This window comes from Diabrotica virgifera, chromosome 6, assembly GCF_917563875.1.
Source record: "Diabrotica virgifera virgifera chromosome 6, PGI_DIABVI_V3a".
In the NCBI taxonomy this organism is placed as follows: Eukaryota; Metazoa; Arthropoda; class Insecta; order Coleoptera; family Chrysomelidae; genus Diabrotica; species Diabrotica virgifera.
Window position 1 is genome coordinate 133,688,515 of NC_065448.1, and position 268,528 is coordinate 133,957,042.

The following is a 268,528-nucleotide window of genomic DNA, read 5'->3' on the forward strand; positions in this document are numbered from 1 at the left end:
AAGATTTTAGTTGTAAGTTTTAGGGTAGTATTTAACAAGTTGATACCTCTGTAGTTCTCTGGCTGCTTTTTATCTCCTTTTTTGAATAGTAGGATTAGTTCGCTCGTTCTCCATTCTTCCGGTATTTTACCGTGTTTTATGATTTTGTTAATTAATGTTGTTAATTGTTCTGTCATTGCTGCTCCACAATATTTCAGTAGTTCGTTTGGTATTCCATCCTTACCTGCAGCTTTTCTGTTCTTCAGCTTTTCGAGTGTTTTTCGTACTTCCTGTGCACTTATATTAACATCTTCATCTGTGGTAATTTCTGGTGTTTCCGGTTCTAGCATTATTTGTTCTTCCTCTGCATAAAGCTTTTTTAGATAGTCAATCCATGTATCCTTTTCTATGTGTTTTGGTTCTATTAGTTCCTTTACCTCCATTCTTTGACCTCTTATAAAGCGCCATATTTCCTTTTGGAGACCATAAAAATCATGTTCCATTTCTTTCGAAAAACGTTCCCAGTGATCGTTTTTTATTCTTCTTACTACTGAATGTGTTTCGTTTCTTATGGTCTTATAATTATCGTATGCCTCTTGTGTTTTAGTTGACATGTATTTTAGGTAGGCTTTTTTCTTCTCTTTACATTTTTCCTTCACTTCTGTACAAAACCATGGAGTTCTTCGTCTTGGAAGCGATTTATTTTTATTAATGTTTCTTTCACCAAGATCTTCCTTGGCTGAGGCTAAGATATTAGACTTAATTTTTGCCCAGCTTTCTTCGACTCCGTCACTTTGTGTGATATACATGTTGCTGCTTTTTTCCGTTAGTCTTTTTTGGAATAGGTATCTGGTGGAGTCGTCCTGTAAGCTTTCGACTTTAATCTTGGTGGTGCATTCTGCTGTTTTGTTATCACATAGATGTGTTTTCATTCTGATTTTGCACAATACCAATTTATGATCGCTTCCTATTTCTGCTGATGTTAGTGCTCTTACATCCAAGATTAGAGACGGGTGTAACTCTCTATTCGACAGAATATAGTCCATCATAGATCTTTGTCCTCTAGTGTTTTCAAAAGTGTATTTGTATTGTTCTTTGTGATGGAAAAATGTATTGTTAATTCGTATTTCATTTATGCTGCAGAGGTCCGTTAGAAGGTCTCCGTTTTCATTTCTGATATTTTCATTATATCGTTGTTTTATTCCCGGAACTGTGTCATTGCCAACACGGGCATTAAAGTCACCCATAATGATTATATATTCATCATTTGGGATCTCGTTTATTACAGTCTGAAGGTGTTCATAGAAGTTTTCTCTTATGGTGGCATCCCTGTTGTTCTCAGGTGCATAGATCGCTATCAGATTCAGAGGCTTGACATCCAGTTTGACTTTTACACTAACTATTCTTTCGGAGATATATCGGCACTCTTGTACTTGGTGTACAAATTTTCTGTGAACTAGCAGTGCGACTCCTTCCTTGGCTCTTGTATCCTTTGCAACACCACTGTAAATCATCATAGAAGAACTCAAAAGGAATAATTTGAGCTTAAGAAAATGTTTATGAGTTTATTTTTGGTCAAGATATCAATATTTTAAAGGTGCGCTATGAGGCGCAACATCGGCTCGGTCAAGTATTTTTCGACGCTTTATCGATCGTAACTCGGCTTCTACGCATGAAAATGAGCCAATATGTGATACCCGTATAAAAAAAAGATCTAGTTATTTTGCAGCATCATCATTGCATATAAAGCGAGCATTTATGTTGTGGCAGCATACACACAATTGACGTGCCTTGATGATGGTGCAAAAGAACTAGATCCACTTTATATGGATACTATCCACTATCCACTGGATATCTATATGATATAGATTATATCTATATCATATAGATAATTAGACTCTAAAGCCCCAGAAAGTTTTAGTTTTACTGCCTACAAGAACAGACTTAGTACCACTATGTAACTGTAAAAATTGCTCTAAGAACTTATGCAGATGTCAAAAAGCTGAGATTCCCTGTATATCTCGATTCAGATGCATAGAACAAAAAGTTTGTAAAAATAGTATTAATAAATAATATCAACTTACTTTTGGTTCTTTCTAAAATATTAGTTTTTAATGTTTAGTGTTTAAAAAATAGAAGACAAAGTAAATAGAATTAAAGGTGATACGAGGTACAGTATGATGATTTAATGATCAGAATTATATGATGAAATTTTATTAGGCTCTTCAAAAATGGAAAGTGAAGATAACATATATATACAAAGAAATTATAATTTGCATCGAGAAGTTAGCGCGTGAATTATTGTTAATTAAAGTATAAATGTTTATAGCTTAAATGTGTTTGAAACCCTTATAAACAAATTAATGTAAAAAATTTTTAAGAAAATTATTATTTCAAGTGGGTATAACTTTAAAACAAATAAATATCAAGTAATTTAACAAACTCTGTTTGGAAGCCTATTCATGAAGCTTTAAAATAAGACCTTCCAAGGCTCATTTGCGTACGTAGAAGCCGAGTTACGATCGATAAAGCTTCGAAAAATATTTATTTTGCAATTTGCAATTTGCATTGTGCACTAATTTTACAATATTTTGAGTTGTAATTGTTGGATTTAAGTTTAGTAAACATTTTTTTCTTAGTTTTTTATCAACGAACAAATTTTATTTCAAACATTCTTTTTTATCCCTTTTAGTTTATGAGCCAGAGCCTTATAAACAATTTATAAATAATTAAATTGTTTATAACAATTTTTTGACCACTCGGATCGAAATCCACCTTCGAAATTCGTAATCAGCAGCCAAAAATCCATAAGAAACCGTTGAGTTTGTCCATCAGAATTGAAAAGGACACGGTGACCTCTATTTGGCGCCTAGACTAAATACCATAGTAGCAAATTAATAATTTAACGGGCTGGCGATAACGAGCCTGCAAGAGATGCACTACAGGTGGGCGTTTCTGTTTGAGATGCGCCAAAATGAGCTTTTTTCTGCTGGTAATATACAAAACACCAATTTAAAAAACCTAACGGCGCATATGTTAGTTGCGCATACCTAAATAAAATAACAAATTTTTTATCTAAATTCGATATTTTTAACACCTTGTACGCCACGTGAGTTGTATTTAACTCACGCCTTGTTTGGCCCAGGCGCTCAGTGAGTTAAATATAATTCACGTTAACATTGAGATTCCGAACGTGGAGCCTGAAGGCAAAAACAAAAAAAAATGTAACGGTTAATGTGTTAATACGTTTTGTTCCGTTATTATAACGTGTTTTTCTATAAGTACAAACAACAAAAATGTAAGGTGGCATGATACCCGATAAATTTGAAGCATCGAATCACCTTAATTTTTTTGGTTTTTTGGGTCGCTTTATCGTTACTGACATCCACTTTAAATTCAAATATATATTTCACTAATTTAACGTATATTTGAGTATGCGCTCAATTTGGCTTAGTAGTAATATGATGCAGTCTAACTCAAGGGACCGAATGCATACAGTAATGAACGTACATTCGTTATATTTATTAAAAAGGTTTAACTTTTAACTTATTTTCAAAACTAATGAATAAATTGTATCTGGCGAGAAAACTAATTTGGCCTACACATAGGCGCACCTCCATGATATAAACGCACAGTAATTAATGTCAGGCTCAACAATTTTTTTGATTGTTAGTATGAACTAAACCAGTAACTCCATTGCCGTTAACATTGCTAGAGAAATCGTTAAGGAAAATATAAGACCCCTTGAATAAGACAAGAGACACCTCTTTGTATTTGTTGTTTTGATGATGAATAAGTCCATGAATAAGGATTACCGTCAGTAATCAGTTTTATCAGTTTTATGAGGAGTGATCCTAGAAGTGAGTAGTTGAGATGTTTGACCGATGTACGACTTATTATATGAAGAACTAAGAATTTTATTGACGATACTCATAAGCAATGTTACTAAATCTTAAACAGCAATTCCCATTTTTTATAATCTGGATTCTTTATAAAAATTACTAACTTATATAGGGAACATTTTTTTTAATTATTAATAGATGGTGCTAAAATAGGAAAAAACTATTTATCGTGACACCTTAGGTAAATTACAGAAACGGTCTAATAACTCGAGAAATAGACTTCCAAATGGAAAACTAAAAAACACGTGTTAAATATTTTTCAAAAATTTCTCGAATGGCACTAAATGACACTGCACTCCCATCCCTTGGAAGTGGGTAAAAACAGCTTTGAAATCTTAAATAAAAAAACTATATTTTTCATTGGAGTTTAGGATTCTATATGAAAAAGTAAACAAGAATTATCTGATTTTTCTTCATTTCGCGATAGATGGTGTTTAGGGATGGATTCGAGCCGAGCCAAGCCGAGCTTTTGATAAGCTTGAGCTTGCCTCGAAATTTCGAGCCGAGTTCGAGATCAGCTCAGATTGAACTTCGAGCTACATGTTGAGCTCGTGGCTCGTGTCGAGCTCGAAAGCGTAATAATGAATGTAAAATGTAACATTCGTAATAATTTACGGAGACACTGTATATTGAAAATACATATTTGAAGTCCGAATTCTCTTCTTCTTTAGGTGCCGTGTCTGTATTTAGACGTTGGCCGTCATCATGTTTACAATTTCATGAAATCTCTCTCTATCGTCTGCTGCGCGAAATAATTCTTGTAGTATGCAGCCACACCATCGTTTAATATTACACAGCCATGAAAGTTTCTTTCGATCAATCCATCTCTTTCCCTCCACTTTTCCTTGTATTACAAGGCGAAGCAGATGGTATTTAGGTCCTCTAATTATATGGCCGAAGTATTTTGTTTTCTCCTCTTTATGATGCTTATGAGCAGACGTTCTGAATTCAGCATTTGAAGAACTTCTTCATTGGAAGTGTGCAAAACCCGCGATATCTTTAGGATTTGTCGATAGCACCACAATTCGAATGCTTATATTTTGTTTAGCATTGTGGTTTTTAACGTTCATGTCTCACAACCATACAATAGGATAGACAACACATAACATTTCAGCACCTTCTTTCTAATATTCATCGACAGGTTTCTGTTGCATAAGACTGGTTTCCAGGTCATAAAAGCCTTCCGTGATATTTCGATCCTAGTTATTATCTCTTCATCAGAGTCACAATTTACATTTAACCAACTGCCAAGGTACTTGAAATGATTTACCAGTTCTAACTCCTCTCCATCAAGAGAAAGCTTACCTTGATCTATATTAATCTTTCCAACTGCCATCCACTTTGTTTTTAAAATGTTGATTTTAAGGCCTCTGCGATAACTTGCGTCACTGACTAGATTTAGTAGTGTCTGAAAATCTTGTAAATTTTCAAAGAGTGGCTGTATCGTCAGCGTATCTAATATTGTTGATTACTTCTCCGCCTAGCCTTACCCCTCTTGTCTGTCATCCAAAGACTCCCTAAAGATTTCTTCAGAGTACAGATTAAAAAGGGTGGGTGATAAAACACAACCTTGTCGTACTCCACGTTTTATCAGTAGTTTTTCAGTACGACTGTCTCCAATTTGGATAGAGGCTACTTGATTGTAATATAAGTATTTCAGCAGTCTTTTATCGTTGTGGTCAATTCCTGCTGCCTGCAGGCAATCGAAAAGTGTATAATGTTGTACTCGGTCGAATGCCTTCTCGAATTCACAACTTTTTTGTAATAGAGCGCGCATACAAAATAGTGCTTCTCCAGTTCCTAGATTATTTGTAAATCCAAATTGCTTATTACCCATTCTAGTTTAGCACAGAAGGAATACTTGGTTTTGTATAATATGTAAAAGTATCTTAAGTGTGTGACTCATCAAACTGATTAGTCTAAAATTGCTGCATTTGGCGGGCCTGCTTTTCTTTGGTAATGTTATAAACAGTGACTCCTACCAATCATCTGGTATTTTTCCTTCGTTGTAAATTTTGTTAAAGAAATTAGTCAAGTAGGTAATGTTTTCCTCATCTAAACGTTTAAGTAGCTCAACAGGGATTGGATCTGCTCCAGGTGCTTTATTGTTTTTGGCTTGTTGTATTGCTTTTATGACTTCTGACTTCAGTATACTGGGACCTCTCTCTAACTGGTTTTCACAGGTAGTATTTGGAGCATTTTCTCGAGAAGCATTGTCAAAAAGGTCACTGATGTCTCCCATTCTTTGCACTGTTGTTCGTGATCACAAATTTTTCCGTTTGCGGTTTTAAGTACGTAAGCTTTTTTCTGTTTTCTAATTTCGGAGTATTTAAGTTTATTGTGGAGTTTGAAACTCTCATGTTTTTTTGGAGGTCTTCTATTTCTTTACATGAATTCTCGAGCCAGGATTCTTTGGTCTGCTTAATTTTTCTTTTTATGAGTTTGTTGATTTCACGGTATTTGATAATATTTCTATTCCTGTATTTTCGTCGAACTTCCATCAGGTCTAGAATTTTTTGGTTCATCCAGTAATTTTTTCCAACATTGTAGGTGTTTTTAAAGATTCTCTTACGTCCTCTAAAATCGAGTTTTGAATATCGTACCAACATTCGTTAATAGTTCTGTTTTCGTTTGGTATATTTGATATTCTGTGATTTTATCTGCAAGTCCGAATTACTTATTCGTAAACAAAAGTATCAATCGTAGCAGAAATAAATGAATTAGGAAAAGTAATAGAGCAGTAGCTAAAATATTGACAAGCTCGTTAAGGAAAGCTCGGCTCGTTTCAAATTCAGCTTGGCTCGGCTCAAAGCTTGACTAGCAAGAAACAAACCGGCTTGAGTTCGTCAAACGAGCCGAGCTTCGAGTAAAGCCAATCTAAGCTCGAGTTTGTGACCATCCCTAAGGACTGTAAACATAGAAAAACCTGTCGAAACAGATTCGAAGTCTGGAAACTAATTTTTATACTGAATGCAGTTAGTTAAAAATGTTTTGTAGAATCAGAATATGTTATTAAAAATAGGATTTGCTATTAAATATTTTAAAGTTGCTCACACCCTATTCTCGGGGTAGGGAGGGGCCCATATTTTTTGTCATTCGATAGATTTTTGAAAAATATTGAACACTTATTTTTAGTTTTTATTTAGGATCATATTTCTCAAGATATTAGACGGTTTTGCTAATTTTCCTAGGATTTAAACCGTTTTCTCCCGATCATAGCGCCATCTATCAACAATTCAAAAAAATTTCTCAAATACAAGTTATGTATTTTTGCATAAGGAATAATCAGTAAAAAAATGGGTGTTTTTATTTAATATTTTAAAATTGTCCACCAGTCCACCTCCTGTGAGTGGAATGTGCAATGTACCTCCCGCTATTTAAAGAGCCACCACGTAGACACCAAATCCGTACTTACTTTTAAGCCGATGCCGCACTGCAGGATGCTAGATGGTCGCTTGGAGGGTGGATTTTAAAGGTGGATGGTGGAGGGGCGCTGCATCCTGGACGCAGTGAAAGAGTGAAATGAAGTCAGTATCCAACTGACTGCTGAGGAATCGTTTGTTTCATTTGTTACGTTACATTTGGTTTGTTTTTTAGAATATCGTCCTATTAGAGGTAAAACTCACTCACTACACTTTTCAGAAAGTGGAGAAAAATCGACTTGAAGGTAAAAATGGTTTTTTAAATTCAACTGACTTGAATATTGGATTTTTTTAATGCAACTGCAAAGAAAAAATAAAACAGATAATTTAAGCCATGTTTCGTCACATATAGTGGGTCTTCTGGGTCCCAAATTGCCCTTTTCTTTTATACACAGTACTTATTACGCTTTCATCCGTAGCCTGGCTACCAGGATGGAATATCAAACGCCTGGCCTGGACGCCTGGCGAATTACCGGATGGTTAGATGATAGTGGAAGTCCACTGCGGCTACCGCCGTTTTGTTATTCGCGGTATAAGTAGCTGGATGGTCGCCAGGTAGGTATCTACCATCAACCATCCTACCAAACTTCCTGCAGTGCGGCATCAACTTTAAGGAAAATCCGCCCCAAACATCACAGAGCCTCCATTACACAATTTCGTCTCTATTATGTTGCGCTATGCATACCCCTCACTTGATCGACAAATGTTAATACTTCAGGTGTTGACTAGAACTATTAACGTTATGTACCTTTCCGTTTTTAAAATTTTGTTAACCGTTTTATTTATTGCTAATTTGGTTTTAGTTCAGTTACAACATGTCATGTTAAAGACTAAAGAACACATAAGACTACAATTCGATTTCGATTGTATACTCATACTTATGGCTTGATTACACGTAACGAGTACTGTGGCGAGACAGCAAACTGTTACTAGGCCGAGACAGTGATGAGGGCGAGAGATGGTTTATACGAGGCGAGTCAGTTCAGTTTCGATTCACAAAAACAAGGAGTATTGTTCTTATGGATCGTAAAACTAACATTAAAAATATATCAAACGGCTTATACCACTGCTTATACAAAAATAGATGGATATATTATGAAGAGATAAGCGTTTTCGACTATAGACAATGAATTTTAAGGAGACCAAATTTCGCTGCTCCCGATTTCTTCGGTTCATTGGTTTTTTATTTCTTACCTATATGTCGAATTTAAATTTTTTATTTTATTTGACTTCTTGAGTTTTAAAACCAACAATATTTATTTCTTCTTCAATCAATACATACGCTGCATCACGTTTTTGTTTATTTTTATACTCCAAAGATTTGAAATTTCATAAGCACGGGTGTGACTTATACAACTGAACTAAACATTATTGTTCTATCTGAGTTCCATTTGTTAGCTATTTTTGAGAATTACAAATCACATTAATTATCACAAGTCGTCTTAGTTAAACACTCTGCACAGTTAAACACACAGTTTTACACAGCGAGTGTTGTTTACACATACCGAGTGGATTGGCGAGTTTACGATTGAAGGGTGGGAGGTCGAAGACTCGGCCTAGTAAATAGAACAAGATCCGAGTGACTGTCTCGCCATATGACTGGGTCGAGTGCTCGGCCAAGTACTCGTTAGTATGCTTATACCAAACGAGCACTCGGCCGAGAACACTGTCTCGCTACAATACTGTTTCCGTGTAATCAAGGTTTTCTACCTTGTCCTACCTAGAGGTTGACTCAAACTTAACATATGAAAAACATTTCTTTCCTTCCACCTGGTGGAAGTTCAAAAAGAAGTTTGAGTAAACCTTTGTCCAACTGTGTAAATATATACATTAGAAAAATCTAAAGTAAAAAAAAATTAGCGCAATCCGCTAATGCGTTAACGAAAAAATCAACTATAAAAATGACCGTAATTTTAGGTGATGCATAACTTTTGAAATTATGTGTATTTTAAAATAAACAATGTTTGGAATGGATGTTTGTAAAACGATTATGAATAAACCATGACTAAATAGTAGGTACTGATTATATCAGTGTTATAATTAAAAACAATATTTTAACAATGTTTTAGTTAAATTCTCGTCTGCATAAACTACGTATTCAATTATTTTTTCTGTATTTTTTTATTTGTGGAACTTTCCTACTTTCGTTGCCGATTATTTGATGATTATCTTAAATCAATTGTTTTATTCGTGTAGATACTAAAACTTTTTCATCGTATCTCTATCATCGCGTAGTAACTGATGATAACCCCAACCACGTGGATGTCGCCCTTTTCAATACGACATGGGGAAAATGTGCCTCCAGTGGCGACTGCGTCAACCAAAATATTGATTTAGTAATGCAGAAGGATTGCAGGAATAGACAGCACGCTGTTGAAATGACACCAATGTTTTTAAAAAAATTGTGAAAAACGAAACGATTCGGGATTTTTCAGTAGCATGTGTTTCGGTTGTTGTATTAAAATTACAGTATACGGTAAGTTTCAAAATTATCTATGCTGCTTGTATTATTAGACATAGTGTGTTTTGTGTAGCGATAAATAGGTCGATACTGCAGGCAAAAGCTTTTATATTAGATAAATTGAAGAATTATGTTGTGTTTTCGAAATTTGTTTCTCCTTAAGACATCGTTCACATTTATTATTTTGCAAATAAGTCAAAAAAGATTAAATAAGGATCTAAAGAAAACCCAAGGTTACTTTTGGGTTGGCTTTTAAGGAGAACCATAGGCATGTTATATAATTGAATGTTTCACTTCAAATTAAATCAAAATCTAATAGTTATATTATTTTCAAAGGTTCCTTTAAATTATATTTTTCCAGACTACCATAATTATTATGGAACACATTCTATTTCATGAAGTGTGCTTTATAGAAATCAAAAAATACATTATACCGACAACTAATTGGCAAAGCTTCTATAAATCCACATACATACATACATAATCAAAAACCCCTTCTGCCCGTGGGTGTCGAGGTGTACAAGCTCTGCTTCTTCTTCTTCCTTCTTGTATGTAGGCTTTAAAGCCTCTTTTTTCTTCAATATTAGCCTCCTAAATTGTTAAATCATCGCACCATATTTTCCTTGGTCTGCCAATACTTCTTCGTTCATTTGGTGACTTATCTCGTGCTATTCGTACTATCCTATCCTCTGCCATTCTACTAATGTGTTCGCTCCACTCCTGTTTTCGTTTTGTCACCCATCCATTGATGTGTTCTACATTGCATACTCTTCTTATGTTTTCGCTTCTCTCCCTATCCAACAGACTTTTTCCTGATATTCGTCGGAGTATTTTCATCTCTGTTGTTTCTAGTAGTCGTCTCGTTATAGAAATGTCAGGTCTTGTCTCCGCCGTGTATGTCAATATGTCATGCTCCCCGCTTTACTTGCTTTGTTGTCGTACTTCCTTTTCAACATCTCCGTAACTGGTTATATCTATTCCCAGATATCTAAACCCTGCTTCCTGCTTTATTGTTTTCCCATTAATTTCGATTTTACATCGTAGTGAGTATTTAGATGTTGTCATTTGGTTTTTTCTGCTGATATTATCATATTATCATTCCGTCGGAACCCGACGAAACCTAAGGTGTACAAGCTCTCTTAAATTTTTTCTACACGCCACTCATTTCTGTCTCTTTCAACGTTACTTCCTTCAATGTTAATGTTTATTGTTGTATTGCTTTTTGTTACCATCATAACTTTAATTTTCTCGGTGTTTACTCGTAAGTTGTATTATCTGAATTCTTCTGTCTATATTGTCATGTTCTTTTCCAGGTCTCTTTTTTTGTTTTTGCTATAAGCACTATATCTTTTGCGAATACGCATACTTCTACTTTGACTACTTACATATTTCTATACCCTGTAATATATTTTTTTTTTGGCCAGCGAGCTTTTATTACTTCGTCCATCACACTTATAAACAAAAATGGGCTCAATACATCGCACCCTGTCCGACTCCATCATTATTTTTAAAGATTTTTGAAGTTCTATTTCTTATTCTTACTTGGTTATTAGTGTTTTCATAGATACAGACTATATACCGCCTTCAACAGTTTTTATTTACATTCTTTTTCTCTAGGCTCTGCCTAATTCCTGTACTGTCCACCATATCAAACGCCTTTTTCATATCTAAGAATGCTAAATTGATTTCTTCATTTTTGACTATAGCTTTTTTAATTATTTGTTGCACAGTAAAATTGTGATTGATAACAAGCTGAAAATTTGTTCATAGCTTAACGGTGTCTAGTAGGACAAACTGTGAGGTACGGGAACACTGGAACAGGGAAAGTTTTAATTGTGAAACAGTTTAAAAATTTGGAAGCTTAGATTACGACAACGCCCCATGTAGTTTGTCGCAGAGAACTTCCAGTTGATTTGTTATCCTTTCAAAAAATCAGACTGCTGCAAAAATCAGACTGCTATTTATCACCAATACAATTCCTGTCATTTGACATGTTCTTCGTGTTGGACTCACTAAAATGCCCAGTTGATGATAAATACCAGGCTGATCTTTGCATGAGCGTTTAATGAAATGGTAACAAATCAATTGAAAGTTCTGTCCGACAAAATACATGGAACGTTTTCGTAGTCTGACGTTGCGAATTTTTAACCTATTCCACAATTAAAACTTCCCTTGTTCCATTGTTCACATACATCAAAGTTTGTCCGACTAGACATCGTTAAGCTATTAGCAAATTTTTAGCTTGCTATTAATCAACTTTTTTTGGTACGCGGGATCCAGGCCTTTTAGGCATAATGTAGATTTTGTAGCGATAATTAGGTCGATACTGCAGGTAAAAGTTTTTACATATATTAGATAAATTTAAGCATTATATTGTATTCTCGAAATGTCTTTCTGTTTAAGGCACCGTTCATATTATTTATCATTTTTAAAATTAGTAAAAAAACTGAAATAAGGCTCTGAAGAAAACCCAAGGTTATTTTTGGGTTGGCTTTTAAAGAGCACCATAAGCATGTTATATAATTGAATGGTTCAAATTCAATCAAAATCAAATAGTTAAATTGTTTTCAAATGTTCTTTTAAATTGTATATTTTCAGACTACTGAAGGTATGGAACACATTTTATTCCACGCAGTGTGCTGTATAGAAATCAAAGAATACATACATTAAAAATACCGACAACTAATTTTGCAACACTTCTTTAAATACAGTTGAGTCCGCGAATCTTTACCCGTGCGTCATCATTTAAAGCATACGAAGTAAGTCTATGATAAATCGGAAATTAAAATTTACTAAACGCAACAGCAAGTGACAGTAAGTGACTAGCTGTTGCGTTTAGTAAATTTCAATTTCCGACTTATCATTGACTTATTTCGTATGCTTTAAATGATGACGCACGGGTAAAAATTCGCGGACTCAACTGTATACAAATAACTAATAAGTATTTAAAATTGTCGTATATTAATAGAGTTTTAGCCAATTTGCTTAAATTTTGCTTTAGTATTGCTTAAATTTTCTGTTCAGTTTTAAATTTGTTTTCCTATTTACGTGTGATGTTTATTATTATTAATTAAATATAAAAGTATTTTAAGTATAGAAAAATATATAAAATGCCGATTGACATTTAATTAATATACAATCACCAGCTCAAAACTCCGCCACCCAAAATTATTGATTAAGTTGGACAATCTATAACTTTCTTATTTTTACTCCGATTCTCAAGATTCTTGCATCAGTTTGTAGGTACATGTATTAATGTCGTTTGTTATTATTCCAGTAACAAAAAAAATTTTGTTTAGATGGCCTTATGCGATAGTCAATGGAAGCGTTGTATTTTCTCCTAATTTTAATAGATTCTGTGGAAAAATTGGACGGCTATAGAATAGAATAGAATAGAAATATGCTTTATTGCCACTGAAAATTTTTACAATTTTATGGACAAAGCTTACATACAGTCAAAAGAAAAACATAATATAAATAACAAATAACAACTACAATTTACTAAAATTAGATAAATCGTCAACAATGTACAGTATAAGATATAAAAGCCAAGACAAAAACAATTTATTGCAAAACATATATAAATTGCAAATTGAACATACAACAAATAAAATAAAATAGGTACAACATAAGGAACTGACAAGTTTATGCTACTGCGCATGGAACCCAATTTTCTTAGTTATTCATTAAGAAATTCTTCTATTGAATAATATGGTCTTTTGGATAGATAGGCTTTTGTCATTTTTCGGAACTTAGGGAAAGATGTTGCAGATTTAAGTTGTAACGGAAGATGATTGTACAGTTTCTTTGCGGAATATAATATAGATTTCTTTACTAACTCAGTGGATGGAATCGGTAAATAAATATCAAAGATTGAATTTCTGGTGGAGTAAAGATGATTGGGCCTTGATGGAAAGACATGAAGGTGTTTACGAATTAAACAAACCGTTTCTAGAATATACAAAGATGGAAGTGTTAAAATTTCGTGATCTCTGAAGTAACTTCTGCAATGTGTAGATCTTCTGAGGCCAAACAAATATCTTATTGCTCTTTTTTGCAATCTAAAAATGACATCAAATTGACCAGCTGTACTAGAACCCCAAAAAGGAAGACCATATCGAAGATGAGACTCGAACAACGAAAAATATGTTATTTTAGAAGATGCTAAATTGAGTTCCCTTGAGACAGATCGTATTGCATAGCAAGCTGAGGCGAGTTTCTTACTTAACGAATCGATATGAAGGGACCATTTGAGGTTGCTGTCTAAAAAAATACCAAGAAATTTTACAGAATCAACGGTACTGATCTGGCTGTTATTAAGTGGCAAAGGTTGAAGAGCTCCTTTATAGGATAATGCTACTGTTTTATTTACGTTAAAAGAGAGTAAATTAGAGTCAGACCAGGTCTTTATCGTCAGTAGATCCGAAGTTATAGTTTCATGAAGAGATGCAATAGTTGAGTTGCTCCAAGTGATACTGGTATCATCAGCAAAAAGAAAAATTTTCCCATTGATTTTTAAATTAGTGATGTCATTTATAAAGATAAGGAACAGTATAGGACCCAATACTGAACCTTGTGGTACTCCACAGACGATGTTTTTGAGACTAGAGTCAGTATCATTTGCTCTAACTAGTTGTTTCCGATTATTCAAGTAGGATTGGAACCAATTCAAAGAAATACCTCGAATTCCATAGAAATTTAGTTTTGTAATCAAGATGTCGTGATTTACACAATCAAAAGCTTTGGCATAGTCGCAGAAAACAGTGGCAGTATAAAGATTATTGTTTAGTGCTTGGTAAACCTCATGTAGTACAGAAAACATGGCATCAGTGGTACATTTATTTGTTAAAAAGCCGAACTGATTTTGTGATAAAATGTTGTTATCAACGATAAAGGACATAAGTCGAGTTTTAATGAGTCTCTCAATAATTTTGGAGAGTACCGGTAGTAAGGCAATAGGTCTATAGTTGCAGGCATCAGATTTTTCGCCACCCTTATGAAGAGGAATAATAATGGCTGTCTTTAGGCACTCTGGAAATTTACCTTTTTCGAAGGAATCATTAATTAGTGAGAGGAGGATTTCCAACACATTTTCTGTGAGATTAGAGAAAATTTTTATAGATAGTCCATCAGTACTACAGGATGATTTGCTTTTGATACAATTGATTGTTTGGATAAGTTCAGAGTTATCGACTGGTCGTAAAAAGAATGAATTCGAGACTTGTCTTGAATTAGGAAGATAGGAAATAGGATCTTGTTGCGGCAAAATTGTTGATGTTATATTTTTACTCACATTAACGAAGTAGTCGTTTAGACTTTCAGGATTTGGAAGGGAAAATGATTGAGCTGTGTGAGTTTTATTTCGAAGATCGTTTATTATAGACCAAGTCTCTTTTGCAACACTTTTAGAGCTTCCCAGACGATTTTGATAATAGGCTTTTTTAGCTGACCTGACAAGTTTTAGATATGTTGTCCTGTACTTAATGATATATTCAGTGACAGCAACATTGGTAGTAAATTTCTTGATGTATATTAGTGAACGCATATTCTTAGCTGATATGCGAATACCTTTCGTAACCCAAGGTTTCCGATGTTTTGGCTTAATAGGAATTAAAGGAAATGCCTTATTGAAGATGTGGAGAAGCTTATCTAGAAAAACACTGAAATTATAGTCCACGTCTATAGAAGGAAATTGCCACTCAGAAGTTAAGCATAAATTTTGGAATTTACGAAAATTCCGGGCGGAAAAAATCCTACCTAAACGTCGGGTTTTTGAGGAGGGTTTGCTGAAGATGTTAAACTTCGTATACACTGCTTCATGATCAGATAGTCCCGCATTAATAACTGTAGAGCAGACATCAAGGGGTGAGAAATCTGAGACAATATAATCGATTATGGTAGATGTAGTTTTTGTAATCCTTGTAGGAGAATCAACGTGCATTGAGAGACCATACGATTCAAATATGTTTGCCAGGGACACTTGGGTAGCACTAGCAGCAGCATAATTAATGTTAAAATCACCGCATAGAATTTTTCTGCTTTTATGAGGCAGGTCATCTAACAAATTTAGCAGGTTCTGAAAAAATAGTTCCACGGTAGAATCAGGTGATCTATAAATGCAAATAATGTAAAGATTAAGATTTTTATTATAAACTAAGGAAAACTCAAAGAAGGATTCACTTAACAAAAAGTCATATTTTGTTACCAGAGAAAAATCATTATTTCTAGAGAGAATCAGGGTGCCTCCATGAGCCGAACTTGGACGATCATACCTGGCAATTGTGGTATATTTTTCTACAAAAAAAGGCTCGTTAACTTCAAGCCAGTGCTCTGTAACCGCAACTATCGGAGGAAATCCTAATTCCTCCAGAAACAAAAATAATTCATCAGTTTTATTTCTTATAGAACGAATATTAATCAGAACCATGCCAAAGTTGTCATCACTAAAATAATTTGAGGTTTCTAGTCCCTCAGAACACGTCGTGTTGTTTAAAAATTTCGCTTTGGAGAGCCAGTGGAATAATAACTTCGGTGACATTCCCTTGACTTTTGTAGGTGTATAATTCGTTCCGAAGTTAGATAGGCCCTATAAGCGGCAAGATCAGCTTCCACTTCAGCTGGACCAATTCCATAGGCATGGTTAAATTCTAGAAGAACTTTTCGTAGTTCTTCAGTCTTAGTAGGTAATCCTTCGGAAGCCAAAAAGAGTTTCACGCTGGTGTTGGTATATCCGTCATAAAATACAGAAGCAGGCTGATCGTGAAGAAAAGCAAGATGTAGTTTAATTGCCTTTAAGATGTCTGGTTCCCTTAATCTTGCAAGAAGATATCGACTGTTCGAGTTATTAGTTAGTCTAACTCTTGGTGGTGTTAAAGGATCCAAATTTATGGATGGTTCCAAAGTATCTTTCTTAACAAAATTGATATGGGAACGGAAAGGCTCTTGAGATTTGCAAATTGTGATGGCCTGCTTGTCTGTAAATATATTGGTGTCTTCAACTTCATTTTTGTTGTTGCTTGGAATGGTAATTGGGTTTTCCAAGCTAACCTGGCTTCTGATGTACTTCGGATTCATATTTTCTTCAGATGAAGTCTTTGGTTCAGAGTGTGGTTCCGAGTGTGGTGATTCTATAGACCATTTAATGTTGACACCAGGTGGCCAAATTTCCTTATTAAATAATAAGTCGATAGATGGTTTGGATTTTATGCCTATTTTGAATGAGGAACCAGTTGCTGTGTTGGCGTCTTTAGGGAGAGCGTAACATCTAATATAATCCTTGATACCTAGCCTCTCTTTAATGTAGTGTACTATTTGTATAGGGGTGTATGCTGCGGTTAAGTTACTGATAACAACAAAATGACACTTATCTTCTGAAACTTTTGACTTTCTTTCTGGACAGGTTTGGAAATGTTGAGGGCCTTCAGTTTGGGTGCTTGAAGTGACATACACTATCTTTTTTTTAGGTACCTCTTTTTCAGTTTGTATAGCAGGTAGTTTGCTGGAAAGATTACTTATCTGATTAGATATTTCGCTGATGTTTTCAGATAGCCTTTGTAATCCCAATTTTATCTCGGATGAATTTGAGTCTTCAACTTGAACCTTAATAGTATCATCGGAACAGCCGAAAAAAACTGACGATATATTGAAGATATCTTGTTGCATTTGCCGTACCGATTTTAAAAGATGTTCAGGATTCATTAGGCTATTTAATTTATGGATCTCGTCAATTTTTTTTGTAAGGTAATCCAATTTGCCATCTTTTTTTGTTAATAAATCGTATGTCTCTATAAAAACGGGCAAATTATCAGTCAATTTTTTAGTTAGTTGAATTAAGGCATTAAAGTTCTCATGAGGTATCTGATTTTTTGATAGATTTGTTATTTTTTCATTTAAATATCTGAGGCTAGGCGAATCACACAGTTTACAGAAAAATCTCAGATTTGAATTTTTTGGGTCCAGGAGAGTTTTGGTGATGGTCTTGTTGTATCCAGAACAGTGCATACAGAAATTTCGCTGACATTCCCCAAAACAACGAAGCTTATTATATTTGTCATTTTCGGGGAATTCATGTAAACAATTCTCACATTGGTAGTTTGCCATAGTTATGGTCAAGGTCAATTTGCAATATTTAACTGGGTCGTTGATAAACAAAACATAAAATAAATTAAACAAAGCTGGTGCAAAACTTACAGTTTCGTTCACTCCAATAACAATAACAAAATAACAATAACACACTCGTGTATGTCGACCGCTAAACAGAACAAAAACAAAACGTGTTAACACACCGACGATTCAAATACGAATGAAATTTGCTGCTTTTGTTTCATACTCCTTTTGTATTATCCTGGAGGTATCACTAAGGTTTTGTTTTTTGAATTATCCGAATATATCTTTTCTTGTGAGAGCTGTAAATAAAAACACTGCTTTGATGGTTTTTTTAAATAATAATATCAAACACACTAAACTTGTCAAAACAAAACAAACCAATTCAATATCTGGTGTGGCCACCTCTTGCAGCAACGACTGCTCGCATTCTGTTTGATATCGAATAAAGATGTTTTATCCTTGCCTGGGGAATAGCCGACATTCCTCTACCAGGGCCATAACTGTACCAAATTTTCTGGAGGCATAGGATGACGGCGAATAGCTTTTTTTTTAATTCATCCCATAAATGCTCAATAGGATTGAGATCTGGGCTGCATGCTGGCCATTCTAATCTTATCAATCCAACCTCTATTTTATGAGTCCTTCAGTGCTTTTATTTACAAAAAATGGTACAGCTCTTACAAGAAAAGAGATATTCGGATAATTCAAAAAAAAACAAAATTTTAGTGATAGCTCCGGGATAATATGACAGGACTATGAAACAAAATCTACTCTTCCATTTTTCCATAGAATTTTTTAAAGTTAGGAGAAAATACAACGCTTCCATTCACCCCTATATATTGCCATACAAGCCAAATTTGTGTGATACCGAAATAATACTAAACGATATCAGTACGTGTATCTGCAAATTGGTGCAAGAATCTTGAAAATCGGAGCACAAATAATAAAGTTATAAATTGTGTAAAACTTTTTTGTGCCGGTAAGTGTATTTAAGGCAATTGCGATAGCTAAAGCCAATAGATATTTGTGCTGAATATGCTTTGAAAAACAGTCATTTAAAATTACATCCAATTGAAGGCTTTTGAAAAGTAACTATTTCTTAAAACTTTAAGTTGTCTAATAAATACTTTTTCAACATTTTCTCTTCCGAAATATATTAGTCTAAGAGCTAGTGAACCCTCCGAGTAACGGTCGTGTTGTAAGGCTAGAAATTTGTCTAGTGATAATTCATAGCACACCAAGGCTAAAAACCATGACCTGGCAGGCATCAGCGGTGCACGTGTATCTACCAGATGAATCGAAAAGTGCAAATTTAGGAGGTAAAATAAACTTTTTCCTGTAAGGTTTAAATTTAAGTATGTGTTTGAGTAACTAATTTAGAAGAAATGTGTACAATGACAGGCGATTCTGAAGAGCATAAGACCTTGCCAGACGAGGGGAAAGATTAGGGGTTCTTCCTAAAATATTCTTTTTGCATCGAACAAATTTTTTTTAGGTTTTTTGAATCATTCCAAACAAAAAAGTTCTTTAGTTGTTTTTCTCTTAAGTTAATAGTTTTTGTTATATAAGCGATTGAAAATTTAGAAAATTGCGAAATCGGTCATTTTTAACCATAAATCGGACATTTATATAAAAATTTCAATGTTGCCTAGGTACGTAGATATTCTTTAAACATTGATTGATGAAATCCCGAAGAGTTTTATGCAATAAAATATCGAAAACCCCTTTATTTTTTTAATTGCTAATCAAGCGGGCGCGACACTGTAGTATAAGTGGAGACGTTTGAGTTTGCATAAATTCATTATCTCGAGAATGGACAAACTTCAAGAGAAATCCTCAGACAGGTCGATTTTTATTTTTGAATTAGGACTTTTTGGCATATATATTTATAATACGAGTGACGTCATCCATATGGGCGTGATGACGTAATCGATGATTTTTTTAAATAAGAGTAGGGGTTGTGTGATAGCTCATTTGAAAGGTTATGTAATTCTCTATTCAGTAATATAAACATTAACATAATTATTTATACAGGGTGTACAAAAAAAAAATTTCTTCTATTTGTCAAATTTAATCAAAGTTAATTTAATAAAAAAAATTTTTGTGCACCCTGTACAAATAATTATGTTACTGTTTATATTATTGAATAGATAATTAAATAGCCTTTCAAATGAGCTATCACACAACCCCTACTCTCATTTAAAAAAATCATCGATTACGTCATCACACTCAGATGGATGACGTCACTAGTATTATATATACTCCAAAAAGTCCTAATTTAAAAATAAAAATCGACCTGTCTGAGGATTTCTCTTGAAATTTGCCCATTCTCGAGATAATGAATTTATGCCAACTAAAAAGTCCTCACTTATACTACAGTGTCACGCCCGCTTGATTAGCAATTAAAAAACAAAGGGGTTTCCGATATCGTATTGCAAAAGGCTCTTTGGGATTTCATCAATTAATGTTTAAAGAATATCTACCTACCTTGGCAACTTTGAATTTTTTAGATAAATGTCCGATTTAGGGTTAAAAATGGCCGATTTCCCAATTTTCAAAATTTTCAATCGCTTATATAACAAAAACCATTAACTTAAGAGAAAAATCACTAAATACCTTTTCTGTTTGGAATGATTCAAAAAACTTAAAAAAAAATTGTTCGATGCAAAAAAAAAATAATTTTAGGAAAAACCCCGAATCTATCCCCTCGCCTGGCAAGGTATTATGCTCTTCAGAATCGCCTGTCATTGTACACATTTCTTCTAAATGACTTACTCAAACACATCCTTAAATTTAAACCTTACAGGAAAAAGTTTATTTTACCCCCTAAATTTGCACTTTTCGATTCACCTGGTAGATACACGTGCACCGCTGATGCCTGCCAGGTCATGGTTTTTAGCCTTGGTGTACTATGAATGGTGTGCCTAGTCTGGCAGCTATCAAACCCCAGTAAGTAGAAATTGTAAATATTACGAGTAGGTCATAAGAGTTGCAAATCATATACTCGCAATACCTCAATGTCTGACACATGCAACACCTTCACCTCTCATTGCTACCTAGCCTCACACTATCTTTCGTAGAAGTTTTGTTTTTAACGAAAACTTCGTTCGTGTGTCGCCGCTCCTACAATACTTAAAGCCGATTTACCGATCGATTCTCATGTAGTTTTGTCTTTTGAATCCAAATCTGAAAATGGGGATTTCGATATATCTAACCATCGATATCATTAAACTGATATAACTGCACATTAAAACATAGTTTTTAATTCTAAACAACTTTTCATAGTAACACTTTCCCATATTATGAATTTAAATACGTAAATAAACAAAGTTTTCGTTATGATAATTTTCAGCTTGTTTTTTATGAAGTAACACAAATTCTCCAATTTAAATTCCTATTTTTAGTGCATTTGAAGCATTCGAGCGTTATGGGGACCTATTGGGTTGTGAAAAATAGCTCCTAAAACCAAAAAAACTTAAAGTTTTCCATTTAAGTGGGGACTTTCCTTTTTTTAATTTAATTTTCCATTTCCAACAATCGATTTTTTCGATTATAGAGCCATCTATCCATAATTCGAAAAAATTTCTCGAATAAAATTTCTTTTTACGTAAGGAATCCAAATCTACAATAAAAAATTGGTGCTCCTATTTAAGATTTTAAAGTAACTCCCTACCCCACCTCCGTGGGAGTCGTGAATTGAATACATGTATTTTGCAGTTTTTAGATCTGATGTTCATTTCGCGAAATATCACGGGATTCCTATTTAAAATTTCAAATTTACTCCCCACCCTCTCCGTGCGATGTCAAGTTATTTATCATTCAGTAGATTTTTGAAAAATATTGAATACGTATTTTTCAGTTTTTCGATCTGACGTTTATTTCTAGAAATATTCGCATTTTTCTTGTGAAACTTTTGGACTCACCCATTTCCTTACGCCCCGGTCAAACCGTCAGATTTTTAAAATTTACACTGTTCTGCATGTACTTAACTTACCTTATCTTAATCTGACGATTTCGAGTTTTTTAAGGATAGATGTTTTTTCGGGTCCCCTTGACGAACTCCCCTGTATTAAGATCCAATATATGGTAGGCGGACAATTACGGGTTACAAGGTTTCTCCCCATATGATAATCTGATGCGCTCGAGTAACTGCAACAATCCCCGCCTGGGCTCCCTACCATTAGCAACAACCGAAATGTTTTTCTTCGTCTCTCAGATTTGAACAAATATTATATGACTATTATTTCATTTTCATCATATTATGCAAATTTGTAGTAATTTAAAAAAAAATAATAATACATTACCGAAGAAAACGGTAAAGTAATTTTGTACCAAACTAAGAACCCCTTTAAAATGTTACTATTTACGGTTACCGAATGGCACGGAATGTTCACGTAACGATCAAGCAGAATCTTCGGTTAGGTTATAAGGGTATTAGAATCAGTTCTTTTAAGACATCGTGAAATATGTGATAGCAAAAAAATACAATAATAAATATAAAATAAGAAAAGAGGGTTTGGAATTGGTTTTATTTTTTAGAATATCCATATTATCTCTAAAAGTTGCTCCGTACTTTCAGTAATCGTGGTAGTACATATTATGTAATATATTGCTTTACCAATTATTCATATATTATTTTGCAACATTTTTTTAAATTTCATATGTCAGTGACATTCGCCGGAGATACGGCTGGTGTATTTATTCATTTTTTGTAATGAGGTTGCGACAAGTTTTGGTTATAAATATGGAAACCGCAAATAACACTGAAAAGAAGGTATCTTCGGTATGTTATGGCCGTCATCTATGTAAACCTTGACCGCAATCGCGACCTACACCGTGCTCATCCTTGTATCTTCGGCATGTTCGTACCATAAGTGTTTAATCATACCTTTAATCTTCCTCTTATATTTCTTTCATATACTTGACATTCAGCGATTCTTCGTATTGGATGATTACTATTTTGCCATTGAACGTACAATATCCATCGTGAGAAGCTACCATCTCACATTTCCCAAAGCAAAATTTCCCTTTTATCTCTCTTATCTGTATATTTAGACAAAACCTTAACATACAACTAGTAATAAAAATTAACATAAACTATTTCTATATTGTGTTCAATGTTGTTAGGTGATTATGAGTTGGGATAAAGTAAGTAACCAAACAAATATCTTTGAAACGAAAAGAACAATATTTATGAAACTTAGCATGCAAGTACAATGACGCAAAAGGCATATGTTGCCATATTGTTTGTTACTACTCCACTTCCGGTTTCACCGGAAATACCCTTAACTTATTTACTTTAGATGGGACACTCTGTATATTTTTGAAGATTTTAAAAGAACTTGTTATTTTTAATTCATACATATCAAGTTTGGAAGAAAAAATTTTAAAAAATAAATAAATCTCTTTACAGTTAAAAAATATTTTAATTTGTTTACGCTAGACCAATGATATTATAAATAATTTCTTCTTCTTCTTCTTTTTGTATAGACATGGCTGTCTGTTTTTTCAATGTGCTTTTAGTAAGTTGTCGTTCCATCTTTTTTGTGGTCTTCCCACTGATCGTCTTCCTATTGGGGAACCGTCTCTCGCTGTCCTGACTATCCTATTTGTTGTCATAAAAAATAATTTGAAATGTTGAAAATTCTTGCCGTTCACCTCCTGACAACGTACAAGCCTATAAATAAATTCGTGAATCACTCTTTGCAAGATTTCTCCACGTATTAGTTCACATTCATCAATTATTCTTTGTCTCAAATCCTGCAAGCATTTTGGTCGCCTTACGTAAACACGTGATTTTAGATAACCCCAAAGAAAAAAATGTAACGGGTTGAGGTCCGGAGAACGAGGGGGCCACTCTATGAATCCTCTACCTCTAATCAATCGATTTGGAAAATTCACCTCCAAAAAATTAAAATTCACCCTAACCGATTTATTATTAATATTTCAATACGATCTTTTTCGCTTAAATAAACTATTTTTAATACAACTTATATCTGTCGATTAGTTCAGTAACGGTTTTACCTACTATACTAAATTCAAATAAGCCATGCAGTGCATGTAAACAACAATTTTTAGTTTACAGTATAGATATAGATAGTACTCGTTTATTTCCTACTACGTTGTATTAATACAAAATATTATATACACACACTTTTTAACAATTTTTTCTTCCAAATTTGTTATGTACCTATGAACTAAAAAAGAATGTGTGTGTACTTTGTACGCACGTAAGAAGTTATACTTCTATTATATGATTTAAACGAAATTAATATACTTTTAATTTTTATTTTATTTAAATATTAAACTAATTTATACTTACTACTTCTCAAACATTTTTATTAAAACAGTGCCAAAAATTAAATTAATAAAAGAATAAAACACACACAAACACATTAAAAATGCCACAAATGATTTCTGAACATTAATTGTCGGAAATTTTTTTAACGGAATAAGTATTTTCTGAAAATAAAATTATATAATAAATATACTTACAATCATAAAATGTATAAAAAAAATAAAAAAATAAAAGTTTTTATTGGGATTCGAACCAGCTATCAGCGCGGTTTGTATATTGGGGTTCATTCACCTTAAAAGCTTCGCCACGGAGGCAATGTGTCATTATGTGCGAAGATCGACTAACTAAACGGATTAAGCTTTTGACATTTTTGAATTAAATTAAATTATTTTGGTTTTGAATTGAAATGATTTAGAATTGAAAAAATACAACAAAACATAGAGTAAGAAAACAATATATTAGGTGAACATTGATAGAAATTTTGATGGTAATCAAATTATGTAAATAAAAGTATTACATACTATGTATTTTGGTAGGTTCAAATAGGTAGGTACCTATGATATATTTACAATTATTACGTACCTGTTGCTTTTAAAAACTATTTAAATGTCACTACAATTATAAACTTTTTTGTTTCTGTCCTCACAACAATAAAACTAATATATTATACATTTGTTTACCTTCATATTGAACAATTATTTATTATTGACAGATCATTTCAACACCCAATCAGAGCCCGTATAACGACTAATACCATACTGTCGGTGTGCGCCTGCGCGCAGACCAATATAAATTCACCATCAATCTCAATCGCGCCTAAAGAAGTATAACTTCAAAAATAACAAGTTCTTTTAAATTCTGCAAAAATATACAGGGTGTCCAATTAAAATTAAATAAGTTAAGGGTATTTCCGGTGAAACCGGAAGTGGAGTCGTAACAAAAAATATGGCATTAGATGCCTTAATGCGTCACTGTACTTACATGCGAAGTTTCGTAAATATTGTTCTTTTCGTTTCAAAAATATTTGCTTGGTTCCATATTTTATCCTAACCCAGTATGACTTGTGGTGTATGCCTTACGGATAAAGTGGGGTAAACGGGTAATCATAGGATTATCTGGGTAAATTTCAATGTACTCGCCAGGTTTTGATAAAATAAATGTAAATGTATAGCTGCTTGAAATATTTGTAACTCCAAATGACACAGCAGTTTGTCTTCTTTTAACAAAATAGATTATAATTTTTATTTCTGCAGTATTTATATTTTTAGTTTCCTTAATTTTGTAAAATGCGTTTCTTTCTTAAATTAAGATATCTTTCAAACAGTTGCGGCCCTGTCATTTTACTAGTATACCCAATTAAGCATTTAACGAGGCAACAGGTAGAATGTGCTTTACCAAGTGAAGCCCAAAATTTGAACTAGGTATTTAAATTATATTTCGGACTTACTATTGGCACGATTGAACCTAACTTACCTTAGTACAAAAATGTCACATAAGATAAGTTACAGCCCTTTGTAATTACAAAATGAATATATATTTTTTTTCAATATATCGAAAAGTGTTACCGATTTTATATTGAAAATGAACAGATGGCTTTCTTATGGCAGGAATATCTTGAGTAAAATTTGATCACCCCATAAAATCTTCTGAGGGTTTTGTCCCTTTAAACCCCCCCCCCCTATGTTTGTGTACGTTCCAATAAAAGGGAACCCAGTATCGGTAAGAAAATAATAATTTACTGTCCTATCGTGCACACTTCAAAAAACATAACAAATCATTACTAGTTGGTACGATAAGGAAAACTCTGTATTCTTCTTCTTCTACGGCACTACAGCCCAAATTGAGCCTTGGCCTCCTTTATTTTTTGCCTCCACCCTTGCTTGTCTTTGACTGCTCTTCTCCATACACGGACCCCTAAAAGGGCTTGTGCGTCGCTGTCTACTGTGTCTTACCAGCGCTTTCTTGGCTTTCCAACCGGTCTCTTTCCCTGCATTGTAGCATTCAGTGCTTTTTTTGGCAGCCTATCCTCCCCTATTCTGATCACATGTACGGCCCATTGCAATCTTTGTATTCTAATGAAGTCTGATAGGGGTGCTTCGTTATAAAGTTGATAAAGTTCGTTGTTGTATCGACTTCTGAAGATTCCGTTTTCCCTCACAGGTCCTAGTATTCTCCTTAGTACTTTCCTTTCGAATGTGTCGAGTTTGTTTTTGGATGTTTCTTTCAGGACTCAAGCTTTACTGCCATAGCATGTTATTGGTCGAAATCAAGTTTTATAGATTCTCATCTTTGTATTTCGGTGGACACTTTTAGACCGAAATGTATGGGAGAGGGCAAAATAAGCTCTGTTTGCCTGCGTTATTATCTTCCGTTTTTTTCCATCTTCTGATCATTCGGCATATATTTCTACTCCCAGGTATGTAAACTTTCCACCCGTTTCAATGTCATCTTCATGTATAATGTTTTGTGGGACTATTATTCTTCTCATTTGAGTCATTATTTTTGTTTTTTCTGTGTTAATTTCCAGACCTAGTATTTTTGTTTGTGTTTTTAGCTCTGCGTATGTTTCCTGTGCTCCTGTTGATTTTCTACTCATAATATTAATGTCATCGGCATAAGAGGCCAGTTGAACCGATCGGTTGGTCAGTAGGTTTGCTCGCCCAGTTTGCATTTGCCTAACCGCATATTTCAGTGGTGAAACAATGTTGAGGCCAGCCCATCTCCCTGCTTTAGTCCCTGCGAAATTTTGAAAACTCTTTATTAATCCCAGTAAAACAGTAGCAGTTAGTTTCACAATAAAAAGGAATAGAAAACATATAATAGGTATGCTTGCAATGTATGGAAAACTGTCAAAGAGGCGAATGAGGTTAAATATTTAGGAGTAATTATAGATGTGGCTTATATGGAACGCCCATTTGGTAAAAATAACCAACAAAGCAAAGCTTTCCCTTTGGACAGGTCGAAGGATATATGGGAAAACATAAGGTATCAAACCAAAACAGATATATTGGCTATATCACTGCCGTCAGACCTATGATTACGTATAACATATTAATATGGTGGTCTAGATGTCATTAAGAGACCACCAAAGAGAATTGACAAGCATGCTTAATCACATCAGGAGCGATGTCGACTTGTCAACCACCAGAACCGCAACCATAATGGTTATGCTTGATCTCCCTCCTATACATACAGTGGGTGTTCAAATTATTAGAGCCACCTCAGAAAATTTTATTTTTGTTTAATAACGTTATGTAAGTTTTTCTTTATACGGTCCACAGTTGCCTTTGAAACATTATAAATGGATGCTATGCTTCTGTTGGAGTAATTAGTGTTTAATAACAAAGTTTTTATTTCTATTATTTTGCTTGGTAGATGCCTTTGGCTTTTCCCATGGTGTTCTGGTACCACGAGTGTAACGAGCCTACACAAACGTGCTAAATTCACAAAAAATAGTAGAGGACTGTCAGAATATCAATAAAACTCTCAAAGTTTATTATAACTCTAAACACCAAGAATACAAAGTAATATTCACACTAGTTGCAAGCTAGGCTAGGCAGCACTGACAAACAGTGGCATTTGAGTCACGCATTGCCACACACACGTGTTGCCACTAGTGTCAGACTATTTATTTCACTTTCGTAAAGGGTCACAAGACGGTCAAATGGAAACAAACGCATTAATATATTAGAAAGCTCGATTATATACAGCTCTGTAAAACATTAAATTTTACTAGGTGGCTTTAATAATTTGATCACCCACTGTATATGGACGGACAAGGAGAAGGAAGGGAAAATCGGAGCACACAGAAGTCGGATATAATGCCAGGAATTCAACGTAAATATACTTTAAAAAATACGTATTCCGTCCGTTTTCCAGAAAGGGGCGAATGTTAGTCGAATGAAACGAATGTTATAATGGCAGATCAATGCTGGTATACAGATGACTCTAAAACTGTTGTAGCTGGAATATACGGAGAAAAACCAGGGCTAGGCCTTAGCGAAAGTAATTTACTTTCCTATCATCATCATTCTCTTTGCCTTGTCCCTATGCGGGGTTGGCTTCCCTAATTGCATTTCTCCACACAATTCTATCTTGTTATCAATGTTAATCCCCTTTACCAACATGTCCTGCCTTATGGTCTCTCCCCAGGTCTTCTTTGGTCTTCCTCTCCTACTCCTTCCAGGAACATGCACTTCAGCTATTCTTCATATTGGGTGATTAACGTCTCGACGTTGAACATGACCAAACCATCTTAACCTATGCTCTCTCATTTTGGTATCAATTGGTGCCACACCTAGACTTCCCCTAATATACTCATTTCTAATTTTACCCTTCTTTGTCACTCCACTCATCCATCTAAGCATTCTCATTTCCGCCACATGCATTCGTTGTTCCTCTTTATTTTTCACTGCCCAACATTCAGTTCCGTACATCATAACCGGCCTTATGGCTGTTTTATAGAATTATCCCTTCAGCTTCATTGGAATTTGTCTGTCACACAACACACCACTCGCTTCTATCCACTTCATCCATCCAGCCCTAATTCTACTGCATGCATCTCCATCTATTTCTCCATTACTCTGTAATACCGATCCTAGGTACTTAAAACTATTGCTTTTCACAATCATTTCACCATCCAAAGATACCATTTTATTTGTAGTAACAACTCCATCTTTAAATGAACAATCCAAATACTCTGTTTTTGTCCTACTAAGTTTTAAACCTTTTTCCGCCAGAGCTTGTCTCCACTGTTCCAGTTTGCGTTCTAAGTCTCTTTCACTATTTTCTACTAACACTACATCATCAGCATACATTAGGCACCATGGAATGCTACCCTGTAGTTTCGCTGTTATCTGGTCCAAAACTAATGAGAATAAATAAGGACTAAGCACCGAGCCTTGGTGCAATCCTACTTTCAACTGAAATTTATGTCTCTCCCACATCTGTCCTAACACTAGTCGTTACTCCCTCATACATATCTCTCACAATCTTTACATATTCGCCAGGGACTCATTTCTTTTTGAGTGCCCACCAGAGAATCTCCCGAGGAACTCTATCATAGGCTTTCTCAAGATCAATGAATACCATATGAGCGTTGGTCTCTTTGTTCCTGTATTTTTCCATCAGTTGCCTTACAATGAAAATTGCATCTGATGCTGATCTGCCCTGCATAAAGCCAAATTGATTATCGGATATTTCGGTTTCTTCACGTATCCATCTACCAATTACTCTTTTCCATATTTTCATGGTGTGGCTAAGTAGTTTTAGCCACACCAAGTAGCTCCCTTGTTTTTGTAGGCAGGTACTAATATACTGCTTCTCCATTCGTCTGGCATTTGTCCAACTTCCATAATTCTATTAAATAGACCTGCTAGCCAACTTTTTCTTGTCTCTCCCAATGCTCTCCATACTTCCCCAGGAATATCATCTGGTCCGACTGCTTTTCCTTTCTTTCCCTCCGAGCCGAACCATTCCCTCAGATTTCTTAACCAAGATATTCTGCGCCTACCAATAATTCTCTTACCCCTGATTTTACCCTTTATGATGTCTCAGCAGAGAGTATTTGTCACCTCTCATAACATGGCCAAAGTATTCAAGCTTTCTTCTTTTAACAGTAAGTACAACTTCACATCCTTCACACCCAAGATACACGTAGCATTCTACGGTAACACCACATCTCAAAAGCTTCAATATTTTTAATGCTGCCCATCTTCATGGTCCATGACTCAACTCCATATAATAAAGTGGAGAAGATATAACACCGCAGCATACGCACTCTCAGAATAAGATTTATGTCACGACTACAGAGAAATATTTTTATCTTGTTAAATGCTGATCTAGCTATTTCTATTCTTGCTCTTATTTCTTTTGTTTGATCGCCTGTATGATCCAGGCAAGCTCCAAGGTATTTATAGGAGGATACCCTTTCTATAACGGTGTTATTGACAACCAAATCATTCCTGGCGTGTGGATCTTTTGTTATTACCATCCATTTAGTTTTTCTGAGGTTTAATGTAAGTCCGTAGCTGTTGCAGTAGTGGTTAATGCGTTCCATCAGTCGTTGCAGATCTGCAAGATTGTCTGCCAATATCACTGTGTCGTCAGAGTATCTCACATTATTGATTGTATTTCCGCTGATCATTACACCACAACTAACCTCCGACAGAGCTTCTTTAAATATGATTTCGCTGTAAAAATTAAACAAAAGAGGAGACAGAATACACCCCTGTTTTACTCCTCTACATATTTTGATCTCCTCAGTCATTTCATCATCGACCTTGACTTGTGCTGTTTGATTCCAATACAAATTAGATATTATTCTAATATCTTTTTCATCAATGTTCTTTTTGATTAGAAGTTATCTCAGTCGGTAGTGTCGGACTCTATCGAAGGCCTTCTTAAAGTCTATAAAGCAGGCGTATATATCCTGAGTGATATCCAAATACCGCTGAAATAGTACGCCCACACCAAAGAGCGCTTCCCTCGTACCAAGGCCGTTCCTGAAGCCCATTTGTGTTTCACTTATAGCTTCTTCAAATTTGCAGAAAATTCTATTATGAATGATTTTTAGAAAAACTTTAAGCATATGACTCATCAAGGCAATCGTATAGGTTTAAATACGCTTCTGCTTTAGCTTTTGCTACTGCTACTTTCGCTTCCTTTTTGGCGACCATATAGTTTTGAAGATCTATGTCCGATCTGGGTTATTGCCACTTTTTATATAATTTTCCCTTCTCTTTTATTTTTCCTTGTACTTCATTTGACCACCACTAAGTCTCTCTTTACCCTCAAACTTCTTTCCTTCCTGGCGTTTTCTCTCTCCTATATGCTTGCTAGTGATATGCTTGCAAGTAAAAGTGAATTACTCTTCTATATGCTTGCTAATTCTTATTCGTGCTCTGTTGGATGGCATTCATGTCCTTAAATTACACACTATTTTTTCTGTTTTATTATGTGTGTTCCTCCATAATGACCATTTTATGTTATTTATCAGCTTATAGTATTATTAAGTTGATTTTCACTTAGGTAATAATACTAGAGTTCATCAATACCAAGTTTATTACCAAAAATTATGACGTGGTACGTGGTACATAAGAGTTTCGGTTTTGTAATAATATGTATTAATTTTTTTGCAGATAATTAAATGGGTATTTTTGAAGATTTCGGTAGGAGTTTAACACACTGGTCATTCGGACTCTTCGTTTTGATAGGATTGGTTACTTCAGAATATACGGGTGCAGAAACAGTGATATGCATTTTTGTCGCCGCTATATCTTCGATTCTATCAGGTAATACAAAAAAATATAAAATGTTAGTTATTATAATGTTCACCTAAATTAACAATGTATTTATTTATCGAAATATTTATTACTTAAATTAATTAGACTACTTAAACAAATAATTCATTAAAACAGTTGTCGATAATAAGAAGAAAAATATGGGATTAAAGAACTTATTGTAAAAATATATAGGTAGGACTTTTGTTAAATTGTGCATGATTATTAAAATATTTAAATCTCTTATTCATATGTGCACCATGTATTTGAATTTCAAGCACAGAATTTCAGTTGGTGTATCATTATATAATTTTGATTATTAACTTGGTAATGAGAAAATTATTCTAATTTGCATAACAAATTGCTTTATCATCTCTTTTAATTTACTAGTGTTGTTACGATGCCAGAGTGGCATGTGAATTAGTCTCTTTTGATTTGAATTTTCTTCAAGATTCTCTGAAAATGCCTAAGTTAGGTTAGGTTAGGTTAGCCTAAGCGTAAATACCTTTACCTTTGCCTAGTGAGGCATTAAATTAGTTACCTCTTTTAGTGTTAAAAGATTTTATGAGTTGAAATATGGTCTAAATTGTTTCTTTTGTATAATACATCATAACGTATAGTTAGACATTTTACCACAGTTTACACTTAGACAGTTTATTGTAAAAAAGTACATAACTCATTATGTATTGGACATTATCTTGGATTGTCTTAACGGAAATTATTCCTACATCCGAATCTTTAATACTCAATGAATTTTGGAACATTTTCTTATATTCATAAGAAATTTATTAAATATCTTTAGTTTAGAGAATCCATGGTTTTAGCTTTATTTTTTCTCTAGAATTCCCATATTGATGTCAAGCAAAAGTATCAATCATTTTCATTATTTTGTGATATACTCCAAATCATTGGTATTACAAATGGAATAGATTTGTGATTTTCTTGAAGCCAACCTCTAAACATTCGTGAGCAATTTATACAGTATCATTTTGGCAGCCAATTTGTATGATCAATCTGATCAATGAACTAGATAAAAACCCAAACGGTATAAAAAAAATCGGAAATTAAGCTGATAGGCTTCTTTGACCAGATCTGTTATTACATAAATGGCATCTTCTTCTTCTTCAGTACCTTATCCGGTTCGGATGTTGGCGGTCGTCAAGGCTATCATTGTTTTGTTGACTGCTCTGCGAAACAGCTCCGCGGAGGTTATCCCAAACCATTGTCGGAGGTATTTCAACCACGAGATACGACGGCGTCCCGGTCCTCTCCTGCCAAATACTTTGCCCTGCATGACGAGTTGAAGAACTCGATATTTTTCTTCGTTCCGCATCACGTGGCCAAGGTACTCAAGCTTACGTTGTTTTACTAAATTAAGCACTTCTTTTTCTTTCGTCATGCGCTGTAGGACCTCAATGTTGGTGACATGGTCCACATAAGATATTTTTAGTACCCTCCTGTAGATCCACATCTCGAAGGCTTCAATCCGCTTTTCAGTGGCTTGCGTCAGTGTCCAGGCTTCAACTCCATACAGTAGCACCGGAAGAACGTAGCACCTCACTATCCACATCTTTGTTCCCAAACTGAGATCACTGCAGCACAGCAAGGATCTCAGCTTGATAAATGTAGACCGTGCCATTTCAATTCTGGATCTAATCTCTTGAGCGTGGTCCCATTGTGAGTTGAGGGTAGTTCCGAGGTAAGTGAATCTGTCGACTCTCTGCATCTCTTCGCTATCTGCCATTAGTGCCCCGGGATCTAAATTAACACGGCTGACAACCATGAATTTAGTTTTCTTAATATTAAGGTTCAGTCCGTATGTTTTTCCATTTCTCACACGGTCTAGTAAGGCTTGTAGCTCATTTAGGCTGGTTCCTAGTAATACAGTGTCATCGGCGTAGCGGATATTATTGATGTATTCACCGTTCACTCGGATTCCCATCTCTAGGTTTGTGAGGGCTTCAGTAAAAATTTCCTCAGAGTATATATTGAAAAGAGTCGGCGAGAGCACACAGCCCTGCCTTACTCCTCGCATGATCTTCACTTGGTCGGTCAACTGGTCTTCGACCTTGACTTGAGCACGCTGGTTCCAGCATAAATTCATGACGATCCGAATGTCCTTCTCATCTAATCCTACTCTTTGTAGGGCGGTGACCATCTTCTGGTGCTGGCAACGGTTAAATGCCTTGGCGTAGTCAATAAAACAAGCATAGACATCACAACCAACATCGCGGCATCTCTGAAGTAGAACTTGCAAGGTGAAAAGTGCCTCACGTGTACCCATTACAAACCCAAAACAAACACGTGTTTTTATTATTTTTTGTTTTTTATTGTATTTTTTATTTTGTATAAGCTTTGTCCACAAATTGTAAAATTTTTTTGACAATAAAGCATACCAATCATGGAATCGCGGAATCCAAATTGCATTTTACCGACATTTTCCTCGCATTTCTTGTAAATTCTGGCATGTATGATTTTAAGAAAAATCTTAAGTACATGACTCATAAGGCTGATAGTCCGGAAATCTTCGCACGTTTCGCAGATCGTTTTTTTGGTATTGTTACAAACGTTGACAATAGCCATTCCTCTGGGATATTACCTGAATCGTATATGGCGTTGAACAGTTCAGTTAACTCCTTCGTGCTTACTTCACTCATCACCTTAATAAGTTCGACGGGTATTTCGTCAGGACTTCTGGCTTTACAATTCTTAGACTGTTTTAAAGCCGCTTTCACCTCGCCTTCTAGTATTGACGGCCCCGTCATGCAATTTATTTCTGGAAGGTTGCCTCGGTAGTCCCAGAAGAGTTCTTCGATGTACATTTTCCAGGTCACCAGCTTCTCCTTAACTGTCGTCGCCAGGTTCCCGTCTTTGTTTATGAGGAGGTGTGTGTTTCTCCTCTTGTATTGACCAGTGGCTTCTCGAATCTTTCGGTGAATATTTATATGATCGTGTTTCACTTGGAGCTCCTCGGTTAATTTACATTTTTCTTGCATCCATGTCTCCTTGGATCTTCGTATTTCTTTTTTAATTGTTTGGTTGATTTCTTGGTATTTCTTCGCGTCCCTGTTCTTCATTAATCTATTTTGACACATCATACATGTCATATCGTTGTGTTTTCAGCATAAATTCGCCACAAATGTAACAAAAACAACCTGTAAAATTTTTACAATATCGCGAGATTTGATAACCTAAAATAAACCAAAATTTATTTTAAAATAGTTTTGATATTTCATAGTTTTGATATTTCTGTTACAAAATTTTTTATTGGCTCAGCTATGTAAAATACAGTCTAAATAAAATAATTTAATAACACAAAGATTACAGACTTTTTACAAAACTTACCAAAATTTTTGATACCAAACATAAACAATCAAAATTATTATATTATTTTTTTAACTATCTGCTGTCAAGTCAGAGCAAAAGCTGCGCAAGCAGATACAGGGTGTGGCATTAGTTTGAGAAAGTCTAATAATTACTCGTTTGTCGTAAGAGATACGAAAAAAAAAAATATTGAAATAAAAGTTGGGGCATACATAGAAGCATAGTTTAAAACTATTTTCGAATTAACAGAACCACTCGTATGGACAGGGTGAAACAAAGGTATCTTTGTTTTAATGGAACAATGCAATGTTTTAATGGTATATTTCTACGTTTTTGGATTCTCCTCGATCTCATCTTCTTAAAATGGAAGGTTTTAATGTTATATGGGGTACTTTAAAAGATAATTACATTGTTTTATTAATTTCATAGCAATATCCACACCTAGAATTATACTGATTTGACATAAAAAATTTTAATTATGTTCACATGGTTTTAATATAGTCTACTATTGTTAAAAATTATTAATATATTAAAATGTTTAGTTTTTGCATACAGGGTTAGTCATCGGAATGGATATTCTCTGCGTCCTCATAAATTAAACATCGTGTCTTTTATTATTGTAATAAAATGTTATTTTATGGTAGCTTGTTATCTCTTATGACAAACGAGTAATTGGAATTTCTCGCACTTACGTACCTTGCACTCCGTATGTACTACTTAAGTCGGATTTATAGTTTGACGTAGCGTAGACGTAGACGTAACGTAGACGCACTGGAAAAGATCAACACCGAATTTTGTGTACTCCTGTTTATAAATGAACGCAAGCGCCTGACGGAACATAAGAGAAACGTAACATAACGGAAGAGATGACCAACTTTCATCTTTTACAGTGCGTTTCTTACGTCTGGCCAATCAAAATTAAGAATTTTGTTCTGTCACCCAAAGTGGACACGCCCTCATCAATTTTGTAAAGATAAAGTTGTTTATCAACATATTCGAATTTTGTTAATTATTTGAATACAATGGATGTTAAGTTATTAATTTAATAAAAATATATCATAGAGTCATTTCAATATTTCAGATAAATATGAGTTGTTTATTTAGAATAAAAATATATCATAGAGTCATTTCAATATTTCAGATAAATATGAGTTGTTTATTAGCCTAATTCGTGGTTATCCATACGGTTATATATTATACGATAGGTAAATCCAATAAACATTTAAAGACCAGGAAATGAAACAAAATAGTTGGAAATCCCACGGCATGCGGCACCAAAGAGCATACTTTCGTTTATTTCCTAATCCATGTAACACACAAAACAGATAAATATTATAATAAATAATAGTATAAGTATAAATAAATAAACACAAAGTTTGTTTACTGTTCGTATAATTTATAGGCTATGTTGTTGAATTAGAATTAAGTCATTGTTAACTCTTTCTACTCATGCGCAAAAATTCCGCTACGTCGATCTATAAATTGACATAATATTTTCTTCCGTCTCCAGTCCGTTTCTTACGTCTACGTTGCGTCTACGTCTACGCTACGTCAAACTATAAATCCAACTTTACTTTTAAAATCATTATTTTATTACTCGATAAAATCCATTTTGTATGTATCTACATTATTAAATGTTACTCGTATATTGTTATTACAAAACGAATTCAAGAAATCATTAATTAAACGCTTTTATTTAGTTCAATAGTTTGCGTCAAATCTTTAGACGTTAATTTTAGTGCCTTTTCTCCAATGCAAATGAATGAAAATTTGCAGATATATGCATTCGCGGGAACAATACACCAATAATCAATAAAAAAAAATTTTGATGTTTATTAATTGTTTAAATAAAAAAAAAACGATTTTAATGCAAAATGCTTAAATTCTCTTATTTTTTACTATGTAAAAACTTAAAACTTTTACGTGCTGTAGCTAATGATATGAACTATACATAATTTCACTTTTTACGTTAATTGTTTACGTTATGCTTCATAAATAAACAATTAAGTTTCAAATTTTTGCCGATTCCGACTACTTTTCATGTTAGTACGTGATATGTTTTATACATATTTTAAGAAACATGACGATATATTTTAATGTTTGAAAAGTGTAAGACTAAAAAGTAAAAAATAAAAAAATATGAAAACAATTTTTAAGAAACGCTTTTCTTTAGTTACGAGTGACTAGAATTAAAAATATTATAAAAAAATCAAATAAAAAGCAAAAAATAAAAAAAATTGAAAAAATCTAACACATTCGTTACAGAAAAGCGTGGGGCGAAAACCGTTTATTCGATGAAGACTCGCCACGCTTTTCTTTGACGAATGTGTTAGATTTTTTCAATTTTTTTTATTTTTTGCTTTTTATTTGATTCTTTTTATATTATTTTTAATTCTAGTCACTCGTAAGTAAAGAAAAGAGTTTCTTAAAAAAATTTTTTCATATTTTTTTATTTTAAATATTAACAGAAAATGTAGACGTGAAATAGCCAACGGAGAAATATTAAGATATTGACTATTTTTGTCCTCTGTCATATGTCGGCGTTGGTATTCTGTCTTTTATGATGACTTTGAAGACAGACTCCTTAGCCATACTAAACACCCAAAATTTAGGTATGACACTCCATAGAACGAAGGAAAATCTTATAGAGAGGACTGCAAAACTCTATGGAAAACAAATAATATTCTGCGAAAGTTATGCGGTACCGCAGGGATTGCCTCTAATTAGGTCGAAAGCACTGGGACGCGTGTATTCCGTTGCACAGTACTGTGCACCGGTGTGGCTCAATAGCCTGTAGGTATACCAAACGTGTTGACGCGCAACTAAACCAGGATTTGGTATTATATCAGGCCCAATTAAGGCTACGCCAACGTGCTGGCTACCTGTTACATTATATAAATGTTATATTATATAAACATCATCGCCGATTCTGTGCTCTCACGTTGATATCACCAGCAGAAACATAAACAAGCTTCAATTAAGAAACAACCCTCTAGATTTTAAAAGAATTTTAATTAAAATAAACTTCAAGACAACCGACCGTTGGTGAGAAGATTGGGAGAAGAATGCACCTCCTAATAATCCATGAATTACAAGCAAGCCAAAGGGATTCCACCAATCAAGAGTCACTTTTCAGATGGGACAAAATACACCCTCCAAATTGCGATTGCGGTGTATCAAGACAAAGGGTTAAACATCTAGTGGAGGAATGCCCGATCATAACCTACATACAATGGCAATCCATCCGATTCCTTAGTTGCGACCTAAGACTCAATTAACTAATAAAATGTCAACTAAATCTTTGTTTGAAAAAAATAATTATTGTTATGTATTGTTTGTAATGTAAGAGGATCTTTGCTTATAAGCAAAAACTTAATTGTAATCTAGCCATACGCTAAATAAAAAAATAAATTTTATAGATAATTATAAAAAATTAAAGAATTATATTTAGAAGCATATGACTAGAAGTTTTCTGGATTTATAAACTGTAATATACCTATTAGTCAATTTCTAACAGTTATTGTGAAAATATCCGATTTAATATCGGTAAATTTTGATCGCTGCTGTGCATAATAATGGCAAAGTTTGGATAGTTTAAGCTTGAATGTGAGAAGTACTAGTTTATGGGGATTAAGGATACTTAAAACTGTTCTATCAATCCTATCATGCACAGTTCCATTTAAGGGATTACATCAAAAGCAGGATAGGCTACTTCACTATTGAATATTGACTTTAAAATTAAAGTTAGACTAAAAACTACGTCTGTTTTTTTATTAGAAGAAGCGAAAATTATGAAATTAATTAATTAATTTGAATAAACAATTCCCTAAAAGTACAAGCAATTATATGTTTAAGCAAAATTCATTTATTATGTCTTTTGCTTGGAGCATACACGGTTATTTCCCGGAATATCACGTATAACCAGAAATATCCAGCTCAAAACAAGGATAACCAAAAAATTAATCACGGTTTGGTTTACCCAGTAAGCAAGAAATACCAGTTTCTGAGATATCTGCACCTGGATGCCAATACTAGAACGGAATTAATTAGTATATTAATAAGTGAAATAAAATAATATCATAATAAACACAGGAATACATCTGTATGCATCTTTATTAAAATAAGAAATATTTTATGAAACACCTTTATGCAAATAAAACTTCACTGGGGTAATAAACATTAACATTGCATGAAAACAATGAAATATACAAAAATGTTTTGATATTGGACACTAAAACTTTCTTGTAGACATCAGCTGTACTAAAACACCTTCATTATTTTTTATCAATTTATTTTAAAAAATAAAAATGTATACCATTTTTATTCAGTTGCAATGCGAAGGCAAAACAATCTTATTTTTCACTTAGAATACGGAGCGCAGTCCAGGACTCTGAACCGACGATTTTCGACTCTTATTGGAGTCATCTTCGGAGAGGAGTAGGCCTGCTGCTCCATTCATACTCGAAGTGACCTACCATGAAAGCTTATCCCCACATTGCAACTGACGTGTATGTGGTTGAGAGTGACGTGGTTCAGAGTGCTGGACTGCGTTGCGTATTCTAAGGGAAAAATAAGATTGTTTTGCCTTCGCATTGCAACTGAATAAAAATGGTATACATTTTTATTTTTATTTTATATTAGTATTACTCCTATAGAGTAACTAGGTCCATTTTCCGTTGGAACTTTACCAAGCTGCATACGGGGGTTGTGAATTGCATAGTGTAGAATTCCTTCCCTTTTGTCTTCACTGCAGCATCCATCTGGCTTGCATATTGTAGAAGCCTTGGGGGGTGTCACCAGGGAAATGGATCAATAAGTTTTCAATTTAAAAATCTTTTAGTAATATTTTTCTATTATCCAGATTTAGCCATACGGCTCACACTCCCTCTAAGGGGAAAATTGACTCATCCCAGATACCTACGGTATCAAAAGGATTGAGCTCTGGTGGGACTCTTTCCGTGTTATCGAGCCCTAGGTGACTTGGTATGCAGGTGTATCTCCCAAAAATTTTCGTACACATCTGGCCGTTGCGAGTAGTACTGCTTTCTGCATGCATATTTTTCTATATTATTAATGTTGTTATTAGTATTGAAAACTTTACCTTGCAATTGCCAGATGACGCTAGTCACCTAATCCATACACGTCAGTTGCAATGTGGGGATAAGCTTTCATGGTTGGTCTCTTCAAGTATGGAGCAGCAGGCCTACGCCTATCCGAAGATAACTCCAATAAGAGTCGAAAATCGTCGGTTCAGAGTGCTGGATTGCGCTCCGTATTCTAAGTGAAAAATAAGATTTTTTGTCTTCGCATTGCAACTGAATAAAAATTGTATACATTTTTATTTTATTTTATATTAGTATTACTTCTATAGAGTAACTAGGTCCATTTTCCGTTGGAACTTTACCACGCTGCAGACGGGGGTTGTGAATTGAATAGTGTAGAATTCCTTCCCTTTTGTCTTGAATCTTTTAGTAATATTTTTAATATTTTTCAATATTATTAATGTTGCTATTATGATTGAAAACAATTTATTTAATTTTAATAGCACAAGCTATGTACATACAGCTTTAACTCACGCATATACATATATGTACCAAACTAGAGAAAAGACCACATCTATGTGGCCATTTAGACGAGGGCATTTAGCACAAAATAAATCGATTTTCGATTAAAAATTTCTACTATTCAAAAATTGATGTAAGTGCATAATTGCACTTTAAATTGCATACAATTCATCAAAAACTGCATAAACATGTCAAAATCAGTATACTAAGGAACAAATTTTGTTATTTGGTGAGTTTTTGGAGTCACTTAACATGAATACGCAATCAGAACTGACCCCCGAATCACCTGGATGTTGAGTATGTATGTATGAGTATTCCGTTTGCATCCATTTAGTACCGAAAGCTCTCGAAACTCCAGAAAATAACGTGCCTTGGCGGCAAGTGCTCCGTTGGTCGGATCTGATGGCGTATATGTATTCAACGACACCAAAAAACCATGCTTAATCCGTTTGTATCAATTTAGTATCTAAAACTCTCAAAACTCCATAACATGACGTGCCCTAGGCACCAGGTGCTCTGGTGTCTGTTCTGATTGCGCACTAGTATTTAGCAACCCCAAAAACCCATGAGTAATCCGTTTGCATGTATCTGTTTAATGACGAAAACTCTCGAAACTCCAGAAGATTAACTTCCATAGGCACGAGGTGCTCCGTGGATCGGATCTGATGACGTATTCGCATTCCAGCATCCCCAAGCGACTATGAGTAATCCGTTTGCATCAATGTAGTACCGAAGGCCCTCGAAATTCCAGAAGATGACGTCCCTTGCATTGATCTTGGACACCAGGTGATCCGGTGGGCAGTTCTGATGGCCTATTCGTGTTCAGTGACCCCAAAACCCCTCCGAATAATAAAATTCGGTCCTTAGTATATTATTTTATATTATTTTGACACGTTTATGCACTTTTGATTACATTTTATGCACTTTAAATTGCAATTATGTATTTCCACCCATTTTTGAATAACAGACTTTTTTCCTGGTGTCATCCTGAACATAATACAAAAAGTCTCTAGGTGCTCTATTTGAAAATCGATTTATTCGTGTATTTTTAGTGCTAAATGCCCTCGTCTAATTGCAAAAATATGTGATTTGATAAATAAATTCTGACACATAAAAATGTACAAATAAATTTCTGGCTCTGAAATATACGCATACACGCCCATTCACCAGATTATCAGTAGGGAATTACTCCTCCATTGTCCAATTTAACAGAAACAATCAGAATCCAGGCGCGAACTCTGTATCTGCCGCAAATATTCAGCCATAGAATGTATCGAGGGAAAACAGTGACTCCTATAAAAACTCCAATTAAAAATACCTATATGAAGAGCAGCAGCAACAGAACATTAGGAAAGAGGCAAAATTATTTTCTGGACCTAAATTAATGAATCCATACAAAACCAGAGCGGCGGAACTGGTAAAACCTGAGCAACAAATAGTCAAGCGGTCATGGGTCTCTTGGATGTCCTAAGATAACTTTGAGGATAGTGTGAGAATGCAAATAAAAACGCAACAAACTGGAAAACATAGCAATGTCATACTTATATAGATTCGAGTTCATCGGGGACTATAGAACAACGAATAAGAAGCTGGTGGGTATGCAAGAAAAGGATCAGTCACAAAGTAATTGTGCCAAAAGTACCGTTCGTGACCGACAGAAACCCTGGATCCGAAAAAGCCATAACTCTTACTGAGAAAGTGTACCCTATCAAGCCAATAGCAAAATGTATGTAAGCCAGCGATTCCCAACCGGTGGGTCGCAACCCTCTAGTGGGTCGCGAGCGGATTCAGGTGGGTAGCGGCGTGGCTCTTACAGTAGCTCAATACCGTAAATATATAACTTCATGGGCGAAGGATGGGTCGCGAATATGAAAAAACATAAGAAGGTGGGTCGCCACACATAAAAGGTTGGGAACCACTAATGTAAGCTCATCTCGCTCATAATACAGGCTTTCTTAATAAGCATGCGTTAAGAAACATTTTCCCACAATGGGTCTGCTTCGTGCAGACTTGAGCTGCATACTGTGTAGAGACCTTGAAACATCATATGTATAATGAGGAAATTAAAGATATACCATAAGCTAATTGGCTGCCTTACCACTGGTTTATAACCGACTGCTTCCAAAAAAGTAGATAATCTTATAAACCGCTCTTCATGTTAAAACCTATATGATGCAAAATGAAAAGCTCATCTGATTTTGGGAAAATTATTAAGCTACAAAGATTTCTCGTAGGTAATGTGCCACGATGTTTATATCATGTCTTTTTTATATATTGTTCGAATTTTGTTTGGATTTCTTTACTGGTCAAAAGCATTACTTTGCTAAGACCTCCCAAAGGTCAATATTATTAAATTAGTTGAAATCTACCTCCATCCTCAGGGAGATTAATAATTATAAGTTTAGTAAGTCGTTTAGATTTAGTTTATCCATCATATTAATCTGTTTACCAAGTTTGGTTGACATTGAATGTACTGTTTCTGAGAAATAGTTTTGGATTTCAGATGGACAGACAAATAACAAAATGTACATAGTGTATACGAACTACTTAATCAGAACGCTGAACAAACTTGGAGGAAACAGAAATGACGTTTGTTGAGTTACTGTCGTATCTAAGAGGATTTAAGAGAAAATATTTTATACAGGTTGAAAGACAGAAACAAAGTTTTTGATCAAATTCTCACGTACTTAGTTGGATAAAGCATTTATTTTGAAAGGACATACCGAATCCCAGAAAAAGGGGACTGCTAAGACAGGGATTTACACCGTACAAATTAACTTACTATTAAAGAATTAAAAAAGAAAATAATCGTTTCATTTTGATTCAATTCGAGTCTCTTGCCATCCTCTGACACCTGATGTTTCGGAATCTATTCCTTGTCAAAGAGGCTTTGCAAGTAGACTGAACTGGACCATAACGAAACGAAGAAGAAATGCAAATATTAAAATATTTGCACCGGAGTATGGTTAGACTGTCCTCTAACGGGGAATGATGAAATGAGTGAAAAATAATTTCGACCACGAATCAAGTAATCTGTTAACCGAGGTACACAGTACCAAGCGGCGCCGCTAGGAGAACACACCAATAATTCGTCGTAGATTACTTATATGAAACGTGGTCATTTTGTACCCTAAAACCGAGTAAGGTATGACATAAAGAAAATAATCGTTTCGTTTTGATTCAATTCGAGTCTCTTGCCATCCTCTGACACCTGATGTTTCGGAATCTATTCCTTGTCAAAGAGGCTTTGCAAGTAGACTGAATTGGACCATAACAAAATGAAGAAGAATTGCAAATATTAAAATAAATATTTGCATCGGAGTGTGGTTAGACTGTCCTCTAACGAGTAATGATGAAATGAGTGAAAAATAATCACTTAATTCATCATTCCCGTTAGAGGACTGTCTAACCATACTCGGCTGTTAAAAACCAAATAAGTGTAACCAAAATGAGTCCGCTGTTAAAAATGTAGCAGCCCTTTGATAACAAGTTTGTTATACATAAACTTACGTGCATAGAAATCGGCCCACTTAAAAATTTTGTCATTTTTGATATCTGGTATTTTCTAAACCTGTCGGCCGATTTAAGTGATTTTTTAATATGTTATAGCCTGATTCTTTAGCAATATCGCTGTAATAATATTGTTGTTAAACAGGTAAATTTTTATTGTATACTGGGTGTACGAATCAAACTGTGTTTTTTTTCTCAAAGTTCGCATCACACTGTGGAATATTTTAGGATTTATAATATACTGAAATTAAAACCCAATTACAGCCTCAGGTTTTATTAACATTCTGTTTTTTGATTTATTCGTTTATGTTGGATAATAAAAAAGTTAGGTACCTACTTTAACAACTAGACAGGATCTTCATCAATACACGGTGTTTCTAAATAAGTGGGACAAGCTCTAAGTGCTAATTCTGCATGAAAAAATAATGGCAGTTCGCTTTATAAACGTATATTTGTAAATGTTTCGTTTCCGAGATACGGGATGTTGAATTATTTTCTTACAAACTGACGATTTATTTATTGCTCTAAAACCAGTTGAGATATGCAAATGAAATTTGGCATGTTTTAAGAGATGTTATGGACGATATTTTGACAAAAAATTAAGAATTTCATATTCACCATTAGCGTGCATACGGGTAATATGATCGGTCATATTACCCGTATGCGCGCTAATGGTGAATATTAAATTCTTAATTGTATGTCAAAAAATCGGCAATATCTATCTCTTAAAACCTACCAAATTTCATTTGCGTATCTCAAGAGCAATAAATAAATAGTCAGTTTGTAAGACAAAATTCAACATCCTGTATCTTGGAAAGGAAACATTTGCAAACATACGTTTATAAAACAATCTGTCAATATTTTTTCATGCAAAATGATTACCCCTTAAAGTTTGTCGCACTTATTTAGAAACACCCTGTATTGATGAAGAACATAAAATAACTTCTACATTACAATTCGTTGTTAGAGGTAAAAATACTACCACATCCAATGGCTGCATCTCATGCATGCAATGTGGAGGACAGGACAGCATTTTCTCTACAGTGTTCTGTAGCATCGGCAGACTTGTGACTTGAATGACCATCAAGCAGTAATATTACCTTATTTTTATTGGTGTACTGTGCATATTGTTGGTGTCATATTTCATGTATCCAGATTTGTTGTAAAGAGAAAGCATTCCATGTGGGGTACCTTCAAATACTATTCAATTCTTTCTTTTGCGAGGGTATACTACATATTGCTGAACGAATGAATGTGTATTAGATACGGTTTATTTACGCAAGATCATAATGCCATTTCACAATTGATTTTTTCTTCGTCATGCGGAATAGTCGGTTTCCCAGCTATAGAACACTCCTTTATAAATAAGTCCACAATTTTTTAGCAATTTTGCTTAAAAAAAGTACCCATAATTTTCTGACATGCCCTTATGAATAAATTATTCTACTTATAGTTAGTTCATTTACCAATATAGTTTTATTTAAGGTAATTAAAGGCAGAATATAATACTAGCAGGTCTTTTAAAAGGCATGCCATTCCAGTAGAACTATTTTACAAGGCAAGTCTCTTTTAATGTGAATCACATTGCTGCCTTGTCATCTTCCATAATAACCATTATTTCTATAATGATATGTATATACTCCATCTAATTTATTTACCGTTTCACGTCATCCGCGTCATAGCCCGAGACGTCACATAATACCAACATGAAATATGTAGGCGGTAGGTGTGTTCTTTTTAGAATCACTTTGCCGAGTACACTGGCGTTACAGCCACTAGGCATATTTTATTATATACGCGTAGAAATAATATTAAAATATTTTTATTAATGTTAACTTAAAGAAATACACAATAATATGTTTCATTTAATTTGTATAAATCGATTATAAAGCGTTTTTATGAAGCACATCTGTTCGGAATACACTGTAACTATAATCGAACGAAGGTGATATTTTGGCATAAATTGGTAACATTTATTTGACAGTTGCGGTGATGACATTTCATATTTGTTTATATTCTTTACTATAAGATTTGTTTCATTATATTTATTGTTTTTATTATGTACTTTAACGTAAGATTATAACTTAATTCTTGTTTTCTATTTCTAAAGTTTTTATTTATTGACATTGAATATTAATTTGTTTTGCTGTATTCACTTCCGCAAAAATTGTGTGATGTATTTGATTTAAAATGAATTCAAGAATTTTTTGTAATTGGGCAAAAATGTCAACCTAGATCTCTAACGTAAATAATGACGTGCAACTGTAAGTAAATTAGACGGACTGTACCTACATTTGAGTGTTATAAAAAATCTTCCGGTAAAACTCAACACTTTGTTTGGTAGGCTAAGCAAAGATAAAATGGAGGTACCTCCACTTTTACCTCAATATCTAATAAAAATATAAAAACGACTGAACATGAATGAGTGATAAAACAGCTATGAAATAAACACAAAAAATACTTTTTTAAACTACATAAAAAGTTCTACTGATTAAATTAGTACAGAATATAATAACGAAAGCTAAACGGCGGTTTATGAAAATTATGAGAAATATCTCAGGGGACTGTTCTACCATCTACCAGACTCACCCCTATCCCAAAAAGTTATTAATTTTTGGGTTACGTTTTATTGTGCTGAAAGACGCGCTATGTATATTGTATGTAGTAATTAAGTTTATTATACATATTATAGCATACGTCCTAAGACCAGTCCCTTAAGTGAACCAAAAAACTTTAATGTCAATTTAAAAATTTAAATTAATTAATAAATAAGTTAATTAAATAAAATTAATTTTTTGATAACTAAGGTACTTGTAGATTACTATTATGTTGCTCTAGTAGCGTAATCATTTAAAATGGCAGACCGGCGCTCTTGTGTAGCTCATGATTTTTAAATTTTTGTACGAGTGTGTTTCGCCATTTTCAAGGTGCGATTACAAAAACAGATTTATACTAGAACTAATAATATGATAGTCTTAAGAGCGAGGCCCTACTATTACGTGGCGACGCCGCAACGGAACAACGCATCGGAACGAGGCCCTATCAGGGCGTTGCGCTGCGTCGCGTCGATCAGTTGCCGTGTTTCAACGGATCGATGGACAAAGGACGAGGCCCTATCAGTGCGTTGCACTGCGTCGCGTCGATCAGTTGCAATGTTTCAACGGATCGATGGATAGGGGTGTTCTTCGATGGTTGTGTGTGTCATCGCAAGGCAGGTGTGGCATACAATGCGTTGTTACGTTACGACGTCGCAACGCACTAATGGTGCCTCGCCCCTGCGTTGTTCCCTTACGACGTTGCAACGCAACGGACTAATGGGGCGTCGCCCTTATTGTTATAGTAAAACGCTTGGTTATTGAATTGAAAAAATTATGTTAGCCGGTGGTCTCTAATAGACGCTGTAGGGCGCGTACAGCGTCATGCCGTAAAATTATTCATTTTCGTCACTTTTAACAAACTTTGAAGGTTAAAAACTATCTTACAACCGAAAATAGTTACAAGGGAGTAATTCTAAATCAAATTCAAATTACTAGGTGAATTAAAGTGACCACCGACTTAGTCGGTTATCTCCGATAGATGCCGTAGGCTGCGTACAGCGGGTATTGGGGACCACCGTCTTAAACTAAGTTAAATATGACAGGAAAATATTGATGATGTTATATTTTTGACTGATGCCAATAATTGATGGATTCGATCGTTACTGGATTTAAATTCATTTTATCTAACAATAAAACATTGAAATATATTTTTTAATATTTTCACAAAATTTATTAAAAATTAATATCAATACAGCTGTTTTGACAGAGTGCCTTTCTCCAGTGATGGGTTTTCGGTCAAACTGACCATCATCAGTGTAAAAGTAATTGTAACTAGCCACTTGAATAGGTGTAAATACCTCTAAGTTACATTATTGTTACATTCTATATTAAATGTCGACTACTTTTTACATTCTATATTAATTGTCGACTATCTTATCGAAGATCTTAAATTTAGGTACTTCAATAATAATTTCAAAAATTATTTTTCTACTTGTGTTTTTGAACCTTGAAAAGCGACATTTTCGTTTATTTTTTTTTTCAGTTTTAAATTGTTTATATCTCGAAAACGATTAACTTTAGAGAAAAAACACAAAATATCTTTTTTGTTCCTAATGATCCAAAGAACCTAAAGTAAATACCTCAGATTTATTTTTATTTAGCGTATGGCTTAAGTATATCACAGAATATATTTAGATTTATGCATTATACAATGCATCACAAACAGATGTCCAATTTTTTTATATATTCGATTGACCCTTCGGTTGCCATTACAAAGTCTATAGGGTCGCCTGTGTATGCTCTGTATGTGTGGGCAGTCCTGAACAATGTGACTGATCGTCTGTCTTGCAGCGCCGCAGTCACAAGAAGGCGAGGGGAGTTTACCCCATCTGTGGAGGGAGTCGGCGCATCTTCCACAGTTTGTTCGAATTCGATTAAGGGCTGCCCAAATCTTACGGGGACGTTCAAATTCGCCAGGTTTCCCTATGATGTCCGGTAGACTATAGTAATGCGGATCTGTCCTACTTTCCCAATCTTCTCTCCATCGGGTATTTAAGTCAAAGTTGGATTGCTGCAGCGCTTGAGCAGATTGTAGAGGGGGTAACCTGGATCGGAGACGGTTTCCAAGAATATCGGGGATGTCGTTGTGGACTAGAAGCTGGCGACTGTCCATTATTTTGTTATATTCTTTAACCAATGCATGTTCGCGGCGTAGGTTAGGTGGTGCTATATTACTAAGGGTAGGTAGTCACATTGTAGGGGTGGGCTTAATTGTGCCTGTTATCATACGCATAGTACGGTTTAGTTGGGTGTCAACCAGGTGGGTATGCCTGCTATTTAGCCACACTGGAGCACAGTATTCTGCCACCGGATATATCAGGCCAAGAGCAGAGGATCTTAATGTTGATGCTGTGGACCCCCATGTAGTGCCGCAGAGTTTCTGTATTATATTGTTGCGTGTTTTCAATTTTGCTGCTGTTTTCGTCAGGTGTTCTCTGAATGTGAGCGTTCTGTCTAGAGTAACCCCAAGGTATTTCGGGTATTTATTGTGTTTTAACAGCTTGTTATTAAAATACACTCGCAATTCTCTGTTTGCCAACTTGTTGTTTAGATGAAAAGCTGATACTTCAGTTTTTGTAGTACTTGGCTGTAGTCTCCATTTCTTAAGGTATTCGCTGAGGATGGATAAGTCATTCGTGAGAGTGATTTCTGTAGTTTCTAAAGATTGGTGGCTTGTTGCAAGGGTCCAGTCGTCAGCATATCCAAACTTCCGAGATTCGGTTTCAGGCATGTCAGCAATATAGAGGCTGAAAAGTAAAGGGGCAAGGACAGAACCCTGTGGAAGACCATTGTTAAGTTTCATCTGTCTACTCGTCTCCTTTCCCATTATAACCTGGAAGGCTCTGTTGGTCAGCATGTTGTCAATGAAGTTAATTACCTTTCTGCAGGGGATAATGCGGGCCAGTTTATATATTAATCCCTGTCTCCAAACAGTATCATATGCTGCTGTTAGATCTATAAATACTGTTGCTGTCTTTTGTTTCTTTTGAAAACTAGCTTCTATAAAAGTTGTTAATGACAGCACTTGGTCCGTACAGCTTCGATGAGGGCGGAAGCCAGCTTGTTCAATGGGGACATTTTCTAGTATCCTGTGACTAATTCTGTTAAGGAGAAGCTTTTCTAATAGTTTATATACCATGCTGAGTAGAGCTATGGGGCGGTAGTTTTCTGGCTTATCGTTTGATTTGCCCGGTTTCGGAATTGCAATTATCTTTGTTCGCTTAAGTGAGAAAGGAATGTTACCTGACTGAAGTATATCATTAAAGAACATTGCAAGCCACTGTTTCGTGTATGCACCACTGTGTATCAAGAACTCTGGATGGATACCATCAAAGCCAGGTGCCTTACCTGATTTCATTTCTTTCAGCGCATGTGTGATTTCAGAAATAAGTATTTTTGCTGAATATTCGGAGTTCGTTCTGTTCATTTGTTTTAATGCCCTTAAGTCTCTTTTCACGTTGGTAGTATGTGTTCGATCTCGTGGAGCTCTGGATAGAGATACTATATGGGAGGCAACCTTGTTAGGAGACATTTTAGACTCTCTGGATTCCAGCTGGTTAGCTCCTCCAATTTTCCGCAACTAGGACCATGCCTGCCGGCTTGATTTTTTGAAGTCAAGGTTTTCGACAGGCTTTATCCATTTTTGGCGTCTAGCTATATCGATGTTGTGTAAAAGCTCATCGGCTATTTCTCGGTCACCACTTTCGAGAAACTTCGTGTATAAGTCTTCACATGTTTCAGTCCATCCAGGCACATATTCTTTGCGATACCCCCTAGGGATGGTTTTCTTGGCAGTGCTTATTACTGCGCCCACAAACCTCTCATAATGTTTGCTGGTTGGAGGGACCCAGCTCAAGGTCCGGTCTAGTTGTTCAGAGAACTTCTTCCAGTTTGCTTTTCTAAGATTCCACCTGGGTCGAGGATATGATCTAATTATTGGAATTGATATTCCGATGGTGATAAGCACCGGACGATGTTGAGTATGTGGGAAGTCTGCAAGGACACTTCTCGCAGTTGTTAGTGGTCTGTCATTAGTATCTTTTGAGACAAAACATAGGTCTGGGTTATATTCTTTTCTCCATGCAGCTGATTTAAATGTTCCTCTGTCTTTGGCATCAAAAACTAGATATGTGTTTTGCTCTTCGGACCATTCTACTAGTGCCTCCCCATTTTCATCATTCGTGGTGTACTTCCACATTTCGTGGTGGCTGTTGAAGTCGCCGATGTATATAGTAGGATGTGGATGAGTCTTTAGCACTTCTGGGTTCCATGTAGTGGCTGGAGGTTTGTATATGTTAACTACGGTAATATCTCCAATCTTGGTGACTACTTCATGTATATTATTTTCATTGGAAGCAGAAAGTAGGAAACCATTTTTTATATTGCAGCGAATGTAGGTTGCGACGCCGTAATGTTTATCATAGGTGGCTCCCAGTAAATCGTAGCCAGGTATCTTTCCCCTTAAATCAAGCTGGACTTTGTCTTCAGTATGGGTCTCTTGTATGGCAACCAGGTCAATGTCGTTATCGTGTAGGATTTTTTGCAACACTTGGCATTTTGCCTGGCTTATGCCCTCGATGTTAAGGTGACAGACTCGGATACACGGTCCGAGATCTCTAGTCAGTTGGTTCTGAGAAGAACCTTTATTTGTTCCCATCGTATGTTTACGTATAGATAAGATTTCTGTTTGTGATCTGTGATGTTGGCAGGATATTGTTTTTGTTTTTCGTTCGTCTGCCGCTAAATTTTTGCTAGTTCATTTAGCGTTACCCAGGGTGCACCACATGGAGGCGAACTAGCATTACACCCCAATACCTCAGAAATTATGGCATTTAGGTATAGATAATATATTATGAAAAATAATCAGTATCCCTTAAGGATTCCAAAACTTATAAAAAATATACAGGATATTCCATTTGAAATAAGAAAGTTCATTAGATTTTCAGAAAACGGAAGATTTGACAACAATGCTATTACCACTATAAAATCGGCCGCATTAAAAGACCCCTACCCACCAAAATGTATAAAAATCGTTTCAGCGATTTCCGAGAAAATAACGTGTTGCCAGACTTTTTCGCAACCCTGTATACACCAATCATATAGTTCGACAGAGACGCACTATATATAGAACGACGCGCGGACACGCCACGATGACTTAAAAGTCGAGTGGATAAGCATAATTAACAATTAAAAAACAATGCTCTAAATTAAAATAAGTTCCTGTTACTCGTCAGAATCTTGAAATTAAATTTTTAAACTTCAATTTAGGCAGTTGGCAACCTCAAAAATAATAATTTACTTAATATGAGTTTTCAAGTGAAAAGTGCATTTTTCCCATTTTTTAGATTTTAAATACTAGACTCTAAAACTCTCAACTTTTGGGGAAAATGAAAAGACCTTTTTTATTACAAATGACCCATGAGACCTAAAAGAATATTTTCCGGAACAAAAAGGTAATAATTTGAATTAGTTTAAAAAAATTTTTTGAACAAAATTCTGCCAAAAATTTTGCCCGGCACACTTCGGATTTGTTAAATAGGGACATTTGTGAACAGGAATCCGGAAAGAAACCGAATCAGACATTTTTTCATACGGGAGCGGCCTTACAACATGAACTAACTAATATTTATGAAATATGGGTTTCATAGACTTGAAATCGATAAGTTTAACACGTTGACGGACAGTGCGTCAAATGTATAAGCAAGTGTTGTGACACTATACAGTGAGAACGTTTGAGTTGGAATAAATTCATTATCCCGAGAATGAGCGAATTTGTAGAGAAATCCTGAGACAGGTGGATTTTTATTTTTAAATTATGACTTTTTGGCATATTATCATACTAGTTTCGTCATCCATCTGAGCGTGATGACGTAATCGATGATTTTTTTAAATGAGAGTGGGGGTCATGTGATAGCTCATTTGAAAAGATATTTAATTCTCTATTCAGTAATATACACGTTAACATCATTATTTATATAGGGTGCCCAAAAAAATTTATTTTGGATTAAATTAATTGAGACAAAAAGAAGAATGTACGTAATTTATTTAATTCAAAATACATTTTAGTGCTGTCAGAAAACAGAAAGAAATGTTTATTTGATAAAAAAATATTGTTTTCGCTTAAATTCAATGTTAAAGCTGCAACCCACTTGTCTCTTAGCAGTTTGAACATTGAATTTAAGCGAAAAGCAACGTTTATAATATGTGAAATAAACGTTTTTATCTATTTTCTGACAGCAGTAAAATGTATTTTGAAATAAATAAATTACTTACATTCTTCTTTTTGTGTCAATTACTTACTTACTTAGTCCTAAGCCATTCTACCTTTAGGGGTAAGGCTGGTGGAGTTAAGTTTGGCATTGTAGTCTCCATGCTTTCCGATCTTGCGTTAGGTTTCTTGCACTTTCCAATGTCAATCCCTTCTTCTCGACTTCTTTCCTGATTTCATCTACCCACATAACTCTTGGTCTTCCCCTTTTGTTTTTCCCCTGCACTCTCGTTTCGATCACTCGTTTTGTAAGCCTCTCGTTCGACATTCTACACACGTGCCCGAACCATCTAAGTTGTCCCTCTACTATTTTTTCATTGATTGGTTCCAGTTTTAGGTTTTGTCTAATTGTATCGTTTCGTATTTTGTCTGTCCTCTTTCTGTGTGCTATTTTCCTCAGGAACCTCATTTCCATAGCATTGACTCTGGATTTTTGTCTCCTCGTTAATGTCCATGTCTCGCTGCTATACATTATTGTTGGCCTAACTACTAATTTTACGGACTGCCGTTTTTACTTTCTCCGGTATCTCTTTTTTCCCCAAAAATGTTGTTTTCATAGCGTTAAATAAGCTTCCTGTTCGTCTCATTCTCTCGTTTATTTCCATGTCTTGTTTACCATTTGCTTCGAATATTACTCCTAGGCCATCATTCTCTTTGCCTTATCCCTATGCGGGGTCGGCTTCCCTAATTGCATTTCTCCACACAATTCTATCTTGGGCCATATCAATGTTAATCCCCTTTACCAACATGTCCTGCCTTATCGTCTCCCCCCAGGTCTTCTTTGGTCTTCCTGTCCTACTCCTTCCAGGAATTTGCACTTCAGCTATTCTTCGTATTGGGTGGTTAACGTCTCGACGTTGAACATGACCAAACCATCTTAACCTATGCTCTCTCATTTTGGCATCAATTGGTGCCACACCTAGACTTCCCCTAATATACTCATTTCTAATTTTATCCTTCTTTGTCACTCCACTCATCCATCTAAGCATTCTCATTTCCGCCACATGCATTCGCTGTTCCTCTTTCTTTTTCACTGCCCAACATTCAGTTCCGTACATCATAGCTGGTCTTATGGCTGTTTTATAGAATTTTCCCTTCAGCTTCATTGGAATTTTTCTGTCACACAACACACCACTCGCTTCTTTCCACTTCATCCATCCAGCCCTAATTCTACTGCATGCATCTCCATCTATTTCTCCATTATTCTGTAATACCGATCCTAGGTACTTAAAACTATTGCTTTTTACAATCATTTCACCATCCAAAGGTACCACTTTATTTGTAGTAGCTCCATCTTTAAATAAACATTCCAAATACTCTGTTTTTGTCCTACTAAGTTTTAAACCTTTTTCCTCCAGAACTTGTCTCCACTGTTCCAGTTTTTGTTCTAAGTCTCTTTCACTATTTCCTACTAACACGACATCATCAGCATACATTAAGCACCATGGAATGTTACCCTGTATTTTCGCTGTTATCTGGTCCAAAACTAATTAGAATAAATACGGACTAAGCACAGAACCTTGATGCAATCCTACTTTTACATGAAATTTATCAGTCTCTCCCACACCTGTCCTGACACTAGTCGTTACTCCCTCATACATATCCCTCACAATCTTTACATATTCACCAGGGACTCCTTTCTTATTGAGTGTCCACCACAGAATCTCTCGAGGAACTCTATCATATGCTTTCTCAAGATCAATGAATACCATATGAGCGTTTGTTTCTTTACTCCTGTATTTTTCCATCAACTGCCTTATAATGAAAATTGCATCTGTTGTTGATCTACCCTGCATAAAGCCAAATTGATTCTCGGATATTTCGGTCTCTTCACGTATCTGTCTATCAATTACTCTTTCCCATATTTTCATGGTGTTGCTAAGCAGTTTTGTAGCCCTGTAGTTTGTACATTGTTGTATATCTCCCTTGTTTTTGTAAACAGGTACCAGTATACTGCTTCTCCATTCGTCTGGCATTTGTCCAACTACCATAATTCTATTAAATAGACCTGCTAACCACCTTGTTCCTGTCTCTCCCAATGCTCTCCATACTTCCCCAGGAATATCATCTGGTCCTACCGCTTTTCCTTTCTTTATTTTTTGAAGCGCTTGAGCCACTTCCTCGTTGGTTATTTTGGTGATCATTGCTGCTACTGTCTCCGTTGACTCTACAGGCTGTCAGTCAAATTCTTCATTTAATAAGCTGTCAAAGTACTTTCTCCATCTCTTTTTGACATCCTTTTCGTGAACTAGTATTTTATTATTTTCATCTCGGATACATCTAATCTGATTAAAATCTTTTGCTGTCTTTGCTCTCTGTTTGGCTATTTTATATATCTTTGTTTCGCCTTCCCTGGTATCAAGTTGATCGTATAGGTTTGAATACGCTTCTGCTTTAGCTTTTGCTACTGCTACTTTCGCTTCCTTTTTGGCGACCATATAGTTTTGAAGATCTATGTCCCATCTGGTTTCTTGCCACTTTTTATATAATTTTCCCTTCTCTTTTATTTTTCCTTGTACTTCATTTGACCACCACCAAGTCTCTTTATCCTCAAACTTCTTTCCTGACGTTTTCCCAAGTATTTCAATAGCCGTCTCTCTAATAATATTGGCCATTTTTCTCCAAATTTTGTTAGGGCTTCCTTTTATGTTCCAACATATTTTTTCTACTATTCTTTCCCTGAATAGACCTTCCTTCTCATATTTTAGCATCCACCACTTGATTTTTTGTGGTCCTCTCCGATATTTTTGTTTAGTTTCACTTTTTACTTCGATGTCCAGAACAAGCAGCTTATGTTGTTGGCTTACTGTCTCACTAACTATTACCTTGCAGTCCTTGCATTCACGTATGTCTTCTTTCCTTATCATGAAGTAGTCTATTTGGGATTGATGTTGTCCACTTTTGTAGGTAATAAGTTGAGTTTCTCTCTTTTTAAAGAATGTGTTAACAATCGCCATATCCAATGCTGTTGCTAATTCTAGCATGTCATCTCCAGCTTCATTTCTAGTTCCAAAGCCTAATCCCCCATGTATTGTTTCATAAGCTGTCTTGGCTTGGCCCACATGTGCGTTGAAATCACCTCCTATTATAACTTTCTCCTCCGCTGGAATATCACTCAGTACGTCACCTAATTGATCATAGAAAGCTCTTCTTTCATTCTCACCCAGACCTGTTTGAGGAGCATACACACACACAACATTCAATACCTCTTTATCAATTACAAATTTCACTGACATCATTCTATCACTCGTTCTTACAACTTCTACTACGTTATCTTTCATTTCACTATTAGCAATTATACCAACTCCATTTCTAGTGTTACCACTCCCTACATACCACAATTTATATCCATCACCTAGTTCTTTCGCCCTTTGTCCTTTCCACATAGTTTCTTGAATACAAGCAATTTGAACTCTTCTTCGTTTGAGCGCATCCACTAACTCCAGACTCTTACCCGTAAGACTACCAAGATTCCAAGACCCTATCCTGATTTTTCTAACCTGCAATGGTGTTCCCCCTGAGATAGTCCTCACCCGGAGATCCGAATGGAGGCTCATTTTACTTCCGGAACATTTTACCTCAGGAGATGCCATCATTTCAGTATAAGTTTTTATTTCGTTTGGAGAAGGTCTTTTCATTATTATGGCCTGAAAAGATTTTTGGATATTTGATGCCCGAATGCCTGTTCTATCAGCACCATACCCTGCCCTGTCCTGCACGTTTAGCCAATACACCACCAATGCAACCAAAGTGCAGTATTACCCCACACCCGCCTGCAGTTTTCTGTATAGGCCAGGATCCCTACTGTAAGGACTGCCCTATAAGCCAATGTATTGTTGCCCGTATCCCGCCACTAGGAGGCACGTACTTCATTCGGGATACCTATTACTCCTAGGTATTTAGAATATTGTGTCAATTAATTTAATCAAAAAAAAATTTTTGGCCACCTTTTATTAATAATTAGGTTATTGTTTATATTACTTAATAGAGCATTTATTAACCTTTCAAATGAGCTATCACACGGCCCCTACTCTCATTTAAAAAAAATTATCGATTACGTCATCACGCCCATATGGATTACGTCACTAGTATGTTATATATGCCAAAAAATCCTAATTTAAAAATAAAAATTGACCTGTCTCAGCATTTTTTTCTAAATTCACTTATTCTCGAGATAATGAATTTATTCCAACTCAAACGTCCTCACTGTATGTGTTTTGCAAAGTAGAATAGGGAAAAATACAACGTCTCTATACTGCCGTGCTAGGCCCAAAGGCGGTAACTAACATTTCAAAAAATGGTGGCAAAATCGATTTCAAAATTGAGTGCTAAAATTTTGGCCCGAAAGGGATTTATGGACTAGCTAATAGTTTTTATGCATGGATATATGCCCCAGTTTATTAAGGGAACCATTAATTATATTTTAAAACAAAGTTTTATATAAAAAGAGGTAGATACCGCTAAAACGTTTTATCAAAACTTACTATAAAACTAAGCCTATTAGCGGTATGTGGTTTACAGTTGTGATTGATATGAAATAAAAAGGTTTTCTGTGTATTACAGTTTCTTAAATTGAAAGAATTAAAGTACTATTAAATGTTATTGTTTTGTTGAGCTACAATATGACAACAACAAATTGACAGTATTTAGTTTTAGTTATATCTGTTTCTTTCAAGAGTCAATAAATACATATTAATGTTCCATTTGTGATTCAATATAGACAATTTAATAGAGCACCAAACAATATAATTTGTGTCTGGTACATATACAAAACCTATTTAGTATTACAATAAAATGCTATTACCTCATAATTAACATTTTTTACAAAATCTTTTATAGTGCGTCTAATAATTTGGGCAGAACTGTACTTATACTAAACAGAATTCGTTCAGATTGTTATAGATGTTTAAACATCTCCTGAAGCGTTTTAAAGAATTCCTCAACTGTGAATGTGATTGTAGACCATACTTTTGACTTTCTCAGCTATTTTTATTTTGTTTCTTAGCGACAAAGGTTTGCTATTTTACGACAGGCCTGAGTTATTATAGAGCTTCAAGATTTTTATGATCGCCGACACCTGCCCTAATATTATTATGTATTGTTATATTATTGGATATTTCACAATATTATATTTGGGAAAATACCATAATTTACTGTAATTAGGGCAAATATTAACATTTTATTAGTTGTATTGTACAAACTAGTTATATGTTATGATTAAAATATAATGACCATTGTCTTTTAGACCGAAAAATACCTAATTATGGGATATATAAGATTTTTAAAATATGCAAACAAATTTTTGGATTATTATCCAGGTACCTGACGCATTCTTAGAAAATTTATAAAGGAATAAAACCAGCATTTTTGTATAAAACTTACGTAAAGAATTCTCAAAAGATTAAATAAAGGTATCCCAAATCTACAATCCCGTATCTATAATAGCATTGTATAACTAGACTACTAGACATTATCTAGTTAAACAATGATATTAGCTTGTATTTAAACAAAAAAAAATGCAATCAATGGGACTGCTAATTTTAATCCCATGTACGACCAACAAAGGGTTTAAACATACAGAAAACTGAAACAAACCTTGAAACAAAGTATGAAACAAACCTTGCGCCTGTATAGGCTGAACATAGTTATTTTTTCACCTTTTGTAATTACTTTACAATAAATTTTTCTCTTTCTACAATATTGTCTTCAGTGGTATCACCTCGTGGTTCACAACTCTTACTCGACTATACTTGATTTTCTAAAAAAACATAATACTTATTTTAAGTCTCTTTTTCTAAAAATGTTTGTGGACAGCGTGTGGATATATTATTAAGTTTTTAAAACCTAATTAAAGAAAGACATATTTTTTAAATATGAAAATCACTTACTGCCTAATTGAAGATATAAAAAATCATCCACTTGGGGCAGATTCATATTGTTTAGGACAACATAATTTGGTTAATTCTTGAAATATTATAAACAAAAATGAAAATACATTTCAATAGATATAATAAACTCGAAAATTTCTTACCATCCTCGCTAATTATTTCTTTTACTAACTATCTAATGCCATCCCCTCTTTGTGAACACACACACACACACACAACTCTTTTAACTGACACAATAATTTATTGTAAAGTTAGGCCGAATTTACTTTGTAATACTAAGGCGATTTGGCGGTTTCTAAATGTCGGCGTAGCATTCTTGAAACTAGATTAGCGGTAAGTGCAATATGCTAAGGTATATGGACGGCAACTGTAGCAGATACCGTCAAAACGCCATAGTATTTAACATTTGCCGCCAAATGGCTTAGTATTTTAACTGAAAAGTGTAGATACCGCTAATAAAATTGCAATTTTATTTAAAAATAACGCTTCTACAACTCCAAAAACTTTATAAATATATACTAAATACCCTATTTTACCTAAAAATACAAAAATCTCATTTTCGATAAAAAATCAGTTCCAGCCTTTGGCCTTAGCACGGCAGTATAAAAGTTGTCTCACATTACATCAATGGAAATCAGACGTCTATAGACAATCTGCCCGCCAACGTGTTAATAAATAATTTATACTTTCAACAAGCGTGGACACGTTTTCTTTATTTTATTATTAGGGTAGTGCATATATATTTTCACTTCAGAATGAATCAAACAAGATAGAACTTTTTGTAATTTCATTAAGAAATGTTTAATAAACAACATATCAAAAAGCTCTACTCGAGAAGTGGGTGCTTTATTTTTTATTAAACAAATGAACTACGAAGTTTGATGTTTTTTCAAATAACTCCGAAAATATAAATTTAACAACAAAACTGACTTGATCATTGAAAAATTCAGAATATTTTACAAAAAAAACCTTATATAAAGAATTTTGTAAAATTAAATCTGTATCTTCTCTAATTTTTTATTTATAACGCTAAAGTCGCCCTTCTCACAAACATTGGCGCACTGTAAACTAGCGAAGTATAGTACGGCGAAGTGCACGATTGAGTTATTTTAATGTAATTCTTTAATTAATGCATCAAATGAAATTTTACGAATTGACCATAAAAGAAAAATAATTAAGCTATCTTATGGTTATAATAAAAAGAAATACGATGTATGGACAAAGTACGGTGGGGGGGGAAAATGAGCCTTACATGAATTTTGTTTAAAAATGATTTAAAAATGTGTAACTAATACAATTTTTCTTATAAAACTATCAATTTTGCACAACTTACTTTTCAAGCATCGTATTAAAAATGATGTTACATTCAAAAAAATCTCAAAAATTTAATTCAAATGATATGACGTCTCAAAAATGAAATTTTTGATTTCTTCGTAGTTCTATAAAATTACCACCACTTTAAGACGGTATTAGTCAAGTTTATAAGTGCAGTTTATAAGTTTATAAGTATTACAGTTTTATAAGTGCTTTTTAAAGCTTAGGATGCAATCTTTAAAATGCACTAAACTATTTTACTTTAGAAATGAAAGAGACTATTTCTTTTTGAGAAAATTAAGAAAGTTAACAAAAATGTAATACAAAAACCGAAAATTACCAGCTAAAAAAATGTTTATACAAAGCGATCAAAACTTTTTTCTGTAAAAATTACCTAAAATACATTTAACAATAAACTTTAACAATAATAAATGTTCAACAAAAAAATTTTTTTTAGCTCTTATTCAGTATGTCTGCGTAACTTGGAACCTATTGATAACTTCTTTATTATCAGTTTTACGAAAAAAAGTTGTTCTTTATAAAATACTCTGCATCGTTTATAATCTAAGACGCAATTATCAAATACTAAATTTAATGAATTTTATACGAGGTATGTCAAAAAATACGAATTTCACTCATAAGTAAATACCGTTACCTTTCACAATATCGAAAAATTGTTATAAAGAAAAGTGGTTTGGAATTAAAAAATTTGTTTTAGTGTTCAATTACATCCTTCTAATTAAAATATTGTGAATAATAAAGTCACTTAACTCTTAAGAAAAATTCATATTTTTTACATACCTCGTATAAAATTAAAAAAGTTTACTACAGTCGAACCCGCTTATTAGAATACCGGTTAAAGGAATATCCCAGTTTAAGGAATAGAAATTTGAGGTCCCAAAACATTTTTACTAGCCTTATATGATCGGTTATTAGAATATTCCTGTTATAGGAATACCTTTTCTTGGAAAGACGGCTATTCGAATAAGCGGGTTCGACTGTATCTGATGGTTGTATCTTAGATTTTAGACCAGGGAGAGCATTTTATGAAGAATAACTTTTTTTGTAAAAGTGATAATAAAATAGTTATCATAATTGTAATAAAATGATGATGAGTAACCGTAATTTGAGAAAAAATTGAAAATTTTTTTTCGACTAGAATGATGTAATTGTATATTTAAACATAGTTTTTAATTTCAAACAACTTTTCATAATAGCATTTTTTTATATTCTGGAATATAAAGGTACTTTACTCTTTAACGAAATTCATATTTTTGATATAACTCGTATACAATTGATAAAGTTTGATATCTGATGGTTGAGTTTTAGATTTTTGACTATCCAGAGCATTTTATAGACTAAAATTTTTTTTCGTAAAATTTATAATAAAAATATTTTCCATGTGGTTCCTAGCTACGCAAACATACTGTATAAGAGCTTATGTATAAGAATTTTCAAAATGCAATGCCATATTCGGATTCAGCATAATCAAAAAAAAATGTATTGATAATGGTAAAATGATGAATTTAACGATATTTTTAAAGTTATTTATACAAAATAATTGTTATTGTTTAAATAATTAATAAACAATTAGCGGCCAAATCCGCGCGTACGACTTTTTACTTTAACACGTATAAAAACTAACAAAAAAAGTTTTAGAAAAATATAAGCTTGTTTAAATTTTTCCGAAACAATGAATATTTTCGTTCTAATTGCACTCCCCTATAGTACGAAATTATATATTTAGTGTTATTTTTAAAAACATAATTATAGGTATATTAAATCAAGCTCAACATAAATAACTACTCTGTAATAAATATTATAAGTATAATGCCGATCTGAGAACAAGAGGGAGAAAATATAAAATTTCTTGATATATTTTGCTACACTTGATATATTTTTAAACCAATCGTTGTTGACCAGAAATAAAAAAGCAATTTTATTTTTCCAATATTACCCGTTGTGTTCCCTTAATTGGTTTTTAGGGCTCAGATGTTTGGTTTTCTCGTTCACATCGTATTTTAGTAATTCTCTTAGGGCGGTCAGGATGATCGTTCAGGCTCATTAAAACCTTGCTCGGCTCCTTTATAAGTTGCCACTCCTTAATACATTTTATTTCTATACGAGAATCATTACGTCAAAAAAAATTGTTGTGGGTGTTACTGTTCTGTACTTTTGGAAGTTATAAAGTAGAACACTAAAAATGAACCACAAAATATAAGTTATATATTGTGTTGATATGAGATTAGCCACAGTCGATTATGTATGATGACAATTAAATTTCTACCTAAACAGATTTGATGTTTCGATTTCCACTCTAGAAATCGTTTTAAAAGATCACTAAAGAAAATAAATTGTCAAAAATGAATAACCATTTTCAATTTCGTTTCAACACGAAACTACAGCCGCATCATTATTCCAGATCAATCAGAGAGTGCAGCAAGCACCTCTATCGGTTTCGACACTTATTAGTCTCTCATCAGGAGGCGCATATGCTGCTCTCTCTGACCCAACTAGGACAAACCCAGGCGTGCAGTCCACGTTGCCTTTGAAACTTTATAAATGAATGCTATGTTTCTATTGAAGTGATTAGTATTGAATGTAAATTTTTTTATTTCCGCTATTTTCCTTGGTGAGATGTCATTAGATTTCCCATGATTTTCTGCCTACCACTAGTGTAACGAACGCGCAATTTTTACTAAATTCACAAAATATAGTATAGGACTGTCAGAATATCACTAGAGAGCAATAGAAACTCACAAAGTTTATTATAACTCTAAACACCAAGAATACAAAGTAATAGGCACACGAGTTGCAAGCTAGGCTGGGCAGCACTGACGAACAATGGCATCTGAGTCACGCATTGCCATACATGCGTGTTGCCACTATTGTCAAACTATTTATTGCACTTTCATAAAGCGTAACAAGACAGCCAAATAGAAACAAATGCATAAATATATGATACAGCTCAATTATACCCTTCCTCCAAAGCATTGAATTTTACTAGGTGGCTCTAATAATATGATCACCCATTGTAAAACAACATCCAAAAATGCTATTCTACATCCTACCAGACTAAAAACAATGGGAACTTTCTCTGGTAACACCTCCGAGGCTTCTACAATTTGCAAGCCATAACGGATGCTGAGACCAAGGAAGATGAGGGAATTTTACAATTTATAATTCACTTTCCATCTGCTCAGCGCGGTAAAGTTCCAACGAGAATGGTTCCCTTCGTACTCCAATCAGAGTAAACATGTAAATCAAAAATGAATAACCATTTTCAATTTCGTTGCAACACGAAACTACAGCCGCATCATTATTCCAGTTCAATCATAGAGTGCAGCAAGCACCTCTACCGATTTCGAAACTTATGTTGTTTTTTTGTTTTTTTGTTTTTTTTTAATAAATTGTGTTGAAAAATTATATGAGCTGAGGTAATGTTTTCTCCAAAAAATAAAAATTGAGGTATGACGATGATGTTTTACAACAACCATACTTTGGATGAAAAGATAATGAGGGTGGATGTTTTATTCCCTATTATACATCAAATGCTGATTATTCTGTGTCTTTGTGCATTATTTTTATGTGTTATGCGATTCTGTATTTTGGAAGGTTCTTAAATTGTGAGTTCATCATCACCATCATTATCATCAAGCAACCTCTTCTGTCCACTGCTAGACATAGGTATCTCCCATTTTTCGCCACTCTCCACGGTTATGTGCGTCTTGTTGCCATTTCTTGGATATTCGGTTAATGTCGTCCATACAGCGTGTTGGTGGTCGTCTCCTGCTGCGTGTGTCTTCTCTTGGGCTCCAGTCAATTAGTTTTCTGGCCCATGTTGAGTCCAAATTGTGAGTTACTAGTGAGTAAATTATTGTAAAATTTTAATCTATGTATTGTATGTTGCATATGCATATGTATTTTTGTCTGATTAAGACAGGTATTTTACATTTTCTTATTCGCTATTTTTAGTATATTATAATAGGCGAGCGGCAACAACCCCTAAAATTACGTTATACCGACCACGAAAATCAACTTTAAAGTGAATGACCAATTTTGGTGATTCTTTGTGTTTTCGTGGTTGCTGAATATGAAGTTAATTTTTATCTAGAATTGGTGGAATATGTTCAAAAATCAAATTTGCGTCCTCTTCTAAATCCACATTGATATTCTCCTATATCATTATCTATCTTTTGTGTTATCTTGTGTTTTATATGTACTGCAAGTATTTTATATTCAACGTTTAGAAGGGCTATTCCCCTGTAATTATGGCGTAAACTTTTGTCCTTTTTTGTGAATTGGACACAGTGTGGCTTCAGTACATTCTTTTGGTATGTGTTCTTGTTCCCAAATTTCTTTAATCAGATTTTCCATATGCTTAATTAGTACTGGTCCTCCATATTTAAACATTTCAGCTGTTACTTCATCCTTACCTGGGCTCTTGTTCTCCTTTAGTTTCTCTATTATTTCTTTTATTTCTTTTTCATTAGGCGGTCTTTCCTGTATTTCTTCTTGATCAAAATTTTCATGCGGTTCTTCTTCTTCTTCTGCATATTCTGTTGTGGGAATTTCATTTAGAAGCTCTTCGAAGTATTCTCTCCATCTGTTCAGTATTTCTTCGTCGCTTACTAAATTCCTTCCATTTTTACTTTTGTAGTGTACAGGTTTTCTTTGGCACCCCTTTTTCTTATTTTTTACTCCTTGATATAATTTTCTGATTTCTCCATTTTTAGTTTTCTTCAATACATTTCAATTTATCTTTGTTGTACTTCGTTTCTTTGCTCTTATAATTCTTTTAGTTCGTTTTCTTTGTTCGTTGTTTTTTATCTCCATCTCTCGTGTTTTCACTTGCATCATTTTGAATATTAACTTATTTCTTTCATCCAGTTCTATTTTACATTCTTCATCAAACCATTCTTTGTATCCATCTTTTAAATTTCTATTACTGGCTTGCGCTGCTTTGGTCATACATACTTTTATTTGCGTCCATTTTTGTTCGATGTTTCCATTTTCTTAATATTTTCCAGTTCTCTAGTGACTAGTCTTTCATATTTACTTTGTTCTTCTTCTGACACTAGTCTAATAGGTTTAGTTACTTTGTACCGTTATTTCTGTTGGTTTCTAAGAACTGGTATAACCTGTTTCAGTTCTCTTATCTGGTCCTCTATATGTTCTTATGTTCTTTATACATTTTTCCATGTCTTTTTCGACAAGCACATGATCTATTTGGTTTATGGTTTTCCCATCTGGTGATCTCCATGTTCCTTGGTATATTTTTTTGTGTTAAAAGTACGTGCTCATAACGATCATGTTTCTTTCTTTTGCAAAATCTATTAACAAGTGACCATTTTCATTCGCTGTTTCATGCAGACTATATTTTCCTATGGTGGGTGTGTATATTTATTCTTTTCCTATTTTTGCATTAGCATCGCCTAGTACTATTTTTATATCTTATTTGGGAATATTTTCGAATACTGTATCTATTAGACTGTAGAAGTCTTCCTTTATATCCATGTTTTTCTCTTCATTCGGTGCATGTATGTTTATAAATGTTATTTTTTGGTATTTTCCTCTTATTCTTAGTATGCATATTCTTTCTGGTATTGGTTTAAAGTCAACGATTAGATCTTTCAGCTTTTTGTTGACTACAAATCCTGTACCTGATATTCTATTTACGCCTCCGCTATTGAAAAAGAAATTGTCAATTATTTCCATTGAGTTTTGCCTTAGTTGTTTCGTTTCTTCTAGAGCACAACCAGCACAACCCTATTCTACGTATTAGTTCATTGGTCTGGTTGTCTCTACTTAAGCAAATTTCTTATTTGTATGCTGATGTTTATTCTAGATTTGTTCCAGCTATGTTGATATTCTCATTCAGAATGAGGTTTGTCATCACTTGTGTTTCTGAGTGGTTGATCTTTAAAGCCACTTGTGTAGAGGCATGGTAGAGCTTTTCGCACATTTCGATGACATGATCAATGCAATCAATTTATGAAGACTATGTCGTCTGCGAACCTAAGGTGACTAAGTTGCTCTTCATTTATGTTTATGCCAATATGTTTATCCAATAATGGAATACATGTGTAATGTGTACAATTGTGAATAGTTTTGGCGAAATGGTGTCACCCTGGAGAACTCCACGATGAATTTTGAACTTGTGTGTACCTTCATGGAGTCTGACGCATGTCGTAGCATCGTCATAGATATTTTTGATGGCAGTGGTGTAGCGGTGATCTATTCGGCATTCTTTTAAAGCTTCAAACATTTTCTGATGGTTTACTGTGTCAAATACTTTCTCATAATCTACAAATATTAAGACGAGTAGTTTGTTGTACTCTATATATTTTTTCATGAGGCTTTTACTTGTAGATGGTCATTTGTGCCGAAGCCTGACCGGATTCCTGCCTGCTCACATTTTTGGTAAAAGTCCATTTTGTTCGAAAGTCTGTTTGTTATAGCTATTGTAAAAAGCTTATATACGTGTGAGATGGGGCTGATTGGTCTATAGTTTGCAAGATCTGTTAAATCTCCTTTCTTAAACAGTAGGATAATCGCTGCATTTTGCCATTGGGATGGTGTTGTTTCCCGTTCAACGCATTCTGTGAAAAGTATGGTGAGCATTTGTATTAGTTTCTCGCTCCTAATTTTATGGCTTCAGCAACGGCACCATCATCGCCAGATTTGATGACCTATTGTTTTTTATTTGTATAAGAGTTTTTTTAATTTCCTCTATAGTAACATCTCGTATACCAGAGCCTTGGTTTAGAACCTTTGGCATGTTGTCATTTGGAACATTTTTTCTGTTTTGTTGTCTTCGCTTCACAACTTCACTATTGACTGAAAAATCTATAAAATATAACAGATCAATAGTGCTGGATTGTTTGTATATTTATTTCCATAAAGCGTTTGATACTATCAAACTACTCGCACTTCTGCTAGAGACACTGTTAAAAAATATATTATACGCTCAGTGAAAATTCTAGGACGTTAGCGATTCAGTCAGCCCTTAATCATACCGCATACACAAAGTTAGAAAACAAGTAGTTAGCATTCAATAACAAATAATTTTCTATGAAACTTGTATTCAATCGGTTCATACAGGTAGCGCGACACGAAGTTACTTGTTAAATGCTAGTTGTAAACAAAAACTGATTCGTATTGATGCATCCATATTCATATACAAGTTCACCGCAATCAAAAGGTTCAACAAGAAATATTGCGACAGCATAACTATATACAAACACATAAACTTTGCCCTAATTAAAACATAAATAATATAAGACTAACAAATATAAAATCAGCTATAATAAAATTATAAACTACTAGAGTTGGAAAATGTTTTGTTTTGTTATTTGGGAGCTGTGCAAACTTACAAAACTAAATTTCCTGTAAACTGAAAACATGCAGTGCTAAGGATCATTATGTAACTTTATCTTTCAATCAAGAATCTGATTAAACAATTTTATGGTGATTAGTAGATTCATTACGAAAAAATTAGCCCAATTAGATCTTTTTGGAGCCCGAAACAATGACTTCAGAAGTAAGTCATCAGTAACACAGATAAGAGTATGTCTGCTATCAAAAAGGTCTAGTTACCCCATCCAACTATTACCACAAAAATAGAAATCATAAGCAATGATTTGAAATCCCAACTCACAAGTGTACCTACTGTGGAATCTATATAAATACTTTCGGAATAAATGCTCAATAATTGTTCTGGTGAAACATGGAGTCTGTCACAATAACGCCAATTCTAATTCTGCCATTATTTCGAAAACAATAATTTACCTCAGTTACTAAATTAGATCGTGCTCGTCAATAAGTGTTACTATGGCTTAAGAAGACAGATGGCCTCAAAAATGGTTGGAAAACTAAATTGACTGTGTACAAAACACTAATGAGACCAGTGCTAACATATGGTTCAGAAACTTGGTCACTTACACAGAACGACCAAGAACTGCTCAAATGTGCGAAAAATACTAAGATAAATGTATGGAGGCATAAAAGAACAAGGTTTGTGGCGCAGGCGTTACAACTTGGAGTTGTATAGAAGTTTTGGAGAACCTGACGTTGTAAAACTCAGGTAGCACGCCTTAGATGGATAGGTCATGTAATGAGATGAGAGGAAGGTGCCATAGTCAGAAAAGCTTTTGACAGGGGCGAATGGAGGATTGTTCTGAAGAAGGCTTTGGCTCATAAAGAGCTGTAGCGCCACTGATAATGACTGAATTAGATCAAGAATCATAGCCTCTATCATCCAAGCAAATTAAAAAACAATAACCGGAAAACAACTTTTTAAATAATTATTCTCCGTGTTATCTCACCTGAAAATTGTCCGTTGTATTAAATAGTGTGATGTATAATGCCTTTTAGGTCCAAACTAATTAAAACTCTCTTTCTTGGTTCAGATACATTATATTTACATTCAAGTCCATCAATGACTAACTATAACAACGTGTTTACATATAACAGTAACGATCTAGTACAATAATTAAATACTGAGTACAATAATCTTTCTCCACCGAGTTAATGTTTATATACACATTTAAATAATAACAAAACATGACAATTCAATGTTACTTGCGGTTATTGATACAAGAACAGATACTACATGGATTAATGACTTTGAATGAGTTTTAAACATATTTTGTACAGGGTGATATTATAATACCACACCTCCCCGTTTTGTTAAAATTACATATTTTTAAAATAAGATTGATTGTCTATCATCGCCGTTTTTTTTTTAAAAAAAGAAAGTCCTACGAAGAGAAGAAGAATATCTGAGTGTATATCCCTCTTTCCCTTTCACAGAGTGTTTATGATTACCTAATACTATTTTCAAAAATTAAATTTCCTAACTATCCTAACTAACTGTAACATGGTACATTTCAGATCAATCAATTTTTCCCTAAACATGTATATTCTTTTTCCTATTTTACACAAAAGTTCATATTTTCCCTATACTAAAACTGGTATTTTATAACCTATTACTAGTTCACGTACTTTCACGTCGTGTCTTTTCTTCCTTTTTTTTTTCGTTCACTAATTCACTTCGTCAAAACAGTGTCCACAGTGAATGAAATTGATCCTAACTTTTAAATAGTCTTTTAGTGCCTATCAGCCGTAACTAATCTAATTGTAATAAAATCTCGACTTTAATACTTCCTAAGCTAAGCTAAATATTACCTAAACTTCTATTAAATGGTATATAAAAAAGAATTTAACGTTACTTTACTATTTCATCTTATTATTTCAGTCTTATTTTGATTTATTTATATACGCCTTACTAACTTTAAAATATTGTACCTATAATAGAAATGTAATCTCTCTAAAACTTTTAATATGTCTCTAAAAAACTTCTAATAACTCTCTTGTACCTATAATAAATATTTAATCTATGTTTCTGAATGTCTAAAAATTTCACTTTCTGTGTCCCTTTGCTTACTATCTACTAAAACTTATTGTAAGATATTGTCTATCCTTAATTCAAACACTTCCATTTTCCGCAAAAATTTAACCTGAATTCATTATCTACATTTAAAAATAAGTTATTTATAATTTACGTTACTTTAGAAAAAAAAAATTTACAACTTTAATTCTTAAACAAAATTCAATGATTAGCTACTTATTTGATATTATTCATAATTCTGCTTGTTTATTTTGACATTTCTGACAGGTTTTATGTCTCTTCTTTCATTTTTCCCACATATTTTCCTCTTCTTCTTCTTCTTGTCTGGTACTACAATTCATATAATTCTTCAATTTTCTCCACATATTAACACTTCTACAGTGTACATAATTCATCTTCATATACATATTTCATATAACAATCATATATCATTTATCTCATATATTATTTCGTATAACATCATAATTATCACTTCATATACTAGCTCCGATACCTTCGTTTTACCTTAATAAAGGAGGTTTCACTCGGATGTCTTAGTTCTCCGCCAATATTACCCCGAATTTTCGCCCTGATCTGTACGCACCATTTAGGTGGTATAGTTAACTCAAAACACGAAATAGGTATTTTGTGCGGTTCAAATTCTTCTAAAAATATCACAACCTCAATCCCTTGCTTTGAGGCCGTTGTTTATTCACGAATAATCATGAATAAAATAGGTACTCTCAAAACACAGAGTGGGTCTCTAATAAGCTTTCAAGCTTCTATAAATCACTTAGTACCTTCCCAATTTGACAAGAGCTGTGGGTTTCTTATTGTCTCAAGTTGCCTCATAATATTTAGCTTATAATATTGTTAGTTCTTCTTCTTATCTATATAGTTCTTCTCCAAATTATTTATCTCGACGCATCAGGTCGGTTCGTTAAAAATATATATCTTGCTTATAGCAATGTTTATCGTATGTCATCACTAATCATTATTTATTAAAAAAAATCATTTATATATCATTTATCACACAAAAAAATTATTAATTCTGGTTCATATCATACAAAATTTAACACAAAATCGATGAAAATGTACTAGATATACTCAATAAATATCAATATGTAATAAGATAACTGGCTAATAAAAATTCAAGAATAGTATACATATTCGACACAAATTCAATAAAAATTCAAAAATAGCATATGCAAAAGTTAGATAAAAATATTCAAAATAAGTTTATATCTCAAAATTCGATAGAAATTTTTGAAAAAAAATTCGATATTCCATAAAATATTCAAAAATAACCGTACTAAAAATCGAAATCGGATAGAGATTTTTCAAATAAATTTAATAACAATTCAAAATTCAATAAAAATTCAAGAATAGCATATATAATAAACTTCTATAAAAATATTCAATTCAAAAATCACTTCATGTTTCAAAATTCATAGATATTCTTAAAAAAAATCGATACTTCATAAATTATTCAAAAATCAGAAAAGATAAATATTTAATGTTCAATAATAATATAAAACGAGGGAAGCATTTTTAATAAAGATAGACATTCTTACTTACATTTTATCACTTTGTCTTTTTACTGGGTTTCCTGTCCATCTTCGTCCCGGTCCATCTTCGCCGTCTCCGTTTCCAAGCTGGTGCCGCCATCCCTGCTCCTTTCAGAAGACCTCCTCTAGTCTGCAGGATCAGCCATGTATTAAATAGTGTGATGTATAATGCCTTTTAGGTCCAAACTAATTAAAACTCTCTTTCTTGGTTCAGATACATTATATTTACATTCAAGTCCATCAATGACTAACTATAACAACGTGTTTACATATAACAGTAACGACCTAGTACAATAATTAAATACTGAGTACAATAATCTTTCTCCACCGAGTTAATGTTTATATACACATTTAAATAATAACAAAACATGACAATTCAATGTTACTTGCGGTTATTGATACAAGAACAGATACTACATGGATTAATGACTTTGAATGAGTTTTAAACATATTTTGTACAGGGTGATATTATAATACCACACCGTGGATTAGGCCTACTGGGGATACTACTTTAAAAAAACGCGCCTTGAGACACTACCCCATTGGTGGTGAGAAGAAGAGTCGATAATAAAGTAATAAAAGTATATAGTAACGTTAAGAAAATCATAAGTTGTACATATTAGATATGAATAAAAAGGATAATATCCTATTATATTCTAGTAGAAAACTAAGCCCAATGATTCGTTTTATCATATTATTCTTACGAATGTTTTTTAATGATTTTACTTTCCAATTATATATAGTAAGATATCATGTGTTTAATTCTGTCCAATCAGATTATTATCATGCTGGCAATAATCTATTTACATTATTATACTGGAAATAAATTTTAAGTATTTTGCTTCTGTTTTTGTTAAAATCTTTCAAATATCATACGACAGTAACAATAAATAAGAAAATAAAGCTCCAATTTGATTCTCAAACTTGTTGCCATTCAGCAATAGTCACTCGAGCCCTGAGTTCTTTCGTGGCTACTGCCCGGCAACAAGTTTTCGAAAAATTGTCGCATTATTTTCAATTTATTCTCACTCTCTTGTGATATTAATGTTGATTATTCAAGAATCCTGTCAAGTTCGGATCACTTGTGGAATCCAGATTAATTATTGAATTTATACAAATTTGTACAAACTAAAACTAAATGTATAGTGATAAGAAAAGAGCCGCGTAGATGCAAGTTAGAAATAGACGGAAAAATTGTAGAACAAGTAATGAAATTCAATTACCTAGGAGTAGAGATTACTAGTGACAGGAATATAAGAAGAGAGACCACAACACAAGCAACAAAAGCGGCTAGAGTAAGTGATTGCCTCCGAGAAACCATACGGAGAAACAAATATCTGACCACGGAAAGGAAAATAAAAGTATACAAGACAACAGTAAGACCTATCCTAACACAGAGCTGGGCAATACCCGGGTACAAGTACCCGAACTTTGTACTCTAGGTAAATTTTGTGTACTCAGTACCCAGTACTCGAGTACATTTTCAACAAAGTACTCGGTACTTGTACCCGTAGTGTATCGGCTAAAATACCCGGTACTCGCGTTTATTATAGGAGTACATTTTCCGAGTATTTTTTGCAGGTATTAACTTGTCACTGCATGTGGGAGAGCAAATTAATAGCAACACGCAACAACGATACTAATACGCAATCAGTATCAGTCCATTTGTCAAGTCAAGCAACGCATATTCTCTTATGCTACAATAGTTAATAGCAATCGAAGAAATGCTCTAACTGATAAACACTTTAAAAAAAAAGTCAATAAAATTAATCAGTGAGTGTGAGTGGTGTTATACTGATTATTAATCCATGATTAATTTTGAAAATTCTTTTTCTTATTTTAGTTGGAATTGTACGTTATTTTATGTTTTCATGACTCATAAATAAATATGTTTAAAAATGCAGAGATAATTGAAGACCTAAGTGGAATAAGGAGGTATGTTACAAAGCCTACCTTTTGAGATATTGGCAGTTAAAGTCTTTATTCCTCTACTTTTATCATGAAAATATTGTTTGTGTTATTTGGCTTTATTTATATTGCTATAAGCATTCCTTTACATATAATATTGATTATTTCATTTATAAGAGATTCTGACCAATAGAAAGCTACACAAATCTAAATTAAACTGATTATTTTTTTTTTATTATAACTTTCAATCGTATAGTAAGATATTTGATCACGTGTTTAATTCTGTCCAATCACATTAAAATTATACTGAGAATTATCTACTGTAGAAAATTACCGATATAATTTTTTTAATTAGATTGTTTCTGTTTAATGGCAACCAGTTTCCTAGTTTTGACAACTGTCACATTTAAGAAAATATCAATAATATACGTATTAAAAAAATAATCTTACGAATATCACACGACAGTAAAAATAACTAAGAATATAATGCTTCATTTTTACTCAAATTTGTTGTCATTCGGCAATAGCCACTCGAGCCCTGCGGGCTCTCGTGTTTATTGCCAGACAACAAATTTTCGAAAAAGTGTCGCATTATTTTCAATTTATTCTCACTCTCTTGTGATATTATACCCGATCATTTTTTAATGATTTTAACTTCCAAACGTATAGTAAGATATTTGATCACGTGTTTAATTCTGTCCAATCAGATTAAAATTATACTGAGAATTATCTACCGTAGAAAATTACCGATAGAATTTTTTTAAGTAGACTGTTTCTGTTTAATGGCAACCAGTTTCCTAGTTTTGACAACTGTTACATTTAAGAAAATATCCATAATATACGTATTAAAAAATAATCTTACGAATATCACACGACAGTAAGAATAAATAAGAAAATAAAGCTTCATTGTTCCTCAAATTTGTTGTCATTGGGCAATATTGCCAGACAACAAATTTTCGAAAAGCTGTCGCATTATTTTCAATTTATTCTCACTCTCTTGTGATATTATACCCGATAATTTTTGATAATTTCCCGTCGTCAAGTATATTACGTCAGATGCCCTTCGTTGCTACGAAAAAAATACATTCAGTGACATTAATGGCAATTAATGTTTTAAAAATTATAAAAGTGATGACTTTCAACCGTAAAATATTTACAAAAACTGTGTTTAATTGTACTAATTTGTACTTACATAAATAAATTACAATAAAATTTTGATTTTGAACAGTTTTATTCATGAAATAATCGCAACAAATTGCACTCGATTTCTAAAATTAATATAGAATTTTAGAGCTCTTGTGCAATTACTACTGATTATTTCATTCATAGGAGATTCTGACCAATAGAAAGCTACAGAAAACTGAATTAAATCGATAATTTTTGATAATCTCCCGTCGTTAAGTATATTACGTCAGATGCCCTTCGTTGCTACGAGAAAATACATTCAGTGACATTAATGACAATTAATGTTTTAAAAATTATAAAAGTGATGACTTTTAACCGTAAAATATTTACAAAAACTGTGTTTAATTGTACTAATTTGTACTTACATAAATAAATTACAATAAAATTTTGATTTTGAACAGTTTTATTCATGAAATAATCGCAACAAATTGCACTCGATCTCTAAAATTAATATAGAATTTTAGAGCTCTTGTGCAATTACTACTGAATATTTCATTCATAGGAGATTCTGACCAATAGAAAGCTACAGAAATCTGAATTAAATCGATAATTTTTGATAATCTCCCGTCGTTAAGTATATTACGTCAGATGCCCTTCGTTGCTACAAAAAAATACATTCAGTGACATTAATGACAATTAATGTTTTAAAAATTATAAAAGTGGTGACTTTCAATCGTCAAATATTTATAAAAACTGTGTGTTTAATGGTACTTACATAAATAAATTACAATAAAATTTTGGTTTTGAACAGTTTTTGGATATCAGAGTGCTTTTGGATATCATCGGGACTGCGTATTCTTTTATTATAGGTTACTGTTTGCCATTCATTTGACGCTTGTGGTTATTGTTGTGGTAGAAACGTTGCTTGTACAATGTTTTGGTTTATGTTTGGTTCGTTTCCATCGATCTCCATGAATGTTGGTGCTGTTTGTTGTATCGTTTGAAGTGGTGTTGGTTGATATCCTAGTATTCAAAATATTAACAAGTGGATAAAAACAAGAAAGGAAAACTGGAACGAACATGTAAACCGAATAGAGCCAGATAGATTAGCGAACATCTGTAAAAACAACAAGCCGTATAGCAGAAGACCCGTTGGAAGGTTGCCGAAAAGGTGGAAAGACAATGTACAGTCAACAACAACTGAAACAGAATAACAGACAGACAAACAGGAGTAATCCTAGTCGCACGAAGAAGAAGAAGAAGAAGAAAAAGATAAAAATTTGAAGTGAAAATTATTTGTTAAAAAACCTTTTATAATATTAAGGTGATGATATCTTTGCAAAATAACAAGAAAAAAAGTTTTAGCGCCCAACAGAAAGTTTATTCAAAAATTTTTAGATTTTTTAGAAGAAATTATTTCTTTCTTTAATAGAAATTAAGTTGTAGACAATTTAATTTTCTACAATTTACGTCATATATAATTTTCTGTAGGAGAACCACATTATAAGTTACAACAGAAAAACACTTTACACCCCTTTTTCCAAAATATCTGCCAGGGTTAGGGTACAAAGGTAGGAATCCCACAAACTTGAACTGAAGCTTATACTTATCATCTCACCACATAAAAAAATAAAATTGCGTCTTCTGAAGAATACAGGCTAAATCCTAAAAATGTAATATTTCAATGGATCAGTGATTTAAAAAATCATATCATATACTCGTAGAAATATTTGGGAGCAGATACGGAAATATGATGCAGAATAAAAATTGCACTTTCTGTTTTTAATAGAATAAAAAGGTTTTTTAGCAGAGACATTTGTTTGCGGATCCGTATCTTTTCTACATTTTTGTAAGGCATTGAGTCATGGACCTTAAAAGAGATCAAGAAAAAAAAATTACAGCCTTTGAAATATTATTCTATCGTCCTATTATGAAAATAACATGGACAGATAAAATAAAAATGATGAAATAATTCGAAGGATGTACAAGAAACGTGAGGTATTGACAATATCAAAAAAAGGAAACTTCAGTTTTTAGGATATATCATGAGAAAATGGGAAATATTTACTTCTAAGAAGTATCATCCAAGGGGAACAGAAGTGTAGACCGAAAAAAATCCTGGCTCAGGAAGTTGCATAAATGTTGTAGCTGTATGTAGTTTAAGTCAACTTTTTATAACAACAGCTCATAACGTTAGTCTAGTCACGATGACTATCTAGTTTCTGATGAAAAGGGTACTACAAGACGAAAACTTACTTCTTCCTTGCTTCTTACTAAAATTCATTACAGGATAACATATAGCAAGCTCTTGTATGAAAATGTTTTACCATAAGAGGTATAAAAATGACTTCCTTTTAAAAACATTCTTAAATGTAGAATACGAATTTAATTTTTTAAATATTGAATTTTTATGTACCTCTTTAGAAACAGAAGAAGATATGTAAAGGAAAATATAAAAATTATAAAATTAGTTCTAATTTCATAATTTGTATTAACACTATAAACAACAAAACAACCGAAATATCTTATTTCAATAAAAAAGAAACTGAAAATAATAGAAGATGAATCAACTAACGTGGATCTCAAGTTAGTGACAATTACAGCATTAAATGTATCTAGCTCAGAGTTTGCAGCTTACACGCAACTAAACTCATACGGGATCACCATGTAGGTAATTCAAACTATTTCTTTCACAAAAAAATTATTTCTTTAAAAACTGTTATTATTGCTAAAAATAACGGTTTTTATTGAAAATAAACAAACAAGTAAAACGATTAGATATTTTACACAGCACGGTACGTTATAGATTATTTCATTCATAGGACATGCTGACCAATAGAAAGCTACAGTAATAAAAATTAAAGTGATTATCAACGAAAACTTTTCGTTTATAAATTTGCAAAAGTCTGTGTGTTATTGCGTCGCCGCTCCTGCAATACTTAAAGCAGGTATATCGATGGATTCTTATGTAGTTTTGCCTTCTGAATCCAAATCTGAAAACGGCATTTCGATATCTCTAACCGTTTTCGAGATAATCGACCTCAAAATCAAAAATGTGACGTCACAATCCGGTTATCTCCTACAGACGCACTAAACGTCAGTTCAAATGGTTGATTAGGAAGTAGGCTACTTTTCAAAAAGCTAAACATCAAACTCAATAAGTTTCGAGTAGACTATTAAAAAAAATAGTAATAATTATCTAGTAGTTTTACAAATGTTTGACATTTCTCTTCCAGAATTGAACAAGCGCTGTAGTATTTTTGTGTGACTATAAAAAAATCAATCTACCTTCTTACATCTTATATCTTATAATACATCAAGTATCGAATCTTGTGTAGTAAACCGTTTATTCCTTTAATTTAATTGTAAATTCAGGTTATATAAATATATTGTACGTATATAAATTATTTTTGAAATTAAAAACCATTGAACGTAATGCACAACAAGGTACCTATATTATGTGACGTTTTCTAATTAATGAATTTAAATAATTTTAACAATATTTGGTTATTTTGAATTATTATTTAATCTCGATTTGTTAAGCAAAGCATAATATTAGGTTATTTACATTTGAGTTTGACACTTCGTGTCGTGAATGTCAAACTAAATTTTAAATTATTTAGCTATTAATAAAATATAAATGACATTTTATAGTGAATTTAATTATTATATAAAATAATATGTGTAATAAATATATAAAAATACAATTTGAGTATATGTATTTTGAAAGCAATAATACATAATATACTATATTAATAATGAATCAGTAGAAACCTTGTAGAAACGATTATATTTAAATTTGGTACGACCACACAACTCAAAACACAAGTAGGCAAATACGGTTGCGTGAAGCGTGGCGCAGACCCGTGGAATTTACGAGACTCGTTCGGTCTGTTGATCCAAGTCAAGTTCATCAGTAAAAAGTATCTTTATCATGTATGTATTATTTATTTTACAATATTGGAAAATTGTTATTTAAAATATGGTTTGGAATAAAAAAGTATGTTCTGATATATGAAATTACATCCTTCTAATGGAAAAAAATATTTGACGAATTTTCTCAAATTATGGATACCAACATCATTTTCATTTATAACTCTTGTATTTTTAATTTGACGAAGAAAAGTTATTCTTCATAAAAATCTCTTCTTGGTCTAAGATTTATGATGCAACCATCATGAATCAAATTTTATTAATTTTATACGAGGTATGTAAAAAATACGAATTTCGAGTAAAGTATCTTTATAGTTCACAATATTTAAATTAGAATGATATACTTGCAGATTAAAACATAATTTTTAATTCTAAACAGCTTTTCGTAATAGCAATTTTCTATATTATGAATTTAAATACGTATATAAACAAAGTTTTCGTTATGATAATGCTCGCATTTTCAACTTGTTTTTTTATGATTTTAACTTCCAATCGTATAGTAAGATATTTGATCACGTGTTTAATTCTGTCCAATCAGATTAAAATTATACTGAGAATTATCTACTGTAGAAAATTACCGATAGAATTTTTTTAAGTAGATTGTTTCTGTTTAATGGCAACCAGTTTCCTAGTTTAGTTTTGACAACTGTCACATTTAAGAAAATATCCATAATATACGTATTAAAAAATAATCTTACGAATATCACACGACAGTAAGAATAAATAAGAAAATAAAACTTCATTGTTCCTCAAATTTGTTGTCATTGGGCAATATTGCCAGACAACAAATTTTCGAAAAGCTGTCGCATTATTTTCAATTTATTCTCACTCTCTTGTGATATTATACCCGATAATTTTTGATAATTTCCCGTCGTCAAGTATATTACGTCAGATGCCCTTCGTTGCTACGAAAAAATACATTCAGTGACATTAATGGCAATTAATGTTTTAAAAATTATAAAAGTGATGACTTTATGAATCTTATGAATATCACACGACAGTAAGAATAAATAAGAAAATAATGCTACATTTTTACTCAAATTTGTTGTCATTGGGCAATAGCCACTCGAGCCCTGCGGGCTCTCGTGTCTATTGCCAGACAACAAATTTTCGAAAAACTGTCGCATTATTTTCAATTTATTCTCAATCTCTTGCGATATTATACCCGATGATTTTTGATAATAACCCGTCGTCAATCATTACGTCAGATGCCCTTCATTACTATGCAAAAATGAACATTCAGTGATATTAATGACAATTCATGTTTTACAACCTGTCACAGAGAACACCAAGAAATACATTTAGCAAATATTCAGGTGAATATATCAATAAAATATTAGTAAAAATTATAAAGACAGTTTTATTCATGACATACTCTCAGCGAATTACCCTCGATCTCTAAAATTATTATCGACTTGTTGCCCTCGTGCCACTTTGGCATAATTTCACTCCCTTTCGGGTCGTGAAATGAAAACTGTCAAAGTGTCACTCGGGAAACAAATCGATAATTTTAGAGCTCTCGTGCAATTACTACTGATTATTTCATTCATAGGAGATTCTGACCAATAGAAAGCTACAGAAATCTGAATTAAATCGATAATTTTTGATAATCTCCCGTCGTTAAGTATATTACGTCAGATGCCCTTCGTTGCTACGAAAAAATACATTGAGTGACATTAATGACAATTAATGTTTTAAAAATTATAAAAGTGATGACTTTCAATTCTCAAATATTTATAAAAACTGTGTGTTTAATGGTACTTACATAAATAAATTACAATAAAATTTTGGTTTTGAACAGTTTTATTCATGAAATAATCGCAACAAATTGTACTCGACCTCTGAAATTAATATAGAATTTTTGCTCTCGTGACACTTTGACATAATTTCACGAGCCGAAGGCGAGTGAAGCGAGAAATTAAAACTGTCAAAGTGTCACTCGGGAAAAATTCAATAATTTCAGAGGTTTTGTGCAATTACTACTGATAATTTGTTTTAATTGTAAATTAAACGAAAACAAATAAACTAACTGTTGACTTTAAAAACGATAATATGCCTTATGCGGGGTTAACAAGCACGCAAAGTGGAAACATGATTGGTTTTGTGGAGCAGGAAACATGATTGGTTTTGTGAAGCAAGCAATGTCTTAAATGGACATAGCTGTAGTGGTAGACGCAAAACAGGGCGTTGTGTCAAAAACCTGTCAGGATCAGGAATCGCTAGTTATTAGGAATTAGTAACGATTAAGAATATACCAAGACAAGTCGTCCAAAAGTAATAACGGCTTTCCAAGATCGTTTCATTGTCCAAGTAGATAGAGGAGACCCAGCAATTCCTAACCCGCAGCTCCAAAGGCTTCTTACCCAAGGTCTATACAGCAAAAGACAGTCACAGGTTTCCAAGTTTTCAGGCAGCACCAGATTGATTGCTTAAATTGGTGTGTTACACACCAAAACGGTAATATTGGAAATTGGCAATATGTCTTATTTTCAGGTGAAATCACAAATTGTGTAAAATCGCATGACCGACGAATTCATGTACTTAGACGGCGAGAAAAATATGCAAAAACATAAACTGACCAGACCTGGAAGAAGATGAAGGAAGAAGTGTCATGTGCCGGTTCCAAGTGGGAGGCATTTTGATGGGTGAGAAAACAATTTAAATTTCCATCCAGCCAAATTTAACAGCTCGCACATATGTTGATTTGGTTCTAGAACCTGTAGTTAGGCTCTGTAAAGGTGCAGTGGGCAAAACTTAATTTTTATGCACGCTAATGATGCACCTCCTCATATCAGCAGAGTACCTACCGACTTCCTTAAAATAAAACATATCATGCTCTGGAATTGGAATAACCTATTTACTTACCTGAACTTAATCCTCTGGAGCATTTGTGGGATAAGCTTAAAAGAAAAATAAAAAGCATATGATAGTGAATCTACAAAATACCGCACAGCTAGTACAAGCTGTGGCTCTTAAAGGATGAAACAACTTACCACAACTAAATGTTGAAAATTTGATTAGAAGCACGTACACGCGAATTGAAGCCTGTGGCTAGGGGTGGTAATACTGACTACTAAATAAAACATATATAATAAAAACAATTTAAAAATTTTTCGTCTTACGTTAAATCTTTTATTCTATTGACTTTAAATCAAATCGTTTTTTATTATTTTAGGAATTTATTATGTTCTTTAATTTTAATGTATTGGTGATTAATAGTTATTTATGATATAAGTGTTAAAAGTACAATTTTAAGGCAGGCATGTGAAAGTTTGCAGAATGAGCGAAGCGAATTCTGCAATTCACATGAGTGCCTTAAAAATGTACTTTTTAACACGTATATCATACAATATTTTTTCTAGAGACGTCTTATATATCAACAATTATAATTTATTATAAATATTATAAATATATTTATTATAAATAAATTATACAGGACAATATCTACAAAAACTTTTAATTGAACTTGACTGACATTCCATGTTTATATTTTTCTTGACATTGCATCAAATCTGCCTATACTGTCAATACGTAAATCATAACAACTATAAATAACATCTTACTTTTATTGTTGTATACATAGAGGTATATATTAACATAGAGGGAGCCAACCTTCCGCGCTTCCTGACGACAAGATCTCATGGACTGGTTTGCTGCATCTCTTTCTGACACATTGTATCGAAAATATATGATAACATTCAGTGTGAATATAGGCACAGAAGAGGAGGACAACTGTAGCAGCTTTACTATGCGTAAGAGTGAAACAGAGCTAAACCAAATAAAAAAGATGGTGTCGTCACTTCGCTCTGAATGACACTCTCTCTATGCTAATATATAACTCTATGGTTGTATATAGGGCTTTTCATCGATTGTCATTTGTTTCGAGCTTCTGTCAAATGTCGTATAATCCGTATATAATATTAATATACACGGATTATACAACATTTGACAGAAGCTCGAACAAATGACTGTGAATGAAAAGCCCTATTCTAACAAATTTTAATAGTTTTTTGCTACCAACCTGTTAAAAATGCAATAATACAGTTTAAATTAAATTTTAAAAAACCTTTTATACCACCTTTTTTAAATTTCGAAAGTTGTACTATTAATATTAATGTTAATAAATGAAATATAAATATTTTGACGTTTCAGAATTTGACACTTCACTGTTAACTGCAGTGCCTTAAAATTTTTAAAGCACTAGTGCTTTAAAGTAGCATTTTTAACGCTCCTATGGAGTGCTAAAAATGGCATTTTTAACACGGTTGTAGAAAATAGTTATTTATGATATAAGTGTTAAAAGTAAAATTTTAAGGCACGCATGTGAAATTTTCCAGAATGAGCGAAGCGAATTCTGCAATTCACATGAGTGCCTTAAAATGTACCTACTTTTTAACACGTATATTATACAATACTTTTTCTACAAACGTTATAAATTTATAAAATACAATATTTTTATTAATTGCTGAAACCATGAAACCTATGACAGGTAAAAGGTAGAACTGGTTGTCTACACTCGAGTGGAATGTCTAAAAATTTTTAGCGAAAATATTATACCGCTATATAAACTTGTTTTTTCTACAAACTTGAAAAAAAATGAAATAATACAATTTAAATTAAATTTTAAAAAACCTTTTAAACCACTTTTTTCAAATTGCTCAAGTTGTGCTATTAATATTAATGTTAATAAATGAAATATAAATATTTTGACGTTTCACAATTTGACAATTCACTTTTAACTGCAGTGGCTTAAAAATTTTAAAGCACTATGGTTTGTTTTTAAAGCAAGGGGAGTGTTGTAATTGGTCCAACCGCAGGCAAGTTTACTCCACTGTTATAAAATTTTGACATTAATGACATTTATTAAATTTTGACACTTTGGGCATTTCATAGGTTAATTAAGTTTTATCGGCGATTTTTTGTGTTCTCTGCGTTATTCCTTTAATTTTTAGATTTTTAGTCTGCTTTTATATAAAAAGCAGTTGTTTTTAGAACCCTTTTGCGACGTATTATAATATAATATTGTAGGCTTTTATCTTCTGATTGTCTAGGGTTGATTATTTGGCCACAGGTCGATTTTAGGATACAACAAAAATACTTTATTGTAGAACTCGTAATTACAAGGATAATGTAACAACTAATGTGAACGGTAATTAACACTGAACATCTAAAGCGGCTTTATATCAAAAATATGCTATCTTATTTCGTCGTTCGTCTGTATTCTGATGAAAAAGGCCGTCTGCCCCCTATCATCAGCGTCTTAATGTCAACTCGACTTTTCTCTGACTTTTTGACTACTGTCACTTGGCCATGATATGTTGAACCTATGGATCTATCGCGTTTTTTTTATTATTAGGGAAATGCCACTTAACTGGCTTTCGGCTCGCGTTTATGATAAAATAAAATAACTTAAACGAATGTAATCCTACACTCGGCCATCCTATTCAGAATCCGACTCGGATTCGTCGCTTTCATTGTCGACCCACGGTTTAAGATATTCAGCACACGTTGATGTTCGCACTGGTCCCTCATGCTCACCAATCTTTATAACATCATAACGATCGTTATCTTTAACCTTGACAATCTCGTAAGGACCTAAGAACTTTATCTTAAGTTTAAGTCCTGGGCCGAACTGGGTTCTTTTTATTGCAACTAAATCTTTCTCCTTATAGATTCTTGCTCGTTTTCTTCTTGAATTATACCCCTTTTTGTTTTCAGCTTGTACCTTACATATTTGTTCTTTACACCTTTCTCGAAGTTCTTTTCTATCTTCATCATATATTTTTATCGCCTCTTCCTCTATGAGTTCTCTGATTCGAATGTCTTCTTTATTTTTCATTTTTACGCCAACCAATACTTCGAAAGGTGTAGTACCTATACTTCGTTGATAAGTAGAGTTCAATGCACTTTGTACCCTGTCAACATTCTTATACCATTTCGTAGGTTCTTCTAAACTCAATTTCGTAAGAACAGGGATAATTGTTCTATTCACTCGTTCAATCTGACCGTTTCCTCGTGGCACTCCAGTTGTGACTAGAACATGTTGAATGTTTTCTTCTTGGCAATATCTTTCAAATTCCTCTGATCGAAATGCTGTACCTCGGTCGGTTATCATTCGAGAAGGGTTTCCAAATATTCTTCGTTGCTTTTCAAGACTAGTTATAACTTCTTTCGTCGTTGTCGACTTCGTCGGGTAAAGCCAAACAAATTTGGTGAAATCGTCTATAATTACAAGTATATGCTGATAATTCTTACTTGTAGACTGCAATGGACCCAAATGATCCGCATGGTATGTATGCAGTGGACCATCTAGTTTTGGTATGGGATTAAGTGTTCCTTCCTTTTTTCCCTCCTTTTTGCTTCCTAATATACATGCTATACAGTTAGAAATAACATTTTTAACTTTCTCTTTTATCTTTGGTATATAAAAGTCTTTAACTATTACTTCCTCAGTTTTTCTCTCAGAAAAATGTCCTATCTCGTGACTTCTTATAATCTCAGTCTGCATATTTCTCGGTACAACTAACAGTTTTAATCCATTGACATACTTGTATAATATTTCGTGCTCTAAGTAAAAATCTTCATATGCTTCTGTCAGAAGTATTTGTTTTATCGCCTTGATGTGCTCGTCTTTATCCTGAGCCACTTTAATTCTTTGTATTATACCATCTTCTTCTGTAACCGTTAAAACTTTTGGATATCGGCTAAGAGTATCCACGTGAGACATCTGAGTACCTTTTCTATGCTCAATTTCATACTGGTACTCCTCTAGCATCAGTGCCCATCGTGCAACTCTTGTTGTAAGGTCCTTCTTGTCCATAGTTCGCTTAAAGGCATCACAATCTGTAACAATTTTGAATTTTGTTCCCAAGTAAATATATTCTAAACTTCTTCACCGCTTTTATAATAGCGAGTACCTCTAGCTCGTAACTGGTGTACTTCTCTTCCGCTGGTGTGGTTTTTTTACTCATATAATATATTGGGTGGAGCTTGGAATCATCAATAGACCGCTGTAGTAAACATGCTCCATAACCATGCTGGCTTGCATCAGTGTGAAGTCCCGTATAAGCACCTTGTCGATAAATGTGTAACACCGGCTCATTTATTAGTTTTTCCTTTAGTGTTTCGAAAGCCTTCTTTTGCTTGTCGTCAAACCTAAATTCTTCATCCTTTCTTAATAAGTCACTTAACGGTTTTGCAATGTTTGCATATCCGGCTATAAATTTTCGAAAATAACCTGTAAGACCTAAGTAAGATTGAACTTGCTTCTGAGTTTTAGGTTCAGGAAATTTCTTTATTGCTATGACCTTCGCATCACCTGGTTGAATTTTTCCGTCTTCCACAATAAATCCTAAAAATTCTACTCTTTTTTGCAGCAATTGGCATTTCTTCTTTTTAATTTCCAGTCCATATTCTTGTGCTAACTTCAATACCAATTTTAATCTATATATCCCTTCTTCTATATCAGCGCTAAGAATGATAATATCGTCCATATAATAAATTACGTATTTTTAAGCCGTCAATTCTCTAAAAATGTGAGCAATAAATCTCTGAAATACTGCTGGGCTATTACACAGTCCAAATGGACACTTAAGAAATTCAAACTGTCCGCTGGGCGTGACGAACGATGTGTACTTAGTACTACTAGATTCTACGGGAACATGAAAAAATCCGTTGTTTAAATCAATTGTGCTAAAAATTTTTGCACCTTGTAAACAGTCAAGCACGTCTTCAACGAGGGGAAGTGGGAATCTGTCTCTTATTATGTTTTTGTTTACTTTTCTATAATCGCAGCAAATTCTTTTCCGACCGTCCTTCTTCTTTACCAATACTATTGCGCTGGCAAAATCCGAACAACTAGGTTTAATTATGCCTTCGTCTAACCATTCATTTATCTGCCTATCTACCTCTTCTTTTTCAGGAACAGATAATCGTCTGGGTCTTTCATAAATTGGTTCCTCGTGTTTTAAGACAATTTTCATTTCAATTTCTGTCGTCTTCGTTTTCTTTGGTTCATAACTTTCCATTAACTGTCTAACAGTTTCTCTATGTTTTTCGTCTTCAATATGTGCTACTTTTACTTCATCTTCTTTGTTTTTTTCGTCAAGCATAATGTGCATAATAAAGTTTTCGTCCGTCCTCTTGCACATTATTATCCCATCATCTCTTATACTAACAGATGCTTGTTGTAAAATATTATTTCCAATTATTGCTTGAAAAGATTTCGCAGCTTCTGGGATATTATGAAATTTTAGGTCAAACTTCTCATCATTAACGTCAGCTTGTGTCGAGAATGATCCTAATGTATTAACTTTCGCATTTTCTCCTAAGCCTTTCAACATTATGGTGTCGGGTGTTAAACAAATATCATTAAAGAATTTGTCATACACATCTTCTCTTATCATACATATATCACTTCCGGTGTCAAATAAAGCTGTTAGTGTGATCTGATTAATTGTAAGTTTAAGCGCTGTTTTTGGCTGAACCTCAATTACATTCAAAGCTGTGTTTTCTGTAGTAGCCTTTGTCGATTTTTTATTGGGACATTTACTTGAAACGTGGCCATATTTGTTGCAGCTAAAACACTTCGTTCCCTTGGACTTATCTGGACAGTCCTTAGATCTGTGACCTCTATTTCCACAATTAAAACAAGTAATGTTGTTCTCTCTTTTCCTGTCATTCTTCTCTCTTTTCTCCTTTTTAACGATGTCCTCGTTTTTCTTACATCCTTCTTTATTTGCTCTAAAGCCTTGAGCTTGCTCAGTAGTCTCCTTGCCGTGTATCCTCTCATACAGTTTAATTTTCTCCTTAAAGTCTGCAAAATCTTTTGCTCCATATAACACTAGTTTATTGGATGATTCGTCTTGTATTCCATCAATTATGTATTCTATAACAACTTATTGTTCTAAGTAAGCTCTATTAGCTATTTCTCTCATTTTAATCATGTATTCTTGTCCAGTCTCATCAGACTTTTTTCGTCTCGTCATCAACATCTTATGTATCTGTGCACTATTTACATGTACTCCGAATTCTTCGATTAAACATCTCTTCAAATCAGGCCAACTTCTGATGCCTTTTTCTGACTGCACAAACAGTTTGGCAAGTCCATTTAAACATTTTTTTGCGTAGATTAATTTTTGTAAGTCGTTCCATCCTGTTATCTCAGCTACTTCTTCAAACTCGATAATCCACGTGCGAATAGGATATTCATCTATTCCATTAAATGATCTTATGCTGTCTTCCACATCTCTAAAACTTAATGCAAATGATTCCTGTTGTCTTGTACCAGTCGCTCCATTATTCGCGAATCTAATTTCAGGGTTATTGCTTGCGCTATAGCTTCTTTCTCCAATTTCTTCATGTACGTGAATATCTTCGTCAAATCGTCTGTCTTCGTATCTTCGTCTTTCTTCGTCATTACTTCGTTCATATCTACGTCTTTCATCACATATTTGTCGTCCTTCGTCATAATTTCGCCCTTCGCGTCTTCGTCTAAGCTCGTCGTTTCTTCTTACACGTCTTCGTCTTTCTTCTTCTTCAAGTCTTTCGTCGTTTTTCTTTTTCTCGTCTTTCATCATTTTCCCGTCTTTCGTCTTCCAATCGCCGTTTTTCTTCTTGCATTCGTCTTCTTTCGTCTTTCAGTTGTCTTTTTTCTTCCTTTCGTCTTTCGTCGTCTTCGTCTATATCTGATACGTCATCCTCCTCTTCGTCATCTTCAGTTTCGTCGTCGTTAATGAAGGTATTCAAAAAGGAACAAATGCGAACAACCACGTCATGCTTCTCGTTTTTATAATTTAAATCAAGAATTTGGCATATCGCAATTAAATCAAGAAGGTCAAATTTTTCACTTACATCGTTACATTTACTCAAAAATTGTTCGGAAGTGTCGTCGAGCCGAAAACCAGCAAAAGCACGCAAAGCTTTTCTAGTTTTTTGAGGTTCACCTTCAGTGGAAAAACATATGTAATGCAAAATTTTAACAACTCTCAACTTAGCGTGAGTAATATTATAGTCAATATTAGGAATAGAACCTAAAGTTGCCATAATAAAATATTTTCAAAAAATATTCAACAATATCAAAAGAAATATTTATAACTACGTAAAAAACTAAAGCATGCAAAAATTAAACCTTTTCAAAAAATGAAATAACCTTAGTAATGCATATTTGTGCTATAAAACCTACAAAAATTAACGTTTTCCTAATCTTAAAACGAAAATATATCGTCAACAAAAAATATACGAGAATGTTTTTATAATGGACACGAAATTAAATCAAGATCAATTAATCGTTCATTCATATAAAAAACTTTTTCTTAAAACGTGTTTTCAAAGTTCATCTGAATTTTCTGTTGCATCAGCACATCAACAAAAGGGAAATGTAATTAAAAACATAACGTTCAATCTTTTTATCGTCTTAGTCTCTTGGTAGAATGTTGCAAAAAAAATCTCTTACCTTGCAGATCGTCTCTAATAGTTTAACTCGTTATTACCATTTCATAGGATTGAGTTCATCATTGTTTTTCATTCAAAGCATATCAGCATTCAAAACAATATCGGCACGGCAAAATTCGGCTAAACGTCAGCGTCAGTCGATCTCACGTTCAATCCATATTTCTGATTATCCTTATTATATCTGTCTTCTATCTGCTATCCCGGACAGGGGCCCCAAAATGTAGGCTTTTATCTTCTGTTTGTCTAGTGTCTAGGGTTGATTCTTTGGTCACAGGTCTATTTTAGGATACAGCAAATACTTTACTCGTAAATTACAAGGATAATGTAACAACTAAAGTGAACGGTAATTAACACTGAACATCTAAAACGGCTTTATATCAAAAATATGCTATCTTATTTCGTCGTTCGTCTTTATTCTGATGAAAAAGGCCGTCTGCCCCCTATCATCAGCGTCTTAATGTCAACTCGACTTTTCTCTGACTTTTTGACTACTGTCACTTGGCCATGATATGTTGAACCTATAGATCTATCGCGTTTTTTTTATTATTAGGGAAATGCCACTTAACTGGCTTTCGGCTCGCGTTTATGATAAAATAAAATAACTTAAACGAATGTAATCCTACAATATTTATGGATTACAGTTGAGGGCAAACATGATCAACCAAAAAAGAAGATGTATTTGATGATTTTTCTAGTGACTTTCTTGGGTGTGGATCTATCTTTTTAGTTTACTCCTCCTGGTTAAAAAATAAACCATAGTGCTTTAAAGTAGCATTTTTATCGCTCCTATGGAGTGCTAAAAATCGCATTATTACGGTTGTATAAAAATTGATTTAAAGTAAATATTGTAAATATTTGTTAAGCACGAACCATCATGGAAACAATGTGCGAGAGGATTGAGGCTTTTCAAATGTGGCCTTGCCGCAAAATATTGAGGATATCGAGGATGCACAGAGTAACAAATCAAGCGGTAATGCAACAGCTATACAAAGAAAGAGAAGTATGTACTGAATACCATAAAAAGAAAAAAACCTAGAGTACTTTGCCCACGTGATGAGAAATTCGAAATATGAAATGGTACATGTTATTACATATTACAATGGTCTTACATTTACTGTATAGAAGAAACATACCAATAAATATTATTATACACACCATCGAAAACCTCTACTTTTATAGTCGAATACAGGCAAAGATAAATGGAAAACTAACGCAGTTTATACCAGTACAAAGCGGAGTCAGACAAGGTGACTCGTTAAACCCACTACTCTTTAATATAATAATGGACGAAATAATAGACGCAGTACGTAAAGGTCATGGTTACAGAATAAGGAACAAATAAATCGAAATATTATGTTATGCAGACGACGCCGCATTAATCGCCGAGACAGAAGACGATCTCCAAAGATTAACACACATCTTCAATACAACAGCCAAGAAATATAATATGATATCAGCAGAAAAAACCAAATGTATGACAACATCTAAATACCCACTACGATGTAAAATCGAAATTGATGGGAGAATAATAAATCAGGAAGCAAGGTTATATTAGCAGATGTCTGGGAATAAATATAACCAGTTACGGAGATGTTGAAAAGGAAGTAAGACAACAAAGCTTAAAAGCAAGTAAAGCGGCGGGATCTCTTAATGACACAATCTGGAAGAACAAACACTTAAGACAAGACACAAAAGCAAGAATCTATAAAGCAGCAATTATACCTATATTGACATACACGGCGGAGACAAGTCCTGACACACTAAAACGAGACTATTACTAGAAACAACAGAGATAAGAATACTCCGCGAATATCAGGGAAAAGTCTGTTGGATAGGGAGAGAAGCGAAAACATAAGAAGATCATGCAATGTAGAAAACGTAAATGGATGGGTGACCAACCGGAAACAGAAGTGGAACGAACACATTAGTAAAATGGCAGAGGATAGGATAGTACGAATAGCACGAGATAAGTCACCAAATGGACGAAGAAGTAGTGGCAGACCAAGAAAAAGATGGTGCGATAACTTAAACAATTGGTCAAGGCACTTAAATAAGAAGAAATATTGTTTGACTCCATATGTTGTTTTTTTTTAATTCGCTTGAAATAAAAAGAAATTGCAGATGATTCCATATAAGTTTGGTTGTGTGTACTTTTTATTTTTATTATTATTTAAAAATTACTCATTATTACACAGCGTCTTATTATTTCTAGGACTATGTTCTTCCAGTACACTAAAACCACAAGAACAATACAGAAAAAAGAAACTCTCAGATGTACTGGAGTTCCTCATCCTCTGGCTGGATATCCTGACGGATTTAGTGGCCGGAGCAACCTGTGCTCGTCTTGCTAGCGCCACAGTCGATTACATAAGTAAAGGCCATTTTAGAGAGTTTCTCTTTGGAATGGAACAACATTCCCTAGGGGAACCATGGCCGGATGTATTAGGAGTTACTATCATAGTGGTCGTTACGATTTTGTTTATGTTAGGCCTCGAGGTAAGTTGATTATCACATAAATTTTATTATAGGGTGGATTAAGTTTAATCCTTTAAAATTAAATTAAGCACGCGAGGTAAATGGAATCACATTTTGTTTATAAGGAAACGTAATTTATTTATGTAAGTTTTTTTTTAATATAAACAATGACTGCATTGCAATTTTTAATAGAATTATTTTGTGTTTGGAAATATAAAACAGTACGAGGAAAAATTGCGTCGAAGCAGGGCTGAATTAACATATCGACTGAATGGGCTGCAGCCCAGGGCGGCAGAATTCAGGAGGCGGCACATTTTGGTAAAAAAGTAAAGAATGGAGGGGAGGGCGGCAAATTTTGGATAACCCAGGGGCGGCAAATCCTCACATCCGCCTCTGCGTCGAAATATGTCCGAAACATGTCCTAAATTTCGTTAGTTTAACAATTTTTGCTTAATATTTTCCAGTCCAGGGTCTAATATTCTGCTGGGCCCAACATAATTACTGCAAATAGTCGATTTTTTATACAGTATGTCCATGTCCATGTAAGTTGGAACCATATGGAAAACTATTTTATTATTATCTAATTTTACAAAAAAAAGGCTTTCTTCTTAAAAAGTTCTGCATGGTCTACAACCTAAGATTCAACTATCAGGTATCCAATTGTATGAATATTATAGGAGATATGTCAATAAAAATGAATTTCGCTCAAGAGTAAAATAGATTTTTTTTTGAAAAATGGCTTTGGCAGAGCCAATTAGCCAGACTTGTTTGTGATTGATTGCAGATTCATAGTCATAAATTTCTTATTTCATAATATAAGTACATACTACAATATTATTTTTAGATACATAGGTACATTGTGTTGCTTTTTTTATTTTGTTTTTTTTTTAATTATTTTACTGTTTTTTTTAATATATTTTAATTTGTGCTAAACACTTTTTCTGTACTTTCTTTTTTTTTTCTTTTCTTTTTTATTTTTGTTTCTTTTTTTTATTATTTTTTTTATTTTTTTTTTGTTAATATTTTACTGTGTTTTTTATATATTTTTGTTTTCTTTTTTTTTAATTTTTTCAAACCACATTAACAAATTATGCCTAGTTAGTAGGTATATATTACATTTACAACTTGTATTTACATAATTTAACATGTTTATAAATGAGATGAACAATTTCCATATCATTTGTAAATATTAAAGTATTAAGGTTTATTGGGAAAAAACATTTTAAATTTTTTAATTCCTTATAAAGGTCGTTTATATTATTTATTTGTAAATGACATTCTAATATGACATATGTTAGATCTCCGATTTTGCCACAAGTGCAATTAGGAGTATTTGACAAGCCGATTCTATGCATGTAAGATGGCGTAAGAGCATGATTGGCTCTCAGCCGATTAATGGTCTTTATAAAATGTCTATTATATTCTGTGTAAAACCATCTTCCTGAGAATATCCTAGGGTTACAATGAGCAAAATTTGAGCCAGTATTACATTCTCTGTAATACATTTGCCAATTATTTTTAAGTTTTTGTCTGCTAAAAGAATCGATATCTGAAGCTGGAATTAAATTTTTGTTTATTTTTTCTCCGATCATATAAGCTTATTTAGCAAAATTGTCAACTATTTCATTGCCTTTTATTCCAGAATGGCCCTTAATCCAAGCAATTGTTACATTTACTCCCAATTGTATAGTTTCAAACAGAGTTTTAAGAATATTCAATTCAAGGTGGTTTATATGTTTGACTGTTTGAATGTTACTCAATCTGTCCACCACGCTTTTACTGTCAGTAAATATAACATAATTACTAGTTGGATTCAGTAGTACATACTGAACAGCAAACATTACTGCTATCATTTCTGCTATGTATATTGAGCATTCAATAGGTAGGCTATATTGATAATGGTAATTTTTATTTTCGTGGAACACTACACAGCCCGTTCCATTTGCGTCTTTTGACCCATCGGTAAATATGTACTGAAAATTTGAGCATTTCTCTTTAATAAGTATATCAAACATATTTGGCGGTAAATGTGAGTTTAAATAACATGTTTTAACCTTGTTAGAAAATAATGTTTTTGTCATTTCATTGTAGTAAGTCGGAATTTGGCTTTTATAGATAACGTCACTGTACTTTACCGTACTTAGATAACTTTCTACCAAAGGTATAGATTTTTTAGTTCTCCAGTACCTATGAGTGAGGTCTAAAACTGATAGCTCATGTAGATCTTGAAGGTATTTACATTTTTTGGACAGAATTCGAGTTGTAAATTTATCACTGAGAAATTGCCGGCGTAAATGCAATGTAGGTTCCACTGCTTCATTTTCCATTATTTGGACTGGAGTGGATTTTAAATAACCTAGGCATAATCTCAAACATTTATTTTTTTGAATTTCAGGTTTGTTTAGAAATGTATTGGTCGCTGATCCAAATAAATGACAGCTATAGTCGAAAATGGGCCTGATCATGTTACGGTAAAACATCAAAGCGATATTTGGGTCTGCTCCCCAATTTGTTTTACAGAAAGCTCTTAAAATATTTATTGAGTTTTCTGATTTTTTAACAATATGATGAATGTGATCTTTCCATGACCATTTCCTGTCTAGATAGGTACCAAGATACTTAACACAGCTTTTAATAGGAAAATTAAATTTTCCAATATTAAGATTGCCTTGTGGAACTCTATGTTTTTTTGTAAAGTAACACACCTCAGTTTTTGTGTCAGAAATTGATAATCCTACTTCTTCATAGCACTGATTTACGATTTCTAATGCAACTTTTAAATTATCCTCACTTCTACTTAACAATTTTCCTTCTGTATAATAATAATAATAATAATAATAAAAATAATAACGAAAACTCAATTCCACCGTAGAAAGTGTCGACAAGTCTTACCCAAGCCAAGAAGAAATTCATGAGTTTTGGGGAAATCAACTTTCCACACCAGCTGCTTTTAACAACAATGCTGGCTGGATAGAAGATACGACGCACAACTGTCACCACTATGTCACTGCTAACTACGAACCATTCACGACTGAAGAAGTCTCAAATGTCATCAAAGAGCTTCATAACTGGAAATCTCCTGGACCAGACGGAGTTCAGAACTTCTGGCTTAAAAAGTTTTGGAGTATTCATGAGTGGTTATCAACATTAATTAATCATGTTATTTCTAATCCGCAGGAATTACCATCATTTCTAACTCAGGGAACTACTTATTTAATACCCAAGGATCAAAATAACACCCAAGATCCATCCAAGTACCGCCCAATTACTTGTCTTCCAACTTTGTATAAATTGGTCACATCCTGTGTAACCCGGCGTATCTACCAACACTGTGCTCTAAACAATATCATAGAGCCTCAACAGAAAGGATGCGCTAAGGGTTCCATGGGTTGCAAAGAACAGCTTATCATCGACTCAGTCATTTCTAACCAGGCATTCACTAAAAAAAGGAACCTTTTTACTGCTTTTATTGACTATAAAAAGGCCTTTGATTCAGTACCGCATGAATGGCTAATAGATATATTGAAAATATACAAAGTAGATGATAACATAGTGACCTTTTTAAGGCATATAATGAGAGATTGGAAGACTAAAATTCACCTCCAAATACCTGGTGAAAACAATATCGAAACCGAAAATATCGCAATCAACCGGGGCCTATTTCAAGGAGACTCGTTGAGTCCATTGTGGTTCTGTTTAGCTTTGAACCCCCTCTCCCAGCTATTAAACTCCACTGACTCAGGATTTAGCATTAAAAGCAATAATACTGTGGTAGCGAAGCTCAATCATCTGTTGTATATGGATGATTTGAAATTAATGGCTTCCACTCGAGAACACCTAGAAGAGATGCTAAAAACTGTAGAAACATTTTCTAATGATATTAGTATGCAGTTCGGTCTAGACAAGTGCCGTGTTTTGAATATAGTCAGAGGAAAGGTACAGCCCGGTGGATTCGATATGCAAAATGGCCAGAACATCGAGGCCATGGGCGACAACGATATGTACAAATATCTTGGAGTAAAGCAGGCGCGGAAAATTGACCATAAGCAAATGAAAACTGAGATAACTATTGAGTTTATAAGAAGGGTAAAACAGCTGCTTCGTTCACAGCTTAACAGTAAAAATTTGTTTAAGGCACTAAACACCTACGCTTGTTCCGCGCTTAGCTATTCATTTGGTATTGTTAAGTGGACAAAAACGGATATAGAAAATCTTCAGCGAAAAGTACGAACACACCTCACAAAGGCACAAAAACACCACCCTAAAAGTGCTGTAGAACGAACGACATTACCCCGGTATTTAGGAGGAAGAGGACTTATGGATATAGGTGAGCAATTAGATAAACAAATTGCTAATTTAAGAACTTATTTTCAGATGCAGGCTGAGACATCTACTCTACATCGCGCTATCTGCGCAGTAGATGACACAACACCGATCAAACTGAGGGAAGCAGAACTGCGCATAAACCACCTTACTAAGGACGAAAAAGTGCGCGCCTGGATGGGTAAACCTTTGCACGGGCGACATCCCAATGAGGTCAGCCAAGATTATGTCGACAATATAGCGTCGAACTACTGGTTGACATCAGGAAAGATGTTCCCTGAAACGGAGGGTTCATTACTGGCCATTCAGGATCAGGTTATACCAACCAGAAACTACCTGAAATATATCATCAAAGACCCTCAGGTTCAAAACGACAGATGCCGATATGGATGTCAAGCCCAAGAAACCATCCAACATCTTACAGGGGGCTGCCAGGCATTTGCTGCAACTGAATACAAGGAACGGCATGACGCAGTGGGAAAAATCCTTCATCAAGAGATAGCTATCAAGCTGGGACTTCTCCAAACGGACCATCTCCCGTATTATCAATACGTTCCTGAGAGTATGCTTGAGGATGGTAACTACAAGCTATACTGGGACCGCACTGTGCTCACAGACCAAACAGTGGCACATAATAGACCAGATCTCGTACTAGTTAATAAACTAACAAGACAAACAACACTAATTGATGTGGCGATACCTAATAACAATAATCTACGTAGTAAATTCACTGAAAAGATCGCCAAGTACAGAGATCTAGAAATTCAGATACGAAGGCAATGGAGAATGCAAAGTACCCAGACGATACCTATTGTTATGTCTACTACTGGAGTCATTCCGAAGAACCTCCTCGAAAGCATAAAAAGGCTGGGTCTAAATGAACATCTTTACAAGACCATGCAGAAAGCTGTACTACTAGCAACGGCCAGATGTGTACGAAAATTTTTGGGAGATACACCTGCATACCAAGTCACCTAGGGCTCGATAACATGGAAAGAGTCCCATCAGAGCTCAATCCTTTTGATACCGTAGGTATCTGGGATGAGTCAATTTTCCCCTTAGAGGGAGTGTGAGCCGTATGGCTAAATCTGGATAATAATAATAATATTTATTCATCCTTTAAGACATACAATGTATAGGACATGTCATTAGTTTTACAAACAAACAAACAATAAAATTAATACATTTATAAATTTTATAAACATTTGAAGGTAGATAGAATTAATAACATTCAGGTAATATTTCTGTCCGAAACAAACTCTTCCACAGTATAATAACATTTGGTAAGCAATAAGCTTTTAATGGATTTCTTAAAGAAATATTTATTCATTGTTCTATATTTTTTTGGTAAAACGTTAAACAATCTAATGCTCATATACTTTACTGACATTTCAAATTTACTCGATCTATGACCAGGTACACTCAGCAAATCGCCACCTCGCGTCGAATAATTGTGGAAACTAGAATTTCTGTCATACGTATGAATATTATCAACAGCATATAGTAACATTCTGAAGATATAAATACATGGAAAACTTAAAATATTATTCTTAATAAATATGGGCTTACAGCTCTCAAGAGGTCTAATTCCAAACATTTTTCGTATTATACGTTTTTGTGTTATAAATATTCTGTCACTGTTGACTGCATTCCCCCATAAAACTATGTTGTAACAAAGTCTACTATAAACAAGGCTATAGTATACATTTAACAGAGCAGAGATGGGCATAATATTTTTAATACGGGATAATGCATAGTACGACTTATTAAGGGAGTTACTGAGCATGTCTATGTGAACTGACCATTTTAATTTTGAGTCGAGATGGATACCTAAAAATTTTGTATGATTTGAGGAATCCAGTAGTACATTGTTAAAACTTAGGTGTAGTACAGGATTTACAGAATTTAAGTTATTAAAATATATTACTTTTGTTTTGTCTACATTTAAAATTAGGTTCTTAGATCGACACCAGTCATTAAATCGAGCTAAAAAACTATTGCAAGTAGATGCCAATTTCTCATAGGTCTGTGCTGAGACCACAAGAGAAGTATCATCCGCAAATAACGTCAGGTCCAGAGCATCAAACTGGTTAGATGCATCGTTAATAAACAACAAAAAAATTAGGGGTCCTAATACAGAGCCCTGTGGAACTCCCAGATTAATAAAACGTTCCTCCGAAATAGATTCATTGATTTTAACACAAATTATCCTATCTGATAGATAATTGATTAGTCAATCTAAAAATATACCTCTAAAACCAATATTATACAGTTTATTGCTAACAAAACGGCTATCAAGACAATCAAAGGCACGGGTTAGATAAAAAAAGAGACCTGCCACATATTCACCTGCATCCAAAGATCTGTAGACCCTTTCACAAAATCTGCAGGCATCAGACTGAGTGGATCTACCGGTACGGAAGCCATGTTGACAATCACTTACAATTTTAAATCTACCCAAAAACTCAGACATACGGTTATACACAATTCTCTCAAATACTTTGGAAAGTACACACAATAAGGAAATAGGTCTATAATTTGAAATGTCTTCCGGATCGTCTTTTTTGTAAATAGGAATAACGATTGCTTTTTTTAGAATACTTGGAAAGACTCCTTTACCTATTGATAAATTTATCAAATATACAATGTGGTTTATTATATCAGATGACATAGCCTTTAATACTCTTATCGAGATAGAATCAGGTCCAGTGCTTTTTTTATTTTTTAAATTATTGATCACATTCATTACCTCATTACCAACAACAGGTCTAAAGAAAAAACTGTTTTTAAGAATAGTAGAAGATGTGCAACTATTAGATCGAGAATTCCCAAAATGATTTGACAGTTTCTCTTCGGTTACTGTAGCAAAATAATCACAAAAAACTTCAGACAACTGCTTAGAATCAGTACAACTTTCACCATCTATATTTAATGCTATGTTTCTTTGGATAGACTTCCTACCAGTTTCTTTGTTAACAAGATTCCATACAGTTTTATTTTTATTACTTGAATTATTTATCAATTTATCATGGAATTTTAATTTAGATTTTTGTAATAGTTCCGCGTGGTCTTTCTTAATTTTTTTATAATTTGCAAGAGAATTGGCATCTTTTAGTTCTTTATTAAGCCAGTAAGCATTTTTTAAATGAACACTAGACTGCTTAACTTCCGGAGTAATCCATTTTTTATTGCAAGTCTGCTTACTGATATTATACCGTTTTACTGGACAGCAATAATCTAACACATATATTAAACTACTTATAAATTTTTCAAAGGATTTATCAACATTATCGGTTAAATAAATATCGTCAAAGTCAGTTACAGATAGCACAGAAGAAATTTGTTTAAGGTTGTTGTCAGACAAGTCTCTAAAATATTTATAATTAGGCTGGTTATTCGATTTAGTACAGCTACTATTTATGTCTACTACAAATTCCAAACTAATTGCTCTATGGTCACTTAAATGCGCTTCAAAAACATTAGAATTGCATTGAAGTATATTAGCTGTATTGGTTATAATATAATCAATCTTACTGATAGAAGTTTGGTTCAAACAATTTGTCGCTACCCTTGTGGGAACCATAGAGGTTATGCTAAGATTGTAGCTCATTAGAACATCGTTAAAAAGAATTTTAAATAAACTATTTTCTAAATAATCAATGTTTAAGTCACCACATATAAAAATATCGTCAACATACCTATTACAGAGTTCAATCGTATAGGAAAACTGCTTCAAAAACAAATAAAAGTCTCCACTGGGAGGCCTGTAGATACTGATGACTGCAACTTTTCTTTCACAAAACATTATTTTTACCGCACTGCACTCATAATGCATCTCCACAGCTAACTGGCACACATTGATGATCTGATATTCATACCCACATTTCACATACAAAACCGATCCGCCATGCTCATGGATAGGTCGACAATAACTGGTTACAAGATCGTAACCCGGAGTTACCATTAGAGATATTTCATCCTGCTTACACCAGTGCTCCGCAATACTGACGACAATGGGATTTTCTTGGTCAAGCAGAATTTCCAACCTTTCAAGTTTGTTTCTAATGGACGCTGTATTTAACTGAATAATTTTAAAAATTGCTGTATGTTTTGTTTCATTGTCGATAGATACTTCTACTCGATTTGCTCTTTCTTTTTCCTCAATTGAAAAAAATTTCGTATACAGGCTTTGTTTGGCCAAATCGAGGCATCCAACGCCTTATTGTAGTTTGTTTTCGAGATTTCCACTTTGAAAGAAGAATATATATCAGGACGACGAGATGGAAGAGCTGAGCAGCTGGCTTCTGGCAGGTTTTTTGATAAAAATGATTGAAGGTCTTCTGCAAATGTTTGCGGTTTCAGATTAAATACGTGTAAAGCAACTGTTTGATCAACTCCTTCTACATTAGAATTTCCAGAATAGTTACCCACTAATAAGTTTTTTTTGGGTGTTCTTTTTTTGTAAGTCACTTTCTGCCAATCCGTAGGAATGTTACTGCTTATTTGCATGTTGGCATCTCCAGTCTTTTCGGTTCGGCTAGATGCAGGTATTATATTTTGCGCTCGGTTTATGGCTTCGCTGACATCTTTAGCGCTAATTGAATTGTTTTCCTTATATTTCTCCTGGCCTATTGTTGACTCTGGTGAATTGAAGACTTGTTTATTGTTATCAGTTTTGTGTTTAGATTTTTTAAATAAAGAATAGTCAGTTTTTCCGGAACTTGTTTTGTTTCTAATTGTTTCAATGAGTCAATTTTTGTATTTAATAGGAATATTTTTTCCTTTAGTTCTGATATTAAGAGATCTTTTTGTTTGATAATATATTTAAAGATGTGTATATCTACCTTATTTTCTGTCGACGCAGCTAAGTTTTCGATGGCATCGAAAAATTTGTCATCACAGTCGCCGTTTGCTTTATCTTCGGTTTTTTCACAACATTTAGTAAAAACTTTGTCAAAAATTTGTAACTCCAGTTTTTTGGCACAACTGGGATGATAACAGCTACCACATATTATACACTTTACCGGTGAAACAACTTTAGATTTACATTTTCTGCAAACTATATTACTACTGATATCGGCAGTGTTATTTGAACGTGCTTCTCCTGCCATGGCTACTGACTGACTTATATAAAACAACATCATCAGCATATTGAAGAATTTTTGTATGGTTAGGTATACTAACTTCAAGATCTATGTTGTACAAGATGTATAAAATCGGGCTTAAAATACTCCCCTGTGGCAATCCAATATTAGTTAGTCGACGATATGAAAATTCATCATCATTAATTTTTAAATAAGTTAATCTGTTGGAATATAAAGATTTTAAAAAGAGAGCAAATGAACTTGGGGTTCCAATTTACAACATTTTTTTGTAAAGAATGTCTAAATTAACATTATCAAAAGCAGCGGAAATGTCAAGGAACGCAGCTGCTGTAGACTTATTTCTTGTAAAGTTAGGCTGAATTGACGCAACTAGAGCTGCAGTTGCATCTTGAGTGGACCTAGACTTGCGAAAACCATACTGGGATCTTGGAAGTATACCATCGTGTTCTAACTAATGTTTAAATCTATTTTTAATTATTCTTTCGAATGTTTTTAAAAGACATGAAGACAAGGAGATAGGTCGGTAAGAACTTGGATCACGGTCTGGTTTTCCAGGTTTTTTAATAGGAATTATTAGGTATTCTTTCCAACTATTTGGTACTGGTATCTTATTTGTCCAAATATTGTTGAAAATGTTTAGTAGTGAAATTTTATGTTCAATCGGTAAGTTGTACAACAGCGAATATGACACATTGTCTATACCTGGAGAAGTATTATTTCTTTGTTTAAGGGCTCGATGCAATTCCCATAGATGAAAATTTTCGTCAAAATTGTGATTTTGTCTGTATACTGTTTGAATATGATCTTGTAGGGTGTCGTCATTTGGAACCCATGCCGGAGCAATTTTTCTGTGGAAATCTTGCAACCATGTATCTTCTGGATCAATAGGTACTCTGTTGGCTTGTTTGCGGTTTTTAAAACAATTAACTTTTCGCCAGACATCTTTTAATGGTGTTCTTGAGTTTAGGCTTTCGCAAAAATCAATCCAATTCTTCTTTTTTTTTCTGTTTGAAGATTTTCTTTGCAACAGCGTCAAGTCGTTTATACTCTATCAGATTTTGGAGCGTTGGATTCTGTTTATAATTAATGAACGCATATTTTCTACTTTCAGCTGCTCGTTGACAATGATTATTCCACCATGGTTTCGGAATATGGCTTCCGTTTTTTTCATTAATGGAGGAATATTTTGGAATAGCGATGTTGGCTGCCTGGTTTATATTTGTTAACAATTCTTCGTACATTGATGGAACTTCCATTGTTTCCTAAGTACTGGCATAAGTCGTCCAATTGGCTCTGCTAAGGTTCCATATTCTATGTTTTCTACTGGATGTGGCTTCTGTTGTGGAGAAACTTTGTGATGAAATAATGATTGGCACATGATCAGATCCATGAGGTTCTTGTAGAGTATTCCAATCGAAATAAGAGGCAATATCTCGGGAACAAATGGTTAAGTCTACGGCAGAAGGTTTTTTTGAAATAGCGAGAGTGGGAGACCCATCGTTTAAATATTCTAAATTACAATATTCTATAGCATCCAGAAGATCTTTACCTAATCTATCATCAACTTCACAGCCCCACGCCAAATTGTGTGCGTTAAAATTGGCTCCTATTATAAATGGTTTTGATATATTTTCTAAAAAATTTATCCATTGTTATATTGAAACTTTATTATTGGGTTCATTATATAGAGAAATTATATGTAAAGGTTTTCTGAAAGGTGAAATTTTAATTGAAATATATTTATATGTAAACGAATACGTATTTGGAAAAATTATTTCTTCACATTTTATGTTAGATTTTAAAAGGATGGCACATCCACCGTATCCATCAGGGCGATCAGCTCGAAAACAATTAATTTCTTTAAAAGTATAATATTTTCCCGGTTTGAACCAGGATTCGGATAATAGAGCTATACTGATGTCGTTCTGATGGAGTAAATATTCTAAATTCTGTTTATTAGCAACTGCCGAATGACAGTTCCATTGTAATATGTTTATTTTAGTTAGGCCTGCGATTTGATGTTAGATTTCGGATAAAATGGTTACTAATTAACTGAATTACATCAGATTTTGAAATATTAAAATTATTATTTTGTTTAATTGAATTAACAATTGTAAGAACCGATTCTAAAATGACATTTATTACAGAAGAATCTAACTCTTCTGACTGTGAATCTGCAACGTTTAAGTTTTGTTGGTAGAATTGACTTTTAACTATTCCCTCCGAATGTTTTGGAGGGGAAACTACAGATATTATTTCTTTTCTGGCTATATCAGTTGGGTCTGGACTATTTGGCTTCTGCCTTTTATTTGGCCTACTGGTGTTGGTGTGGGGATTAAATATAAATTTAGCAAAGTTATTTCCTTGTGCAGAAGTAGAAGGTTGAGAATTTTGTAAAAAATTTGTATCATTGTTTGTTACATTGGTTCTAACAATGCTAGCATAAGAATTCTTTCGTATATTTTTATTTGCATCGTAAAAATGTAAAAATTAACGTTTGTTAAACCCATCGTCTCTTTTATTAACTTTTGTCGTGTGAATTCTGGACACGCGCTTAAATTCGTAGTCAAGTGATTCCCCTTACAGCTGAAACATACTTGCGTGAACTTAACTTTATTACAATTCTTAGAATTATGAGGTTCTTGGCATCTGTTACATCTTGGCTGACTCCTACACTGATTTCCTAGGTACCCGTTCCTAAGACAGTTGAAACATAACAGAACTTTTTGCTTATACACTTCAATTTCTTTAATAACCTTATTTATGACTACATATTTAGGTAAAGTTTGCGATTTAAAGGTCACAATGCAAGATTTAGTAGGGACATATTCGACAATTTTTTCCTCATTAACAATTTTTTCTAATTTACGCGTAATTCTTTTAACGTTTGCAATTTCAAATATACATGATTATCATACTGTTTTATTTTATTTTTTATATACTCTTCAGAGAAATCTATGTCTATGTCTTTAATAACTCCTTGTCTGTGTAAAATAAATTTTGGAATATAAAGATCTAAATTATTTGATTTAAAAATTTCCATAGATTTGTTTTTAATAAGATTATTTCCAGTTTTATAATCTTTGCATTTTACTCTAATTCTATTTCGTCCGATGGCGTCTATACTGGAAATCATATTGTCTGCTTCAGGAAAGTTAGACAAAATAATTTCACCAATTTTTAAAGAATTTAATTTACCTTTAAAATCCGTAGAACTGTTTTCAATATAAACGTGATATGGTCCTAGGTCATTACTATTAAATAAAATTGTTTGCCTTACCTCTTTTGAGATCAGTTTTGTTTCATTACAAACATTCATATTCGGTGTATTTGAATACTGGTTGTTATTTTTGTTTGTCAAACTTATAGGAATGGGAGTACTTACATAATGTTCCATTTCTGCATCACTTTGACTATCCAATATATTAGATTTTATGGGTGGTGGAGCAGGCGGCCTACCTCCGCTATTGACACTCATATTATAGTTTTACTTCGTTCAGCAAACGATACTGCAGCCGTAAAAAATGTAAACTAAATTAAGATAATGGGGGTTATCTGTAGTCTTAATTATAGTTGTACCGAAGGTACGTCCAATTTCTATGATTATTACTATAAATTGTAGAAAATAACGTCAAAAACTAATATTTTTTAAAGAGCAATTTAAAAAATTGGTTTTCATTTTGACGTTTTTCTGACAACTGAAAAATAGATTTATTTTTTACAATATTGAAAATTGTTATTAGGAAAATAAGTTTAAAATTAAGAACTATATTCTAATGTGCAATTACATCCTTCTAAATAAATAAAAAAAATTAAAAATTTTTCTTAAATTATGGATAACCAACATTATCTTCAATTATGATAACTCTTTTATAATTAATTTTACGGAAAAAGTTATTCTTTATCAAATATTATGCATAGTCTAAAACCTAATATACAACCATCTTATTTAAAATTTTATCAATTTTATACGAAGTATGTCAAAAAATATGAATTTCGCTCAAGAGTAAATAAAATACTTTTATTTTTCACAATACCGAAAATTGTAATTACGAAAAGTTCTTGAGAATTAAAAACGATGTTCTAATATGTAAGTACATCCTTCTAGTTGAAATTTTCTGAATTATAAAGGCACTTTACTCTTAATCGAAATTCATCTTTTTTGGCACACCTCGTATAAAAGTTATAAAATTTACCATAAAGTGGTTGTAGATTAGGTTTTAAACCACACAGAACTTTTTATGAAGAATAACTTTTTTTTTTGTAAAATTAATAGTAAATGAGTTAGTTATCATAAGTGAAATAACTGAAAATAATATTAGTCCGTTCTTTAACGGTAAAATATTGCAAAATCTCTAAATTTTAAAGAACCGCTTGGATTGACATGAAATTTGGCACACACATAGCTAACAAGTCAAAGAAAAAAAGTGATATTGTGCCGATATGTGCTTTTGACCTGGGTGAAAACATTTTTCACCCCGTCTTGGGGTGATTCTTCGTCCAAAGAAAGTCAGGAAATGAATAAACTGGCTAATTTTAAGTAACTTTTGTTCTATAGAGTTTTTTCACTAAGTCAATACTTTTCGAGTAATTTGGCAGTGAATATGTTCATTTTTTCAACAAAACAACAAAATAACCACGTTTTTAGACGGTTTTTGGCAAATAACTCAAATAGTAAGTATTTTATCGAAAAAACATTCTGAGCAAAAATATAGCCTGTAAAAAATTTAAAAAAATTATGTATAGGTCACGTCTCTACACCTAGTAGAAGCAGAGTTATAACTAATGAAAAATAGGTTCATATTCGTCAAATTCCAAATGGAATACTTTACCGTGAAATAAACAAAAATAAAGCACATTTCGGGGAAAACTCATTACAACTTATTTAAAGTGTTTAAAAAAAGCTTCATTTTTGTTTTATAAAAAAAATTTATAGCATCAAAATTAAACTAGTTACGCTCAAAATAAATTTAGTCCCTTTTGGTTTTGGTAAAAACATCGAGACACCCCCTAACAAGTATCTTAAATGAACTTAATCGTTACGACTTTACAAGTTTCTTGACTCGTGTTTATATTGTTTATATGATCTGTAAGTTTCATCGGTTCAAAGTCCTTATTATTGAAAGGGCTGTAGTTAAAAGTGGTTGAACGAGTCACTGATCACGAATGTATGCAAATTTAGAAACACCAAATCTTAATCAATTTTTGTCTTACAGAAAAACAAAAAAAATACATGATATTCAGAAAAGCAAATCTGACTTTTTTTTGTTGTTCGAGATTTTTGGTATCTCTAACAATTTTTAAGTTATTTTGAAAAAAAGGATATTTTTCAAAATTTAAATTTTTAAAAATTTTACTTTGAAACAAATTTTTTCAAAAATGAGCACTTTGAATCGATGAAACTTACAGATCATATAAACACAACATAAGTAAAATCATTTGTGGAGCGGTAATGATTAATTTCATTTAAGTTGCTAATTAGGGGGTGGTCTTCCCGGTTTTTTTTTTCAAAAACAAAAGGGACTAACTTTATTTTGAGCGTAACTTGCTTAAATTTAATGCTAGAGACTTTTTGTAAAAACAGAAATAAAGCTCTTTTTAAACACTTTAAAAAAGTTTTAATGAGTTTTCCCCAAAAAGTGTTTAATTTTTTGGATATTTCACGTCGAAATATTCTATTTGAAATTTGGTGAATATGAATCTATTTTTCATTTGGTATAACTCTGGTTCTACGAGATCCAGAGACCTAACGCGTACACCATTTTTTTACTTTTTGATAAGCTATATTTGTGCTAAGAACGTTTTTTTCGACAAAATACTTACTTTTTGGGTTATTTGCGAAAAACCGTCTAAAAATGTGGTTATTTTGTTGAAAAATGAGCATATTCACTCGCAAATAACTCGAAAAGTGTTGACTTGGCGAAAAAGCTCTATAGAACAAAAGTTACTTAAAATTAGTCAGTTTACCCATTTCCAGACTTATTTCGGACATATATTTTTTCACCCCCAAGAGGGGGTGAAAGTCACCCCCAGGACAAAAGCACACATCGGCACAATATCACTTTTTTTCTTTGACATGTAAGCTATACGTATGCCAAATTTCATGTCAATCTTAGCGGTTCTTTAAAATTTAGAGCAAAAACCGTGAAAGAATGGACTATATTAGGCCAGGAACCGAAGCTTTTCACCTCGCAATTTTTACAGAATGGATAGATTTGCTTGAAAATTTGAAAATAAGTAGTAGATAGACCAAGGATCAAAATCTATGATGCCGACAGGCGCTTTTACCATGGGGGTGGTTGTCACCCCATCACGAGGGTGGACATTTTTATTATATTTTGACGGCAAGGGTTGGTAAAAACATTCATTCTAAGCAAAAAATGTCCTATACATTTTTTTGATAAAATTAACAGTTTTCGATTTATTTGCCATCGAAAATGTTAGTTTTATATCGAAAAAATCAATGTTTTGATAGGTATACTCATTTAACATTCACTCAATTTTTGCCGTAAAAAAAAAACTTTTTCAAACCAAGTTCTTGAGAATTGAATAACCTACAATTTTATATTGAAATATTTTTTCGTATCTCTGATGCTAATCTTTACATTCTGAAGAAAATGGCATTTTTTACCAAGCTACAAAAATTCGTTATTCGCTTTTAACTCCTGTTTTTAAAAAATAATCATTCTAAGCCAGTCAAACATCTAGAATCTATTAATAATACATAAATAAATAAGAATAAATAAGGCCAATGACTAAAAACACCGCTAACTTACATTATTATGCTTCCAATTGGATTTCTCCTTTTTTTTTCAAAAAAATATATTGATTTTTTAACCCTAACATTTTTAATTTTGATCCTAGAAGTTTGGTAAAAAAGAATTTTGTAGGTTTTTGTAAGGTCTATAAGGCTATTAATATTAATTATTGTTAAAATCCTCAGTGGCAAAAAGAGGTGACTTTGAAAGGGTTGGTAAAGGTGGTTTTTGCATGTCATTACAAGCTTTAATTGTCGATAGTTCACTCAATTTTTGCCGTAGAAAAAATTTTTACAAACCAGGCTTTTGGAAATTAAATCGGCTACAATTTCATATTTGAACATTTTTTCGTATCTCTGATGCTAATCTTGCTATTCTGAAGAAAAAGCCATTTTTTGCAAAACTTCAAAAATTCGTTATTTGCCTTTAACTCCATTTTTTTTTAAACTGTTCATTCTAAGCCGGTCAAACTTCTAGAACCTATTAATAATACATAAATAAAAAATACCAAATAAGGTCATTGACTAATTTTAATTAGGGTTGTGATTAGGGGGTTGCTTTCAAGCACTTTTTCGCTGAAAAAAATAGGGACTGGCATTCTTTTCATTATAAGTTACTTAATTTTTGAGCTAGAGACTTTTTTTTATTTTTGGAGATAGATATTTTTAATACTTTAAATTAATTTGAACAAGTTGTCCTCGAAAAATGCATAGTTTTCTCGTCTTTTGACTTTGAAACTACAATATTTAGCATTTGACGAAGAAGAGCCAACATAAATAAAGTATAGCTCGATTACTATTGGTCTTAAAGAAAATCTGAAAACACGTTTTTGTTTATTTTTTCAAAAGGTACATTTTTGTTAAGTAAAGTTGTTTTGATAAAACGAAAACTTTTGGAGTCATTAGCAGAAAACTTATTAAAAACATTGATTTTTTCGATATAAAACCAACACTTTCGATAGCGAATAAATCGAAAACTATCAATTTTATTAAAAAAATGTATAGAACGTTTTTTGCTAAGAATGAACGTTTTTACCAACTTTTGTGATTAAAATATAATAAAAAATTTCCACTCCTGAGATGGGGTGGAAGCCACCCCCATGGTAAAAGCGCCTTTCAGCATGATATAGATTTTGATCCTTGGACTATCCACTACTTATTCTCAAATTTTCAAGCAAATCGATCCATTCTGTAAAAATTGCGAAGTTTTGTCCTATTTTAAGCTTCATTACTTGGACTATATTGGGTATCCATAAAAAAAATTCAATGTTTTTCAATTAGAAGGATGTAATTGCATATTAAAATATACAGTTGAGTCCAGGGTTGTTTACTCGTGAGTCATCATTTAAAGCATACGAAATAAGTCGGAAATTTACTCCACGCAACAACAAGTCACAGAAAGTAGCTACTGCTCCGATCACGGGTTATATTATAAAATTTGACGGTATCAAATAAATAGAATGTCAAATGTAAGTTTTGCTTTAAAATTTTGGGGCAGAATTACAGCTACATTTGAAGAATCTTAATAAATTATTTTAATATCATTAGTAATTAATAAATAAATAAAAAAAATTTAAAAGAATATATTTAATATTTTCCTTTTATCATTTTATTCGGTTTGGCAAAAAACTTAAATACAACCATTCCTTAACTGTGTGAAAGAGATTAGCTTTGTATGTTGTAAAAATTAATGGCAAAATGAAATCCACTTACCATAATTTTTCAAACTCCAATATAAAATTATTTGTGAAAACAACTGTTTGTGTAATACACAAAACTTCAAAATGCCAAAATTCTACAAAAAAACAGCAAAAAATTCAATAGCTGATAGCCACAAAAGTTAAAAAACCAGAAAGGTCACAAATTGTACTTAAAACTTAGAAAATATCCCCAAGCCTCTTTTTTGTACCTATCTCTTTTCGATGTACTGAGTCTAAAACCTTCATAAAAATAACATGTGTTTTTACTTAATAACAGGCGGCAGCTGGTTTGTTTTAAGTTTCATACGTGGAAGAGATTGATGCTAGATAAAAAGTATGTGTTTTATCTCGCCAGGTATTAATGACGTACGGGTAAAGAATCGTATACTCAACTGTAGTTCTTAATGCCATACAACCTTTCATAATAACAATTTTCAATATTGTGAAAAATAAAGCCACTTTACTCTTGAGCGAAATTTATATTTTTTGACATACCTAATATAATATTCATAAAATTTGATTACTGATGGTGGAATCTTAGGTTTTAGACCATGCAGAACTTTTTATGAAGAATAACTTTTTTACGTAAAATTAATCATAAAAAATTTTCCATATGGTTCCAAATTACAGGGACATACTTTGTATAAAGAAAAGCTTTAATCGAAATTGGTTGACTAGGACAACCTTTTTTTTATTTATTAAACACAAATGAGCAACTTATTTCTAACCTAAATTACTACTAAAAGCTTAAGACTAAGGACAAACTCAACAGTACCCCTTAGATTCGGTTAATATATTGCACAAATGTTATCTTGTACCATCACTTGCACCGTGCACTGTTTTTCACTTAACTAACTCGAAGGCTTTCTTCCTCTTGAGTCTTCTAGCTAGATCCGTGTTGTCGAGAAGCTGGATGGCTTCAACATTGACGTGTTGAAGAAGTCGTTGTGCGTGACTCTTGGCAAATTTTTATATGGTCTTGTTAACAGTATCCATGTCTAGGTCGCTATGGAGGTCACTGTTCCTATAGTACCATTGAGCGTTGATAATGTTCCTTAGCACTTTGTTTTGGAATTGTTGAATGATGTTTAAATTAGTATTTCTAGCGCAGCCCCATAGCTGGGTGCCATATGTCCATATAGGTTTTATAATCTGTTTATACAAAAGTTTTTATTTTAGATCGAGGGAGTGGATTCTCAATAGCCAATAAATTTTTTTATACTTCATGTTAAGCTGTTCTCGTTTCTTTTTTACATGGGCCCTCCAGCGTAGCCTAGCATCTAGTGTAATACCCAAATATTTTGCGGTATCGGCGTATGGTATCTGAGTATTATTTACGTTAACTGGAATGTATTGTTTTTTCTTGTTTGTAAAATTTATATGCACTGACTTCATTTCGTTTAATTTTATTCGCCAGCGTTTAGTCCACTTGTTGTTAAGTTTGTTAACAGAGATTTGTAGTTTTCTTACTGCTTCTTCATGGTCTTCACCTACGGCTAAAATGGCAGTGTCATCAGCAAAGGTAGCTATTGTGTTATGATCTACTTCAGGGATGTCACTAGTGTATAATAGGTATAAGACCGTTCCTATCACACTAACTTGGGGTACACCTGCATTGATTTCCTTTAGTTCCGAGTGGGCTTCTTCTTGCTTAACCCTAAAAACTCTCTCTAATATATAAGATTCCAATAATTCTGTGTATTGTCTTAACAAAATCCTGCTTATTGCGTTTAAGTCCTTCGTGCCATACCTTATCAAAAGCTTGCGCCACGTCGAGGAAGACAGCGGAGCAAACTTTCTTTTCTTTCAGCCACCTCTCTATTATATCCGTTATTCTATGGACTGGTGTGATAAAATTGGAGCCTTAGCATCTATAAGAGGTTTCAACCTTTTCAGCAAAAGCTTCTCGTACAGCTTTGAAATTACCGGTAGTATTGAAATCGGTCTGTACGATCATACTGTATTTGGTTCTTTTCCAGGTTTAAGGATCATTATGACCTCAGCGATTTTCCATATCTTGGTAATATATCTTAATCTGAACGAGGCATTTATAAGATATGTCAGTTTTACTATGGCTTTTCTATGAAGTTGTTTTAAGATTTCCCCAGTAATTAAGTCAAACCCAGGTGCTTTCCTGGGATTGATGTTTGATTGAATTTCGTCGGCCACTTCTTTTGGAGTGACTAGTTTAATTTCACCTTCTTCCTGTGTGACATTTTCCCATTGTAGTGTGTTATCACTTTCATTTGGCTGGAATGTTACCTCGATATATTCAGCAAATTTATTAGCCTTCTCTAAACTACTTTTTGCCAAGCTTCCATCTGTATTTCTTAGTGGAGGATTTTGCATTATCGGTTGTTTTAATTTCTTAGTGGCTCTCCAGAGGGAATAATCAGTTGTGATATCATTTGTCAATTCTCTTAGATAGCTACTAATTTATTCCTTTTTATTTTTTCTAATTTTCCTTTTTTAAGCTGTTGTGTAGTATTATTTAGTTTTGTTTTATCAGATGGAGCTCTACAGCATTGCCAGATCCTTCTGTGTTTTCTGTTCTCTTCGATTAACGTTCTAATTTCTTTAGGGTAATTATTACCTTTAACTCTATGAATCAGTTCAGGTGAGTTATTCCAAGCGGCTTGTTGAACGTGTTTAACAAAACATTCCGTTTCTTCATTAAGTTCATAATATCTAGTTTTTGGTGGAACTTTCTGATTGATTGTTTCTTCTAAGTGAAGCTGAAAACTCCGCCACTCTGTTAGGCTATTAGTCAGTTTAGGAGGTGGCTGGCTTTGAATAACAGTATCACTCACTGTGAGAAGGATGGGTGAATGATCAGAGTTCATGTCCCATGCTTCTTCAATATGTAAATAAATAACAGAAATATTTCTATTTATAAAAATATTTCTGTTAGTAGAACTAGGACAACCTAGGGAATTTTTTAAAATTATGGTGGTGGGGGTAGGCCCCGCTAGGCGTATATCAAAAAGAGAACCAGAGAGCTCGATAGCACAACTCACTCCAAAAATTGCATTGTCTCGGCTTCCTATCATCCGATAAACAATGCACATATGATGTTTACAAACAACTATAATTATTGTAAACTGGGAAATTTTCAATAAACATGTAGGCTCTTCTAGTTAATCGATGTTATTTTTGCAAAGTACGCTCAAGAGTCTCAGCCTTTGTAAGAAAAGGTGCAGAGATTGGTTCCAGCTTAATTTTGCAAATTTGTAATTTTTTTGTGAAGGCTGGGTTGCAAAATTAGTATGCAAACACTACTAAACCGATCCTAACGAAATTTTGCGCATGTTTTCATATTATAAAGTTTCCGTGGGTGGAATATGAAGACTGCATGTTATGTATAAATTAAAAAAAAAATAAAGGATAAAATCTACATTTTTGCACTTTTTCCAATTATTGCTATTTTTCAAACAATAATCATTAAATTTTCAATTTTTAGGTAGCCAAATATTACCTATTTCAAATTGAAAACAAAACTTTTCTTTTTATAATTTGGTTTTTGTAGGACCAATATTTTTTGAGTCATAGGCGAAAATTTGTGCACAAAAAGCAAACATTTTCAATTTTTTTTCAGATTTTGTTGAAATAAAAAATTAAGCACAATGTTTAGCAAGCTTAAATATGAAGAATGTCTTCTCCTTCAAGTATTATTTGATGTGTTTTTGCGTTTTTTCTAAAAATCAGTGGTTCAAAAGTTATTTAAGGTGGATATAGTCCAGGGCGCATCTGTTTTGAGATGGACGTTGAGAGGTGACTCAAATTTTTTTACAGAAATTGCTTGAAAATAACTCAAATAATAATATTTGAGTTATCCTCCCACTCAAAATGGTCCGGAACATTATTTAAATAATCACTTGCTTCCATACAGCTATGATGTGAATTTGTCAGATTGAGCTCATTGGTACCTCGGGCGTATAACATTGGATATTTTATACATCCATGTTATAAATCACATCTTCTTCATATGTTCCTATGAAGGATCAATTATAAAGGGTTTATACCCAAATATTTTTACTTTGGTGGTTAGCATGTAGATTCTAAGATTACACTGATCATGATCGGTCAACCGATCGAAAACTAATTATGTCTTTGATGTAGCCCTTTATAGGGATTTTAACAAATATATATTTTATAAAGGATGTTAGGTTTTAAATAAACATTAATTTGTGATGCTACGCGCAGGATAGCGGTGTTCGATTCACACAAGTTGATTTCCACCAAAATTTCTTCCAACCTTTATCTAATATATTATTTTCTTACTCTATATTTTGTTGTATTTTAATATATTGATTCCACAAAAATCAAAACAATTTTATTATTGTTTGTGAAATATTGTTTAAACAATTGCATATGTTTAAGAATAATACACTTTTATTTTCTAAGTTAAAATATACGAAGAAAGTTTTTGCTAAAAAACTGTTATTTCAAAGTATGTGTTTTTATTTTGCAATAAAGAAATTTATTTATTTATATCGAAATATAATACAAATTAAAATGTATCAATCATTATCAAAGGTCATTGGAATGCCCAATCAGAGCAAACTATCCGCTGTCCTGCGCGTAGCACCAATAATTAATGTTTATTTAAAAAAATTCCTGACGCCGTGGTAGTTGATTTATTTTAATTTTGCAAATTGCAAATAAAAGGTACAGTACACTTCTCTACGTAAAAAAATTCAACTTGCTATCTGCTATATTTCAGTCCTGTAACATTTTGAAAAAATTGATTTTTTTTGCAAAAGCTGGATTGCAAAATTTATTTTGCAAAATCTATTCAACCGATCTTAATGAAATTTACAGTATTGTTTTACAGTATCATAAAGTTTTTCTGGTTGAAACATGAAGGTCCTAAGTGTAGCATAAATGGTTGAAAAACGTAAAATGCAAATACTTGTTTTTGTATGGTTTTTTCGCAATTATTGCTATTTTGCAACAAGAGTGGCTATTTTTTAAATTTTTTATCTAATTCTATATTGTAGGAAATTTAATTATGCAACTTTTTATTTATTTAGTTATACAACTTTTCTCGGAAATAAATACTTTAAAGTTATAATAAAAAACGAAGAAAAAAATCGAATTTTTCCTTCATTTTTTGACATTTTGATTATTTAAACAATGTTCCGGACCTTTTTGAGAGGGAGGATAATTCAAATATTATTATTTGAGTTATTTTCAAGCAATTTCTGCAAAAAAAATTTTGTCACCTCTCAACGTCCAAATGTACTAATATTTTTACAGATGCGCCTTGGTCTACAGATAGTTTTATCTGAAGAGCACTGCATACATACATAGTAACAATAATTGAAATTAATATGTTGATTTATTTAGGCTGAAACAGATAATTGAATATGTTAGTATGTGTTGTTGAAGGTAATTTGATTGATCCAACCTATAAATGGGATATTACCAATCACAATATGATCCCGTTAAATTAGTTTTAAAAATAACAACAGCTGCAATTTGAATTGCCTCATTAAAACTTAATAAAAACTATAAACTCTATTTTTGATCAGTTGTCCAAAAATTTAGTGATTTCAGTTTTATGGTTGAGAAAATATTTGAGACGAACTACAATATGAGACTTTAGAGTACCTATTTTAGACTGTATATTAATTGATTAAAATACATTCAGTGCCATTATTAATCATTAAGTAAATACAATATTTCTCAATGATCAGAATTTTTTTAAGTACGAAATTTAAATTAGGCACCTACTTTTTGTACCAGTAGGTATATCTCCAGCAATACTTGAGATTGCTGAATATATATAGTTAGATATACTTTGCAGAATTTTATAAGATGGATAATTTTAGTTCACTGTTCATCTCTATGAGCTTCACTATTGAGATACACACATATGAGAAGTTTAGGGATATTTTTATAAAATAATGAAATTAATAAAAATAAATTCACGTGAGAATTTAATATCAACTGAAATTATACAGTGGCCCATCCTGTATATTTTTGTAAATAAATCATTACACCAAAAGTTAAACGAATATTTGAAGGCAGGAGAAGAAAAACTCTATATTTTACACTGCAGTAAATTTTCTAATATTTTCGATTTTGTTTATGTCATAAAACTCTTCTTTACCTATTGCATCGAAAATATTATTTATACAATTACGTGGCTAAAGGTTCTAGTTCTAAACCAAGGCTAGAATCAGAGAAAAAAAATATTATTTTTTGTCACGAAAAGACTTACGTTAACTTTGTTTGAGATAAATAGGGCTGTAGGCCTTTTCAGTGTGGCATGCGGCAATATAATGTAGTTGAGGGCATGTGAGTTTCCCAAAGTGTTACAAGTCAATTATGGCGGCTTTTTAGTGACATTAGAAATCCAGCCTAACGTCATCTAAGACGTGCACGCGCTACAGCTGCAGTTCAAGACCGATTTTTAGTATTAACAGCTAGAAGACAACCAACAATTACAGCACCAGAATTGATTAGCGATAAGCTTAGTTGCGATAGCTGCGATACAGTAGGAAATCGTTCCCATGAAGCCAATATCCACAATCTTCAGAGTCAATAGCGCTGTAAGATTAGAGTGGTGTCATGAATATTCAAACTGGTATACAGAGGTTTGGGCTACAGTTTTATTCTCCGGCGAATCTAAATTTGTATTTCAGCCAGATTCTCTTCGAGTAAGAATGTGGAAACGATCTGAAATATCAGAATCTGGAATATGGATCACATACAGAGGTGGTGCAGTACTGGTATGGAGTGAAATAAAACGGAACTCGTTTTTTCAAATCACTTCCTTACAGTTTAGCAGTACCTCGACACCATTTTACAACCTATCTTTCATCCGTTTGATGCTGCGATTGGTCAGAACTTCCATCGAATGCATAATAATGCCCGTTCATTCATAGCACATAGTGACATCCTGACTTACCAACGAAAGTATTGATGTGTTATGTTGGCCAGCACAATCCCCCGACCTGAATCCCATCGAGCATGTATGAAACATGCTTCAACGAAGAATTACTCTACATATGGGTAACATATACACACCGTTTCGTTTCCGAGATCATCTGAGAGAAGAATGGGCAAACCTACCACAACAGAGTATTGGCAATATCATTTCTTGTCTATGAACGGCAGACGTAGAGCCTTAATAAACCAGGGTGGATGCGATACTTTGTAGTTCATTTTGTTTTTTTTTTTTTTATTAGTACGACCGTATTTTGTGGTGACCTATTTCTCTTCTAATTGTACAACTCAATATTTTTGACATTTCTGAAAGGCATTCTCGTTATTTTTGACATTTCAACAAATTTTATTGTATATTGTACTTACTAGTAAACACTACAAATCGATTATTATTTGTTTAAAACAAATTAAAGAAGAAATTAAGTCTCTTTTTAAAAATATCCCTAGACTTTTTCGATGTGTGTATATATAGGTGACAGTTTGGCTTTCAAAAGAGAAAGGGAAGTAGGTAAGCAATATTTCTAACTGATCTGTTTTATTAGAAAAATGTGGAGATGAGCAAAAAGACATAGGTAGGTACTATAGAGTATAAGATAGTTTTTATACATATAGTAGAAGACATAACCTATCTCTAAGTAAAAAACTTTAATGACATCTTGTCCTTTTTAGTATTTGACATCAATATACTGTCATCTTAAGCTAGAATTAAGTACCAAAAATGATAAAAATTTAATTTTGAAAATTTTTTATATGTTTACAAATGAAGGCTTCAGATGTCAAAAATTAATGCAAGTTAAAATCCACAAGGAAAAGAAAAATTTTTCCTGTAGTTGGCTCTATACCATCAATCCAGTTGCCATTAAGTGATTGGAATGTAAACAACTCAATTTCCATCCCACCTGTTGGGAAATTCAATACCTTACCTAAGGGCATTATTCTTGTTGCCATGTATCCATCCTAAGGCATCATTTTATTTAAGTATGCACCTTGAATGCATCCATATTATATTTAAAGGGTTTTTACCCGAATATTTCTTTTGTGGCTCAGCTGGCATCCAATCTGTCTAACACTGATGATGATTTTTTATAAAATCGAAAACGTTTTGTTGTGATGTAGCACTTAAAGGGATTTTTAATAAAAAATTTTATACCTTTTACAAAGAATTTTTTCATTTTTTTTAATGTAAGTCAGTTTTAAATGATTGGCCAATTAGACCTGGATTCCAAGTACCAAAAAAAAGTTGATTAATAACAAGCTGAAAATTTGATAATAGCTTAAAGGTGTCTTGTCGGACAAACTTTGATGTACAGAAACACTGGAACAGGGGAAGTTTTAGTTGTGGAACAGTTTACAAATTTGGGACGTCAGATTACGAAAACGTTCCATGTATTTTGTCGGACAGAATATCCAAATTTGTTACCCTTTCATTAAACTCTCATGCAAAAATCAGACTGCTATTACTAACAAACACGATTCCTGTCATTTGACATGTTCTTCGTGTTCCACTCATTAAAATGCCTAGTTGGTGATAAACACCAGTATAATTTTTGCATGAGAGTTTAATGAAATGGTAACAAATCAATTGGATGTTCTGTTCGACAAAATATATGGAACGATTACGTAGCCTGGCGTTCCAAATTTTTAACCTGTTCCAGTGTTCCCAGACATCAAAGTTTGTCCGACTAGACAACGTTAAGCTATTAACAAATTTTCAGCTTGCTATTAATCAACTTTTTTACGCGGGATCCAGGTCTAGCATATATTATTGGAACTTTTCATTAGATATAATAATAATTATAGGTTATTGTTGAATGTAATCAATATTTTTCGTTATTATTATTTTTCTCATAGACATCTTTCAGTGCGTCACAGTTTTTCGATTTTTTTCTAACGCATTAAATTTTATGTGACGCAAAAAAGGCACGTCTGTGAATAAACATTTATAACATTTATTCTACTTTTTTTTACGCGGGATCCAGGTCTAAAATATATTATTGGAACTTTTCATTAGATATAATAATAATTATAGGTTATTGTTAAATGTAATCAATATTTTTCGTTATTATTCTTTTTCTCATAGACATCTTTCAGTGCGTCACAGTTTTTCGATTTTTTTCTAACGCATTAAATTTTATGTGACGCAAAAAAAAGGCACGTCTGTGAATACAGACATTTATAACATTTAGTCGAGTTGTCGATAGATGGCGCTATAATTGAAAAAAATTATTTACGAATTATATAATATATTTACGAATATAATCTGTACAATTTATATGACTACACAAATCAAAGAAAATTCCATTTTATAAATGCAATAAACAAAATTGATTTGTTTTTATGCCAAATTGCAAATGAAATGTGACAACTGTCAGATTTAACTAAAATGTCATGTTAGAATAAATGTTATAAATGTTATATTATTACGGACTTATATTTTTTTTACCATTAGTGACGCACTGAAAAATGATCATGAAAAGAAGCATGTAAGTGTTCGCTTTCATGAACTCTCCAATATATTAAAAGTATTGGAATTATTTCGTAAAAAAACTTCTTAATATTTTGTTTCAGAAATCTCCGACTATATCCGTACTGATATTAATAACGTTAATATCTACTTTTATATTTTTTACAATTACTGGAAGCCTCCATACTGTGATAAAATTCCGAAAATGGTGCGAAAGTTTTAAAATACACACTTTTAGAAAGGTAAGAAGTTGTATTATTGATTTTAGTCCTAATATTAATTTTATTTTATAACATAGTACTCTAGGCAAATTAGAGAAAAAACAAGGAAGAGTTATTTACCAGCAATTTTATTTCTGGAATCGAAACTTATCATCATATAGGCATGCAAAATCAGCAGATAGTGTGCTATTTTTTTATAAACAAATTAGCGCCCTGAAATAGTGTTTTTTCATTTATTGCTCTGTAACTCCGAAGATTTTAACTTTGCACCAAAAATACTCGAATAAAAATGCATCGTAATTTAATTTCGGTGATAGTTTTGATTCGTTTAATTTCCACGGGCTTCTGGAAATATAATCTATGCAAAAAGCTTTTAAGCCACCAAGTTATTTAATTATCGATAAATAATATAATTACTTACCTAAGATTTTAGTGAAAATAAAAGATTTTTTTGGGAAATCCTGGATTTTCTGAGGAACATTTTCGTCGAAGCAAATCGGCAAATTAATATCTATATGAAGAATTAAATTACAGTGGATTTTTATTTGGTTGTTTTTGGTGTAAAGTTAAAATCTTCGGAGTTACAGAGTAATAATTGAAAAAATCATAACACATTATCTGCGGAGTTTACATACCTATATTATTAATATACAATCATAAGATTCTATTCCAGCAAAAAAAATTTCTGGTAAATAACTTTTGTCAAAAATGGTCTATTTTCCTGTAATCTGGCAAGACTATACGTATTTTTGTATAACGGGAAACATATTTAGTTTCTATTTTTCCTTATTTGTTATCTTTATTTTATTAATAATATAAATGAATGTTCTTGATATAAACTATATCAAATATTATAATATAGTATTAGGTACATACATATACTAAGATCCTAAAAAATAAAACCTAAAGAAAACTACAAAGAAATTTTTAAATTAAGTTGAACATTGGTGACATTTTTATTTGAAGGTAACCAACAATTATGTTTGTTTTCCTTGTATTCTATTTTTGCTTTTATTGTTAATTTCTATTTTTATATAAAAACTTTAATAAGCAATTTGGTCTCCGAGTCTTAGATTCTCACCCAACGTGACCAAAAGTAGAACTGGAAGACTATATTTGAACTCTTCATGTAACTTTGCGTCTATTTATCGGTACCTTGGAGGTAAACAGTCGTAACTCCACTTTTTGCCGAAATGGAGTTAATACCACGCTCTTGTTGTCAGATTCTCATAGCATATTGTGGCAAAAAATCGTACATCCAGCGTTATTAGTTGCCTAGATAAGGCGTTTAAAAACAATAGCAACTCCATTAGTCAGTTGAGGTAAACAGTAGTATATCCATAGCAACTCCATAAATACGTGCGTATATTAGATAGAATGCTTTCGGATGCGGTAGTGGTAAACAATCGTAGCTCCATTTTTATATTAAATCGTATTTTGAGGGTGTTAAAACGGGATAATGAAAAACAAGAGTTCTTTTTTGTTCCAAACATTGTGATTTGGTTTTTGCATTTTTAAATACGGAATATACTATTTTTGTAATCACTTACGATTTTTATTTTGCATATTACCTGTTTAAAGACATAGAGGTAAAAAGTCGTAACTCCCATTATTATACATCAGGTAAATAATTTCTTAACAATACTAATACCCAGTAATACTCGTAGATTTGCATTTACATATACCAATAATGTTGAATTCGACGTAATGGAAATAATTTTTATTTTATAGTTTATTGACTAGTCTGTATGTTTTTCGCTTTCTTGCAAATGTATACATTGTGGATATACGACTGTTTACCTCTAAGGTACAGTTATATACTATATATTATATCGGTTTTATAGCGTTCTACGCCTTTCTGTTCCTAATCGCCACTCCTTTCTATTGTGGCAGTCTTCCTCTCTTAGATTTCTTTCTGACATCGCCTTGGAGATGCCCTTTATCCATGTAGTTGCTGGTCTTCCTCGTTTTCGTTTTTCTGTGCGGGTCCATTCTAACACTTTTTTGGGGATTCTGCTTTCGTCCATTCGTCTTACGTGTCCGTATCAAACTAGCTGTTGTCTTTCGATGTCATCTATGAGTGTTCTTTCTATTTCCATTTGTTGTCTAATGTCGCCGCTTCTTATGTGTTCTAGTCTACATCTTCTTGCTAACCTTCTCCAAAAATCCATCTCTATTTATCCATGCCTATTTAAATACGATTTCATTAATTTAAAGTAATTTTTGCTTAACTTCCGGTTACAATTTTAAACGGAGATGATATAAAAACCAGAAGTATATTTTTCGTGTTGTTGAGACGCGTCGAATAATATATCACTTGTACTATTTCGGCGACTTTAAAACAGTACATCCGGTTGCAACTCTGCAAAAGCCAATGACACGACAAATTATAAACGCTTAATCAAATGGTATATCAGTTGGAATCGTCGGTATATACGGAATCAATACATCCTCGCCTTTACCTTAATGATCGTTGCCTCAATGGCATCATTCATTAACTTTTTCACACTGAGTCTCGTTCGAATATAAAGTCGAGGTTGATTAATAGCATAATGACAATTGACCCTACTTTTAATGATTGTAAATTGTGAGGTGGAAGTCCATGCAATTCCAATGAAATCAACGGCTCTGTAGGATAGCTAATTACGTCATCCTGGACTATAACTACTGTGTCAAATAATCTGAACTAAAGCAACATTGCTTGAACAAAATTATGAATTGCCCCGTTATGATCATCGGCATATGCATTTTTTACTGACGCAGCAAATGTTGCTTTGTCGTATAAATTCTTCATCGAGAATTTCCAAGATAGAAGAAAATACCTCATTGTATGTGTGTGATGTGTGGTTGACGTGGAGTGTTGCGGAACATTGCATACAGCACAGAAGATAGATACCGAGTCTATCCGAGTCATGTTTTAGTTAATGGCTATTACAGTAGCTCTTTTGTTCCACTTAAAATGTGAAGTTTCAATACATATTCATGTGCTTTTAATTTTTGTTTATGAATTCGTATTCTACCCAGATCACCAACTTTTGTTATTTGGGTGCAAACTTAAATGAACCAAATGAACCAATCGACGGAAATTAAGATAAGGATCGAGAAGGCAAGATCAGCTTTCGTCAAAATGAAAAAAATCTTTAACAGCCACGATATAAAATTGGAAATAAAAGTTCGTTTACTAAAATGCTACGTATTCTCCGTTCTTTTATATGGCGTGGAGTCATGGACCTTAACTGAAGCATCACTGAAGAGACTCGAAGCATTTGAGATGTGGTGCTATAGACGCATGTTGAGGATTTCCTGGATAGACAGAGTTACCAACGAAGAAGTTCTACATAGAATGGGTAAAGAGCGCGAACTAGTCGTAACCATAAAACCTCGCAAACTGGAGTACCTGGGCCATATAATTCGCAATGGACAACGATATGACCTACTTCGGACCATACTTCAAGGTAAAGTGCGTGGGAAAAGAGGTCCAGGACGAAGAAGAATATCCTGGCTGCATAACCTGCGAAAATGGTTTAACTTAACCACTACCGGACTTTTCAGGGCAGCAGTCAACAAAGTCAGAATAGCCATGTTAGTGTCCAACATTCGTAACGGATAGGCACCATAAGAAGAAGAAATTCTACCCAGATCTCTGAATAGGTAGGGCATACCGAAACATGTAAGATACTATTGATACCGATATTCATATACAGAGGATTTAACGAATTGTACTCTGGCGATACATATATAATATACATAATATGTACTTCTTCTTCTTATTCATGTACCTTGTCCATTCTGAACCATGGCAATTAACATGGCTATTCTGACTTTGTTTACGACAGATCTGAATAGTTCGGTAGTTAACAATTCGAATCATTGCCGCAAGTTTTGGAGCAACGACTTTCTCCTCCTCCCTGGACCCCTTCTGCTATCTATTTCCCCTTGGATCATCAGCTGAAGTAATCTATATTTATTCATGACGTGACCCAAGTATTCTAATTTTCTCTTCTTTATAATTATTCCGACCTCTCTCTCTCTCTCTCTCTCTCTCTCTCTCTCTCTCTCTCTCTCTCTCTCTCTCTCTCTCTCTCTCTCTCTTACTTTTTCTATTTTTAGACGTATTTCTTTCGCTTGATTCCAACTTGAATCAACTCTTGTTCTTAAGTAGATGTACGAATCCACGTGTTCAATTCTTTGATTGTTTAATATCAGTTTTCTTGGTCATTGTTGGGTTTTGCTTACTAATATCAATTTGGTTTTTGTGATTTTGAGTCCATATTGTGCACTTATTTTTTCATATCTTACTCATTAAACAACTCAGTTCCTCCATGCTACTCGCTACATATGTACTTATACAGTGCTCTTCAGATAAATCTATCCACCTTAAATAACTTTTGAACCACTGATTTTCAGAAAAAACGCAAAAACATGTCAAATAATACTTAAAACGGGAGACATTATGCCATATTTAAGCTTGACGGGAAAGTCACCCTCTCACTTCCCGTATCATCCCTTAATTTTTTTTAAATTACTGCTGCCTTTTTTTATTTTAGATTTGGATTCTCCTCTTTGTACTGATTTCAAAAATGTGTAACACTTTATACTTAAAGTGATTAGTTTATGATAAAAATAAATACAAAAGCAAGAAAACTGGGTTGAAAAGATTATTTTTTTAACAATTTTATTACATACAATCATACAAACATTTAGAATGAACATTTCACTACCAAAAATTTTAGCAATAATTATTCAAAATGATTTTTAAAAGCTTGAATAATTATTATTGTTAAAATTTTTGAATAATTATTGTTAAAATTTTTGGTAGTGAAATGTTCACTCTAAATGTTATATAAAATTGTTAAAAAGATCATTTTTATTCAATCCAGCTTTCTTGCATTTGTATTTATTTTTCTCATACTACAACTAATCACTTTAAGCATCAAATGTTATACATTTTTGAAATTAGTACAAAAAGGAGAATCCAAATATGAAATAACTAAGGGGGTAGTAATTTAAAATAAATTAAGGGATGATACGGGAGTGAGAGTCTCCCCCTTCAATTATTATTTGACATGTTTTGCGTTTTTTCTAAAAATCAGTGGTTCAGAATTTATTTAAGGTGGATAGTTTTATCTGAAGAGCACTGTATAGTAACAAATTTTTAAAAACAACAATAAGTATACATTTTAATAACAAACGTAACGGTTCTATAAATTATAATTAACCTATACGGTAACGTAAATACATTTTATAGTTAATGCAACATAAAAACACAAAACAATTGTTAACAAAAAAGTAAAAACAAAATCAAATTTCATTTTTTAATTTCGTTATACCTACGCATAGAAAGTCAGATATATTCTGAAAACAACAACATTTTGAATTGAAAAATAATATTTGGAGTTCTGAACAATATTTCACATTTTCCAAGTGAATATTGCTGTTGGTTATTAAACCACTGTTTGTCATTAAATCTAGATCCTGTAATAAATAACCTAATATTGCTTAGTTAATTTATAACACTTACCTGCTAATTTAAGTTTTTTTTCATCAGTACAAAGAAAACTGCATTCCCTGTTAAAATAATTATTTTGAATTTTCTTCTTCTTCTTCTTTTAATAGGACAATGTCCTGTTTTTTCTCTTACAGTCTGCTGCGATCTGGAGCTCCAGCTCTCGTACCATCGTTTTTTAGGTCTTTCTATGGGTCACTTAGTATTAGGCTTCTGCGTTTTCGTCCATACGTTCAGGATCCATCTGATCTACGAGATCTTATGCGTCGTCAAGCTCTTATCCATATCACTAAGTCTTGAATGACTAGCGCTCTCAATGTGTCTTCGTTTCGTATCCTATTTCTGAATGTGATACCTCTTATGGATCTTAGGGTTTTCGTCTCTGTGTTTCTCATTATTTGTTTGGTCTTTGTTTTCTCCACCCTTGTCTCATCTACGTAGGTCAGTACGGGTCTAACACATGTCTTATAAATGCGGACTTTGCTTTCAGTGCTCATATATTTATTCCGCCAGATTAAATCACTCAGGAAACCAAATAGTGCAGTCACTGAAGGCTTTCACCTCCGATTTCGTTGAACCTCCATCGATTTTCATGAAAATTGGTGAGTAATTAGAGGATACCTCAAGGAACAAAGGTGACATGATGCCAACTTGCGCTTTTACCCTGGGGGTGGATGTCACCTCTTCTCGGGGGTGAAAATTATTTTATTAAAAATAATAACATAAGTCGATAGAGGGACAAATTATAAGCAAAATTTGTTATATAAAGTTATTAAAATAAATCAACACTTTTTGAGTTATTAAAGACCAAAGATTTTATTTTTTCGTAAAAAAATGCATGTTTAAAATCGGTTTTTCACGTATAAATCAAAAATTATAAGCTTTTACAAAAAAGTTATTATTACTGAAATTGAAGATAATAAAAATTTTAATATATTTATCATATAAAGAACTAAACTAATGTTAGTTCAAAGTGAGTTATTGGCAATTGAAAGTGTATTTTTTTCGACGAGTACTCAAATCTAAGTATTCAAGCTTAAATAACGGAAAAAAGATGCAATGTATAAAATATTCCTGCTAAACATTTGCCAAAGTACTTCGGAATACCTATTAAATGAGCTTCAGAACAAGGTAATAGCGTCAAAATTAAGCAAGTTATAATGAAAATAAAAGAACCGTTTCGAATTTTTTTAGGAAAAAGTGAAAGATAAATTTGAACTCTATCAACATGTTCGGGGGCTCATTTATTAGGTATTTTTAAGTACTTTGACAAATGTTTAATCAGTTTATGTTATAAAATGCATTAATTTCCCGTTATTTCAGCTTGAATACTTAGAGTTTTTTACTCGCCGAAAAAAATATACATTCAATTCCCTATAACTCACTTTTAGTTAATATTAAAAGATTTTTGTAGTAAGGGGTTTATTTCATTTTTCATTAGCTTCAATTTTGATAATAATAACTTTTTTGTAAACACTTTTTGAGTTATTGATGAAAAATTGGTTAAAAACATGCATTTTTCTAAAGAAAAATTAAAATCTTTGATCTTTAATAACTCAAAAAGTTTTGATTTATTTTAATAACTTTATATAACAAATTTTGTTTGAAATTTGTCCCTCTATCGAATTATGGGGTTATTTTTAATAAAATAATTTTCACCTCCGAGAAGGGGTGGCATCCACCCCTAGGGTAAAAGCGCAAGTTGGCACCATGTCACCTTTGTTTCTTGAGATATCCTCTAACCACTCACCAATTTTCATTCAAATCGATGCAGGTTCAACGAAATCGGAGGTAATAGCTCCTATCCACCTTCAGTGACTCCACTAAAATATTCTCGCTGCTTTCGTTGCCTTCTGTTTTTTTTTCTTGTCACAGATGCCTGTCGCTAGATATTTCGACACTCAGGTATCTACAATATATTACCTGTTGGATTATATGGTCGTCTTCTGCTAATTTACATCTAATTGGGTTCTTGGATAATATTATCGATTGGGTTTTCTTTGTTAGTAGTTTTCGGCGGTTATTTTAAATTTTTGTAGTAAGCGTTGTAAGTCATCTTCGTTCTTGGCTATTAACATAGCGTAATCTGCGTAGCAAAGTATTGTCATGGTTCGGTTGGCCATTATGTATCCACAAGGAACAGAAATAATTTTCACGTAACTTGCTGTATACCATCAATCACAAAAATTACCATCAATTACCTGGACATTAAAGCTCATCGGTGTCAGAGACCGACATAAAAAAAATGTTTCCACTGACACACTTTCAAGCGTAAGGTTGTGTTTACTCCTTGAATATGAGTGAAATTAAACAACAATGATACCTATTTTTAATTTATTAAGCCTCTTAAACATTAGCAAAATACCAAAGAAAACAAAAAAAACAAACAATTATACAGGGTGTTTCATTAATAATTGTCCATATAGTAACTGGAGAAACCTTAGCACAAAATACGAAGATTTAACCTAAAACACTTAAATAAAATGTGGTTCCTTACTGAGTTACAGGTTGTTTTATTTAAATATTTAATAACTATTTTTGCTCAGCATTTTAAAACTATTCAACGTATCCCTTTCATACATGGAAGTGAGTGCGACTACTATACACCCTATTAAATTATTATAAACAAACGTTTCCAGCTACTACCAGAGGCGTACGACAGGGGATGGTGAATGGTTGACCCTTCTCAAATTCTACGCCACTGGAAGAATTACTATTTTCGTGCCATTTTTAGATTCTTCAATACTTCCTACCTAAATAATATACTCTTCATTGGTAACGTTAAAGTCATTAATTTTCGAGATCTGAAGTTAAATAAGAAACGGTACAGTTATTTTGATTAATTTATGATATGATTCATATGATTAAAATTTAAAACTTATTTGTACCCACTTACTACTTTAAAACTATTTGGCGTATTCTTATCATACTTGGCAGAAAGTGTAGGTACTGTACACCCTACAAAATTTAGATAAATAAACGTTTCTAGCTACTACCAGAGGCGTACGACAGGGGATAGTGGCTGGTTGACCCTTCCCAAATTCTACGCCACTGACGAAATTGCTATTTTAGTGTAATTTTTTGATTTTGCAATATTTTTATGTAAATAATATACTCCTCATTCCCAACGATAAAATGATTAGTTTTCGAGATATTTGAAATTAAAAATGAAGCGACACAATACATTAATCAAAATAACCGTGTCGTTTCATTTTTAACTTCAAAGATCTCGAAAACTTATAACTTTACCATTACGAATGAAGAGTATATTATTTTCATAGAAAGTATTGGAGTTGACACTAGCTATAACTTCATTCATTATCAAATTAAATAGGCATGGGCCCAGGCTGTCATTGTCCTTGTCTAATGCCGGCATTTTTCGGTTTATACAGGGTGTCCCGAAAAGATTGGTCATAAATTATACCACAGATTCTGGGGTCAAAAATAGGTTGATTTAACCTCACTTACCTATATACAATAGTGCACACAAAAAAAGTTACAGCCCTTTGAAGTTACAAAATGAAAATCGATTTTTTTTTTCATATATCGAAAACTCCTAGAGGTTTTTTATTGAAAATGGACATGAGGAATTTTTATCGCAGCAACATCTTAAAAAAAATTATAGTGAAATTTTTGCACCCCATAAAAATTTTATGGGGGTTTTGTTCCCTTAAACCCCCCAAACTTTTATGTACGTTCCAATTAAATTATTATTGTGGCACCATTAGTTAAACACAATATCTTTAAAACTTTTTTGCCTCTTAGTACTTTTTTGATAAGCCAGTGTTTATCGAGATATTTTGAATAATTGTCGAATCCACCACATATTTGTATATGGTTAAGTATGATTATAGACACCTGTTAATAATCTGAAAAGGGCCTAGCCGGGTAAGATGGTGAAAAGTGCCCCCAACCCAATTTAAATTCCATATGGGCCACTTTTTAGCACATATAGAGGAACTCACTTTCTGAAATTTTTAGCCCCCTAGGTGGTCACGTGACCCCCTAGAGCCTAATTAGGCTTTTTATGTTTTTATTTATTCTCTCAGATTGATTAAAAACTTGATTTAAAAAAGTTGTAAGTTTCAAAATGATCTAGATGAAAAATTTTTTTTTATTTTTTTGGCGGGAAATTCGAATTTTTAGAACAATTTTAAACTTTTAAATACCTCTGAAAAAAAACTAAGACACTCGTTTTTACGAAAATTAATTATAATTTGTATTTTTGAACAATCTTTCACCCTTAATTTTTTCAGATTTTTAAAATTGGTGAAACGTACCTTTAAAAATAAAAAACCGCATTTTTTCGGTTTTCTTTTCGTTTTTTGATACAATTTTATTAATATTTTTCAAAAAATTTAACACCGTCACTAGAATAGGTAAAAAACTGAAAAATAATTGGGGTTTGCTTAATAAAAATTTTTTGTAACGATATCCATTTTCAAGATACAGGGCGTTGAAGAAAACAAAATTTTACATATTTTTTACGATTTTGCCGAAACTACTGGCAACATTGTAATAAAACTTGGCGGGTTTTAAGAGGTAGTTATTGTGCATGTTTTGACATACAAATAAGTATTTGATATTCATCATTGGCGCGCATAGGGGTAATGGTCTGAACTTTTCAAAGAAAAAAAGATAGTACGCCACTGACATATTTCAAATTAACAATCATTTTTGAATTCCTCGTTCAATTTTCAATAAAAAATCTATCTTCTCATTTTTTCATACGACGCGCCGTTTTGCTGCAAAAAATAAAATATCTTAACGCTTCCAAAGTATTCGAATTAATTTTGATAATAAATGGATGTACGAGTTTATTATGTAGATGTAGAAAGTACTAGAAGTTCGAATACTTTGTAAGGGTTAAGATCTTTTATTTTTTGAATAAAAATGGCGCGTCGGATGAAAAAATAAGAAGATACATTTTTTGTCACAAATTCAACGAGAAATTCAAAAACCATTGTTAATTTGAAATATGTCAGTGGCGTACTATCTTTATTCTTTAAAAAGTTCAGACCATTACCCCTATGCGCGCCAATGATGAATATCAAATCCTTAATTGTATGTCAAAACATGCACGATAACTACCTCTTAAATCCCGCCAAGTTTTATTACAATGTTGCCAGTAGTTTCAGCAAAATCGTAAAAAATGTGTAAAATCTTGTTTTTTTCAACGCCCTGTATCTTGAAAATCGATGGCGTTACAAAAAATTTTTAGTAAGCAAACCCCAATTATTTTTCAGTTTTTACCTATTCTAGTGACAGTGTTACCTTTCTTGAAAAATACAATGTATAAAATTGTATGTATAAAATTGTATCAAAAAACGAAAAAAAAACCGAAAAAACGCGGTTTTTTTATTTTTAAAGGTACGTTTCACCAATTTTAAAAATCTGAAAAAATTCAGCGTGAAAGATTGTGCAAAATATACATTATAATTGATTTTCGTAAAAACGAGTGTCTTAGTTTTTTTTTTCAGAGTTATTTAAAAGTTTAAAATTGTTCTAAAAATTCGAATTTCCCGCCAAAAAATAAAAAAAAAATTTTCGTATAGATCTTTTTGAAACTTACAACCTTTTTAAATAAAGTTTTTGGCTAGCTCTTGATGCGGCTGAGATAAAAAATAAAAACACAAAATGCCTAATTAGGCTCTAGGGGGGTCACGTGACCACCTAGGGGGCTAAAAATTTCAGAAAGTGAGTTCCTCTATATGTGCTAAAAAGTGGCCTATATGGAATTTAAATCGAGCTGGGGGCACTTTTCACCATCTTACCCGGCTAGGCCCTTTATTTATAACTTAAATTTTTTGGTATATTTTGAAAAAGAAGCCACATCTCGATAAAAGTTGACTTATCAAAAAAAGACTTAGAGGCAAAAAAGTTTTAAAAACAATGTGTTTAACTAATGGTACCACAATAATAGTTTAATTGGAACGTACACAAACATTTGGGGCGTTTAAAGGAACAAAACACCCATAAATTTTTTATGTAAATATAGTAAAAAAGAAGCCGAATCTCGATAAAAACTGGCTTATTGAAAAAATACTAAGAGGCAAAAAAGTTTTAAAAACGTTTTGTTGTACTAATGGTACCACAATAATGAATTAATTGGAACGTACACAAAAGTTTGGGGGGTTTAGGGGAACAAAATCCCCATAAATTCTTTATGGTGTGGACAAATTTCACTATAATTTTGTTTTAAGGTGGTCCTGCCATAGGAATGATACATGTCCGTTTTCAATAAAAAATCTCTGAGAGTTTTCGATATATTGAAAAAAATCGATTTTCATTTTGTAACTTCAAAGAGCTGTAACTTTTTTTATGACCACATTTAGGTTCAACCGAACTATTTTTGACCCCAGAATGTGTGGTATAATGGTATAATTTATGACCATTCTTTTCGGGACACCCTGTATATTGTGTCATTAGTTTCCTGTTATTTGTGATAATGATATTTTAAAATAAATTCTATTTTATATAAAAATTTTTATTATTATTAAGACTTATTAATTGTTTACTTATTAAGACTAATTAAATAAACCTTAGGTAAATTTTATCTATTTATATAAATTGTGCTTTCGGTAAACTGTGTTTTGGTGAAATGTTTTCGGTGAATTATTTTTTGTTTAACTGTTTTCGGTGAATTTTTCTAATTTCTGTCCATTTTATTCCCCCGAATTGGAACGAAATATATATTTTTTTTAATGTAAATGTACCTTTATTATTAATTAAATTACGGTAACGAATAAATTTCAAAGATATCATTTTGCCACCTAGCAGTAATTATTACAGCTATAAATTAATTCCAACTGTCTCTAAAACGTCCTATCTTCTGCAGTTGCTATTTAATGAACTAAAATTTAATCTGTCTCGCTTTATGATCCAATTGCAGTTCGTATAATGGTAGTAAATATTGACTAACTAAATGCGGTAATATAAAATATTTAATAGTTTCTTTGAAAGGATTAAAATAAGTAATTATCAATCCACATAAAATCCATTATAATTTATTTCATTTAAGGTGTATATTTATGTCTCTTTACACCTTTAAATTGTAAGATCAGACATAACCAAGTCGGATACCGAAATATACAAAATATACATAAAGTTGTAAATAAATTATAACGGTGAAAGAGATCTGGACCAATACGCTTTGCACCAAACCTAAATACCTAATTCAGCGACAGCTTTAATCCACAAGAAAATTAAGAAAATTTATGTCACCCACAACAAAAACATGTCACTGATAATCATAATGGCTAAAATTAACTAATAATTAATGGATCCTTCCGATGTACTCAATACCTGTAAATATACAAAGCTAAGTTATTGAACTTAACTTTGGAATAGCTTAGGTTTTCTTATCTAAATACAAATACATGATAAAATCAAAACTATACCAATCAATCAGAGTTCGCCAGAGAGACGTTATTTCACCAATGCTATTCACGCTGGGACAGGACGACGTTTTCAGACATTAACTGTACAGTAAGCGAATACATCTACCTGGAACATATAATGAAAGTTAATAAAGAAAATCAATCTGCGAAAAATCAGAAGAATAAGGTTAGCGTGGACAGGATTTGGAAAACTTAGTTGAATTTTGAAAAACACTCAAATAGAACAATATTTGAAAACCAGAGTTTATGATCAGCGTATCCTCCCTATATCCTGCAACAAGCGAAGTATGGCTGAGGATTAATGAAGAGAAGACGAAATATATGTGTATAAATAGAACGACACAAGGAGACAGGATAGGACAAAATGTGACGGTCAACACCTTCAATTTCGAAAGAGTACAACGTTTTAAGTATCTGGGGGCCATAATCACAGGTGACAACGATGTTACTGAAGAAATAAAAGACAGAATCCAATCAGCAAATTGCTGTCTATTCGCACTGGATAAGCTTATAAAATCAAAAAATCTTACAAGAAGTTCCACGATCAAAACCTATAAATCCATCGTCAGACCTATACTAACATATGGATGCGAAACGTGGACCATGACCCAATCAAACGAAGAAAAGCTCAGACGTTTTGAACGAAAAATACTTAGAAACTGCTTGATAATATCAAATGTAAAAAGATGGCTTATTTTGGACAGGTAGTTAGGGAAGACCGATATAATATTCTTCAAATTATTATGATGGGTAAAATCGAAGGACGCAGAGAAATTGGTAGAAAACATGCCTCTTAGTTGAAGAATATCAGGGAGTGGACAGGCATAAAGAAAGTAGAGCAACTATTTAGAATAGCTCAAGATAGAGACAGATTCGCCATGTTAATCGCCAACGTCAAGGGGACTTTATAGGGGACGTTAGGAAGAAAAAGACAATATTATGAAGCTTTTTAACGATATCTATTAAACGGACCAGATTCCAAAAAATTGACTTCGCTCTACATTTAACACCCTACCCAAAACACCACGTGCAAAATTTTACAAGGACCACCGGCTAATAAAGCAAAGCAAAAAAATATTTTTCTGTATTACATCGATTATAAGACATCATTCTACAACGTACGAGTAAAACATGAACTAATGATAAATTTCCTAAAAGAGTTGGTATTGGATTAAAAAAATTATAAGAGCTATCGCAAATCTGTACTGGAACCAGGCAAATTTTAACGAAATTGAAGATTTCTCAGTAAACAGCGAGTGAGGCAAAGTTTCCTTACACACGTCCTCCAACGTTTTTTAACTTATACCTAGAAAGAACATTCGCAGAAGCTGTGGCGGACTCTAATAAGGGTATAAGAGTAAACGGCATATTTATTAACAATATTAGATATGTCGATGACACAGTGATAGTGGCAGATAATCTCGAATATCTTCAATGTCTTGATGTGACTCTTGCATGTGAAGTTTTAAAATAAATGTCAAGAAGACAAAAACAACTTGCATACTTAGGTAGAAATAATTACCCAAATGCAAAGATGTATGTAGCTGGAGAAAAAATCCATTAAGTCAGGTAGTTCAAATACTTGGGTTATCTGCTTAACGATAGTTGTAACTCTGAGATTGAAATAAAGGCAGAGTCGAACAAACCAAAAATACTTTTTAGAAACTTAGATATGTATATAATATAATATTTAGGTGTGTAATAAATGTATATGCTTATTGCCACTTTTCTAATTCTCAATGGTAAATTAAAAGCATGGTCTCCGCTACTGAGGCTCTTCTTCTTCTTCTTCTTGTCGCCAACATTCCAACGGATGTTGGCGAGCATCATGGCAATCTTCACTTTATCTGCAGCAACGCGGAAAAGCTGCACGGATGTTGTGTTGAAGCAGGTTCTGAGGTTCTTTAACCAGGGTGTTCTTCTTCTTCCTGGACCTAGCTTTCCAAATATTTTTCCTTGCAGGATGGCTTGTAGGAGGGCATATCTGGATTCATTTGGCATAATGTGTCCAAAGTATTCCAACTTTCGAGATTTGATGGTGGTTAGTACTTCTCGGTTCTTCCCCATTCTTCTAAGAGCCTCCTTATTTGTGACCTGATCAGTCCATGAGATTTTAAGAAATCTCCGATATAGCCACATCTCAAATGCTTCCAATTTTCGGCACGTATCCTCGTCCAAGGTCTATGATTTAACACCATAAAAAAGGACAGAGAAGACGTAACAACTCAGCATTCTTACTTTTATACCAAGAGAAAGGTTGTGGCTCTTGAAAAACGCCCCCATGCGGTTGAAGATTGATCTAGCTTTTCCGATACGCGCTCTTATTTCTTGGTTTTTGGTCTATTCTTCATTTATTATGGTGCCGAGGTAGTTGTAGTGCCTCACTCTTACTACAGGAGTTTGGTTGATATAGAGTTGACCTTCTGTTATCTTTTTCTTGCTGACGATCATAAGCTTTGTTTTCTTTACGTTTATATTGAGTCCATATTGTTGACTGTAATACGTGATTTTTTGTCCATGAGGACTTGTAGGTCTTCTAGATCAGGGGTCACCAATTAGCGGACCGTGAGCTAGTTTTGTGCGGACCGTCAATAAATTCAGAATATACCTAGTGTTTGGCAATTTTGAAAATGTTTGGCCATGAAATTGTGTACTATGTTTGGCTCATCTTGTGTGTGCGAAGCCGCTTTATCAAGAATGAACTTTATTAAAAATCGGTAGAGATCTCACTTAACAGATGAATATCTCAACTACCTAATGAGACTCAGTTGCACTAAACTCACTCCAAACTTCAGACAGGTTGTACATGAAAAAATGTCATTTTTCTCTCTGATAATTTAATTTTGTAAAGAATTTTCCCCCTTATCATTGTTACTTACTAATCTTTAATTTTGAAATTAAGTAAGCTGTAATATAAAATTGTCATGTTCATTTTTTATATTCTTTTCCTCTATACTATATGTTAAGTAGGAGTACTTTTCAAATGTGCATTTAATTAAAATAATTTTCAGATTTAATAAGTTTGCAACAAACACCTTGCATTGAAACTAATGTAGAAAAGATAACATGTTAATTAGCATTTTGTACTACGATTATTTATTTTAAATTCCTCAGTTTCCTTTCTACAAAATTGAAGATGTCTAAAAACTTCACTATCATTCAAAATATACATTCTTAATTTTTAAAATATTCTCAGTAACAATTTACAATACTGCTGTTTTCAAAATATACTGATAATAACATCAAAACAATACACAATGAAGTTATATTTTATTTATTGTACCAGGAAAACTTACAGAAAAGTATACAGTAACCAAAAAACAATAAGATATTATTAGTTTTTCTTTCCATATTAGTCCATGTGTGAGGCCACTTTCGTATGAAAAATGTTTCTGATTCGATTTCTTTGCGGATCCCTGTTCAAAAATGTCTCCTAAACAAATCAGAAAGGTGCCGGGTGAAACAATTTTTTAAGCAAATTCAAAATTACTTTTTTGCCTCGAAAAACGTATTTTTAGGTTTCTTGGGCAATTATCAACAATAAAGGTCTCTTGTCATATTTCTGGAAAGTTGATAGTTTTCGAGTAATAACCGGTTTAAAATCTGAAAAATGCGAAAATATGCATTTGCGATGCTTGAAAACTCTAAGTTGTAATAAAATGACAGATCTTTTTATTTAAGATGACCAAAATTGCTAAAAACATATTTTTCGTACTTCCGGGCCTAAAGTGACAACTTCACTCCCTTGTGACAGGTACTAAAGTGTCACATTTAATCCCTCCGGGATTAAATATTGACGAAACTCCCGGAACGATTAAATCACAAACAAACGAATTTAAGGGATATTTTATTGAAAAATATAATTAATTAGAATGGTAATTAACGTTAATATTCAAATTAATATTGTGACAGTTCGTCATATTGACCAGTCTTTCCTGGGTTAATGCAGCAGGTAACTGACGAGTAACAGATAGGTCCTTTTCATATTGAACTGGTGTTTGTTTCGAAGATCCTGCGGAAACAGGAAGCGAGAATGAGGACTGTGGCATAACTATAGTGGACGAATCGGCGACTTGACCAAATATTTTATCTGAAATTTTTTGTTTATTTTTAATAGACGATTCAATATATCCCTCGGCCACGTTGGAGGATTTCCATCCTCCATGTCTCTTCAGCACGTCTATTGTTGCTCCCGAATCAGCTAACAAAGACGCAGATGTGCGTCTAAAACAATGTCCCGTATAAGACGTCGCATTTTCTAATTTCAAGAAAGCTGCTATTTGCCGTGGAATTGTACCAAACATGTTTTTTCCTACTACTCGCGTAGTACATTCTTTGTTGATGTATTGAACAAAAAATTTTGAATGAGTTGTCCCTGTCTTTCGCAATGCCACATATTTCCGAAATATCGCCACAAAACTGATGGCACTGTTTTCTGAATTTTTGATCACAAAATTTCGGTCAATTTTATTTTTGGTGTTTCTAATCGCAATTAGGAAGGAATCGCCCAAATCTCTCACATCGTCGATTTCTAAATCAACCAACTCTTTTCCACGACAAGCTCCCGCAACGCCCAAAATAAGTGCAACCTACAAAAAAATTGATTTCTTAAAATTTCTGAATATAAACAAATTTCCAAATTTACCTTAAGCATTAAATATTTATCATCCGGAGCCTCCCGTAAGAACTGATCTACCTGCTCAGACGTGAGAATTCTTGACTTCTTTGGCTTAAATCCCTCATTTCTTCTCTTCAAAAAAGCTAATAATTTTGGAAATTTACTTATATCAATATCTTCTCTAATGTTAATAACCGATTTCAGCATTGAGTAATGTGCCCAGAGAGTTGAGGCACAAACCGCTTTTGATTTATCATCGAAGTAGACTAACAGCGCATTTTCAGTAGGTTGTCTCACATTTTTTAAGCGGCACCACTTTTTAAAAGCATCGTACTGCTGCTCGTATAGTTTTCTAGATTTCGGTGGTAACAATTCTTCACCTACTTCGGCTGCTCTTTTATCAATATCAGATACACCTTCTTCACTCATGATACCAATAATTATCAATAACAATGTTTCTTTACAATGACACTAGTAATGACAATGTTTCTAAATTATAACTGTCACAACGCAATGTTACTATGGTAACTTATTTTAAAGACAGTTTATTAAATGAGTTGAAGAGAGAAAAAACTGATTGAAATTATTGAAATAATTAATAAAATCATACCGGAAGTACGAAAAGTATCGTATATACCTTGCGACTGAAGTACATTTAATCCTTCAGGTAAATTATGGCCCTCCCTGCGGTCGGGCCATAAACTTTACCTTCAGCATTAAATGTACTACTTCAGTCCCGCGGTATATAATGTACTATTTGCGGGCAAAAAGGTGATGTTTTGAATTTGTTAAAATAGTTATTTTCCTAACAAGTGCAGAAAGTCATTCTTTTCCGCACGCGACTGCAGTTTGCCGAACGACGCGAAGCGGGAGTTCGGCAAGCAGTCGAGTGCGGAAAAGAGACTTTCTGCAAGAGTTAGGAACAATATTTTTTCTAAGAGTCTTTAAAAAATTACCAAATCTTAATCAATTAATTTAATTAATATGAAAATACATACTCAAATTAATTCTTTGACAAGGTTGTCAAAACCAAACTTTCAATATAATTAGTTAGCATAGTCTTGGTTTCCATGACGATGATTCAAAACGACTGTTATTGTTTACCGATTTGACTTTCGAATATTATGTCAAAATAATTTTATTTCATCGAATTGTCGCGTTAATTTCATTAAAACAGGAACACAATAAGATATATTTGAAATAAATTAGTAAATAGTATCATTAGTTTATTGCATGTATTATAATTACTTTAAGGCCATATTAACATATCTAAATTAACACGCGTGCGGAAAAGTAAAAACCGCGTGCGGAAAAGTAACACGCGTGCGTAAAAGTAACACGCGTGCGGAAAAGTGAAACTTTCTAAACTAAAATGCGTGCGCGAAAGTAGATATTTTTGCACGCTGGTAGAAAAAATATATTAAACAATTTCTGCCCAAAAATTTTGCCTGGCACCCTTCTGATTTGTTTATAGGGGATATTTTTTAACAAGAATCCACAAAGAAACCGAATCAGAGCAGTCAGGCACAGGCAGCATAAATCCGGACCCCGGAAATGTCATAGGTTTTCGAAACGGACCCTCAGGGAAACTAATTGGTGGCCCCTGTTCTAGGTGGTCCGCAAATACTATGGTGTCATCTGCATACCTGCTATTATCTAGCCGGTTCTGAGGCTCTGCCATATGCTTATTTGCAGGTTGTTGAATAGCTGTATTCGAAGTTTCTTGAGGTGGTCATATTATAAAGAGTTATCGGTATTTATGAAGACTCTGGACTGGGAAACCGAGACGTGTAGAAATCTATCAATCGACTCGTTTCTATACGACTGGTATTCCGTGCATGAAATTATTTGCCTCGAAGCGTTCACCAGAAAACGAGGTGTCGAGACGTATCGTTTTCTATTATAATCGCCACGTGACAAAGAAAGAATGTATTTTGTGTTCTACTCCAAGTAACAGCTCAGCGTTGCCACATTCAGTAGATTTCTACTTTTTGAATATATTTTTGATATTTTGTTTTAAATTCAGCAGGCAATATTTTTTAGTAGATTTTTGGTAAATATATATCAACATTTTGTTATGACTAAAATGAAATTAGCTTTTAATAGTAGTTACCACATTTTTAAATTAATTTTCAGGCTTTTTTCATTACCGAAGATAAGATTCAGGACGTAGTACGTAGATAATGAATCCAGAGAAATGAAACTGGAGTCTGCGTCATATTAAAACTTGTTTGTTTCAAGCAGCGGTGCAAGTAGTATTTCGGGTAATATTGAAGCGTTTTGGCATTCGATGAGGCTATTAACAGCTAACGACGGAAAACTAAAATATCTAAACAATGTAACTTTGTAAAAAGTGCTGCGTTTACCTGTTTCTAATGTAAAATTCGAAATAATTTTTTTCGTTTTTAACCGTACTTAAACTAATGATCGCAACAAACTTTTGAATAAAAATGTATTTTCAAGATTATTTGCCAATGAATGAGGTTGGGAGTTGTACCAAATTTGTTTCAGATATGCAGATGTTAAAATCAATGGATAACAAAATATTATGTAAAAATATTAAAGATGAAACTGATAAAAATGAATCACAAATACCTAAGTCATTTTGTTTCCCAGTTAAAATGTAAAAAAAGTTTGGTTTTTTACAAAAATTCACATTATATTAATTTCTAGTTAAGTTAGCTCTTGTTTTTATTATATAAAAAAACTAAATACAAATAAGTTAATAAAATTTTAATCCATTTTAATTTTTGATATAGTAGATTTTAGCTAAACATGCAATAGATTTTCTACATAAAAAGTGGCAACGCTGTAACAGCTGTTTTTACTGAGTTAAACATCAAATACTAAATGTCACCTGATTTCCATAAATGGTTTTCGCTTGACTAGGATATTGCCGAAACTTCCCGAAACTTTGTCGATACGTGCATAGAATGCCAACGTATGCTACTATCGCCTTTGAAAATAGGTAGCTACAGTAGACAGCTACGTGTAGAAATCTACACTACACGGAATTTAGGCTCTGACTCGGAAGTGATTCTATTTTGGCTATGTTGTAAATGGATTTTTTCCATTAGTTTTTTCTTCAAAACAAGACACATGTGTTTTCCTACAACGCTGATAGGTGATTGTAAAGCTGTTAAAATATTATTACCTGCTAAAAAAGGCAATGCAACTCTAATAAATATATCTGCTGCTGGGGATATGGAGCTTTTAGTTCGCATTGTATAATATATATTATGTAGTTTATGAACATAATATACAATATACATTTACTGCTAGAGTCCTTTTCATGAGCATTTTTCAGTGCGTCACAGATTTTCGATTTCTTTCTAACGCTTTAAATTGTATGTGACAGAAAAAAAGGCACGTCTGTAATAACAGACATTTATAACATTTATTCTAGTTATTCTAGTTGTCGATAGATGGCGCTATAATCGAAGAAAAAATTATTTACGAATTATATAATATATCTACGAATATAATCTGTACAATTTTTAAGACTATACAAATCAAAGAAAATACCATTTTATAAATTTAATAAACAAAATTGATTTGTTTTTATGCCAAATTGCAAATAAAATGTGACAACTGTCAGATTTAACTAAAATGTCCTGTTAGAGTAAATGTCATAAATGTGTATTATCACGGACTTACCTGTTTTTCTATCATTTTTAACGCACTGAAAAAGGCTCGTGAAAAGGACTTTATCTTTATTATTTTTTTACAATAGGCGGGCTACCTAATTGGCATAATATTTATAGTACTAAAATAATTAAGGTATTCTTTGAAACATAAAAATTTTAAGAAGAAATAGGAAGTATAATATCAATCGATTTTATTTTAAGATTTAGATTTAGAAGTTAAAAATTTGATTTAAAAAATTATATGTAACGTATCCTATAATAACATATAATTATAAACATGTTTATCTTGTTAAAAATTTGCACACCATCTTGCATTCGACAGCTTCTAGCGGCTATGAATAGTAACAACTACTCGTATATTTCCAGTGGTGAACCTACTTATTGGCCAACCGACGTGAACAAAATACCCGATCTACTTGACTTCTGCATAACAAAGGGAATTCCAAAAAGATCGCAAAGAATTGAATCTTGCTTTGACCTTTCCTCGGATCACTCGCCTGTATTAATCACGATAAGTACTGAACTTGTTGAGGTACAGCTACCACCGAAACTGGACAACAAATATACGGATTGGGAAAGGTTTCGGCGGGTGATTGAGGACAACCTAAACCTAAACATACCTTTAAAAACAAACTATGAAATAGATGAAGCCATACAAAATTTTAACGTAATTATACAGGAAGCAATCTGGCAAACAACACCCCTAAAAAACACGACGCTCATGAAACAAGAGCTACCAAACATAATCAGACAAAAAATCAAAGAAAAACGATATTTAAGAAAAACATGGCAAAGAACGCACGCGCCTCAGGACAAAACCAGACTCAACCAGGCTACACTTCAACTTAAAACTCTCCTAAATAACTACAAAAACGATGGGATTAAAGAATATCTTAGCAACCTATCAGCAACAGAAATTACAGACTATTCTCTATGGAAGGCTACGAAAAAATTTAAACGACCTCAATCAAGCAACCCTCCTATTCGCGCAGAAAACGGCGAATGGGCCAAAAGCAATAAAGAAAAATCAGAAGTGTTTGCAAAATATCTCACAGACGTCTTTCAACCTTTCCCTGCTGAGAATAATCAAAACTTTGAAGCATCCATCCAACAATTTTTAGAATTTCCATACCAGTTAGAACTTCCACCGGAAAAGTTTAAGGTAAATGAAGTGATCAAAATAATACAAAATCTTAAATCGAAAAAGTCCCCAGGCTTCGATCTTATATCCAGTAAAATTATTAAACAACTACCCAGGAAAGGAATTGTGTACCTCACTCAATTATTCAATGCAGTATTAAGAACCGCATATTTCCCTCTCCTCTGGAAAGTCGCAAAAATTATACTAATTCCCAAACCAGGAAAGCCGCTGGAAAATGTCAAATCATATCGACCCATAAGCTTACTGCCGATAGTGTCAAAGATCCTAGAAAAACTGATACTCTCAAGAATTCAACCACTCCTATCAGATCGAGAACTAATCCCTGCACACCAGTTTGGATTCAGATCCCAACACGCAACCATAGAACAGGTTCATCGGATATGCAGAACTGTTAATCAAGCATTGGAAGACAAAATGTACTGCACTGCCGCTTTTCTAGACATCTCGCAAGCATTCGATAAAGTCTGGCACACAGGCCTTCTATACAAATTAAAAAATATGCTTCCTCTCACTCACTTCCTAATTTTAAAATCCTACCTCCATAACCGTTACTTTTTTGTACAACATAGAGATGAGTGCACGTCTCTATTTCCAGTTGGATCTGGAGTTCCACAGGGCAGTGTTCTGGGGCCAGTGTTATACCTATTGTACACAGCAGACTTACCAACAAACTTTCAAACCACTACAGCTACATATGCAGACGACACAGCAGTGATGTCAGTACATCAGGACCCACGGATAGCTTCTCAACTTCTGCAAACCAGCCTCAACAAAATGCAAACTTGGTTAAAACGGTGGCGTTTTCAAACAAATGAAACAAAGTCGGTTCATATTACCTTCACAAACCGTAAAGGTCACTGCCCGCCTGTATATATCAACAACCACCAACTAAAACAGCAAGCAACAGTCAAATACCTTGGAATGCATCTAGACCAAAGATTAAACTGGAGAACACACATTTTTATGAAGCGTAAACAACTTGGTCTCAAATTACACAATCTTTACTGGCTGATTGGTCACAAATCATCACTTTCGATGAAAAATAAAGTACTTGTCTACAAAGCAATTTTGAAGCCAATATGGACTTACGGGATCCAACTTTGGGGTACTGCATCAAACTCCAATATCGAAATCTTGGAGAGGTTCCAGTCGAAGGTTCTTCGAATAATCACAAATGCCCCATGGTATGTTGCAAATATTATTATTAGACGCGATCTAGAAATTTCAACAGTAAAAGAAGAAATTACCAACTTTGCACAGAAATACGAAGACAGACTGGCACAACATCCAAATGTACTAGCCAGAAACCTGATGAGCCAACCAGTCAGACGGAGACTTAGACGAAATACACCTAGTGATTTACCATCGCGATTTTAGTTATATGTGCCGTAATTCCCAGAGACAAACAATTTTATATCTATGTAAAATATTTGTAAAGAAAATGATTATTGAATCATTTTCTCCAAGTCACCTACACTAGTGGTCACAACATTTACTTATTGTAACTTGTTTTACAGATTGTAAATAAATTAGGACGTTAAATAAAAAAAAAAATCTTGCATGAGGATACTGACTTGCAGTAGCAAGTTAGTTCTACAGAATTTATAGTATAACATAACACTTATTTATTTTAGGTTTTAAGAGCAGCCGCTAAGATTTTCTTTGCGTTTGTACATATCTTTCCCAAAATACACAACAATAATTGGATAAAAATGTCTGCAATAATTTTTACTCCCCTATTATTCTACACATCAACTGCAATAATTTTTTCTATGATGACTCATCACAAGTAAGTAAACTTCGTTTGTCTTTAAAGTATTGTAGATTATAGCAAACACATCACACATAGATATTGCAGATATTTAATAGTAGTATTATTTTATCATGAATGATTTGTTATCTTGAAAACTAGAGATCTAGAATAAATCTAATGGTAAAACTAATTAAAGGCTCCTTAAGGCCACTCACAAAGTTACTTCGTGTTGTACCTCAAAGTTCAAAGTACGTTGGTATACACCCGTTCAAATTTGCAAGGATTCGTACGGAGCTATACCAACTTTGGTATAGCACGAGTTCTTTGACTCAGGCGCAAAAACCGACAAGTGGCAGTTGCCCAAGGTTGGACGAAACAAGATGTAATGGGTCTCCACACTATAAGAGCTCGTTCTCATGACAAGCGCTCTTACATTTTATTAAAGAAGTAAAAATCTTCCCTTGTAGATGGTATATAATTTATTTAATAAATTTTTCTAAAATAGATCTCAGTTGGACTCAAAGTGGGTACATCACTAGTACATTACAAACAAACGTTTTCGGACTAATCAGTCCATCATCAGGTTAAAGCTCCAGATCCAAAGCAGTTGAAACTAGCTACTGAGGTTGGTCGAATGACCTTACCAATATAAAATATTAGCCATCTTGGCTACATCGACAGCGACAATAAGTCGATGTTAAAGAAACTTCAGTTTGAAGCCAAGATGAAAACTCCATGTTGGTTTAAATATACCTTATTCTTTTAACATCGACTTATTGTCGCTCTCGATGTAGCCGAGATGACTAATATTTTATATTGGTAAGGTCATTCGACCTACCTCAGTAACTAGTTTCAACTGCTTTGGATCAGGAGCTTTAACATGATGATGGATTGATTAGTCCGAAAACTTTTGTTTGTAATGAACTAGGGATGTACCCACTTTTAGTCCAACTTGGATCTATTTTAGAAAAAAAATTTAAATAAATTATATACCATCTACAAGGGAAGATTTTTAATTCTTTAGTAATTTTTATTATGGTATACAGCCAATGAGAGGGATTCATTGCTTTTTATATTATTGACATACATTTTACTTGAGACCGTTCACATGCTAACGCGCGTTTTATTTACGTTACACGTATGCTGGAATTATTCATCACATATAGAGCAATAATAAGCTATGACAGTAAAGCTATGACAGTAAAGAAATTGGTAGAACTAGTCAAAGACACTATGCTGAACACAGAACGTACAGTGAACATCTAAAGTAATTTGACTGAGTTGCTCCACGTTAGACAAACAGACGCACAGCACGTAGTAGCGTACAAATTATAAAACATGCAGAAAAAGCAAAAAATGCTGGATTCGTTTTCCTGTGTAGAAAGATCTCCCACCAAAAGAAACTCCACCAAAATTTTGATATTGCTCCAAGTGTTTAAGGAAGTTAAAAAAATAATATTTTGAAAATAACAGTTCTGCTCCTTCGCAGCTTGTAGGAATACATAGTTTTAATTTATTTCTAATTATTTCCAATTGTTTTTATTCTTTTTCAATTATTTTTACATTTCTTTCTTTCTTTTATTATGTCTATAATATTTTTTTCTGTAATCCAACGTTTTTTCATTTGTGTTGTTTTGTACCAAAAACATATTGAAAAGTTTTTTGTATATTAGTTCTAGTCTCATAAATAAGTAAGATCTCATAAATATAACCTAGAAAGCTTGAAAGAAGACTCAACGAAATTTCTATATAAATTACGACTGGCCACAAAATTACAAAATGTGGGACGAGAAAATATAACAGCGGAAGAATTATACCAGCAAATTAAAAAATACATTCATGAGGCTGCAAGTGAAGCTTTGGGGTATAAATACAAACATGAAATAAAAAATACAGATTGGTGGTCGGAGAATATGCAAACGTTAGTAAACAAGAAGAAAACTGCTTATCAGAAATGGATGTCAACAAGAAAGGAGGAAGATCACAAGAGATATGCAGCATTAAATCGAGATGTAAAAAGAGAAGTAGTGAAAATTAAAAATGAGATGTGGGACCGAAAATGCGCAGAAGTGGATAGGTATATGGGTGGAACAAGAGTTGGGCAAGCGTGGAAGGTAATAAAGTCTCTCCAGAGGGAAGGAAAGGAAAAATCTAACATAAAGTTAATAGATCTTAAAAAGTGGAAACACCATTATGAGATTTTACTGACAGAAGATAGATGTAAATTCCAAGAGATCGAAATGGAAGAATTAGCCGAACATACACAAATAGTTGAGATAACAACCGGAGAGTTAAGCGAAGCCCTCAAAAGATCTAAAAACGGTAAAGCAGCAGGACCTGGAGACATCCCAATTGAGTTGGTAAAGTACGGACCAAACATATTACATGAGATGTTGGTTCAACTATTTAATAAATGCTTAAAAGGACAAAATATCCCTGATGATTGGAATGTTGGATACATCAGCTCAGTATTCAAGAAAGTGGATAAACGCATATGCTCTAATTATAGAGGAATAACTGTTACCAGCTCAGTAGGGAGGTTGTACGGTCGAATAATAAAGAAAAGAATAGAATCAGAATACGAAGACATGGAAGAACAAAGTGGATTTCGTGCAGGAAGATCGTGCACTGATAATATATTCGTTCTACAGCAGGTAATAGAAAAACGGAAGGCAAGGAATCTATCTACCCACCTATTGTTTGTAGATTTGGAGAAGGCATACGATACTGTACCTTTGAAAAAACTGTTTCAAACATTGACGAAGGTAGGTCTCAGTAGAGAGTATGTGGATGCTATCGCAAATATATACAAAAATGCAAGAAGTGTCGTTAAAGAAGGAAACTTTATATCTGAATCATTCCCTATATCAAAGGGGCTTAAACAGGGATGTTGTCTGTCTCCGACTTTATTTAAAATATATATTCAATCATCGCTAGAGCAGTGGGGGAAACAAGTATCCGGAATGGGAATAGACATAGGCAGTGATAAATGTCTAACAACTTTGTTTTTTGCAGATGATCAGGTAGTCGTAGCGAATGATGAGGAAGACATGGACTACATGTTTAGAAAACTAAAGAAAGAATATGAAAAATGGGGCGTCAATATGAATATGTCAAAGACAGAGTATCTTAAAATAGGGGATGATGAAGAAGATCCAGAGAACAGAAATTAGAACCACGAAAAGATGTAATGAATATAAATATCTCGGATCTATAATATCTAAAGAAGGCACTACCAAAAGAGACATCGAAAAGAGAACGCAGCAGGGCAAAAAAGCGGTAAACATTCTGAGCTCTCTACTGTGGTCTAAAGATATAAGGCAAGAAACGAAATTGACAATCTATCGTACCTTGGTAGAGCCTATTATGACTTATGGGGCAGAAGTTTGGCAGATGACAAAAAAAGATAGGAAAAGAATAGAAGTAGTAGAAATGGATTATCTAAGGAGAGCGTGTGGTATATCTAAAAAAGATCACATCAGGAATGAAGATATTAGAAGGAGGACACATACTGTATATTCCAGTGTAGATAAAATTGAAACTAGACAACTAGTGTGGTATGGTCACGTGAAACGAATGAATGAAGATAGATGGCCAAAGAAAGCTTAAAATTACATACCACACCAAAGAAGAAGAAGGGGAAGACCTTCAGTTGCCTGGGAAGAAAATGTACGGCACATCATGAAAGATAGAGCCATCAAAGAAGACGAATGGATGGACAGAAAACGATGGCGGTCGAAATGCGAGAAGCGGCAGAGGCTGTAGGAACCTCGCTGATAGATAGATAGTTCTAATCTCATCCCACTGCTGTTCTACGTGTTTTTATATTTAGTTATCTGATAGTTCAGTTTTTTGAGTATTGGTTGTAACCGTTTTTGATTTCAATATTTTCTAAAGCAGTAATATTATATCTAACAATTTTAGAGACCCTTTAATTTATTTTATCCTTATCTAAAGTCGCCAATTAGAGGGTCCTAGTCTCTAAATGTACATCAAAGGAGATACTGCTCACCAACATTTTGGCTCAACTTTACAGACGATTAAATAATAGTCGCTCAATCATGAAGATCTAAACTATATGGCCTGAAAATTGATTGAAGGGTATGATATATACAGAGTTGAGATAAAGTATGGAACCAAGCAAATCTCTTTGAAACGAAAAAAACAATATTTATGAAACTTTGCATGCAATTACAGTGACGCAAAAGGCATCTGATGCCATATTTTCGTTACTACTCCACTTCCGGTTTCACCGGAAATACCCTTAACTTATTTACTTTAAATGGGACACCCTGTATATTTTTTGCAGATTTTAAAAGAACTTGTTATTTTTAATTCATACATACCAAGTTTGGAAGTAAAAACTATTAAAACAAGAAATAAATCTCCTTAAAGTTAAAAAATAAGTTAATTTAGTTACGTTACACCAATGATATTAAAAATAAAATAAAAATAATTTCAAATGTTGAAAATGTTTGCTGTTTACCTCGTGACAACGTGCAAGCCTACAAATAAATTCGTCAGTTACTTTTTGCAAGATTTCTCCACGTATTAGTTCACATTCATCAATTATTATTCTTTGTCTCAAATCCTGCAAGCATGTTGGTCGCCTAACGTAAACACGTAATTTTAGATAACCCAAAGAAAAAAATCTAACGGGTTGAGGTCCGGAGAACGAGCGGGCCACTCTATGAATCCTCTACGTCCAATCCATGGATTTGGAAAATTCACTTCCAAAAAATGAAAATTCACCATAACCTATTATCATTAATATTTCAATACGATATTTTCCACTTAAATGAACCATTTTTAATACAACTTATTTCTGTCAATTAGTTCAGTAACAGTTTTACCTACTATACTAAATTCAAATAAGTCATGCAGTGCATGTAAACAACAATTTTAGTCTAGAGTATAGATAAGATGGTACTCGTTTATTTCCTATCACGTTGTATCAATACAAAAAATTATCTACAGGCACTTTTTAACAAACAAATTTTCTCTATCAAATTTGGTATGTATTAATTAAAAATAACAAGTTCTTTTAAAATCCGCAAAAATATATAGGATGTGCCATTTAAATTAAATAAGTTAGGGGTATTTCCGGTGAAACCGGAAGTGGAATATTAACAAAAAATATGGCAACAGATGCCTTTTGCGCCAGTGTACTTGCATGCAAAGCTTCATAAATATTGTTCTTTGCGTTTCAAAGGTATTTGCTTGTTTTCATACTTTATCCCAAACCAGTATATGGAGTCTATACAGGGTGTTTCATTAATAATTGTCCATATAGTAACTGGAGAAAGGTTAGCACAAAATATGAAGATTTAACCTAAAACACTTAAATAAAATGTGGTTCTTTACTGAGTTACAAGGTGTTTTATCTAAAAATTTAAAAACTATTTTTGCTCAGCATTTTAAAACTGTTCGACGTATCCTTTTCATACTTGGCAAAAAGTGCGACTACTAAAAACACTACTAAATTATGATATACAAACGTTTTTAGCTACTACCAGAGGCGTACGACAGGGGATGGTGAATGGTTGACCCTTCTCAAATTCTACGCCACTGAAGGAATTACTATTTTAGTGCCATTTTTAGATTCTCCAATACTTTCTACGTAAATAATATACTTTTCATTGGTAACGATAAAGTCATTAGTTTTCGAGATATTTGAAGTTAAATATGAAACGGCACCGTTATTTTGATTAATTTTTATAAGATTCATATGTATAATTAAAATTTAAAAATTATTTGTACCCAGTACTTTTAAACTATTTGGCGCATCCTTATCATACTTGGCAGAAAGTGTAAGTACTGTACGCCCTACTAAAATAAGATAAATAAATGTTTCTAGCTACTACCAGAGGCGTACGACAGGGGATAGTGGCTGGTTGACCCTTCCCAAATTCTACGCCACTGACAAAATTGCTATTTTAGTGTAATTTTTTGATTTTGCAATACTTTTTATGTAATTAATATACTGTTCATTCGTAACGATAAAATGATTAATTTTCGAGATATTTGAAAATAATAATGAAGCGACACAATACATTAATCAAAATAACCGTGTCCTTTCATTTTTAACTTCAAATATCTCGAAAACGAATGACTTTATCGTTACGAATGAAGAGTATATTATTTTTATAGAAAGTATTGGAGAATCCAAAAATTGAACTAAAATAGCAATTTCGCCAGTGGCGTAGAATTTGGAAAGGGTCAACAATTCACTTTCCCCCGTCGTACGCCTCTGGTAATAGCCACAAACGTTTTTTTAACATAATTTAGTAGTTTGTAAAGTACCTATACTTTCTGCCAAGTATTAAAAGGATACGTCGAATAGTTTTAAAATGCTGAGCAAAAATTTTTTTAATTTTAAGATAAAACACCCTGTAACTCAGTAAGGAACAACATTTAATTTAAGTGTTTTAGGTTAAATCTTCGTATTTTTGCTGAGGTTTCTCCAGTTACTATATGGACAATTATTAATGAAACACCCTGTATGTAAGTCATTAAAAATAATACCAACTACTTGTTCATTACAGGATACAGTATTTCTCATGATCATCTTTCAGTGCGTCACAGTTTTTCGATTTCTTTCTAACGCATTAAATTGTATGTGACAGAAAAAAAGGCACGTCGCTGATTACATTTCGTCGGTGACATTTTTATAACATTTATTCTAGTTATTTTAGTTGTCGATAGATGGCGCCATAATAAAAAAATATTTTTTTTTAATTAGATAATAATATTACAAATATAATCTGGATAATTTATAAGACTATACAAATCAAAGAAAATGCCATTTTATAAATGCAAGAAACACATTTGATTTGTTTTTATTCCGAATTGAAAGTAAAATGTGACAACTGTCAGATTTAACTAAAATGTCATGTTAGAATAAATGTCATAAATGTGTATTATCACGGACTTACCCTTTTTCCTATAATTTGTTACGCACTGAAAAATGATCATGAAAAGGGCAATAAAAAAAAGGTTTCATATTAGTCTATATAACGACGATAAAGTACTGCTACGACTACAAATATCTAGGTATCAATATTTTGCACACAGAAACATTACAAAAAGCCTCAAGAGAAAGAAATACGCAGATAGAAAAGCCATCATTATGTTAAAACAGTATTTGATGGGATATATTATAGAAAAGTATCACTCTAGACAGCTCTGAAGTATGGTCACGGAAAGAAAGAACACTAGCAACGCTGAGAGCAACGGAACTGGATTTTTGGAGAAGAGCAGTAGGAAGATCTAGAAGAGAAAGGATTACTAACGAAGGCATTAACGAAATAATGCGATAATAACAAACGATCAATTATAGATGACTCATCTAGATGACAAAACAACTTTTCTGGTTCGGATTTGTACAAAGAACGGATGAAAAATGAATAAAAATGGAAATAATTTAATGGCAACCAGAAGGAAACAGAAACTAGATAGACCGAGATAAAGTTGGAACGATGGAATAGACAAAGACCTGAAAGAAAGAAACATGGAAGAGGGTCTATATAACAACCAGACTAAGTGGCGATTAGTCGCAACCAGAGTGGCGATTAGTGGCAACCAGAAAAACGGCGGAGAGTATTATAAACAATCAAAAGAATGTTCAGATGTGAGAACTTGATGGGAGAACGTGAGTCTTGACGTAAGAATAAATTTCAACAGTAAAGCTGAAATTTGTTCAACATTATTATTGCATCACCCATGTGATGATGCAATTCTTTGTAATATTGTCACAACTCGTGGTATATCGAAGATGAATCTTAACATACTACTCAATAATATATTTCTTTCAAAAGTATTATTAAGGTTTATTGTTTTTCTGTCATAATCCATGTTTCTGCGCCAGATTGTGCAATAAGTCGTATGATGGTTTTACATAATATGTCTGATACAGTCGTATACGAAACGTTTGGAAAAATTATTCTGGATCACGGCCCTTTGACCAAAAATAAACTTGCATTAGAAAACAACATAAATGATACCTTAAATTCCGTGTCAAAATAATAATATAAATGCGTGATAATTAACAATAAAATATAATTAACCAAATAAATGAAATTATTTTGATGCATTTTTAGGGAATTAATTGGTAGAGCGATTCCCTTGGTTCAAGTGTTCGAAAGTCGTGACGTGGATTGGGCTCGACCAATTATGGCTGCTAGTACAATATTTGTAGTTTGTCTTATACTAACCGAAATTCTGCCGTCTGTCTATAACTCATTTGTAAAACTGGCCAGCAAAGAATGGAGAATATTTGTGCCCTCAATTCAGTACAGAACTTCTGTGACTGGTGCACCTATTTTAGCAATATTTGCAGCAGGTAAGGTTAATTTGGCTTAAATAAAAATGTAATCGTTGTTAGTTTGATAATTTAATTTTTTTTATTTTATATAATAAACGTATGTTCCAGGATAGACGCTTGTTCTTCATATGTCTTTCAACCCAGAATATTTTTATGTCATATAATATAGAACCATCAAAAACAACCCTTTAAGGAGGCAATAAAATCGCTTATCTCTATGGTCGCTAGAAGCATAGTCACCATTTTGAATTATGTGACATGCTTATTTTATTTAGTTTTTATTTTAGTTTATTTACACTTATTTGCAATTTTTTGTACTTACTTACTTTTACTTACTGTACTTTTAGTCGAGGAAATGAAGCTGAAAAAATGGCAAAACCTCGCAATTTTTTTGTCCAGCATCGATTTGTACAAAAATTTGGGATTAGGCTCATTACACCCTCTAGTTAATTTTCTATATTGAGCCGTTGTACGCTTTTGGTTTTGTAAGGGTGAAAACTACCCCTAGTTTTAAAAAATTATAAAATAACATTTTAAACTTTAATATTGTCAACATTTGGTTTTTATTAGTTACATAATTAATGTTTTATGCTTTAAGATATACTATCATAATATTTCAACCCTTAAAACCACCCTTGTTGGAGCTATGTATAAAAAATTTACTTATCCTAAAATAATAATTTCGGCTTGCATCGATTTACATAAAAATTTGAGATTAGGATCATCTCACCCTGTACTTCATATTCTATATCATGCTTAAGGGCGTTGATTATTTTTAGGGGTGTAAACAACCCCTTATTTTCAAAAATTATATAAAAACATTGTATACTTTGATATGGGTAAAATTTGGTTTTGATTGGTTAAATAATGATTGTTTTATACTTTAGGATATAATATGATAATACTTCAACCCTTATAAACCGCCCTTAATAACATTACAGTTTTTATAAGTAGATATTTTAATAGGTCTATACAGAAAAAAAGTAGAATTAAAGAATTACAAAAACATTTATTTACACAAAAATGCGAATTTACAAATACGTGCAAATACAAATACAAATAGTTTTTTAGTCATCTTCCAGTATACGAACCGATTCTGTGGTATTATACATACATTGAAAATTATCGATAAGCGGACTATCCGAATTTTTCGAAAAAAAAAATTCGTTTTATAAACATAGCTCCTTCATTTTTGGCGGTGAAAAAGATTTTTCAAAAATGACTTTGTAGGATTTTTGAAGAGTTATCAGACTGTGTAAACTAAATTTCGTAAGATCCCTCAGTTTTTAATTAGGGTGGGTTTAAAGGGCTCGAATAAGGGGGAGTTTGCTCGTAAATAGAGGTTTTAAACAGCTATATCTCGCTAACTGTTCACTGTAATGAAAATCTGTGCACAAGAAAATTTTGCTTATTAAAGAGGCTACAATTTGGTAATCTATCATTTTTTCCCTATCTCCAGTATTTTCGGAGATATTTTGAAGTAAAAGGTAAAAAATGGGAAATTCCAAAAAATTAATTTTTTTTATGCTCCAATTTTTCTAAAATTAGTTCTTTCAAATAGGTCAAACTTCTTGGATGTATTGATAATACAATTATAAAAGGAATTACAGAAAGTTGAAGACCAATTTTTAATCAGGAGGGTAGTTAGGGGGATGTTTTCACTGATTTTTTCGTAGAGAAAAGCAGGTACCGACCTTTTTTTGATCATAAGTCGCTTACTTTTCAGACTAGAATCTTTTTATTATTTTTTTTTGAAAGCCCTAACTTTATACTTGAAAAAAGATTATTTAAGTTTTCCTCTAAAAATGCAAAGTTTTTCCGTTATTTTACTTTTAATATTTCAAATTATGCATTTGACGAAAAAAGCTAACTTTAACATGCCGTATCTCGGTTTGTATTGGTTTTAGCGATATTACAGAAAAATAATTTGGTTTGTGTTACTAAAAGATACAATTTTGATATCTACAGTTTTTTTGATTAAATGCATATTTTTCGAGGTATTCTCAAAAAACCCTCTAAAAAAATCGATTTTTTCATCGAAAAACTGTTACTTTCAAGCGCGAATAACTCGAAAAATATTAGTTTTACGAAGAAAATGTAAAACACATTTTTTTCTTATAATCACTTTTTACATCGATTTACCTAGTTAAAATGTAATAAAAAATTCCCGCCCCCGAGATGGGGTGGCAACCACCCCCAAGATTTTAGCGTACGGCGGCATGATATAGAAAATTATCCTTGGACTATTCCCTACCTTCTGTGAAAATTTCAAGTAAATCCATGCTGGACGAAAAAATTGCGAGCCAAAATGCTTCATTTCTTCGACTATTTATCATGTCCGGACATACCATTCACAAAATTTCTGCCCAGTATCGGGCTACGTCGGTTCCATCTTTGTTGGCGAGCCACAAATCTTCGAGGGTACACCGATGAGGACAATTTCTGCATGTAAGAATATGTTCCATATTCTGTGTTTCTCCACAGTCACAGTTCACATATTCCTGGTCTATTTCCCCCAATTTACCATGTTTGGCAGGTCCATTGAACCTGAAAAAGAGGAAAATACTTAAACGGTTCATCCTGCCCTGTTTCAAGGAAACTTCTCCTGGATTTTAGTAGCTTTCGTGGTGTTCAAGCTTTGTAAAGGGCATGCTGCACGTCCGTAATCTGTTAAATTTTCTCTATGTGCTCTGCAACGCCTCTGCGTGTTGAGGGTTCTGCAAAACCCGCCGCTTTATATAGATTTGAAAATGGTGTTGGTTTCATGCTCCCCGTTACTATCCTGCATGGTTCATTTAGCGCAGTATCAACTTGTTTGGCGTGGGCAGACCAGTCCCAAACAGGGCACGCATATTCAGCAGTTAAGAAACACAATGCCTGTGCCGTTGTTCTTAAGACGCCAGGACATGCACCTCATCTACTTCTCGTTAGCTTGCTGAGTAGTTGTGTTCCTAGCTGTTCCTAGTTGTTATTTTCCCTCTCGTTTTTATGCAACGCTGTCTGTAGGTGAGGGACCGGTCCAGAGTTACTGTAAGATGTATAGGTTGGTCTGTGTGTTCTAGTGTATTATCATTCCACGCAATTTGGAGTTTTCGCTTGGCTTCTTTTGCGTGAAAGTGGAAGGCGCAGACTTGGGTTTTAGAGGGATTGGGTCGCAGGAAATTCTGGAGATAGTACTCTGTCATTGTTTTTAAGGCAGTTTCTAGTTTCTCCTCCACTTTTTCAAAGCTATTTCCTTGAGCACATATTGCGAGAACGTCAGCATACAGGAACTGCTTAGTTTCAGTGGGCGTAGGTTGGTCGTTTGTGTATATATTGAAAAGTATTGGTGCTAATACACTGTCCTGTGGGCGGCCATTTTTTGAACGTTTCTCCTACTTACTTTGCCCTCCAGCATAACGAAAGACGTCTGTTTTGCAGTAAGGAATATACGAACTTACCCAGATGGTGGCCATTGAGAGTGTTGTATAATTTTCGGAGCAATGTTTTGTACCTTATTTTGTCATAGGCTTCTGTCAAATCTACGAAAGCAGGCCCTGTTAAGTTTTTCTTTAAAGCCCTCTTCAATATGTTCTGTTAGTGCGAGGACTTGACCGGTGCAATATTTGCCGGGTCTGAATCCTCCTTGTTGTGGGATGAAGTGCCTGTCGACATTATTCTCTATTCTTGCGAGGATGAGTTTCTCGGATAGTTTAAAAAAGTGACACAACAGCGAAATAGGTCTGTAGCTACTGATTTTTTCTGGGTCCTTTGCTGGTTTTATCAAGGCTATTACTTTAGATTTTCTCCATGATTTTGGAATTTTGCAGTTTTTGTAGCACGTGTTATAAAATTGGAACATCCAGTTTTTTGCTCCTTGGTTTAGATGCCTATTTGTACTAACTCTATTTACTAAAACATAATTTATATGATACATTTATCCCCGACAATAATAGGCGCTTATATCAAATACACATTTTACATTCAGACTGATATTATAAACAAAATTTCCTCTGTGTAAATGGTTGCGATTCTACTTCGAGACTTCTCTACGTAAGTCCAAGTAACGGTTCTCCTTTGTCGCACCTCCGTCGAACAATCTGGACTACTCTACAGACTATGCTGCCTCATCTCGATCATTCGGTCTTCATAGTGACTAGATATGATCAGGGCCGGCCTGGTAAGGGCACGTACGCTTGGTTATCGTAGCAATATATTATGTGATCAATTCAATTATATGTCTCGATCTTATTACGATTTATTTCTTTTTGTGTTTTTCTCACAATTATTGTTATTAAATTTTCTAGTTGTATGGTATTAGTCGTATATGTACATTCTTTCACGGTTTTTGCTGTAAATTTTAAAGAACCGCTTGGATTGACATGAAATTTGGCCTACACATAGCTTACATGTCAAATAAAAAAAGTGATATAGTGCCGATGCGTGCTTTTGCCCTGGGGGTGAGTTTCACCCCATCTCGAAGGTAAAAAAATATATGTCCAAGATAAGTCCCGAAATGGATAAACTGACTAATTTTAAGTAACTTTTGTTCTATAGAGTTTTTTCACCAAATCAATACTTTTCGAGTTATTTGCAGGTGAATATGTCTACCTATACTAGGTATAGTGACGTAATATATACACCATGTTTTTCACTTTTTTACGTGGTATATGTTTCATAAGAATTGTTTTCTCGACCAAATACTTACTTTTTGAGTTATTTGCGAAAAACCGTCTGAAAACGTGGTTATTTTGTAGAAAAATTAACATATTCACTCGCAAATAACTCGAAAAGTATTATTTTGGTGAAGAACTGTATAAAACAAAAGTTGCTTAGAATTGGTCATTTTATCTATTTCCGGACTTATTTCGAACATATATTTTTCACCCCCAAAAGGGGGTGAAACTCACCCCTAGGGTGAAAGCACACATCGGCACAATATCACTTTTTTTCTTTGACTTATTAGCTATGTGTATGCAAAATTTCATGTCAATCCAAGCGGTTCTTTAAAATTTAGAGGTTTTGCAATATTTTAACTTTAAAGAACGTACTAACAGAAGAATTTTTAATTTTCCACATCATTTTTAAGTTTATAAGATGTGAGCAATATTTTTATTTTTAATGAACAATTACAGTATGCGGCAAAGTGAACAGTACTGAAATGAATTTTGAAATATACATTATACAGCATTGCAAACATTATTCACTACGATGTCCCCTATGAAACGGATGATTAAAATGCCCTCCGTTCAGTTTCAAGCATCTTTCGTAGCATTCAAGAAGATTCTCAATCATCAGTATGTAAGCTAATGCTGTTGAATAGCAAGTAAATAATCTTGAATTTTAGTCCGGAATTCCGGAATTTCAGACGGTGGATTGGTTTGAAAAACAGCCTCCTTCAGCATTCCCCATATGTACGCAACAGGTGGCGTTAGGTCTGGTGAGTGCGATAGGTATGGAAAATCATTGCTACGGGAAATAAGGCGATTTCCAAAATGATTGCGCAGCCTTCGAAGAGACTCCCTGGCCGTGTGACAAGTTGCCCCGTCCTGCTGAAACCATTGTTGGTTACCCACTTGTCGTGTGTCTGATCCATATTTTATTCGTAGGTTTCAGTGGCAATGTATTTTATATGGAGGTATTCACATTTATTAAATGTGAACTGGAACCTCCGATTAAAATACGAATCCGACACACGACTAGTGGGAACGGGCTGTAAGTGGCATTTTTCTGGCACTACAAGATCACTGAAGATTGTGTAGAACTGACGTGATAATGTAATATATTATGTTCTCTGTAGCGCTCCTGATTAACAGTTAACGGTGTTCTATCATTTGATTCAATGAAATACGGGCCCAATATGCCATGTGCAGATACAGCACACCAAATGGTAACACGGTAAATGTGAAAGGGCTCGAGGATTACGTCGGGACGTTAGAATCCAAGAAACCGCATTGTCTGCTTGTAAAGCTAAATGCGTCGGCAACTAATTTTAAGCTTGAATCGCTTCGCGACATTTCCCGTATGACCGAAAATAGTAGGTAGGTACTCCACGATAATATATTTTTCTGCAACACTGAGAACCGTCCTGAAGCACCTAACATTAAAACGATATTCACATACGTTATAACGACGTTCGAAAACCACTCAGCGCGTTTTAGTCCTGTCGCCAGGGGGGGTACAACGGCCTCCTTAATTCAGATGGACTTACCCAAGTTTTTTTTATTTATTTTGACCCGTAGAATACGAATTTTTTGGGTAACAGTTGATCCGGATGTCGATAAGATTGTTATAGACAAAGAACTTGAGGAATTACATAACAGTGATTTCTCGCAAAACAAAACATCTTTTTGTATTTTTTGGGTCATTCTAGGCAAAAATGCTCTGACAAGTTTTTTCGTAGGATGCATAGTTTTCGAGATAACCGCGGTTGAACTTTCAAAAAATCGAAAAATTGCAATTTTTGAACCCGAATAACTTTTGATTAAAAAATAAAGTAGCAATTCTGCTTACCGCATTTGAAAGTTTAAGTCAAATTATATCGGTTTTGATTATTTTCATTGCTAAAAATGTATTATTTTATTGGTAAACAAAGCTATAAACACCTAGTGCGTGAGTGATGTTTTCAATGATTTCTCATTTAAAATCTAACGAGTAGGTAGAGTAGCTACAAGTGCAAGCGAGGCAATTTCTACGTAGCATGCGTTAAAACGCATGTATTAGGCACGGGAAACACTATGTGTTTATAGCTTTGTTCAGCAGTAAAAATAATAATTTTTAGCAATACAAATAATCAAAACCGATATAATTTGACTTAAACCTTCAAATGCGGTAAGCAGAATTGCTACTTTATTTTTTAATCAAAAGTTATTCGGGTTCAAAAATTGCAATTTTTCGATTTTTTGAAAGTTCAACCGCGGTTATCTCGAAAACTATGCATTCTACGAAAAAACTTGTAGGAATATTTTTTGCTTAAAATGACCCAAAAATACAAAAATATGTTTTGTTTTGCAAGAAATCGCTGTTATGTAATTCCTCAAGTTCTTTGTCTATAACAATCTTATCGACATCCGGATCAACTGTTACCCAAAAAATTCGTATTCTACAGGTCAAAATATATAAAAACAACTTGGGTAAGTCCATCTGAATTAAGGAGGCCGTTGTACCCCCCCTGGCGACAGGACTATTTTGGCACATTACATATACAAAATTGATCCATACGCATTTCAGTACTGTTTATTTTGCCGCATTGATTCAATAAAATTGTGTTTTGATTAGAAAAGTTTTGGAGTAGTCCTGATTTCTTTCATTATATATGGATTTTGGGCTGCTGAATCCGAATATGAGGTTTGGGGACAAAATTTCTTTCCGGAACATTGAAAAAATCGCGGAAAATGCGAAAAATTTCAGTTTTTTCCCTTTTTTTTTTGGTCAAATCTCGAAAACTATTAACTTTTAGTAAATGGTCTGTAAACAGAAATTAAAGTACTTAAAATTATCTACAAAAATCACTATTTACTTTTTTCTTCAGACAAACCGTTTGGTCTAAAGTACAAGTTGAAAATTTCCAATTTTTTGCAAAACCAACTTTTTACATTCCAAAATTTTATTTTGTATTAGGATGCTGTCATTTGATAAATTTCTCCTAGTTATCTGTACAAATAATAAATGTTAGTTCATAGGTATGGTATGTCTCTTGTGACAGTTTACATCAGTCCATTTCGTCTTAAGAGGCCGGGAATGTCTCTGCTTTTCCCTTAAAACCACAGAAGATCAGGCACAGATGGAGTCACAGTTTCAGTTGGTGTGAACATTTCCTTCGGATCTGTTATCTTGATTTCTGATAAACCTTGAGGTTTTGTCCTTTTAAAATAAATTAGTTGAACAGCTCCCTGACTTCCATAAACCTCAGGCGCGGGTTTCTTTTTTATCCGAGGAATGTATTGCTTAGGAGCTACCGCATGTTTTGGTGCAATACAAGAAATGCCACATGTGACGTGAAAAGTGTGGTATTCGTCGACTGTATGTACGTTAAAATCAGCGTTATCGTACACCTGCTGTGTAAAGCACGGCAGGTCAATTTTCTGCGGATCGCCTGCGAATGCTGACACTTCCAGGGGAACAGCTTCTGTATAGGATGAGCTTCCCCAAAGAGGAAACTACATCAAATTTTTTTCTTGAGCCATACTTTTTGTAGAGAAAACGGCCAACCCTGCAAGAAATGGTGAGACCAACTAGCTGGGCCTTACTGCCGCTACAAGAATTTGAGCAAGCGCGTTGCTTATCTGGAAGTGTCAGCAATCGCAGGCGTGTGGTACTCCTCAAAACATGACACTACGTAAAGACCGACTCCGCATCTTGCACACATGTATCTCGATTCGCTTCTTTTTTTTTTCTGGTCTTTTCTGTGGCTACAAACGCTTCACCTTCTAGGAGCTACCTATAAGCGTTGCCACCAGTGCTACAATATAGCATGTATCTAAAATATGTGAACAAATATATACGGCAATGGGTCCGCATGACCTGTCTTAGGTGCCAACATTTTGAGGCTTTGGGAACAATAATCTAACATTTTCGGACATATTTCTACGGCATTGGGACACCAACGAGTCTAAAATTTTATAAGCAACGCATATTTTCGGCTTTGTTAAATTGAGACCATAACACCTTGAACGTATATATACGGAGGCTGGGAATACAGACCCACTTTTAAAAAACATATATATGCAGCGTTGGGACAGAAAGGGTTAACGTACATACAATCGACGGATACCACACTTTTTACGTCATGGGTCGCATTTCTTGTACTGAGCAGAGAGCTGTTCAACTAATACATTTAGAAAGGAAAAAATCTCAAGGTTTATCAGAAATAGAAATCCGAAGGGAATGTGCATACCAACTGAAACTGTGACTCCATCTGTGCCTGATCTTCTGTGGCTCTAAAAGCAGAGACATTCTCGGTATTTTAGGATAGAATAAATTCATGGCAGCTGTGAGAAGAGACATACCATATTCATGTTATGAACTAACATTTACTATTTGTACAGAAAACTAGGAGAATTTATCAAATGACAGCATTCTAATAAAAACTAAAGTTTTGGAATGTAAAAAGTGGGTTTTGCCGAGACCGTTAAAAATTGTCAATTTTCAACTTGCACTTTAGACCGAACGGTTCGTCTGAAAAAAAAAGTAAATAGTGATATTTGTAGATAATTTTAGGTAGTTTAATTTCTGTTAACAGGTAATTTACTAAAAATTAATAGTTTTCGAGATTTGAGCAAAAATGCGGAAAAAAGCTGAAATTCTTCGATTTTCTCGCGATTTTTTCAATATTCCGGCAAGAAATATTGTCCACAAACCTCATATTGGGATTCAGCAGCCAAAATACATATATAATGAAAGAAATCAAAACTACCCCAAAACTTTCCCACTAGGGAGCTCGTAGAGTACAAATTGACTGAATCACATACCATATACGGGTAGCTATCAGTATAAATAATTTTTGCCAAACGTTTACAATTAAATATTTGTACACTAGCAAATAAATTAAAGCGTTTTAGTTTTAATCAATGTAACATCCAGATTAATAGAATAAATTGTAGCCGATTTAATTCTCTATTTGTTATTTCAGGAAGTTTATCAGCCATCCTCGCATTTGCCTGTCCATTGTCGCATTTAATTAAACTTTTGAATACAGCGGCTCTATTTAAATGCGCTCTGCTTTCCTATTTACTTGTTTACAACAGATATAAACCTGAAATTACCTATGATTATTTAGGTAAGTAACATTTTTATTTTGCTATTATTTAATTTAGTTATTTATTTATATGCACAAGAGACCTTTAATACCTAGCGTATTTTTATAAAACATGATCATAAAATAAATTAATTACAATTATTTAAACAATACTCAAAGTTAAATATGAGGGCTATTTGTATAAAAAATCTCTTATGCCGCCGAGAAAGATTGCGACGTGCTGTGAGAAATCTGGCAACGTTGCCTGGCACATCAACTCTCGCTCTCTTCCACTACACCAATTTCGCCTGGTTGCGATGCTCAGTATCCGTCTAGCAGAATTCGAAGGTAGAGGTCCACTGTTACTAGCAATATGAAATTCATGCTGTGATACGTTTTTTAAATGCACAATAAATTTCACCTATTGACATTCATCGTCAGTTCATCGAAGGTTGTGGGTAAAAGTGCATATCGCTTCAACATGTTCGCAAATGGTGTAGAGAACAATAATAGAGGCCGAACAGAAATTCATGATGAATCTGAAGGCCTTCCGTTCAGATCTTTTACGATCTTTGCCGACCATTTGCGAACATGTTGAACAGATATGCACTTTTACCCCAACTGTGATTAACTGACGATTAGTGTTAATAGGTGAAATCCATTTTTCCACCCTTTCTCAGCGGTATAGGCAACCTTTCGTTACGAATGACCCTCGTATATACAAATTTATTAACTACTCTGAAGAACCTGATAATAGTTATTTATGTACCAAGTCAGTAAAGTGACTCTTTATCGAACGAGTCTGATATTATGAGCCGAGCGAGCAAGGCGAATAACAGACGAGTTCGATAAAGAGTCTTTACTGACGTGGTGCATACAAAATTTTATCGCCAATCATAAAAAACATTAACACTTACTTAACACTTACTTAATTATATCCTTCTAATGAAAAAAAAATGTGTGTGTACTTAGTCCTTATAATATCTAAGTATGTCAATAACCATTAATATTAAACTAAAAAGTTTTCCTTACGGGGGATTCGAACCAAGTACTGACACGTCCTAGCTAGATACACATACCGCTAGCCTACGCAACCACTTGCTAGACACGACCGGTATTAAGTATAACAAGAACAAATAGGCAAGTAAAAAATGTAAAAAAATAATTGACATCAAATGAAAAGACATTATACATAAATCATGGTAGATTCAAGGATATGAAAAAGAAGTTTACGTACAATATAATATGTAATAGTAATTTTATTTTTGTTGAATTACCTTCATCATTAAAAATAATCGTTATCAGGTGCATTTAATAAGAAATTTAGCACTTCTTCTTGCGGCAGGGTTTTTGATTTTTTGGGAATCTAATTCCTTCCTTTTTGTTTCAAAAAAGCTGTAAGTTTTTTTTATAATTGCTAATATCGATGTCTTTATTTGTGGTCAAAGTTGCCTTTAACATTGAATAATAGGACCACTCCGATCTCCGATGGAGAATATTCTTTAGGCAATTCAGAGAAATATGCTAGTAAAACACTTTCACTATAATTTGTAATACAATTTTTTTCACGCCATGCTTCAAATATGTCATATTGCCTATTGTATTTGTCGATGGATTTTTCTGGGAGAAGCTCTGAAACTGCCTCTAACGATTTCTTGCGTATTTCAGGTGGCGTTTATGTAATTTTTTCCATTTACAAAGCAGCACTACTGTACTATAATTTGATATTCGTTTTAAAACTTTTATTACAATAAATACAATTTTCAATTTAAATTTTTTAAATATGACAGTGATGACAGGTGACTTCTGCATGCCGCTTTCGATTTTTAATCGATAGATAGTTATCAATATTGAATAATTACTAAATTGGTAAAACTTTTATTAATTTTATATGAATATAATTGCAAAATACTACAGAATTTCACTTTTTGGCATAAATTTAATTAATATTAACGTAAATTGTGTACAATATTTCCAATAATTAAAGTAAATAAATTTTAAGTTCACTCAAATAAATAATCGATTACTGCCATCGACCACTCACATTCAATCTCGGTTAATTTGATTAATCGCGGCAGGTAAAGTAGAATTCTTCTTTCACTACAATAAAGTGTTACTTTACTGCCGCAAATGGCGTCAAACAAAAATGACGGTCGGCGATAAACAATATTTCTCCATTGTTTTGTGTACAGTAAAACCTCGATAGAACGGACCTCTATTTAACGGACTTCGGATATAACGGACAAAAAATCCGATCGAATGAAAAATAAATTTGAATGCAAAAAATATGAAAAATTGAATTCTGGAATAAAAATTGGCAAGGAAAGGATCGCGGCACTAGTTTATACTCAAGCCGATGGATCGCATGGATTGACTGTTATAATTATTGGCAAATCTCGTAAATCTATATAGAGTTGTCAAATATTAGAATGCATCATCTGCCCGTTTCATATTATCGCTCTAATAAGGCATGGTTCACCACAGATATTTTCAAAGATTGGTTTTTTTTTAAGAATTTGTACCTGCAGTGAGAAAATTTCAAGACAAGAAACTGGAAATACCGCCGAAAGAGGTGAATTGTTTATTGATTTTAGACAACACTTCTGCTTATCTCCCTGAAAATATTCGTCATTCAGAAGATGGTAACTTTAATTGAATCGTTTTTTCCAAAAAATACATAGCTTATTCAACGCATGGATCAGTGAATAATTTTGGCAACCTAACGAGTATATTGTAAAAAGTTTTGTGATGAAGTCGAGAAGTAAGAAAGTACCAAACAAAACTTAATTCCTCTCTTAACTTAGAGATTTGTACACTGTATCTAAAGTACTACGGCATATATTTTCAAAAAAAAATTTTTTGATTGGTTTTTAACCTATTTTTATATAACGGACTTTCGGCTTTAACGGACATACCGTCCCCCCAATTAGTCCGTTATATCGAGGTTTTACTGTACTTTTATTTTCCAGTCTCTCACCTTTACGTGTTTAAGGTCTTCCTCTACGTTATTCTTCTAGTTCGTTCTGGGTCTACTTCTTCTTTTGCGAACGATTAGTTTTCTGGACATAAATTGTTTTGCATTCTATTAACTGCTATTTTTTCTACATGTCCCAACCACCTAATTCTTTGTGACTTGGAGTGTTCTTCGTATAAAGCCATTAATTCGTTGTTCGTTCTTCTCTCCCACCCATCTTCTATCTTCCTTCCGCTGACTACGCGTCTTAATTTTTCCCTTTCTCATCTTTTCAGCGTATCCTCCTCCCTCTTGTTTATTGTCCATACCTCTCTTATTCATATAGGTCTAATAACTGTTTTATATATTCGGAATTTGCCTTGTCTAAAAACGTATTTTGAATTCATTAGGGCTCTTAAACTGTCTAATTTTTTATTCCTTTGCTATTCTGGTTTCGAACTTTCATTTCTCTTTTCTGTGTCATCGAATACTACATTCAGGTATTCAAAATTGACTACCCTTTTAAAAGTATAGCTTTTACCACTTACATACCTTCCACCAAAGTCTTCTTTTTTTGTCCCTCTTGTGATCATATTTATGGATTTATTTTCATTTAGCTTCAATCCGAATTTTTGCGCTTCTTCAATATTTTCTTCGTCACTCTTCTTAATTATTTAGCGGTTCTTGCTAACATCGTTAGATCAAAATATTTCAGATATATTTACGAATATTTTGTTGCATTTATACTTATAATATTATTGTGAAATGGGTTCGAGAGGAATTGCGTTATTAGATTTTAAAACGGCCAATAAACTGAACAAACGAAAATTTATTGAGCGCTTTGCCAATATGAGCAATTTCTATCTGGTTAGTGAAAGGTTCGGAGGACAACCTAGTAGGTTATACTTAGTCCTGTCGCCAGGGGGGATACAACGGCCTCCTTTATTCAGATGGACTTACCCAAGTTTTTTTCATGTATTTTGACCCGTAGAATACGAATTTTTTGGGTAACAGTTGATCCGGATGTTGATAAGATTGTTATTGACCAAGAACTTGAGGAATTACATAACAGAGATTTCTCGCAAAAAAAACATTTTTTGTATTTTTTGGATCATTCTAAGCAAAAAATGTTCTAACAAGTTTTCTTGTAGGATGCACAGTTTTCGAGATAAACGCGGTTGAACTTTCAAAAAATCAAAAAACTGCAATTTTTAAACCCGAATAACTTTTGATTAAAAAATAAAATAGCAATTCTGCTTACCGCATTTGAAAGTTCAAGTCAAATTATATCGGTTTTGATTATTTGCATTGCTAAAAATTTATTTTGTTATTGTTAAACAAAGCTACAAACACCTAGTGCGTGAGTGATATTTTCAATGATTTGTCATTTAAAATCGAACGAGTAGGTAGAATAGGTACTAGTGCAATCCAGGCTATTTCTACGTAGCATGCGTTAAAACGCATGTAAAGGCACGGGAAACACTATGTGTTTATAGCTTTGTTAAACAATAAAAAATAACTTTTTAGCAATGCAAATAATCAAAACCGATATAATTTGACTTAAACTTTCAAATGCGGTAAGCAGACTTGTTATTTTATTTTTTAATTAAAAGTTATTCGGGTTCAAAAATTGCAATTTTTCGATTTTTTGAAAGTTCAACTGCGGTTATCTCGAAAACTAGGCATCCTACGAAAAAAATTGTAGAAACATGTTTTGCTTAGAATGACCCAAAAAATACCAAAAAATGTTTTGTTTTGCGAGAGATCGCGGTTATGTAATTCCTCAAGTTCTTGGTCAATAACAATCTTATCGACATCCGGATCAACTGTTATCCAAAATATTCGTATTCTACGGTTCAAAATACATGAAAATAACTTGGGTAAGTCCATCTGAATAAAGGAGGCCGTTGTACCCCCCCTGGCGACAGGACTATACTCTTGTGTCGTGAGCTTTTCTCATTAAATGCTAGCAACAAGTTTTCTTAATAAAGTCTACATGGTAATGACGTATGAATGTAAATAAAAGTGGCACACCATAATTATTATTATCAGAGATAAACATTGTCCACCTTGGGTCAAGTGGAAAGGAAGACAGCACTTTAAACACAGGAATGGAATCATCAAAATAATATGATAACTATAATTAAAAATAAATAACTTTAGCATCTACGTAAAGGATTTCTGCTCTAATTAGTATAAATATTTCTCTCTGTTCTGGGCTTGATGAATTAGGTCATTCCCTATTCTAATCTCTGATGTTTCGTTACAATAGTTGTTTACATTACAATAGTTGTTCAATCCTCATATAAAAAAATTGTTGTGGCTGATTAGTTTCTTATGATTTCAGTTCACAACAGTAACATTCAGTATAGTAAACTACAAGGTAATGGCCAAAACTCGATATTACGAAGTAATCTTAATTGGACTACAGTCAAAGAGAAACTTAGAAATTGGTTTAAAAGGAAGCCTTACTACATTCACAAGTTAGGTTCTCCTACAAATATCACTCAAAAAATAGCCCCCAGGCGAAGAGTTGGTAAGTTTAATTATTATTATAAATGAATTTATATGTATATCGGTTAGCATGTTTAGTATAATACATTTCAGGGTTCTTATGTAAGTGTATTTCAAACTAATGTAAATTTTAAAATTCATACAGCTACTTATTCCTAAAAGCTTCATCGACTTTATTCGTTTAATTGTTTATCAGTTTACCTAAAACCTTTTTTCTATGACCGTTTAATAAAATGCTCATTATTCACTATTTTTGAATAGATAATAACACCCATTACTTTACCCGTGAGCAATAGTTAATTACACACGGTTCATTACTCACGGGCTGAAGTTAGGTTCAAGTGGTGAATGTCACTTTTAATATTAGTCTTATATAAACTGCAAATAAAATTGCCTTAACTATAACAATAATAATTGATAATTAATTTCGAAAAATTCTTAAATGGTTTTAACTGTAACAATAGGTCAGTATATTTTTTACTTTTATACATTGTTTACTATTATGAATTTTGACGTTAATTATTTTCAATCAAAGTGACATTAGTGGATTAGGAATTGAAATCTTATATTGTGTTATATATTTTAAATATATTATAACATATTATATATAGTTACATTATTATATTATATAGATATAGTTAAATGTAAATGTACATTATAACTTTTTAAAATACGTCCACCGATAATAGCCATTCCCTATTTATTACAATGACAGTAGGTACAAATACAAATTTATACTTATCTAGACTATTTCGTCTTGTGTTTTTTACAATACATAATTAAGACAGCATTGTTAATAGTAAACAATAAATTATTCAGCCGTGTACTATTGGTAAACAAAATTTATTCTTGTACACTATAATTTTAATCTCGCGTAGTTGATAACTATATTTGTTTACTAATTAAAATAAAAAAAGGTCGTAGAAAAAGTATAGCATTCTGCTTGCATTTAATGGCTATTACTCACTCTGATAAATTACGACACTCGCCTACGGCATGTGTCGCAAACTTCATCATCGTGAGTAATCGCCATCATTACATGCTCGTTGAATAATATACTATTATTACAATAGAATGTAATACAGACTTTATTACTCAGGGAATTTGAATGAAAAATTTAGAAAAAAGTCGACATATTCAGAAAATACTGCCATTATACTTTTTATAATAATATACAGATAATAATACATGCAATTTCTTGTAAAAATATGAAATTATGCTAGATATGCCATACATACAAAAAATGCATTTTGCTTATATCCGTGTCTCTAGATATAAGGATTAAGTCAAAGATACATATTTATTATTCACATCATAATGTCCTTTTAGAATGTCAGTCAGATATAGAAGACAGTTTTGGGAATCAAATAGAATAATAGAAGCAAACTGACAACATAGATTGATTTTTTTCATAAGACGAGCACAAAAATCGAAATTAGAAAGTATTTTAATTGAAGAAATCGGTAGAATTCTCAAAAGAAAAATTGGTGTTATTGGTAATATACGTGAGAAAAAAACTCATATAGTACAGGCATGTAAACAGAATATGTGAAGAATAAATACCAAAATTAATACTAACATACAGTCAAATAAAGAATGAAATAATAATGTTTAAGAGAACCGTGGCCATAACAGTAGCCAAGGCAATTATTCTTCTTCTATTACCGACTCCGCTAAAATGAAGGTTAGCTATAACTATTGCAGAATCGTCTCTATCTTCTGCTTTTCTTGCGTCTGTGCGTTTAACCCGGTCCAGTCGCGAATGTTGTTTAGCCAGGATATTTGTCGTCTTCCGGGACCCCTTTTTCCTTCGATTTTACTCTTCATAATCAGCTGTAATAACTCGTACTTATCATACTCTACTTTAGTCAAAAGTTCTCTGTCTCTTCTCATTATGTGCAACATAATTTCGTTCGTAATATGATCGGTTCATTGTATTTTCAAAATTCTCACAAAAAGTCACATCTTAAAAGCTTCCAGCTTCCTCATCAAGTAAATATTAACAGTCCAAGCCTCGGCCACAGCATAATAAACGAAACCAGCAAAGGACACTCCCCGATGCCGCCTTTGAAGTTGAAAAGTACAGAGTCGCCATTTTTAGCGTAGTACATCTCAGTGGTGATGTGATGTGTTCGTTCGTCAGTGTTGCCGATGTCACTATATGAAATTATATTACGCCACTGCTAAAACGATCAGATTTTTTCAAAAATTATGTTAAAATTTTTGATGTTGGTAGTTTCTAAGGGTAATAAAAATACATTAAGAAAAAAGTTATTTTATTTAACTTGTTAATTCAAAAATACTTGTAACAAAATTATTTGTAATATATTACACTATAATAAAACTACATCTGGAACGCTTTCAAATAAAATTTCCTCATCCTCATCTTGTGAAAATGAAGACTTTATGTGATTAAAATAATTTAACATTTTTTGTCTGTTTGAAAGGAGTAACATTCTTTTGCTCCTTCACTTTTGCTAACACTAATTTAATATTTGCTGACACATCGCATTTAAACGTCGACAGACAACGATATCTAAGAAAACGTGATTTTTTTTATTTCTGCATTGGTGCAGTATCAGTTATTGCACTAACTTTATTACCCGTAAGAGATTATTTTTGAATATTTTCTGAAATTTCTGCAAAAGATTAACAATACAATCGTCATTCATCGTCAATATTTTGTGTTTTGTCCCAATTATTGACATAATTCCCACAGGCATACGTATAAAATTATGTTAAAAAATATTTATTATCAGAATGTCATAACCCAAGTAGCAATTTTACGACCTGCAACCAATTTTGTCCTAATGAGACGTTAAATTTAAGGACAAAATTGGTTCACAATAAGCCTTAACCAAGGACAACGTCTGTTTTTCCTATGGACCAACGTTGCTGCTAATAAGTAATATAATCTGATGACCAACCGACATCGGGAATAACGACGTCAATTATTAGGATAAGGTTTGACGTTAAGCTGACGTCGGTCTTAACCTATCTGTAGTATAAGTGCAATTAAGTGGCATACATCAAGGACTACTCAACGTCGGGAATTACAACGTATTTTTTAGGATAGATGCCAACGTTCAGAGGACGTTGGTGTTTTATCGAGTATGGTAGACGTATTTTTCGGGAAGACGACAACGAAAATCCAACGTTGAGAATACCAACGTTAATTATTGGGTTAAGGTTTAACGTTAAGCTGACGTCGGGTATAACCTCTATACTACAATGTAATTTACTGGAAGACATTTAACGACTGCTCAACGTCGGGGATTACATAGTATTTATTAGTATCGAACCCAACGTTCAGGAGACGTCGGGTGTTTTCTCAGTAGGTATATGGTAGATTGCTGCGTGTACTTGCGGGAAGGTGAGAACGACAATACAACGTAGGTAATAACAACGTAGTACTTAAGTAAAGTTGTATACGTTAACCTGACGTCAAAGTTTTTTTTATAAGATACCTGTAATTTACTAAAAAACGTCGACGACTATCCAACGTCGTAAAGTAAATTTTCGACAATTGGTTGTTTAGTTTCCAACTACAAACGACGTAAAAATTTGTGATTAGGGCCTTGACTCATCTTGACTTATATGACTATAATATGACAGATATTACATTGCATAACATAACCTTACTTTTTTACACTTGGTTTTTCTAGTTTTTCTATAAACAGTATATTAACAATTACTAAACTAACTTAAATTTTCTTCCAATGTTTCCACCTCCACCAGATTAAGGCGTGCTCACGACGACGACCGGTCGTCGGGAGTCTGTCGTCAAGACCAGGTTGTTTGCGCTTACTTTAGGACATATTAGGTAAACCAATAGGTAAATTCGAGGTGTGCAAGGTAAAAATAGGTTATACTAAAGGTCGGCAGGGGGTGTCCTTGTCCAAATCAGTTCAAATGTAGTGCAATTTAGGTCGCGAGTCAAATCCGCCATTAATGAAAGATCCCCATGGTTCAGCCATTTTTTGAAACATAATGTTTGGCAATTTTTTTGCTAGATTTTAATGAATATTTGATTTTAATTAACGAATTTTGTTTATATATAAATCAAGGATAATTTTGTATTTGTCTAGACATAATAATATGTTTTTTTAATTACGATGGTTATTTCTATTTTTACCGTTTTGTTCGATTTAACCTGTAAATTTCTGAGGCGCTTTCAGTTTTTAGCAATTTTTATACCTAGTTTAACAGTACACTTCCTTGCGTTTGTAAATTTTGATGATTAATAAAATAATTATACAAGTCACTTAGGTAGGTTATATTCTGAATAGAGTAGGAACCTACTTAAATAAGTATCAACAGGCCGTCATGCATCTTAGTTTCTGATGATTTAATATCCTCCAAGATTATTAACGTATTTGGTAAAAATGAAGTGTGTCGGCCGTACTTCTGTGGTAGAGAATTTTATACTTTACTTTACAAGACCAAAGTCCTAAAAACTAACGTAATTTGACGATAAAATATCTCGAGCTGAGAAGTCGAGAGGGGGACGTCGAGGCAACCCGTATTTCTATTCCCCACTTAGGTGCAAATAGCGGTTTTCTGACCGTTGTCGCAACGTCGCGTATTAACGTTGGGGCATTTACTCCAACGTTAAGATGTCGTAATATTACGTCCAATTGCTTCTTGGGAAAAGTTAAGTAAATCTGATAATTATGTACAAATCGGAAACACTGTCGATTTTCTACACTGTCTGGTACTACACGAAAAATGGCCGACGATCTGCGCAGTAATAGTGCGCAAACTTTTCCCGCCTTCTAGTGTGTCACTGCTGTTGCGTTTATTATGCTGTGCCTCGGCACCATAAATAATACAATGGATTTTAACAAACCTTTTAACAAACCCAGGCAATGAGTAAGATAATTGTGTGAATCGACAACTGAATAAACAGAAAAATATGGAAACTTGGAAAATTATTTTTTCTCCGACCGTTTAATAATATGCTCATTATTCGCTGTTTTAAATAGATAATAATACCCATTATTTTACCCGTGAGTAATGGTTCATTACTCACGGGCTGAAGTTAGTCACGGATCATTACTCACGGTTTGAAGTTAGATTCAAGTGGTGTATGGCACTTTTAATTACCTATTAGCCAATAAAATTACTTAAACTTGTTTATTTAATAAAATAGTCATTGTAATTTATATCAACAATTAAATTCGAAAAATGTTTAAAGGATTTTTTACTGTAACAATAGGTTAGTATATTTTTTACGTTTAAATTTCAACATTTGACATTTTAAGATTAACGTTATTCAAAGGTAAATATAAACAATAGCTATTTATTCCGTAAAAGGGCTTACGGATATGAAATTTATATGAATGAATTCTGTTTTACTTACTGTTGATTGTACAATAAATTTTTATTGAGAGCACACGTTTCTTTTCGTGTAAATGCCTTAAAATATGTATTATTTTTAAAAGCCACCTCAATTCCATGACACTAATGTCAACTGTCTGTTTCATTGTTTCGTAAGCTCAAAGAGGGCAATTCTCACAGTGTTGCCATAGCTATATGAAATATGTTTTCTTATGAAAAATAAAATCTTTCGATTTTGAATAATGTTAGTAGTTGATAATTATATTTTCTACTAACCCAAATAAAAAAAGGTCGTAGAAAAAGTATAGTATTCTACTTGCATGTAATGGCTATTACATGCTCGTTGAATAATATAGGTACTATTATTGTTTAAACAAACAGGTTCTTTACTTGTGATTCACTTTTGTTAATTTTAAATTGAATATTAATATCATACATAAAATGTAAAATTAACTTATAAATAATAGTTTGTTTTTTTTTAGAAGAAAATATAATAACTAAAATATGAACTATTTTTTAGAGGAGCGCGAATGCCTTTTACTTGATGACTACAGTGTCAAATCAATGGCCATGGATGCGCCTGAAGATACAGGATCTGAAGCCGGCGATGAATCCATTGTTGGTTCGGATGATGAAAATTCTGGTAGTTCTACAGACATTGATATTGTAGTGGAAGAATATAAAGAAGGTCTTAAGGTACAATTCAATTTCATATTTTAAATTTTATAAATTCTTAATATAATTTGTTGTCAGTTTACCGTAGATATAGCTTAATTGTTGGCAACAAAATATCATTAAAGATGGCATCACTATGAATTCAAAAAATGTGATCAGGGTAATATAGTATAATTATTGAATTTAGCATGCCTTGTAGGCCTGTGGCTTAAAGTTAATTTATTATTAAAAATGAATAACCATTTTCAATTTCGTTGCAAAATGAAAACACAGCCGAACCATATTCTAGTCCAATCAGAGAGTGCTGCAAGCACCCCTACCGATTTCGAAACTTATTAGTCTCTCATCAGGAGGCACATATGCTGCTCTCCCCGATCCAACCAAAACAAACCCCAGCATGCAGTCACGGATTGCAACGAACGAAATGGCATAGATGCCCTAGCGGCAACTTCTAGCAAAAAGACTAAGTTTTCACTCTAATGGCATATAAAACAACATAATGCTATTCTACATCCCACCAGAATGAAAACAATGGGAACCTTCTCTGGTTACACCTCTGAGGCTTCTACAATTTGCAATCCATACGGATGCTGAGAATCCGTATGGCTTGCAAATTGTAGAAGCCTCGGAGGTGTAACCAGAGAAGGTTCCCATTGTTTTCATTCTGGTGGGATGTAGAATAGCATTATGTTGTTTTATATGCCATTAGAGTGAAAACTTAGTCTTTTTAATTTATTATTCCTTAAATTAATATATTCTATTGTTACGCCATATTCTTTATAGAGCACTCTCCTATATTTCTCTATTACTCATTTTTATTCTTTTGCACTCTATGCTGCGTTCTTCCAATGTGATACATTTATAGTTCCTTAAGTATTTTCTGGCAAAATTTATGTATCTTTTATCATGGTCTGCTTTTAGTTAATTTTTAGACGGATTTTTTCTGCCAGGCCGATTTTGACTTTATTGTACCTTTCATTTTTTTATGCATCCCAACTAATTTACTCTTTTCGACTTTATAAATTTTATATTTTTATTTATTTTTTTTTAATTCACATAGAGTTAGTTACATACATATATTATATTCACAGTCCCGGATTAAGAATCTTGAGGCCCCTAGGCAACCCATGCAACGAGGCCTCTTAAAAAAATTTTGTCTTTTTGCTCCAAAACCTCGGATTCCTCCATCTCCGAGTGATATTCCTTTGATAATTATTGGACATTTTGTAGATTTAAACTTAAATTTTTGTTTCATTTTGTAAAACGTGTTGCTTGAAAAAATAAAATAAAGAAATAGTCAAAAAACTGTTTATTTTTATATCTTTTGCTAAATTTTTCAATAAAAAATTATTATTATTTTTTGTTATAGTTATCAATAAACGAACATTTTAAAGTATAATAATTTTTCAAGTAATGAAAAAAATAATAAGGTCGTAGAAAAAGTATAGTATTCTACTCACATGTAATGGCTATTACTCACTCTGATTAATAACGACACTCGCCCTCGGTTCGTGTCACAAACTTCATCATCGTGAGTAATACCCATCATTACTGCTCTTTCAATAATGTATTTATACTATACTTCTTATTACTTAATTATGTAATAATAAATAATTATGGATTAAATTTAGTTTGAGTTTTAAAAGCCTTATAATTATTATAAAGCAGGGGTGGGCAATGAGCTGCCCGCGGGCCGCATTCGGCCCTTTATACATTTTTTTGCGGCCCGCAGAAAAAGGTGAATTATTTTCATTTAAATTTTTTTTAATTATTGCTAATATTAATAAATAAATATAGATAATGCAGCTATTAATTAACACTTTCACAGCAGGTGATTTTTCCGCAAATTTTCAACATAACGCGAGCAATTACGTATTTGGGTTTCCGGCACAGAATTTTGTCGGCTCCCTCAATAAAATTAATGAAATTTCAACAAATGGAAACGATATTTTTGAAGTAGTCAGGAACTGTCTGAAAAAATTTAAATTTACCTGTAACCACCTAGTTAGTGTAACAACTGACGGAGCACCAAATTTAAAAGGAGCAAATATTGTAATGTTAAGAAAACTTAAAGATTACTTTCGTGAACAATTACCAGAACAGGTATTGTGCCAAAATTTCATATTATAACTAATATTGTTAATTTTATTCGTTCAAGAGGATTAAATCATGGTGAATTCATAGCATTTTGGAAGAGTTAGAAACAGAACATACTGATGTCTTATACCACAATCATCTTCGATGGTTAAGTTTAGTGAAAAGGTTCTTAAAAGATGCTGTGAATTAGGGAAGGAAATTGTTTTATTTTTAGTAATGAAAAACTACTAGTTTGCTAAATTTACCAGTTTTGAACGCAAAATGAAACTTTTATAATAAAACTCAAATTATTCATTGATCATATAAAAAGAAAGAAATAGTTGAATTATTTCCCTCATTAAAATTATTAAATAATGTACGAGAAAATAAGTTTAAAATTTATGAAGAAAAAATGTGTAATTTGCTGACGGAATTTGAAAATCGTTCCAAAGATTTTGAAGATATGTCATTTTCCTTATCACTTCTAAGAAATCATTTTTCAGTTCAAATTGATTGCATACCAAATTCGACTAGAAATTATAGATTAATTTGCATATTTTTGCAATATTTTTGACAAAATCCATTGAGGACAGAAATAACTCAGGCAACCAAGTGACGTCAATAACGTCGAAGTAACGTCAGCTTTTCGTTGAATATATACACATGTTTGAACATTACGTCGTATAAACGTCTTTTGTAGGTGATTTTAAATACGTAAGATTAATGACGTTAAAATACGTTTAAAAATACGTTTTAATTTCAGAGTATTTCAGACAGCCCAAGTCTGACGTCACAAAAATGGGAGGAGCTTAACAGGTTAATGCTTATAATGTACATATAATTTTGTATATTGACGTTTATAAGCCTTAAATTGTCATAAGAAATGTTTCATTTATTGATTTATTGTTTACGTGCTTTGTGTGGTAAAAAAGGACTTTTTATTTAGATATTTAGTTAAAGAAACGTGTTAATTAAGAGATTTTTATTCGTTTTTCTCAAGTGAGTTGTGAGTTAGTTTAATGCAATGGTTCTTGTGATAGTTCTTCTTGAAAACGGTTTGAGGTTATGTGTTTTGTTTTGGTGAATATTCTCTGTTAATGAACTAATTATGTGTTGTCGAGTTTAATTAAATTAATTTATTAATAAATTATTTATTAGTTTATATGTTGTTTCATTTTTGACACAGTAAGTATACATTAGCCTATAAGCTAAATTTAAAACAGTTAAATGAAAAATTGCAATACCAACAATACCCATACGAATAATTATTATTATGTATTTTTAAAACCATAAAATGAAAAATAATCTAAAAAAACGACATAAAAACTACGTTTTTTATAGCACCTATTTAAAACGTGATAGAAATGACGTCAGTTATGGTGGGGCATATTCACGTGACTTTCGACGTCGAAAAAACGTGACAAACTGACGTGGTTTGGTGATAATTATGACGTCTTTCCAACGTTTTGTAAACGGTATTTGGTTGCCTGGAAATTGGTAAAATACCACAAAATTTCCACCCGGAATAGAAAGAATCCTGAACGAGGACATAAAAGTAAACTAAAACTTCAGAAAAGACATGAAGGTTCGTTTTTCATATTTTAATAAATATTATTGTAAGTTTGTAAACAATAAATAATGTGTTTCATAAATATTTTTTTATTATTTAATTCTTTCAAAGAAAACAAAAACAACTAAGGTAATCTAAGATTTTTTCAAAATGATTTCCTTTATTTTTATTTAAATTACGTTGCACAGAATTTACCTTCAAATATATACCTACGTAACTAATAGCAATGTGAAAAGAGAATTTACTATTTCATTTGGGAATAAGCCACAATTTAAATTTTAAACTAAATTTATTTGACGTTTCGACTTTCACTTCAGAAATCGTTCATCAAATACAAAGCATTAATAAATTAAACTAATTATTAAATAAATGCTTAATTTATTAATGGGTTGCATTTTGATAACGATTTCCCAAGTGGAAATTAAATGTCAAATTAATTTAATTTTAAACTTAAATTGTGGCATTTTCCCAAATAAAATAGAAAAGTACAAAATATGCCAAAAGAGAATAGCTTCAGAACAATATTAGTGAAAAAATAAATAGGTTCATAGATAAAATTAAAATAAATAAATATATACACATATATTTGAGGAAAATAGCATGCTTAAATAAGTGCAAATGCTATTTCAGGGTAGAGATATGGACTTTTACTACTGAAAATTATATTACTCTCTGAAAATTTTAGTTTGACCGAAGTAAATGTACCGGAAATACAGCATGCTTAATATCATATCTTCGACTCGCTTTGCAGCAGCTTGAGCAGCGTAGTAGTGAGAATCGTTCAACAGCTGTTCCATTCTCTTTTGTAAATTACTCTGCGATTCAAAAACATATATCCGATGTGCATCACTGTAGGATTTGACAGACAAAAAAGAAATTGAAAATAAAGTTGTCAAAACTTTAAACGCGTTTTCTTCAAAACTGATTTTTTCAAAGTCGGTGGTCATTGTAACTTAAAAGCTACTTGACAGATCCACCTAAAATTTTTCATAGATTTTCTTTAGACATTTCTTGAGGTAACTCGGTCGACATACTTTCTGTCTTAGGTTTATTTTTTGTTTAACAATAATAAATATGTTGATTTTCACCATTTTTTACAAAAAATTTCGTTATTTTGACTTCTGGGAGATATAAAAAACTCAAAAATCGTTAAACCTAAAAAAACTCGAGAGCGTTACCTCTATGCTCATGCTAATAAAATATTTTTGAATTTTTTTTTCATATATGATATAATGACGTTCTGATGTCTACTGCAAAATTCATCTTTTTTGGAGGTGACTGTAAACATTTGTCACCGCTGGGTTATTTTTCAATATTTAGCCTTGATTTTTTTTTAATTTTTAATTCTTTGAATTGTACTAAATATGTTTATCTAATTTAAAAATGAAATAATTTCACCATAGTATCAAACAAAAATGTTGATTTCAACCATACCCCGCCCCCCTTAAACAAAATTAGTAAAAAGTTAAAAATTCGAAAATGTTAAGGTAACAAATATTGCGGCCCTCGGTAATAGACCAAAAACATTTTGTGGCCCTTTCTAAAATAAGTTTGCCCACCCCTGTTATAAAGCAACTATTCTGAGTTTTATAGAAACAAAACTATGTACTTAAAATATCTTCAACTTCCAAATTTTCGAGCACATCATTCGCAATAGCCATAATTGAGGGAAATGCTGGTCTATTTTGTGCCACTGTCAAACGGTGACAGTTTTTAATAATTTTAATTTTTTTGATGATCGTTCGCCTGTTGCCTTTGTAATCATTAGCGTAAGATAAATCTTACAATCTACTGACAAATTTCGAAACTTCGATTCGAATTAGTTCTCATAAATAGCCCAAAAAGACTATGAAGCAGGAATAAATTGTAAATTGCATTCTTAAATTTCAGGCTCAATATCATCAGTATAGTTTTCATGTAGTTTTGAAGCACACTTCTTTATTTGAGTACCTATCACTCAGTTTTGGAAAAGCACACAAAACATTAAATACTGAGTTACTGACTCGTACGCTGTCAACTGACGACTCAGGTCAATAATTAGCTTATCCAAAATTGGTAGATTCGTTTCAACCTTTAACTTTTCTCCATCCTGTAGAAAAACTTCATTGGAATTAGCATCATCAAAATGTAGTTTTCTTGCTCGAGTTTGTTTACTCTCGTCGGTATATTCAGAGTATTGTAGATCGCAGACCTTTTGGTCGTAGTAAGTAAAATAATCTCTTTGGGATTTTATGACTCTGTCTTAAGGAGCTTAAAGCTGAACTGGAGTTTCAAGTTCAATCTCTTCTCTCTGTAATGATTTACTGACAGCGTTGATGAGTTCTAAAATTGTTAACCAAAACTCCTTCATTATGAATGTTTCTGTTTTGACATTTCCTTTAACAAACACTTAGCCTCATGAACTGTTTTAGCTTTCTGATTTTTCAGCAAGAGTATGAAGCGGAGCAGATTTGAAGGCGTTGTAACCTTTAGACAAAGCTGGAAAGCTCCTGTTGCATCTCTTGCCCATCTAGTGCTGCTTGTTCTTTCAAGGGCAAGGTTTAGATCGTGGCGAATGGTATCACTTCATTTAAGCATTTGATTGTAGCTTTCCAACGGTGGGTAGAGGCTGAAAAAAAGTTGAACACGGAATAAACAAATCCAAAATACGATATTGCTCCAATGGGTCCAACGCAAATTTTAGCAGCACTTACTCCAACTAAAGCGAGTGTGCGGCACAAAAAATGTAAATTGCAAGTTTGTTAATCTTAGATAAATGAGTCTGGAGACCATTGTATTTGCCTTACATGGAGCGAAATGCATGGGTAATGGAGGAGCGGGTAGCGAGGGGGCGCTGGCTCATTTGTTTCTCTTGCTCTTACTACTTTTCTAAGAATCTGTGCAGACTGGCAAAGAGCATTCATTAGCGACTTATTCTCACAACACAGGCTTTCTATGTGAACAAAAGAATGCATTGTAATGTAGTTTTATACGACCATAAATCATATAATAAGCATATGATTTATAATTTTTATTTAAATCTAATTATTATTTTTTCATTTTGGGCCCTGCGAAGCCCCCCTTGAGGCCGATGCCCTTAGGCAACTGCCTACTTTGCCTATTGGTTCATCCGGCACTGTATATGCATCATTGTCATTGGCTCTACAAGCCGTAGTGGGTCTTGGCATATTGTAGAATCAGCTTCCATTCCTTCCCATCCCTCGCCTGGTTTTCCAATTTCGTACTCTTAACACTCGTAAGTCATCTTTCACCTGGTCCTTAAATCGTATTCTGGGACTGCCTCTTCTCCTCACTCCATCCAATCTTTGGTTATAAATGTGTTTCGATACATGTGACCTAGCCACAGCAGCCTGTTCATTTTGATGGATCTACGAATCTTAGGTTCACTATAAAGGCGGTAAAGCTCAAAATTATAGCACCTGCGATTTTACATACAAAACAGCCTAAACGTTTTCATCGCCTTCTCTCATCGTTCACATTTCTGACGCGTAAATGAGGATGAACTTGATAAGAGTTCTGTATATCAATATTTTCTTTCTTTTTGTAACTATGTTTGAGGCTAAAAGTTTCTTTAATCCATAGTATAGTCTATTTACTAGATGTATACGTATGTTAGTTTCTGAAATTACTGTATTACTTTGGTTGATTCTGATGTTGATTGAATTTGGCTACATTTTTTTGCGCTGCTTCCAATGATCTGAACGATTGGACCAGGTCTGCCTTTGTTGTTGCTGTGATGTCGGTGTCATCTGCATACGCTAGGATTTGAACACTCCTATTGATAATGGTTCTTCTGGTTGTTATTCCAGATTACCTAATAGCTTTCTCTAGGACAATTTTGATGGATGTATCAACATGGGTCAGGATAGAGAAACTTGGAAGAGCGAAGGGGAGGCCTTTGTCCAATATTGGATGTTGCAATGCTGATAGATAGATAGATAGATAGATAGATAGATAGATAGATAGGACAATTTTGAATAGAAGACACGATAGGTTATCTCTATCGAAGTTCAATTTATATATATACACAGTTTTTTAGGCGTCAACGCCCTTCCGGTAGGGATCTATGGAGGAGTGTCACCGAGCCGTAAGCCCTTATCCCTTGCCGTACCGCTCCTCCATAGGCCGATCAGACACCAGCTTATTAAAGACCAAGTCGTAGATTCTTTTTAGAATTTTAGACTACGACGTCAGCCTTTTTATTTTTCTATTCACCGGGCTGGGGCTCGAACCTCGATCGCATATCCACTATAGATTTGTCAATCGTGCGCCTCAGTCCACTTGGCTAATCTGATCTGAAGTTCAATTTGTGTTTTGAAAAATTCTTAATACTTCGTCCTGCACTCTAACCTTACACTTGACTGTTGTTTTCTCCAACTTCATTAAGTAGGTATTCGTCACCAGCTGTATTCGAATATTAAATTCTGTCATGGCTTTTGTATAGAGTGTTTGTGTTTACAACGATAGGCATATGTATCTATAAACAAATACCTAGCGAGTATAAATTCTATACTCATATGTTTTTTCCCAAACTTGTCTGAAAAGGAATATTCCGTCGATAGTTGATTTTTCTCTGCAAAACGCACACTGTTATTTGCCTATTGTCTATTCACAATATCGCAATAGTCGATCTTAAAACATATAGGCTAATGTTTTATATGTCACGTTTAGGAGGGCAATAATTGCTTTGTGTAGTTATCATAAATTGTTTGATCTCGTTTCTTGTGAATATGTAGTTGGATGTGAATAGGTGGAATGTACGTTTACCTACGTTCTAATCAGCTAGTAGTTTTACCTGCCTTCAAATCGGTTCTACTAGCATAGCTATAAAATAGGTCAGATTTTTCAGCCATGTTTTAAAAGCTTGAAAATAATGCCATCTACTCCAGAAGGTTTGTTTCCGTTCAGTTTTTGTATTGCTTTAATGACTTCTACCTCTATTGGAATGTTCTCCTTTTTCTCTTTCGTCTTCTATGCCCTCGTATAATTTTCGCATTTCCATTTGTGTGTTATACTTCCCTATTTCTTTCAGTTGATTTTCTATGTGCTCCTTCTTCTTTCTTTCCTTTAATTGTTCGTTTTTCGTCTCGTATCAGCTCTCTATACTCCTCCTCTACTTGTCTCCTGTTCTTCGTCCTTGGAGCCTTTGTATATACATACTTGATTTCTTCTTTGCGTTGCTTGTGCACATTTCTCATCATACCAGTTTAAACTTATTTTTTTACGCTTTTGTCTTCCAGTCACTTCAGTTGCTACCTCTTTTACTATGGTTCTACACTGCCTCCAATAGTTGTCAACATCTTCAACTATATCACATGTATACTCTAGTACTCTAGTTTACCTTTCAGACTCCCCTAAAATCTCGTAGATATCGCAGAGACTATTTAACACTTACATGTTAAACTTTTCCCTTTTAACTCCTCTGGCTTCCTTTGTATTGGAGATTCTAGCTCTTAGTTTAGTTTGGACTAGGTAGTGGTCCGAGTCTATGTTTGCCCCGCGTCTTGCACATACGCCTATTACGTCACTGAAATATCTTGCGTCGACTACTACATGGTCGATTTAATTCACTGTATTTCCATCAGGACTTTTCTATTTTGAACAATTTATTTGAAACTTTATTTGATTAGATAAACTGTTTTATTTTTAGGTAGCGACAGTAGGAAAATTTAACGAAGGCAGAAGGTCTACTAGAATAACATCAACTATTGTTGGTTGTTGTTTAATTTTAGCACTATTATCATCGACATGCTTAGCTCTTTATGTTGAAAGAGTTTTCAGCATCTGCTGGCCTAGCATTGTAGGTAAGTGACTAAACATATGCATGGTAGGGTATATTAAAAAATGAAATAAGATAATGTATTATACAAATGTATATATGCAAATTCTGTTACAAATATTCTCATTTAGTTCCTTTAAATTACTTTCGTACATTTAACCTTATTCAAAGTCTATTCCATAGGGAAATTTAAAATTTTGAAAATAAAATTTTTAATTAAAACTAAATTTTTTAATTGTTGGCAAAATTTCTTTCCGCCTTATTTATTAGATACAATTTTTACATGATTTAGTTTTAATTATAAAGTCGTATAGATACAACCTAACTTAACCTAATCTAATACATCATATTATAACCTAATCTAAAACGAAAAGTTAGCATACAACTGCAAAAAATCCCATCAAGTCAAGTGAAAAAGAAAGAACCTCAAAAAAGTAATACTTTCAATACATAAAATAATAAAACCAAGAAAAGGCTAAAGAACAAAGTTACCAAAGAAAACATAATAGAAGCAGACTCGTGAATGGAAAACAAAACAACATATTCAAGATAAAATTAATGTTTCAAGTTCATTTTTCTACAAAAAATTTGATCTCAATTTTTGTCACAAAAAAAAGTGGGGGCACCTCTGATTAATGGTGGTGTGTCCTTATAACCAGTAATCAGTGATGTGTAATCAATCTTCAAAAAATCCCATCAAGTCAAGTGAAAAAAAGAACCTCAAAAAAGTAATACTTTCAGTACATAAAACAATAAAACTAATAAAAGGCTAAAGAACAAAGTTACCAAAGAAAACATAATAGAAGCAGACTCGTGAATGGAAAACAAAACAAATTCAAGATAAAATTAATGTTCCAAGAATTATTTTTCTACAAAAAATTTGATCTCGATTTTTGTCACAAAAAAAAGTGGGGGCACCTCTGATTAATGGTGGTGTGTCCTTATAACCAATAATGAGTGATGTGTAATCAATCTATAATGGGCCGGATAGCTCAGGCGGTAGGATGTCTGACTTCCACGTATGTAGGCCAGGGATCGAATACCAGTGCCGCACAGTGATTTAAAATGCTGAAAACGTGGTCATGAGGCGAAGAAAAATGTTCCTATCTAGGGATTTTCATGTTTACATTTGTTTTCTGATACTATCGTAGAGTCGTAATACGCAGGTATAAGGATCAGACTGGATATATTGCGGCTCATAGCTCAGGAACAAGTGAGCCATGTACGAGGGTATTTTGGCCGGCAGAGAAAGTGAAAAAGAATGCGTATATTGAAAACGCTGTAAAACGTTTTATAGTTTATCAATTTTATCGCTGTAAAGCAGATTCTTCTTTTTTAAGTATGTAGTAATGTAAGATGTAAGTTAACTTCAGATTTAGTAACAATAAATACCTTAAATTTTTTAATGCATAAATAGTGAAAATATACTTGAAATAATTAAAATTTAATAAAGATACATTCAAAAAGTACAAAATTCTTTATTAATCTTAAAGTATATAAAAAAACTCATACAGAAGTAAAAACTTCAAAAAGATAAAAAAGATCAAGGCAGGTTTTGTTTATATTTGATTCAGATTGGACCACCATCTCCATATAGCTATTTCAGCATCCTTATGCATCATCGGTTAAGCTTATGCAGTCACAACTCTGAAGGAAATATAAACATTCTGCCTATTTAAGGCAAACCATCGCAATGCAATGAACCCACCTTTTGAGACGCAATTTAGCGACATCTCTCGTATTACGAGGAAAACAACGAAAAGCCCCAGATACAAAGTTTACTACCTTCTAAACAATTAGAATAATTGAAATAAAAATATAATAAACAATATTTTAAATCTAAGACTTTTCGTTAATAAACTGCTTTCTGGCTGCATCCTGTATCTCCGGATTTTACAATATATAATCACAGAGACGACGAAAATAGGAGAAAGCAAATAGAGGACACTTAGGCCACGCATTTACCTTCTCTTCGTCTAGGAAAAGGACCGAAAGACAGTTTCTAAATACCAAAAACTTCAAGTTGTATACTGGTATAAAATGGTTTATTAAAAAACTTCACAAAAAATCGTGCAAAACCTTTTCGTTCTAATTCAGAACATCTTCAGCGCATTCTGCTGAGTAGTTGAAACTAACACACCAATTAGAGTGGTAACATTATAATTATGGTTCACATGATCGATTTAAATAAAATATGGTGAATACCAGTCGATGTTAAAGGATTAAATTGTACTAATTAATTGTACTAATAAATAAATTAGTACAGTTTAATCCTTTAACATCGACTGGTATTCACCACATTTAATTTAAATCGATCATGTAAACCATATATTATAATGTTACCACTCTAATTGGTGTGCTAGTTTCAACTACTCAGCAGAATGCACTGAAGATGTTCTGGATTAGAACGAAAACGTTTTGCACGACTTTTTATGAAGTTTTTTAATAAACCATTTTATACCAGTATACAACTTGAAGTTTTTACTTCTGTATGAGTTTTTTTAAACTATGGTATACAGCCAAATATTGGAATTTTTCCATTGATCTTAAAGTATATAGTAAGAAGATACAGAATCACTTTGATTTAGCTGCCTTTAACTGCCTATGCATTGCTGGCAGTTGTTTGAATATGAAAGTGGGAAATGAAATGAGGCATATTATATGATTCTGGCGATTGTTGAGTATGGGCGGTTGTACATAAGTAATAGTTTCTGGATACTGTACTTCATAAATAAAACGTAGTGGTAATCAGTAATTTAAAAGACCTTATAATATAAAATTTTAAATAAATATTCGTTTAAAATAAAATTTTCGAATTTCTTTCGACCATATTGACAACCAGAATAAAATGAGTACATTAGGTAAAACCAGGGGTAATAATAGGTGATTCTTCTTCTTCTTCAGGTGCCGTCCTCGTTCCGAAGTTTGGCTATCATCAAGACTATGCGTATTTTTGATACCGTAGATCTAAATAATTGGCAGCTGCTGCACTTGTACCAATCTCTTAAATTCTTCAACCATGAATGTTTTCTTCTGCCAATGGATCTTTTACCTATTATTTTTCCCTGAATAATTAATTGTAGTAGCTGGTACTTTTGTCCCCTCATTATATGTCCCAAGTATTGCAGTTTGCGCTTTTTAATAGTAAGCGCAAGTTCTTTTTCTTTCTGCATCCTTCGCAAAATTTCCATGTTTGTCACTCTCTCTGTCCACGATATTCTCAGTATCCTGCGGTACATCCACATCTCGAATGCTTCTATTTTCCTTGTATCGATCTTTTTCAGTGTCCAAGCTTCCATTCCATAGAAAAGAACTGACAGCACGTAACATCTCATCAGGCGAATTTTAAGATTTAAACTTAGCTCTCTTCCGCATAAAACTGTTTTCATTTTGGTAAAAGTAGCTCTAGCTTTTTCTATTCTGATCTTGATTTCTTCAGAGTAGGTGAATAGGTGATTGAAGTGTAGCAATTCCCTGTTAACTTCCTTGCATACCGTAGGCCTTAGAGGTAGCAGACTACCCAGCTGTAATCCCAAAGCCGAGTAAGCGATATAAAGTGGGAGATTATTATTATTATTAATCAACCAATCTGTATATCAAAAAATCAATTAATATCTGCAGTTCTTGCAATCAAAAAATGTAACAGATAAAAAATGAAAAAAATTGTAAAATAGGTATTTCATTCTATTGACCTGTTTTTAATCCAATAGTATTACTAGAAAAAAGTTGGTAATTACAAAAATTATAGCAGATAAAAAAAAGAAAAAATTGTAAAATATATATTTCATTCTATTGACCTGTTTTTAATACAATATTATTACTAGAAAAGGTTGGAGGGCATTTGGAGACCCCCTCTAAACATGTAGAGAAATTAAGAAATAAATATTTTCGGTACTTAAGCTTTATTAGCCAAGGCATGCTTACACATAATATAAATTATCATAAAAAAGTTTTAAACCGATTTGGAGCAATATTGAAAAATTCTGGTTTATTTTGTAACTTTAACACCCCGCATCATTTTCTCTATGCAATTTTGTAAATAGATAAGTTATGTCAAATCGACTTCATACCCTAAAATCCTGTAATTTATGACAGTCTTCTTGTAACACCCTGTACATTTCGGTTCTCTGGGCACTCCAGCACATATGAGTAGAACTCAATTGAACGATTGACATGAAGCCGTAAGTGCTCATCTTCTACCGTATTGTAATTTAAAGTCACAGTTCCATTTTGAATTTTAAACTACTACATATACAGGGTGATGCATTAAGAATGTCCAATCTCGGAGTTGTAGATTATAGACCTTAAAATATTAAGATTTAACCCAAATCACTTAAATAAAATATGACTCATTGCTGAGTTACAGGGTGTTTTATTTAAAAATTTAATAAATATTTTACCCATTACTTTAAAACTATTTGAAATATCCTCGCGATACTTTGCAGAAGGTGTAGGTACTCTGCACCCTATAAAATGACGATAAAAACCGGTTAGCCGGAGAATATGGTAAAAATTAATAAAATACGGTATACTTACAGATAAACTCCGTTATAATTGAAATGACATGAAATACATATATATATATGGACAGTACCTGACATCTAAATTACTAAAAACACGCAAACACAAACCTAAGCAAACGGAAGCGAACAAAACAAGACTCTGTACTACACACAATACAGTCACAATCGGAACGATGTTATGTTATTTAAGAACAGTGAAAACTAAAACCATCGTTTAAAAAAGAATTGTTTAAATAGCCTTTTAGTCTTTTTTAAACAATGCTAAGACAATTTGAAATAAATAAAGGAATACTACAGATGCCAGTTGTTTCCGATAATCCGAGTTAATGAACGTGGCTCTGCCGCCGTGTGCCATGAGTCATTTTTACTATCGTATAGTTCAAATTACACAAATACACATTATCTCTCAAATATTATATTACATACATTTTTATTGTTGAAATGTTTGTCTGATGAAAATCGGTCCGGGTTAGCCGGGCTTCCGGGTTATCGGGGGCCGACTTATCGGGGTTCCCCTGTATTCTTCATTAGTAGAATGTAGAATGTAGAAAATGGGGCGGCCAATGGAGCCTGATACACTGCGACCTTAGTAGATCTATTGTGTTTCCCCTTTCTTTTAAAGCACTACATCTAGCTTAGTCCTCTTAATGAGACTTAACAGCCTTGATAGTGGCCTTTTCATGTAGCCTGGTGCTTCCGGTTTTTCCTCACCGAGTTCTAGAAACCGCACTCGTGCGAGACCTTCGCAATGACACAGAACGTGTAGAGCGGTTTCCTCTTCTGTCAGGCCTATGAGACTTAAGTGTCTATTGAGTCTACAGTGTCCAGTCAGCAGACCCACTATCATTCTGACAGTGCTTCGACTGCGTGAAAGTAAGTCTGTTGTAAATTTAGCCGAATGTCCTTTGATGAATTGTTTGGCCTGCCTCTGTCCTGGGGAGTTGTTCCACCATTCAAGAGACTTCTGTTGCGCCCATTTTTGTATAGCTGCTCTTTTTATCGTATTTGCGATTCCAAAGACGGGTTCCGGACCAACCAGTGGCGTAGATGCGCCTTCTCGGGCCAATTCATCGGCCTTCTCGTTGCCACGATGACCCTTATGTCCCGGCACCCAGGCAAGTGTCAATCTATTTCGACTTCCCACCTGAGAGAGGACATTCAAACAGTTCCATACCAGCCATGAATCGACCTGTACCGAACTGAGAGCCTTCAGAGCCGCTTGACTATCCGAATAGATAACGATGGAGTCGTTATCTAGATTTCGACTGATTAGTTCCATAGCGCACCTTTGTATAGCAGCTACATCGGCTTGAAATACGGTCGCATATGTCCCTAGACATACCCGGACTTTCGTCCTTGGTTTTAAGCCATATATTCCAGCCCCTGTACCTATATCGGTTTTGGAGCCGTCCGTATACCATATTGAGTTTGTCGTTATCGGCAGACCAGTTTCCCAGTCCTCTCTTTTTGGTATTGTGACTTAAAAATTTTTGTTAAAGCTATACCTCGTAACCATTCGGTCTACAGGCATTCCTAGAACGGGGTCTGCCTTTATGTCCTGGTATAGCCTTAAGTTATCAGTTCCCTGCATCATACTTATTGGAACTTGGCCCTGGATCAACCGATGTACTGTTGATCTGGCTTCACTCTGTATGTATGTATGTAGAGGTGGTAGGTTAAGTAGAACTTCTAGCGCGTCCGTTGGGGCTGTTCTCATGGCTCCTGTAACACTCAAGCATGCAAGCCTTTGTGTGCTACTGAGCAATCGAATCGCCCCGGACTGTTGCGTTTTGTTCCACCACGCCACTGAACCGTAAGTTATCATGGGCCTTATAACCCTTGATTATAACCAGAGGTTCATTTTAACCCCCAATTCTTACCACACATTCGTCTACATCTGTTCAGGGCCATTATGGCCTTCTGTGTGACTTTTTGAATGTGTGCATTCCATGTCAGCCTCTGGTCGAATATTACACCTAAGTACTTGGCCTGATTTGTGAATGGGATTTCTACTCCCTTGAGCGCTAGTGGCTGTAAGCCTTGCAGTGCTCTTTTCCTGGTGAAGGGAACAACGGATGTTTTTTGAGGGTTAACCTTCAGGCCTTCTTCCTCACACCAGCTGTCCACCATCCTCAGAGCGACTTGAAGTCTCTCTGAAATTACTTTGGTAAAGCGTCCTCGAACGACAATTACCAAGTCGTCCGCATATCCCAGACAGTAAAAACCCTCCCTGGACAGCGTATTAAGTAGGTCGTCTATAAGCGTAGCCCACAGTAATGGGGATAGAACTCCTCCTTATGGGCAGCCGCTTACTGCCTTCGCTTCAATGGTGGCTTCACCTAATGAGGACACCATGATTCTGTTTGCTAAGGTCGCCTTTGTCCACTCGCATATGAAGGCAGGAACTCCTCTCCTTTTAAGCGCTTCCGTTACAGACTCGAAGGAGACGTTATTAAACGCTCCCTCCACGTCCAGAAACGTCGCCACCGCTATCTCTTTGTTATCTAGCGACTTTCAGAGCAGTCTGTTTAGATCATCCAATGCCAAGTCAGTTGACTTTCCTGGCTGGTATGCATATTGACGATCGCTAAGTGGTTTTTCCATCAAAACATCGTCCCTAATATACCTGTCTATCAATCTTTCCAGCGTTTTTGCTAGGAAAGAGGATAGACTTATTGGTCTGTATGACTTGGGGGTCTGGTCCATTACCCTACCAACCTTGGGGATATATGTGACTTTCACCCTTCGCCATGCAGTTGGAATATATCTCCATGCCAAACTAGCTTTAAAGATCTTTGTTAGATGCGGGATAATCACATCTTGTCCCTTCTGTAGGAAGGCTGGATAGATCCCGTCCATTCCAGGTGATTTATATGGCTGGAATTTATTGACTTTTTCCGGTCTCGTGATGTCGGCAGCTAATTTCCAGTCCGCCTTAGTAGGCCTTCTAGGATAATCTACCTCTACCGGAGGATTATTGTCAATAGATGAGCCGGGGAAATGTGCCTTGTTGAGCATTATTAAGCTTTCCTCCAGGGTTTCCACATACGTTTCGTCCTCTTTCTTCAAGAGGCCGACCTGATTCACAATACGATCCTTAGTCAGGAGCTGAGGTGCAAAGCTGTCTCGCCTCCTCGTGGTGCACCCTGGGTAACGCTGAATGAGCAGCAACATCGAACGGCCAGACCATCTTTCAGATCTCCTGGCGAACACATTGCAATACAACCATGCAACAAACAAAAAACGGTTCTTCTCAGAATCATCTGACAATTGGACCAACAATCCGAGTATGCCAAATAAACATTGAAGGTATTAGCAGAAGCAAGAGCGAATACATCAGCAAGCTCCTTGCAAAACATAGCATTGACATAGCCACAGTTCAGGAAACACACACTGCTGGTGAATTACAACTGAACAACCGAGGTCAAATTCCAGGATATAGATTGGTAGCCTCACTTAATCACCCACAATACGGAATTGCTACCTATTGTAGAACAGATATAAAAAATGTTAGCACCGTACATTCTTGCTTATCCCAAGAACTCTTCATACTGGCAACCGTAATAGACAAGATCACAATAGTTAATATATATAAACCACCAAACGCAATATGGCCACCAGAAGTGCTTCCCTCATTCCCGCATCCATCAATATATACGGGAGACTTCAATAGTCATCACACTACATGGGGCTATAACCAGTGTAATCTCCAAGGCAAACAAGTGATTGAATGGGCGGAGCTCAAGCATCTTAGACTTCTTCATGATGCAAAACAGAAGCCTACCTTTTTTTCCGCTAGATGGCAGAAAGGCTACAACCCAGATCTTACATTTATATCCACCAAAGATGACTGCCATAATCATGCAACTAGAGAAGTTCTTGATAATTTCCCAAAATCGCAGCATAGGCCGGTGATAACAACTATGGGCATCACTATTCCCATTATAAACTCAATTCCTCTGCCTAGATGGAACTTTCGTAAGGCAAACTGGAATAAGTACCAAGCACAATTGGAGAAAGATATCAGATATATTGAGCCTAAGGTAGAAAACTACGGAAGATTCGCCAAACTTATAATTAGCTGTGCTAAAAAACATGTTCCACGTGGCCTAACCAAATCCTACATCCCATGCTGGACCGAAGAATGCAAAGACCTATATGATCAATATGAGCAAACCAGAGACCCAGATCTAGGGGAACAACTTCTAGAGTCTCTAAATTCTGCAAGAACTACCAGGTGGAGGGAAACTCTCGAAAACCTTAACTTCACGCATAGCAGTCGCACTGCCTGGAACCTGCTCAGAAAACTGGACACAGGCGCTAGTATCCCAACAACTAACTCTTCATTACCAAATCCAGAAGATATAGCGAAACGCATTGCGCAAATCTCCAAACCAGTCATAGAAAAGGCTCATAAAAGAGAAGTACGATATCAGCTCAAAAAGATCAAAACTACATCTCAACAAAGCCTACCCATCATGAGGCAAATAGAGACCGAGGAACTTTTCAACGCTCTAGACTTAATTAAGTGGCGCAAAGCTGCAGGAGTTGACAAACTATATCCTGAGTTCATAAAACACATTGGTCCAAAAACTCGAAAGTGGCTCCTCGACTTCTTCAACCAGATAATGACGACGCAAAAGCTCCCCAAACTATTCAAGCAAAGCAAAGTCATCGCAATCTGTAAATCAGGCAAAGATGCTTCATTGCCCGAGAGTTACAGACCAATCGCCCTTTTAAGTGTCTGCTATAAGACCTTTGAGAGGATAATCTACGCGAGACTTTTGCACTCTGTAAGCGAAAATATTCCCGTAGAACAAGCTGGATTTATGCCAGGAAGGAACTGCAGTGATCAAGTTCTTTCTCTAACCACATTTATTGAAAATGGCTTCCAAAAGAAAATCAAAACGGCAGTAGCATTCATTGATCTGACTTGTGCTTACGACACGGTTTGGAAAGAAGGACTACTACTAAAATTGTACCAGATGGTACCATGCCAATCATTTAATAAGCTAATAAATCAAATGCAGTGTGACAGATTATTCCAAGTTAGCGTTAATGGGAAAACTAGTAAATACAGAAGTTTACAGAATGGGTTACCCTAAGGATCGGTTCTATCGCCGCTCCTGTTTAACATTTACACCTCATCCCAACAACTAACTCTTCATTACCAAATCCAGAAGATATAGCGAAACGCATTGCGCAAATCTCCAAACCAGTCATAGAAAAGGCTCATAAAAGAGAAGTACGATATCAGCTCAAAAAGATCAAAACTGCATCTCAACAAAGCCTACCCATCATGAGGCAAATAGAGACCGAGGAACTTTTCAACGCTCTAGACTTAATTAAGTGCCGCAAAGCTGCAGGAGTCGACAAAATATATCCTGAGTTCATAAAACACATTGGTCCAAAAACTCGAAAGTGGCTCCTCGACTTCTTCAACCAGATAATGACGACGCAAAAGCTCCCCAAACTATTCAAGCAAAGCAAAGTCATCGCAATCTGTAAATCAGGCAAAGATGCTTCATTGCCCGAGAGTTACAGACCAATCGCCCTTTTAAGTGTCTGCTATAAGACCTTTGAGAGGATAATCTACGCGAGACTTTTGCACTATGTAAGCGAAAATATTCCCGTAGAACAAGCTGGATTTATGCCAGGAAGGAACTGCAGTGATCAAGTTCTTTCTCTAACCACATTTATTGAAAATGGCTTCCAAAAGAAAATCAAAACGGCAGTAGCATTCATTGATCTGACTTGTGCTTACGACACGGTTTGGAAAGAAGGACTACTACTAAAATTGTACCAGATGGTACCATGCCAATCATTTAATAAGCTAATAAATCAAATGCAGTGTGACAGATTATTCCAAGTTAGCGTTAATGGGAAAACTAGTAAATACAGAAGTTTACAGAATGGGTTACCCCAAGGATCGGTTCTATCGCCGCTCCTGTTTAACATTTACACCTCAGACGCTCCCACTACAATCTCACGCAAGTTTATTTATGCAGATGACATGGCTTTAGGCATACAAGAAAGAAACATCGAGAACGCCCAAGCTATCCTAGAAAGCGACTTACATACTATTAACACATATTTTAAAAAATGGGGCCTTCAGCCAAATCCCACAAAAACAGAAGTTACTGCCTTCCATCTAAATAACCGGGAAGTGAACTACAGACTAAACATAGAAAGCGAAGGGGTTACCCTAAAACATAACCCAAATCCAAAATATCTCGGTGTAACACTGGATCGTACTCTAACTTTCATGGAACACTTATATAAAACTGCAGCTAAGGTAAAAACTCGCAATAATATCATTCACAAGCTTGCAAACACCTCTTGGGGAGCCAATGCAGACACAATCAGGACAAGCGCTCTTGCATTGCACAACTAAATCAGACAATGAGGTATATTACGGGGACCATAAAAAGCACACCAACTCAGTGGCTTCCAGTTCTAAGCAACATTGCACCAACCAAAACACGACGGTTAGCTGCCCTTAAATCACAATACCAGAAATGTCAAAAGAATCCCTCATTGCCAATAAATACCGACATAGATCAGTTAAACCAGGGCCAATTGCGGCTGAGATCTCGAAACCCGCCAACAAGAACAGCAAAAAAATCTTCCAAACAATTTCACAATCGATGAGCATTGGATAAGCGAATGGAACGAAGAAGTGAACAATGCACACCTAATAGGAAATCCCACAGTCAAACTCAACGGTTTCTCTCTTCCGCGCCGAGAATGGTGTAATCTGAACCGAATCAGGACAGGTCATGGAGTGTGCAATAAATCACTTAACCAATGGGGCATCGCAGACAGTCCGCTATGTGACAAATGCAATGCTGCTGAACAAACAGTCCACCACATTACACAAGAATGTCCAGCCACACGATTCAAAGGAAACTTAATCGAAATCCACGAACTAACTCCTGAGGCATTGGAATGGCTCCACAGTAGCAATATCCGCCTTTAATGTTTTCATTTATATTCTTACAATCTATTGTATGTTTTAGCAATGTGTAAAGTTCATACGAATATATATATATATATATATATATATATATATATATATATATATATATATATATATATATATAGTCAGGAGCTTGTGTATTCTGGAGCATGTGGGAGCCTGCTCGACATCCTCGCAGAACTTTCGCCACGAGTCTCTTTTGGCTTTTCGGATCTGCTTATTATACTGCCCTCCTAAGGAAAACCACCGTAACTGCAGTACTTATAAAAATGAGTAAATGGACTTCAAAGCATCTGAAACTTTTAAAAGGTGCTAAAATTGTTACAACAATGCGGTTAGAAACGATTTTACTTTATATCAATAAGTCTGTAAATAAGCTGTGTTTTTCAAAAAAGGAGCAGTAATTTATCCTAATTTTATGCCTATTATGGCACATACTGGGAAAAAAATTGTAAGTAATATTAGGAATTGCTAAGTAAAACTACAGCATCTACAGATATTATGTATATGCGGTGCTTTTTCTTAGCATAATGTTACAGAAAATATAATTAAACAACAAAATTAGTTTTTTGAATAATTTATTAAATCTACATATTTAATAATAAAAAAACACATTTATTATACCGAATAAATATACAAAGAAATTATTTTATTAATTCTTATCTTCCTCAAGGTATTGCCAAAATTGTAACCTATTTGAAGTCATTATGGTTTTGAGATTTTAAATAAGGGTTTCTTTTTTATTTTTTGATACTCCAAAAGAAGATGTAAATTCCTGAGGGCTGGGAAGTTTTTTATTTAAAACCTTATTTTGAAGAAAATTCATTTTAAACATACTATCGGATTTATTTGTGTACTTGTACTTAAGAGAAAATGATCCCCGGTTTGCAACAATTTCTGTTATTTTCGCAAAGTAAGAACGTGGCTCTATTTTTTTAATTTTGCTTGTGACGCGAAATCTTGCCACTTAAAAATCTGTATACTGCATTGTTTTTATTGTAACCTATTTTGAATTTGCATTTCCAACAACTGCCACAAAATCATTTAAATCATAGTTTTTTTAAGATAGTTCCATCTGATGGTGGAAGCTATCGGCGGACATGACTACCAGTTTACTTCTGTTAGACATCTTCCTGTAAAGAATATTGTTTATTAGTTGTACCGGGTGTCCCAATAAGAATGGCTCTCGGCCATATCTCAGGAACCGTTTATAGTAGAGCTTTGAAATAAAAAATTTTATAACAAAAGTTGCCTCAGGAAAAGCCTGGAAATTATTTTCATAATTGTGGGACCACCGCTAGAGGGCGTAATTGAATATCAAAAATTAAAAAATCTAAATTTTACAATATTTTCCTAATGAAGGGGCACTGGAAATCCGATCGTCGTATTCTTCATAAAATTCTACGCATATTTGATTTGACAAGTTTAGGTCTACCTTTGGAAATAAGAGGTGGGGGTGAGTGGGAACCTTGTTATGAAAAACTGGCTGTAAGTCCGGTTCTGCTTAATCAAATTTTGCAAGCTTGGTCTTGTTGAAGACAGATCTTTTTCGTCAATGTAAAAGTTATGATTTCGAACCAACTTACTGAGTAATATGCCAGCTAGAAGGCGTTATTTAATTTTTTTCAGAAATATAGTGTTCCTTGGAAAATATTAAATACAAACATGCATTTTTAATACCATATTACAAAATTAGACAAAATTAGCAACAGAATAGCTAAAACCGCATGTTAATACCTTTTTTCTATCTCGAGATATCTTACAAAACGTGCAAATTTAAAAACATAACTGTTACTGTCACCCGTAAACGAAATAATTCATTAAAAGTAGTGTGCTATGGAAACAACAAAGAAATATTTTCCAGCTGTCAATGTATATTAGGTCTTTTCGACGCTTCTCATTTGTTTCGAGCCTCGTTCATATCTCGTATATTAATATTATACACGGCTTATACGGCATATGACAGAGGCTCGAAACAAATGAGAAGCGTTGAAAAGCCCTATTGCAAAGAAATAAAAACAACTATTTAGTGATGACATAAACGTTCAAATTTTTGCCCATCATTTTCGTTGCAAACATTTACTCTTTCAAGAGTAGATTGAACAGAAGTCTCAATTTCTGCTCTCGATATGCTTTGAATGGCGTTTAGTATTCTCTGGATAATGTATTCTAGAGTAGTGTATGATGGGCAACAATTTGAATATTTAGGTCGTCACTAAGTAGTTCTTTTTGTTCTGTGTTATATTTAATTTTAATAGTATTGTTTCTCTTTATATTGTTGTTTTAATTAATTATATTTTTATACGTTGACATCTGGAAAATGTTATTTTGTTTTTTTCCACAGCACACTACTTTTCATTAACTTAGTTTACCGGTGATAGTAACAGTTATGTATAAAATTTACACGTTTCTCGAGATATCTTAAGATAGACAAAAGGTATCGACATGCAGTTTTCGCTATTCTATTGCTAATTTAATCTAATTTTATAAAGTATGATTAAAAATGCATACTTGTATTTAATATTTTCCAAATAAAACTAGATTTCTGAAAAAAATTAAATAACGCCTCCCAGCTGGCTTATTACTTATTAGGATGGTTCAAAATTATCACGCTTACATTGAAGAAAAAGATCTGTCTTCAACAAGACCCAGTTTTCAAAATTTGATTTAGCAGAACCGGACTTACAGCCATTTTTTCATAAGAAGGTTCCCACTCACCCCCACCTCTTATTTGCAAAGCTAGAGTTAAACTTGTTAAATCAAATATGCGCAGAATTTGATGAAGAATACAATAATCGGATTTCCAGTGCCCCTTCATTAGGAAAATTTTGTAAAATTTAGATTTTTTTATTTTTGATATTCAATTACGCCCTCTAGCGGTGGACCCACAATTATGAAAATAATTTCCAGGCTTTTCCTGAGGCAACTTTTGTTATAAAATTTTTTATTTCAAAGCTCTACTATAAACCGTTCCTGAGATATGGCCGAGAGCCATTCTTATTGGGACACCCGGTACATACACGCAGATTTTAAATACCATACCACCCGCATTTAAAAAGGAGTACTTTCGGTGAATTAAATTATTAGGTTGTTTTACAGAAATAAACATAAATTCAATGAATATGACTAAAACATCTTAATTTTTTTTAACTTATGTACCTACAAATAACTTGAAAAAAGTATTTAGGCTAATTTTTTTTAATCTTGGCTACTTACCCTACTTCCTTTTTAACATTAAAAATTTTACGTTGTTTCTTAATACATTTTGCAGACACAAACTAACAACCGCTCCATACACAAGTTGAGAAAAAATTAATAAATTGATAAACCGCGCCAATTACGTAGCAAAAACACCGCAATTGGGTATTGCTTAGAATAAACACAGTAACTGCAGACTCCGACAAGTATATGCAGGGTTTTACCTAAGTAATATTATAGTTGCGGGGTTTTTCCTTAGCTACACGCATGTTTTTGTAGATGCTAGGTTTAGTATTTCTTTCAGAATATATAGTTGGGGTTGTAAATACTGTACTTTTCTTAAAAAATCATATCATGTAATATAAACCGTCTAGATAAAATTTTCGCTCCTAACTCAATTTTCATAATTTTTGCATATACGGTGTTTTTCCTAAGGACGGTAGTATACTGCGTCAGTTTTTCTCTATAAATGGACCACTCCTGGTTGAATTTGGCTTTATTGAATAGCCTTCTTACATCTGCCCTAAGCTTTTGTAAGTGTTCATTCCACCAGGGTGTGTTTTTCTTTCCTTTCTTTTCTCTCTCTGGACAATTCTCCTGGTAAGGGGCCAGAACAGCTCCGCTCACCGTTTCAACTGCCAGTTCGAGATCTTCCCTATCTCTTATGGTGCCGATTCCTCCCTCGAGAGACTTCTCGAGTGAGCCTCTATAGCCTTCCCAATCCGTCTCTCTCGGGTTCCTGAATCTTGCCACCATTCGAATCGAAGTAGTTAAATCGAATCGAATGTGCCTATGGTCGGAACATGAAGGTTCCTCTGACACATGCCAATTCTTTATAGTATCATACGTTTTTTCACTGCAAAGTGTTACATCTAAGACTTCTCTGCGCGTGGCCGTAACGAAGGTAGGTTTATTTCCTATATTGGCTATTTCTAAACCCATGCTTAAGATGAACTGTAGTAAAGACTCACCTCGACTATTGATGTTCGTACTCCCCCATGCCAGATGGTGGGCATTGGCATCACATCCCAGTATTAGATGAAGGTTCTCCCTTCGACTGTAGGTTATAACGTCCTCTACTATGCCTGGGCGGAAGACCTTCTCTCCAGCGAAGTAGGCAGAACAGACCAACCATCTTTTACTACCTTTCTCGGTGGAAGCGGTTAGAATACCTGTAACAAAGTCTCCACAGCAAAGATCCGGAATCAGTGTACAGTTTACTTCGTTGCCATATACAATGCATGCTCGAGGTGTCTCTCCTTTCGCATCGTATAGTAACTTACCTTGTTGCGGCTTCAAGCCTGCAACTCTCCCTCCGTGGAGCCATGGTTCCTGCAGTAGGGCCAAGTCCAGGCCTTCCATATCAAACCTTCTGCACAAAACCGCCGACGCAGATTTGGCATGATGTAGGTTGACCTGCAGGATCTTTATTCTGCCTTCCTCTAAATTGAAGGCTATCTTTCGGGTTTTCCCGTGTCCTCTATCCCTTCCATGGGAGAGACCACCCGCTCAGTGGCTTCTAGCCTTCTGGGCGGGTTTGTAGCACTCCCCTGCAAGTCGGTGCGGACTTCTTCCGGGATTCTTCCTTCTTTTGCTCCTTCCCTTGACTTATCATCCTTAGGGGGAGCCTTGCTTTTGGTCGAAGTCGTAACTTTCTTTGGCGCTACTTTAGAGCTTTGCGCCTCTGAAGGTTTGACTTCTTTTCTTTTTTGCTTAGACTTAACTGCCGAGGTTGTGGCAGTTACGCCTTGCAACCCCGATGGTCCGGCCTCTGCAACCTTCTCAATGTGCCCATCATCCTTGACACGGAATTTAATTCTTCCTATGCCAAAGTAAGGACACATTTCAAGTTTTTTGAGTTCCTCAAAGGACTCTTTGTCCATTGAGAGGACCCATACCTGCCCTTTTTCTGCAGATGTTTTGCCTAAAACGGTCCATAAAAGAGTGTTGAGCTTTCGGTTGCTGACCCTTAATCGAGTCAGCACACTTTCCGCCTCCAACCTCTTTCCGTCCTCGTCTGGGATGTAGACAGTGCAAAAACACAGCCTGTCGACTTCACTCTCGTCCTTAGCCTGGAGGTTTGCACCTTCCCAAGGCTTTAGAGTGGGAGTAGTGTCGATGAGCCATTGTGCGCTTGCACTATCCGCGCACGTCATTACCAGGTAACTGGGTTTAAACGTACTCTTTAGCAGCCTGATTTGCGGCCCTCCTTCTGGCGTTCTCTCCAAAGCCTCCAAGATGGATGTTTGCACTGCCTTAAGCTTTGTGGGTTCCATCTTGACTTCGGGGAAGCCATCACATACTACCGCCACCTTTGCCGAGCAAAGGGCTTGTGTGAAAGTCATTTCTGACTTTCTCGGCCTCTTTTTGACTGCCGCTGGCGGCGTACTGTGGTTCGACCTTTGTCGTTTCTTTGTAGGCTTTTGCGTAGCCATTTCCAGCGTTTGCTCCGCATTCTCTTTAGACTTAGGGGGACTGTCCTCCTGTCGTCCAAGGACCTTGGTGAAATTGGCCTTGATCACCGAGCGTTTGGCTTCAATGCAATCCTGGCCTTTTCCCACCAGGTCCTTTACCTTCTTCTTGGAGGCCCCAGCCAGCCTGGCCTGAATGACCTCCTCGTCTGTCATCAGATCCACCTCCTCTAAGGAGGTGACTCTGAGTGCCTTCCTTGTGGTCGGCTTCGCTATCTGCGTAGTAGTGCCTTCAGGGCTTTCTACTACGGGTTGTTCGGGAATATTGGTTTCCATATTTTTGTCCATATTGTTCCCACGAGTAGCTAGGGAATTGCAGTCCACTCCACCAGAGCCCCGCATGCCGGAGTAAGGCTAATTACTGTGAGGTGTCGCCTGGTTCCTCGCAGGAATCGCTCTCGACCAACTACGCATGGCCATTCATCCTTCGCCGCGATGTCTTCCAGCTTAGATTGTGGATTTTCTTAAAGCTGATTTTCTCCATCTGGACTGTTCTGTCTGGGTTACCATTCCATAGCCAAAAGGTCCCCGTTTTGTGGCGCCGGGAATTCGCCATTCATCCCCCCTGTAACTTCCTGTTTCCTGTTCTTCATTAGTAACGATAAAGTCATTAGTTTCCGAGATAATTGATGGTGAAACTAAAATGGCATAACTATTTATATTAATTAAATGTGTTGTGTTCCTTCATTTTTAACTTCAAATATCTCGAAAACTAAGAATGTTATCGTTACGAATGATTATCATGAATAGTATTTACAATAATGATAATTATTGATATAATCAATATTATTTACATGAAAAGTATTGGAGAATCTAAAAATTATGCTAAAATAGCAATTCCGTCAGTGGCGTAAAATTTGAGAAGGGTCAACCGTTCACTTTCCCCTGTCGTAAGCCTCTGGTAGTAACGAGAAACGTTTTTTTCACATAATTTATAACCTTATGGGCAAGTATCATAAGGATATGTCAAGTACTTTTAACGTATGTACTGTAATTTTTAAATTTTTAAATCAAACATCCTTTAACTCAGTAAGGAGCCACGTTTTATTTAAGTGATTTGGGTTAAATATTAACCATTTGTAGACTAAATTATGTTAAAAAAATGTTTCTGGCAACTACCAGAGGCGTACGACAGGGCAAATTGAATGCTTGACCCTTCCCACATTCTACGCCACTGGCAAAATTACTATTTTAGTGCAATTTTTCGATTCTCCAATACTTTCTATGTAAATAATGTAGTCTTCTAATGATAAAATCATTAGTTTTAACTTCAAATATCTCGAAAAATAATGACTTTACCGGTACAAATGAAGAGTATGTTATTTACATAGAAATTATTGCAGAGACTCAAAATTATTATAAAATAGCAATTCTGACAGTGGCGTAAAATTTGGAAAGAGTTATCCATTCACTATACCCTGTCGTACGCGTCTGTTTATCATAATTTCGTAGGGTGTATAGTACCTACATTTTCTGCCAAGTATGACGAGGATATTTCAAATAGTTTTAAAGTATTGGGTAGAAATAGTTATTACATTTTTAGATAAAACACCCTGTAACTCAGTAACGAGCCACAAAGTGATTTGGGTTAAATATTAAAATTTTAAAGTCTGGAATCTACAACTCAGAGATTGGACATTCTTAATGTAATATGATCATAATATAATATGATCTATTAAATTATGTAAAATCGTTTGATGATGATAATGTGCTTCAATTATTTTTAATTTCAGGTCTGATTATATCTAGTTTGGTAATAACTGTAATGCCTCAAAATACTACAGACAAATCAAAAGAAGCAATTTTGCCGTCCATTATATTTCCCTTATGTAATATTGTTTCCATGGCTTTTAGTATTAGTCTTGCCTCTACTATATTTGCCGATATTTGGCAGGGAATAGTATTTTGGTCCCTAGCAGGTGAGTACTATTTTAAGTATCAGATTAATAATACCTGTTTTTTTTTTTCTATACTTGAAAAAGTTATTGAATATAGCTCTAAGGTCTATCGAAAGCTAATGTCAAAATCAGATATTACTAATATCAGTCTCCCTTTTTTTCTAACAATTTATTATTCACTTACAATTAGTAAAAACGACTCCAATGTTTAAAAGATTTGTTTCCGATAACATTTTATTTGTTTTCATACAAAACAGATTAGTAGTTAAGTAATTCATTATTAGTCTAAGAGCTAGTGAACCCTCCGACAAACGGTCGTCCTGTAAGGCCAGAAATTTTTCTAGTGATAATTCATAGCACACCAAGGCTAAAAACCATGACCTGGCAGGCCTCAGTGGTGCACGTGTATCTACCAGGTGAATCGAAAAGTGCAAATTTAGGGGGTAAAATAAACTTTCTCCTGTAAGGTTTAAATTTAAGTATGTGTTTGAGTAAGTCATTTAGAAGAAATGTGTACAATGGCAGGCGATTCTGAAGAGCATAAGACCTTGCTAGGCGAGGGGAAAGATTAGGGGTTTTTTATAAAATTATTATTTTTGCATCGAACAAATTTGTTTTAGATTTTTTTAATCATGCCAAACAGAAAACGTCTTTAGTGATTTTTCACTTAAGTTAATAGTTTTTGTTATATAAGCGATTGAAAATTTTGAAAATTGCGAAATCGGCCATTTTTACCTTAAATCGGACATTTTTCTAAAAATTTCAATGTTGCCAAGGTACGTAGATATTCTTTAAACATTTATTGATGAAACTCCGAAGAGTTTTTTGCAATAAAATATCGAGAACCCCTTTGTTTTTTTAATTGCTAATCAAGCGGTTGCGACACTGTAGTATAAGTGAGGACGTTTGAGTTTGCATAAATTTATTATCTCGAGAATGGGCAAATTTCAAGAGAAATCCTCAAACAGGTCGATTTTTATTTTTGAATTAGGACTTTTTGACATATATATAATACTAGTGCCGTCATCCATCTGGACGTGATGACGTAATCGATGATTTTTTTTAAATAAGAGTAGGGGTTGTGTGATAGCTCTTTTGAAAGGTTATTTAATTCTCTATTCAGTAATATAAACATTAACATAATTATTTATACAGGGTGTACAAAAAATTTTTTTCTTCTATTTGACAAATTTAATCAAAGTTAATGTAATAAAAAATTTTTTTTTGTACACCCTGTATAAATAATTATGTTAATGTTTATATTAGTGAATAGAAAATTCAATAACCTTGCAAATGAGCTGTCGATTACGTCATCACGCTCAGATGGATGACGTCACTAGTATTGTGTATATGCCAAAAAGTCCTAATTTAAAAATAAAAATCGACCTGTCTGAGGATTTCTCTTGAAATTTGTTTATTCTCGAGATAATGAATTTATGCAAACTCAAACGTCCTCACTTATACTACAGTGTCGCACCCGCTTGATTAGCAATTAAAAAAACAAAGGGGTTTTCGATATTTTATTGCAAAAAACTCTTCGGGATTTCATCAATCAATGTTTAAAGAATATCTACGTATTTTGGCAACATTGAAATTTTTAGATAAATGTCTAATTTAGGGTTAAAAATGGCCGATTTCGCAATTTTCAAAATTTTCAATCGCTTATATAACAAAAACTATTAACTTAAGAGAAAAATTACTAAAGAAGTTTTCTGTTTGGAATGATTGAAAAAACCTAAAAAAAATTTGTTCGATGCAAAAAGAATAATTTTAGGAAAAACCCCTAATCTTTCCCCTCGTCTGGCAAGGTCTTATGCTCTTCAGAATCGCCTGTCATTGTACTCATTTCTTCTAAATGACTTACTCAAACACATACTTAGATTTAAACCTTACAGGAGAAAGTTTATTTTACCCCCTAAATTTGCACTTTTCGATTCACCTGGTAGATACACGTGCACCGCTGAGGCCTTCCAGGTCATGGTTTTTAGCCTTGGTGTGCTATGAATTATCACTAGAAAAATTTCTAGCCTTACAGGACGACCGTTAGTCAGGGGGTTCACTAGCTCTTAGACTAATGATTGTCATACCAAATATAGAAAAGGACGTTATGAAGACCACAGCTCTGCCCGTTACAGCTGAAATCATACATTGGATATCACAGACTTTAGGCATTTTACAGGAATCAAAGTATAGTTGGCTACAATAAAGGGAAGAATTTTAGAGTCCGGTTTGAGGAGTCATCGACCAATAAAAGTTCCTCAGCTACAACCTAGAAATATTTTGCACCGTCTCTAGTAGACTCAAGAGCACATACAGCTCCTTCAACAATTTTGGAACTTTGTGCTTTTTTCAGACGAGACCAGAATTTGTTTAAATAGTGATAGCCAGCAAATTCGTGTTTGGAGAGAACCAACAAGAGCTGCACATACTTCCTTTCGCTGATGGCAGTGTTATGTTTTGGGCAGGTAATATGGCAGGTTGACGCACGGAATTGGTGGTTATTGACGGGTCTCTAACAGCAAGAAGGTACATTATACGAATTTTAGAACCTCATGTGAGATTCTGGCGAGAGTGATAACACCCGCTCACATAGGACTCAAGCGGTTAATGACTATCTTAAGACAGAAGATACTTGCCTTTAGAGTGATGTGCGATAACTCCAGACATGAAACCTAATAAACATGCATGGGAAGTGCTCTCCAGAGCTGTTCATGTTCAAAGGATTCCTCCTAGAATACATCATGAACTTACAAAATTACCTGTAGAAAACAATGGGAGAATCTGTCACAGAAAATGATGACTTGTTAACAGTATTAGAGCTCGAATCCAGGTTTAGGCTTGCATCGATTCCCGTGGTGGAAATACACGATACTAAAATAATTTTCTTACGCAAGGAACGTAGGTAATTAGTCCTTCAATCCATAGATGGCGTAAGTCCATTTCCGAAAAAAACTGACATATGGGGTTTTTGCAAAGAACGCCTCAATTGTTAAATACCTATGTTTTAATTAGAAATAGATTTTGTAGTAGGTACCTACTTAATTTTTTATTTATTAAAAAAAGAGTATCTCGTTTAAAACAGAAAAATATCTGTCAACGTTATGATTTTTTTTTATAAATGATATGTAACATTAGTTTCTGTTAATATACTCAGTGACATTAGAAGTGATAGTTAACCTAGAAGAAATTATTTCTTGAACTTCATTTTTTGGCAACATGGTAGATTTACAAGAAGAATGAACCAATAACGTTGGCAACCATTTTTATTAACATGTAATAAATAAAATAATGTGTCTGGTGACCCCGTAACTGAATACACTCTTGTACACGTCTAGGGGTTGACAAATTGAGATGATTGATGTCTGCTTGTGACACCTCGTTCTAAGCAACTTGAAATTCATAAAGTAACCTTGCTAGAGTCTGTGAAGGATGGTGCAAGTTGCAAGTGTAAGTCCCTTCTCATCATATCCCACACATGTTCGAGAGGATTTAAATCCGGTGAACGGGGTGGCCACTGCAAAACATTAACGCCAGCTTCTTGGAGAAATTCCATTATTCGGCGATCAGTATGAGGACGCGCGTTGTCTTGCTAAAAAATGACGTGTCGACAGCCTTCTAGATAAGTGGTATGTAGTGATAATAAATGGAGATGGCTCAATTAAATATATTTAAAATAAAGAATAAGAACGTTTTATAAACATATGAACATGTGCATTCTACAAAGATTCTAACTTGACAAGTGACAACTGAATATGACAACTACATTCTTCTTATTCTTATACATAGAATGTTACATTAATATCCTACAAATACCTCCCTTTACAAATTTAAACGTTGGAGTGGTCTAATTTCCCTCTTAGGTCTACTACTAACTAACTTAAGATTATCTTTTGCACCATGTTCGGTTTTTGACAAAATTTCACTTCTAACCTCCGAAGTGTCCCTACATGAACTCAAACTCTCACTAACTCCCAGAATCACATTTGGCTCTGTCTCTGGAGTTATCGGTAACTCTTGCACTGATTCACTTTGTATTACCGGATTTGGCACAACTACATCTGAAGGTTGAGATACAGTCTCAGTTGGCACAATTACATCTAAAGGATTAGATCTGTTTTCTATTATCTGGTTCAAATGTCTTTTCCAAACAATATTTTGATTTATTAACTTACAAAAATAAATTCTATCACCTAAAATCTCATCAATCTCACATTCCACCCAACCTTTTTTTGGGCTCCTATAATCCCTACACCAGACTCTCTCTCCTACTTCAAAATATGTATCTCTTTTCCCTTTAAAATCCTGTTCTTGCTTATTTGCTATTTCATTTTTTACTTGCACACCTTTTGGCGATAATAAATCTAATCGTGTTCTTATCTTTGACTTAAACATAACATTTGAGGGAGACAACCCTGTTGTAGCGTGAACAGAATTTTTGTAAGAGAAAAGATATCTACACAATAATGTATTTAATAAAACCTTTGTGCCTTTTCATCCAAAAGTGCTTTCTTTAAACCAGATTTAACAGATTTCGCTGCATTTTCCGCAAAAAAAAATGCGAAAAACATTATCTAAAACGATATATAGTAGCTTCTGTGTCAGTAGAACTCGTAGAACTCATTATAAAAGCTTCAGGCCGCTTTGAAAAAGTATCAATAATTATGAGTATCATTTTTCCTTTAATAGGTCCCATAAAATTCTTTCATAAAAATATGTCGATAATTGAGTTAACTAATTTAGCTAGTTTAATTGTCCGCAGACTTTACAACAATTTACTCTTTGTTCTATATCCGAATCTAAATTAGGCCACCAAAAGTATGATCGCGAATTTGATTTCATTTTACCTATCCCTTCATGGTTACTATAAAGTTCTTCAAGCAATTGTTGTCTAAGGCTAGTGCTCGAGAACCCCACATAACTGCTCGAGAACCCCACATAATGATAATACCCTTATTCAATGAGAGTTCAGTCTTCCTAACTACAAAAGGCTTAAAAATTGTATTTTCAATGTGCTTACGAAACCCATATCTAATTAAAATATATACACTACCTAAAACCACATCTTTAAGTATTTCAGAACATGATAAATTCGAATCAACTGGTAGTAAATTTTGAACTAAATTGATATACGAAAAAGTTTGAATCTGTTTCAATTTCATCTTTACGTACAGGTAAAGGTAACCTTGATAAAGCATCCGCTTTGGAGTTATCAACTCCTTTTATAAAGCGAAAAGTATAAGTAAAACCGACTAAAAACAATGACTAACGTTGAATGCGCCCAGCAGCCCTTTTAGGTAAGCTTTTATTCTCTCCAAAGATAGCTTGCAGAGTAGTCGCTTAAAATTTCAAATTTCTGACCAGCTAAATATTATAAGTTTATAAACAGCTAAATATACAGCTAACGCTTCTGTCATTATCATTGAGTAACCTTTCTCAGCTTTAGTCAATACACGAGAAATATAATGAATTGGTCTTTCTGAACCATCAGCCATTACATGCATTAGAACAGCTCCAATACCTTATTCACTAGCATCACAAGCTAAACGAATAGGTTTCTTCGGATCATACAGTGAACCAACAATTTGTCTGATACTAATTCTTTTTTTGTCATTTCAAAAGCCGTTTCACATTTCTTTGTCCACTTAAATTCTACACCTTTACTAATTAATTTGTATAGTTCCTAAGGCTTTAAAGTTCCTTGTAAATTTGGAATAAAACGAGAATAATAGTTTATCATCCCGGCAAAAGCACCAATTTCTGTCAAATTCTTGGGTTTAGGTGCATTAATTATAGCATTTACTTTTCCTTTATGTTTTTCCAATCCTTGGCTTTTAATTTTATGACCCAGGTGATAAATACTATCTTTTAAAAACTCACATTTTTGTGAATTTCATCTAAATCCGGCCCTGTCTAATCTACATCAGACTTCCTTCAATTTTTTTAAATGTTCATCAAAATTCTTACTTGTGACCACATCATCCAAAAAATTTACAGTACCTACACAACCTTGTAAAACTTTTTCTATAATAGCTTTACATATTGAACAAGCAGGTTTCGTTCCATAAGGCAAACGATTTACCTTATAAACGCTCTGCGATAATAAACGACTGGTTTCATTATCTAAAACTAATTGGTTATATGCATTTAAAAAATACAATTTAGTAAATTTCTGACAGCCCTGTAGAGCAACGAAGATATCATCTATTCTAAGTGATTAAAATCTTTCAAATATTTGTTTATTGTTATTTTATAATTAGCCCAAACTCTTATATTGCCATTTGCTTTCATAACAGGCACTAACGGAGTTCCCCAATTTGAGTTTGACATTTTCTCTATAACTCCTTCAGTTTCTAATTTATAAAGCTCATTTTCCACCTTTTCACGAAAAGCAAACGGAACTGAGGTTTGTAAAAAATGGGTTTAACATTTTTATCAATTTCTAAAATAACTTTTTCATCTTTATAGGAACCCAACTCTCTTTTAAAAACATTTGAAAATTTTGACAACAAATCAGATAAATTATCAGGGCAAATGGTTATGTCATTTTAAATAACTTCAGAATCCTTCAACGACAAATTAAATTTATTAATAATATCTCGACCTAACAAAATTTTTGTAGCTTTTTTTAATTATGATCAAATCACATATTTTTGAACAATTTTTTATTAATATGGTAATTGAAATTTTGCTTTCAGGTGTAACTATTTCTCCTGAGTAAGTTTTTAATTTAAACGAAGTATGCTCCAATGGAACATGACCTAGTTTCTCTTTATAAAATGAATAAGGCAAACAAGAAATTCCAGCATAAATGTCAAGTTCCATTTGAGTTGGCACAGTATCCAGTAAAGCAGGTACACATAATGGCCCTGTGAAATTAATTTCTTCCAAATCTAAACTAAACAATTCTAAAGAATCTTCTACGTTCTCTAATAAATGATTATTCTCTACTGTGCCTTAGTCCATTGAAATGTTACATTTTTTAGGCCATACCTTGCATTTCCTAGAGGAGTCAATTTTATTTTTTTAATGTGAACGGGGATCAGTAGAAGCTTAAGTTCAAGTTTTTGGGGTTGCCACCCTTGTCCCCCGTCCACCATCTTGGAAAAGCGGTGAAAAGGGGTTTCGCGTTATATCTCGTAAATGTAAACTACCAACCCTACGGAAAATCTAATAAAACATAAAATGTAGCAAATTAAATTTTCTACAATTTTGTTCCTATTACTTTTTACTGTCAAGTGATCAACAAAAAAGATATAAACAAAAATAAGTAAAAAATTTTTAAAAAGTTTTCTTTTGGAGGTTATAACTTTTTTCCAGTTCATTTTAAAATAAACTAACATTATAGCAATTTTGTAGAGGGTTTTTTTCAGCGAACAATTTCCACTATAAAGGTGTTTAATTATATTTATTTATCTAGGTTTTACAGCGCTCCAAACTTGACCAGATTCTCGAATGCCCATAGGGATACAACAAAAACAAAACGTTAGGCTTACTTTTCTATCTTAATATTTTCTTATTCATACAATTTATTATGATCTTAACATTCCTATGCTATTACTAATCTATTTTTGACCTCTCTCTCCAATATAAAACTTAAAACCCTAAGCATATATACAAAAAGGCCCAAGAAGTTGTTTGAGGACCAATTCGCCGGTCCAGAAAAAGAATGACGCAACCGCAAAATGCAAAATTCTTCAGAAGAGCAAAATAACATTTAAAATAGGGATTAAATGAACAGTAATCGTCCAGGAGCATCGGTATGGCGTTTGGTTTTTTGACAACGATGGCTTTTATTTTCGTCGATATTGGTTCGAACTTCATTATCTTAATTTAATCGCCCCATTTTCAACCCCATCTACAATTGCGTCATTATGCATCTGAAAGAAGGTCTAACATAGTGCGGATTTCGGTAACGACGCAACTATCCTATAGTGACAGCACATTTTTACAATTCGGTCTTTTTGTACCATCTTTACATAGTATTTTAGAATTTTTCTTCCGTACCGGACTGAAATATCTGCCTGCTATTACTTTTATTATTATAATTTAACCTAGGTGGCACAGCAGTCGGTCCTCCACTACTTAACTTATTTTTACAGTTGTGCTACCTATTTTGTCACGTGCAGTCGTATTAAATTGTAAAAAGTATTTTGAGTTTTATATATAATACTATTGAGAGTCGTGTGGGTAAAATCTACATTTTTGTGATTAGATAAGCATTTTGTGTTTTTTTTAAGAGCGCATCATGAGTGGTGGTTATTTTATTTGTAAGAAACCTCTAGGGAAATTTATTTGTTAGTGGGAAAGTTGAGCCATCTTCACTCACTGTTGTCGGCGAACGTTTTTCGTCTCTTTATATGGCGGAAATAAAGACGATTATCTGGAAACCCTGAGATACAAACGATTCGCTAAAACAGTGACAAAAAATGCATTTAATCTTTTCTCACATTGTTGTCATACGGTTTGTTCCAACACAACGAAGAACCGTCATGTAACGATCACGTTACTATAAAATAATACGTTCCATGCGTTCTGTTTCTGTATATCGTGCGTTCCATGGGTTATTTTGTTTACTGCTCAGGACGGTGATCGCTACATGGACGGTTTCTCGTTGTGTTGGAACAAACCTAGAGCATACTTTAAATATAGTCATTCTGTTGCGAAAAAAATATTTTCAAGAACTTATTCCTCCTGGGTGCAACACCTCTAATGTCACTGATTATAAATAGTTAACAATAGCGAAAATTTTCGGTAATGCGTAACTTTTGATACTATGTAGATATATAATTTTACTACTTTGTAAATAATGTTTTTAGGATTATTATTATTTTGGAGATGTGAGTGCTGTACCTGCGAGGGTCTGTTTAGAAGTCCAAAAGTTCACAGTCAAGTTAACATAACGCCCAATACATCGATGGCCGTCGAGTGCAACTTTAAAGAACGCATACCTGTACCTGTGACGGACACCATCTACATAACCAGATGACATGACGACTTCTTGGATGATGAGTTGCTTATCTCTGATTCCGAGGAAGATATTTGAAACGTGTTTGAGTTATGTAAGGTACTAGGCGATTCGTAGCCTGATAGTGTGCTAATTTATGAGTTTTTCATCTAAATGTTGAATGTTAGCGCACTGAGCAAAAACAATGCTATGGAAATGTCAATCGCTTTATTTTTCAGGTATAAATATCCTGCAAAATACTGTACAAGTTTTCTTCGACAATAAGCGTTAAAACTTCGAAAAATCAAATAATTATCTGTGAATATAAAAGGCAAACGACACATAAAAAATATTTATTTTAAATAAATTAACAAAAGTGTGTACAAAAAGTAACGTATTTACGTAATATACCCTATTCCACGAACACACGCCTGTTTTGGATTACTTCGACAACGAATATTTTACTGTGCAAAATAAGAAGAACGGAAGTTAATTGCAAATTACGTTGTTGTTTATTGGAATAATTATTAGCGCCATTTACTTTCGTACTTCTTATGTTGCACAGTAAAATATTCGTTGTCGAAGTAATCCAAAACAGGCGTATGTTCGTGGAATGGCCCATATAAAGAATTATGGCAGTGTTTATAATATATTTTCTAATAATTCCGAGTATCTGCATAAGGCACTCAGAAATACAGTCTACAGAATACCTACATACTTTTAAAATTCATTTCTGTAAATCTAGCTTGACCAAATGATATTTTGCTTTTGTCAGTTTAGTTAATATTTTATTACAAAGCCATATGCTACCCGACTTTCTCATCTTCTTGGAATGAAAAAATTAAATGTCGCGTGTCGCATGATTCTACGAATTATTCTAAACATTTTACAACATGATTCCCCACAACTTGTCCACCCAATATAATTATCTCTTTGTCTATAAACTTCACAGCTTCATAGTTTGAAGTCCAATAGATTTTCAATAGGGTTCAACTTTGAACTTTCTGCTGGCCGTGACAACAGTGACGACGCGTGACTTTTTCTAAAGTGTTACCAAAACCAGATGTAAAAAATCTTATTTAAAAAAATTATTTTGAACTTCCCAAATACAAGTTTTTGTTTATTTGCAAAAATGTTAATAACAGAATTGTATAAAGAGGATTTTAGCATTAATCCATTTAAAAAGCGTTTCTCAATGGAAATTAAAGGAAACGAGGACATTCAATCTTGCAATTGGGTATTTCTTTGGCAGGTTTTATTCCGCTCCATTGCTGAAAACCTGCTGTCAACGGATGCACTTGTAGCCAAAACTGTTAAAAATAGGTTTGCCAATTTAAGATCTTCCTAAAATGCATTATCAAGTTATCGATATAATCTGGATTATTAAAAAGAAATGTCAATTCTGTTTACTCTGTCAAATTTTTGTCCATATAGCTTTACAAATTGATGAAAGGCATCTGGGAATTTTTTTGTGTTATGTTTAAAATTGTCAAAATCATAATGATTGCCAAACACTCGAGATGCTTTACATTCTTCTTCTTCATGTGCCATCTCCTCTAAGAAGGTTGGCAACCATCATGGCAATTCGCACTTTCGATACCGCAGCTCTAAAGAGATCAGCAGAAGTGCAATTAAACCAAGCTCTCAAATTGTTTAACCAGGAAATGCGTCTTCTTTCGCGACTCCTTCTACCCTGTATTCTTCCTTGTATTATTAATTGTAACAAGTTAAAACGCTCGCCCTTCATAACATGTCCCAGATATTGGAGTTTTCTGACTTTAATTGTATTTAAAACCTCTTTATCTTTTCCCATTCTTCTCAACACCTCGATATTCGTGACTCTATCCACCCAACTTATTCTTAATATTCTTCTGTAGGCCCATAACTCGAAGGCTTCTAATCTGTCCGAAAATCCTTCTTTAATGTCCAAGCCTCCAACCCATAGAATAATACGGAGAACACGTAGCATCTCAGAAGTCTTATCTTTAAAGAAATTGTAATGTCCCTGCTACAGAGTACTTTTTTCAGTTTGTTGAAAGCATTTCTTGCCTGTCCTATTCTTGATTTAATTTCTTCTGTAGAGATTAAAGATCTTACATTAGAAAACCTATTTTTAAGTTGAATAATCATAGTGTCAACAATTAAAAAAAAACGATTTACATCCATGTTTAATTGCACGCACACAGACTGTAATAGGTAAGTAACCATTGTAACCATTCTAAAAAGTGGTAACAAGAGTTCTATTATCCACAGCTCACAGCACCATAGCGCACCCACGCCATCGCCTTTCAAAATTTTCAGACACGAGCCGTTTCCGCCCGTCCGACCGATTTCGTTACCACAAACAAAAGTGGTAACAAAATAACCTGCAGCCGAGTCGCATAAACTCATCAATATTTTCGTGCGTCTATAGTTGGCTTTTTTCTGAAAATTATTCTACTATACAGTGATGAGCGCGCTAAAAACCGGCAAAATAGCACAAAAGATGGAAAACGTGTTAAGTTGTGAGAAAAAAAGAAATGAAACTAGTCGAGCTGGGAAATTTAGCGATATTAACCTATGAATTTGCATAATATTGATTGTTTCCCACCTTTACACGTATCAGATGAGTATGTCAACTAAAACTGTCACTGTGACAGTGGCAGTTGCCAAACTCATCCAATACGTCTAAAGGTGGGAAACAATCAACATAATGTAAATTCATATTTTAATATCGCTCAATTTCCCAGCTCGACTAGTTTCATTTCTTTTTATCTCACAACTTAATACGTTTTCCATCTTTTGTGCTATTTTGCCGGTTATTAGCACGCTCATCACTGTATAGTTAATTAATACTATAAATAGTATTAATTAACACTCATATTTCTGTTGTAAAAAAATAAAATGGAATTATTTCACAGTAGTCATAAAATATTTTTATTTGCAAGATTCTTAATTGTTACCAATGGCAGCAGTGGTTACATGGACGCTTCGCCAGTTCGTGACAAAATTAGTCTACAATAAAAATCAATTATTATAAACATTTCTGGGTAAACAAGGAGATTTAACGCCTATTTACGCCCAAGCATTAACGGAAAAGCGCTGACTGTTATTAGTCTTCTTCTTCTTAGTCTTCTATCGTCCATTTTTGGGCGTAGGCCTCTCCCAACTCCTTCCATCGATTTATATCCTGAGCAACATACTTTCAATATTTGTTCCGGCTATTCTTTTTATGTCCTTAGACCTTAGTATTTTTCTATTTATAGAAGTGTGGCCTGCGAAGCTCCATTTGAGTTTGGCAATTTTTGTTGTGATATCCTCGACTTTTGTATTTGATCTTACCCAGTAGTTCCTCTTTTTATTTGACAGTCGTATACCTAACATGGCTGTTTCAGGCTTGGCTAGGGTTTAGTGTCATTGGTTAGGGTCCAGGCTTGATATCCACCCATATAGCACACAACGTCCGATGGACGTCCATATAACGTACACTTAAAGTCCAAACGTCCATGGACCAAAACTGGACGTATTATGTACGTACATTACGCGACGTCAATTGGGCGTTTGATTTCAACGTACATTGGGCATCCATTTGTGGTCCATGGAGATTTTACACAAAACGCAACTATTATTATAAGTAATGATATATAGCTTCTGGTTTTATTCAAAGCAATATTATTAGTAGAATACAAGAAGCTTCTAATAAATGTAGTCACATATTTTTTCATCATCGAATTAAAACACTGAACCACTAAAATTATTTTAATTAAACCTAGATAATATTAGACGATGATAAAATGATCGTAAACTTTTTCAGAATAACGGAGCTACATCGGTAATTATAGACCTTACAATAAATAGACACTACCAATTTAAATCTTAAATGTGCATTTTGTAACTGTTAAATTTCCCGCTTTGCAATATTGTCCCCAACACAAACTAAATGAGAATCTTCTTAACAACGTTGTCGCTCTTCGAGCTATTGGTCGTGAAAGGTAGTATTAGGTAGGTACTTTTAGGGGATTATCGCTGTTAATTGTTGTGGAATACTGAAGGAGGATTTATTTATGATAATTCACAGAAAGGCAAACCCGCTTGCAATATACAACAGCCGTACAGTCGTACTGACTCTAAAAATAATGTTTGGAACAGAGAATAAACCTTTTTTAATGTGCATGCTTCATAGAGCGCCATTATCTAAATCTCGTCTTTATTAAATTATTACATACAATGTAATACATCCTGTGATATATTTGTGTTTTCTGTTTATCGTGCAAGTGCAGTCGGGCATTAATGAAGTTCCTATAATAAAGTATATATAATAAAGTTATAGAAAAGAGAAATAAAAAAATGTCTTTTGTGTAACATTTTAAAGTATAAGTTAAATATTATAGGAACTATTTCCTATAAAGGCTTTTTGCTATGTAAATATTCACAAAATTATGGATACAATATTTCTTTCTGAAAACTGCCCTACAAATGTCCATAAGACGTACATTGAATGTACATAAGGTGTACACTGAAAGTTCCAACAACGTACAATGTACGTTTGTAGCGGACGTTCTAAGGACGTCCAATTTTGTGAACTCTGGACGTTCGTTGGACGTTGGACGTCCATCGGATGTCCATTGTACCTTAGCGGGACGTCCATTGGACGTTCCAATGTACACAGATGTACGTCCATTGGATGTCCATAAAACGTACTTGTGCTGTCTGAGCATAGGTTATGGTAGGAAGGATGTACTGGTTGAACACTTTGCTCCTCAAGTATTGAAATATTTTGCGGTTCTTTAGTATTCAACTGAATTTTATAAATCCTGCCCATGCCAGTCTTGTGCTACTAGTGATTAGTGATTCCCGCACTTTGGTTTTCTTTGTCTAGTTTCAGAAGTTGGTCTAGGTAGATAAGTAGATACGTCTGGGGTCGTATGTGTTTGTCATTGTTTTTATGTTATATTTATTTTTAGACCGACATATTGAGAGCTCTCTGTGAGTTCTATTGGTAGTGCCCAAAATCCTCCTGAATTTCTAGCAGGACAATTGCCTAGTCTTCCGCTCCGCGTTTAGAAATTTGGAACGATGTTTCATAGGGAACACCATATTGGTTCGAAATTCTTTCCCGTGAATTAAAAATGCATTTGCAAACTCGACTCAACACTCTCCTGTTTTATTTTCGACAGTTTAAAAAATAAGCACACAACACAACGGCTTTTTTAAATAAACTAGATTATTATTGCTGAAATGTTATGTGTGGTCTATCCTACTGTATAATTGTGAGACATGGATGTTAAAAACCACAATGCTAAACAAAATAGAAGCATTCGAATTGTGGTGCTATCGACGAATCCTAAAGATATCGTGGGTTTCGCACACTTCCAATGAATATGTTCTTCAAATGCTGAATTCAGAACGTCTGCTCATAAGCATCATAAAGAGGAGAAAAACAGAATACTTCGACCATATAATTAGAGGACCTAAATACCATCTGCTTCGCCTTATAATACAAGGAAAAGTGGAGGGAAAGAGATGGATTGGTCGAAAGAAACTTTCATGGCTGCGTAATAATAGACAATGGTGTGGCTGCACAGTAGAATTATTTCGCGCAGCAGCCGATAGAGAGAGATTTCAAGAAATTGTAAACATGATGACGGCCAACGTTTGAACACAGACACGGCACCTAAAGAAGAAGATTATTATTTATTTTTTAATACTAATAGATTATGATAGATATATTTTATTAGAGCATTGTCTAATTGTCATTAGACACTTTCCCTATACCTCGTCTAAAACGGTTTCGCAATCTTTGTTGCTTTTAGCGTCGCTTCTTAGCATATAAGATGAGAGTTTTTCTGATATTTATTCCGCAGCCATTCCATTTGGACCAAACTTCTTCTTATTTTTCTGTAACATTCGACTTTTAAGCCTCAATACGGACAGACAGACAGACATGAAACCGTAAGTATATAGTTGTGCTCGTCTTGCTAAGGCGCATCGAATAATATATCGCTTGTACTATTTCAGCGACTCTAAAACAATACATCCGGTTGCAACTCTACAACCAAAAGTCCTAGGTCAAATTTCTCAGCTTTAGTACCATTTTTGTGTTATAAGCTCTTATTCGATACCCCATTTGTCATTCTATCTATCTAATAACGGAGGAATTCTGCCCTGTGATGAATCATTCAGTTAAATATAACGTAAAGTTATCCTGTAGTTAAGTTATAATGGTCGAATTGGTGTGATATATAATATTTATCTTAACTACTTGCATTATTTCTTGGCAGTTCTTGAGTTATCTGATGTATTAACTGTCACTTTATAACGCGACGTTAAACGTTCAGTTATGAAATAACTTATGTAAGGATTGTAAGGTTAAGTTTATGTTTTGATTTGTTTTTAAATAGAAATCAAGTAAATATTTAACGTAGAACGCTGCTTCAGATTGTCCCAGGATCTTGTGTGACAGTTTATTAATTTAATAAAACAAATTTAATATCAAATAGAAAGCGGCATAAAATTAAATATATCAGAAACATAGACCACAGACATAACAATCATTAGAAACACGTTGGTCATAATAAAATTAAAACAATATTGAAAATGAAAAATAAAACTAATAATTTAAGAATAGAAGGGTAATACAATTTTAAAAATCATACAAAAATCATGTCGAGGGATATAAGTTGAAATTTATAAACATAATGATTTTAAGTAGAACCATACCTACTTTTATGGTTATCTTCCCATCATGTGCCATATTCCCATCATTCTCTCGCACTCGCTCCAACTTGTACTATTTCTACACAAGGTTCTCTTTGTTAGAGAAACCAATAGTTACTTCTTTTTTAACGTTAGGAAATAACTCATCTCATAACGGTGACGTATACGTCACAAGGAATTTACGTAAAAAGTTATCGAGACAGATACCTGTCAGAATTATCTTAACTTTAACGCAAACGTTTAAGATAACTTCGGTCATCCGTCAAAGGGTTGACTGTCATGGTATAGCTGGGGGTTGGAGCCCCCTTGCTTAAGGTAGCTAATTCCGGAAACTCACTATTTACGCACCACTTATTTATTTGTATTATTTACGATACGTACTTAGCTGAGGACGTATCGCGATATAAGGATAGGATAGGATATCTTCATCAGAGCTCACAGCTCAGATTTCTAGTATCGGATTCTAATTATTATTGGCAGATGCTCCCGCATGCTTTTATTGCTATCAACAAATATTATGACACATTCATACACCAGTCTTACTGGATCAAGTTTGCGTTATATAACGTGTGCATTTTTGCTACTTACTTACTTACTTACTCCGTGGCGTTACTACCCTTCGTGGGTTTTAGCTGACTCGACAACATGCCCCCACTGTTCTCTATCTTGAGCAACCTCCATCTAATTCTCCACGTCTATAGTGTTCAGGTCTCCTGCTATGTTATCTCGCTCCGGAGTCGAGGACGTCCGCGTGGTCTTCTTCTAGTTGGGACTTCTTCCCACACAAGCCTTGCTGTTCTTTGGTCAGAATGTTTCTGAGGTGTCCTGCCCATTAGAGTCTTCAGGACTTTATTTCTTTTATGATGTTGACGTCTGGGTAAAATTCTTCAAGTTCTTTATTAGTTCTCATCTTATATTGTCCTGATGCTTTATCCAGTACAGGCCCAAAGATCTTCCTTAAGATTTTTTTCCCAAACACATAGTATCTCTTCGTTTGCCTTTGTTATCGTCCACGTTTCTCTACTTGACATCACAACGGGTCGTATGATTGTTTTATACACATGTGTATATGTTAAAATTGTCAGAAAAATCTGCGCAAGAAAACTACCTCAAAACACAATACAATATTATCCGTAATTTGACAGTGGAAGCACTAAACTAATAAACAAATCAAAGATAAGCATAAGAGGAGTTAAACATTAGCACAGATGAAATTACGAAAGAAGTACGTCTTGTTAGTTGTTTCGATTTTATAGGGTTTTGGAGGGCAAAAAGACATCTGTTAGCGGCCTGTTGTCGGCCTTTTTTTTGGCCCATTTCATTTCGGCCAATTTTTGCTACGCTAACAGAAAAAACACTGTCTCATCATATTGCACGTAATATTAACGATGTGCTCTAATTTCAAAGTAAATAAGGCCAATACAATGGCTTGTGTTTCTATAATATATATAACTATGGTATTTCGATATTAATAATTTAAGAATTCTAAAATTTTGTAAAACTATTCGTAAGATACTTAATTTTACTACATTGTGTTTACAAAGTCTCTGGGACAGACAGAAACAGATAATTCAAGGTTTTCACATTTTTTATGAAATGGGTGAAAACAACAGGTACCTATGAAATTTTTAATGCTTAAATGGATGTTTTTATTAATGATAGCAAGGGAAACTGGAAATCCATTTAAAATTTTACAAATCGCAATAACTATGGTATTACTGCAATTTTAAAAACTATGTTACCAAAAAGCAATATTTGCATATCAAAATATTATTTTTAAAACCTAATTAAGAAAAGTCAATACGAGAACAATTTATAGATACCTACAGCCAATACAAATGGGGAAGTGATAATACAACAAATAAAATATAAGTTGTTTTGTCAAAGCTTTCTAATCACGACTTCTTTTATATTAAATGTTACAGCAAATGCTTAAAAATGAGTAAGATTGTTTTGCTCAGTGCCTCATTATAAATTTGCTAGAAAGCAAAGGTTTTACCGAATCGCCTATTAAGAGCAGTTGTTGAAGTTAAAATGTGATGTGTTTTATATACCTAACAGTAGTTTCACATTTAATAAGTAATAATTAAACTTGTTAATAAATTATTGAAATATAATACTTAATGATATATTTATCTTTTGTGAAATAAAGTTTGCTTTATTTTTAAATTGTGTATCTATTACTACACCCTATAAATATTAACGCGAGAAGACATTAAAGAGAATGGATAAGGAAATACAAAGTAACACAACTGAATGAAACACTACAAGATAAGAAACGCATACGAGACTGGAAGAAGAAAACAAGTGAGGGTAAGAATATAATTACAAAACTAATTAATGACGAAAACCAAGAAATTACAGAAATTCAGAAAATAACCATCATGATAGAAAACTACTACCAAACATTATATGAGTCAAAAGCAAAATCACCACAAGGTGAAGGCGAAAAACACCGAAAAATAGTTAAAAATGTCGAATCTGAAGATGTACTTAATAAGAGGACGAAATAAGAAACGCAATAAGTACAATGCAAAATAAAAGATCTCCTTCAGGTGAAGACGGAATAATATTGGAAATGATAAAATATGGAGGAAAACACATAATAAAAATGCTAAAAATTATATTTAACAAATGTATATAAATATATGAAGACCACACGGAAGAAAGGCGAAATGTCAATTTTTTATTATTTTCGGGTCAAAGCAGCAATATGTAGGTAGGTTTTTAGTAGTAGTTTTATGTGAGTCATTCAAACATGGGAAAAAGACGAATCTTATAGCTTAAAAGACGTTATAAAATTCTTCGTAGAGGGAAGAAAGGCGAATGGTCCTCGCGTAAATCCGAGAAAGGTGGAATGTGACATCGAATGTCAGGCTTGTCGGGACGTCAGGGGAGTACACGCCACATTTTGTTTACTAAAAACGTTAAATAAAGTGCGTATTAAAATAAGAAAATCTGCGGTTTCGTTTTGATTAAAATCTGTCTTCCTCCATCCCCCGACAGCACTATTTCTAGGTCTACCTGTTGTCAAGGAGGCTCTAAGGAAGACAGATTTTTACCATTCCGACCGCAGATTGTCGATATAAATTAAAATAATTTATATCGCAGTATGGATAGAACGCCCTCTAACGGGGAATAAGCGAAATGAATTTCGACTCAATTCAAGCTTTCTGCTTAACCCAGGTATAACATACCAAAAGGCACCGCCAGGAAAACATTCCACTTTGCGGTTCAGAGAGCCCATATGAAACGAGTCTTTGTACTCTATGCAGAGTATGGCATTAACAAAATAAGAAAATCTGCGGTTTCGTTTTGATTAAAATCTGTCTTCCTCCATCCCCCGATAGCACTATTTCTAGGTCTACCTGTTGTCAAGGAGGCTCTAAGGAAGACAGATTTTTACCATTCCGACCGCAGATTGTCGATATAAATTAAAATAATTTATATCGCAGTATGGATAGAACGCCCTCTAACGGGGAATAAGCGAAATGAATTTCGACTCAATTCAAGCTTTCTGCTTAACCCAGGTGTGTAGGACGCTTCACCTGTGGTAAAAGGACCTGGTGAATATCTCCTGTCCTTCACACAAGAGGGGAACCAGCTTCTATAGTGGTTGATATAATTAGACTCTGATATTCTTTGTCGAGTCGAAGCAAGGTGTAAATCGGTGTTGAAATGATTAAAATACGTGTGAGATAATTAGTTTATTTAACACAAACACTAATATTTACAAGTATCGTACAAAATAATTATTATTGTTTTTACTACAACAAAAAAACATACATAAATTTGCTATGTGCAATTGACAGTAAAGTGAACCGCGATTTAAGAGTGAAACATGTGATTAGTAACAAGTGAGAGAAGATTCGCGTGAAAAACCGTGTAATGCGATAGGAAAATACGAGACGTGAACACTTTCAGAGTTGAGCGAGAGACGCGACCGATTAGCTCGGTAGTTGACGAATAAGTGATTGAGAGACGAGAGACTAAAAACGACTTAGGCATAAGGATTCCTTTTTCCTTTGGGTCCCCAAAAAGAAGTGGAACTCATTCATCAATGTCCTATGCGTGTCTAATTTACGTTCAGAAATAAACAGAAGGTTTAATTTAGTCCAGTAACGACAAAGGCCTTTATTGGTTTAAGGATACATAAATCCGACAGCAAGACAGCTTCACACATTGTCAAGTTGAAAGAATTGTTCTTAATTTCGATCCAAACCCTGGGAACCGGATATATCTTAACCTAGAATGTTTTCGTAGTGCACGGGTCCTTGTATCGCCGACTGAAATGGGAGGCCACGGGACAAGCAAATGTTTTCTCGGAATTGGTTAATTTTGGAAGCTACAAAGGGCAGATGTGTTCGTTTGAAATTATCAATGATTCGACGAATTTTATTAAGATTCTTATATAAGTAGAAATGCTAATTAGCTTTATGTTAGAAAATCTAACATAAATTGCCCCCCGCGCCAGAGGAGGAAAAATAAATGTTAAGAGCAAGATAGAGAAAGAGAGAGCGATGGAGAGAGATAGCGATTGGGAGAGAGAGATCGAAAGAGAGAGAGAGAGCGAGAGAGGGAGAGAGAGAGTGCGGTTTTTAGTAAATTTGCTTGAGAGAAGAAGAGATTATGGGAAACTTTATCTTCAGTTGTGAGTTATTTAAAAATTATATTTACAAATAAATTGCGAAAAATCAAGAGATAATTCTTTACAATAATAAACAAAACTTGTTTTTTTTTCATTTTTCTTAGTGTATATACTATTTTGTACAAAAGGGTTTTGACCTAAATTTACAAATCAGTTGTCGCGGGTAACTGTAAATGTGTCATAAATTATAGGCGTTTTGCCCTGAGTGAACTGTTGTGGTGTTTTTATTTTTCAAATTTATTGTCAACAAGTGAAAGTGCGGGTGACTTGGGTACTTGAGTAGATAGAGGCATTGTCTAGTTATACAATGCTAGCGGTAATATTTTGAGGGTAAGGTCGGTTATTGAACTGTGTTTCCTAAAAAGGGAAGAAATATTTTCATTTTTGTTAATGCCTTTTAAAATGAGATTTTCGACGTTTTCTTGGGATAGGAAATGATTCGTCAATATTCAAATTCTCGGATGGTGTTTTATGGGTTAAATTGATTTTGTCAAAATACAAATTTGTAGAGTGAGAAAATAAAGAAATGTTTTGTTGTTTAGAATGGTCTGCTTTTGAAATATTACCGGCGATTACCCATCCAAATATTGTATTGAAGAGTGTGGGTAGATTTTTTCCTAATTTTACGATACCCGGTAAGAGGATTTCGTAGTAAGCATCTGCTCCTATCAAAATTTCAATATTTGATTCCATATAAAAATATTTATCAGCCAGGCTGAGATCTTTTGGAATTTTAAGAAGATCAGGGTTGATATCTAATTGCGGTAGCTGGCAAGAAATCTTTGGAAGTATTGCACAGTTTAAATTGACATTACGTTCGAAACCAGGTGTGTAAAGCATGATTTTTGCCATTGATTTCGAAGTGAGAGAACTTTGGGCAATGCCACAAACTTGTAGTTCATTGCGAGAAATTTCGGGATTAATTTTATTAGCGAGATTTTCCGTTATAAAAGAATTTTGACTACCAGAGTCAAGGATTGCCTTAGCAAATATGGCATTTCCAGATTTGTCAATTAAAATTACTTGAGCGGTGGGTAAAAGAGTCGAAGAGTGTGTAAAAGGTTTATTTGTGACGGTTAGAGCTACGTTAGGGTTACATTCATCTTCTTGGGAGTCATTAAAATAAGATGGCTGAGCAATATTTGCGTGGAGTGAGTTAGTGGAATTTATGACATTTGTGGTGAGGTGTGAGAGACTGCGAGCATCAGCAACTTGTGCTTGCGAATTTGCATCATTATTAAAACGAGAAGCATTATAACGTGTATTTATGTTACTATTCTGTTGATCGGTTTGTGCATAGGGCGTAAATCTAGCAGAATTTACATCTGTGCTTGCATTGCGATTCTCTTCGGGGTGAGAAGCGTGAGAAGAACGAGTACGTTTAGTGTTTTCTGCATATGAGTTTTGGTGCAGAAGGGTGTGATGGTTTTTAGAACAAATAAAACAACCGCGAGAAGTACACTGAGCATAAGTGTGTTTTGTACCAAGACAATTAGAGCACATGTGTCGCGATTTTAAAAAATTATATTTTTCTGAGTGAGAGAGGGCAGCAAATTGCCTACATGAATATATCTTGTGCGCTGAATTATTACAGTAATTGCATTTGATGTTATTACTAGGGGAGAGAGGTGGAGAGGTATTTGAGAGAAGAGCAGTGGCGTGAGATTTAGCATGTGGTTTGTCCCTTTTTGTTTCAGGGATATTGGTGAAGTCTGCGAGAATGTTGCAGCGTTCATTGAGGATATCAAAGAGTTCGACAGTTGAGGGAGTGCAATTTCGATCTCTTCTTTCCCCATAATACCGTTTGGTGGCAAAATCGAGCTTTCTTGTTATTAAATTAATTAAGAGATAATCCCACGATTCGACGGGAACTTGTAGAGCCTTTAAGGAGTCAATATTTCTTTTTAAATCGTTTGTAAAATCACTTAGTGAACGATAATTGCTCCTTGTGAGTGTAGGGAAATCTATGATAAGATTGATGTGAGAATTGATAATAGCAAGACTGTTGTCGTACTTCTTTTCGAGTATGTCAATAGCGAGATCAAAGTTTTCGTTAGTTACGTCAAGCGAATCAATTAAATTTAAGGGTTCTCCGCGGAGGGAAGATTTCAAATAAATTAGCTTTTGAGCTTTGGTGAGTGTTTGATTATCCTTTATAATGGAGGAAAACAATTGGTAAAATGAGACCCATTTACTGGGCTCGCCATGATATATTGGAACAGAAACAGGGGGGAGGCGTACGTTGGAATTACCATGATTACCGTGTTGATACTGAGAAGGTACCGAAGAAGAAGAATTAACTTTCGAAAATTGCGCCAATTTACCGTCAATTCGAGACATAGCAGAGAAGTATTTATTTTCAACTTCTTCTCTATTTTCTGTGTGCAAATCAGCATTCTTGTGAGTGTCTATCTTATTACAAATGTCATTATAATTATTAAATGCATTAATTAAGTGCGTTCTTCTGTGACTAAGTTCAAATGTATCAGTTTGACTTTCGAGAAAATTGCTTATCCAGTTTACATTTCGTTCAAATGATGATTTGCATGTACCAATCTCCCTCTTCAGTGCGTCCATAATTAAAATATATAAAATTTAAAAAATTAAAATATTGATTGTCCAGTGACAATCTGTAAATATTGTGATTTTAACGGTACACAAAGAGAGATCGTGGTTGAAAATATAGTGAGTATGTAGTGTAAAAAGAAATAAAAATTATGCAAAATATTTAAAAAGGAGATGAGCAGATATATATGAAAAATAAAGAGTAAACAAATAAATTGTCCTTTAAAAACACATGCGTACACAAACTTATTGAGTTAATGATAATATGTGGAGTAATATTTAAGGAAATAAAATAAAAGTTCATAAAGTTTTTTATTATTGCGATGTTACCTTAGTATGCGTCAAGAAAGCGTTGTTCTTGAAGAATGGGACGGTGTCAGCGTGGCGGCGGGCAGCGGGAGCAGCCCCAGGTCGAGGTGGAGGCGATCAGCGGGACAGCAACGGTCCAAGTTGGAGGCGGTCAGCGGGACAGCAAACGGTCCAAGGTGGAGGCGGTCAGCGGGACAGCGACGGTCCAAGTTGGATGGCAATCAGCGTGAGAGCAATGGTGCAAGGTGGGGTCGATCAGCGGAACAGCAACGGTCCAAGGTGGAGGCGGTCAGCGGGACAGCAACGGTCCAAGGTAGAGGCGATCAGCGGGACAGCAACGGTCCAAGGTGGAGGCAGTCAACAGGACAGCGACGGTCCAAGGTGGAGGCGATCAGCGGGACAGCAACGGTCCAAAGGTGGAGGCGGCCAGCCGGACAGCAACGGTCCAAGGTGGAGGCGATCAGCGGGACAGCAACGGTCCAAGGTGGAGGCGGTCAGCGGGACAGCGACGGTCCAAGGTGGAGGCGATCAGCGGGACAGCAACGGTCCAAGGTGGAAACGGTCAGCGGGACAGCAATGGTCCAAGGTGGAGGCGGTCAGCGGGACAGCAACGGTCCAAGTAGAGGTAATACGATCACCGGAACAGCCGATAACGATTCGATTCAATTTCAACACCGCGAGCCTTGCTTCTGGGTATGCAGACGATTCTTTGAATCGTCCCACCAGGGGTACCAAATTATGTGTAGGACGCTTCACCTGTGGTAAAAGGACCTGGTGAATATCTCCTGTCCTTCACACAAGAGGGGAACCAGCTTCTATAGTGGTTGATATAATTAGACTCTGATATTCTTTGTCGAGTCGAAGCAAGGTGTAAATCGGTGTTGAAATGATTAAAATACGTGTGAGATAATTAGTTTATTTAACACAAACACTAATATTTACAAGTATCGTACAAAATAATTATTATTGTTTTTACTACAACAAAAAAACATACATAAATTTGCTATGTGCAATTGACAGTAAAGTGAACCGCGATTTAAGAGTGAAACATGTGATTAGTAACAAGTGAGAGAAGATTCGCGTGAAAAACCGTGTAATGCGATAGGAAAATACGAGACGTGAACACTTTCAGAGTTGAGCGAGAGACGCGACCGATTAGCTCGGTAGTTGACGAATAAGTGATTGAGAGACGAGAGACTAAAAACGACTTAGGCATAAGGATTCCTTTTTCCTTTGGGTCCCCAAAAAGAAGTGGAACTCATTCATCAATGTCCTATGCGTGTCTAATTTACGTTCAGAAATAAACAGAAGGTTTAATTTAGTCCAGTAACGACAAAGGCCTTTATTGGTTTAAGGATACATAAATCCGACAGCAAGACAGCTTCACACATTGTCAAGTTGAAAGAATTGTTCTTAATTTCGATCCAAACCCTGGGAACCGGATATATCTTAACCTAGAATGTTTTCGTAGTGCACGGGTCCTTGTATCGCCGACTGAAATGGGAGGCCACGGGACAAGCAAATGTTTTCTCGGAATTGGTTAATTTTGGAAGCTACAAAGGGCAGATGTGTTCGTTTGAAATTATCAATGATTCGACGAATTTTATTAAGATTCTTATATAAGTAGAAATGCTAATTAGCTTTATGTTAGAAAATCTAACACCAGGTATAACATACCAAAAGGCACCGCCAGGAAAACATTCCACTTTGCGGTTCAGAGAGCCCATATGAAACGAGTCTTTGTACTCTATGCAGAGTATGGCATTAACAAAATAAGAAAATCTGCGGTTTCGTTTTGATTAAAATCTGTCTTCCTCCATCCACCGACAGCACTATTTCTAGGTCTACCTGTTGTCAAGGAGGCTCTAAGGAAGACAGATTTTTACCATTCCGACCGCAGATTGTCGATATAAATTAAAATAATTTATATCGCAGTATGGATAGAACGCCCTCTAACGGGGAATAAGCGAAATGAATTTCGACTCAATTCAAGCTTTCTGCTTAACCCAGGTATAACATACCAAAAGGCACCGCCAGGAAAACATTCCACTTTGCGGTTCAGAGAGCCCATATGAAACGAGTCTTTGTACTCTATGCAGAGTATGGCATTAACAAAATAAGAAAATCTGCGGTTTCGTTTTGATTAAAATCTGTCTTCCTCCATCCCCCGATAGCACTATTTCTAGGTCTACCTGTTGTCAAGGAGGCTCTAAGGAAGACAGATTTTTACCATTCCGACCGCAGATTGTCGATATAAATTAAAATAATTTATATCGCAGTATGGATAGAACGCCCTCTAACGGGGAATAAGCGAAATGAATTTCGACTCAATTCAAGCTTTCTGCTTAACCCAGGTATAACATACCAAAAGGCACCGCCAGGAAAACATTCCACTTTGCGGTTCAGAGAGCCCATATGAAACGAGTCTTTGTACTCTATGCAGAGTATGGCATTAACAAAATAAGAAAATCTGCGGAAAAAAGTGCGTATTGCGAGGACTGGCCAAGTACCTAAGAGGTGGAGGCCATGAAACTACAAGAAGAAGAAGGAAGTGCGTATTATTGTGCTCGAAAATGACGGATAGTGAAAGAGATGATACGGGTCGCGAAAAAACACTAGAAAAAGGAAAATTACAGGTCGAATACATGAAGAAATGAAGCGGTTAAGACAACAGAGCCATGAAAGAGGTGATGATTGTCAATGTAAGAGACTTAAGTGTTTTAAAACAGTAGATCAGCAAAACCGATCAAACATTAGAAACAATTTTAACCGTATGGTGCGTGATAAAGAAAATATTTATTTGGCAGGCCTAATAACGTTAATGCCCGTAAAGCAAAGAAGACCCCGAGATGAAGCGTCATCAAGATTGCATGATGCAACGTATTCTTTTAGAGTTAGAATAACGACTGACGATAAAACTACTGACGTCCCAGTTTGTTTTAAAGCTTTTCTAAGCCTTTATTGAATTGGTCGGAAGAGGCTTGAAAATATTCAAAAAAGTTTAAAAGCTACTGGTAGTGCACCAATTGACAAACGCGGAAAAAATCCAAAAAAACACGCATTACCAAAACAACAGCTAGATGCAGTTATTGAACACATAAAGCGTTTTAAAGGAACAGAAAGCCATTATTGTAAAAATAAAACTAAGAAAATATACCTTCCGAATGACTTAAATATTAAGAAAATGTACACTATGTTACAAATCCGATAAGGGCGCTCCTGTGTCTTACGAAACATATCGAAAAATTCAACGATCTGCTCCACTTGAGTCAGTTTTGCACATAGGCCAGGGTAATAAGGCAAAGATATACCCTGTTCGTGACACTCGAGCAGCCAGGGTAATGAAGCGTTTTTTCGACAGGTAATACCTACGAGAACAAATTGTAACTATTTCCTGCGTAGGATCTGGCGGCCATTTTTATTTGTAAACAATTTAATGTCAAAAAACGGTATTTTTTCCGTTTTTTCTCAAATCAATGGAAAACAGTGTACCTTGTGGTTACATTAGTACAAACATCTTCTAGAGCATGAAAAAAGCTTTAAAATGACGTATTACATAGGTTGATATACTTATTAATTGTTAATATAATTGAGAAAAAAGGTCTAAATTACAAAAAAATTAATTTTGCTATAACTATTGTAAAAATTAGTTCACAGCTTTGAAATTTTTGTCAAATGAGAGTTCATTGGTGCTTAACACGTGACAAAAATTTAGAAGTGATTCATTCAATTGTTTATATTTTATTCAAATTGTTTATCCCAGAGAGCTTTTTTTTGTAATAACATAAGTCAGAAAAACAGAATGATAAAACCATTACGCAGGTGTCAAATGAAAGAGCATAAGTTAAACTTTCAAACTTGTTTAAAAAAAGTTACTAAAGAGTGCATTTATTAGTAATAAATAATTATGAAAAAGCCTCGTCAATTTTTCCTTATAAACAATTTGAATAACTTTTTTGTTATGGTCGGTACAAACATTTTTTGGCACATTCTAAAAGATGGTATTTTTATACGAACTTAAAAAAAATAATTTAGCCTAGGTCAATTAGGGCCAAAGTTAGCAACACTTTTTAAAAAAATTACAGCTAATTTGTTTATAATAAGTAAGGATCGAAAATAGCGCTCTTCATAAAAAAATTTTGGCTTTATTTGCTTTTCAAGGAAGTCGTCAATAAAGCTTCAAAAATGAAGTACAAACGCAACCCGCTTGCAACCGTCGAAGTAGAGGCATAAAATCCATGCGACCTAAAATTGAAACATAATCAATCCTACAGTTTTTTGTATCTTGGGAATCAACCAATGAATTTTAATGTTTTTTAATTTGTATATACTTTTAGAGTACTTTACAAGTATGGAGTCAGTTAATTCATAAATTATAATAAACAATTTAATTTGTTTAAACAAAAAAAACATTTTATTTAATTATTTTCCGTGTTTTAGGTGCACAACTACCAAGTAATGTTATGTACATAATAATTGATAAAAAATTGTTGTGAATATATATAATATATACAGGGAGGGGCTAAATTATGGAATAAATTTATTTTCTCTAAAATGTAGGACTTTGGAGAAAAATCCCGAAGCAGGTCGATTTTTATTTTTAAATTACAATTTTTTGGCATATAGTTTATATTAGTGACGTCATCCACCTGAGCGTGCTGATGTAATCGATGATTTTTTTAGAAATAGGGGTCGTGTGATACCCCATTTGAAAGGGTGTTCAATTCTCTATTCAGTAATATAAACATTAATATCATTATTTATACAGGGCGGGCAAAAAAAATAGTTTTTGAATTAAACTAATTGACGAAAAAGGAAGAATGAAGATAATTTATTTATCTCAAAATACTTTCTATCGCTGTCAGAAAATTGGAAAAAATTTTTATTTGGCAAATAAACATTGATTTTCGCTTAAATTAAATGTTAAAATTGCAAAGAGGTTGTTTGTGATTTAATTTAAGCGAAAAGAAATGTTTATTTGTGAAATAATTTTTTTTTAGATTTACTGACAGCAGTACAATGTATTTTGAGTTAAATAAATTACATACATTCTTCTTTTTGCGTCAATTAACTTAATTAAAAAATTATTATTTTGGTCACCCTGTTTTAATAAGGATATAATTGTTTATATTACTGGATAGAAAATTGAACACCCTTTCAAATGAGGTGTCACACGACCCCTAATCCCGTCTAAAAAATCATCGATTGCGTCATCACGCTCAGATGGATGACGTCACTGGTATAAAATACATGCCACAAAATTATAATTTAAAAATAAAAATCAACCTGTTTTGCGATTTTTCTTAAAAGTCATCGATTTTAGAGAAAATGAATTTATTCCATAATTTAGCCCCTGTCTGTATATTATATTATAAAGCGAGCACGTAAAGTTGGAATAAATACATTTTCTCGAGAATGGACAATTTAAAAAAAAATCTTGAAACAGATCAATTTTTATTTTTAAATTACGACTTTTTGGCATATATATTATACTAGTGACGTCACCCATCTGGGCGTGATGACGTCATCCATGATTTTTTAAATGAAAGTAGGGATCGTGTTATAGATCATTTGAAAGATAATTCAATTCTCTATTCAGTAATATAAACATTAACATAGTTATTTATACAAGGTGTTCAAAAAAAATTTTTTTGATTTAAATTTATTGACAAGAATGTGTGAAATTTATTTAATTCAAAATGCATTTTACTGCTATCAGAAAACAGGAAAAAATGTTTTTTTGGCAAATAAATATTGTTTTTTGCTTAAATTCAATATTAAAGCTGCTACTCACCAGCCTCGTGACAGTTTGAACATTTAATTTAAGCGAAAAGCCATGATTATCTTTTAAATAAACATTGTTTTCTGTTTTCTGAGCGCAGTAAAATGTATTTTGAATTAAATAAATTACATACATTCTTCTTTTTTAGTCAATAAATTTAGTAAAATTTTTTTTTGACAGTGTATAAATAATTATGTTAATGTTTATATTACTGAATAGAGAATTGAATTACCTTTCAAATTGGCTATCACACGACCCCTATTCTCATTTAAAAAATCATCGATGACGTCAACACCACCAGATGGGTGACGTTACTAGTATGATATATATGCCAAAAAGTTGCAATTTCAAAATAAAAACTGACCTGTTTCGGGATTTTTTTCCAAAATCCTCCATTCTCGAGAAAATGAATTTATTCCAACCTTTACGTGCTCACTGTATAATAAAAGAAAAATTTCTATAAAAGTGCGACTTTTACTCTATAAGTTTGCTTACAGTTGCAGTAATTTGAATTTTGTAATTCATGATTTTATATGTATATGAATAAAAAATATAAAGTTTTTTTCCTCTACCAAGGCCATAACTGTACCAAATTTTCTGGAGGCCTAGGATAACGGCGAATAGCTTTTTCTAATTCATCCCATAAATGCTTAACAGGATTAAGATCTGGGCTGCATGCGGGCCATTCTAATCTTATCAATCCAACCTCTATTTTATGAGTCAATCAGCGTTTTACTTACAAAAAATGATACAGCTCTTACAAAAAAAGAGATATTCGGATCATTCAAAAAACAACATTTTAATGATTTCTCCGGGATAATATGACAGGACTATGAAACAAAATGAGCCCTTCCATTTTTCCACAAAATTTTTTAAGTTAGAAGAAAATACAATGCTTCCATTCATCCCTGTATAATGTTATGCAAGCAATTTTTTTCCGGAAAAATACGAAACGATATCAATATAATTATGTATCTACAAATTGGTGCAAGAATCTTAAAAATCGGAGCACAAATAATGACGTTATAAACTATTAAACTTAATCAAAAATTTTGGGTGGCGGAATTTTGTACCGGTGAGTGTAGTAATACCTATATATTTATTACAATTTTTTATCAATTATTACATACATAACATTGTAGTTGTTCACCTAAAACACGATAAAAAAACTTTTTTTAAAAAGAAAATTTTTTAAACAAATTAAATTGTTTATTAAATAATTTATAAATCAACAGACTCCATATTTGTAAAGTACGCTAAAAGTACATACAAATTAAAAAAACATTAAAATCCATTGGTTGGTTCCCAAGTTACAAAAAATTGTAGGATTTTGAAGTTGATATTTCAATTTTAGGTCGCACGGATTTTATGCTTCTACTTCGTCGGTAGCAAGCGGGTCGCGTTTATACTTCATTTTTGAAGCTTTATTGACGACTCCCTTAAAAAGCAAATAAATCCAAAATATTTTTCTGAATACTTCGTGTCTTTGAAAGCCAAAGAGCGCTATTTTCGATCCTTATTTATTTTAAACAAATTAGCTGTGAATTTTTAAAAAAATGTTGCTAACTTTGGCCCTAATTGAACTAGGCTAACTTATTTTCCAGAAGTATAAGTGCGTGTAAAAATGCCATCTTTTAGAATGTGTAAAAAAAATGTTTGTACCTGCCATAACAAGAAAGTTATTCAAATTGTTTATAAGGAAAAATTGACGAGACTTTTGCATAATTATTTATTACTAATAAATGCACTTTTTATTAACTTTTTTTAAACAGATTTGAAAGTTTAGCTTATGCTCTTTCATACGACACCTGCAGAATGGTTCTAACATTCTGTTTTTCTGACTTATGTTATTGCAAAAAAAAGCTCTCTGTGATAAACAATTCAAATAAAATATAAACAATTGAATTAATCACTTCGAAATTTTTGTCACGCATTAAGCACCAATGAACCCTCATTTGACAAAAATTTCAAAGCTTTACACCAATGTTTACAATAGTTATTGCAAAATTAATTGTATTGCAATTTAGACCTTTTTTCTCAATTATATTAACAATAAATAAGTGTATCGATCTTTGTAATACGTCATTTTAAAGGTTTTTCCATGCTCTCAAAGATGTTTATACTAATGTAACCACAGGGTACACTGTTTTCCATTGATTTGAAAAAAAATCGGAAAAATGCCGTTTTTTGACATTCAATTGTTTATAAATAAGAATGGCCGCCAGATCCTACGCAGGAAATAGCTACAATTTGTTCTCATAGGTATTACCTGTCGAAAAAACGTTTCAGTGCCCTGGCTGCTCGAGTGTCATGGAAAAAACCTTATTACCCTGGACTAACATCTGAAAGGGCTAGATTGTTCTATAGAGGCTTACCTTACAACAAAAACGTAAATAAAATGAGGAGAAAATCATAAAAGCTAGACAAATGAAAAACAGAAAAAAAATTGTTGTCATACATTTCGCTTTTTCCCGTGTTTGTAGTGACTTGTGTTTACATAAAGCAATGTTTCCAAGTTTTGCGTTTTATTTTATATTCCGTTGATTACATAATACGACACAAAATAACTATGAAGACTACTTAAATGAAGAAGTACGCAAAATATTTAATTGTATGATGATAGTTAGGGTTTGAAAGTTAAAAATTCAATTTTCTCGAATTAACCTTTTTGTGACATTTCGCCTTTCTTCCGTGTGGTCTTCATATGTGAAGTGCCCATAAAATGCTCTTATAATATTCACATATCATTATTTGCGGTGGTAGGTACACAAAACCGGTACAGCCAAAATCAGCACCGCTATTATAGTTAATTAGATTAGTTTTCTACTAGCTAGGTATTTCAGTTAGGTGGTACCGAAAATAATCAAAAGTATTTTGTGGTACCGGGGTTGGTTGTTACAGATTTGGCTAAAAGAATAATATAACAAAAACTATTTTTAAGAAATGTATTTTAAATAAATCAAACAAAAGTTTAACACTTCTTTTACTTATTAAAGAACTGAAATAAAACTTAAACACTATTGAGTTAGACAAAAAGTGTAAAATATATGCTGACGACAAACGTGACAACCAACCCCGTTATGGGGCTGGTTGTTACAACCAACCCCAAAAGCATGGTTTGTAAAAAATGCTGAATAACTTTAACAAAACTATATTTATTGAGCAACTATATAATAAAAAAGAAACATAATATACTGATGCATTTACACGTCACAAGAATATTTAATATCATTATGTATTACCAAGATATTAATACTTACTTCGGCACATTAAATTTTATTCGGAGGCATGAAAATACATAACCACACTCTACGGGATTATACGATGGACTGGCGCTGTGTTGTTTGGATATATTATAGGTAACAGACATGCGCGAAATTCTTCAGACTTGTTATGGAGTCAACGACTATTCGTAAGTAATAAAAGCGTCTGTAACAACCTGCCCCTGTAACAACCAACGCCGGTCTGCCCTATATACATGACTCAAAAAGATGAGAACCACTGCTATAGACCTATTAGCCTCTTATCAGTCTTGTATAAGCTAAGCTGTTTGTGAAGATAATTACATTGCGACTAACAACTAAAAGTTAAAAACTAGAAAAGGTTATAGCATCATATACAAGTAATAAGAACACTAATCGAGTAAAATAAAACGAATACAATATAACACTGTGGACAGCTAGGGTAGATTACGAAAATGAATTTGACTCGATAGAAATTTGTTCAATCCTTAATGCCTGAAGCAAGAGGAAACACGAAACGGATAACACCAGAGACACATTGCAACTAATAGAAGACAGAAAGAAACTTACAGACGAAATATTACAAACGGGAGCAACCGAAGAAGGAAGAGCGCTAGAGAAAAAATACAAAGATAAAATATAGCAGTTAAAAAGCAAGCCAGAAAAGACAAAAGAAACTATGTAAATGATATGCTAAAAATGTCAGAAAAATCTGCGCAAGAAAACGACCTGAAAACATAATACACTATTATCCGTAATTTGACAGTGGAAGCACTAAACTGTAATAAACAAATCAAAGATAAACAAGAAAATATAATTAAATCACAACATGAAATAATACAAAGATGGAAAGAACACTTCGAGGAAATATACTCCAAACACGAGGAAACACCAGATATAGACGAAGAGAATGTAATAGAGGAGTTAAACATTAGCACAGATGAAATTACGAAAGAAGAAATACAAAACACACTGAAACAACTAACAAATGCCAAAGCCGCTGGAAGCGACAACCTACCGATAGATTTAATAAAGACCGACACAAACGAATCATCAGAAATATTACATAAACTTTTTAAAAAGATATGGACTGACGAGGAGCTGCCAAAGGAATGGAGGAACGAGGGTGTAATCATTTGATACCAAAAAGGGCGATTTAAGTAAATGCGAGAATTGGCGAGCAATAACTATGCTAAGAGCCACATCGAAAATAATGTCTAAATATCATTGAATAGACTGAAGCCAGAGCTAGACAAGAAACTAAGAAGCAACCAAGCAGGCTTTCGCGCTAAACGTTCCACTGTCGACCACATTTGTACTCTAAAAATTATCTTGGAACAAGCTAGTGATGGCAAAAAAATATAAACATAATGTTTATTGACTGTGAAAAGGTCTTCGATAGTGTAAACCGAAAAAAGATGTGGGAGATTCTAAAACTGTATGGACTACAAATGAAATATATCAACTTGATCAGACTATTCTACAAGGAATATAGAGCCAAACTGGAACATGTGGGAGAAATGATAGAAGATATAGCTATACAAAACGGAGTTAAACAAGAGCGCGTGTTGTCGACCACATTATTCCTAATAATAACGGATTGGATCATGCAGATACTGCAAATGGCAGGTACACCAGGAAACTTCAATCACTCATACACTCATAAAGGCTGTTCAGAATATATACAACAACATGGAAGCCCAGATAAAATTAGGCAACAGAATATGGGAACCATTTAGAGTCAATAAAGGCCTATGACAGGGGTGCTGCATATCACCGACACTTTTTAAAATCTACATTGGTAGAGCTCTCCACCAGTGGAAATCGAAATGCAAAGGAATTGGCATACAGGTGGACGATGATACTTGTTTGGATACCCTCCAATTTGCCGATGATCAAGTAATATGTGCAAATGACAAAGAGGATCTCGAGTACATGACACGAAAATTGAATGAAGAATTTGAAAAATGGGGTTTGATAATGAACATGGAAAAGACGGTGTACCTCTGCGTAGGAGAGGAAACTACTGACCTGCAACTTTAAAACAATAAAACGATGTGAAGTCTGTAAATACCTGGGAATAAATTTTCACAAAGAAGGAACGGATGATGCAGAGATAAACAGTAGAATAAATAAAGCTAGAAAATTAGTTAAATCTCTGAATGGAATATTATGGAGTACTGAAATAGGAAAACAAAGAAAATTGAGAATATATTATGACACAATGATAAAAAGCACACAGAACACAGCTGTACGAATCTGAAACTTGGCGTCTGAAAGAACACCAAATCAGGAAAATAGAAGCCACAGAAATGGATGTACTAAGAAGAGCAGCTAGAAAAACGAAACTTGATAGGGTTCGAAACAACACAATTAAGGAAGAAATGGGTCTAAAAGAAACTGTGATCGACTGCATAGATAGAAAACAGCTTATATGGTATGGGCATGTTCAAAGAATGCCAGAAGAAAGACTACCAAAGAAAGTAGCAAAATGTATACCACCGGAACACAGGAAACGAGGAAGACCAAAGAAATTGTGGATGGAAGGAGTTCGAAGATCAATGAGCGAACGAGGATTGACAGAGGACGATTGTAATGATAGGACGCGATGGCAATTGGGCATCGGACAACGTCGTAGGACGTTCTAACTCGAATCTATATATATATATATATATATATATATATATATATATATATATATATATAGATTAATATATATATATATATATATATATATATATATATATATATATATATATAGATTAATATATATATATATATATATATATATAGATTAATATATATATATATATATATATGTTCGGAAAGATTTCCGCGGTCAGGTAAATGAAAATTACTAAGTTCTCGGGAAGAACCGCGTTGAGAATTTATAACTCGACGTTTCGGCACCCTTTTTGGAGCCATTATCAAGAGGGGTATGGTTCCGTTCGAGTTCGGGGTCTCAATCTGCCTACTCCCCTCACTCGTGACGTACCAGTAGTGTCTTGTTCTCTAGGAGAACGGTCAAGCGGCACTGAGGTCTCAATCTGCCTACTCCTCAGTGTCGAGTGACGACCTGTCTTCGCCTGTGTAGCTCCTTTTATACTCTCAGTGCGCGCGGGAACTGTATGCGCGGGAGAGGCCTGAGTGGGATCGACTGACGTGGGGATTCGCCGAAGCAGCGGTCGCCATGTTGCCGGCAGTCTTTTGGCGTCATCGCGTGTGTTTAGGCTGTGAGGGCGTTTTTCAATTTCGATGGCTTCACGGATGATTCTCGATTTTAAGGAGCGGACAGGGGCGATGGTTTTTGCTTTCTCGAAATCTATTTGGTGACCTGTCTGAATATGATGTTGGGCAAGGGCTGAAGTAGTGTCGGAATGTTTTACAGATATGGAATGTTCGTAGATACGGTAAAACATTCCGACACTACTTCAGCCCTTGCCCAACATCATATTCAGACAGGTCACCAAATAGATTTCGAGAAAGCAAAAACCATCGCCCCTGTCCGCTCCTTAAAATCGACCGTTCTCCTAGGCCGCTTGACCGTTCTCCTAGAGAACAAGACACTACTGGTACGTCACGAGTGAGGGGAGTAGGCAGATTGAGACCCCGAACTCGAACGGAACCATACCCCTCTTGATAATGGCTCCAAAAAGGGTGCCGAAACGTCGAGTTATAAATTCTCAACGCGGTTCTTCCCGAGAACTTAGTAATTTTCATATATATATATATATATATATATATATATATATATATATATATATATATATATATATATATATATATATATAATTATACTTTTATTAATCATATATATATATATATATATATATATATATATATATATATATATATATATATATATATATAGAGTATATATATATAAAAGATTCCGTAACAGCATAACATCAGTCAAGACATACCCAGGAGCTGATATCAAGTCAGACCATAACCCACTGATTGGCAAAATTAAGCTCAGGCTAAAGAAGGTTAGACGTAGTGTCAATCCAAAATTCGACATAAGGCTATTAAAAGACCAAAACACAGAACAGAGTGTAAAACGGTATATACAGAACAACTTGAATACCGTTATTCAATCGGATGTAATGGACCAGGAGATAGAAAAGTTGCATACAGTTTCACAAGACATACGTGAGAAATTCCTCAAACCACCAAAAATAAAGAAGAAATCGTGGATGACAAACGAGATTTTAGATATGATGGAAGAGAGGCGAAAGTCCAAAGATCAGGACATGTCATTATACAAAAGAATAGATAAAGATATCAAAAAAGCAATTAGAATAGCTAAGGATACACGACTAAGAGAACAGTGTGCGGAAATCCAGCAATTGCAACATAAACACGATTCATTCAATATGCACAAAAAAGTTAAAGAAGCTGCAGGCTTATACAAACCTAGAAGAGTTGGGTGTTTGGCAGATAACCAAGGCAAACCACTGTTAAGTGTGGAAGAAAAACTAGACACGTGGAAGAAATATGTGGAAGTAACTTTTGCAGATGAAAGGCAGAATACCATTGAAGACATTGAATGCCAAACAGGACCCCCGATTACCATTGAAGAAGTCACGTCAGCTATTAAAACAACTAAAGATGGTAAAGCTGTAGGGCCTGACCAGTTTTATGTAGAATTCCTAAAACTTATGGATGAACAAGGAATAAAATGGATAACAACCGTATTCAACAAAATATACGTAACTGGAAAAATACCCCAAAGCTGGTTAAAGTCGACCTTCGTAACTTTACCCAAAAAAGTAAATGCCAAAACATGTGAAGACTACAGAACAATTAGCCTAATGAGCCACTTACTCAAAACGTTTCTGAAGGTGATACATGGCAGAATATATAAAAAATGCGAACAACAGATATCATGGACGCAGTTTGGATTCCGCGATGCCTTAGGCACCCGAGAGGCTCTATTCGCTGTCCAAGTGCTTATGCAAAGATGCAGGGATGTTGACTGTGAAGTGTATATTTGTTTTATCGACTACAAAAAGGCGTTTGATAGAGTAAAACATGATAAACTCATAAACATCTTGAAAGAAGCGGGAGTAGATGATAGAAACTTGAGAATCATATATAATTTGTATTACAACCAAACTGCCAATATTAAAGTGGAAGACCAATTAACAGAGGCAGTCTCCATAGATAGAGGAGTGAGGCAAGGATGCATCCTGTCCCCGGTGCTGTTTAATATATACTCTGAATGTATCTTCGAGCAAGCGCTGGGAGAACTACAGGAAGGCGTATTAGTCAACGGAGTGCGTCTGAACAACATTAGATATGCCGACGACGCTGTAGTTTTTGCAGACAGTCTAGATGGTTTGCAAAGAATAATGTCGCGCATATCAGATATAAGTAGAGAATACGGACTTGATCTCAATACGAAAAAAACAAAGTATATGGTAGTCAGTAAGCGCGAAATATTAAATACACAGCTTTTGGTTAACCAACAACTAATTGACAGGGTCGACAGCTACGCATACCTTGGTACCAACATAAACAGCCAGTGGGACCACTCAAGTGAAATAAAACAACGCATAGGAAAAGCGAGATCAGCGTTCATAATGATGAAGTCTCTTTTCAGAAGCCACGATTTACCTCTTGCTACCAAAATCTCTATCATCAGATGCTATGTATTTTCTACGTTATTATACGGAGTAGAGGCCTGGACACTTTCCGAGGCTTCTTTGAGAAAACTCGAGGCATTTGAGATGTGGTGTTACAGGCGCATTTTGAGAATTTCGTGGGTGGATCGTGTGACTAATATTGAGGTTCTACGTAGAATAGGCAAGGAATGCGAGATTATTAACATAATCAAAGAGCGCAAACTAGAATATATTGGCCATGTTATGAGGAATGAATAGAGATATGGCTTGTTGCAACTCATTCTTCAAGGCAAGGTATTTGGAAAGAGAGGACCAGGGAGAAGAAGAATATCTTGGCTTCAAAACCTGAGAAAGTGGTTTAATACATCGACAACCGGACTATTCAGAATAGCAGCAAGCAAAGTTAGGATAGCCATGCTGGTCGCCAACATCCGGAACGGATAGGCACCTTAAGAAGAAGAAGATATATATATATATATATATATATATATATATATATATATATATATATATATATATATATATATATATATATATATATATATATGAAAAACAAAAAAAAAACAAAAGATGTAAATCTTTGAAACACACTCAGTGATCAAAAGATCTAAGTTATTGGTTTACCGACCAAACGTAACTAAATCAAACAAATGAAATAGAGAATGTGGAAAAATCCCCTTACGAACAATTCACACATCCACCATTTCAGGTTGGGAAAAATTTCTTGAATAGAATCAAAGATCCAAACACCTGTTCTTAGAAATGTGTTTCGCCCTCTTCAACCTCTCTGGGCTTATCAATAAAGATGAGAGGTTGAATATCTTTAGACACATTCCATCAAAAAACAACATTCGAGACCCAGACATAGCAGGAGCGTATATCTACGCAGCATAATCTGACCATGACAGCCTCACGTTTTAATTCCCTAATTACTATAAGTAAAATATATGTTTGAAAAACAAAAAAAAAACAAAAGATGTAAATCTTTGAAACACACTCAGTGATCAAAAGATCTAAGTTATTGGTTTTATTACTGCTATGTCTGGGTCTCGAATGTTGTTTTTTGATGGAATGTGTCTAAAGATATTCAACCTCTCATCTTTATTGATAAGCCCAGAGAGGTTGAAGAGGGCGAAACACATTTCTAAGAACAGGTGTTTGGATCTTTGATTCTATTCAAGAAATTTTTCCCAACCTGAAATGGTGGATGTGTGAATTGTTCGTAAGGGGATTTTTCCACATTCTCTATTTCATTTGTTTGATTTAGTTACGTTTGGTCGGTAAACCAATAACTTAGATCTTTTGATCACTGAGTGTGTTTCAAAGATTTACATCTTTTGTTTTTTTTTTTTTGTTTTTCAAACATATATTTTACTTATAGTAATTAGGGAATTAAAACGTGAGGCTGTCATGGTCAGATTATGCGGCGTAGATATACGCTCCTGCTATGTCTGGGTCTCGAATGTTGTTTTTTGATGGAATGTGTCTAAAGATATTCAACCTCTCATCTTTATTGATAAGCCCAGAGAGGTTGAAGAGGACGAAACACATTTCTAAGAACAGGTGTTTGGATCTTTGATTCTATTCAAGAAATTTTTCCCAACCTGAAATGGTGGATGTGTGAATTGTTCGTAAGGGGATTTTTCCACATTCTCTATTTCATTTGTTTGATATATATATATATATATATATATATATATATATATATATATATATCTTCTTCTTCTTAAGGTGCCTATCCGTTCCGGATGTTGGCGACGGATGTATATATATAATCAAATTCCCTTCTACCTATTGGTGTCGGGATTACAATAATAACTTAGATATTGTGTACACATTTACGCCACTGTCTTCTATTTTGTGCCAATACTTTTGCTTCTTTCCAGGATTTGCCTATCTTTTGTAGAACTTTTCCAATAGCTTGGTCCCATGTTTCTCTTGGTCTTCCTCTCTTCCTCTTGATATTTACTTTCGCTTCCCAAATCATTTTTACCGGTCTTCTATCGTCTAGTCTTTGTAAATGTCCCCACCAGCTGATTTGTCTTTTTTCTATGAATTCTAAGATTGATTCCACCTCCAGATCCTCCCTTATCTGCTCATTTCTTACTCTGTCAAGTCTTGTAACTCCTCTCGCTCTTCTTAGGTACTTCATTTCCGTCGCTTGTATTCTGCTCTTCTGCCTCTCTGTTAATGTCCACGATTCACAACCGAAGGTGAGTATGGGTCTATATATTGCCTTAAAAACTTTCATTTTTGTACTTTGCGCTATTTCCTTTTTTCCTATAAAAGTTGTGTTCATTGCATAATATGAATTTATTGCTTTCTCTATACGTTTATCGATTTCTAAACCTTGTTGACCTGAATCTTCAATTTTTACACCCAGGTATTCGAAGCATTCAACTTGTTGTATATGTATACCATTGATCTGTATACTCACGTTTTCTTTAGTTTCTGCTACTACCATCACTTTTGTTTTTGTTAGGTTTAGTTTCATGCCACTTTCTTCTAATATTTCACTCCACGTTTGTAAGTTTTCTTGTAGGTCCTTTTCTTTTGTTGCCATTATAACGATGTCATCTGCAAAAGCACACTCTGATATTTCGATCGGTTGTAAGTTTTTGTATCCTACAAATAGGTGTTTTGTTCTCTGACTACATTTTTTAATTATTTCGTCCATAAACAACGTAAACAATGTTGGACTTAGTCCTCCTCCCTGTCTTAGACCATCTTTTGTTATAAAATTTTCTGACTTGAGGTTTCTAGTTATAACACAATTCGTCGTATTTTTATATAGACATTCAATATTTTTCCTTAGTTTGGTTGCTATTCCTCTTTGTTCTAGGAGCGACCATACTTTTTGCCGAGGAACAAGATCAAACGCTTTTTGTAAGTCGATAAACGCAAAATATGCTTTTCCTCTTCTGAGTTTCGTTTTCTCAATGATCTGTTTAATAGTGAAGATGTGATCTTGCACACTTCTTCCTTTTCTAAAGCCACTTTGAGTTTCTGCTAATGTTGTATCGATTATCTTTGTCAGCTTTTCTTGTAATATTTGTTCGTACAGTTTCATCGCCGAGCATAAGAGCATTATGCCTCTATAGTTTTTGCATTCTTTTTTATCTCCAGATTTAAATATGGGTAGTATCAACGAGATCTTCCATTCTTCTGGTATTCTTTCAGCTTTCCATATCTTGTTTATTAATTGTAATAATATGTGTTGTCCTTGTACTCCCATATATTTGAGCATCTCAGTTGTTATTTTATCATGCCCTGGTGACTTTCCATTTTTCATTTTTACCAATCCTTGTGTAAATTCTTCCCATGTTATTGCAGTGTCTTGCGTTTCTTCTATGGTTTCTCCGGTATTTGTCACGTTAATTGTATAATGTGGTGTTTCGTTTTCAGTTGATAATAGTTCTTGAAAATACCTTTTCCATCTTTCCATTATTTCTTCTTCCTGTGTCAAAATGTTTCCTGTTTCGTCTCTAATTGTCAATTGAACTGTATTTTTTCCCCTTCTTAATGTTTTCATGGTCTTATAAAACAGCTTTTGGTTACTTTTACTATCTGATTCTAGTTTTTCCCCGAATTGTTTCCAACTTTCTTCTTTTGCATCTTTTATCATATTTTTTACTATTTTTCGTTGTTCTTTATATTTTTCATACGTTTCAGTTGTTTTGTTTGATAGGTATATTTTCCATCGTCTTTTCTTTTCCTTTGTTTCTGATTTAATTTGTTCATTCCACCACGATGTCTGTTTCCTGTTGCTAGTTGTTCTACTTACGCCGCATGCCTCCTTAGATGCCTCAATAATAATTTCTTTTATACTATTCCATAACTGATCCACATCTGCATCTCTCATTATTAATAGCCTTTTTTCAATTTCTCGATTTATTATTTCTTCATATTTAGTTCTCACATTTTCTTCTGTCAACTTGTAAGATCTTATTGATTCAAATTCTACTTTTCTTTCTTTATTTATTTTCTGCTCCTCGTTCTTCATAATTTGGTGTTTAATTTTTGTTACCACCAGATAGTGATCACTATTGATTTCTGCACCTCTTCGTACTTTGGTGTCGGTAATGTTTGCCCTATAGTCTTTTTCCACTATTACATAATCGATTATTGATTTTTCTCCTCTGCTTATAACTTCCCGTGTGTATTTGTGGATATTTTTATGTTCGAAGAGTGTGTTTGTTATTATTAGATTATGTAGTTGACAGTATTCAAGCAATCTCTTGCCGTTATTGTTCCTCGTATCTTTCCCATGTGTACCTATTACTGTGTTATATTTGTGATCTTGTTTACCAACTCTGCTGTTGAAGTCTCCAGCAATTAATATTCTTCCTTTGCATTCTTCTGTAATTCTCGTCAGTTCATCCCAAAATTTATCTTTTATTGCTGAATTCTCGTCTTCGCTTGGTCCGTATACGGCTAATATTATCCAGTTTTCTCCGTTTATGCCTGTTAGTTCTACTTTTAATATTCTTTCGTTAATTGCCTCCCACGTGTTTACACTATTTATTAGCTTTTCATGTATTATGCATCCTATTCCGGCTGCAGCTCTTTGTTTATTGTCCACTCCGCTATATATCATCAAATGACCTTTATTAAGTTTAATTTCGCCTTTGCCTTTTTTCTTTGTTTCCGATACTGTTAGTATATCTAGTTGTGCTTGTTCAAATTCCTCTATTAAATCCTGTTCTTTTCCGTAAATACTTCGAATATTCCATGTTCCAATTTTCCATGTGCTCGCTCTTCCTTTTATCATATTTCGTTTTCCTTTTCTTATGCTGGTCGTCTCCATGTTTCCGTCCTGTATATGTTCCACTAGTTTTTTGAATTATCATGAAGAGTATTCGTACTTTCAATCGTATTTTTCTTTTTATTCCATATAAATTTTTCGCCATTTATAATTAATTTCTGGTACCCAATTACTACCTTTTTGTTCTGGTTTCTTTTATCTTTTGCTATTTCTTGTAGGCTTTTCTGGATTTTGTTCTCTTGTTCTGTTAAATCATGGCGTATAAATATTTTTTGGCCTTTGACGTGTCTTAGTTTGTGTTTATTTTTCATTACATCTGCTTTTTCTCGATTGTTCAGTTTTAGTACGCACATTGTTTCGTTTATTTTTGTCAATTTTTTCGCTTTAATAACAACTTGTAGCTTGTTTTCGACAAATTTTTCTATTTCTTCTTGCGCTTCTTCTTCATTGTCCCGTATTTTAAATCCACTTATAATTATGTTATTTTTCTTCTTGTATTTTTCGATGTTTTCGACTTTTTCTTCCAATTTTTCCAAATTTTCAACTTTCATCTTCAGTTCGTTAATTTCTTTCTTTAATTCAATATTTTCTTCTCTGAAAATTTTCAGTGTTTTTTTGTATTCTTGAAAATCATTTTTAATTTCTTTCAGATCTTTACGCATTTCCGACGTCAAATTTGTTATTAAATTTTTGATTTCGTCCCAGTCGCTCATCCTTATGTGGTTTGTATCACTCTGTATAAATATATCTGTGTGTGTATAACAATGTATTGTTGTTGTAAATAATCGAACGCTGACAGAGCGCAAAGCTACCCAACCCAATTCAACCTTGCGAAGGTCAAGAAGCTTATCCCTCTCAGCTTTTTCTGTTGTTTGTTTATCTTTCTTTATAACACTGTTTCACACAAATACGTATAAAGAATTATCTATTTATTTTATGCTAATTACAATCTAATGTTACCTGTAATTGTCTCAGTGAATGTAGTGTGGATGACTAAACTCGTACCGGCCCAATGTATGAACTTTGATACGGAGCGATCACACACACATGTACACACTATCACGGTTCAACCTAGACTCCAATATATATATATATATATATATATATATATATATATATATATTATGCAGAAAGTAAGCGATAAAAAACAGGTAATAGGTGGAATTTGCATGACCAGTTAAGGACTTGGAGTTCGCAGGCGGCATTTTTCTCCTAACCGAACACAGCACCCATATGCAAAAGAAGATCGACAAGCTTTCAAAATATTGAAAGACAAATAGAGGAGGTAGGTAGATAACTTTACATGTCTCGGATCAAATATGGAAAAAAACTCTCCGTAAATCAGATGTAGAAAAAATAATACTAACATGCGTATAACTCATTAAAGAAAATCTAAAAGACACGCGATATAATATATCAGAATTAACCAAAATCAAAATATTTAACAGCTGCATTAAGAGTATATTAGTGTATGGCGCAGAATCTTGGACAAAGGAAGAGAAAATCCTGAAAATATATTGGCCGGATAAAATAACAAACATAGATGAAGAAAAACAAAACAAGGGAAAATAACAGTCACGATTAAAAGAAGGAAATGGAAATTAATTGGACATACTCTAAGGAAAGACCGAAATAATACAACCAGACAAGCACTCGAATACTAACCAGACGAAGAAGAAGAGGAAGACCCGATAATCGCTGGAGAATAACTGTAACAAGAGATCATGAAGGAATTGGACTGAGATGAAGAGAAGTCAAACAGAGAGCGAGAAATAAAGAGGAATGGAAAAGACTTGTAGAGGAAATCTCGAAAGAATAAAACAGAAGAGGATGCGCTGATCCAGCCAATCAGTCATATTTCACTTTTGGCTAAGAAACGGAAGAGCGCCCAATACTCCATAAGAAGAAAAGGGAATAGAAAGAGAGAGAGAATGCCTGGAACAGCAACAGAGTTTATAGTCCTGTCACCAGGAGGGGTACAACGGCCTCCTTTATTCAGATGGACTTACCCAAGTTTTTTTCATGTTTTTTGACCCGAAGAACACGAATTTTTTGGGTAACAGTTGATCCGGATGTCGATAAGATTGTTATAAACAAAGAACTTGAGGAATTAGATAACAGCGATTTCTCGCAAAACAAAACATTTTTTTGTATTTTTTAGGTCATTCTAAGCAAAAATGTTCCTTCAAGTTTTTTCGTAGGATTAATAGTTATCGAGATAAACGCGGTTAAACTTTCAAAAAATCGAAAAATTGCAATTTTTGAACCCGAATAACTTTTGATCAAAAAATAAAAATAAGTAGCAATTCTGCTTACCGCATTTGAAAGCTTTAGTCAAATTATATCGGTTTTGATTATTTGCATTGCTAAAACTTAATTTTTTTTTATTGTTGAACAAAGCTATAAACACATAGTATTTCCCGTGCCTAATACATGCGTTTACATGCATGCTACGTAGAAATAGTCTCTCTTGCCCTTGCACCTACTCTACCTACTCGTTCGATTTTAAATGATAGATCATTGAAAACATCACTCAAGCACTAGGTGTTTATAGCGTTGTTTAACAATAAAAAAATTAATTTTTAGCAATGCAAATAATCAAAACCGATATAATTTGACTTGAACTTTCAAATTCGGTAAGCAGAACTGCCATTATATTTTTTAATCAAAAGATATTCGGGTTCAAAAATTGCAATTTTTCGATTTTTTGAAAGTTCAACCGCGTTTATCTCGAAAACTATGCAGCCTACGAAAAAACTTATTAAAACATTTTTTGCTTAAAATGACACAAAAAATACAAAAGCATGTTTTGTTTTCCGAGAAATTGCTGTTAAGTAATTCCTCAAGATCTTTGTTTATAACAATCTTATCGACATCCAGATCAACTGTTACCCAAAAAATCCGTATTCTACGGGTCAAAATACATAAAAAAAAACTTGGGTAAGTCCATCTGAATAAAGGAGGCCGTTGTACCCCCTGGCGACAGGACTATTATGACCGATATTCAAAACTCATTAAGTAAATATATGATACTATGAAACATCGCAAATAAAAACGTAAGGAAAAACAGAAAAAATAAAACTACAAAGCAGGGTTAGACAAGGAGATTCTATCTCACCCAAACTATTATGTTAGCTCTAGAAGATATGTTACGAACTTTGGAATGGGCAAATAAAAGAGGGACGATAGACGGCGAAAACCTAAACCATCTGAGATTTCCTGATGATGTTATGCTAATAGCAAAAGACAGAGAAGAATTGAAGGAAACACTATTAGACCTAAATACCAAATCAAAAGAAGTAGGATTAAAAATAAATCTAGCAAAAATTAAATATCTAACCAACAAATCTGTAGATATATCTGAGAATATAACTCTGGAAAATAATAGGTAATATAGAAAAGGTTGAGTAGTATATAAACTTCGGACAAAAAATCGAACTGTCAAAGCTTAACCTAAAGGCTCATTCAAATAGAAGGTACTCCTTAGCATGGGCAGCATTTAATTGATTACAAACAATATTAAAATCAAACGTACCCAATACTTTAAAGGCAAAAACCTTCTATCCGTACGTATTGACAGTTCTGAGATATGTATGGAACTGAAACTAGGGCTCTTAACAACAGTTTAGTCAATAAACTAAGTGACCCAGAGACCTATGGAACGGAGAATGTTCAACATTAAGCTCAGCGATTGCAAATTCAATGAAGAGACAAGACAATCAAAAGTAACAGATGTGATCCAGAAGGTTGCCATGTTAAAATGAAACTGGGCAGGTCACGTCGGAAGAATGGAAGGGGGAAGCGAATTCTCGTATGGCGACAAAGTGCTATCAAAAGAAGTAGAGGCAAAAACAGCAAACAGATATGAATGGACGCCTATGGGAGGCTTACATCCCACGATAGATGGAATAGCTGTTGATGATGATAATGACAAGTAGTACATAAATTTGAATAAAAAAATCCTTTATAAAAGGTAGGATTTATTAAAAAAAACCTTTCAAGAGCCACATCTACCACAGAACTTTTTCGCTCTAAGTAGAGCATCATCGGTGTTGTTACAGACGTCACATGCTGAACCACCAAAAATGCAAGGATAAAAACCTTTTAAATATTAACAATGTGTTAGTGACATTGTTAAAAAATCCAATAGATAGATAAAATCCGTATTGGCCTTTTGGCATTATATGACCCTCCACAAGGTACGTGGGTTGCGTAATTGCCAATATGTCTTCACATTAAGGAAGGTGCAAAGACATATTGTGCAACCCGCGTGCCTTGGGGGGGGGGGGGAATATAATTCCAAAAGTTCATATCCTTACGGATATTATCCATCTATTGGGTTTTCCAACAATAATGTAATTATAACAGATGTTGTTAATATTTAAAAGGTTTTTACCTTTATATTTTTGGTGGCTCAGCATGTGATGCCTGTAACAGCACTGATACTTAGAGCGAAAACTTTCTGTGATAGATATGGCCCTTTAAGGGCCATATCCCTTAAGCTCTAAGGGCCGTTTTTACAATAATTGAGATACGTAGCACCTAGTTTCTTGACCTGCAAATGAACTCAAGATATTTACAGATTTACTGTATAGAGTAAAATGAAATGCAAATTAAGCATGAGATTTCGAAAAGTTTGTTGGTAAATCTGATGACTGAGTGAGTTGTAACTATAGTCACAAAAAATGCGTAGAATCGAAAAAATTTCCAATCAAAAAGGAATCATCACCATCATTCTTTTTTTAACAAAAACGTGAATTTTTTGGCTCCAAATTACAGAACGTACCTAAACATTTTCTGCATTCAAGCTCACTGGCAGCAATATTTTCGTTTGCTGCTGTTTTATGCCAATTTTTCTGATAAGGGATGATCGAGGATAATTGTGACAAAACACACAAAACATTTTTCCAGGTGATTTTTATTTAGCGTATTGCATTTTTAGACATACTTCATAAGATTACAATTACAATTTAAAAGCTTATAGTCTAAGAGCTAGTGAACCCTCCGACTAACGGTCTTCCTGTAAGGCTAGAAATTTGTCTAGTGATAATTCATAGCACACCAAGGCTAAAAACCATGACCTGGCAGGCATCAGTCCTGCACGTGTATCTACCAGGTGAATCGAAAAGTGCATAGTTTGGGGGAAAAATAAACTTTCTCCTGCAAAGTTTAAATTTAAGTATGTGTTTGAGTAAGTCATTTAGAAGAAATGTGTACAATGCCAGGCGATTCTGAACAGCGTAAGACCTTACCAGGCGAGGGGAAAGATTAGGCTTTTTTCCTAAATTTATTTTTTTTTGTTCATTGTTAGGTTTAGTTTTAGATAGAATAGATCTCAATGTGGTTGTTGTTTTGAATGTTGTTGAAATGTTAAATTTATTTCCTATTGTTTTAAGTTTCTCGGATAATCCTTTTATATATGGTATTGATTTTTTCCTCGTATTATTTCTTGTGGATGTTATAGGATCCCGTTCTACGTTGTTCTGTTCCATTCGATCCAATCTTGACAATTCCTTATTTATAAACGATTTATATATTCTTTCTATCTAAAACTAAACCTAACAATGAACAAGAAAGAAGAAAGAATTGTGTTTATAAAGTACCTTGTGAATGCGAATTATTTTGTTTGCATCGAACAAAGTTTTTTTTAGATTTTTGAATCATTCCAAACAGCAAAGGTCTTTAGTGACTTTTCTCTTAGGTTAATAGTTTTTGACACATAAGCGATTAAAAAGTTTAAAAATTGCTGAATCGACCATTTTTAACCCTGAGTAGGACATTTAACTGAAAATTCCACACCTGTAATTTTGAACCAATCAAAATACGTTATTTTGACAGATCACCATGGCAACGGAGGTATTTTATCGGAAATTTTTTGCTCGTGGGGTACCCAACAGCGAATTATAGTGGAAATTTTTTGACGTTTACAATAACAGAACATTTTTGACAGACTGGTTTTTATTTGTTTACATAATTTAGTTTTGATTCATTTTCTATCAATTGTAGTTACTCAAAACTTATGTAAAATTGAAGAATATACTATTTTCTATCTTGAAATGGTATTCCCATGCAACTACAATGAGTAGAAATTACGAATTTGAAAGCCTAAATAATTGCTGACAAAGCTATGGCGCGCTATTAATCTGTTCATGCAGCTTTGGATTTTCAAATGCAAATTTGGTGTGGAATTTTCTTACCGAATACCACGCGAAGTCAAATTAATACCGGAAATTTTTTTTTTGATCATGAATATTTTTAGAAAATTTCCCTCGTCTGCGACTTGGGAAATTTTCAAAATATTCATGATCTCAAAAAAATTTCCGGAAATAATTTGACCTCTAGTGGTATTACTAGTGAAAATTTCAATGTTGCTAAGGTAGGTAAATATTCTTTATACGTCGATTGATGAAATCCCGAAGAGTTATTTACAATACAATATCGAAAACCCCCTTGTTTTTTAATTGCTAATCAAGCGGGCGCGACACTGTAGTATAAGTGAGGACGTTTGAGTTTGCATAAATTCATTATCTCGAGAATGGGCAAATTTGAAGAGAAATCCTCGGACAGGTCGATTTTTATTTTTAAATTGGGACTTTTTGGCATATGTATAATACCAGTGACGTCATCCATCTGGGCGTGATGACGTAATCAGTGATTTTGTGAATGGGAGTAGGGGTCGTGTGATACCTCATTTGAAAGGTTATTTAATTCCCTATTCAGTAATATAAACGATAACCTAATTATTCATACAAATGGTGTGCAAAAAATTTTTCTTCTTTTTGTGTAAATTTATTTAATAATTTTTTTTGTACGCCGTGTATAAATAATTATATTTATGTTTATATTTCTGAATAGAGAATTAAATAACCTTTCAAATGAGCTATCACACGACCCCTACTACCATTCGAAAAAATCATCGATTACGTCATCACGCCCAGATGGATGACGTCACTAGTATTATATATATGCCAAAAAATCCCAATTTAAAAATAAAAATCGACCTGTCCGAGGATTTCTCTTAAAATTTTCCCATTCTTGAGATAATGAATTTATGCAAACTCAAACGTCCTCACTTATACTAGTGTCGCGCCCGCTTGATTAGCAATTAAAAAACAAGGGGGTTTTCGATATTGTATTACAAAAAAACTCTTCAGGATTTCATCAATAGATGTTTAAATAATATCTACCTACCTTGGCAACATTGAAATTTTCAGTTAAATGTCCGATTCAGGGTTAAAAATGACCGATCCCGCGATTTTTTAATTATTTAATCGCTTAATATGTCAAAAACTATTCACCTAAGAGAAAAGTCACTAAAGACCTTTTCGGTTTGGAATGATTCAAAAAACCTAAAAAAAACTTTGTTCGATACAAAAAAAATAATTTTAGGAAAAAAGCCTAATCTTTCCCCTCGCCTCGCAAGGTCTTATGCTGTTCAGAATCGCCTGGCAGTGTACACATTTCTTCTAAATGACTTACTTAAACACATACTTAAATTTAAACTTTACAGGAGAAAGTTTATTTTTCCCCTAAACTATGCACTTTTCGATTCACCTGGTAGCTACACGTGCATTGCTAATGCCTGCCAGGTCATGATTTTTAGCCTTGGTGTGCTCTGAATTATCATTATACAAATTTCTAGCCTTACAGAAAGACCGTTAGTCGGAGGGTTCACTAAGCTCTTAGACTATTACAAACTACCATTTATTAAGTTAAAATTGACTAGATATTAAAAATACTGGATCATGCCCAATTCATACACATCTAGTAACTGTTTCAATTAGAATCAAACAATTTTATCCATAGCGCTGTATAACTAGTCTTTTTTAAACAACGGCTTGGCTATCTGACCGACTGTTAGTCGTATTTACCTATACAAATTTTACGATTGCTCGGGTATTTTTAATCCACGTACATAATTGATATAAAAGCTTTGAGGATTCTAGTGACATACCTACGTTTATAGCTGAAATGTATTTTTCCACCTACCTCTACCGAAAGTATACTTTTCCGGACCTGATTGTAGGGAGCAAAGTTGTACTTTTCCTCCCTATGGAGGAAAAGTAAAAATGACGTCATGGTATTTCATTCATAAAATATAACTTATTGACGCCCTGTACAATATCTATTTTCTATTACGTAAGTATCTATACATTTTAACGTTTATTTAAAAACACTCTGTATTTTGCAGAATAGTAAAAAACAGTAAATTGTTATTCTGATTTAACAATGTTTACATTAATAATTTGACTTATATTTGACAGTTGACAGTTATATTGTACCTACTTGTTAGTTTTATTTCTAATAAATTTTGTTGATTAGTTACATAAATAAATAAGGTAAAAATGAAAAAATGACTTATTTGAGGAAGGTGGAAAAACCATATGTATAACATGGGAGTAAAGTGCCTTTTCCTCCCTTGAATGATTACTGCCCTCCGCTACGCGTCGGGCAGTAAACTTCATTCTCGGGAGGAAAAGTAGCACTTTCCTTCCTTGTTATACAAATAGCTATTATTTTTATAATACAAATTTTGATTAGTTTGACCTGCTTTTCTAAATATTATTTTTTACTTAATAACTTTAATTGCTTAAAAATATGTAGGTACATACTTAATAGTGATGTTGATTATAGTTACTTTCGAGTATTCGTTATACAGCGTTACTTTTGTATAAAGTAATCATTTACAGTATTCGTTACTTTGATTACTTTTGTATTTGTGTACCGGTAATCATATCGAGAATCGTATTTCTCAGCAGGTAGGTATTTTGTATAGGTATTCCGATATAACAACGACCTTCACCGATCTGTTTAACGGATAAAAATGATTTGATTACTATTATTACTTTTGTTATTTTTGTATTTGAGTACCGGTAATCATATCGAGAATCGTATTTCTCAGCAGGTAGGTATTTTGTATAGGTATTCCGATATAACAACGACCTTCACCGATCTATTTTTACTCGCTCTGATACGATTGGTACGAAGTAATCAGAGTAATCAAAGTAACTATTAATAATCGTTACTTTCGGTATTCGTAAGTAATGAGTACTTTGCAACGAATAGATACTTTTTCATAGAAAATATCCAGGTGGGAATCCTGTGGCACACCGGATAGAGCTAGATATTCATCAGACATAGTAACTCTCAATTTCACCCTATAACAGCGATAAGAAAAATAAGAAACACGCCTGTTAAGAACACATTGTGCACTTTTTGGACGGGGAAAACGTATTAAATTAGCGACCGTCATCGCTTCGACGAAATAAATTTTTGAACTGAAAATTTTTTTAGGGACATTGTGCACTTTTTGGATGGGAAAAAGTATTAAATTAGCGACCGTCATCGCGAAAATCATCGCTTCGACGAAATAAATATTTGAAGTGAAAACTTCTTGAGGGATGTTGTGCACTTTTTGGAGGGGGAAAAAGTATTAAATTAGGGAAGGTCATCACTTCGCTGAAATAAATTGTGTGCATATATAAATTACGTGTATGTATGCATAAATAGCATAGGGCATACGCATCGCGTATATGATATAGGTAATAGCACTTCTTTTTGAATGGGGAAAAAGCATTGAGTCCGTCATCTATTTACTATAAGAAGTTTTCACTTCTGTCGGCACTCCCACGAGTGCCTTCAATTTTTTTTTCATTAATTTGTAGGTCAATAAGTGATCTATGTACACAAATAGACACATAAACAATTGAAGTACAATGCTACATGCTCACTTGGATCAATTTAAAGACAACTTGGGTGCATATTCAGAAGAGCAAGGGGAACGCTTTCAACAAGATGTAATGAACTTCGAAACAACTGTATCAAGGAAAATACAATGATGAGAACATGATGGGTATAACTACGTTTGGGGGCTCCTACGAGACAGTCCTTGTCAGGCACGTAGTCAAAGGGGGGTCCGGACCCCTCCTAAAACTGTCTCGGCTTTGGCACTAAAGCGGCAAGTTTATCCCCAAGTTATTATTATTATGTTTGAAAAAGTAAAACGAAATTATAATTATTTTTTACTAGGATTAAGTATTTGTTTTTATTCAGTGTCCGTTTCAACATATATCCAGTTTAAAAATCAGATTTATTACGAGGAAAAGTATTCTATCAACATTTTAAATTCTTTTACCTGGATTTGCCTCTACAGAAAAAGCAAAATTGTTAGAAAATTTGTCTGCCTATTACTCCCACGACATTTCTCTTACAGGAATAAAAGCTGAATATATGTTATGGTATAACTGTAAAACAATATCATCTTTGGAACCAAATTCCGAAAGTCTCCGCGTAATGAACATTGTAATAAAGATTTTTTTACAAAAATTTACAAATTCTTTACAATTTTGGCAACTATCCCGGTTACAACGGCCAGTGTAAAACGTTAGTTCTCAATAATGAATCGAGTAAAAACTTCACCCGGAAACAAGATGGGAAACGAAAGCGAAAGACTCATTTTATTGGCTCTTTGGTCCGTTCATTGGAATGTTGAGTTAAAGCCAAGTACATTTTTTATCAAATAACTAAAAATTACTGGATCGACAACTGAATAGAAGACCAGATGTACTCTTTTCTATGGAATCCTATATTTCGTTATACATAGTAGTCTCTAACATCATCATCTTCTTCTTTAGCCCATTTCTATCCAGCTTTGGACATAGGTCTTCACCAAATCTTTCCATATAATCTGTCCTTGGCTCGCTTTTCCAGTGAGTTCCTGTAGCTTATACAATATCGTCCTTTCATCGCATCTGAGGTCTTCCTAGAGTTCTTCTTCCTATCACGGCCTCCAGTTTTGTATTGTAGCATTCGATCTTTTATCTTCCTGTCTCGCATTGTGACCCGCAATTCTCCACTTTAACCCTGTTATAATATAACATGTCATCATGTTCATAGTCATCACATATTATGTGATGACTAACATCATCAGAGACGAAATGATATTAAAGATACAATGGTGAAATTAGGTGAAATTTGAAAAATTTTACCGTCTAATCTAACAAAAAATTTGAGTTGTAATAATACTCTGGGCTAAATAGCAAAATTCATGGAAAAGTTATTTACCAGCAATTCTATTGCTGGAATCGAATTATAAGATCCTATATATTAATAATATAGGTATGCAAAGTCCGCAGATAGTGTGCTACTTTTTTTATAAACAAAATGGCGCCGACAAATCGTATTTTTTTCAATTATTGCTCTATAACTTCGAAGATTTTAACTTTACAACCAAAACAGCTTAATAAAAATTCACCGCAATTAAATTCTGCATAGAGATATGTTTTTCACGATTTGCTCCGACGAAAATTTTCCTCGGAAAATGCGGGTTTTCCTAACAAAAACTCTAATTTTCAAATAAAGTTTTAGGTAAGTAATTATTAATCAATAATTAAATAACTTAGTGACATCAAAGCTTTTTTGGTATAGATTGTAATTCCAGAAGCCGGTGAAAATTAAACGAATATTTTAGCAACAATTCAATTGTTAATTAACAAATTACGATCGCAATAATAAACAAAATAATCATGATACATTGATCAAACTTATAAAGATTATAAAGATGAGATGCTTATTTAATATTTTATCGACAAAATATAAATTTTTCTTTTTTTTTGCATAATCTTTAAATTTTGAAAAAAAAATAGTTATAATACGCTGGTCTAATTAGTAAAGTACAAAGAAAGGTTATTTACCAGCAATTTTATTGCTGGAATCGAATTATAAGATCCTATATATTATTAATATAGGTATGCAAAGTCCGCATATAGTGTGCTACTTTTTTTATAAACAAAATGGCGCCGACAAATCTTATTTTTTTCAATTATTGCTCTATAACTCCGAAGATTTTAACTTTATACCAAAAACACTCAAATAAAAATTCACCCCAATTTAATTCTGCATAGAGACATGTTTTTCCCGATTTGCTCCGACGAAAATTTTCCTCGGAAAATGTGGGTTTTCCCAACAAAATCTCGAATTTTCAAATAAATTTTTTGGGCCAGTAATTATTTATCAATAATTATATAGCTTGGTGAAACAACAGCTTTCTTGTTATAGATTATAAATTCAGAAGCCGGTGAAAATGAAACGAATATTTTAGCAACAATTCAATTGTTAATTAACAATTTACAGTCGCAATAACAACCAAAATAATCATGAGACATTGATCAAACTTAGAAAGATTATAAAGGTGTGATGCCTATTTAATATTTTGTCGACAAAATATAAATTTTTCATTTTTTTGCATAATCTTTAAATGTTTAAAAAAAATTGTTATAAACAAATTAACATTTCTCAGAAATTGTTCATTATATTCTAATTTAAAAAAATACTTAAAATGCGTATTTCATAGGTCTTGAAAATGAATGCTTTAAAAAAATTTTCCAACCATTTGCAAAAAAGTTATGAAACAGCAAAGTAAATATACGAAATCTTCGTTGTTTATAATTAGTTTTAATTGTTTCAAAGCTTAAAAGTGAGTCTATGGTACAACCTAATTACTCACAAAGAATGTCAAAAATTACTGCAATGGTTATATTTTAATCAAAGATTCAAAACACTTTTTTTTGTAATTTTTAGCGCAAACGTAGGCCTGATACAGAGTCGGAGCTAAAATGTTCACTCGAAGCGACTGACACGCAGCATGCATTATGTATTAAAACTGTACATCACGCGGCCGGTTGTCGCTCCGAGTGAAAATGTTAGCTACAGTACTGTGTTACTCTACTTTCGCGCGTCTAAATTACAAAAAAATATATTTATAATCTTTAATTAAAATATAACTATTAAACTGATAATCGATATTTTTCTGTAAATAATTAGCTTGTACTTTAAACTCACTTCTACGCTTTGAAAGAATTAAAAAAAAGTATAAACACAGTAGTAATCGTATAATTACTTTGCTGTTTCATAACTTTTTTACAAATGGTTGCAAAAAAGTTTTAAAGCATTCATTTTAAAGATATTTAAAATGCCCATTTTAGCTATTTTTTTTAAATTATAATATAATAAAAACTTTCTGAGAAACGTTAATTTGTTTATAACTATTTTTTTTAAACATTTAAAGATTATGCAAAAAAATAAAAAATTCATATTTTGTCGACAAAATATTAAATAGGCATCTCATCTTTATAAGATTTCAAAGCTTGATCAGTGTATCATAATTATTTTGGTTATTATTGCGACCGTAAATTATTAATTTACAATTGAATTGTTGCTAAAATATTCGTTTAATTTTCATCAGCTTCTGGAACTATACTCTAAACCAAAAAGGCTTTTAAGTCACCAAATTATTTAATTATTGGTAGATAATTACTTATCTAAAACTTTATTTGAAAATTAAAGATTTTGATGGGAAAACCCGCATTTTCCGAGGAAAATTTTCGTCGAAGCAGATCTGAAAAAACGCGTTTCTATGCAGAATTTAATCACGGTGAATTTTTATTTGAGTGTTTTTGTTTTAAAGTTAAAATCTTCGGAGTTATAGAGCAATAATTGAAAAAAACACGATTTTCGTGCGCCATTTTGTTTATAAAAAAAGTAGCACACTATCTGCGGACTTTGCATACCTATATTATTAATATATAGGATCTTATAATTCGATTCCAGCGCTGGTAAATAACTTTTCCCAAAAATGGCCTATTCTCCGATAATCAGCCCAGACTATAAATAATCATTTCGTTGTGAATCGAAACAAGATCAGTCTTATTTTAGTTAGTTCAGAGAGCGCCAAAAGTGCTTTTACTAGTTTCGACTCTTGTTAGTCTCTTCACAGAACACATATTTGATTCTCTCTGAACCACTAAAATTCTGGCTGTCAGCATCTACCCACACACGAAAGATTATGATGATATGGATGCCGTGGTGGCATCTGCTAAAGACGAACGAAAGTTTTACTTCCAATATTAACAATATTAAAAATAAAACTATCAGAACTAATCTTCTGGTTACACCCTTCGTGGCTTCTAAAATTTGCAAGCCAACGAATCGCCGGAGTAAAGATGAGGGAGATCTATCAAGTTGCATCTCATCACCCGCCTGTCCAGCACGGCAAAATTTAAATAAAGATTAGTTCCCAAACGCTCAGAATAGGAGTAGAACTAATAAAAATAATAAATAGTCATTTCGTTGTGAATCGAAACAAGAGCAGTCTTATTTTAGTTAGTTCAGAGAGCGCCAAAATTTAAGTTATGTTTGGACCCCCCTCAAGCACATTTCCTTGCTACGTGCCTGGTCCTTGTTTACACAATATAAATATTAAACCTATTCATTTTTTAAAGATTTTTTGTATTTATGGGTTTCACATTTTTTCTTTTTTTAGTTAGGCATAAGTAATCAAATTCAGAGGTACAGAACTCAGACTATTCATGCTGACCTGTGTAATTAACGGTACGATTGAGAAACCTACAAATATGTTGGTACAACAATAAACCACACCAACAATAGGGAACTTGCATAAAGTTTTAAATTCGAAAAAAAAATGCTATAAATCACAACAGAATATAATTTAGAACATATAAATATGTATGTCAAATAAAAGAAACCTATGTACATCAAATAAAAGTTTTTTTGTCTTTCGTTTGGCCACTAAAGACGATTAAAATCGAAAGAAAATTCAAATTATAGCAGGCAGACCGAAACGCGCCCTCATTGGTCGTGACTTCATATTATTATAGTATTTTTATGTCCTGATGTCCATTAATTCATTAGGTTTGGCATTATTCATGACTATAAATATTTTGATAGTTGCTATTTCTGACTCGAGTGTTTTTGTTAAGACATATTATTACGACATACGATAAATGTCATTATAAAATATAATGATGTGACGTCACAAGTGCTTTTTGTGTCGTTTGAAATGGTTTAAATTAAATACTTGGAGGGACCGCAGACGTTCGGATACAATTAGCGTCTCTTTGCAAAGACAATGACGTCGACTTTGCAAAGTAACAAGACACTTACTCAACACACACACTACACATGACACTAGGTACCTAATTTCAAAATTACCATACCTACCATGCCAATGGCCATTAGTTGTCGAGGCATTAGCTAAATAAAAAAAATTAAATACACAGATTTTAAATTTGCACTTCTAGATTATTTGAGGACCCTAAAAGTGTGAAAGATATTTTTTTTTATTTATTTGCTAAGTGTTAGAATCTGGTCTTTGACCAATGAGTAACTTTTTATCTATCCTATCCTATTAACTACTTAATATCTAAGAGTCACCCCATGACGTCTTCTTAGTTGTCTTTATTATTACTGGCGCACTTTTTGCTTGCGCGCTATCACACAAAGCGCTGCTTTTCACTTTATCACGCACTACACCAACACGTTGCTTGCACATTAGTCGCGCAATGCTCCGCTATTAGGTTTTTCGCACACTACACCAACTCGTGAGGTTTGGTCCTCTTCAGTCTTCTTTTCTGGTTTGAGTTGTCCAGGAGCTGGATGGCCTCAATATTTTCGTGAAGAAGTCTTTTTTCATGAGTTTCTGCTCGTTTTTGGATTTCTTTGTCGACGGGCTAAATTCGTAGATCCTTGTGGAGGTCGTCATTACGGATGTACCAGGGTGCGTTAACTATGCCCCTTAATACTTTGTTTTGAAAAGTTTGTCTTTTTGTACATCCCCATAGTTGGATGCCATACGTCCATACTGGTTTTATAACTTGTTTGTAGATTAGCATCTTGTTATACGTTGACAACCCTGAGTATCTTCCCAGTAGCCAGTACAATTTTTTATATTTGATATTTAATTATTCCTTCTTTTTCTTTACATGGGCTTTCCAGCGAAGCTTCGTGTCTAGGGTTAAGCCCAAGTATATGGCTGTGTTGGCATAAGGAATGTCTTGTCCATTAATTTTTATTGGTGCGTACAGAATTTTTTTATTAGTGAAATCAAAATGTACCGATTTGCTTTCATTCAATGTAATGTTCCACGTCTTAGTCCATTTTTGGAATTTGCTCATCGCATTTTGTAGTTTATTGGCTGTTTCTACGTTATCTTTACCTACTGCTAATATGGCGGTGTCGTCGGCAAAGGTAGCTAAACAGTAGTTATCGAATTCTGGTAGATCACATGTATAAGGGAGATATAGGACCGGGCCCAATACGCTACCCTGGGGGACTCCGGCTTTTATTTCTTTAAGTTCAGAATAAGCATCATCTTGCTTGATTCTGAAATATCTATCAGTTAAGTACGATTTAATTATGCTGTGTATGATTTTGGAAGAATAGTCTCTAATTTATGAAATAGTCCTTCATGCCAAACTCTGTCAAATGCCTGGGCAACATCTAAGAATAAAGCTGAACAAACTTTTCTTTCCTCTAGTGCAGTGATTCTCAACCTGTGGGGCGCGCTTTTAGCAATGGGGGGGGGGGCGTGAAAATATAAAAAAAAACACCTAAAACATTGACTAATTTACTAAAATCAAAGCAAAACAAAATTCTGACAAAAAAATAAAATACCCATGAACAAGGAGCTATACATAGTTATGAGCACTGAATACTAAATCAACAAGTTTAATGTAAATTAGTGACTTCCTTGGACCTGTTTTGCAGAGCAAAGCTTATCGAAGCAGGGTGTAATATTAGAAATAGACGCTCTCAGTCCTATATTTAGCTGCGATCTATATTTGCGTCTTTAAAGCAGCCATCGCGGAAAATCCTGTTTCGCATAGGTAGGATGGTGAAAACGGTAAGAGTATACGGAACGCTCTGGTTTTCAGTGTAGAAAACTCATCATTTACCTCTGCCCAAAATTCAAAGAGGGATCTAATATTAAACTGTTTCTTGATTTCGGCATTTGCTGTGAAGTCTATAAAGGTTTCTTCTTCTGCAGTAGAGAGCTCTTCGGGTGTAATTTGAAACGGATTCCCGACCCATATACAGTCGGAAAAATGAAAGAATACCCATGAACGAACATATAAAACACGCTGTATTTTCCTGTCGCCCTGTCACAAAGAAAATTGCCCAACGCAAGTACATGTAATAATAATTATTACATGTGCTTTAGCTGGCCAATTTTTTGTATGACACGGTGACAGGAAAATACAGCGTGTTTTATATGTTCGTTTATGGGTATTCTTTCATTTTTCCTACTGTAACTATTACGTACATATTAATTGGTCGTCGACAAAAAAGTATCTTTTAAAAATTTTTGTCAGCATTGCTAAACGATTTTCAATGGTTACAAAAACAACTTTCACGTGTTGTTCTTCAACCTGGTAACTTTTAAAACATTCATCCACATTTTCAAATATTTTTAGGTTTTTTGCTTTAAATTTCTGCTCCACAATTTCAATTTTCTACGGAAAGCGTTAACTTTATCATTAGTATCAAATATATGTGTATTGGCCCCTTGAAGTTGTGAGTTCAAAATATTTAGTTTCTCGAATATATCAACCAAGTAACTCAATTTCATCAAAAATAAACCATCGTGAAACATCTTGGCTTGCGGCCTCTTTTCTTCTTCTAGAAAAATGGCGATTTCATGTCATATTTCAAAACACGTTGTAAAAATTTCCCACGTAATAACCATCTTGCCTCACAATAAAATAATAATGCTGAATGTACCGCATCCATATCTTTGCAAAGTACAGAATAGATTCTAGTTTTCAAAGGTCTCATTTTTATGTAGATAATTAACTATTGTTACAACCGTAGTTAGCACAATATTCAAGCCAGAGCTTCTCTGTTGATCATACAGTGTCTCTATTTTTGCTTCATTTATATAATCATTTAACATAGCAAATAATGCAAGCGACTTTGCTATCAATTCTATTGGTTTGCAGAAAAGTAGTTCTAATACTGTTCTGCCATCACAAAATCGAACGTAGGCAATAAAATGAGCATATTTATTGCTACTGTTGCCTCATCAAGCTGAATCGAAAACAGCTTTTCACGCAACTTCCTGATTACCTGATCCTGTACATATTCAGCTATATCACCAATTCGGCGGGCAACACCCAAGTAGCAATTTGTCGACGCGACAACGTTGTCTACCGCGTGGCAACGTTTTGTTACAACGTTGTTATTGCCTAGAAGACGACCCAATTCTGCACTAATTTGGTGGACGATTTTTGAGTTGTTTTGACGTTGCCTAGGCAACCTTAAGCGTTGCATAAGACAACTGAAGCGACTATAAAAAGTGCCTGCGTGCAATGGTTGCTCAAAGAGTCGGACTGGTTATGTTTTTTTACCTATATAAAAAGTAAACTATTTTGACATCATATCAGGTATTTAAATTTATATAATTACATAAATAAGGACTTAAACAAAATTACCTGATGTGAAATTTATAAACGCATCTCAGATTACCGTCAAATATGGATATTCCACCTTTAAAAAACACACGCGCTCATTTTTATCACCTTTTTAACAAAAAATATGTAAATTTAAAAAATCTAATTTTAATATAAAAGCCAGAATTTATGTTAAAGATGTTTTGTATAAATTTAATGTATTGATGGTGCTTTTAAAGGTATTAGAAAATGCCTGCATTTTTTATATTTTGTGTTTTTATTTTCTTTACATCCCAAAAAAACCAAAATGGTGCATTAAACAACATTACCAATATTACTTAAAATATACCTTATTACCAACCATAGACGGATGACACAACCGAGAAGTCCAATCGCCGACCAAACACGGCCTGGACCGACTATCCCAACCACTTTAGAACGCACTCTCTTATTGGGTGACAGAGGTCATGTGACCAGTGCAATGAAGTGCATCATTCTCCTTAACAGCGTTGCCACATTTAGTAGATATCTACTGTTTTGGTATATTTTTGATATTATTTAAAAAATTCTAGTAGGCAATGTTTTTTATTAGATGTTTGGTATATTTCAATATTTTGTTATCACTCAAATAAAATTTGCTTTTTAATAGTATTCACCCCATTTCTAAATTAATTTTCAGACATTTTGTTACAATTTCCCAATGTCATTACCGAAAATAAGATTCAGGACGTAGATGATGATAATAGATGGACAGAGAATAGACAAGGCGGAAACGGCGGGTTCGTTGGGAAAATATTTCCATGAGATATTTTTGCATAATCACATTCGTGAGACATCCCAGAATAAGGTTCAAGATGTCGCCCACGAGAAAAGTGGGCCAATTTTTTTTTAACAATTTTTTTTTTAATCAAATTGCAAAAATAAATATTTTGGCCCGGACTAATTTTTTTTTTAGATTTTTTGGACCATTCTGGACAAAAAAGGTCTCTTATAATTTTTCTCTAAAGTTGATCTTTTTCGAGTTAGAAGCAAGTTAAAATTTGAAAAACGCGAAAATGGCCATTTTTAAGGCCTAATAAGTCGGTCAAAAATTATTATTTTGAAAGTCAGAAAGTGACTAAATCAAAGTTTAAAGTCACCGTTACATGATCCCGAAGAAATCTGTTTCATTAATTTACTACTAAGCTGTTATTTTTAATTAATAACAATGACTGGTTGTATCGTATTGACGCTGCTGTAAATGTGAGTGCGAGGACTGCTGGAATAGCTTCTCTCTCGCACTCAGCATTTACAGCCCCGCACACGTGAATGGCGCTTATTATTATTACTTAAAAATAACAGCTTAGTAATAAAATAATGACTAAAATTTCTTCAGGATCTTGTAGGGGGGGCTTCAAACTTTGATTTAGTCATATATTGACTTTCATAATAATAACTTTTAACCGAGTTATTAAGCCTTGAAAATCGCCATTTTTCGTTTTTTTCAATTTTAAATTGCTTATAAGTCGAAAACGATCAACTTTAGAGAAAAATTATTAGAGACCTTTTTTGTCCAGAATGGTCCAAAAAATTAAAGAAAAAATTGCTCGGGCCAAAAATATTGATTCTTGCAATTTGATTAAAAAAAAAGTGTTAAAAAAAAATTGGCCCACTTTTCACTTGGGCGACTTCTTGAACCTTATTCTGGGATGTCTCACGAATGTGATTATGCAAAAAAATTTCATGGGAATATTTTTCCCTTCGAACCCGCCGTTTTCGCCTTGTCTAAAAATGAAACTGGTAAATACCAGATCTAAATAAAGAAATCTTCATATAATTGGTTTGGAGAATTTTCAAAATGATTGTAACGCTCGGTTTCATAATCAGTTTTTTAAATTTTAAGTAAGTTGGTACCTCTACCTTTATCACAATTCATATATGGGTAAATGTCAACTTTAAAGTGAACTTTACTTAGGGCCGGTTGCTCGAACGCTAATCAACAATGATCATTATCAAATATTTAATTACTCTCACCAAAACTGTCAATGTCAACTTTGTTTGGGTTGCTGAAAACATAATTAATTACAATTATCAGATTTATTATTAATTATGTTAATAATTATTGTTATATTAATTGATTATAGACTCCACAGACTTTTTAACAACCCAAACAAAGTTGACATTGACAGTAAATAATTATTTGATAATGATCATTGTTGATTAGCGTTCGAACAACCGGCCCTAAATGTTTACTTTAAGTATTATGAAATCGGGCGATTTTGACAGGTAACCGTTAACACAGATTTTACTGTATTTACAGGGCCTAAAAAGAATCTACTGATTTCTATTGATTTTTTGAAAGCAAAACTACTATCCGCTGCAAGATAATTCGGATGGAATTCAGACAAGTACAAAAAGTACATATTTTGTCGGAGTTTCAGCCAAATTATCTTGCAACGGATATAGTACTGAAAGAGTAAGAACTGGCCTGGCAACCCTGTCTAGCAAAGCTGATACAAAGATTAGAGCTTATCAAATCTACTGATAAAACAATGGACAATGGAGAAACCAGCTAATAAAAAACAAATAAACAGGTTGTTAAATAAATCGAAAATTTCCAGCAAAATAAAATATAAAATAATAAGAAAAAAGTAAGGTTATAAAGTAAATTCTTTTTTTGCTCCTGAAGTTGCCGTAAACGTGTCACACATCTTATAGAACTATACGTAAAGGCCCTGGGGTCGTGAGAGACAACTACCTAGTCGGCCAGAAAACCCATGGGCGTAAATTAGTTTGGCATTATAACGTTTTTAAGTAGTTGCGATTGTTGAAAAAACTTGACTGTGATATGGAGTTGTCACAATAGTAATAACTTAGTTGCCCATATAACTAAAGATATTACTTAACGTTGTAACATCGTAATGTCAGTCGGGTTAGGGGTCGTTGGCCGAAACAACTGAAAATGCTCTCGGGCAACGTTATATACAGTGCATTTGTTTGTACTGACAACCAATGCGTCGAAAAATTGCTACTTGGGCAGTATCATTTGATAGAGGTATAAACTCCAATTTTTTAACAACAGTGGATCCAAACACAGTTTTTACAATTTTGATTGCAGTTGGTAATATAAGATCTTCACCAATAGTGTTAGGCTTGTTAGATCTGGCTATTTAATATCAGACTTTATAAGAGGCAAGTAAAACTATTTCATTCACAGTCAAAGTTTTTATTAAAACTAATTTTTGCTTTTCACGCCATTTTAATTTTAACTCGAAGAATTCTCGGGGTTTGTTAATGTATTCACCTATTCACTATGAATCATGAAGCGTTTCCCAATGTCTTTTTAGTTTATTAGGTTTCATGCGGCTCAAGGTATATTATTATTGCATAGATATATTGTTATTGAACGAGGGGGGGCGGCGGTGAAAATAATTATGGAAAATTGGGGCGCAAATGGTAAAACGTTGAGAAACGCTGCTCTGGTGTATTTTCTATAATATCGGTGACTCTGTGGAGTTGGTCTATAGTTGAGTGTTTCTGCCTAAAGCCAAACTGGTGATTTGGAATTAATTTTTTGTTTACTATAATTGGTTACAATCTTCTTAGAAGTTTTTCAAATAATTTAAACATTGTGGGTAGCAGTGATATTGGTCTATAGGAAGAGGTTATATGTGGTGGTTTGCCTGGTTTTGGTATCATTACTATTTCCGCCACTTTCCACAATGAAGGAACATATTTTAATCTGATCGCAGCATTAATTAAATATGCCAACTTGACAATTGCTTTTCTTGGGAGCTGTTTTAATATTTGTCCTGTTATTAAATCAAAGCCAGGAGCTTTTCTCGGGTTTAAATTATACTTGATTTATTTTATAACTTTTTCTACAGTTACTGGCATTATGTTCGCTTCTTCTTCCAAATGGTTGCTCTGTAATGTTTCTTCTTGTTGTTGTTGTTGATGCGGTTGAAATATTTTCTCTAGATGTGTACCAAAGCATTCTGCTTTTTGTTCGCTGCTTCTAGCCCAAGTGCCGTCTTCTTTTTTTATGGGTGGTATTTGCATCATTGGTCTTTTTAATCCTTTGGTTGCCTTTCATAGTGAGTATTCTGTGGATCTATTATTCGTTAGGTTGTTAAGGAAAGATATTTAGAAAAATTACACCCACAAAAAAAATAACAATTTTTTTGAAAAATATATACATGCACTCATCACTCAATGTTTATACAAATATACGTATGTATATAGGGTGAGGCAGATAACTGGCCTATTAGAAATATCTCGAGAACTAAAGGCAACAGAATCATGAAAATTGGAAAACAGGGGTTTTGAAGGATGATCTATTAAATGAAAATACTTTCATCTCTTTGCAACTTCCGGTTATACCGGAAGTTGCTTATAACTTCGTTTTCTTAAATGGGACACCCTGTATATTTTTACATTTTTGGATTCTCCTGAATATCTTCTTTCTTAAAATATGAGATTTTGTAATATTATACAGGGTATTTTAAAAGATATTTACGTTTTTTTATTAATTTCGTAGCAACATTCACACCCTGTAGAATTGTAATAGTTTGACATTCAAAACTCTGTTTACGTTCAAGTGATTTTTAATATAGTCTATTATTGTTAAGAATCATTAGTATAGCTAATTTTGAAATTTTAGTATACAGAGTTGGTCGAAACTGGAAATGAATATTTTCTGAGTTTTCTTAAATAGAACACCCTGTATTTTAGTATTGTAATGAAATGATATTTCATAGTACTTTTTTATTTTATAAGTATTCCCTATACCTAACTGCTTTAATTTGTGAGTTATTGGTGATTCAAGCTAAACATTAATTGCAACAAAAAATACGTAAAATTTTATTAGGTTGGCCGTGAAAATATTCAATCACTAATAATTTTTCAGAAATAAATACATATTAATCCAGACTGATCCTTAAAATTACCAATAATGGTTTAGCTATCAAAATACCTACGTAGTTAAGATTGTTGGTGCGACTAACATTAGGCACAAATTAAAGCAGTTAGGTATAGGGAATGCTTAAGAAATAAAAAAGTACCATAAAATATCATTTCATTACAATACTAAAATACAGGGTGTTCCATTTAAGAAAACTCGGAAAATTCTCATTCCGAGTTTCGTCCAACCCTGTATACTAAAATTAAAAATTTAGCTATACTAATTATTCTTAACAATAGTAGACTATATTAAAAATCATGTGAACGTAAGTAGAGTTTTAGTTGTCAAACTACTACAATTCTAGGGGGTGTGAATATTGCTACGAAATTAATAAAAAAAACGTAATTATCTTTTAAAATACCCTGTATAACATTACAAATCCTCATATTTTAAGAAAGAAGACATCGAAGAGAATCCAAAAATGTAAAAATATACACGGTGTCCCATTTAAAAAACGAAGTTATAAGCAACTTCCGATATAAACGGAAGTTGCAAAGAGATGAAAATATTTTCATTTAATAGATCATCCTTCAAAACCCCTGTTTTCCAATTTTTATGATTCTGTTGCCTTTAGTTCTCGAGATATTTCTAATAGGCCAGTTATCTGCCTCACCCTGTATACAAATGTAAGTACAGTGGAACCTCGATAACTCGGATTAATCGGGACCGCGGCCGATCCGGGTTATCGAAAATCCGGGTTAGCCGGAGAATATAGTAAAAATTAATAAATAACCTCCATTACAATTACAAAAACATGAAACACATATGCACAGTACACATCTAAATTACGTATAGTTGTATAGAGTGTAGAGTTTTGTTCATTTCTTGGTAAAAAACTCAGTCATACTGTAGAGATGTACCGACACCATAATATGGTAGGTCTGGATCCTGCGTACAAAAAAAAATTGATAAATAGCAAGCTGAAAATTTGTTATTAGCTTAAGGGTGTCTAGTCGGACAAACATTAATATATGGGAACACTGGAACAGGGGAAGTTTTAACTGTGGAACAGGTTAAAAATTTGGAACGGTCAGACCACGAAAACGGCACATGTATTTTTTCCGACAGAACAGACTTAAACTCTCCGAACAGAGATTAAACTCTCATGCAAAAATCAGACTGCTATTTATCACCAAATTGGCGTTTTAATGAGTGGAACATGTAGAATATGTCAAATGACAGGAATTATGACAGGTGATAAATAGCAGTCTGATTTTTGCATGAGAGTTTAATCTCTGTTCGGAGAGTTTATGTCTGTTCTGTCGGACAAAACAAATGTGCCATTTTCGTGTTCTGACCGTTCCAAATTTTTGACCTGTTCCACAATTAAAACTGCCCCTGTTCCAGTGTTCTCATATATCAAAGTTTATCCGACTAGACACCCTTAAGCTATTAATAAATTTTTAGCTTGCTATTAATCAATTTTTTTTTCATACGCGGGATCCAGACCTATGGTAGCATAATATCATATTATGATGCTGCAATAAATTTATTTTAAAGATTCGTCTTTATCAATCCACCTAATGTTTCTAGTTTCTTTTCCATTGTCACTGCAACATTTTTACGTTTTGTTACCATTACGTAGACAAAGCAAACACAATCTGAAGCACGATTACATTACAGAACGGAAGTGATTAATAGGCTGTACTACACACAATACGGTCACAAGGAACAATGTTGTTATTTAAGAACAGACAAGACCATTGTTTTAAAAAAGAATTTTTAAATAGTCACGTCTTTTTTAAACAATGCTAAGACAGTTTGACATAAATAAAGAAAAAGGAATACAGACAGGTGTCTGTTCTTTCCGATAAGCTGAGACGGTCGCTCTGGCTGCCGCCGTGTGCATGAATCATTTTTACTATTGTACTTATGTGTTCAAATTACACAAATACACATTATCTCTGAAATATTATTTGGCCTACATACATTTTTATTTGATAAAATTGTTAAATTGTTTATTTGTTAAATTTTTGTCTGATGAAAATCGGTCCGGGTTAGCCGGACTTCCGGGTTATCGGGGGCCGACTTATCGGGGTTCCACTGTATGTGAATATAAATAATAATATACATACAATTAAAATAACTTTATCAGTAATACTAAAAAAAAAAATTATTTATTTCCTTCGATTTTCCACGAACTTCGAACTTTTTGTCCCATATATGTATAACTTTTTGCGTTAGAAAATATAATATTTTATACATAAAAAAATCAAAATTACATTGCTATTTATCACCAGCATTTAACTGCACATAACTACAATCGGCAGTTATAGTCGATTCGCTAATCTGAGACACAACTATCTACACTACAATCACAATAAAAATTCACTATATAGAAATAAACAAACAAAGACACGTTTAATGTTGGAGG

At 33.7% G+C, this 268,528-nt stretch overlaps 2 protein-coding genes across 2 annotated transcripts; one reads left to right on the forward strand and one right to left on the reverse strand.

The window, feature by feature from the left end:
- The first annotated feature begins 9,385 nt into the window (after positions 1–9,385).
- Positions 9,386–218,198, forward strand: LOC114332084 (probable cationic amino acid transporter). Its single transcript, XM_050652864.1, has 12 exons — positions 9,386–9,779; positions 31,308–31,460; positions 90,503–90,786; positions 118,173–118,310; positions 142,257–142,411; positions 150,475–150,716; positions 160,309–160,455; positions 165,714–165,902; positions 171,741–171,916; positions 181,192–181,345; positions 200,225–200,410; positions 209,206–218,198. The coding sequence occupies exons 2-12, from the start codon at positions 31,316–31,318 to the stop codon at positions 209,373–209,375; spliced, it is 1,986 nt and encodes a 661-aa protein (XP_050508821.1). The 5' UTR covers positions 9,386–9,779; positions 31,308–31,315; the 3' UTR covers positions 209,376–218,198.
- A 24,834-nt stretch (positions 218,199–243,032) lies between these two features.
- LOC126886197 (uncharacterized) lies at positions 243,033–243,680 on the reverse strand. Its single transcript, XM_050653056.1, has one exon. The coding sequence runs from the start codon at positions 243,678–243,680 to the stop codon at positions 243,033–243,035; it is 648 nt and encodes a 215-aa protein (XP_050509013.1).
- Between the last annotated feature and the right edge of the window lie 24,848 nt (positions 243,681–268,528).

Excerpts from the sequence above, each read along its gene's own strand:
- LOC114332084 (XM_050652864.1), top strand. The coding sequence starts at position 31,316 with ATGGGTATTTTTGAAGATTTCGGTAGGAGTTTAACACACTGGTCATTC. Across the intron at positions 31,461-90,502 it reads TATATCTTCGATTCTATCAG|GACTATGTTCTTCCAGTACA; the intron begins GTAATACAAAAA and ends TATTATTTCTAG. Across the intron at positions 181,346-200,224 it reads CTGCTGGCCTAGCATTGTAG|GTCTGATTATATCTAGTTTG; the intron begins GTAAGTGACTAA and ends TTTTAATTTCAG.
- LOC126886197 (XM_050653056.1), bottom strand. The coding sequence starts at position 243,680 with ATGAGCGACTGGGACGAAATCAAAAATTTAATAACAAATTTGACGTCG.